Source organism: Ursus arctos, unplaced genomic scaffold, assembly GCF_023065955.2.
Source record: "Ursus arctos isolate Adak ecotype North America unplaced genomic scaffold, UrsArc2.0 scaffold_20, whole genome shotgun sequence".
NCBI classification, from domain to species: Eukaryota; Metazoa; Chordata; class Mammalia; order Carnivora; family Ursidae; genus Ursus; species Ursus arctos.
In genome coordinates, this window is record NW_026622875.1 from 21397498 (window position 1) to 21622637 (window position 225140).

The window sequence follows — 225140 nt, forward strand, 5'->3', positions numbered from 1 at the left end:
AAATAAAATCTTTAAAAAATAAATAAAAATAAAATTTATAGCTGTGGCCTTTATTACAGAAAAATACAAAAAAAACTGGTGGTCCATAAACTGTTACAAAATATCCTCCATTATGTGTGAGTGAGTTTAATAAAATTTAAGTATTTTCTCACACTTAATGTTTCCAGGTAATAAACTTTAAGTTTTATTATTACAAAATAAGAGTATATGAATATTTTTTCAAGTTAAGTAAAATCATTCACTTGACATATTAGTTTATTAATATGAACTTTAAGGTTGTGCATAAAATTGTAATAATGACAATTCAAATGAAGTAAAAAGAATAAACCATTTATTAAAACATCGTGTAATAAAATAAACTTTTTGATCCAATGCTACAGTGGTAAACATTTTCCCTCATTAACATTCCACCTAAAACACAGTTTAATTACAACATAATCTGGCCAGAACTTGAAAATACTTCTGTTCTTTACCGCTCAATGATTGAACTGTGAGGTGAGTGTAGATTTAGGTTGTCTTGATGAGCCAAAGACAGAGGATGATAGCCTAAGAGACAATCGATATTCCATATGTCCAAAGGTTAAATTTTATTTACCCTGTTCACTGGTCCAAACTTAAAATTTTCATTATATCAAATAACGATTTCATGAACCACCCCCTCCCAGCCAAAAATAAATATCAGGAACAAATTAAGGATAAGAGTTGGGTTTTAAACTGCACTTTATTTGTTACTATAATATTGTCTTTTTTTTTTTTTTTTTAACTGATCAACTATAAGCATGCAACAAGTTCTCTTCCGAATGGAACTGCTTCCACAGCCTCTTGGATATCAATAAGTAAATTATAAAGTCATTCAATTTGTAGCTCTCTCCTCCTTTAAAGCACTTCTAAGCAGTGTGTGTGACACATACCACAGAGGTAGGAAAGACCATCTTGAATAAATTATCTTAATTGTAGAGAATTTCTGAAAATAAAACTAACAAAATGCTAAATCATGCCTCTGATGAGTACCAAAAGACCACAGAGCCATCTCCTCCTATTTGAAGAATTAGTTCCCTGGAGTGTTCTGGCCTTTGTAGGGCTCTTGATAGCAAGATCCACCAGGGCTCCAAACAACTGCACTGAGAAAGCCTTCCACCACTCTCACTTGCCGATTCTTTGGACCACCCAATCTTGTTGGCAGAGAGGGCAGCGATTGTTCTGTTTCACCCACAGGGACATGCAGCAGTTGTGAAAGGAATGATTACATTCTCCCCAGACCACTGAAAGGGGAAGAAAAAAAAGATTATTTGATTTATATATTTTAATTTAAATTACTGAACTTAAATCATAGGTTATTTTATATTATAAAAAATAATCACGGTTCATAATCTTGAATCAAGATGGCTAATTGGTCGATATTTTTTCTATCTATAAAGAAATAAAAACTTACCTGTATAAATTACACTTAAGTGAGATGAGGCGCTGTGATTAGGGGACTTTCCATCATTGTTTAGAATCTGTGGGTGATGTGGTGGCCCCCAGTCCCTACACAGCTCCACATGCTGTCTTCCTGAAGTTAGGAGATTAAAGAACTTGAGCCTTCCTTAGATCCCAGATCTTCTCAGTCATACACTGACCTGGAGACCTTCCTTCTATGCTTTATTTTATTGAAAAATATCCTCCTGATTTTTATTTACCAAGATAATGAGTTTTAAATGTTTTCAGTTCATAGTAGTCTATTATAAATAGATGACATGCTTCTAAACATTATCAGCTGTACATCTACTGAGTTATTTTCTGGAAGTGGTGATGAACTATGTTAAGTCATCCATAAACAGTGCAATTCCTCATGTGACAAACACATTAACTTTTCAAAGTGGCTGGCTGGAAAGAGAGGTCTCTTTGTGATCAAAGAAAGGTGGCCTGAACCTCACAATTTCCGTTAATATTTTTTAAACCAAGGGAAGTCACCCATAATCTGAAATACAGTCTCAAATGTGGGCTTTATTTGTCCCTTGCTTGACCTATACGATAACAAACAATGAAAGAAATAGGAAAAAAAAGAAAAAAAACATGAAAAAACCCCACATCTTCTTATGAAAATTAGCTATAGGGAGTAGGAAGCAAGGGGAAATCATTCTAAGTGTTTCAGGACAAAGAAACAGGATTTGATAAATACCGCATAAATCATTAAGAAGCTATATGTAAACCATGCAGACACAAAGTACAAAGTTAATCTCTCATCTTCAGAAAAGCTTTTATATATAGCAATCTAGAGCTGATGACCTCAAGAACTAGGACATAAAAACCTCTGAACTGCTTAAAATGTTTAGCCTTAGACAACTTTTGTAGTCCCAGACGATTAGCAAAATTTAATAGATTTCCATATACAAACGATATTGGAAAAAATCTTGAGACTTAGAATTTTTTCTGTGTTAGTTGAAAAGTTAAATACTGTATCATAAGAGTACTGAAAACTGATGTGCTTTATTAGAATAAAACCCTACCAGATCTGACCTATAATACAGTTAAATTTAAGTGATATTTTGGCAAATTCCTTACTTTGTAATTTTCTTAATAGAAAAGAGTGATTTCTTTTTTGAATATCAAATATTTACTATGCCCATGCCTAGAATGTATAATCAATTCTTAATTACAGGCAATAAAAGGACTTGCAGATTAATTCCATTAAGGCCTTTAGAGAACACATTTTATATTAATAATGGATCACTGCTTTACAGTTTATTTTTGTGTATTGATAAAGTCAATCTTAATTGCAAATTCAAACATCCCCGCTGAGAGAAAACCTTCGTTGAAAAAGCAAGAGAATGAAATTACAACATACCAACACAATCCTCTTGTTTGTTTTCAGCTTGACATCTAAGGCAGGCATCTAAAAGTAAACAAATAGCAATTCTCATTCTGATGCTCAGAATGCAACTTTTAAAACCCAGACACTTCAAAGTCAAATAAAAGCCCAAAGGGTTAGAGATGGAGATAAGAGACTCATATTATTAATTTCTCATCTGAACATAACTGTTTAAAGATGAATAAAGTACAAGGCACTCTACTCATTTACTTATGACCAGGAGCAATTTCACAAGGGTTACTGACCCTCTACTTTTACAAACTCTGATGAAAAGATGTCCCAAAGGTGCATGCAACCACTACAGAAAAATATGCCATACCCCATTATATATTAGAAGTTCATATGGATTGGGCATGCTCACATAGTTCAACTTTAGGGGCAGTTTAGTTTCAAGATACCGTTTTAAGTAAGCCATGCATATATATTGGTATTTGCTTATACACACATACAGAAACTCTAGAAGAATACCCAAGTAACTAATAATAAAGTTTACCAAAGAGCGGATGGAATGGGAAGGAGTTTTCATTGTATATTTTCTTAAAATTCTGAATTACGTGACTGTATGATCTATATAAAAATTAAAATTAATTTTTAAAGAACTCTTAAATACTAGGTTCTCTCTCTTTTTTCTATTTTAAGAAAATGCTCCCTTAGGGCGCGTGGGTGGCCCAGTCAGTCAAGAGTCTGCCTTCGGCTCAAGGTCATGATCCCAGGGTCCTGGGATGGAGCCCCGTATCAGGCTCCCTGCTCAATGGGCAGCCTGCTTCTCCCTCTCCGCTGCTTGTGCTCTCGTGCTCTCTTGCTCTCTCTCTCTCAAATAAATAAAATCTTTGAAAAAAAAGAAAAAAGAAAAAAGAAAAACAAAACGCTCCCTTTACAAATATGTCTGAGTCCAAAGCATTTATCCAACAATGACAAAGTATTTTAATAATTTACTTGGGAGTAAATTCTAGGAAGAGGAACCTAAAGGATATACTAGAAGTTTTCAAAATTCACTGTGTACTACTATTTGCTTGATGAAGGAGGTAATATAGAATATTTTAGGGACCAAAAAAATGGGTTCATTGACTAGCTGGAAGAGGAGTCCAAGATGGGAAAAAGGAAGTTCAAAGCAACAGAACAGAAGAAAAAAAAGGTTTTTAACATAAATTGGAGAAAAAGAATTCTGTAAAAATAGATACACGGTAGAGCTGAAGCCTGCTCCTCTTCTTACACTGGATTATGCTCAGGCGTTTGTTTGCTCCTCTCTGCATGCTCTTACCCTAAAAAAACACACCACCCTAGCCTCTTCCGTGTGGATTAAAAACAACCACTGCCTCCTGAGGCTTTCTTCAATCCCACAATTACTGAGTATCTACTCTGTATAAGGAGTTATGCACTGGGGACACCAAAATGACCGAGTCTGGGTCCCTGGTCTCACCAGGAAATGGGAAGGTAGGCAGGCAAACAACTAAATATCATAAGGATCATGATATAAGGGTGAGGACATGGCTCTGGTTCTGTATAATCACAGAATTATAGTCTGTGATCCCAACTACCTCTTTCACAAATTAGGAAAACAAGACTCCAAAAGGTATGTCAAATGTCCAAGTTAACATAAATAGCCAAGAAGGGTTACTCTGGCTCTTTAGAACTCAACAGAACTAGCAAACCTATTTTCCTCTTCTTCAACATTTGTTCACTATGCCATCTGCCCCTTTCAGAATGAAGGGAAAAGAGCGAAAACCAAAGAAGAGAGTGTTAACCACATCAGAACAGGCTGACAGGCAAATCTTGGATCAAGAAGTCATAATAAATCATTTAGGTGTATGAAATGAATTCAAAATATTAAGGAAATGGAATTAAGTGGGCTCTTTTGCACAATCTAGAAATCTCGGATTACAATTTTGATTGAGCTTTGATTTAGACTCATTATCAAAACCCACCTAAATCTAAAAATTCCTGAAGTTTTAGATAAAAGAAAAAAAATTCTCTTTGTGATATTCCTAAGATCTAAAACAGAACATTTCTAAGGAATACCATAACAGTAACACCTTTTAGAATGATGCTACTAGGGTAAGGCTTGGGAAGTCTGAAAAACAAACTTCCTTCTGCTGTCACCTGACCACTAAATGGATTTTAACACCTCATAAACAAAACACAGAGGTCTAGTCCAGAATACTTTTCTGAACTCAAAGGACAGCTGTTATAAATCTGCAAAATTAATCCACAGTAGCAGAATACTTGCTATAATTAGAAGGTTAATATGAATGTGAACCATATATTTATAGCCCATACTCTGACTTACTCTAAATAACCCAGTAAAGTTTATTTGTTGCAAGATTTCAACCATTACTTTGAATTCTGCATTTCTACTTACAAATCTAAAATTTTTTCTTTGGGGAGAAATACAAAGCAAACTTTCTGGAACACTCTTCTTTTTAAACTAAAGAAAATTTAGAGAATAAAATATTTAGCAAAGCTTGTCTTGCAAAAGAAGAAAAGATTAAGTTGCCTGGATAAGTTAACAATGCCACACAAACTGGAAATTATGATTGTAGTTTAAGTAAGGGGTGGGGCAAGGGGGATTTACTGCAGGCCAATAAACTAGGCACTTTAAGACCTAATTACGCAAAATAAGTGGATCATGTCTGAAATTAAGTTCTTTCAAAGGTAAAAAACAAAAAATATTTGGATCCCATTTTTGTAAATCCTCTTTGAAACAAGTCCTGATGAACAAAAAAGAGTGTAGTTACCAAAGAGAGTGTAAATTGAGAATCAATCTTGATTCTGGTAGGTTTAAATTTCATCCCTTGAGAGAGCAATTCTGTTTATTTTCTCCAATTCTCTCATTTTGCTGAGCAAAACACAAAGTTTTCAAACTATAGAACCTCAGCTTTTTCCACCTACCCCCAAGAAACATTAAGATCCTCTCTCAGTATTTTAAATGCTCTATTTAGAAATACAACTTGCATTTAGATAGCATCTCTTTTTGAAGGTGGTCTGAGATCTTAAAACAGAGAGCATATAAAATGTAACAGGATGAAGCTGCTCTGAAAGGTTTCCGCTTGGTCCAGTATATTTATTCGAAATATCACAGAAGAAGTTAAGATTTTATTTTGTACGAGAGGGTTCTTCACAAAGGCCCGACTCAGAGAAGGGCAGGATCTTCTTCAGGAAATGGCATCCTATGATAGGGAGGGGCCAGAGGAGATGAAAATTTATGTTTCTGAATAAAGGGCTTACATTCTTCAATTCCTGCGAACCTTAAATATTCTTGAACCACACTGTATCCCCTTCAAGACAAGCGAGTGCCATCTGACCCATCCCGAGGCAGGCAGATTCAAAAGCCTGCGGAACAGCAGTAGCTAACCCAGAAATGCAGTGGCTAGAACACTCTTCCCTTCGCCTCTCAGGAGCGAACTGAGGGTGTCGTTTTTTGTGGAAGAGGACTCCAGTGCATCACTTTGGTGGGTGACCACAACCATTAAAGTGCCCTACTTATTCAGGGCCTTTACTCTGACCCCGTTGCGGTTTGCTTTTAGGGATGGAGCTGGCCACACAAACCGAAGTGGTTTCTCCTAGCTGCCATCAAATGACCCAGTTTTATGTCCTTGGCCACACCCATCACTACCTGAAATTACCTTAATTTCTCTGCTCACAGCCCGTTTCTCTCCCTAGAGAAGACCAGCTCCCGGCGCCGGGCGCCTGCTGACCTCCAGGCGGAGGCAGCAGCCCTCAGGCCAGAAGCAGCACTGTTGGCCCCCGGCGCCCCTGCCCCCACTCCTCGCGACCCGAGTCTCTCCGAGCCTTGCTCCCCCGTCCCCCATGCCCAGAGTCGGCCTCACGGAGGCCGTAGCGCGGCCCGGGCCTCGCGTGCAGCGCTTACCCATCACCTGGACCCTGCAGATGGCGCACGTATCGCACTCCACGTCCCAGCTCCACATGGCCACCGCATTCCACTTTTTGAGAGAGAACATTTTGTCGCCTCCCGACTTGGAGCCTGCGCTCCCGGAGTGAGAGGACAGGGCGCAGGGTTCCTCGCCGTCTTCCACGTCGGCCATGGCGGCGACGCGGGGCCGGCAGCGGAGACGTTAAGTCGGCGGAGGCGGGCGGCTATGGCGGCTCCGTGGCGCCGCCCGGCGGGCCACAGCGCCGCCTGCAGGCCACGGAACACCGCAGCGCCTACGGCAGGGGCCGCCCCGATTGGCTGGCGCGGCCCAGTGACGTCATCTTACGCTAGCGCCGGACCGCTTGTCCACCCCTGCACCTCCGCTCGCTGGGGCAACCGAGAGCGCAGAGGGCCTTCAGGGCGATTACGGTGTGAAGCCTGGACGCTTCGCTGCTGAGTGTTCCTCTCCCGCGACCCGGAGCACTCTGCGCAGGCACCAGGTGTCCTGATGTGTGCCTCCAAGAAACTTAACACTCTCACAAATTATCTTGAATATAACTGTTCCCCGCCCATGTAAACCCCATCAGAGCAGGGACCATGTCTTTATACAAGATACCTTGTCCTCGGTATCTAGGAAACGTCTGGCCTCAGGTCTTGTGAGAAACCTGGTTCAGTGGTTCTCAAACTTTTTGGGCTCAGCACCCCGTTATACTTAAAAACCACAGGACCTTAAAGAGTCTTTATGTAAGATTTATGTTTGCTTTTTAAGCAATTTAAATTGAGGGGAAGATTTAAAGTAACAGTAATAAACTGATCACAAGTTATTAGAGCAATGGTGCCACATACAATGTAGCTTCTGGAAAACTCCACTGTACACTCCTAAAGAGTGAAAAGAGGGAAATAGCTCTGAATATTGGCATGCAAATAGTTTTGACCTGTTGGTACCCTGAAAGGATGCCAAGAACTCTGGGGCCCATGCTCTGAGAACCTGATGTAGGTTAACCTCCTCCTTTTATATGTACAAGTAACACCGCTATTACGTGAAGGTGACAATTATGAAACTTGGGTTCTTCTATTGCTAGCCTGGGGTCATGTTCTACTGTTTTCTCAAGCCAAGCAGACAACATCTTCATTTTGAAAGATAAGAAAGTTGAGGCACAGAATGCCTAAGGAGATGACTGATGACCACCACCACCTAGTGGTGGACACCTGTAGTGTCGGGTTTGGGATTCCAAGCCTCCAACGTCTTCTTACTGGGCCTCTCAGTCTCCCCTGGTCCCCTCATGCCAGGCCTTGTGTCTGGACGGAGGCTAACCAAACTCCAGCAGTCGGGCAGAGGACACAAGGATGCATAAATATGTAAAAATAGAAATATGGACACAGGGTCACATTTGGCCAGATGCTATGCGTGCTGCTTGTTGAGTGAAATATTAAATGATGTGAGGGACAGAGATATCCCTGAGGACTGATGCCACGAGGAAAAGCATCATAGAAGAAGTCAAGTTTGAACTGGGGGGAGATGGGAGGCCCTCAAGGCCAGGATATGAGTGAAGAGAGCACACCTCTCCAAGCTGTCAGCCAGAGCAGAGCAGTAGTGGTGATGGCAGATGTTAATCTCACCACACTAACTTTATGAGCCAGATAAAAATGCCTATAAACAAACCCAGATGAACATGTTCTGTTCATATTAAACGACCACACATCTGACTAGAGATGGTTCTAAATGCGAGATATCTAACGAAGGAGGAAGGCCGGAATCAGATGAGGATAAAATGCACTAAGTTGTTGGGAACCGGCCAGTTTGAAAGAGAAAAGAAGAGAAAGTCAGATGAGAGGATGAAAGCCGAGAGGATGGCCTCTTTTCTTTCACACTTTAACATCTCTGAAACTGGACAGAACTTCCCCTACCTGCTCCAGCTGGATTGCTCTCTGCACTTAGAGAAATCTTACTCATCTTTGCTCTCTGCCAACATATATTCATGTACTCCCAGGAAATCACAGCACTTACTGTGTTTCTTCCACTCTTTTGGCACTGGGTCACATAGTAAGCAAAAAGTGCTGTTACTGATGTTTATGGAACAATTTCAAGTTTTTAAAATTGACAGCTCATAAATGATAAAAATTTTAAAATAGTAAAATGAGTATACAATGAAAAAAAAACAAGTGCTGTTAATAGACTCTCCAGAAATTCCTACATATGTACAGACACATAATACAACTCATTAAAATTAAAAAAATATTTTACTTTTAAGTAATCTCTACACCCAAAGTGGGGCTTGAACTCACAACCCTGAGACCAAGAGTCACACACTCTACCAACTGAGCTAGTCAGGTGCCCCAGAAAATTTTTAATTGAGATAAATATACAGAATGAAGTTTGCCACCATTTTAAGTATAGAGTTCAGTACTCTTAAGTACATTTATGTTGTTTTTGTTTTGTTTTGTTTTGTTTTAAAGTAGACTCCACACCCAGCATGGAGCCCAATGCAGGGAATGAACTCATGACCCTGAGATCAAGACTTGAGCTGAGATCAAGAGTCAGACGCCTAACCCACCAAGCCACCCAGGTGCTCCAGGACATTTACACTGTTATACAAACACTTTCCAAAACTTTTTCATCTTCCAAAACCAAAACTATACTCCTTAAACAACTTTCTATCTCCCCTTCTTCCACCGGCAACCAGCATTCTTTGTTTCTGAGTCTGATTACCCTATGTACCTCATGTAAGTAGAATCATACAGTATTTGTCTTTTTGTGACTGGCTTATTTCACTTTAGCACAATGTCTTGAAGGTTCATCCATGTTGCAGCATGTGTCAGAATTTCCTTCCTTTTTAAGGCAAAATAATATTGCACTGTATGGATAGACCACATTTTGCTGATCCATGCATCTGTCAATGGATATCCGGGTTGCATGCACCTTTTGACTACTGTGAATAATGCCACTATGAACATGAATATACAATATCTCTTCATAATTCTGCTTTCATTCTTTTGGGTATATACCCAGAAGTGGGATCGCTGGCTCATATCACATCAATTCATTTTTCATATGAGTTTTTTACACATATTATTCTCTAGCCTGCTTTTTTAAAAAATATTTTTTTTAAGTAATCTCCACATCCAACAGGGGGCTCAAACTCACAACCCTGAGGTCAAGAGTTGGATGCTCCACTCACTGAGCCAGCCAGGTGCCCCTCTAGCCTGCTCTTTTTGTTTAACAGTATGAGTGGGACAGCTTTTCACATAAGCACTTCCTTATCCACATTATTCTTGATGGCTGCATGGTATTCCACCACATACATTTCCTGTGATTTATTTCTCTGAAAATCCTTTGAGAGACATTAAACTATTTCTAATGTATAATAAACAATGATACATTAAACATCATTATAAATATTTCCTTACACATGTTTGAGAGCATCTTTGTAAAATATATTTCTAGAATAACTAGGTCAAAAGTTATATATTTTTCATTTTGATGGACAATGTCAAAAGAATTCAAGGGGCGCCTGGGTGGCTCAGATGGTTAAGCATCTGCCTTTGGCTCAGATCATGATCCCAGAGTCCTGGGATCAAGCCCCGCATCAGGCTCCCTGCTCGGCAGGGGGTCTGCTTCTCCCTCTCCCTCTGCCTCCCCGCCACCCCCCCATGCTCTCTCTCTCTCAAATAAATAAAATCTTAAAAAAAAAAAAAAAAAAAGACTTCTAAAGAGGCACACAGATCTTATACTCCCACCCAGTGGATGTCAGTGGCAAATTTGAAAATCGCTTTTTTTTTTAAAGCAGGTACAATTTCTTAGGAGGCCTCATATACCGGATATAGAAGTTCTGAAGATCTGTTATATTATTTCAACTCTCACACTCTGTTATTACTTACTTTTAACATATGAGGATCTTATCTTCCTAGCTAGATGCTAAGATATTTAATGGTGAACATAATTGACTATAAACATCCTCACCTTCACATAGTTTGGTTCCACAGACTTGCCAGAACTTGATTTGTACATAGTTGAATAAGTCTTGCCTTTTTTTATGTGCATTCATTTCTTTCTTTCTCTATTTTTTATTTTGAGTAGGCTCCACACCCAGTGTGGGGCTTGAACTCACAACCCTGAGATCAAGAGTCATATGCTCTACCAACTGAGCCAGCCAGGCGCCCCACCAGACTTGCTTTTTGTGTGGGTTTTTTGTTTTGTTTTGTTTTTTCCTTCGAAATGGAAAGGTCTTAAGTCTGTTTTTCTTCTTTTTTATTTTTCTTGTGTAGCTTTTCCAAGTGAAATAACTGGAATCATTCAATTCTAACATCAACAATAACTGCCACTAATATTTATATTTGAGCACGTACTATGAAACAAGTATTGTTCAAAAATTGACATGTGTCATCTCATTCAGAGCTCACCAAATGAGACAGGTGCTATTCTTATCTGTATCTTATCAGGAAAAACTGAGGCTCAGTGAAGCCTCACTTGGCCAATGTCACACAACTGGAAAGCAGCAGTTTTCCACCGAGAATTCCAGTCCACTTCATTCCCCAGTCCACACTTTTCATCCCTGCATCATATTGTCATGCTATATAACTTTCAACTAATCCAATTTATCATCCGTACGTTGGTCAATCACACCTCTTCTCTTTCCCATGGAGCAGACATCTTCATTGGGGGGGGGGGGCGGTTAAAGTGATTAGAAATTACCTCATTTGGGGAAGATCCCCATTTGGGGGGATGTTGTCTTTCAGGAAGTGATTATTTCCAAATATGCCTATTGTTCCCAACTATAGATACACTTACAAAAGAAAATTCTTTCTTTCTTAGATAAAGATCGTGACTTCCTTCAAGTTATAAATTTCACATGCACGTGAGAAGCACCAGAGAAGAATCCTACCTGTATTTACTAAGGCCAGCTTCTGAAACCCTCATTTTAGAAAATGACAAGCATAATAGGATTAACACTACTTTGAACTTACATAAATTAGTCATCAAATTTTAGAACTTGAAAGGGGCTTGGTTCCAGTGAAAACTATTATTATAGAACAAGCAATATCTTTTTACACATGTCCGGTTGGCCATGGTAATAGATAGCATCCATAAAGATAAATGGCATCCACATTCAGTTTTTAACCTGTGAAATAATGAACAAAAAATCATAAATTATAAAAAGAAAAAAGGAAGTTCAACTTCATACAACAGAGAGTAAACATATGTAAAGCATTACCTACCTAATAGATCCCACATGTTTCATAAATAGTTTAGTTAAATTCACCATTTCAAACCCACAATAAGCTAACAGGAACCAGGATTTGGGGAGGAAGTGGGAAAGCTGAAGACAGGAGGCAAGGTTTGCACTAACATTTGAGGGAATCCTACTACTTGTCCTTTGGTACAATCATCATCCATCAGAATGGACTGATGGTTTAGGATACTGTTACCTAGAACCAAAATGCTCATGATTTTATCAAGTGCAACATCTGCTGAGGGTAGCATCTACCCCAGTGTAGTACCCAGGCTCCACACACCTGATCCCCTGGTGGCTGTAACTCGCAGACACAGACATCCAAGAGCATACCTCTTTCTTCTTTTTATGGGTAATACTAGATTTCTTGCTATTTTTCCAAACAGATCTGAAGATGTCTGAAGAGACTTGAGGAGTGATTATAATTTTTAAGACTGGGAGTTTACCTGAAAGAGGAAGAACATAATAGTAAATAGGCAGGATCTCTCACAACTCCATTTGATGGATTGGGTCTTAGCTTCTGAGAGGGGCATTCTCCCACATTTTTATTAATGGGGCAATCTTCCTCTCACCTAATACCTTTTCCTTATATCTTCTTGATGTGAGTGATCCATAACAATTTACTTCTGTAGTAACTTCTCACTCTAGTCCTTTCTTTTCCATTCCTACTATCATACGTTTACCTGGATAATTGTAGTAGCCTTCCAACTGGTCTTTCTAGCTTCAGACTTCCCCACCCCCAAATTCATCCTGGAATCTACTTCCAGATTAATCATCTGAAAGTGAAAGTCTGATCTTGTCATTCATCACCTCTAATAGTTTATTGGCTCTTCATGTTTGGTGGACCTCTCTTGGTTTTGCTTGTCCAGCTTGCATTTTAGCTTCTTTCTGGAACAGAATCTTGGGTTTACTTTGGGGTTCCCCTCCCCTGTCCTCCAGGGGTAGATGGGCACATAACACAGATCTGGCCAATTAGTGGATTTATTCTCCCTGGCACAGTGAATGGTTAATAGGTGTGACTCGTGATGGTCCAGTGAAATCAGCAGAAAGACTCTTTCTTGAGATTAAATGGGTACAATGTAAACTTATGGTCAGTGCTGCCCAAAATGCTACTTTGTAGGAAGAACCTGCCTGAGAATAAAGTCAACACAAGCAGAACTTCCAGGAGATGAAGGTAGGTAGTATTACTTGAACCCCTAAATCCAGCTGGACCTGTGCCTAGAACCACCCCTGGACTTCTAGTTATATGGGGCAACAATTTTGTGTGTGTGTGCTTAGATCAGTTTGAGTTGGTCTTGTATCACTCGAAACCAAGATTTCTCACTGATTTTCCTATAAAGACCAGCAATATTGTGATTTATAAGAAATATACATTTAGATTATTCAGATTTCTCATATATATTTGGTCTTTGTTCATGGTTCACGGCCCCCAAAACCTTTGGCATTTCCTGAACAATAAGAGAAATGGGTGCATCTCTTGGTTTCTTAGGTGTGTGGGGGGATGGGTAAAGTAGGTGATGGTGATTAAAGAGTACATTTAGCACGATGAGCACTGAGTAAGATACACAATTGTTCAATCACTATATTGTACACTTGATGCTAATATAACACTCCCTGTTAACTATACTGGATCCCTTGTTCTCAGCTCCTGAAAATGCCTTAGAGCCATAAAGGTTGAAATGGGTACCTTGTAATTCATAAGGAGCCCCTTTCCACCACACCTGAGTTTATGTTAATGAGGAGACTTTTGGACAGCACCTGAGGATGGGTCTGGTTGCCAGGGGAACCAAGCATAAATGGAGGGTTAGAACTGTCAGTCTTAACTCCTGATTCTCCTGGGAGGGGAAAGGGGCCAGAGGTTGAATCAATCACCAATGGCCAATGATTTAATCAATCATGCCTATGTAATAAAAATCCAAAGGACAGGATTCAAAGAGCTTCCAGGTTGGGAAACCAGAATGCTTCCATGTGCCACCATGTTGGGCTCCAAACTCCATGAGGACAGAGCTGCTTTGTTCAAGACCTCGCCCTCTGTATCTCTTCACCTGGCTATTGATTTGTATCCTTTAATATCCTTTGTAATAACCCAGCAATCTAGTGAATAAACTGGTTTCCTGAGTCATATTAGCTATTCTAGCCAATTAATCAAACCCAAGGAGTGGGTCATGAGAACCTCAGATTTATAGCCAGTCAGTCAGAAAGCCCACACAACAATCTGGACTTGCTACTGATGTCTGAAGTGGTGGCGGTGGGGAGGGGACAGTCTTGTGGGACTGAGCCCTTAACCTGTGGAATCTGGTGCTAATCTCCAGGCAGGTAGGGTCAGAATTGAGTTGAACTGTAGGCCACCCAGCTAGTATTCGGGAATTGCTTGGTGGTGTGTGGAAAAACCGACTCCCACACATCAAAATTGGGGTCAGAATAATAAGACTTAAATACCTAGCATGCCACTTGGAGAGCCTGTGTCAACCCATCCTTCTGGTATTTCCCATGGCGCCTGCCCTTCTCCCCCTTTTTGTTTCTCATCTAGCCAGATGTCCGGATCCTTTTTGTAGGGCCTCTGTGGCCCTGCAAGCTGTAGTTTCTGGAGGTCAGGATACACCAGGAAGAGGCCAGAAGCAGAAAGGTAGGTAGGAAATATGGTCGAGAGGAAAAATAAGAACCTTAAAAATAGTACTGTATGTACTATAAATAAGTACTTAAAAATAAGTACTTAAAAATAGTACTGCATGACCCTCCAGAGGGTCAACTGAGGTTGAAACATGAAAATGGCTGTCAGGGTGTGGGAACAAATCAGGCCGGGCACAGTAAAGGGTAGTGGAGGGGAAGGTGGATGAATATGGACAAGGGACCTGGAGGTATAAGACAATATAGTTTTTAATTTCAGGACTTATAAAGGGCCAGAAACCGTGTCACTGAGGGCTTGCTTTGGTGGTACATATGTGCCTGGAAGGTAAGCAACATCAGCGTCCTATTTGGATGTTTTCCTTTGGTGAGCAGTGCTTATTGGTACTTGGTGTGGTCATTCTATCCTATGGGACATTCCATCCTGTGGGTCATCACAAAAAAAGGTGTGGTGGTAGGGAGAACATTGCTCTGATACTTCAGGGTGGGGCTGGGCCATAATAAAATCTAAGGCAATCATCTCCCAGGGGTGTGCCTAGATTGAGAGGCACTCATGTTTCCTGGGTCTAATTTCGGCCCAGTGTCTTCCATGGTTCCTTACAGAGCAGCAGGTTTTACAGATGTAGGCCTGCTAGGTGACTTGAGGGGCCACGTGGAATGTCTAATAAAGACCCTGGTGTCTCACTTGGGCCACTCCGGAGGGGTCACTGCGTTCAAAGGCCTTTGACCAGGTCTAGTGTAGACCAGCTGACCTATCAATCATCATCTAAAGGAGCTTGAGGCAAATACTTCAAGTTTCCTGACTAATAACTTTTCTGAGCTTATTTTCTAACAGAGCTCAGATTTTTCTTAGGGCAGCAATGTGCTCAGCTAAAAATTAGGGATGGGCATGTGACATGCTTCTGACCAACTGGAAATGAGCATAAGTATGCTGGGGACTTCTGCCATTTCCTCATACAGGTACCAGTACTTCCTCCTCGTCCCTTCCTCCTTCTTCTGGTCTGGAATGGAGATGGGAGGCTCTCAGTGAAGCAGCCACCTTACAGCTATGAGGATAAAACCACCTGCTGAGGCTGACAGTGGAGAAAGAGAAAGGAATGATGTTGGGGCGTGTCTGTACCCACTCTGTCTTCCTCTTCCTGATTAAGCCACTATAGCTGGTCCTATTCCATGCAGCCAAATATCATCTCTAACTGATGCAGAATTTAATAGCAAATAGGAAGAAATCATCGTCAGGGAGAAAAACAAACCTCAGGGTTGAAAAAAAGAAGACAGGCTCAAACGTAGAGGAAGACAGGAGTTTCAATAAGAAAACAAGGCCCATGGGGCACCTGGGTGGCACAGCGGTTAAGCGTCTGCCTTCGGCTCAGGGCGTGATCCCGGCGTTATGGGATCGAGCCCCACATCAGGCTCCTCCGCTATGAGCCTGCTTCTTCCTCTCCCACTCCCCCTGCTTGTGTTCCCTCTCTCGCTGGCTGTCTCTATCTCTGTCGAATAAATAAATAAAATCTTAAAAAAAAAAAAAAAAAAAAAGAAAACAAGGCCCAACGTCTTGACCAGTGTGAAGGTCAGGAGGGAGATGCATGGCTCAGGCTGTGAGGAGTGTTGGGGGCTGGAAACCACTTCAAATGGGGCCAGCAGTGTGGTATGGGGGCCAGCTTGAGGTCTCAGAGGATTCACGAGACAGCCACACCCACAAAAGACTGTCACATTCCCTGAACACCACACTTTTGGTCATCCTTTTTATCTCTTTATAAAACTCTAGCCATTCATCAAGGTTCTATATAGTGTGTGAGGCCTCCAACTCCTTAGTGGAAGCTGAGGTGATTAAAGATAGTATTAGATACTGGGCTGCCTGGGTGGCTCAGTCAGTTCAGCGTCTGACTTCAGCTCAGGTCATGATCTTGGGGCACTGGGATCGATCCCCAAGTCAGGTTCTGCACTCAGTGGGGAGTCTGCTTGTCCCTCTGCCCCTCCCCCAACTCGTGCTTGCGCGAGTGCCCTCTCTCTCTCAAATAAATAAAATCTGAAAAAGAGAGGTAGTGTTAGATATTGACATGGAATTATATAACAAAGAATCACATGGTAGAAAGCGGTCCACTTTTCAATTCTCTAAAAATATAAACAAAGTAATGCGTACATATAGCTAAAAAATTAAATAGAGCTAAAAAGTTCATAATGAAAAACAACAGAACCTTGCCTTTCCCCTCGACACCCCCAGTCTTCTTCTCCAGAGACAACCACTTTTAACTCACTCAGGTGTTTTTCATGAGATTTACTGCCTTATTTCAAATCCTCTGATTTTATTTTAAGTAATCTTTACACCCAACTTGAATGTACAACCCCAACATCAGGAGTCACACACACTGCTGACTGACCCAGCCAGGTACCCCACTTATATAATTTTCTTCTGTTTGAGTTAATAATTGTCTCAATTTTTCCTTTGCATTGTTTTCTGTGTACCTATTCTAAGTATTTCCCCCAATTTCTTTTATTTGTCATATACCCATATTTCTTGCAAAATACTTAAGTATTTCCAACGCTCTATTCAGTTTTTACTGCGGTATTCCTCCTTCCCAAAGTCTTCTATTTTTCGGCTCCAATTTGGACTAGTTCTGGCCCTCAACCATCATCTGGGATTTCCTTTTCTACTTTCCTATATTGATTCTCCTGATTTCTGGATTCCGCATTCTTCATCTTTGTGGTTCCCTCTCATTTTGCTCAAGTGTGTTCTCTGGGAGCTTCCTAGGAAACAGAGGAGGCCCAGTTTGAGTTCTTGTGTGCTAGAAACATCTTTACTTTATCGTCATACTTGGTTAGGAGTTGGGAATGTATAGAGTTCTCACAGAGTTGTCATGTCAGTGCCCCATAGTTTCTAGCTTCCAGTTAGAAGTCTGATGTCATTCTGATTCTCAGTCCTTCCAATGGAATACACAGTATTTATCTCCCTTTTGTTCCTAGTGTTCTAAATGCCATGGTGATATAACTTTTATCATTCACTGTTGCTGGGCACTCAATGGACTCTTTCGATATGCAGATTTATGTCTGTTGGTTCAGGGAAAGTTCTTGATTTATTTGATAATTATTTGATAATGCCCTCTCCCCACTTTTCTTTCTTCTCTCTTTCTGAACTATGAGTTAAATAAATGCTGGTGTCCACAGACTGATCCTCTATATATATTCTCATCAATTTTTTGTTCTACTTTTTAAAGACTTGCTTGACTTCATCTTTTAACATTTGTTTTGAAATTTTTATTTTGGCTATCATTTTTATTTGCGAAGAACTTTTTCTTATTTTCCCAATTATTCTTTTTTCATAACATCCTGTTCTTGTTTCACAGAAGCATTATCTTCTGTTTTACGGGGGGAAGTTCTCAGATTTCCGTTCACAGTGAAGCATGAGGCATCCAAACACTGATGGGAAGCTCTTCTGTATGAGCAGGGCTTGCTTACCTGCTGGGCTTTTTTGAATGATGAGGGCATGGCCATGAGTCAGCACCTGTTGTTCCTTTCTCTGGGGCTATTCCGTCTATCAAAGAATACCCCACAGGCACCTGGATCGCTCAGTCAGTTAAGCAACTCTTTTTTTTTTTTTTAAGATTTTATTTATTTATTTGACAGAGATAGAGACAGCCAGCGAGAGAGGGAACACAAGCAGGGGGAGTGGGAGAGGAAGAAGCAGGCTCATAGCAGAAGAGCCTGATGTGGGGCTCGATCCCATAACGCCGGGATCACGCCCCGAGCCGAAGGCAGATGCTTAACCGCTGTGCCACCCAGGTGCCCCAAGCATCCGACTCTTGATTTTGGCTCAGGTCATGGTCTCAGGGTCATGAGATCAAGCCCTGTGTCAGGCTCTGTGCTGTGTGTGGAGCCTGCTTAAGATTCTCTCTCCCTCTCTCTCTGCCCACCCCCGCTGCCCCTGCTCTTGCATGCACGTGCTCCCTCTCTCTCTCTCTCAAAAAAAAAAAAAAAAAAAAAAGAATACCCCAGTCTTCTACACGGCTATCAGGCTCCAGAAACAGGGCAGACAAAGTGGCTCTGGTCACGGTAGAGGCGGAGTCCCAAGTGTTCAGTGTGTAGAATTTTCCCTAATCCTCTTCTTTTCAGCTTCTTACATCACCCTTATTCTCTGCCATGCTGGGTGTCCTGGGTCTGCCGAAAGTTTCTGTTTAATTTTTCCAGAGACAACTCCCCAACTGGTCTTCCTTCTTTTGTCCTCACCTCTCCTCGAATCTATTTTCAACTTAGAGCTGAAATAATCCTGTTAAGATGTGGGTCAGATTGGGTCACTCCTCTCAAAAATCTCAAATGCCTCTCCACCTCAGTAAAGTTAAAAACTAAAGTCCTCATAGTTGCCTGGAAGTCCCTCTTCCCTCCATGCTTACTTCTTGGAATTTTTTGGTCCTGTTCCTCTCCCATTCTTTCTCACTCCACTCCAGCCATGCTGGCTTCCATACTGCTTTTAGAACACACCAGCCAGCCTCCTGCCATAGGCCTTTGCACTTGCTGTTCTGCTTACCTGGACCACTCTTTTCCCAGATATCTACATGGCTTGCTGCCACACATCTTCTGGTCTTTGATCAAATGTTTCTTCTTAATACAGCCTTCTCCGGCTAGCCTAAATAAACTCCCCATCCCCTGACATACATGCGTTATCTCCTTTTCTTGCTTTATTTTTCCCTTAAGTATGATCCCCATCTGATATACAATAAAATATATTTTATTTCTCTTTATAGTTGGTTTACTGTCTGTCATTCACTAGGAAGTAAGACCCATGAAAGTAGGGATTCACTGCTCAACTCGAACAAGGCCTGGCATTTGTGGGGTGTCCCAATCAGATGTGCAGGCCACCAAATATGGGGTGCTCCGCAGGCTGGCAGCATGGGTGGTGAAAGAATTCACCCAAGGCAGAACAAAAGAGATAAAAGTTTACTGAATACACTGCAAGGGAGTGGTGGACAGGACAGCAAAGGAGAGACTGTCTGCTAAGAGGCAGTGGTAGGCACCACAGTTATAGGGCAGAGTGAGGAAGCAGGGAATGTATGGAATTTTCCCTTTTTTGGTAATCTTAGGAATTGTGCCTGGTTGTAATTGGTCAGTTAGGGCCTATGGCTATTTCAGGGTGGGTCACTTAATGAGCCTGTTTGCATTTGGCTCAGTGGTCTGTGGGCCCTTTTGCCTTATTCTGTAGCATTTAATAAATTTATGTTGAAATAAACAGATAAATAAGAATGGATAAATGAAATGATCCTGAAGTCTTCTGTTTTTTTGTTTGTTTGTTTGTTTTAATTAGTAAAAAAGCAACCCTGGGGCGCCTGGGTGGCTCAGTTGGTTAAGCATCTGCCTTCAGCTCAGGTCGTGATCCCAGGTCCTGGGATTGAGCTCTGCGCCCAGGCTTCCTGCTCAGTGGGGAGTCTGCTTCTCTCCCTCCCTCTCCCTGTGTGTGTGCTCTCTCTTTCTAGCTCTCACTCTGTCTCAAATAAATAAATAAAATCTTAAAAAAAAAAAACAACCAACCTTATAAGATGTAGATAGCAGTTTCTCCCTCTGCTAACCTTTTTGTTTTTTGGTAACAAATGACGTTGCTGATGTTTCTGAGAAACCTTTCACTGTGTGTTTGTTCCATCATTAAAGGTAGTTCGTTAAGAATTCCTTGGTAGACAAGTAAATGACTTTAGGCTGTTAGAGTAGAATTAGGATCAGAATTTAGCTTGTTGGGGCGCCTGGGTGGCACAGCGGTTAAGCGTCTGCCTTCGGCTCAGGGCATGATCTTGGCGTTATGGGATCGAGCCCCACATCAGGCTCCTCTGCTATGAGCCTGCTTCTTCCTCTCCCACTCCCCCTGCTTGTGTTCCCTCTCTCGCTGGCTGTCTCTATCTCTGTCAAATAAATAAATAAAATCTTTAAAAAAAAATTAGCTTGTTAACTTGCAAATGATAAGAAGGCACAAGTAATCAAAAGAAGAACATTAGTTCTATAATCAGTGATATTATTTGCTTTTAATGTTTAAAAGGATGCCATTAAGGCTAAATGGCAAGAGATTTCCCTATAGAATCCAACCAGCTAACCCTGCTGAGGAGTCTTTCTTGGCGTTCAAACTAACAACCTGAAGTGCTCCATCAGAAACATGCCATAATTATTTTGGTTCAAAATGTGGATGCATTCAAGCTACTCATGATATATACTACTATATTTGAGGAAAAACGCTTTCTTGAACTAGAAATTGTTTTTTAATGCTTTTTAAATGAGAAGCTGTATTTTCAGGTGGTTATTTCATCATTATCTTCCCCATTTATGCAAACTGAACCATTTACTAAGCAAGCACAATATTCTGCAGCTCCAAGTAAGTACTCAATGAGAATAATTTTCTGTCAAATCAGCTGAGACTGTCCATCATTAGCACTCACTACAGTAATGATCCGAAGACTGCCTGCAGCCTTTAATGTCTTCTGCCACAGCCTATAGTGAGAAAGTGACCTCGGTGCTAAGGAAAACCAGATGAAGTCATAACCTGCTTTCAGCTTATTAAGCTTAAAGTTCAATTTAAATTCATTTTAAAAGAATAATTCCATTGCATTTGAATTCAACTCAAATGGACTAGGAAGTAGATGTTCTGTTTCTCCAAAATGAAGAGATAATTCAAAAATCTTGGGATCATTTGGTTGGCTGTGAAGAAATGACAATGCAGTGGTTTCAGAATAAATATGGCAACACAGTAGACAGTAATGCTGTAACTCTTCTCTCTAGAACTGCCAGTGTGAGGGGAAAAAGGCAATGTAAAACTATGCCATGTCTCTAAGGTCATTTTATCGAAAAAATGATAAAGGCCAACGCTTGCACTACTTAATTTTCTTCACGTAACCTGCCAGATACTGCACCTAGACTTCTTTCCCCACTTTTTAAAATTTAAATTCAATTAATTAACATGTAATGTATTATTAGTTTCAGGGGTACAGGTCTGTGACTCATCAGTCTTACAGAAGTCTTTCCCCATATTTATTTATTTACTATTTTTAAAGATTTTATTTATTTATTTGACAGAGAGAGAGCACAAGCAAGGGGAGAGGCAGGAAGAGGGAGAAGCAGCCTCCCCGCGCTGAGCATGGAGCCTGTTGTGGGGCTCGATCCCAGGGTCCCAGGATCGTGACCTGAGCCAAAGGCAGACGCTTAACCAACTGAGCCACCGAGGCGCTCTTTCCCCCTTTTTAAACACTGAATTTGGATGTTTACATGTGCTTACAATGTCTTTCATTGAGCTTTATTTTAAATGCCACTCTCTCATCTTCTCTTTGTTAGCAGTAAGAATGGCTATCGTTAATTCTGGTCATGCATATTAATGAAAGGAGGAGGGCAGGGTTGGCCAATGTTAAATAAATAACTCATTCCTTATGTGATTCTCTCATTTTCAAAGGATTATATGGTCTTAAAGGGCCCTTCGTGCTCTCCCCAACGTCAATCACAATTTAAGCAATCTCTGAGGGTCCAGCAAGCATGTCAGAATCTTATAAGGGATGTTGCTTGAGTTTTCCAATTGCTGTCTGGAGAAATATCTGCAGGTTGCGTTGTGGGGGAGAATAGAGACTAGGAGAGGGTCCTCAGAGAATATTCCTACAGTAGCCCTCCTCTAATCTGCACTTTCTCTTTCCACAGCTCCAGTTACTCATGGTCAGAAAGCAGATGGTCTTCCTTCTGAGGAATCATCAGCAGGTCAATAGTAGCCTAATGCTACTGCGTCATTCCCCTCACTTCGTCTCCTCCCGCAGGTTTTGTCATCGTACATCATCACAAGAAGAAGAGCGAGTACGGTACAGTAAGATATCTGAGAGAGAGAGACCACATTCACATAATTTTTGTTACAGTGTACTGTCCTAAGTATTCCAGTTCACTACGAGTTATTATTGTTAATCTCCTACTGTGCCTATTTATAAATTAAACTCTCGTAGGTATGTTTGCATAGGAAAAAAAACCCTAGTATATATAGGGTTTGGTCCTATCTGCAGCTTCAGGCATCCACTGGGGGTCTTGGAACATGTCCCCCATGCATAAGAGAAAACTACTGTGCTTAGGTCAAAGACGACATATGACATCATAAAAGTTCTTGAACTCTGTGCAAATCACTGAGCAAATGGACACAAGGGTAGGTGGCTTAAGACAGTGCTCCTGGTTGTCACTTAGGTCAGGCCAGTTATTTAATGAGAAAAGTAAAGCAAGCTGTGAGCAGTACAGCATTTAGGGGTAAGTAGATGTGGACAAGTGGAGGGGACACAAACCACAAACACTCTACCTGTCTTTCTGGCTCTCAGTGCTTCAAGTATGTCAGCAGCAGCCATTTCTCCCAGGACATTGTTTCCGAGGTCAATTTCCCTTAAGTGAGCGGAGTATGTGATCAGGCTGGCCAAAGAAAATGACAAATCAAAATGGCATTGTACCAAGCATGGTTACTCAAAGAAACTCAATCCACTTATTTTGGAGTCTGATCTCTCTTCTTAGGTCCTCAACACTCTCTTTGACCCCCTTCCAAAGATGATGCACTGACCCAATTTGAAATTGAATCCAGTATTTTCCAATTTAATCCCTAGTTTGGATGCCTCTCCTAAGTAAGACTTTTAGTTGCCTTAAATCTTCCATTCATCTATTTATTCAGAAGATATGGTGTAGTATTGTGCAGGGATTCCCAGCCTTTTAGATTTCACACACCAGTAAGATGTCAAAAAGCTTGGGGGGACTGGCTTGACAACTCTTAGTATGTCAAATAACAATTCTCATCTAGCAACACTATAAAAGAACAAATACTTTTACACAAAATTAGAAAGGGCATAGTCTCAAAATAAAGGATAGCTTTTAAAATTAAGTAAGCTTAGCTTTATGAAAAATGAACACTCCAACTATCTTCTTTTTCTAATCTCTTTGAGGATTATTGAAAATTTCTTCATGTCCTAGCACTGGCCTACCAACTGGTCTTTGAGAATCTCTGGCATCATGACTGGACATGGAATCTGGGTGAAGGCCTGGGCTCCTGGTCAGCTTCTACCTCCTGTCAACTGTGTAATCATGGGCAGGCCATGTGCCCTCTTGGGTCTCATCTTCCTCATCTGTAACATTGGCCCCCAAATTGGCTTTTCTATTTCATACGGTTGTGGTGAAAACAGAATGAAGCAGTTCCTATGAAAGTATCTTGCAAAATGCAGTACCAATAATGTTATTATATTGAGTGCATGCTGACTAAATGCATATGATATGTCTAACATTGCAGAGATGAAAGGAATTTAACACATGGCCTCTGCTCTGAAAGAAATTATCATATGACTTTCAATAAAACAATTTTGAGTCCTTACTATGCACTGGAGATGTGAAATCTCAGTTAAGACCAGTAGTAAATACAAGGTCATTCTCCCTGTACGCACTTTCTGTTGATTCAGCACCTAGCATTCAAGGGTGGGGCTCAATGGTTCTGCCAGACTCTCCCTCTCAAAGGTCTTGCTCCCAAGGAAATAGCCTATCTAATCAGGACTTGTCTGGCTTTGGCTTCCTGAACTGCCTGTCTGTGTCCCATTCCTTCAGATAAGATGGGTGAGAGCAGGGATGCTTGAGGAAGCAGGGGTTCTAGAAGGAGAAGGGAGAGTGTTGAAGACAAACTTCCCAACTCGACAATTCTACATCTAAGTCTGATTTCAGAGGCGATGGATTCAATCACTACACTACACAGCCTCACATGAGCTAAGGTTTTGTGGAGCATTCACTATGCATCAGATGTGATCAGGGCCACCCACATGCTTAAGCACTCGTGCCTAGCACAAATGGGCCCTCCAAAGGTGTGAGTGCGGCTGAAATCTGCCAAGCTTTGTTTGTCAAGTTCTGGGACCTGAAGCTTTACCTAGAAAGGGTAACCTCCTCTGGCTCACTGGCCAGAGGTGATGAGTCTTTTAATTTATCTGTCCGGAGGGGTTCTTTTTCTAATTTGTATAGAGGTGCTAGCTGGAGTCCTATGCACTACATATAGCACATACATACATGATCTAATTTAACCCTATAACAATCTCTTGAGTTAGACACTATTATTATCCCCATTTTTACAAATGAGGAAACTGAGTTATAGAGAAGTTACTATAAAAATACATATAGGTTAAAAGTAAAAGGACAAAAACAGATATACCATGCTAATATTAATCCAAAGAAAGCTGAAGTAGCTATATTAATATTCATCAAAGTATATTTCAGAGAAGGGAACATTACCAGAGATAAGAGAAAAATATTACTGGGGATTTCATAATGATAATAAGGGTCAATTCATCAAGTGACTTAATCTTAAATGTTTTGCACCTAACAATGGATCTTAAAAATATATGAAGCAAGGGGCACCTGGTGGCTCAGTTGGTTGAACGTCCGACCCTTGATTTTGGCTCAGTCATGATCTAGGGGTCCTGGGATCGAGCCCCACACTGGGCTCCACACTCAGCAGGGAGTCTGCTTGAGATTCTCTCTCTCCCTCTGCCCCTCTCCCCTGCTTGCATGCTCCCCTCACCCCCTTGCTCTTTTTCTGTCTAAAAAATAAATAAAATAAATCTTTTTAAAAAACCATAAAGCAAAACTGATTAAACTGCAAGGAGATACAAAGTCACAATTATCCCTCTTTCAATAATTGACAGAACAAGGAAACAGAAAATTTGTAAAGATATAGAAAACCATAATAATGCTGCCAACCAACTGGACCTAACTGACATTTCTTAACGTTCCATCCCAAAATAGCAGAATATACATTCTTCTCAAGTGCACATGGAACATTTACCAAGACGGATCATAATCTGGACCATAAAACAAGTATGTTCTCTAATCACAGCATAATTTCATTAGAAATCAACCAGAGAAAAATGGTTGAAAAATTTACAAATACGTGGAAACTAAACAGCACTCTTCTAAATAACCCATAGGTCAAAGGAATCAAAAGGGAAATTAGAAAATAGTTTGAATTGAATGACAATAAAAGTATGATGTCAAAATTTGCAGAATGTGATTAAAAAGTGCTTAGTGTTAATATAACCATTTACATTAGGAAAACAAAAAGTTTAAAATCAATAACTTAAGCTTTTACCCTAATAAACTAGAAAGAGAAGAGCATATTAAACCCAAGGTAAACATAATAAAGGAAATAATAAAAATGAGAGTATAAATCAATGAAATTGAAAAAATTAAAACAGAGATAACCAAAAGCAAGTTCTTTGAGAAGATCAATAAAATTGATAGAATTCTAATCACATTCATTGGGGAAAAAAAGAGAGAAAACAAATTATCAATATTAAGCACAAAAGAGGAGACATCACTACAGATCCTCCAGATAAGAAAAGGATGAGAAGGAAATATTATGAATAACTTTAAGACAATAAATTTGAAAACTCAGCCAAAATGAACAAATTGCTTGAAAGAAATAAACTACCAAATCTTAACACCCCCCCCTCCCAAAATAACCAGAATAGCCTTCTGTCTATTAAAGAAATTGAATTTGTAGTTAAAAAATCTTCCCCTAAAGAAAACTCCAGGTCCACATGTCTTCACTGGTGAATTCTACCAAATACTTAAAGATAAAATAATGCTAATTCTACCCAAGTTCTTTCATAAAATAGAAAACGAGGGAACTCTTCCTAACTCATTCTGTAAGGCCAAAATCACCTTGATCCCAATACCAGAGGAAAACATTATAAGAAAAGAAAAGTAGGGACCAATATCCCTGATAAACACAGATGTGAAAACCCTTAACAAAATGTTAGCAAAATACTAAAAGGATAATATATCAGCAATGTATTAAATCTAGCAATATATTAAAAGAGTAATAAAATGAAATTTATTACTATTATAAAAATAGCAGCCAAGCTATCCAAGTTGGAAATTCCCAATTTCCCTAAAGAAATATATTAGAAAAAGAATCTTTTTCTTCTAAAATAATAAATAGCCATCAATCAAACTCTCCAGTCTCAAATCTTAGCTCTGTTCTGTTGCCCTTGATTACCCTAAGGTGGTATAAGTACTGATGTCTAAGATGGTATAACCTGGAGCCCTTACTGAGCAAGCTTTCCTACAGTGCTGCAAATGCTCACTTGTGGTTTGGCCCACTGGGTATGGGATTCAGGAGAGCTGGACAAAGAGATGTCCAAGGTTGTAGCATAAATATGGCAAGGAAATATTCTGTTTTCCAGAAGCTTTTGAGAAAAGCTCTGTCTTTCTGCCTAAGTAGGTTGAGACAACTTTGTAATCAAAAACAAAACAGTGCTCACTTTTGAGTAGATGCCTTTCTTCCTTAGGTTACATAGTCACATAGCTGACTTCAGGGAAGAAAAATCTGGAGGTCATAACTCCTGCCTTTCCTTGGTTGCCAACTTCATTAAATGGGGTTTCTAGTGAGGTCTTTGGGGCCTCTTTCTGGGCTCATATACACCTGTCTGTCATGTCATTTTTATGAGTTCGGGCCTTTCCTTAAGATCACATACCAAGACCACGGTGGGTCACTGCTTCCCTCTCAGAACTGGAAAACCTCACTTGGCACTGTTAATAAATTGCAATCAAATCATTGTCCCTACGACTTAACCCAAGCACCTAGTTTTAGAGGTGAACGATTAAAACCTCTTTTCTACTCACCATGTTAAAATTTGAGTGAATTCCAATAAGCCATTTTCTCCTTCTTTCCCTTTTCCGTCTATGCCATTATCTGCCAAATACAATTTCACTAACCATGGGCCTGCTTCAGTCAAATCTTTGATTTTTTTCTTGATTCCTATAAGAAAATAATAGTATTTTATTATTTTTAGGCAATAGCTCCCCCATTTGCTACCAGCTAAGTTGATTTTATTTTTTAAGATTGTACTTATTTGACTTGTGTGAGTAGATGCATTTTGCAATATAGTGAAGGAAATACATACAATTTAAGAAGTCCTTTAAAAAAGCTCTTAGTACATCCTTTATTCTTTACAATAGCAAGCCCCAAATTGCTCTGTGTGAAAGGGAATCTCACTTAAGATTTAGATTGTTGGCTAAAGAGGAAAATCAATGTCTTTAGAAATTTCCTGGTAGAAATAAATGAGTTGTCCACTGATCCTGAGGAAGTCACAGTCCTTATCCAGGGATTCAGCTCTTTAAAAGAGCCTGCGAAGTTGTCAGATTTTTTGAGCTCTAGAAGGGCAAATTTGAAGGAGGAAGAACCATCTCGCATTTGCAGACTTCCCAACTGAGGTCAGTGGTCCTGGAGTCTGATTCACCCCTATTGGTCTATTCAGCTTTCATGAAGTTCAGTGACAGTGCTATGGCATGGCATACGTACACATTTAATTTATACCAGTTCAAGTTTAGGAGTTTGACAAAGAAAAAGACAGGAAGCGGATGGAGAAGGAGAAACCCCTGTGGACATAATGCCAGTTCATCCACTCAGTAAGTGTGAGGTGAGAGATCTGAATCTGGTCCCAAAGCCAGATGGCTTCCCCAAATCCTCCAAGTATTCGAAGTTGTATGCTTTGTGTGCAATATAATCCCTTAAACACTAGCTGACTACTTCATCTGGGGCTTAACTGACAAACAATGATCTATTCCAAAGCTGGCAAGAAACTGCACGGGACTTAGCCATCATAGACCTATACGTTTATTGTGTGGGCAGTTTAAGGGATTGTGAAGAATCACTGGGCTATACACTAATTTCGCCTAATAGGCTGACTTTCGAACCTAATCCCAAAGGGTAGACAGGACTCTTTTGTACTTGAATTCATTCAGCATTCAACAAATATTTTCGAGCTCTACTATATGCCAGGCACTGTCCTAGGTGCTGGGAACCTAACAGGGAACAAAAGAAACAAAACTTCCTGCCCTTCTTGAAGCTGACATGAAGAGAATGCTAACTGGTGTATGGGAAGAGCGAGAAAGAGAGAAGAGTCAATGATAACCAAGTATAAGTTTTCAAGTCATGAAAGAGAACTGACTTTTTAGGGAAAGGTGATAAATCTGGACTTTGGGCCATTCTAGTTTGCCAGTTTTCTTTTTTTTTTTTAAGTATGCTTTAAAAAGAGATTCGATTGGTTTCTTTGGTTACAAATCTAACCTGCTGGACTGCTGAATAAAATAGACAGGATTTATTTTCCTTCAAAACATAGTTGGAGGGAGGAAAACTAGTCCATCATTTAGTTTCATTGGGAATAAACCTAACTTGTCCAAATGTATTTGTTCTTACATCCAGGACATGGGAATGATGACAAATGACAGCTGTTATGAATAATTTGACAGTGCTAAGAGATTAGAACAGTATCTGGCATATTGTGGGTGTTTAATAACTATTGAATAAATGAATGAATCCGTGAATAATCGATGCAGGATGCAATCATATTGTGGAAACTTTCATCTCACTGTTCGTTGTTTTTCCATGTACAGTGTACCTAATACTGCCTTGAGACCATTCACGAACACGAATGGAATATGTCTTTTCTATTTATAAAATCTCGTTACAAGTATAAATCCCTTTGAAAAGGTTTTACTGCTCAGAATGATTAATGACGTGGACACTGATTGCACGTGGCACTCATTTCCTTTTGCCCCCTTTTTGCCAGAAAGCAGAGGTGATGACATAGGAGGCCAGTGGGGCTAAGGCCAAAGGCCACACTCCTGTGCAGCTGCCGAGCTCTGCAAGGAAAGAAACGGTTTTTGCCAGTCTACCCCTGCCACCCACCGAGTTAGCCAGCATAGCACAAATGTGTGCACTGGAGAGGAAGGGAGCGTCTGGTCTGTGATTGGCCTGGTACAACTTGCATCCCCATGGGGAGAAACAATCCAAATCTCCCTCCAACTGGTGGTAAGTAAGGTTGAAATGTCATCTTTGCCCATGAAAAATAACCAGTTTGGAAAGGGCAAGTCCAAACCATTCTGTAGAATTTAGTGAGCCACAGTGCCCTGTTAGATGGTAGGAAGGCTGATGCTGCTTAGTACAGGGATTTGCTGCTTTGGGCCTTCATCCAAAATTCAAACAGAACCAAATTCTTTCCTCTGAATGGAAAACAAATTCCTCAGAGTAAGGGTGAATACATGCTCAGCCCTGGTAACACTTGATCCACCCCAGCTGTATTCACCCCAACCTTTTACTTAATCTTAACATATCTTTAAAACAAAAACAAGCTCAATGACAATGACTACTTTTTTTTTTTTTAAGAGAGAGGGAGACACAGGGAGGGGCAGAGAGAATCTTAAGCAGGCTCCACACCCAGCGCAGAGCCAGACTTGGGGCCCAGTGTGGGGCTCTACCTCACAACCCTGAGATCAGGACCTGAGCCGAAATCAAGAGTCCAATGTTTAACTGACTGAGCTGCCCAGGCGTCCCGGTAGTCCCTGACTACTTTAATTGACTCCCCTGTCTCAGAGAACTTAGTTGTGCCTAAGGGGCAGGCTGGTGTAGAGAAAGCAGAATCTCTGGGTGTAAAATCTCTAAAAAATGCGGTGTGACTCCCCAGAAAGTCACTTAACTTCTCTGAACCCAAATTTCCTCATTGGTATAATAGAGGTCATAATACTTATTTCCCAGATGCATGTGAAGATCGACTGGGAAGCATGGTGAAATAAGGGTTGTGGAGGAACTTAGTACACAATAAATATTATTGCCTATCTTCTCAGCTTCATTTTTGGATATTGTAGGTCACTGAGACACTCGAATGAGAGCGCCCTGGGGAAGAACCTCCTTGTGTAAGCTCCCCTTCTGCCACTGCCTCCCGAGAATCAGATACATATTTCTGACAACTGCACACCTCCCCTAGAAGCCCCTCTATAGATCCATATGGACTCACGAAACCTTGTGTTTCTTCCCATTTTCTCTTTGGTTAGTTGCCAAGACCCCCCAGTTGTCCCTAACTTTAGAACCCTCTTACTACCCTCATTGAACCGGCTATCTGGACCTGTCAAATTTCCCTCCTAAATATATCTGGACTTTCTTTCTTTCTTTTTTTTTAAAGATTTTATTTATTTATTTGATGGAGAGAGAGAGACAGCCAGCAAGAGAGGGAACACAAGCAGGGGGAGTGGGAGAGGAAGAAGCAGGCTTCCAGCGGAAGAGCCCGATGTGGGGCTCGATCCCAGCACGCCGGGATCACGCCCTGAGCCGAAGGCAGACGCTTAATGACTGAGCCACCCAGGCGCCCCTGGACTATCTTCCTATCACCGCACTCTGCGTTCTGCCTTTTGTCTTGTCTGAGCTACTGTAATAGCCTCCAAACTGTTCTCCCAACATCCAGATGTCCTTCTTTCTAAGACATATTCTGCAATGCTGTCCAAGGTTCTTCTCAAAAATCCCATTCTCATCATGTCACTGTCTTGCTTCAGAGGAATCGTGGCTCCCACTTTGCGCACAGGAGAAAGCCTAACTCAACAGCATTCATGGCTTTGGGTCATGTGGGTCCACTGGCCTTTTCAGTTACACCTCTGCCACTCTCCCAATGACCACTCTGCAGTGAACGTCAAACTCCCCATACACGGCACAGTCTGGGCACTTTCACCCACGGAGCCTTTGCTCATGTGATCCCCTTTGCCTAGAATGCCCTCTCCTCCTCAGTTGATGAACCTCTTCTCAGTCCTTCCAGAGAAAGCCCTATTTCCTGTGTGGGCCAGCACTCACAGGTCAAGGGTAAATTTTCATGGAACCAGAAGTTACCCCGGAAAGATTCCTCATCTTCTCCCTCACTTTCTGGCCTCTCCTGGGACCCCCAGGACAGGTGTGCGTCACACATTCTGTTGGACATCAGATTATTCTGCTTAAGGACTACTCAAATGTTCAACTGTGAATGCCAGATCCTAGTAGGACCTTCTTCTTAGTTAGGTTGATTTTTTAAATACACTTGTTCAGGGGCGCCTGAGTAGCTCAGTCGGTTAAGCGTCTGCTTCAGCTCAGGTCATGATCCCAGGGTCCTCGAGCTCTCTGCTCAGTGGGGAGTCTGCTTCTCCCTCTCCTTCTGCCCTTCCCCCTGCTCATGCTTGTGCACTCTGTCTCTCTCTTTGCTCTCTCTCAAATAAATTTTAAAAAATAAAAACACTTGTTCAAAATAGCTTCTTTCCATCAACAAGAACATGTGTGATTTCCTGTGTAATTACCAGACATTTATAAACCAGAACAGAAACTCTGTTAGCTTGATTGCAGGACTTAAGGAAGCAAAGTGTAATTAGTGTTGGATGATTCACACTTTGGACTTTGGAACCTGTCCACAAAGGTTTCCACTGTTTGGCTATCACTCCAGGATAAAATCCCCAAGTAAAATAATCTCAGGATTATAATCGGTAACTTCCTGATTTGGAACTAATAAAGCTGTTTTGAAGATTACATCTTGTCTTTTGAACTTGACCCTTGCATTCCTTAATGCCATCGTATTCCTATGGACAATGGCTATGTTATAAACAATTCATGCCTTATCTGGGGAAGTGAATTTGGCACTTGGTGGCAGGGTACTGTAGCAAAGGTCTGATCCACCCCAACCTTGTGGACTGACCATTTTATGGTTGGATTTGGTTCCCAATATGTGTCTAAGTCACATATGGTCCTCCCGGTCCTAAATCCTTGAGAATTAAGACAATCCTAGGAACTGTGGTGTGGAGTTTGGGCTAGGAACAGAGTAGGCCCAGGTGACAGGATATGCCTGTCCTTGCTCAGTCTTTCAGGAACTTTTGGGGCCTTGAGGTGACATGGCAGGACTGGCTGAATGGGGCTCAGGGAAGCTGCAGATGACTATTCCTGATGACCTTTCAGTGACCTCCAGTGGTAAGCCATCTTCTGGCTCTTTATGGGCCTGACAGGCTTGTGACTGGGCATAGGCCAGGCCAGACATCACTCTCTTGAGTGTTAATCACCCTCCAGGACCAGGTTCCCCGATTCCCACAGACTCCTGGTATAGAGCCATGGGGCTCAGACATGGGCTAGACTGGATCTGGAAGAGACAGAGAAGCCGGAGGCGGAAACAGGCCTGGGCCGCCTCTGTTCTGTGGTCTCCCTGGCAGAGAAGAGGCATCTAGGAGCCTCACTCTGCCCTCTGATTTTCCTCACTGAGCAAAATTAAACAAGACTAGGCATTCTGATTTCCTTTTAATTCTAAAGCAGTGTTTCTCAAAGTGTGGATTCTGGGCTAATGGCATCAACACACTTGGGCACTTGATAGGAATGCAAGCTTTCCAGGCTTACCTCCACCCTACAGATCCAGCAGTCTGTGGGGCAGGGCCCAGCAATCCGCATTTTAATAAGCCTTCTCAGTGTTTCTGCTGCTGCTTGCGTCTGAGAACCACGGATCTAATGAATCTTCATGTTCGGTGCTGCTTTGAGGCAGGACTGGCTCGGACAAACAGATGTCTAAGTTCTGCAGGCATAGAAATGGGATACTTTTCCTCTTCTATCTACTTACAACTGGCTGCTAAATGTAAAATTGTCAGGTTCTTGTAATTACACATTTGAGGAGGAATAATAAAGGGTGTCAGGCTTCTGAATGGGGGTTTTGACTCATACAGTATTATGAGTTGAACTTTCCAAGCATCAGGCCAAAGCCTCCTGTCCACAAAGGGACAAGCATAAAAATAGTTTGGCTGTTTCCAATTGGGACCAAATGGAAACCATCTGGACTCCACCCTCAGGAGGTTGATATAAATCAGCTCAATCTGACCCTTTATTTTGAAACAAGTACAACTCTTCTACCAAAGACCAAATTCACCCCCAACCAAACACCTTATGACTGTGAAAGTAATTATCCAGTGTGGGAAGCTGTTTTTTAATTTGCTTTGTGAATTCTGGAAACGAAAATGGTCTGCTCTGACAATAAGCTATGAAATAAATATGTATTAGATACAGGCTTTTCCTATTGATTTGAGGCACAGGATCCCTGGGGAGACAAAAGACTTTAATGGCTCCCATTGTCTACTGGATTAAGTCCCAACTCTTGGCCTGACTCGCAAAGTCTTCCTTAATGTGACCCACTCTTTCTGCCAGGCCCACCCTCCCACGTCCTCTGGTTCCAGCTACATTTTGTAGGCTTGTGGGCTTGCATTGTGAAGCCCTCTCTTCCCTCTTCAATCCTTCCACCTGTAAATCCTGTCTTTCCACACTGTCAGCTTCTAGCTCATTCACAGAGGCTTCTCCCCAGTTCCATCCCTGGGGAAGAATGCCTTTCTCAGAACCCAGCGTCCATGTTTGGCCCTTGGCAGATGCTGCCTTGTGTGGCTATTTGATTTCCTAGGTGTGCATCCTGTTTATAAACAACACTCTGCACCCCTTGTTATGAGCTGAATTGTGTTCCCTCCCAAAATTCCTGTGTTGAAATCCTAACTCCCAGTTCCTCCGAATGTGACCTTATTTGGAAATAAGGTCATGGCACATGTGATCAGTTAAGATGAGGTCATACTGGACTAGACTGGGCCCCTAATCCAGTATAACTGATGTCCTTATAAAAAGCGAAAAATTGGACATAGACGCACACGGGGAGAACGCCTGGGGAACATGAGGGCAAAGGTCAGGGTGATGCATCTATATGCCAGGAAACACCAGACTGCCAGCAAACCACCAAAAGCTAGGAGAGAGGCAAGGAACAGACTGTCCCTCAGAACCTCCAGAAGGAACCAGCCCTGCCAACATCTTGATCTTGACTTCCAGGGTGGATCCAGGACTGTGACACAACATATTTCTGTTGCTGAAGGTCAAAAGAGGCAAGTCTGATATTTTTGTGCCAGGTTTTAACAGCTGAAAGGTATTATTGTGACCTGGACCTCAACATGGCTATTATTTAAAAGCTGAAGGATGAACAGTTGTATTCTCTTTTTGACTTTTCTCTCAAACTACCTACCTTCTATGGGGGTTTAACATCTCCAGGGCCTACATGGGGGTGGGGGTTTGGGGGTTTGGGGGGTGGCACACAGGTGGAGTTATTCGCTATACTCATGCTCTGCTATCCTTGCCAACTGAAGTTATGCATGATTTTGGCCTTTTGGTCTTCCTGCAATGTCAAGTTAATCGCACAGCATGGTACACACATTCAGTCTTTGTCCTACTGACCACTTTCTATTAGGTCTAGATGCAGAGTTAGAACTAGCGACCCAGGAGTCCTGTGCCCTCAGATGTCATCTGGCCCATTGTAAGGACTGTCCTCTGGACAGCCACCTGCCTTGGAGACACGGACCATCCTCATCCCCACAGGAACCCCAACTAACTCCTCTGAAAGGGTTTTTGGTTGAAAATATCCCCAAACAGTAACTGTCTAAAACAAATGATAACCTAGCATGGTTCTTCTTCTTCTTTTCTCTTTTAATAGATTTTTCCATAATCTACTAGCACTATCCAGTGGAAGGACTGCATTTATACCAGATGGCAGAGACAGGTCTGATAAATCGTCTTGCTTTACATTTTCAGTTGGCTTTTTAGATCATAGGAATTTGTATTTATCTAATTCAGAGAGATTTTACAGAGGAGATCCGAGGATAATTCAAGGACAGGAAAGAGACCACACCACACAAAAGCAGATTAAAATTGAGGAAGAAAAAGGCAAAGGGTAAAGAGCTACACCACGAGGGCCTGTGACCTTCCGCACATGAATTGTACAGATAAATAAAAATGGACTACCACAAAACACCACAAATTTAGGATAGCCTCCACAAAGAGATCTCCAAAGACTGTGCTCATGACACATCTAATGATCATCTTGTGCTGTGTCTTTAAAACCTCAACACGTTAGAGCTGGAGTGGGATTCAGGAAGCTGTGAGTGCAAATTCCTTGATTTGCAGAATAGGGTGCTGAGGCACGGGCAAGCGGGCAAGCGCTGGGTGGAGAAGCCAGCTTCCCTACACTGGGCTGTGAACGTTTAAGACTTGGATTGCTTCTCGGGGCACCCGGCTGGCTCAGTCAGAGGAGCGAGCAACCCTTAATCTTAGGGTCGTGAGTTTGAGCCTCACGTTGGGTGCAGAGATTACTTAAATATTTTTTAAAAAATAGACTTGGATAGCTTCTCATTTCATTTAACCCTGCTCAGAGGTTTTGGAGTTGGTGATTTCTTAAAATTGCCTCTAAAGGACTCTGTTTCTGATTCTAAGCAGTGAGGGTAGGAGAGAAGTCTCCAAGCGGAATTTATCAGGTCCTGTTGGCTGTTTACTGCAGAGATCTTCCCAAACCAGCCTACACCCCATAACCGATTTCGGCTTGCTGAATGTGCCAAAGACGAATTCCTCTGGTGGAGGTGGCTTCTTTCTCTCCACAGGAGTTCTTCTGTTTGGGGTAATTACTGTAGTAGCGGGAACGCAGAGCCCATCAAAGGGGGAAGTGATTTACAGACGAAGGAAGACAGGGATAGTTGAAGCAACAACCCAGTACCTTTTTTCCTCCGCTCCTTCCCTGCAGGGGTTTTCCCTGGAAGAGCTCCAGGTGACTTTGTAGTCTGGTTCAAAGTTGAACTTCCCCTCTGTTTGACTGTGTGGAAAAGAAAAAGGGGGAAAAAAGCCTGTTCAAAGTTGTATGAATGGGTCTTTTCACATTTTGCTATTGATTATTTCCTTCATTTTCTGTACACTTTGGGCAGAGCTATTTCTCTTAAGACGATTATCCGACCCATTGTCAAATCCCATTTGCTTCAGTTCAGTCCTGTCTTTTTCATGTTGCTCTCCTCAAAGGCTTAAGGAGAACATGCTACCAAGTAGGCCCTAAGTATCGTCCTAAAAGGCCTCATGTAAATGCTGTACGTTCCACAGCTGCCCTCTGTAAAAGTGGCTCCAAATCTCTGAGATTTGTAAGAATGTAGCAGAGAGGAACACATTTTTGGCATATTTAAAAATACATATTAGTATGTTATCACTTTAGAGTCATTCTAGACCCTTCCTTTCCTTTCTCTTGCACCCCACATCCCAAGCATCAGGAAATGGGACAGATGTGGAACTTGACCTCCTCTGCCACTGCCCTAGTCTCACTTGGGTAGACCCCTCTCACCTCCCACCACCTCTCACTGGATGACAACAGCCTCCCAACAGACCTCCCTGCCTGCCGCCCCCACCTCAGTCCATTTGCTACACAGATTGAGGGGGCCTTCTCAAACCTAAGCCCTAAATAAGTCCTAACTCCTCTGCTCCCTCCTTGCTACAAAGCCCTGATCCCTTGTCCCTGTTACCACTCAGGTACCCTGCTGCTCCTTGTGGAGAGGCCCTGGGGCCTTGGTGTAGGCTGCTCCCTCTGCCTGGCCAGCTCTGCATTGTTACAGTTCTGAGTGCTGAGAAATCTTGTTCGTACAGATGCGGATAGAATAGGGTTGCCAAGTTTAGCTCCCCTTGTCCCCCAAACATACAGGACACCGAGTTGAATTTAAATGTCAGATAAACAAAGAATAATTACATTAGTTAAGTATACCCCAACATTGCATGAAACATAATAAATTACATGTTTTTCATCTAAACTTCAAATTTAACTGGGTAATTCTAGAGGGAGTTTTATCACAGCAGTATGATTCAATTTTTTGAACTCCTGTGTGATAGGCGTTCAACATAGTGGTTGATCAATAGAAAAAAAAGATTTGTAATGATCTGTCCATTGATAACTTGATTAAAATCCTCTTTCAATTTTCTTAAAACCAAAAATCGGGAGCCACATGATATCTAAACACTGGCATGTTATTAGAGTCCATCACTTTCTTTCACGCTACCACTAATATTTTGAATTGTCTCTGTTTTTATACCGTAGGGAAGAAAGTGTCTGCTCTGATCCTGGATGTGAAAGAAGGCGTGCCTTTCTTTTGCCAAGTAGAATGATTGTGACCCAGGATGTTAACCACAAGTACTGGGACATTCTCAAAGTTCAGAATCAGGACATTTCTTTAAAACAATCCACACCCCCTGTAACACACCTACCCTCGGTTTTCATGTACTCTGTGTTTAGTGCGTTTGGGCTCTTACGAAATCCTGTAGACTAGGTGGCTTACGAACAGTGAAACATTTATTCCTCCCAGCTCTAGGGAAGTCCAAGATCCAGGCACCAGTAGATTTGGTGTCTGGTGAGAGCATCTTCCTGATTCACAGACGCCGGCTGTCTTCTCGTTATAACCTCACACGGCAGAAAGGGTGAAGGAGCTCTCTGGGCTCTCTTTTAAGAGAGCACTAATCCTGTTCAGGAGGGTTCTGCCCTGGGGTGCCTGGGTGGCTCACTAGTTAAGCGTCTGCCTTCGGCTCAGGTCATGATCTCAGGGTCCTGGGATCGAGCCCCGCATCAGGCTTCCTGCTCAGTGGGAAGCCTGCTTCTCCCTCTCCCGCCCCCCAGCTGGTGTTCCTTCTCTTGCTGTCTTTCTCTGTCCAATAAATAAATAAAATCTTTTAAAAAAAAGGAGGGCTCTGCCCGCATGACTTAATTACCTCCAAAGGCCCCATCTCCTAAAGCATCACCTTGGGGATTAGGACTTCAACATTTGAATTTTGAGGGGTGGGGGGACATAACATTCAGTCTGTATGTAGCACCCTTGTTTCAAGACAGGAGTTGTAAAGGACAGGGAGCAGGCTCGTTCCAGGGGTCTGGAAGAATGAGCACAGCTTGGTGTGGGTGCCGCAGCAGGTTCCTCCGCTCAAGAATCACATTTCGGGGGTGGCAGGGCTTGGGTTTAACACCCACCTGTGACCAGGAGAGGGCTGGTAATATTCTATAACTTTTTTCTTTTTTTTTAGATTTTATGTATTTATTTGAGAGAGAGAGAGCGAGAGAGCATGAGAGGGGGGAGGGTCAGAGGGACCCTCCTACTCCCTGCTGAGTAGGGAGCCGGATGTGGGACTCAGTCCCAGACTCTAGGATCACGACCTGAGCCAAGGCAGTTGCTTAACCAACTGAGCCACCCAGGCGCCGCCCCCCCCCTTTTTTCCCTCCTGTGCCTCTCTTCTCATTTGTGAGTATCGTGCTGACTAAGTGAAATCAAGATGGGAAAATGAAATTTGCCTGAGCAGAGGTCTATCAATCCAGCTTTGAAACAGAAGGTACTTTTACTCTGTACAGGTATGTATGTCACTGTTTTGGTGTACATGTTTGTATTCCTCGAATATTCATATGTTGAGTCCCCCGTATGGCCATATTTAGGGACGGGGCTTCTAAGGAAGTAATTAAGGTTAAATGAGGTCATAAGGGTAGGACCTTGATCAGACAGGATTAGTGTTCTTATCAGGGAGCCGCCAGACAGTTCGGCTCTCCCTCTGCTTACACACACCCAGGAAAGGCCACGTGAAGACACAGCACGAGGGCGCCCTCCGCAGGCCAGGAAGAGAGCTCTCACCCCAGACAGAACTCACTAGCACTTTTGATTTGGGACTTCTAGCTTTCTGAACTGTGCAAAAAGAAAGCTGTGTAAGCCACCCAGCCTGCGTTACTTTGTTACGGCAGCCAGCGCAGACTAATACAGGTACCCAAAAGAATGCACAACAGCTAAAATCAGGGTTCAAGTGAATAAATAATGAGAGGAACTTCAAAGAGTTTCTGTGTGCTGACCACTGACTGCAGGGCCCAGCCCAGCTGGAGCAGCTTTACCCTGTCCCGGGCTGAAGAATGACAGGGCAGGCGCTCACTGAGGTCAGCTCTGATCCTCGCTTGTTGGCTCTCTGGGAAATCAAATCCAGAATCCTTAAAAATCAAGCCTTCATGCTCCTTTGGCCAGAGACCACTTAGAACAATCAGAATAGGAGACTTCCACATTTGCTCCCCAAGTCCTTGCCACTTCTTTGCCTTTCCAATCCTACACCTCACACCTGTTCCTGCCTACCACGTACCAATCCCTTGAGACACTGCTTTTATATTTCCAATTCTTTTCCTTTTTAAAAAAGATTTATTTATTTGAGAGAGAGAGAGAACGCGCACGCTAGGCACACACACGAGTGGGGGTAGGGGCAAAGGGACAAGCAGACTCCCTGCTGAGGGCAGAGCTGGAGGCCCAGGGCTTGATTCCAGAAACCTGAGATCACGACCTGAGCCAAAGTCAGATGCTTAAGGAACTAAGCCACCCAGGTGCTCCTCCAATTATTTTTCTTTTCTTTTCTTTTTTTTAATTAACATAAAATATAGTATTTGTTTCAGGGGTACACGTCTGTGATTCATCAGTCTTACAGAATTCACAGCACTCACCATAGCACATACCCTCCCCAATGTCCATCACCCAGCCAACCCATCCCTCCCAGTCCCCTCCACTCCAGCAACCCTCAATTTGTTTCCTGAGACTGAGTTTCTTATGGTTTGTCTCCCTCTCTGGTTTCATCTTGTTTCATTTTTTCGTCTTTTCCCCTATGATTCTCTGCCTTGTTTCTCAAGTTCCACATATCAGTGAGATCATAGGATAATTGTCTTCCTCTGATTGACTTATTTCATTTAGCATAATACCCTCTAATTCCATCCATGTTGTTACAAATGGCAAGATTTCATTTTTGATGACTGCATAATATTCCATTACACACACACACACACACACACACACACACACACACATACACGCACACACACCCCACATCTTTATCCATTCATCTGTCGATGGACATCTAGGCTCTTTCCATAGTTGGGCTATTGTGGACACTGCTGCTATAAACACTGGAGTACACGTGCCTCTTCGGATCACTACATTTTTACCTGCAGGGTAAATACCCAGTAGTGCATCCAATTATTTTTCTTAAAAATCACAGATTCACCTGGTTATTTCAGTCCTGAAATTACAATATAGGACTTCATACATAGGACTGTGGCTTTTTACAGGATCGGCGGTAGAAATAGCAGAGGGGAGTCATAGTTGGATAGCACACATTGTTTTCCAGCTTCCTCTTGTATATCTATCGGGTTGACTGAAGTATCAAATTCAAGAAATAACTGACAGAATTCTGATACCAGGAAAGTTCCTAAATGGAGAATAACTATTGTATTTACGAATCTCTCATAGTTACAAGTTCCTTGCACTTACTTCCACAAGGTAGCCTTGACTTCAGCTCTTTTTTGTTTAATAGCGCAAGTCGGTGAATCCTTTCTTTATTGAGATAAAATTAACATATAATGTTAAATAGTTAATTAGTTTCAGATGTACAACATAATGACCTGGTATTTGTATATATCATGAAATGTTCACCACGGTAAGTTAGTTAACTTCCATCACAACACATGGTCACAAATTTTGTTTCTTGTGATGAGAACTTCTAAGATCTATTCTCTTAGCAACTAGTTCTTTTTAAGATTTTGTTTTTTAAGTAATCTCTCCACTCAACGTGGGGCTCGAACTTACAACCCCCGGGATCAAGAGTTGCATGCTCCACCAACTGAGCCAGCCAGGCGCCCTTCCACAGCCTCCAAATATACAATACAGTATATTTAGCTGTGGTCCCCACACTGCACATTAGCCTTGAGCTCTTCATCTTCATTTTTTCCAGCAAGTAGAGCGACTGTGTTCACCAATATGCCTCAAGTTTACTCTCCTGGGAAAAGGTTGTTGTTACAATAATAATGACGATGATAATGATGATAATTAATGTCCCTCAAGTACTTACTACATGCCAGGCACCGTGCTAACTGCATTCTGTTACACCACTTCCTCCTCACTAAACACTGTGAGGCAGTTATGTTTATTTTGTAGCCGAAGAAGCTAAAGTTAGATCAGTTTGGTAATTTGCCCAAACTAATACATAGCTGGGGCAGGATTTGAACCCAGACCTGATTCTACGTCTGCGCTATTAGCCACTTGCTATAGTTTCTGTTAACAATGATTAAAAGTAGATAGCTTTAAAATGTGTCATAAACATATGCATTAGGGATCTGTTAAAACAAATGATAAGCCTTTTATAAGGAGTAAGCAGCTGTGGTTCTCGTCTGTCCTGTAACTGTCCTCCTCACTGGTTTACTTCTTTACTGCCACTCCGCTCGCCAGCAACTCATGGGCTTCTGGTTTGGCTGCCCATCAGAACGCTCCACCCCTCCCCCAGTGGGGTGTGTGATCAGTCCTGGCCCATTACGGGTTAGCACATCCTGGGCTGTAGGGACTGGTCCAAGAGGTATGTATGTGACCCAAGGATGGCCAGTGAGAGCCTTCCTGTGGGACTGACCCACAGCACTGGGAGACAGAGGCTCGCGCTTTCTGGTTGATTATAAATCATGATGATATAGCCCTGGGACTGCGAGCAGAAGTGTCGGCTGCTGTTTCCTGCCTGGAGGAAGGCTGACCGCACTGGGAGAGAAGGCCAACCCTCGAAGGGAAGTAGAGTCAAGAGCAGCAAACTCAGGGTCTCCTGATGACATCGTATGAGTCCCTGAATTTAGCTATTTCTGAAGACAGCTGTGGACATTTCAGTTACGTAAGCCAATAAACCCCTATTTACCTTGAATTCTGTTTGGGTTGCTTTCACTTGTAACTGAAGAGTTCTGATTAACTGTTCCCCACTGCTGCTGTGACAAATGACCATACACTTAGCAGCTTAAAACAATACAAGTCCATGACCTTACAGAACTGGAGGTCCAAAGTCCAAAATGGGTCTTACAGTCAAGGCACTGGTGGACTGTAAATCTCTTAGTGGCTCTGGGGAAGAATTCCTTGCCCTGCCCTTTCCAGCTCCTAGAGGCTACCTACATTCCATGGCTGCTGGCCCCTTCCTCACATGACTCCCACCTTTCCTTCCACAGTCACACCTCCTTCTCTCTGGCTCTGACCCTCCTGCTACCCTCTTGCAAAGATCCTGTGATGACATTGGACCCACCCAGAGAATCCAGGCTAAACCCCCATCTCAAGGCCCTTAATTTTATCGTATCCGCACAGTCCCTTTGGCTACGTGAGGTAACATAATCACCGGTTCTGAGGACTAGGACAAAGACATTGCTGGGGGTCCGTTATTCTGCTCTCACTCATACTCAGGAAGAATTTCCACTGACCACTGGGAAGGTCACTTTTCACCGCAAAGCGGCTTCCTTCTGATAGGTAGTCCCCAGGAGTGTAGGGCCCAGTTCCCCAGCACTTACCCTGCAGCTGCTGAGGGGGACTCCCGAGGTCTGGTGGGGATGTGGCCGGCTGGTCTCTGCCCTGCTTCTCTGCATACTCTGCTGCGGGTCTGAGGAGAGCCAGAGCCCCGGAGCACTGTAAGCAATTGCCATCAAGGTGCAGCTCACTGGGGAGGGGCAAAATACACCATTCACTGGATGTTACTTTCACTTCCGCAAATTTGGCTTTGAGGTCTTCACCTCATAAAATAATAGACCTAGTCATAAAATAATAAATAAATAATCATAATAGAGAATAGACCACATCATAAAAAATAGACCTAGTGACCGTGTCATCGGGCCAAAAACATGCATATAGCATGATACCCTTGATTCTCAAATGTAACTAAAGGATTTTTCCATTATAATTAAGAAAAAGAACACAAAATAATTAATGTAGTGAAAAGTCAGGGGAAGTCACGGGTTAGCAGACTTTGTAAATAAGCTGGTTATTTAACTCAAGACAGAACAGATCCAGAGGCAGAGGGGAGCAGGGCATGTGTCTCACCAGATGGAGCTCTGGCATATGATGGCGCCCAGCCGTGGTCCGCTCTGCGGCCCCAGACCACAGTAGCGCAGACTGAGGACTTGAAGCCTTTGGTTGTTCTCCAGGCCTGAGAAAATATTCTCAATTTCTTCATTTCCAAATCTAGAAAGAAATGACAGGAACAAATCAGTGACTTCTAAAACCTATGTCACCTGTTGGATTATTCATTTTAAGGGACTCCCCGGGGCAGATTAGATTTTACCGATCCTTACTTTGGGCTTCCACAGCCGGGGCCGGCTAAGGAGTGAGCTGGGTGACTGAGGGGGGTAGACTGCAGGTGGGGGGAGGGGGACCCAGAATCTGCCTCCTGGGCAAAGGGAGCAGAGCACGGTTTGAACTACCCATTCAAGGGAGCAGATAGAGAGCAAGCTCTGGATCCTGAAGACGGGCCAGACTGCCCAGCTGGCAGGGATGGAGGGAAGACCCCAGCAGTAGGAGGCTGTGTGAGGAGGGAGCCTTTAAAGTATGCCCAGGGCATACTTGGCCCTCCTTCCTGGCCCTGTGCTGCTCCTCACCTTGTATCACCCAGCCCTTCGACTTTGCAAAGAGAAGTCATGGGCATCATGCCAGCACAGCCTCTGGGTATAAGCATTAGGTCAGGAAGCTGAGCATCAGTGAGGTAAAGGGACGTCTTCAGGGAATCTGAAATGTCCGTGTCTGAACTTTCAAATGACATGCATCGTATTAACAGAAATAACTTCTTAAGTTTACTAGTTCACCCAACAAGTAATTCCTGAAGGCAGCTACTGTGGTGGGGGTGGGGATGCAGCTGTGTATGAGAAAGAAGGGCATCCGGCTGGTGGACTTCACAGCCTCACAGAGAAAGCCAGAGGGAAGTCCCCAGAGGCCGGTAACCTGCAATTTTACCAGTGTTGAGGTCTCAGTGGTGATTCCCAACCACCCAACCCTGACAACTCTAGGTGTCTTGGCAATAGCAGGATTTCAACTGACAATGAAAATAAGCTATTTCCTGGGGCACCTGGGTGGCTCAGTCGGTTAAGCATCCAATTCTTGATTTTGGCTCAACTCAAAATGGAGCCCCGTGTTGGGCTCCTGGCTCGGCGCAGGGTCTGCTGGAGATTCTCTCTCCCTCTCTGCCCCCTCCCCCTCTAAAGAGATAAATAAAATCTTTTAAAAATAAAGTAAGCTGTTTCCTAACAATGGGGATTTCTTTTTCTCTTCTGACTTCCTTCCAGTGCAGGTCTCTGGGTCCAGCGCAGGAACTGAAGTCCAGAAGCGTCTCAGCAGCGGGGCTGGTTCTGCCCAGTGCAGTGTGGGAAGCTGGGAGATTCCGAGGCTGATCCTCAATCACTGTGGGGTGTCCTGAGGATATTGGCCTTCTGCTGTCCTGTGTTAGGAGACCCTGACTGAGGCTCCTCCAAGCATCTCAGAAACATGGAGAACCTCCAGAAATAGCCCCTCTCCCCAGCATGTGCTTACAGATGCGTCCACTGTCACCACCAGTGCCCTAATAAGACCCTAGTTCCTTAATGGGGTCTTTGTGTCCCTGTGGTACCACTTCTCAGGCATGAATCAGCTCTTTCACCTCACAGCCCACTGGCCTTCTGAGTACAAGGCAGCACCGGGCTCCAGGGGAAAGTTGCAGAATCAAAGACCTGAGAAGTGGAAGAGATCATCTCGAAGATCAGAGAGGTTGCATGACCTATCCCACATCACACAAGCAGGTTGCAATGATTTAAGGATCTACACTATAGATCCCCCAGCAATCTAGTATCACAGATCCGAAGTGTGCTCAGATTCAGATGGCTGGATTCACATCTAGGCTCCATCCCTAGAGCTGAATGGCCTTGAACAAGCCAGTTAATGTCCTTGAGTCTTTCTTCATCTACATAGAGTCAAGGGATGGAAATAGTACATTACCTGTCATTATATATCCTACATCCATATGTACTGGTACATCTCTCTCTATTGTTGGGAGAATAAATGAGATAAACCATGCACTGTGCTTGGCACACAGTTAGCACTCAATAACAATTAGCTGATATTATCATTATTATTATTACCCCCTGACCTTCCGCTGACAGCCTGATGCTGCAGCCCTCTGAAAGACTTGGCTCTTTCCCTAGCACCACACCTTTCCTCCCACCTCCGCTCCTGGTGAATAATGCCCCGTTCCGTAGGGGATCATGGTTCCCCTTACCCAAAAAACCACTAAAATTTATAGGGACTTTTTTTTTTTTTTTTTTTTTTACATTCAGGCCTCTACCTTGCCTCATACGTAACCTAGAGCACGTCACCTCTCCTCTACTATACTGAGGACCTCCTTGCTCAGTGGCACTGCCGTATATGTGTATCTTCCTTAGCAAAGAGCAGTGTCTTGCACAAACAGGCCATTGACGAATATCTGTTGACAGAATAAATGAATAAAAAGGCAGGCAGGCAGGCAGGCAGGAAGGAAGGAAGGATAAATGAATGAATAAAACTTCTTTTTGAGAATGCTGACATTTATTCAGGAACATTAGCTCTAAGGAGGCTTTGCAGTGTTCCTTTTCGGCGATGATTTGAGGAGGCACAAGGAACCAGGCCACTGCCCTCCCTGCCTTTGCTTCCCTCAGCAGACAGCAGCCAGGAGCCCTGAGGGAACCCCCATTCAAGACTCACCTGCAGTAATCGAGGACGAGAGAACGCAGACAGCTGCATGGCAGAGCCCTCCCAAGTCTCCCGAGGGACCACAGATCCATCCTGCAGTCGATGAGCTCCAGGCTGGTAAATGGGCAGGCGGCACACCCCCTCAACTCCAGAAGCGAAGCCTGAGAACGTGAGATGAAACCGTGCTCACAGAAGGGAGACAGATAAGCTCTGTTTTCATGTAACCCAAAAGCCCATTATGTTCATTACCTCAACAGTTTTGCCTTTAAGACAACTTTCTAATTTCCCCAAGGAGAAAGTGGCATGAAAATAAAATAATTGCCCTTTAAAAGGAAGAACTAAATGGGAAACACCAAGCTTTATGATGAGACAAGATATACCTTAGCATATCTTTACAGATGTTATTAGGGGCTGAACTGTAGCCCCCTCCCCAATTCACATGTTGAAGTCCTAACCCCTAGTACCTCAGAATGTGACTGTATTTGGAAACAGGGTCTTCAAAGGAGTATTTAAATTAAAATGAGGTCTTCAGGGTGGGACCTAACCCAGCAGGACTTGGCTTTCTTATAAGAAGGAAATCTGACACAGACACAGACAGAGGGAAAACAACTTGAAAACACAGGGAAAAGGTGGCCGTTTACAAGCCAAGGAGAGAGGCCTCAGGAGACGCCAACCCTGCTGACACCTTGAGCTCAGACTTCTAAGCCTTCAGAACTGTGAGGAAATAAATTTCTGTTGTTTAAGCCGTGCAGCCTGTGGTACTTGGTTATGGCAGCCCCAGCCGACTAATACAGATGTTGATATTCTGACCCACAAATTTATCCTCCTAGGGTTGTGTTCTTTTCATTAGAGGTATCACCATGCCAACCTTCATATAACTAGGCACAAATATTACCTCCTAAGTAATTTATATTCATTGTCACAGGTATTGGGATTTAGAGGTCTGCTCAGAACTAGACCAGACAGGGGTGCCTGGGTGGTTCAGTCCGTTAAGTGTCAGACTCTTGATTTCGGCTCAGGTCATGGTCCCAGGGTTATGGTCTCAGGGTCCTGGGATTGAGCCCCATGTTGGGCTCTGTGCTTAGCAGGGAGTCTGCTTCTCTCCTTCTCCCTCTGTCCCTCCCCTTGCTCAAAAACTCTAAAATAAAATCTTAAAAAAAAAAAGAACTAGACCATGCAAATTCAGCAGGGAGGTGTTTCTCATGGTGAAGCCACAGGACTGGGGGAAACACATGAACATTTGGAACCATGTCAAGCTCTCTCAGTCTCCTGAGTGGAAGGGTCTATGGCAAGGTCATTTCTTGTGGTAACAAAGGATCCCAGTGACAATTAAAATCCCTACCTAACTGACAGAAGGAGGTATTTAAAGCTACAAATCACAAAGGCCACCTTTTAGCAATTAGAATCACCACAACCTAAGGATTTCTTCAGTTCAGAATTTAAACCTAAAAGAGGCTTTGGTGGGGTTTGGAGGACTTCAGTTTCCTGAGGCAATGACATGTTGGTCAGAGATAGGGTTCCCAATTATAGCTTGGCTGAGAATATAAGAGCCCTTGCAGCCTTAACTACAGAGCTGATGTCTGAGGTCTCTTTAATGAGAAAACACCTAGTTGAAGTGCTGGATTGGATTTCGCAGGCTGTGTTTCTGATAGAGGAGGCAATGTGGCACGTCACTGCCTACGGTAACGCCGGTCTGTGCAAAACAGGCTCTCGACCAGCGGTTGCAGTGTCACTCTGCAGTGTCACTCTCCGGGGCACTAGCACTGCTGTGGGCAAGAGCACAGCCATCGACCACACAATTCCTCAACAGCCTCCAGGTAACCCAGAGGGCTACATTTTAAAGAACCGTTAAGGGTCACTTTTAACATGCAAGGACACCATTCTATGTCCTACTTCAATGGACTGGGTACCCTGACTGACACAACTAAGAATTCTGGTTATGTATCAAAGATACCTTTTTAACATTTATTTTGAATTGTGGTCAAATACATATATAAAATTTACCATCTTAACCATTTTTAGTTCAGTGGCATTAAGCACATTTACACTGTTGTACAACCCTCAACACCATCCATCTCCAGAACTTTTTTCATCTTGTAAAACTCAAACTCTGTACCCAATAAAAAATAACGCCCATTCTCCCCTACCCCACAACATCTGGCCACCGCCATTTTATTTTCTTTCTCTGTGAGTCTTACTACTCTAGGCACTTCTTATAATACAATGATATATTTGTCCTTTTGTGACTGACTTATCTTACTTAGCATAAGTTCCTCAAGGTTCATACGTGTAGCATGTGTCAGAACTTCCTTCCTGTTAAAGGCTGAATAATATTCTATTGTGTGTATATCCCACATTTTGTTTTCGACTCATCTGTTCATGGACATTTGGATTATTTCCACCTTTGGCTATTGTGAATAATGCTACCACGAAGATGAGTGTACAAATATCTCTTTGAGATCTGGCTTTCAATTCTTTTGGGTAGATATCCAGAAGTGGAAGCGCTGAATCATATGGTAATTCTATTTTTAAATTTTTTTTAAAGATTTATTTATTTATTTGTTTATTTATTAGACAGAGAGAGACAGGCAGTGAGAGAGGGAACACAGGCAGGGGGAGTGGGAGAGGAAGAAGCAGGCTCCCAGCGGAGGAGCCTGATGTGGGGCCCGATCCCGGAACGCCGGGATCACACCCTGAGCCGAAGGCAGACGCTTAAAAACTGCACCACCCAGGCGCCCCTATTTTTAATTTTTTAAGGAACTTCCATCCTGGTTTCCATAGTGGCTATACCAATTTAGTGCACAGGTTTTCCAATTTCTCCACATCCTGTCAACACATTATTTTCTGCTTTTTTTTTGATAGTAGCCATACTAGTTGACATGAGGTAGTATCTCTGTAGTTTTGATTTGCATTTCCCTAAAGATGAGTGACGTTTAATAGCTTTTGTGTGCTTATTATTCATTAGTATACCTTCTTTGGAGAATGTTCACTTAAGTCCTTTGCCCAGTTTTAAATTAGGTTGTTTGTTTTTTTTTGTTGTTGTTGTTGAATTGTAGAAGTTCTTTATATATCCTGGATGTTAACCCCTGATCAAACAGATGATTTGCAATTATGGTCCCTATTTTGTGGGTTGCCTTTTCACTTGATTATGTCCTTTGATGCACGGAAGTTTTAAATTTTGATGTCATCCAAATCATCTAGTTTTTCCTTTGTTGCCTGTGCACTTAGTGTCATATGTAAGAAATCATTGCCAAATCCAACATCATGAAACTTTTCCTTTATGCTTTCTTCTAAGAGTTTTAAAAATATCTTTTAAAAATGTGCGATTGGCAGGACAGTGAGGAATACCCACAGATCAATGCATGCAGGAGAGTGGGAACCTAGAGCAGTATGCAGGGCACTAAAGCCAGCTTTCCCTTTGAGAGCACTGGTATAGCAGGGAGTCGAGCTCTGCTTTTCATGGATCATGCAGTCCAGGGGACAGCAAAGCCCAAGATCACTGGAAGTGAGGAGTCCAAGAGAAAATACTGCATACAGTGTAGCTCAAAACATAGAGTGAGCTACAACACCATGCCCTTAGAGTACGGATGAACTAGAAATAAACCTAACTCTCCCTTCCCCACGGAAAACTGACTATCTCAAACTAAGACTGAAGACACAGAAAAAAAATATATGTCCCCTGTGAACTCACAAGCTAGTCTTAACATAGGTAATTGCACCCTGAATTGATACCAGTTGGATGGTTCAAAGAGCCCTCAGACCAAGAATTTAATTTAATTTAACATAGCCCGAGATGGTAGCACTGAGAAGCAAATGCAAATCCTCCCCGGGGAACGCTGTCTTCAAATCAGAGCTCAAGGAATTGCCTCAACTATTTTCCTAGGAAATATGAGTTTACGGCACAAAAGAAATCATAAAAACACACAAAGAAATGGTTCGTGAGTAAGAGCCCATAGAAGTCAGTAATATCAGACTCCAAAATAATTTAGATTATTGAAACTATTAGACACAGATTATAAAATAAGTTTAACACATTCAATGAAATAAAACAAGAGATTTTTAAACAGGTAAGAGACTAGAAAAATGGGCACTAATGCCCTCTCCCAATTACTACCTCCTTCCTCTTCCCTAAAAGTAATATTATGATAAGGAAACATTATAGTTTTACCTGTTTTTTACTTTATAAAATGCGACATACAGTATGTATTCTTTTGTGTCTCTCTTTGCCTGTACATTATGTTTTTATGAGTCATATTTTGTTTTTGTATAGCTATAGTTGATGCATTTTCATCGTTATATAGTTTTTTTTAAAGATTTTATTTATTTATTTGAGAGAGAGAGAGCGCACAAGCAGGGGGAGAGAGCGGGACAAGCAGACTTTGCACTGAGCCTGGAGCCCGATGTGTGGCACCATTCCATGACCCTGAGATCATGACCTGAGCTGAAATCAAGAGTCAGACGCTTAACCGACTGAGCCACCCAGGTGCCCTTATGTAGTTTTCTACTATATGAATATACCATAATTTCTTTGTTGTTTTTTGCACTTTTACATAACTTTGAAATGTCTCATTAAAAAATACATTGTTTTTTTAAAAAAGAAAAGCTTGGAGCATATGCATCAAGACAAATGAACTATAGCTGGAACACATGATATTATGCTTATATTCAATTTTAATTGGAGGAATGCTTCTCAAATGCGTGACTCACCAGTCTGGCAATCTCTGGGTTGCTCAGCTGAAGGCTCCAGATACAGATCTCTTTCCCCAGCATATAACACTCATCTTGAATTGTCATGAGCAAAGGTTCCAAGGAAATTGGTGGGATGCTTGGCGGGGAGTCTTCAGGTCTTACAAGCATAAACTGGAGTGTCGGGGAAAAAAGTACAGGTGAGAATCATAAAGAGAGGTGCGTGCATTTGAATGCGTAGAGAAAGAATACTGTCATCAGACATCAGAACATTTGTAAAGGTAATTAACTTTGGTTCCCGTGTGCATTGGGGTGGTAATTCAATACAAACTTAGGGAGTTCTTGTCATATGCAAAGGCAACCTTACAGGGCACAGATTTTCCCATCAGGTTACTACTCATTATTGGGTCAGGAAATCAGTTGAGTAGATTGTAACCAGCTTTTTTTCTTTCTTTCTTTAAGGAAACAGAAAAGAAGAGAAATTATCCAAGTGTATCCTACACTGTAAAAAATAATTGTCTCATGAGACTTTTACTTTAGTGATGCCCAAAATCAGAATGGAGACCCAACCAAAGCAACCCACGCAACATAAACTGCCCGTACGGTCTTATGAGTCACACTGGTACTTATACATTGGATCATGATGTTATTTGTATTTCTGGTAGCGACTGTAATTTAAAATGTTTAGAAAACATTGCTGAAGGGACTATAAATTTGAAAAAGGTTTATGATTAACTCTTATCATTAAGTAGTAGAGGCTCATTATAAGAAGTATAATAGAAAAAAATTAAGTAGTAATTATTTTACCACAAAAAGCTCTCACACTGGGAAGATGTATGGGGGGAGTCCAGAGAAGCAACTAACTACCAGAGAAGGAATTAGAAAGAGCTAGGAGGGCAGAGGGGACAGGAGGCTAGGAGAGGTAGTCTCCTGTCCAAAGAGAGGAGAGGACAGGGAGGTGGCAGCTGCCCTGGGAAGTGGAAGTTTGGGCAAAAGAGATGGTTAGGGAGGACTTTCAGAGGTTCTTTTGATGTGGGGTACAATGTAATCATCCTCCCATCCCCCAAAAACATTCAGGAAAAATATGGGTAGGATGGATTTGGGTCAAAGTCACCTTAGAATAATTATTTTTAAGCAGCCATCTCTAATTGCTTTATTCTGTCTAGCACTCAGCATTTTAGGAAATCAGTAGGTGTTTGACGATTACAACACAGACTGTCTTTCTGGGCTGGCCATAGAAAAGCTGGAGAGCAGGCCCGTCTGTCCTTGGGTGCGAGGCCCCACCTTCTGGACTAGCAGGTGCCCCTGCCCAAGAGTAGACCATTTAGTTTCAGCACTGGCCTCTCTTCTTTCCCTCTCACAACCGATCCCTAGATTTTCTCAGAAAAGATATGACATCTGAGTTTTTTTTTTCTGAAATTCTGTACTTTGGGAGTCAGAATTATGTGTTTGCTGACTTCATTCCAAGTGAGAGGGGAAGCATGGGTGAATGCGGGGGTCTGGCCTGATGACATGGACACAGGAGCTGTTAAGGGAAGCAAATGTTAGCTTGGAGGTGTCCCGTGGGGTGGCGGGAGTGCTGGACATGATATCCTGCAATGATGCCCAAAGTGGTGCTTTTGAGGGGGGCTTTCCAGAGGCAGCGTGGGAGGGGCGGGTTGAGAAAAGGCAGGCCTGCTTGAAGGACTGGGATGGGCAGACTGGGAGGGAGGAGCAGGAAGGGAGCCGGGCTGAGCAGAGCCCTGGGTGCCAGGGGCGGGCTTTGGGCAGGCAGGAACGCAGAGAGGGCCATGACCGAGGACCATTAGTTCACTTCAGAGAAGAATAAGGAAAGGAAGCCACACACTCACTTTCCTGAGAATCCGTTCACTGCTGATGCTGGTTTTCAAGTCCTGTTTGAGGGCTGGACACACAAATGTCTGCGTCTGGGCACAGTGCTGCTCGTATGTTTTCAGGAACTTTTGAAGAATTGGAACGATGGGCACGGGTATTCCTTTAGTTTTTTGTTTTCCTTCCTTTTCTCTTGGCATTGTTTTACTGTTTGAGACTCCACCTGGATTCTGAAAATAGTACCTTGCCCTGAAACCCAATACACAGCTGTCTTTTTAAGGAGCAGATCACAGCCCTCCCACTAAAAATTGTAAAATATTGCTGGACACCCTTCTCCGAAAATCTTAAAGTGCCTCATGTATCTTAAAATGGGGGTAGGGGAATCAAGATGGAGGCAGTTGAGCAGAACTGTTCAATTTCCAGTCTCTACATCCATGGATCCATGTTCTTTTAGGTTCTTGAAAACGGGGCAGTACCCTTGGAACTCAGTTATAAAGGAATACAATTAACGTTAATGGTGGGCACTAAATATTACCAAAGACATACTGATTTTGAAATGGCATAGTTCTCTTTATAGACATAATTCTTGCCAGGCAGCATATCCACAGCGGTTGAAAACATGACCTTTGAAGGGAAACAGACCTGAATTTTAGTCTTGTCTCCACCACTTGACTCACTGGGGTGGCCTTAGGTATTCTACGAAGTCTTTCAAGCTTCTATTTCTCCATCTGTCAAATGGATTATGGTTGTCACGAGGATTAGGGAGGTAGTTTATGAAGCACCTCACACAATGCCTGGCCCATAGTGAAAGTGCTCAACAAACTTTATTAGTACTATTGAGGTTACTATTATTTTTTTTAAGATTTTATTTATTTATTCGACAGAGATAGAGACAGCCAGCGAGAGAGGGAACACAAGCAGGGGGAGTGGGAGAGGAAGAAGCAGGCTCCTAGTGGAGGAGCCTGATGTGGGGCTCAATCCCAGAACCCCGGGATCACGCCCTGAGCCGAAGGCAGACGCTTAACCGCTGCGCCACCCAGGCGCCCCTATTGAGGTTACTATTATTTTGGTGACCACAGGAAGCCACCCCATCAGCACTGATTTGTCCCTTCAATTATCCAGCCTTGAAAGGTCCCTGCATGCGGCAGTCACCAGCTAGACCCCAGCACCTGACTCTCACGGCCCGGCCCGCCTGCTTGTACTCACTAACCTTTGTCTTACATTTTGCCTTAAGCTCTTCTTTCTGGCTTACCTCTTACCTCAGGCAAAGGAAACCTGAAACCAGGGGATGGCTACAGCCCTGACAACACCTCCCAGACCACCCAGACTGTTGGAACTAAACACCTGACTCACTTCGGCTCAGATGGAGGGGGGAGTAACTTCTGGAATGACTGGCAATGACCTCTACCTCATTATAATACTAAAATCCCCTCCCAAGGAAGAGCCTTAGCCCCACTTACATAACATACAATGTATGTATAGGCATGTTTCCTTAAGGTACATGTGTGACCTTATGACCGCTACATACAACGACAAGGCCTCCCTATCGAAATATTCATCCTAACCCTAAACAAAAGGAACCCATTCACCGCTTCTCTCCACCACCCCCTTCGCAGTCCGGCTTTGAAAGCTATTTCCTGTGATCTCCTTATTTGCTGCAAATAAAGTTTACTTTGTGCAGACAATTCCACCTGCTGTATCTGTGCCTCACCACGGAGTGAACTCACGTTGGTTTGGTTACAATAACTTAAGGTCATGGTTGGGGCTCTGAAGAGGGTTCATAGAGACAAAGGTTTATGGGATTATTAAGAGGCCTGTTTCAAGAGGAAGCAGGTTGGATCCTGTGTCAGTTATTAGTAGACGGACTGTGGGTAATCAACTTCATTTCCCCGAATCCTGTTCTCTTCATCTGTAAAAATGGTGGCAATATAACCTCTTAGGTATTTCTGAGGATTTAATGCAAATTAAATGTAAAGTTTTTCCCTCAGCAACACAGAGACGGTGATGGATGAGGAGGAGGAGCTGTTATGAGGAGTAACAGATTAGTTCACGATGAATGCCTGGAACAGAGTCTGGCACACAGTGAATGCTCAGGTGGGGACGCTGAGGCCTAGTGAGGGGAGTGATTTGCCTAAGTGCAAACACTGGTAACCGGTGCAGCTGGGATTCAATTTCAGGCAGCCTGGCTCTACAGCCCAAATTCTTAACCACTCTAACGTACCACCTAGAACGTACTGCTACAGACTGTATGTTTTCACACACCCCCCCCAAATTCTTTTGTTGAAACCCAGCCCCCAGTGTTATGGTATTTGTTGACCAGACCTTTGGGAGGTGATCAGGGTTAAACGAGGTCATGAAAGCAGGTCTCCGACCATGGGATTACTGCCCTTATAAGAAGAGACACAGAGTGGAGCGCCTGGGTGGCTCTGTCTGTTGGGCAACCGACTCTTGATTTAAGCTCAAGTCATGACCTTGGGTCATGATCTCAGGGTCATGAGCTCGAGCCCCAAGTCGGGCTCCAGGCTCAGCTTGGAGTCTGCTTGACATTCTCTCCCTCTGCTCCCCCCACAACCACCCCGCTCGCACACTCTTTCTAAATAAATAAATAGATAAATAAAAATCTTAGAAGAAGAAGAAGGGGAAGAAGAAGGAGGGGAAGAAGAAGAGGAGGAAGAGACACCAGAGAGCTTATTTTGTCACCCTTGAGCTGGCTGCCACATCCAAGCCAAGAGAAAAGGCTCCAAACCTAGCTTCCTGGCACCTTGCTCTTGGATTTCCCAGTCTCCAGAAGTGTAAGAAGGTTTCTGTTGTTAAGGTCACCAGTCTTTGGTATTTTGTCAAGGCAGCCCAAGCTAAGACTGGTACTATATAATATTACTGTTCACAATATGAAGTGTTTCTCACCAGCCTTTTCTGGGTATTTACTGGAGCGCAAACTACACCCATAACATTCTATAAACACACTCGATTAAGACCCTCTTAAATCTTGAGCTTTTCACTTAACATTTTATCACGAGCATTTCTTTGTCATTTCCGCGTACAGTAACGTGTGGCCCAGGGAGCAGCTACCTAGGCGCTCAAGGCCAGCACACCTGACTCATTGAGGAGTATTCAGTGGAGGCCTAAGGAGTGGGTGCCCCCTCCTCTGCAAACTGTGACTCTCCGAGAGCTGGGGACGGTGAGGGGAGGGGTGCGGGGAGAGAGCAGGGGTGGGAGGGTCCTGCCTCTCGAGCCGTAAGGGAAGCAGAGTTCCCCGGGGCCTGCGGCTCGCCCAGCTCCCCCTCGGAGTCCCAGGCGACGGGAGCGGGTGGGCGAGGAGGGGCTGCCTTCCGCTCCCTCCCCCAGGGCCGCCGCCGCACGCAACAATTCGGTACCTCCCGGAGAGAACGCCAGCCACCCATCCCGCAACCTCGTTGCCGGCCCGCGCCCCGCACTCACTCGGGCGCCGGTCCCCGCGTCCCTCGCCGGCCGGCCTCCCGCTTGCGCCCGGCACCGTGGAGACGCGCGGGCGGTCAGCGCGGCGCGGGGCGGGGCTGGAGAGGGCGGCCCGCGAGGGGGCGGACGCCGCGGCGGGAGGAGGAGGCGGGGGAAGGGGCGGCGGCCGGAAAGCCCCTCTAGGGTTCGGGAGGGTGGGCTCTGTCTCGGGTAGGGAGAGCTCCTGGTGTCCTCGCCCCGGGGTCGAGGCCGTCAGAGCCAGGGGCGCTGCGAGGCACGAGGTCTAGGAGGGGAGAGAAGTGGGGGACCAGTGTGCCTGGCCATCAGTGGGGCAGGGGGATGGGGTAGAGGTGGCCCTAAGGTAGGTGCCCCCCCCCCCCCCCCCGGCGGCACACGCGGACGCCAGCCGGGGCTCCTGCAGATAGCGCTCCTGCTCCGGCGTTCCCCCCCCCACCTTCCAGGCCCGGGACGCAGGGGGCGCCGGGCTGGGCCTGCGACGGAGTTTTAGCGGGGAGTATAGAGGAGGGACATGCAAAAGCGGTTGCAGCTTTGGAAGTGGATGGGGAGGAAAAAGGATTTTTAAGAAATTTGGCCGTGGGCAGTGGCTTTGGGGCTTGTAAATTTAAGGATTTGGGGGCAGAATAAAGGCCCCCAGAGAAATCCATGTTCTAGTCCTGGAACCGGTAAATGCGTGACCTTACATGGCAAAAGCGACTTTGTAGATGTTATTAAAGTTATAGACCTTGAGGGGCGCCTGGGTGGCGCAGTCCTTAAGTGTCTGCCTTCGGCTCAGGGCGTGATCCCTGCGTTGTGGGATCAAGCCCCACGTCAGGCTCCTCCACTAGGAGTCAGCTTCTTCCTCTCCCACTCCCCCTGCTTCTGTTCCCCCTCTTGCCGGCCGTCTCTGTCAAATAAATAAATAAAATCTTTTTAAAAAGTTACAGACCTTGAAGTGGGGCTGTTACCTTTGATTGTAGGGGGACGGGGGACGGGGGTGAGGACGGTGATCTAATTGCCTGAGTCTGCGAACATAAAGCCCAGAAAACTTTTTCCCCTGTGGTCAGAGCCATGCAGTGAGGAGTGTCCCGGCCACCCCACCCCCTTGTTGGCTTTAAAGATGGGGCGGGGGGGGGGGGGCGCCTGGGTGGCTCACTTGTTAAGCGTCTGCCTTTGGCTCAGGGCGTGATCCCAGGGTCTTGGGATTGAGCCCCACATCAGGCTCCTCTGCTGGGAGCCTGCTTCTTCCTCTCCCACTCCCCCTGCTTGTGTTCCCTCTCTCGCTGGCTGTCTCTCTCTGTGTCAAATAAATAAATAAAATCTTAAAAAAAAAAAAAAAAGATGGAGGAAGGGGACACTAGCCAAAGAATTCCCACTAGAAGCAGAATAGGCGTGGAAATGAATTCTCCCTAAATCTCCACAAAGGAACCCAGCTCTGCTGACACCTTGATTTTAGTTCAGTGAGAACAGTGTGGGACTTCTGATCTCCAGCACAAAGAATAAATTATCCATCTCTTAGGATATGATAATCTCCGGCACCTGGATGGCTCTGCACATTAAGCCTCCGACTCCTGATTTCACCTCAAGTCATGATCTCAGGGTGTGGGATCGAGTCCCTGCATCCCCTCCCCCCTCGGTGTGTAGTCTGCTTGAGATTCTCTCCCCCTTTCTCTCTGCCCCTCCCCCTGGCTGTCACACATGCTCTCTCGCTCTCTCCTTCAAAATAAATAAATAAAATCTTTTTTAAAAAGGATATAAAATAGGCTCTCCATGACTGTTTGATGGAAGAGTGAATTTAAAAAGAAATTGGGTTAAACTAACTCACAGTAAACTGCAAATGGAGAAGAGTCTGTTCTCCAGGGCTACTTGTATTTCTGAGTGTGTCTTTTAAACTCAAAGGGCTCTAATGAAGAAATTTGTGGCACAAAGTGAAGCGAGGAGGTAGGGAAGAGCAAGGAGGGATCCTGCGTTTGGTCAGACATGGCTTTCCAGCGAGTGCACCCCCATGAGTCGGTGCTCCTGGATTAATTCTCCTTTGTGCGGCCTCCTCCTCTGCTGGGCCCTAGTCCAGTCTTCCTAGCATGCAACCAGAGAGGGGCAGTGAAGGAGGAGAAGTACAGAGGAGGGTGAGGGAGTGCACTTACAGGTCACTGACTGCGACTCAAAGCACATGCTTAGGGAGCTGAGAATGCTGAGGAAGCCCACTGCCCAGAGGACAGGGCCAGAGTAAGGGTCAGAAACTAGATGGACCACCACAGATGAGATGAGAAATCCTTCTTAGGCACAGTGGGAAGGCTCAAGGAAATGGCACATGAAGTTTAGCTGCAAGTGACAGAAACCCATTAATATTGGTTAAAACAATAGAGAAGTTCATTTCCCTTTCATGTAAATGAAGTTCATAGGTAAGCAGTCCAGGGCTGCTACAGAAGCTTCAAGATCATAAGGAATCCAAGCTCCTCCTACTTTATTACGCTGCCATCCTCTGTGTGAATTCCACCTCATGGCCCAAAATGGCTTCTGAGCTCCAGCCATTTCATCCACATTTCAGACAGAGAAGCGGACACAGAAGTGCACATTCTCTCCATATAAGGATATTTCCCAGAAACTGCATGTGACCCTTTTGCTTAGATGCCACTGGCCAGACTTACGGACACGATCTTATCTAGCTACAAAAAATGATGGGAAATAGAGTCTTTATTCCAGGCAGACATGTGCCCAGCTAAAAATGGGAGCTTCTATTACTTACAGAAAAAGGGAAAGATGGATATTGGGAGGTAACAATCTGGACCAGCGCCCAGGGTCACAGGGGTGACTGGAGCAGCGGGTGGGATACGTACCAGTTTGCAAGTACTATATGGGTTCCTCACACATTGAGCATTTGTAAATCAGGGGCAGCCTGGACCTCATCTCACTGTTGTTATAATTTTAGGTGTGACTCACATGGGCTGAGGAGGTTACACATGTGTTTTGGGCTCCTGCAAAGCTGGCCACGCTGCTGGCAGCCTTCCTACTACCCGTTCTCTGCTTCTGCCTTGCTGATGTAACTCAATTTCAGCATGAGTGCCAGCAAATAAGGCAAGGAAAACAACCTTCCCCAGTCTTTCTTGTATATGGGGTGACCATGTGACATAGCACTGGCAGGTGACATAAGCAGAAGCTGACAGATGAGCCTCCTCAGAAAGCTCTTCATTTGTAAACATTTTATTTATTTGAGAGAGAGAGTGAACGAGCGAGAGTGAGAGAGAGCAGGAGCAAGAGAGAGCGGGGGGAGGGGGGAAGTGGAGAGAGAGGGAGACAAGCAGACTCCCTGCCGAGCGGGGAGCCTGACTTGGAAACTGACTTGGAGCTCGATCTGGGACCCAGAGATCAACCTGAGCCGAAACCAAAAGTCGGACCCTCAACCGACCGAGCCGCCCCCGGACTGATGCATCTTTAGAAAACGTGCAGACGTTCAATTCCAAAGTTTAAAAAGGAGGCGGTGAGCACGTTTTACGTTTTTTATTGGGATTGTTTTATTTAGAATTCTTATTGTTGACCCCTCTCCGAAGCACACGGCAACTGTTGCGAAGAGAACAGGGATTCTGGAGGTAACAAAGACCCAATCTCTTTGGGGTTTTGAGAAGAACGCTGGGTTTTGAAAATGTGACAACCAGCCCTGCTGGCAGCCAGATGGTGGTTCCCAACTGCAGGTCAGCCATGTTCAGACAAGCCTCCCACCCTCAAGACAGACATGGTCATTCCCCAAACACAAAAGTGATTAAATGACCCCCTCTTCTGATGAAAATCTGAATGACTGCTCCTCGTTCACCAATTGCACAAACTCTAGTGCTCCGGTTTTCCGGGTAAGATTAGATGTCCATTACCAAATGCTCTGTTCTTCTTGACAGTATGCAATCTAGGACTGCCTCCCCCTTTCCTCTTGCCCCAAGGCGTCACCCCGCACACGGCCGATCCTGTTAGAAGCCTCTCACAGCTCCTTTCTGAGTCTCTGGGGGCTTCTTCTCCTGCTCTCAAGCCCATAAACCCAACATATTTTTTTTTCTTTTACTGCAGGTGAGCTCCTAGCAATCTGTGGTGAGCAGCCTTTAGCAGAACACCCCAAAGCTGGAGCTTTAAACCCCTCCCATCTCCAGTGGTTCTGAGAGAGGTTCAGGTGCAAGAAACTGCCTGCAGACCGCAGCGCCACCGCGAGTTGAACTGTTGCTAGTTCATCCACCTTGGCCTCCAACAACTCCTCCACCCGCGTGTCTGTTTCCTCCAGCACTGACGCGTTTCTGTTTCCTCCAGCACTGACCGGCAGGATAGGGGAGGGACTGTGGACCCCCAGACGGCAGCCACCATCCTCCCCAGCCCACATCCCCATCCACAGCTCCCGGGGAGCTCCCCTCTTCTGCTTGCTCTTTCTGTAGCCATCATTCAGTACTGACCGCGTCCCTATGGAGAACAGGCAAAATCTCCAGTGAGGGGCGCCTGGGTGGCTCAGTCGTTAAGCGTCTGCCTTCGGCTCAGGTCATGATCCCAGCGTTCTGGGATCGAGCCCCGCATCGGCCTTCCTGCTCCGCGGGAAGCCTGCTTCTCCCTCTCCCACTCACCCTGCTTGTATTCTCTCTCTCATTGTCCCGCTCTGTCAAGTAAATAAATAAATAAATAAATAAATAAATAAATAAAATCTTATAAAAAACAGTGACCCTTGTATCAGGCAGGGAAGGAGGGAGTTTCTTCTAAGGGACGCTCAGAGGGTAGAGGAGTTTTTCCTGTTGTGCATGTCTGAAATTTATTAGCACTAGATGTAGGAGATTCTGTGAGAACTGACCTTGCAGCCGTTTGCAGGTGTTTCCGAAACGTGTTCCAATCAGAAAAAAACATCCCAAATGACGACTGTGAGATGTGTTTCCCAACCAGAGACTGAGGAGGAGCAGGTTGAAGACAAGTTTCAGATAGGTTTTCAATGACATGAATGGAGTAATGATATAAAACTGAGTCTTCCGGGGCACTGAGTGGCGCAGTTAGTTAAGCAACTGACTCTTGGTTTCCGCTCAGGTCGTGATCTCAGCATCTTGAGATCAAGCCCCGCGTGGGGCTGCACATCAGGCGTGGTGTCTGCTTGACAGTCTCTCTCCCTCTCCGTCTTTCCCTCCCACTAGTGCTTTCTCTCTCTAAAGATAAATAAACAAATCTTTAAAAAAACAAAAAACACCGAGTCTTCCATGTGGTCTGTCTCAGTGCTTCTCAACCCAGCTACACACCAGAATCAGCGAGGAGAGTTAAAAGAACGCCTGTGGCCAGGACCCTACCCCAGACCAATTACATCCGAATTTCTGCGCCGGGGCCGAGCGTAAGTGTTTGCTCCTCAGGTGATTGTAGCCGCCAGGGTGGAAAGGCCCTGGTGTGTGGAAGGACACTGAGACCAGGAATCAGGAATCGGGAGTCTGCTCTCCCCTTCCTCAGGCAAGGTGTTTAACCACTTTAATCTCATCGTCCTCCTCTGCAAAATGAGTGAGGTTAAGATTAATGTTTCTGAAACGTTCATGTGCACACAAATTGCCCGGGGATCTCATCAGCGTGAGATCCTGGTGCAGTAGGTCTAGAGTGGAATCTAAGATCCTGCGTTTCTAAGAAGTTTCTGGATAACGCTGGTGTGGCTGACCCGCGGACCACACTCTGAATAGCAGGCTGTAGGTTAGTGGTTCTCAAAGTGTGGTTTCCAGACCAGCCGCATCTGCATCACCTGGGAGATTGTTAGAAATGCAAACTCTTGGAATCTGTCACAGACCTACTGAATCAGAAACTCTGGGGTGGGACCCAGCTGTTTTAACAAGCTCTCTACGTGATCCTGAGGCATGCTCACTTTTGAGGTTCACTGCCCTGTGAGTTCCAAAATTTCTTCTGCCTCTGGGAGTCCCGGAATTCTGATTGCTGCAGAAATTGCTGGCAACCCTGCAATACCCCAGACTGGAAATCTATCAACACTAGAGGTGACCCTGGGGGACCACTGCCACATGCTCCCTTCCAGTGTTCCATCTCTTTGATTTTTCCACCACTTAAAAGTGTATAGAAAAAATAAATAAATGAAAGTGTATGGAATAGCTGCTATCACAAAACCAGAAATAAGTGTTATGAGGATGTGGAGAAATTGGAACACTTGTGTAGCCGTTTTTTGTGGGAATGTAAAATGGTGCAGCCACTGTGGAAAGCAGGATGGTGGTTACTCAAAAAATTAAAAATAGAATTCCCGTATGGTCCAGCAATCCCACTTTTGGGTATATATTAAAAACAATTGAAAATAGGACCTTGAAAAGGCTATTTGTACATTTATATTCACAGCGTCATTATTCACAATAGCCAAAGGGTGAAAATAACACAAGTGTCCATCGAGAGATGAATGGATAGACAAAACGTGGTATAGACATAAAACAGAATATTACTCAGCCTTAAAAAGGAAGGAGATTTTGGGACACCTGGGTGGCTCAGTTGGTTAAGTGTCTGCCTTTGGCTCAGGTCATGATCCCAGGGTCCTGGGATCAAGTCCTGCATAGGGCTCTCTGCTCAGTGGGGAACCCGCTTCTCCCTCTGCCTGACGCTCCCCCTGCTTGGGCTCTCCCACTCTCTATCTGTCAAATGAATAAATAAAATCTTTTTAATAAATAAATACATAAAATGAGAGATGAAGCATGTGGTACTTGCTAGGCTTAATAAGTAGTAGGCATCATTGTTATAGGAGAATAATTTTAAAAGTACTGTTACCAAGGGGCTGTAATAATTCTAAAGACTTTCAAACACGGCTGGTTAATAGTAGCACATGTTTACCGTAGCAAGTGTGAGAAGTACTTACAAATTATAAAATAAAATTCACTTCTGATCACACCAGCCAGAGATGGTCATATATACTATCTCAGCGTGCAGGGCTCCAGACCTATTCAAAACCTGGACCCGCCTGGCACTCCTTCGGGACTCAGCCTCCCTTAGATCCCATTGTCCTGCTCTGTAAAGTGGGTTCGGTAACACCTTCTCACAAGGTTGTGTGAGCATTAAATCAGGTAATGTTCATAAAACGCTCAGCCTGGCGGGATAAGCCAGATGCTCAGATCGTTGATCATTACGATATCACGGTCACTAGGAAGGAGACCATTCTTCATTCTCTGTCACTTTACACTTACAGACGCACACATCATTTGCCCCGGAATACCTTTCATCTCTCTGTTGGTGTCAACAGCTCACCACAAAAATCTGCATGTTTCTAACTGAGCCAGGAAGAGTAGGGACTCCAGCAGAAACGTGACCAATTTCTCCAAGAAATAGAATTGCCAGCCCGTACTTTTTAAAACTTCATTGATGTATTATTGCCATATAATAAACTGTACATCTTTAAGTGTAAAATTTGATTAATTTTAACTTAGGAAAAATCACTCATGAAACCATCTCCACAGTCAAGAGCGAGCGTATCTGGCACTCACATTCCCTTGGGATCTTGTAACCCCCCCCATCCTGCCTCCCCCCACATCACCACTGATCTGCCCTCTGTCACTACAGGGGAGTATAAAAAGTATACTTGCTATACTTTTTTTTTTTAAGACTTTTTTATTTGAGAGAGAGAGAGAGCACAAGCAGGGGGAGCGGCAGAGGGAGAGGGAGAAGCAGGCTCCCCACTGAGCAGGGAGCCTGATGCGGGGCTCGATCCCAGGACCCTGGGATCATGACCTGAGCCGAAGGCAGATGCTTAACCATCTGAGCCGCCCAGGCGGCCCTGCATTTCCTATACTTTTATACAAATGAATCACACAGCTCGTGTTCTTTTTGCCCTGCTCATTTCACGCAGAACAGTGCCTTTGAGCGCCACTCCTACTGTTTTGTGTGCTAGCCATGAATTCATCTCTTTATTTGGCTGAGCAGTGAGCATTCCATTGTTTGGCTAAACTATGGTTTGTTTATCCATTCACCTGTTAAAGGGACACTTGGGTTGTTTCCATATTTTGGCTATTACAGGTAAAGCTGCTATGAGCCTTCCTTGCAAGTCTGTGTGCGGATATATGTTTTTGTTTCTTCCAATCCAATTTTAAAAATAAGTATTCTCTCCAAATGCTGGTTGCGTCCAGCTTTTTTCTCAAGAACGTAGAGGATGCCCCTTGCTCTTGGGTCAGACGCTTGTGGGGTAGGTTTTCGGTAGGGCTGGTTTTCCTCGTGCTGTATTCTCACAGGAGACGAGGCAGCCTTTTTCTTCTTACATTAAGTGCAGGAGCCATGGAGATCAGTAGGATTTTTAGGCAGGAGGTTTACGGCAGCCACTGTAGGGATCTACACTAAGGACCCCTCGCAAGGGCCTGGCTCAATGAGATCGAAAGCCTGAGACTGCAGCTGCACCTGGCTTCTTAGCTTCCCCCATGAGGCAGAGAAACAGGGGAAACTGAGGCACTGAAGAGGCAATTTAATTTGGGATCGTTGGGCCAGGCGCTCTCTACTAGGACTGCCTTTACCTTCCCACTGGCCTGACCTTACATTTATTGAGAAGCCAGATGCCTGAAGTGATGTCACTTGAAAACAAGGAATGACACACTGAGGTCTTCTTAATTGAAAGGGACGGGCTACATTATTTACCCATTAACTCCTCGCTCCTGCTCAGGGGCAGTGCTTTTTAGCCTCAGGGTTCTATAATCCTGAACGAAATATTTCCAACATCACCATGCTCATCCAAAAATAAATAAATCTCAGCACCCCCACAGCTGTGTCCTTATTTGCTGAAGGAAAGAGAAGATAAACACAGTTATTGTGACTCACAATATTTGTGTAAAAGACACCACAGTGGATCCTTCCTAAGTACTCCCAATGATAATATTTGGGGAACTTTAATTTTTTATCTTAGATGGCCCTGCGCCACTTTGTGCGGCTCTGGGCTTTTCCCCCAGTGTCAACACCTAGGGTAGGTTCGAAGGGCTTCGGGGGATGACCTGGGGCTTCCAGGAATTGCCTTTGCTCCCAGACATGGAGGCGAGTTTCCCCTCTTCAGCAGTGTCAGGCAGAACACCCCCCTGTGGCACCGGACCTTTGCAGACCCACTCACCCGGGGCTGAAGCAGGGGCTCTCCAGCGTGAGAGCTGTCAGAATCCCCCAGAGGGCACGCCGACCGGACACCAGAGGACCTCAGAGCTGTGACTCGGTCAGGGCGGGGCCTAAGCATTTGTGTTTCTGTCAAGTCCCCCGGTCCTGCTGGTGTTCCTGGGACCTCACTTTGAGAACCACTAGTCTAATGCTTCTCTTTCTCCCCAAACTCCCTAAAATGTTAATTCACAGCTGGGGAACTGACTTGCAGCAGCCTGACAGGAGACCCCCCCCAGGGGGTTCAGGCTTAAATAGGGGGGATAAGCTGGGAGGGATAAGAAAGTCCACTTTGCTGGTTCCCAGGCCTGGAGAAAGGGGAATTTTCTCAAGGGGTCAAGAGTCTGCCTGGTAGCTGACAACCTTCTGGAAGGTACCCAGATTTGGTCACTCCATGGAGATGATTCTGTTTGGAGAGATTTATCCTGGATTCTCCATGGCTGTCTGAAGTTCAGGGTGTCTGAGCTCAGACCCCGGGACTGAGTCAGAGAGATGAGGGAGCCTGAGGCCTGAGTCTGGGAGCCTAGTCCATCTTGGTTGCCTGAGAGGGTGTCCACAGGCCTGGAGGAAAGCGGTCATTGGGAACCAGTGTCATGTTGGGGGAACCTCGTGAGCCTGAGACTTGGGCCTGGAATGGGGGGCAAGCAGTCTGCCAGGCAGCCACCCTGAGCAGCAGAGCAGAGAGTGTGGGGAAATAAAGGGGGAGGTGGCTTCCCAGTTTGAGGGCAGTGGTGACTTGGGCTGCATTCCAGCACAATGCCCTGTGTCTGGGCCTAGCAAATGAGGCATAGTGCAGCTCCCAGGTCACTCGCAGGGCCGACCTAAGGGCTCTAGGCCCTGGTGCTGCCACGTTGGCTCACCTGTTTCTCTGGGTTCTAGCCCTGGTCCCTGGCCACTGACATCTAATAGGCCTTCCTGACTGTGGCTATCCTCCACACTCCCCTCCCCACCCCCACACTTGGGCCCTTCCGGGCTTCAGAGGAGCACGCTCCTGGATTGTCTGGTGTCAGACCACCCCAGGGGCCTATCCTTGCCACTTCCTGATTTTGCATCCAGCTTCCCAGTTCTTGGTCCTTGATGCCCACTCGGGGCCCCTCCCATCTGGAGGCCGGTCAGTGAGCCTGGCTCACCCTTTGACTCTGTGCCTTGCTTCAGGGTGGGAGCTGGGGCTTACTATAGAGAGAGAGCACCTACATGGGAGCAGGGGGCGGGCAGGAGGGAGAAAGAGAGAGAGGGAGAGAGTATCTGGAGCAGATTCTGGGAGATGCGTGGCTCGAGCCCAGGACCGTGAGATCATGACCTGAGCTGAAACCAGGAGTTGGATGCTCAACTGACTGAGCCTCCCAGGTGCCCCCGCTTTCAAGTTCTTTTAAGCCTTGCACTGGCTTCCTCCTGCTGGTCAGACAAGTGGGACAATCACTTTGCCTCTCTGGGCAGCACATTCTCCCTTGGTGTCGGGTTTGTTATGAGGATTATGTAAGATATGCATATCAATAAGATAAAATGCATATCAGTGCCCTCCCATCCTTGTTCCCACTTCCAGAACGGTGGTCCACTTTGAGCCTCCTGTCTAGCACCAGAATGTGGCTCTCGGGTTGGCAATCTGGAGCTTGGGCTATACGCTGCGGCGGGGGGGGGGGGTAGTACGCACTGAGGCAGAGCCAGGTGAGGCGAGAAGGGTGGCCTGGACTCTCCCCCCGGGTCATGAAAGTTCAGATGACATGGGGATGTGAAAAAGTGTAGAAGATGCCCTGAAAAGATAATGGTTAGAATGTGAGACAATTCAAACCGCGAGGGACCTTGGCCTGGAAGGAAGGAAGGGGGCCATTCTCCTTCTCGGAGGTGGGGCTAATGCTGGCGAACCCCATGCAGGTCGTCTTTTCTGTTAAAGGAATTTAAAGGGGTCCTGGAGCCCCACCCTCAGCCAAGCTGGTGCCTCACGATGCACCCATTCCTTACCCATTACGTTCCGAATGGGAGAGGGCAGAAAGCGAGAGAAGGTGGCCGCTTGACAGACGTAGATTTAGGGACCAAGAGAACAGTAACCACCCCTGCAGGTGCTGATCTTTACTATTGCCCACACACTTTTGACCGCACACAACCCCATGAGGGAAGCAGGGGCCTTTGTCTCCAATTTACAGAGGAAGTAGTGTCCACCGGTGTCCACAGGGGACTCCACTTAAGGGGACGTGATGGCAGGGAATGGAGTCGGGACACCTGGCTGCAGCTTCCCGGCTCTGAGATAGTCCGTGCAGCCTGGATTCCCCACGTCCCTTCATCTGAGGAGGAAGACCTGGATTGCACTGATGGATGCAAAGTCCATGCTGAGCCTCGGCCAGGAGGAAGGGAGCTGGTGGGAGGAAGGAGGGACTGGTGGGCAGGGGAAGGCTCGGAAGGGAGGTGGGGCCTGCCCTGGCCTGCCTGGTATCTTGAGCCATCCTCAGACTAAGGACTTTCCTGAGACTTTGAAGATAAGCCCCTCAAAAGTGCGCGGTGAAGATGCTGCTGGTTATAGCTCACAGGACACCTCCCTGGCGGGCGCCTTCCATCCTCCATCCTTCCGAACCCTCCAGCCACGTGCTGGCTGAGGAGAGCGCTTTTCCCGATGGGACTGTCCTCTGCTTATGGAAAAAGTAGGGTTGCCAGGTAAAGCGCAGGAATCTGCCTGGAGCATGCTTACACTATAAACTTACTTGTTGTTCCCTTGAAATCTGAAATTACTTGGGTGTCCCATCTTTTCTCCTATTTTTTGTACACATCTCTTTATTGGAAAACTCTGGTAGGCGCTGGGGCTCCTTAGGTCCTGCTCCCCGGGCCTGCAGCTGGATGTGCTGCAGGCTCTGTGTCCTGAGTCAGCGGCAGAGGATGAAGACGCAGGAGCCCATGCCCAGGGTAGACAGCGACACCACCCTGAGCTGAGGTCCCGTCATCAGCGGCAGTGAGCTGGGGAGGCTTCCTGGTGTCAGAGGCCTGACTCAACTCAGGACAAGGCAACCTGTCTTCTGTCACCTGGTTGGAAGCCTCCTCAGGGGCACTCCAGAGGTTGCCAGGGCTCTTCTGTGGGACATCCAGGAGGCCAGGCAAGTCACCTCATAACAGTCGCACAAAGAGCTCAAGGAAGTATCTCCCAGAAGTTCCCACCTGTTGGCGGTTTGCACCCCCGTGGAAGGGACAGACCTCCGGGTAGCATCAATCAGATGGTACCTTTGGATCCCAGACAAGCAGCTGGGGGTGAACATAGGCGCCATTAGGAGTATCAGTAAATCTGAAGGCCTGGAAGGAGAGCTTTGATCTCTTGGGGACATCTCGGGGCAGGAAGTGGGAAGGGTGTCCTTGACATGCCCCAGGCACCGACAATGCTTGAGGACATTGTACTGTAGATCCTGGTGGGGGCTGGTCACACACTTGTCTACCCACAGCTGTAAGGGCCGACAGGAGCTGCCAACCATGGCGTGTTCCATATGGTGCTCAGAGCCTGGGAAAATAGTGCTGATGTTGGTGGGGTCTGGAGTCCCCAGCACAACCCCATCCTGGGCTGTAGGAAGGTATGGACTGGGCCAAAGTCTCAAGCTGACGTTCAGTCGTCCACCCCCAGCTAGGGAGCCAGTCACCAAGGAGTCTGGGGACAAGGTGGAGGCTTCTGGGCACCTGGCCATAGAGACTGCAGAAGGCAGCAATGGCAGGCTGCTTGGGGTGTCTAGGTGGGGGTGTGTAGACCAACGTCAATAAAGAATTCCACTGTCTTGCCTGAGATCCTGCAGCTGCAGACACCACAGCCCCCCCCCCCCACCAGCACAAGAGGAGTCATGACACCAGTGCCTCGATCCTGTCTGACCAGTTACATTTTATTTTCTAAATCTGGCAGCTCCTCCCCACCCTGCCGGCCAACAAGGCATCCACACTGGAAGCCATGCTGTGGTGGGAATTTCTACAGCTTTTCCTACCCCAATTCAGGATTGTTTTGGAAGCAAGTGAAACTGCCTGAAAGAGGCAGAGTCTAGGGTCAGAGGGTTGATGGGAGGAAAGAGGAAGAGCCTGAGAGGCAGGCAGGGCCTGCATGAGAGTTTTTGATTCAGCACCTTAAGAAATTTCTTCTTGGCAAGGGGCCACTGTCTCAGCCAGTACGCCTTCCCCTCCACGTGGTTCTGCCCACCAGGGCCTGGCTCAGGGGTCTGACCTGTCTTCTTCGGGGAGCCCGTTGGCTATCTGTTCCCCAGGCCCAGCAGCTCCCACTGCTCTTCCCCAGGTATGTGGAGCTCTCTCCCGTTGCTGAAGCCCCGCTGGCAAGCCTCAGCCCTCCTGCCGGAGGCCCGCACAGCTCCGGATATCCCAGTTTAAGGCCAGTCCAACCAGCACAGAGCCCGACAGTCACCTTTGCTCTGCTGACGGTTTCTCTGTGGCTCTTCCAGGTATCTGCACAGGGAGGCCCCTCCCCAAGTCCATTCTGTCTCCTTACAATGACAACTGAAGGGTTCCAGGCAAGAGAAGACTAAAGGACAAACTTTTGCCCTTTCTCGCCACCCCATGGGGCTGGTTGAACTGGAATTGCTGGAAATCGCAAGAAAATTTGGTCTGGGTTTGAGAAAACACCCCTTGAACTGTAATTGGAAATTTGAATCCAGCCCCACATTTGCAAGGATGGCTGAAAACACAGAAGTTAACTGAATTTTGGCACTTCTAGTTACTGCTATTTAGGACACGAAGGGTAAGTGGCTTACTTCCATGTTGCATTTTCGTGGCCTGTTTGTAAAGGTTTTCATATATTTCTTAATATGTAGATAAAATACTTTCAAACAGTGGTTAATTTATACATTTCCATCTCTCTCTCTTTTTTAAAGATTTTATTTATTTGAGAGAGAGCACAAGGTGGGGGGAGGGCAGAGGGAGAAAAGCAGGCTCCTCACTGAGGAGCGCGATGTGAGGTTCAATCCCAAGACGCTGAGAGCATGACCTGAGCCAAAGGCAGACACTTAACCAACGGAGCCACCCAGGGACCCAGGGACCCCTGTGTCCCTCTCTTTTTTTTTTTTTTTAAAGATTTTATTTATTTATTTGACAGAGATAGAGACAGCCAGCGAGAGAGGGAACACAAGCAGGGGGAGTGGGAGAGGAAGAAGCAGGCTCATAGTGGAGGAGCCTGATGTGGGGCTCGATCCCATAACGCCGGGATCATGCCCTGAGCCGAAGGCAAACGCTTAACCGCTGTGCCACCCAGGCGCCCCCCCGTGTCCCTCTCTTAAACTGAGCAAGTCTTTTTATTTCCATAAGCATTTAAGTAAAATAAAATATTAATGTCAAATTAAAATGTTAAAATGAAAATTTCCACAGGGCCTTTAATTGCGATAGTGAATGATTTACTTCATTTTCTTGCTACGAATCATTTTGAAATTTAGCACTTTTAGTTTTAGCTTTTATTTTTTTTTTAAGTAGGCTCCACACTGGGTGTGGAGCCCAATGTGGAATTTGAACTCACCACCCTGAGATCAGGGCCTGAGCTGAGATTAAGAGTCATATGCTTAACCAACTGAGCCACCCATGCACCCCTAGCTATTGCCTTTTAAACCACCAGCAAAATGTGCCAATTGAATTCCAACATGATCATTACATTATTAATGGCTACAGGTTTTAACTTCCTCCACATTCCTTATAAATAATGTTGGGGCAGGGGAGGGACTTACTGTAAGACAGAAATCCAGCCAGAGGGGAGAACGCTGGATCTGTGCCTCATCTTCTCTGGTCACTGGAAGGGCTGATTATCAGCCTAAATGCACCTTGGCTCCTTATTTGAATCCAAATGAAAATGGCCGTCACGAGTCAGTGCCAGCTTTGCTCTTTGAAGGCTGCTTTTTGTCTACAAATTGTTAAAAGATAAACTGCAGCATACGAAAAATTTTAACAGTTTATTTGAGCAAAAATCGATTCCAGGGGCGCCTGGGTGGCACAGCGGTTAAGCGTCTGCCTTCCGCTCAGGGCGTGATCCCGGCACTATGGGATCGAGCCCCACATCAGGCTCCTCCGCTATGAGCCTGCTTCTTCCTCTCCCACTCCCCCTGCTTGTGTTCCCTCTCTCGCTGGCTGTCTCTCTCTGTCGAATAAATAAATAAAATCTTAAAAAAAAAAAATCGATTCCAATCAGGCAGCGCCAAGCTGGAAGTGGCTAGGAGCTCTCTGCAAGCCGGAGTCTGCGGCGAGAGAGAAGATGCCCAAGTGAAGAAAGGAAATTATTTACTGGCTACAGCTTAAAGCCTAGCGGCTGTCATGGCTGTCCTTAGGTTTTGATTTGTAACCTTGAGGCATTTATAGGCTTAGATTTTGGTTTGCTTACATAGGCAGCCATGGTATTAGAGCCACCTCAGTCTAACGGCCTCTTTGTTTAATTGATTCAACGTTTGAGTAGAATTGGGTGCTGGGCTCTTTTCCTACACCAGGCTGTTTCATTTGTAAATCAGTGACTTCATTAACGACTGGGACTCTATTATTCCTCCAGGGACGACAGGAAGAGGATTATAATACAGTCTTACAGGGTCTGTTAATGCTGCTAGATTGGTCCATAGTCCTGGAGCCCTGGGGGAGAGCAAGGCACATTTTGTCAGGAAAGATCCACTGAAGGAATCCAATTATCTACACAAACTGTTGGGAGGGGCTAATGGGAGGGACCCTTGGGGATGTCTGGGTATGGAACTTGTAGGATTCTCAGGTCCCTCTGGTCCGATCCCTAGCTTGACCACCAACAACCTGAAGGCATCATCTCAGAGCTTCTGGGTTTAGCAGAGTGCTTAGTGCATAGCAAGGGCCCAACACCTTGTTCTTGAAGAGAAAAACTTAAAAAATTTTACATGTATAGGGGAACCAAACCTGAAGAGGTTATCTGACCGAGATCATAAAGGTAGTTTCGGGCTGAATCACAATTTCCAATTAAGGCCATTGCTGCTCCATCATTAGCCACCGTATGTCATTCATGGAATGTGCATTCAATCTCCTCATCTAAGGGTGAGGGGCTGTGGAGTACAGTAAGTCCCTCTTCACCCTCAGAATAATTTACAATCTACTGAGAAAGATATAACTGTATAAAACTAGATTCAATATATGCTGGTACTTACTGATTTAAGTGAATCTTTTCTAGGAATCATTTCCATGGACACAGATAAAAGCACAAACCTCCTCTTACAGTCTTTCGTAACTCAGTAAATAACCAGTTGCTTAGGCTACTGGATCTTCCTAGACTTTCTTTCTCCCTTCCTCTGTCAACAAATCCTGCTGGTTCAATCTTCAGTTCTACCCAGAATCAAATGACAGAATTACAAGCCAAAGAATGAAACTTTTGGCTACAGAAGATCAAACCTCAGGTATGTATGCCTATGAAGAATCAAGACCAAAAGTCTCTGAACATTGGTCAGTTGAGTTTGAAGCATGTCATGTCTACCCAAGAAAGGTTATTCTCTGAAGGCCACTGACTTGGGAGTAGTAGTGTCAGCAATCAGAATCGAGCAGGGCTAGCTATGCCTCTTATTCTGGTGTACATGTAAAGGGACTTTATTTGGCCTCAGGGGTCTCCTCTTTTGGAATCATGCAATTTTGAAAGGGAAAAGTATGGCACCCCTCTCATTAAAGAACTAGCTTGTTTACATCATAGAATGTAACTCAAAGTCTTTAATGTTTCTGACAAGTTCTTTTCTAAGACCTGAGCTAGTGCGAGTAGGATTCTGGTATTTCGATAAAAATAGGATCCCTAGATATTCAGAACCTGATTTCTTCCTCTTTATTAACCTTAAACTCTTCTGGAGTTACAAGGACTAAGTTTTACGGAGGTTTATTTAGAAATACTAAGAGGGCTGCTATGGCACTAATGGGGACGTATTCTGGCTTCTCTCGTTGGGGGCATGAGTTACACACTAACCTGGTCTTTGGTGCCGTTACTTTATATTCTCTAGACAATTCAGCAAAATGGCACAACATGGTCAAATTCTAACATCCGGAAGGATTGCACTGACGGCCAAGCTACAGGGCAGGGTCAGTGGAGGACCCAAGTAACCAGAAGCCCTAATATCAACTGTTTTGAGAAAAGTAGAACATGGGATTCTTCAAAAAGTCTAACATAGGCTGAGAAGGTCAGCTCTGAACAACTCACCCAGAGAGGAAGGGAACACCCTCCTGCACACTGGCCATGCACGGCTATCGGGAATGCAGGGCTCCTACCTGCTGCCTCCATACTGGAGGTCCTCAAAACAGGTCTGTTGAGTGAAATGAGTGATAAGGACCACAGTCCAACAAAAATCAGCCTAGTTAAGTGCAAGAGAAGAATCCTGAGCCCTTTTAAAACAGACTGCTTTGCTCTTGTTACTGAGGACTTCTCGTGTTTGCTATTCCCTAATAGGCGAGGTACAATAATTTTAAAAGAGAATTCTTAAATTAGTAAGAAAGTAAGGTCTCGCAGAGAACAGACAAGCTTCTTGTAATTTATTTGAGTTATTTCCAAGCAACAGTTACAAAAGTTTTTAATTTTTATAATACTCTTGATAAGAAAATAAAATTTAAATAAAAATACATTCTCAACAATACAACATGGTTACACAAATTCACTACATTAAGTTTTGATAACTTACATATTCAAACTGACAGTGTAAAAACCAATATTTACTAGCAACATATTAATTTCTTAGTTAATAAAAATGGAAGCAGATAATATTGGTCAAGACAGGTTATTTAACTCTAGAATGAGTCCTGTATTTTTCGCATACTGTAAGGACACCTAAAAGGCTTTTTGTAGCACTGTCATTACAGGATGTACCGTTACAACAAATTAAAGGTGCTTTTACTTAAAAAAAAAAAAAAAAAAAAAAAAAAGGAAAAAAATCTGTTTTCTAAAACCTGGCATGAATGAGCCTTTCTGATAAATGAATGAAATTAGGCTTCAGAAAAAAATAAAAGCCACATCATTCATCACTTTTTTTTTAATAATAAGGAAAATCTAGATTTGACATTTAACCATTACCCGTGACATTATAAACATATTTCTTTGGCAAATAAAATCATTCAATTTGATAAATTATACTCCTGGGGGTAAAAAACTTTGCTATTGCTATCCTCTTATTAAGTGAATATTAAAAAACCAAACTAAAAAAACCCACAACAAACAATAACAAGAACAGATCACCACAACTGCAACTGCTGGAAATGGCTAAACTAAAAACCAGAACTGGCATTTATGGCAAGAGTTTCTCCAAATCATCCTTTTCTCTCCTTCTAGGCGTTTTCAGGTTTTTAGGGTGAAGTGAGCTGCCATGTTTTTTTTCAAGTGTGGAAAAGGCAGAGAAAGCAGATCTGGTAGCAAAAATCAAAGTACCCATAGGTAACAGCAGAGGAATGAGGCCCTTGGAAGCAAGTACCTAGGTTCACTTTGGGTCCTACCAACATGGTCTCTTATTTCAGTAGACTTTCAAAGAAAATTAATTTAATTTCACATTACTTCTTTTTGGCTGTGCCAAGCTGGTTAATTCCAGTCAAAAAGGTTGTTTAAAAGTGTCATGTGAAGAAAATAAGTAATATGACTGAACTTTTCTGTTCAAATTCTGAGTTATGTATTGACACAGCTTTGGTCCCTTTGACAATGCCATGATTTTTAGAAGCAATCATGATTGGGAATTTGGTATTAGAAATACTTAAAAAATATTTCTTTTGCCTTGAAAAAGAACAGAGGTCTTAAAACAGCCACTAAAGAATAACAAGTGGTACTTGGCAATGCTCACATGTCCTTTTCAGAGACTCTTAAAAGGAAATTTCAATCGGAAAGAAATTCAGCAATGAAAAATTTATTAAATGGTTAAATTCTTTCGTATTTGTAAATCAGTGTAATTTACGGAATACACAAGCTCATAAAATTTAAAGGAGTCTTTCAAACTTGTCTTTAAAGTGGGATAGGAATAAACCTACCATAGAGACTAGGACTGATTCTTAAAACCAATTGATTTTCACAAGTCATTCAGAGAAATACATTGCTCAGTTATAATCAGTTATGGGACAACTTTGATTGTGTGCCAATGATCTTTAAAAAAATTCCCTATTAACAAATATAATTTAAAAACAATTACTCACCAATAAAATAATTGGCAAAGTGTATCCTGATATACAGCTTATGCTCAGAAAACAAAAAAAGCACTACTAGCTAGACTTACATTAATAAGTCACAGTTTTAAACAGAAATATGTAAATACTACAAGGTTCAAAGTACCACATTTAGAAAATGTTATAATTTTAAAAGACAAAATAAGAGTACCATGGTTTTTAATACTGATGAAGCAATGTGCATCTCTCTTAACTTCAAGGAGGCAACTTGCTTCGACTGCTATTTACAATTATGGTTTTTAGGATAAAAGTAAATTATTAGGGAAAAAGAGGATTCAAACAGTTGCTTGCCCAAACTCCATTTGGCAAGCAGGCAATAAGAAAAACAGCAATGAAATACAAACATTTTCAGGAAAGCACTATCTCTAGACTTAAACACTGATCATTCAACTGATCATAAAGATGAGATACCACAGAGTATCTACAGTATAATCCGGGGCAGCCCGGATTATTAAAGTGCGCCAAGTGACTGTTCTCGAGTTAGCTCTCACCCTCACACTAGGAGGAGGGCGTCCTTATGGTGGCCCTTATAGTAACATGGAATAACAGGGGAAGTCAAGTGATTTTCCTAACACCTTCTTTCACTGACTACTGTCTCTTCTTTTTCAGAAGAGATGTTCTTGTAAGTCGTGTTAACTCGAACTTTCAAATCAAGAAAACGAGTACCTGATATTTAAAATAATGAAAAAAAATTTAGTGGTCTCATTGTATTCCGTCTGCCATCACTCATCCCAAATGTAAACAAGATGCAAACAACAGTACATGTTCCCTGATTCCTCCTGTCTTGAGTTCTGTTTACATCTTTAAATAGGCAAAAGGATCTACCAACTTTCAAGGATGCTCTGGCAGTTTTTGAAAGTCCCTACCATAATCTGTACTGACTAACAGACAAAAGGAAAATCTCTCTCTTTTTTTCCTTTTTGAAGAGGGAGGGTATAGATGAACTAAATGGAAAGCTCTGAATTGTCATGGATTGGATTTTCTAGTAAAACACAACATTGGCAGTATAGAGCAGGCACTAATGGTAGTGAAAAGTCCACAGAACATGGAGTGTTACAAGAAGAGATGGTTTCTTGCTATGGAGGAGTTCTCCTTTTGTTACAAAGCTTCTTTACGAAGATTCTTTCTATTAAAAAGAAGTTGCAGACACATGGCTTTTGGCATAGAAGATACGAAGGGAATCTTGAATTTCAAATTCTCTAGTAATGCATCAATAGCAGGATTCCCAGTTACTTTCAATTATTAAATATTAAATACAATGTGAATATAGGTGACACCGAAGCCAATGTTCATTCTTAAATACCAGGAACAAAATAAACAATGATTTGAAAAATTCCAACAAAAATAATATTTTCCAGTTCTTCTGAATCCGTTGGTCATACTCTAAGATGCTTTTCCTACAATTGGATTTTCCCTAGAAAATAAAACCGTTTGTCAAAAGTCAGAATATATAACATTTTAAAAAGTGACAAATTATCTCACAGTATCCATTAAGTATTTGTAATTTTCCCTTGATAATCTCTCAAGTCTTTATTTTTTTTTGAAGATTTTATTTATTTATTTGTCAGCATGCACAAGCAGGGGGAGTGGCAGGCAGAGGGAGAAGCAGGCTCCCTGCTGAGCAAGGAGTCTGATGTGGGACTCAATCCCAGGACCCTGGGATCATGACCTGAGCCGAAGGCAGACGCTTAACCAACTGAGCCACCCAGGCATTTCTCTTATGTCAAGTCTTATTTCATTAATTCAACAACTACTTACTGATCAGCTAATTAAATGTTAGGCACTACTTTAGAAGCTGTGAATACAGCAGTGAACAAAACAGACAAAACCTTGCTCTCATGGAACTTACTTTCTGGTATAGGGCAGTAAAACGAACAAGTAAACTATTTAGTACAAGAGAGACAGTTTTTTTTTTTTTCTAAAGATAGATTTTTAAATTTATTTATTTATTTGAGGGAGAGAAAGAGAGAGGGAGCATGAGCACCTGTGTGTGCAGGGGGAGGGGCAGATGGGGAGGGGCAGAAGGAGAGGAGCAGACTCTGAGTGCTGAGACGGAGGTGGGGCTTGATCCTACAACCCCGAGATCATAATTCCAGTGGAAATGAAGAGCTGGACACTCAACCTACCGAGCCACCTGGCACCCTGAGACTGATATTTTTTTATAGAGAAAAATAGAGGTGGGAAAAGGTAGAGAAAGAGAGAGAGAGAGAGTGTGTGTGTGTGTGTGTGTGTGTCAGGGGTGGCGGATAGGTACTATTTAAGAAGAGTGGTCAAACATTGGCTAGGACCTCAAATGGAAATTTCTGGGGACTCCAAGAAAACTATATTAACACTGTTGGAAGAGAACCAATTACACTAATGGAGAGAAGACAGGATTCAGATGGTTACAATAACCTTTCTAATGTACTGAACCTTCTATCCAGGGAGAACATATATCTGTCAAACTGATTTTTATTGTTCATAAACCATAATGTAATTAATAATCACATTTCTAAAAGAGAGAGAGCGGGGAAGGGCAGAGGGTGAGGGGGAGAGAGAATCCTGATCAGGCTTCACGCCCAGAGCAGAGCCTTGGTGGGGGGCAGGGGGCTCAATCTCATGACCCTGAGATCACGACCTGAGCTGAAACCAAGAGTTGGATGCTCAACTGACTGAGCCACCCAGGTGCCCCATAATCACATTATTTTTAAAGAATACTTAAAATGGTGGGGCCAGGATCCAAAGCCCCTTCATTAATCAGCTGTATGACCTTGGGCAAAACACTTAACATCTCTGAGCCTCAGTTTCTCTAGCTGTAAAGTGGGAATATAACTATGTTGGGCTGATGTGAAGATGAATGAAACATTGTACACTGTGGTCTAAGAACCACCTCCCTCCCTATTCACCTCTGTGCGAACAGAACTCTGATCCTGGTGCTGACCCTGTGCAGCCCCATGTTCCAGGGAAAGCTGGGGTAACTTTAGATTAAGGTTCTTTTCTCTTAGTGAGAAGGAAATAACATCTTTCTGTCTCTGGATACTATTATATAAAAATAGTGAACTGTTACAGCTCCTTCATGACCATGAAAGGACAAAGTGAGGAAGACAGAAATCATCTTGTTGAGGATGGGTAAGTGGCTGGATGGTCCTTGATAACAGTACTGAGCTGCTGGACTAAACAACTATGAAATTTAGGACTTAATTTATGAGATTAAAAAATTTCCTCTGGTGGGGTGCCTCGGTCGCTCAGTTGGTTAAGGGTCTGCCTTTGGCTTAGGTCATGATCTCAGGGTTCTGGGATTGAGCCCCGGGACAGGCTCTGCGCTCAGTGAGCAGTTTGCTTCTCCCTCTCCCTCTGCCCTTCCCCCGCAAGAGAGCTTGTGCTCTTTCTTCCTCTCTCTCAAATAATAAATAAAATCTTAAAAGTAAATAAAAATGAATAAAATATTCCTAGGGTTAAGTCACCTCAGTGGGGATTCTAAAAACACTCTACATCATATGATGTAAAACACTAGGTACAGTGTCTAGTGGTGGACGAAGCTCCTAATAAAGTACTGGAAGCTGCTGCTGTCTCCACTGTAACAGCCACCCACATCTGAGACGGGTGCAAAGAATCAACTGTATAGTACTTCTAACACTTTCATAGCTGATTTTTTTTTTCAGTACTTAGCATGTATAAGGCACCGTGGAAGATATTGAGACCGAAGAGGAACGGTAAAAACAAAACAAAAACTTTGATTTAATAAAATAATTAAATTTTTTTTTAAAGATTTTATTTATTTATTCGACAGAGATAGAGACAGCCAGCGAGAGAGGGAACACAAGCAGGGGGAATGGGAGAGGAAGAAGCAGGCTCATAGTGGAGGAGCCTGATGTGGGGCTCGATCCCAGAACGCCGGGATCACGCCCTGAGCCAAAGGCAGACGCTTAACCGCTGTGCCACCCAGGCGCCCCATAAAATAATTAATTTTAACACTAGAAGTGGTGATCAAGCACAGCACCAACATAATGGAACAATAGCAGAACTGCAAAGACAAAGATCACTGTGTGAGTGGCCAGGGGAACTTTCGCACAAGAGAAAGGTTCTGAGCTGGGTCTTTAAAGATGAAGGTAAGCAGGAAGCCTGCATGTCAGGTGTGAGTACAGAGTAGCTGGAATCTCAAACAAATGTTTGAAAATATGTGTAAAGTATCTTAAAAATACTTACTTGCTCCCATATTTTGCACTACTTGATCTTTTCTTCCTATACTTCTCATGAGGTTCATCTAGCTTCTCTATGATGCTTTTTATCTGCTGAATTGTCTTAAAGGTTGTTACAGAATCCTCGATTACAAAGTTAGAATAATCATCAGGCTCTTTCTGCGGTCCTTGGTAGACTGCTATAGTTCCACAAGCCTCTAAAAGGAGCAGTAAAATCTCTGATCAGAAAACCAAATTCCATAAATGTAATCTTTAGTATAAATAAGAACTTTTCGAGTGTCTCAAGCTGGGAAGACTTCCCCCTGGAAATGCACAGATAACCCACATACTTTCATTTTATTAATTACAAACAACACATTCATGCAAAAACAGCATCTTCATGAGTATCTATGAAAAACGTCTCTTTGGGAGCTTATCAATGTCCACGTAAGTAACGTTTTGGTAAAGCTACGAGTATTTTCAACTTTAAGATAATGCCAAAGCAATTATTTCAGCAATTGGTAATGAAGGATCGTGGTTATATGAAAATATTTTAATTGTATATTTACCTTCCATTTTCTGCAGCTTAAGTAAACTGAGGGTAAAAAGGGAATAAATTCTTTCGGTTTCTCTGTCTTCATCAATATCTATTTGGATGTCTGCAGGGACACCTCTATGGTAAAAATGAAATTAGAGATATTGAAAAATTTCATTTTGTTAACATGACAAAGACTTCTGTTGACGAGATTAAAAAAACAGAACCTCAGAACTTTGCAGAAGGAAACTCAGAAATCTAGTCTCATTTGACAGTTTAATAAAATGGGGCCAAGAAAGGTTTGGTCATTACAGAACTCGAATCCAAAATCCAATCTAAAGAGAAATCATTTTCGTAACACCCAAGCTTCATCACAAAAGCAATACATTACTTCCTAAGTCCACAGGGCTACAATAGCTGTTCCACACAATTAGAAAGAGAACGCGAAGTCCTTCCTTGCTCAGGCTTGTGCCTCTACTTCCACATTGCCCCCCACCCCCACTTTTCTTGACTCGTGCCAACCACTATTTATTTGAGAACATCTGCATCATCCCAAGAAGAACCCTTGTATCCATTAGCACTCCCCAAACCTCCCTCCCTCTAGGCCATCACAACCACTCATCTACTTTCTGTCTACACATTAACCTATTCTGGATACTTTATATAAAATCATTATATAGTGTATGGCCTGTTTCTGGCCTCTTTCCTTTAGCATGTTTTCAAGGTCCATCCATGTTGCAGCATGTATCAAAACTCTATTACATTTTATGGCTGAATAATATTCCATTCTATTGATACACCACAGTTGCAACACTGCTTTTTTTAATCAGAAAGAAACTTACGCAGTACATGGCTGGCAGCCTAGAGCGTTTTCACTGGTCTCCAGACAGCAGAGCCAGTTCCCGTTGAGATACGCGGAGGGATGGTAGAAGCTGAGCCTGTTCTGATTGCATCGGCTCACCCTGCAGAGTACGTCTATCCATTCATTAGCTTCTACACAATTATTTGCCTGGACGTAGAGTGGTTTCTCCATATGTATTACTTGGAACATCTTCATAGGCAATTAAGATAAAAAGTTAGTAACAGAGTCTAAAAACCAACACAGTACAAATAGAAAAAGGTATGTAAGAGAAATACAGTTTCCTTGGCTATGTAACTGCTGCTCAGGTATTTTACAAACTGTTACTTTTCAAGTAAATTAGTTCCAAGGACAATGTGAGTCACATGGTACTAACTAGTACAACAGAATATTATTTTTAGAAGTCACACATGTCCAAAGAATGGACTATCATATAAATAGGAATAAAGGGAGGGAACTGCAGATAGAGGAAAAAGTATGAGTAAGGGCAAAGCAGTGGGAGAATACAGAGAAACAGGCTGTTTCTATAACTGGCTGGGACTATATTATTTAAGACTTACTTGAATGTCAAGTTGAAAGGTCAGATTAGAGGAGTACTGAGGAAAGTACCTTTAACTTAACAGGCTAGGCAGACTATATAAGGCATCAACAACAATGGACAATTTTATCTATTTTAAAAAATTTTTAAACATTTTATTTAAAAAAATTTTATGTGAGTATAGTGGACACACAATGTTACATTAGTTTCAGGAACAATAATGGGCAATTTTAAGACAGTTCTAGCCAGCAATTATAAAATACTGATGATTAATGGCAAACACAAAAACAACCTTGAAAATTTTCAATCAAGTAATATGTGCAATTTAAAAAGCCTTAAATGATTATTCATGTAACTTACGTTTTTCTTGTTGAAAGAGCTCTCTTCCAGTTTTTCCACAGCAAGAATGTTTTTCACTGGAATTGTGTAAATTGCATCTTTGCCTAAATAATGTAAGTAGAACAAAATTAAAATGATTTCCATCAGAATTATAAAGTAGGAGGTTAATTCTGTGAGGTTTAAGCTCACTCTCTTCTTCATAGTAGGAATATATGTAACCTAAAGATTTCCAAATGATATACATGTAAGTATTCTTTGTTTTACAGAACAAATGAATTTTGCTTGTTTTCTATAAAGTGATTTTCTCTTTACCTTTTTCAATATAAAATTTAAAACATTTTTGAGGACAAATGTGGGAAAAAATTTGATCTCGATGTAGAAAATTGAAATGTTATATTTTATAACAATTATATGGGAACTGAAAAAATAATACACTTAGCAGTAGAGGCCTGGTCAATACTTGCCCAGACATGTAATTTTCTTTCAGGGAATTCTCATGTAAGGAGTGAATCAGACTGCTAAGTGGGTTTTTCTGTTTTAACAGTCTAATATTTAAGGGATTGACCCTGAAAACAATGATTTTAAATTGGAAAACTGTTTATTACTATTACATATTGGCTGGTCAGATGACTAGAGCTACCAAATTTACTCTAAGAGATACAGGGAACAAGAGTAAAAATTTTATTTGGTAGTGTGCATCCTTTACACGTAATTTAAGAATTTAGAAATTTGAGTTTGCCTTTATTTTAAAGGAGCTCCATTATAATACGGCATGAGGATATGATACATTTCAATTTACAGTTTACCTGAGAATAGACTATATCTCATATAGTCATGGAAACTATAAGCAAATATAATTATGGCTTTTCTGGTCATTTTGTAATGTTCTTAGAAAAATCAAAGCTTTGCTTTTATTCTCCCAGAGTTTAAAACAGAGTTTAAGGATATGCATACTGAAGTGCTCGAAGTTAAGAACTTTATGTTCATACTGGTCCATGGGTTAATGTACACATTTTTGTAAAACACAATTATTTGCTTAATAAATGTTTTGGGTCTTGAACAGAGACGTTAACCTAAAATATTTAAGCCCGGGTGCTGGTATAATATCTAAAATTTGTGTAATTCAAGCAGATGTGATGTACATTTAGAAAAGATAAAGTTACTTAATTCAACTATCATTTAATGTCTAGTATATACCAGACACTCTTCTAACCACCTGGGGTACAGTGGTAAACAGAATATATAAGACCCCTAATGAAGTCTGCATTTAGGTCTAGAAAGAATGACAGAAGACAATTATTAGGTAGAGATAAATGCTATAATGAAAATAACCTAAGGTGATATAATAGAAAGTAGCTGGGAAGTTACTTTAAATTGGGTGGTTAGGGAAAACTTTTCTCAGGAAACATTTAAATTCAACAAATACAAATCCTAAGTGCATGAGAAAATAAGAAAAGACTATCAGCAGTCTCCTGGAAGCAGACAAGATCAAATTTACGGCAGCAGGGGGAGGGGAGAATAAACTGAAGGAAGCCACAGCCCGAACTACATGTAGGAAAAGACATCTGCAAAAGTAGTAGTTAGAAGAGAGCTTCAAGCCAGAGTCACTGGATACAGACAGCTGGGGACTGGGGACACAAGGACACACACACACACTCAGACATACAGCAGGATGATTACTAGGTAAGCTGCATCTGGGAGAGCTCCACGTCCCTCAGCTTTTACTAAGCAGCAGTCAACAGAGGTTTATGTCCCAGGCTAAGCAGTAATGACGCCTACTGGGGTTGCAGAGCAGTTGCTGTCACAGATAGTCGCTGATCCTCAGGAGGAAGGAGAGCACCCCCACAAGAAGACAAGCAGCAGCCTTGCCCCTCAGCGCTTGTCCTGTACCTCCCTCACAATCACTGGCAGTAAGCTACTGAACACTCAAGCAGGTGAACAGAGTGTAAAAACACAAAGATGAGTAAATCACCAAAAAGATCACCAAACAATGAGAGAAATCACCCTGAAAGAGAGACACAGATACAACAAATAGGACAACATCTGAGGAAATGAGGGATACAGTAACGTACCTCTGGGCACTGATCTACATGGAGCAGCACCACAGAGACTCCAGAGAATTTAGTAATTTTGCAGGAAGTTTCTATCTTTAGATTTGTTTAACAGACGAAGCAATCACATATTCTAGAACTGCTATATTGTTCATTTCTGGGCAAATTATAACATAGCATATGTAGAGAAAGTATATTGCTCCCAAGCACACATACTATCATGATGTCATTAGAGTTAACTTCACAGTAACTGAAATGAATTGCAAGGTGATTAGTAAAACAGAAGATTTTACTGAGGACTCCCCAAAAATACAGTACAAAAGGACAAAGAAACAAAAGGACAAAGAAACAGAAAGTTAAAAAAGTTAAGAGCCATGATGGATGGATGTAGAAGTTTCAATCCCTAATAAGAATTCCAGAAACAGAACAGAAAGAGTGTTCAGGAGAAAACTACCAATGGAAATGTCCCAGAGAGAAAAAACAGAAATCTCCAGACTGAAAGGATCCAACAAGTGCTGAGCAGCACGGAAGGAAAAGTCCATAACGTCACACTGGGAAGTAAAATATTAGAACCTGAAGGCTACAGAAATTCCTGAATTACTAGGGAGAAGAATCAAGACACAATCAGACTGATATCAAAATTCTCACCAGAAACAGTGGAAACTAGCAAACCATGCAGTAGTATCTTCAAAGTTCTCAGGGAAAATGATTTTAAATCCCATGTAACTATCATTCAAGAGTAAGGGTAAAATAGACTTTTTAAAAAATATGCATGGACTCAGAAAATTTATCGGCCATGAAGACTACTGAAATAATTCTTTGAGGAAGCACTCTAGCAAAATAAATAATAAATGCAGGAAAAGGCAAATATATAAGAAATAGTGCTGGGTAAAGAAATCAGCAAAGCTGACAAACATGGATAGAAAATCATGAAAATGTAATGTAAAAAGGCAAAAGAAAAAGAGGACCTACTCTTAACAGTTCCACGTGACTTCATTCGGGAAATGCTTGGGGAAATAACCAGCTGCAAGCCTCATGTTATTCTTTCCCTAACTGAAGGGGGACTTTAACTGTTGCAAGTTTAAATTTGTCTGTTAACAATTTTAGAAACAGGATGCCCAAATTCTCTCACTGGAGGGGGGGAGGGGAGAAAGCATGCAATCAAGGGCTTCGTTATTCCAATAAAAGGCAGGAAAAGAAAAATAAACCTAATAAACAGAAAAACCTAGTAAACAGAAAACACAAAACAAAGCAGTAATCATAGTCATCACAATAAATGTGAGTGCATTAAATTTCCCTTTAAGATCAATGAAACCCAGTTTCAGTTAAAATCTCTATTACCTCTTCAAAAAGTTAAACCTAGAGTTACCATATGACTCGTCAATTCCATCCCTAGGCATACATACCCAAAAAACATTATGTCCACATAAAAACTTGTACAGGAATGTTTACAGAAGAACCACTCACAGTAGGAAAAAACTGGAAACAATCTGTCCAACTTTTGAATGGATAAACAAGATTTGCCTCATATCCATACGATGGGATATTGTTTAGCCATAAAAGGAATGAAGTACTGACTCATGCTACATCGTGGATGAGGTTGGAAGACATTACGCTAAGAGAAAGAAGACACTCTTAAAATGTTATATATTTTATGAGTCCATTTATAGGAAATGCCCAGCACAGACAACCCATAGACACAGAGAGTAAATAGATGGTTGTTAGGAGCTCGGGGAATGGAGGTATGGACAGTGACTGCTAATAGGCATAAAAATTTCTTTCTGAGGTGAAAAAATGTCCTGGAACTAGTGATCTTACAACTTTGTGAATATAACAAAAAAAGCTTTCTGGGATTTCAAGTAGGATTGTGTTAAAAATCAAGATAAATTTGAGAAGTTTGAGAAGTGACTTCTTAAAAAATACTGAATTTTCAAATCCACAAACATGATGTATGCCTTTTATATCTTCTTTATTTTATTTTAGCAATGTCCTGTAGTTTTCAGTGCAGAGGTCTTATACTTATCTGGTTAAATTCATTCCTAATTATTTTTTTGGTGGGGGGGGGGACTGCTACTGTAAATAGTATTTTAAAAATTTCATTTTCTAACCATTTCCTTCCAGTTTATAGAAATACAGTTGATTTGTACATATGAATCATGTATCCCACGGCTTCACTAAATTCATTTATTGGTTCAAGTACTTGAAGATTCCTCAGGATATTCTACGTATACCTTTTCTTTCCCTTTTTTTTGGGGGGGGGCATTATTACATTACAACCTCCAGGACAATCTTGAATAGAAATGATGGAAGTAGATAATCCTTGCTTTGCTCCTGATCTTGGATATGATGTTCTCTTTATTGGATTTATTGATATAGCTGGGTTTAAGCTATCATTTCGCTATTTCTTGTTTCATTTTGTTTCCTATTTATTGCATCTGATTTTTGCTCCTCTGTTCTTTCTCGCCTGCCATATTTATTTATTTACTTTTTTGGGTAAGGGAGAGGGGATGGGCTACATTTTTTTCTAAAAATGTTTTTGTTCTAGTGATTATAGTATACAGTCCTAACTCATTATGGTTTACTTAAAATTAGAAAATTAAAATTACTGTGTTGCTTCACATAAAATATGAGCTTTGCAAATAATTTATTCCATCCCTTTCCTTGGTGCTATTGTCCTATATTTTACATCTAGATTTGTTACAAACTGTGTAATTCAGTGTTACAAATTTTGTTTATTAAACAGTTGTTTTTTAAGGAAAATGAGAGAAAAGACATTCTTACATTTACCTACACATTTACCATTTCCAGTGTTCTTCATTCCTTCCTGTAGATACAAGTTTCCATCTGGTGTTATTTCACTTCAGCCTAAAGAATTTCCTTTAGCATTCCTACAGTGCAAACCTGTTTGCGATGGAGTCTCCCAACTTTCATTTTCCTAAAGGATATTTTCATTTTTAAAGGAAATTTTCACGAGAATTCTAGGCTGAGAGTTTTTTTTTCTTCAACACTTTAAAGAGGTCGTCATTCCATTGCCTTTTGGCTTTGGTTGGTTCTTATGAGAAGTTAGCTGTCAAGTGTATTGTTGTCCTCCTGTATGCAATTTGTCTTCTGTTCTTCTGCTTTCGAGATTTTCTGTATCTCTCTGGTTTAATTACTATATGTCTAAGTGTGATTTTCTTTGTATTTATCACACCTGGAGGTCACTGAACTTAGATCTGTAAAATAATGTTTTTCACCACATTTGAGGCCATTATTTCTTCAAATATTTTTTTCTGCTCTACTCTTTCTCTACGCTCCTTCTGACACCAACCATGCACATGGTTAGACTGTCTGATATTCTTCCAAAAGCCACTGAAGTTCTATTGTCTTTTTTCTCTCCCAGTCTTTTTTTCTCTGTGCTCCTAGACTGGATAATTTCTACTAATTTACCTTCAAGATCCCTGAACTTTTAATATTTAAATTGAAGTATTACACTTCCAGATTTCCATCTGATTCCTTTTAATAGTGTCTAATGTTTCTTTTGCTGAAATCCTTCATTTCTTTACTCGTGACTATCTTTTACATTGAGTCCTTGAAGTACTTGTAATACCTTTAGAGTTCATGTCTGTCATTCCAACATTTAAACCACATAGGGGTCTACTTCTATTGACTACATGTCCTATTTTACTGTTTCTTCTCAAACTTGTTAATGCTTCATTGTATACTGGACATAATGAATGACACACTGTAGAGACTGGATTCAGTTACTTTCCCTTGAACAGCTACAATAGTTGATCACTCTGAGACTTAGCTTTATAGTTTATTCTAAATCTTAGGACAGTCTCTACTGCTGAGCCACTGCCTTTTTGCTATTTCAATGAAAACCCCATGGTGTTCATTAAGCCCTTCTAAAATTCCAAAATGTTTCTTCTGGGGAGAAAAGAAATTGAAATTTCTGTTCATCTTTTTAAATTTTTCCTGTTACTGCTTTTCAGTGGCTTCTTTGCATAAGCAGTTGAAGAGTCAGCCAAGGATTTCCGGGGAGTTCATATACAGATTGGAAGGCTCATCCTCTTTCTCCTTAATTTCCAGCTCCTCTGGCAGCCTTGAACTGTATCTTCTAACACCTCAAGCCAATAAAACTGTGGCTTCCTACTTGAATTTCAGCCATTTCACACTGCACAAGCTAGGAGTGCCTTCAGAGAGAAAAGCCATATAATAATATATTCCAGCATGTATCCAATTTTTGAGGGTCAAATCCTTCAGACTTGTCTTATATATTCTTCCAAGTTATCTATGAAAGAATTAGTCTAACAGTGGCAGACTTCATTTTATTGTGTGTTGCTTTATTGCACTTCACAGATACTGTTTTTATAAATTGTCTGTGGCAACCCTGCATCAAACAAGTTTACTGGTACCATTTTTCCAACAGCATTTGCTCTTTTCGTGTCTGTGTCACATTTTGGTTATTCTCACAATATTTCACACTTTCCCATTATTATTATATTTGTTATGGTGATCAGTGATCTTTGATATTACTATTGTAATTCTTCTGGGGTTCCATGAATTATGCCCATATAAGACAGCAAACCTAACTGATAAATGTTGTGTGTGTTCTGAATGTTCCACCAGCGAGCCATTCTCCCATGACTCTCCCTCTTTTTGGGCCTCCCTTTCTCTGAGACACAATACTGGTATTAGGCCAATTAGTGGCCTCTAAGTGTTCAAGTGAAAGGGAGAGTTGTACATCTCACTTTAAAACAAAGGCTAGAAATTATTAAGCTTAATGAGGAAGGAATGTCGAAAGCCAAGATAGGTCGAAAGCCAAGACAGGCCGAAAGCTAGGCCTCTTGTGCCAAAGTTAGCCAAGTTGTGAATGCAACAGAAAGGCTTTTGAAAGAAATTAAAAGTGTTACTCTAGGGAACATATGAATGGTAAGAAACTGAAACAGCCTTATTGCTGATACGGAGACAGTTCTAGTGGTCAGGACAGATGATCACACCAGCTACAACATTTCCTTAAGCCAAAGCCTAATCCAAAGCAAGGCCCTAACTCTTTTCAATTCTATCAAGGCTAACAGCAGTGAGGAAGCTACATAAGAAAAGTCTGAAGCTAGCAGAAAAAGAAGGAAAGAAGCCGTCTCCATAACACAAAAGTACAGAGTGAAGCAGCAAGTGCTGATGCAATAGCTAGCGCAAGTTACCTCGAAGATCTAGCTAAGGTAACTGATAAAGGTGGCTATACTAAACAACAGATATTCCATGGAGACAAAAGTCTTACACTGGAAGAAGGTGCCATCTAGGACTTTCACAGCTAGAGAGAAGTCAAAGCCTGGCTTCAAGTCTTCAAAGCCTCAAAGGACAGGCTCTCTTGTTAGGAACAAATGTAGGTGACTTTAAGTTGAAGTCAATGCTCATTTACCATTCTAAAAATCCTAGAGCCCTTCAAAATTATGCTAAATCTACTCTGCCTGTGCTCCAGAATTGGAACAAAGCCTGATGACAGCACATCTGTTTACAACATAGTGTAGTATATATTTTAAGCCCACTGTTCAGACTTACTGCTTAGGAAAAGACATTCCTTTCAAAATATTAAGGCTTCTGACAATGCACCTGGTCACCCAAGTGCTCTGATGAGGATATACAACGAGATTAATGTTGTTTTCATGCCTGCTAACACAACATCCATTCTGTAGCCCATGGATCAAGGAGTAATTCTGACTTTGAAGTCTTAATATTTAACATTTCATAAGGCTACAGCTGCCACAGATGGTGGTTCCTCTGATAGATCTGGGCAACATAAACTGAAAACCTTCTGGAAAGAATTAACCATTCTAGATGCCATTAAGAACATTTGTGATTTGTAAGAAAAACCCAAAGTACCAACATTAACAGGAGTTTAGAAGAAGGTTGATTCCAGCCCTCATTGATAACTTTGAGGGGTTTAAGGAACTACAGATGTGTTGGAAGGAACATGAGAACTAGAGTTAGAAGTGGAGTCTGAAGATGTGACTGACCTGCTGTAATTTCAAGAAAAAACTTCAATGGATGAGGAATCTTATTACGGATGAGCAAAGAAAGCAGTTTCTTGAAATGGAATCTATTCTTGTGACAGTGCTGTGAAGACTGGTGAAATGACAACACAGGACTTAGAGTATTATCTAAACTTAATTGATAAAGTTCTATTGTGGGTAAAATGCTATCAAACAGCACCACATGCTACAGAAAAATCATTCACGAAAAAAGTCAACTGATGTGGCAGATTTCATAGTTGTCTTATTTTATGAAATTGCCACAGTTACCCAACCTTCAGCAACCACTGAGTAGCCAGCAACCAAACACCCAGGCAAGACCCTTCACCAGCAAAAAGATTACAACTTACTGAAAACTCAGAAGATGCTTAGCATTTTTTTAGCAATGAAGTATTTCTAAATTAAGGTATGTACATTGTCTTTTTTAGACATAACTGCGTGCTTAACAGACCACAGTAGAGCACAAAGATAACTTTTATATACACTGGGAAGCCAAAAAATTCATTCGACTCACTTTATTGTGAATTAGCTTTATTGCTGTGGTCTGGAACCACACCCACCCTATCTCTGAGGTATGGCTGTACAAGTTCCTTCACTATTGAGAACTCAATGGGTCTGTTTTTAAAAAGGCAACTTCATCAGTGTAGTTGTGTAAGCTCAAATCCTGGGAGTTACACTTGTCTTGCCTTTCTCTCACTATTGATCCTTTAGCAAAACACCTGAGTGTTATCTTTAAAAAAAGATCCAGAATGTGAGGGGTGCCTGGTGGTTCAGTCAGTTAAGTGTCTGCCTTCGGATCAGGTCATGATCCCAGGGTCCTGGGACTGAGTCCCGCATCAGGTTCCCTGCTCGGCAGGAAGCCTGCTTCTCCCTCTACCTGCTGCTCCCCCTGCTTAGTGCTCTCTCTCTCTTGGTCAAATAAATAAATAAAATCTTAAAAAAAAGAAAAGAAAAGAAAAGATCCAGAATGTGATCCATTTTTATTGCCTCCATTGCTACCAACCAACTGGTCCAAGCCATTATCTGGGCTCCCCTAAATTACTGAAATGCCTCTTAAATGGTCTCCTCATCCCCTTTATTCTATTCTCCACACGGCATGAGTCATTGATCCTATTAAAACATAAGTCAAATGATGTAATTTCTCTTTCTAAAGCTCTCCAATGCCTTTTCATCTTTCACTCAGAGTAAAAGTTTTAGAATGCCCACAAAGCCCTAAAAATATTTAGCTTCTCCATGACCTTTTTGACCTAAGTTCCTAGACTACCCCTTTACTCTTTTTTCCTCCTTAGCCACAAGAGCCGTCCCTTATCTCTTAAATACTCTAGGCATGCTTCTGTTTCAGGGCCTTTGTACTGGCTGCTATTAACTACGCATCACTATTACCCCAAATATCCACATGACCCACTCCCTCATCATCTTTAAGTCTTTGCTCAAATGACACTTTCTTAGTGAAGCCCTTCCTGACTAGACTTTTTAATACTGCAACTCTCCTCATAAGCATATCATTCTCTATTCCCTTTCTCTGCTTTATTTTTGTCTATCTCATTCCCAATATACTATATAATTTTTTTATCATCTATCACTTAAAATTCCACGAGAGCAAAAATTTTGGTATGTTTTGTTCACTACTATTTCCCCTAGAGCCTAGGACAGCATCTGGCACATACTAGGCACTCAATAAAATACCTATTGAATGAATGTATGACTGCAACAATGGTGTTCTTTAGCTACCAAAGAAAAAAATACTGCAGAATAATGCAGTGTGTAAAAATATGAGCAGTTGAAAACCAAGTCAGCCTAAATGTACTGAGATTTATGCTTAAAACATCATCAAAGTTTCTTTTATATTGTTCACAGGCTACATGAACCGGAACATTTGATATCACATGGAAGTGGTATATGCTGTATGCATCTGTGTGTATCAGGTCTCCCAAGAGTGGACAATACCTAATCAAGTTTGGAGAACACAGTATGGATTTCAGAGACGAATCTGTTAATAATCTATTATTAGTACTCTTGGTGGAAATTTCAGAAACCTAGAGCAGTGGTTCTTAAAGTAATTCAGATGATAATATATCTGGAAGACATGGTGCTCTCTGAAGAACACCATTTATTAAAAACATTTACTACATGGTTTAATGAAGGTAGTAAAAACATGGTCCCTGATACTGAGGATCTTACAGACGAGAGGAAGAGACAGACAAAAGTAAGGACTACACGGTGTGACAGGAGTTATTCCTAAGGTGATAAAGAAACAGAATAAGGGCATAGCTCAACTCAACTGAAGTGGCTAGAGGCTTAAAAGTGACTTCTGTAAAAAGGCTTAAAAAGACAACAAATCACACGGCTGAAGAAGGAAAGAAAGGAATTTCTAGGTAGAGCATATGCAAAAGCATGAAGGTAAAAGAGAACACGTTAGAGAACACGTTAAAGGAACTGCAAGAGCTAGTCTGGTGAAGTGACATATGGAGAATGCAAAAGATAAGGCTGCATGAGAAAGAAAGAGGCTGGAAGGTCAATAACTCATTTGACTTCAGCATACAACTAGAAGAACTTTTACTTATAGAAAATGACTACACTGCAATACAACAATATAAAACCATAATCACAAGCCCACGTTCATAAAAAAAAGTCAGTATGATCATGACTGATTGCTGAGTGCCCTATAATACTCATTTGCCACACAATAATCTAGTTGTATTGAAGATAAGTTGCATACTATTACTTGTTAGCGATTACCTAAGCAGGCATCAAAACCTTAACAACTTACTTAGGAAAAACTCTTAAAACTGAGAACACTCTATTTAATTCCTTTTCCAGTAAAATGGGAAAAGACCATACTATTTGATTCTAAGTGCTAAAAATACTTGATTCAAAATACTAGTGCCCAGTAAGAGGCAGAGTGAAAGACCCAATAATTTAGAGCCATTTATAGAAAATCTGGGAGGCACGCTTTCAGACACCAAAGTCACATAGCAAGTGTAGCAAGAGATTTAACTAGGGGTCTTAGCTATCCAGAAACAGCAAGGAAATAGGAAGTAAGTGAAACATTTGCTTGAACAATCAGAGAATCCAAAGCCCATGCATTTTCTCCGTAGAGGAAAGTCCTTCAGTCTTCCATCAAAGCCTTTGATCTTAAGCACAATTTTAACAAACACAGTACCTGTATCCTCATTCACAGTGTATTTGTAGTAAAAAAATGGAGCTGGGTGATGAAGGTGGGAGTGAGATGTTACATTATGGTTCACTGACAGCACAAGAAATTTAACGTAACAGCCTGAATATAAAGGGGATAGAGAAAAACTGTATAAAGCAAACAGAGGAACATAAAAGCACAGCAGTCCAAGGCATTTAGCTGGGGAGTAAACAGCTGCACACACCCATAAGCAGCCCTGAAAACACCACTCAATCAAAGCACTACATAATCATTAATATTATCAATGACAGCCCCAAGTCATCTAGAAAATGTTAACTTACGTTCAATGAATTCTTTTTTAGAAGGCAGGGAAGCATGTAATACATTTTGGAAAAATCCATCAAAAGAGTTAAAACAAAAAGCATGGATGCTTAAAACTGTAGGCTTTGGTAAATAATCTTGAAACTTCATATAACAGAGCTTATTCCTCCAATGTCATTCCAGTAGGTTAAATTTCTTAAGACCTGGTAACAATGTAATTTCTAATGTGTCTATTTTATACCTAGAGTAGCCTAATCACTCTATAGAATTTTATCCCCATAAGATCCTTGCTAGAACAGAGGTTCTTAAGAACCCCAGATGAACTTTGGATCTACAAACTCATTGAAATTATATGCAAAATTCTGTCTAGTTTGTATGTGCATTTTTCTGGAGGAAAAAGGCCAAAACTATCACCTGATTCTTAAAGTTCTAAGCCAAAAAAGACTTTAGAATTAATTTAGATTAGAAAATATTTTAAATGAGGAAAACACAGCTGATTTATTCATGGAGAATGACTAACTTAAATTTTATTTTAATGTACTGTTAACGTAAACATAATTAGCACATTAGGACAGCTACTTTTTAAAAGCTGCTATATATATGAAAGCATTTATATAGTATTCGACATAAGCTGTAACTTCTAAAACATTCAAAATATATTTAGCTTAAAAAATGCTGTCTGGAAGGCTAACTATGTAGCCTATTGCTCTTTCATCATTTGACTACTGACAGGCCATAACAAATCATCTGGGTGCCTAAAAATAAAACGACTTTGGTTTCTTATATCTTACTAATACATTTGGCTATATGTAGTCATTTTGGTAGAGCCATACTAAGGAATTATGAAACAATTTTTCGTATCACTCTACTCTTCAAAAATCTCCACTGACGCATTCTACTTAGTGGAATCTACATTCTCTTGAAAGCACCCAATGGCTGGTGTTCGCTATCATTTCAGAATTTATAGCAGAAGCTCTCTTAACAGATCTTTACCCAACAGAGCTAATGGATTAACTGAGGCTCTCTCCCTGTACACTGTAAAACATAACAAATGACGCTCATGGGATGCTGAGTGCTTGTGGCTGCTAGGCTACGACTTGTTAAGGCCTGGATCCCTCTGTTTGCATTGGTTAGGCAGTTTTGTTTACCAACTCTGTTGGGTTTGTTCCCAAACCTATTTATGCAATTTTTCCATGTTATAATAATTTACTTAAATATATGTAAAGTGACATAATAAGCGCCCCCTACTAAGAGGTTTACCGTTTATTTGAAAATCGGGTGAATGCTTTAAGAAGCTTCAAAAAAGGAGATCCACACTCATATAAATAAAGTTGCTTTATATGGGGGTGAGACACTTATAAAAAATTAGGGGTGACTATCATGAAATCTAATAGAATTCTGTACTTGGATCGCTTTTCAAGTATTTAAGTTCTAAATTCACTTTGGAGAAATCAACCAGAAAACTGATGCATTATGGGTATATTTGCACAAGAAAGACAAAGGGGAAATCCAATCTATAGATCCATATTCAAAGAAAAGATCCTGATTATCAAAAGATTTGGTAAACAAATGTATAAATATTTAAAATACGTATGTACCTTTTTGTCTGTTTTTAAATGATTCTTGCTTTAAGTGAACATCTTTGTATTCTGATCACCGTGAATAAAAGGGGTTCACTAAATGTGATCCATGATTTAGTTATCAAGTTCTTGCTAGGATACTGGAAGGAGCTAATGGCCTTCTGTGGATCATGGTTTACCCCAAAAGAATAAGCTTAAAAAGTGGACATTTTAAGCACTGTGTCAGTCCACTGAGGGATAAACTGTGCCTCTCTGAATCCCTCAAATCACACTGTAGGAAGATGGCCTTCCTTATCCAAACAGCCCACTGTGCTTTCTCAGGAAGCAAATCATTAAAATTTCCATCTTGAAGGTAGCTTGGCCAACAGTCTAGAATGAATCTGATAACAGTATAGGAATCATAATCCATGGAAAGACTGTGGAAATTTTTAGCTGATGCTATCTAGCAAACCACTGAAATACTCTCATTTATTAGATATTGATTCTTACCAATTTGGCTCTGAGAGTTAAAAGAAACTTGCAAGTTCTAGATAACTGGAATTTACCAGGGATTTTTTAGAAAACAGAGCACGTGTGAGGAAAAAAAAAATGGTATTTACATGGTGTCACTTGTCAAATAGTTACTGCATCCTTAATGTGTGTACAATCACTGTGAGAAACTATACACTACAGTAATATTAGTGAAAAGGTTTGCCAGAGTTACATTAAGCAGCAAAAAAAAGATATCTTCACTGAGAACCAGGAAAAGGCCCCAAAATAAAGCATAAACACAACTACCTGGCTGTTTGTGGTAAGTGAGCTCTCTGCTTGTTAAGCAGAACCACCGTTTCTTGAAATTCTTTTTCCCAATCCGAGTTCTTCCCTGAGCTCTTTTATACATCTCACTGCCAAAACAACAGATAGGAAAATTTAGTTATAAATATTAAAATAGTTCATCCAAAACAGAAACTGTTCTTTAATTTTAAATGACATGAAAGGCTGTTTAAGATCATATTAAGTATATGAAAATGTTTTTGTCATCTACAACTTCTGCATTTATTTTGGCCAAGCTAAGGGAATAAAGTCTTTAAATTAATTTAATATTTATAATTGTGCCATTCAGAACTAAAAGGGCCAAACTTTAAGTAAAGTTCTCTTTTAACTTCCAATGATAACACTACTTCAAGACTGAAGAGTGTTGTTACTTTTTCAAAGTACTCTAATACCCGTAATCTCATTATATTTACAAAACTACTCCAGGACTGCAGGCACAAGGAATCGTACCCATGTGGCATGAAATTTCTATGACAGTGTGACTTACCTGATGGATGTAATTTAAGCAGTTCTAACACGAAAAAAACCTAGATTTCCTCACTTCCAGACCTATGCTTTTTGTACTTACATAACACGTACACTGACACATAACTTTAATCTCTAAATTCATTAAATTACCCTTCTTTCAGGTGCACAGGCTCACTCGTACCACTGGATTCTTTAGTTTCAGTAGATGAAATTTCATCCAAGAACTAAATAGGGAAATGGGCAAAAATTACACTTTGTGATAACATACATCAAAAATTCAGTTTATCTTAAACATCACTGATAATATTGTAAAGTTCTTCTTTAAGCAATACACATAATTGTAACTTATAAAGTTAACACATATTTAATTATAGAGGATGTCCTAAATTACACATTGGATAGGTGTTCTAAAAAGTTTATTCTCAAGTTACTTAAAACCCAGAATATGTTTCCCTACAAAAACAGCTCAATCTACAATCCTTAAACAACCACTGTGAAATCTATAGAGCTCTGAATAAAGAGTTGTTTTTGTTTTTTGATTTACAGTAAACTCATTTGGGAGCACAACTTAATCTGAACCACCAAAGGCTATTTATAGTCTCTATTTATCTTACGTAGTGTGAATATTCATATACCTTGCTCTACAATGTGCATGATTATGCAGTACTACCTCAGGCCCCACAGGGGTATAATACATAGTACAGACCTATTCTCTTTTAAAACTCTGAAAAACTGAATTCTGAAATATTTCTGGTCCCAAAGATTTTAGATATAGGATTGTGAACCTATATTATATGTCAGGATCACCAAATTATGGCTCAGTGGGCCAAATTCAACCTGTAGCCTGTTTTTGCAAGGCCTATGAGTTAAGAACAGTTTTATATTTTTAAAGGGCTGCAAAAACAAAAACAAAGAAGAATATGGGACAGAGCCCTTATGTGGCCAGCAAAGCCTAAAATATTTACTCACTGGCCCATTACAGAAAAGATTTTGCTGACTTCTATTATATATAACTGACTGTAGCCCTGACAGATAGTATCCACAACTATGACTGAAATATAATTGAGTTCTCTGGAATAACGTGGAAATCTAGTCACCATTTATAGACTTCGTAGGGAGAATGGGAATATGGTGGCTCAAGAAAATGTGGAGTACCCATCTCTAGCAATGGCAAGCTACTCCTGGGAAGAGCAGTTAGCTTCATGAATATGCTACCTTGACTGGTCAAGAGCTTCCTGGCATGTGGCTGTCTCTTCATGGGAAAAAGAAATTAGTATTTCAAAGAACAATTCTTGTTTTTAGAGAGGAATTCTATTTCGTCCCATAAATGAACTACCTCTTTGTTTAGTCCTTGCTTTTTCCTTTATACTTTTCTATGGTGTCCCACTTAGGACTAAAAAAAAAAAAAAAAAGTATATTCCAATAGCGATGACACTGAGGCACAAGTGCCTAATCTAAAGTAGAATTCGTGGGGAGTCATATTCTCTCAAGACTGGCTTAAGATTGCCCACTAGAGGGGCACCTGGGTGGCACAGCGGTTAGGCGTCTGCCTTCGGCTCAGGGCGTGATCCCGGCATTATGGGATCGAGCCCCACATCAGGCTGTTCCGCTATGAGCCTGCTTCTTCCTCTCCCACTCCCCCTGCTTGTGTTCCCTCTCTCGCTGGCTGTCTCTCTCTCTGTCAAATAAATAAATAAAATCTTAAAAAAAAAAAAAAAAAAAAAGATTGCCCACTAGAGGGGCACCTGGGTGGCTCAGTCGTTAAGCGTCTGCCTTCGGCTCAGGGCGTGATCCCGGCGTTCTGGGATCCAGCCCCGCATCAGGCTCCTCCACTGGGAGCCTGCTTCTTCCTCTCCCACTCCCCCTGCTTGTGTTCCCTCTCTCGCTGGCTGTCTCTCTCTCTGTCAAATAAATAAATAAAATCTTTAAAAAAAAAAAAAAGATTGCCCACTAGAAGCCATACTTACAATTTTTTCCAATGTTTACTTCTAGCACATAAGAAGGAAATCTTAGTAAGTGAAGGAGCAAAAACAGAGTTTCTTTTGCATTATATGTGGTGATACAGAACAAGTAATATAAGGGAACTAAATGGGGCACCTGGGTGGCTCAGTCGGTTAAATGTCCAACTTTTTTTTTTTTAAGATTTTATTTATTTGACAGAGAGAGACAGAGCGAGAGATGGAACACAAGCAAGGTGAGTGGGAGAGGGAGAAGCAGGCCCCCTGTCGAGCAGGGAGCCCGATGCGGGGCTCGATCCCAGGACCCTGGGATCATGACCTGAGCTGAAGGCAGATGCTTAACGACCAAGCCACCCAGGCGCCCCTAAGCGTCCGACTCTTGATTTTGGCTCAGGTCATGATCTCAGGGTTGTGAGGCAGAGCTTCTGCTTAAGATTCTCTCTCTCCCTGCCCCTCTGTTCCTTCCCCAACTCCCTCTTGTGCACTCTGTGAAATAAATAAAAATCTTAAAAAAAAAAAGTATACAAGGGAACTAAACAAGTGTCCTATCATATCTCCAGTTGTTATAAATGGACCATCCACTAATGGAGGGTAAGAAATGTACTGCAATATTTCATTTCTTAGTATTTGCCTGAAGGCACTGATTTATTTACTTGAAAAATATTTATTATTTATTCATAATTATTACATTTGTTATTTGCTGTATTTATAAGGAACTATGGGATAAATACAATTACATAAAGTGAAAGAAAACATAATAATTAAGATGAACTATAGGAGGGTGAATATAGGTCCCAATTTGCTCAGGGCCATCCCTGTCTATAGCTGTGGTCCCAACATTATCAACAGTACTCATTTTCACTATTTAAAGTGTCCAGGTTTGGACATCAAATTATATGGTCACTCTGTTAATAGAACTATCCATGTTGCCCTTCCTAAACTCTGTGGGAACAGTACACCAGTACAAAATGAGAAACTGGGCTTCACAGGCTTTTGCAACTTCTAGCAATGCATATGTCCAGACTTAGCTAGTAAATAATAAAGAAAACTCTTAGATTAGGGCAAAATATCCTATCATCCTAGTTTAGGAGTCTAGATCCACATCTGAAACAGGAAATGTACTATGGTGATAGCCCATGATAATGTGAGTAGGTGACACAGGACAGATCAGGAACAGGCTCAACTCCTGGCACCCTTGTTTTCTCCACTGACATTATCAACTCCACACATTCTGATTATATCAGGAAAAAAAAAATCAGCTGCTACCATAGCCTAGGTCATAAAAAATGGCAAAACAACCCTAAAACAAAAGACAGTACATCATAACCTTGCCAACAAAAGTCTGCCTACACTGTCCCACACATGTTTCAACAATGTCCTACAAATAAAAAGGCAGCTTTTCCTTTGCCTATTCTTTTCAAAGTCTTTCTCCTCAAAAGCCTTCAATGGTTGCCTAAAAAGATTTTGGTTGAACCTGCACTATTCTAGATGAAAAAAAATTCCAACTGGCTTTAATTTTTTTTAAATCATCATTTTCATTTTACTGAGTCCCTGTAAGAATCCTAAGCACGAAAAAATAAAGTACAGACATATACTTCAACAAAATATACTCTTGGCAGTCAACTGTGAATCAATCATGCTACAAAAATTGAATAAAATCTTAAAATTTGGCCTTACTAATTTTGATTCATTAAATCAGGATCATGATAAATATAATACAGTACTTTCTTCAAGCCAAATTTAGATGTACTTCAAAGTAACTTTACAAATTTTAGGGTTTTATAATAAAGCTACATTTTATTTAGAATGATTCAGAACTAAGACTCAAGAAATTAAAGATCCTTTCAAAACATTCTCAATTTCTAAGTACAGCAATTTTTGTAGGTTATAGGCCTTGTGTTAGGATATTATAAACTGTAGTCTTTTGTACATTTACAATACATTTTAATTTATAGTAACTTTCTTCAGGTTACTACCATAAGCCTATATTGTTTATAAAATGTTCACTAATTCACGTATTTTTTTTTACTATGACAAGTATCCACCATATATCAGGCACCATACTAAGCCTTTACCCCTCTTAGACCAGAGGTTCTCAATCAGAAACAATTTTGTTCCTTAGGGGACATCTGGCAATGTTTACAGACATTTTTGGTTGTCAAAACTAGAAGCATCCTACTGGCATCTAATTGGCAGAGGCCAAGGATGCTGCTAAACACTCTACAATGCACAAGGCAGGCCCTCACGATCGAGAATTATCTGACCCAACTGTCCACAGCGCTGCTATTAAGAAACCCAAACTCTAGCTATTTGTCATTTGTGTTATTAAGACAGTGGCAATAGCAGTGGTTGTTAACATTTAGGTATTTCCACAACTACAATCCCATAGTTTTGTATGGGAGAAGAAAGGAAGAAGACAGGTTCTTCACAGTTTAAACATTATTTTCTTAAACGGGGGGTTGACTTCTAGGAATAACATGAAATGCTAACATTTCTCCAGTGCTATATGATAAGAAATGTTAATATTTCCAGAGTAAAACAATCATACCTTTTTAACTGCTATAATATATCCTTCTTCTTGAAACATTTTGAAAAATTCACACATGAATGTCTCTTTGAAACTTGACTAGGAAAAAAAACCACACAGAATTTATGTATGTTAAATAGAGAACTAAGAATATAATGAACTGCATTTCTAAGCTGAGGATTAAGGCCTTAAAGGACTCAATCATGTATTTCAAGAGAGTTATAGGGTTTGGAGTGGGATTTCTTTCAACAGCTGTTAGATGATTACGGCACAAACAGATTCATAGAAGGTTCTTGCATCTGTTCACTAGACTCTCTCCTCTTAGACCTATTATTTTACTTTATTTTTTTTTTTTACAAATTTAAATGTTTATTAATTCACTTAAAAATAACAATTCCATTACATGTTAATGTAAATTACATTTTGAAATGAAAAGTAACTGTGTTTTCCGAAACAAAAAAATTTAGAAGACTGACAACATTTTTTGAAGAAGTCTTTAATTAGATGTATTAGTTTAAATAAAACTTCGTTAACAGGTGACTAAGACACAACGGCTATCTAAAAGATGGCTACTGCATCTGTATATGCATATTTTTGGTTTTGCTTTGTTTTTAATTTGGAAGGGAGTGAGAGAGAAGGGATCATAAGGTATAACAACATTTAGAAGTGTGAATACAAAGCAAAAGATATAAAGACTTACCTTGCTTTTGGACAGACTCCCCCAGCTTCCCAAAGTTTGAATGGTTTTTGAGATGAGGGTTAATGTTCTAATTGTCTGTGGATCCTAAAGAATGTAAAAAAGACACAAAACTCCTGTTAAGTTTTTAAGAAATAGAATTTGTGTAAGACGTAGAATACAGTGAACAGGCTACACTGCTTTAATACAAAAATATTCATTCAAACCACCTGTGTTGTTAAACCCTAGTTTACAATGGGCACAACTCACCTAAGGAATTAAGAGACTAAAGAAGCCAGATGTCATTTATAATTCCTCCTAAAGTAATTGTATTCAACAATGTGTTACTTCTGAAAGTCATACTTCAATTAATACCATATATGTTGTTTTGTACAGTATGACAGCTTGGACTACCTAACAAACTGTATTCACTTCTGAAATGTCAATCACATCTATTTTTCCTACCTTGTAACCAAAAATGGCAATTTCCAAATTTTCTTTTTTTTTTTTTTTTTTTTTTTTTTTTAAAGATTTTATTTATTTATTCGACAGAGATAGAGACAGCCAGCGAGAGAGGGAACACAAGCAGGGGGAGTGGGAGAGGAAGAAGCAGGCTCTTAGTGGAGGAGCCTGATGTGGGGCTCGATCCCATAACGCCGGGATCACGCCCTGAGCTGAAGGCAGATGCTTAACCGCTGTGCCACCCAGGCGCCCCCCAAATTTTCTGTACTCAACCCACCTCTAAGCCTATTTAATAACTGATAGAGCTTGTATAATCAATTGTTTTCATCATGGAAGCAAAGACCTAACTAAGCTTAAGAAATGAGAAGTTACCCGGTTCATGTAGGATCTTAGCAGAAGGTAACTATTTGGGTCTATTATCCAAGGTATTTTTCAGGCCTGTCTACCAGAAAAAACTCAATATAAATAAGATGGATTAAACAGTTCCCCCGATAAGTCCTTGCTCCCTCCCCCCCCTTTTTTTAATTGAGGTATAATTTACATACAGTGAAATGAACAGATTTTAAATGTACATAACCCAATGAGTTTCCACCCATCCATATATCTATATAACCAATTCTCCTATCACATGTAGAATTTCTTTATTTTGGAGATTCAAATAAACAATATCTTCCACCAAAATACAGACTTAAGAAAATTTAGATACAGAAATTGCTTTAGTTTTTGGTTACATTCCTTAATATTTTAGTATTCCCACATTGAAAATGACAGTGAATGTGAAGAAGACACGATCAGGTTGTAAGGCAATCTGGAAAAAAAGGAATATCTGGATATAGTCATTATGATATATTTATGAAATAGTTACACACCTTAATTAGGTTATTCAGAAATATTTTCGCTAGAACATTCAGGATTCCACCATATGTATAGAAGGTCCCTACAACTCTCTGCCTTTGAAGAACCTAAGATTCTTAACAATGGTTAATAAACTGGATTTGAACTGAATCTCACCAAGACGTCCCTGTTCAAATTTGGTTTTAAAAATCACTGTTTTAGGTTATGATTTCCCTGAACTAAAAAAAAAAGAACAAAGCATATATTACACAATTTCTGCACATCACATATTTGTTTATATCCACATGGCCCTCACTACTGTGTGACAATCATATCATTTAGCTACGACTGATTCCCTGGTGTACTCTATATACAAGCTGTTCTAAATTTTTCCCCTGCTACCACCTGCCATCATAATTTTTTATGGATGTCCAGTACCTCAGACATCTGGTACCCAGCACAGAGCCTGGCACAGGCACCTAGTAGATGCCTTATAACGTTTATTAAATTCAACTGCAATGTTGAATCTCTTACCTCAAAACAACATATCTTATCCTTTTTTCCTTACATAGGGTGAACCATTTGAAATTACTATTATCTGACTCCTTTTGATTTACAAAACACAAAACAACTTCACACGGTTCACCTTATCTCAAAGGAGGAATTACTCTTTTCCTAAGGTTTAGACCCATCACTTTTCTTCTCAAGATAATCTGAATCCTCCAGGATACTGATCTGATTATTAGGAAGCCCTCTTCTCTCTTCAATTTTTCCCTTTCTGTTGGTTTCTTCTCCTCGTTTAGTATATGTGCTGCCGAAGCGAGCACTCTTCTCCTCGTTTAAACCACATGTAGATTTTCCCATTTTGGAGAAGACTCATCATTTGACCAGCTCCCTCTCTGAGCTACTATCTTTCACTTACCAAACATTCACTGAGTATCTACCTGTCCTAGAAAGTGTGTATGTACTTGGGATACAGAAACTTAAAAAAGATCCCACTTTTACTCTTAGGTACTGACAGTCCACATTCAGAGACTGTAAATAGATGGTTATAAAACAGTATGACAAATGTCAAGACAGAGACAGCCACAGGATGCTACAGGTATACATAAGACAGGAACTTAACCCAGACTAGAGGGTTAGAGAAGTCTGCCTTGGCTGAGTCTTGAAAGGATCTTCTGCAATCTGATTTTCTGCTACTCTACTAAAACTGGTTTCTCAAAATGCAAAGAACTTCTAAATGTAAATCCAACAACCGTTAAATGGTTCTCCTCCCAAACCACTCTAACTTTCAATACTCATTTTGACAATCCCATCACTCCCAGTTCCTGGGATTACTCCTTGCTCTCAATTTCCATAGTATGCCTTAACTTGGTAAAAATCAGGTACTAGTTTTAGGTGATGTATCTTACATATTTGTCCTATTTTCTCAATTAGAATGAAAAGTTCTTAAAAAGAGGGGATAAGTTTACACTTAAAAGCAAACAATAAAGTTATATGACACAGTATGGACCAGTCCTCCTAGCATACCGATTGGAAAAGTGACCTAAAATACAAAGTTTGTGGCTAGAAGGACTTTATTGCAACATCTGTTATAGAAATATGCAAATCCAAGTCTGAATACAATGCAGGGTCACAAGCTCAGAGGTAGGAGTTCTGTTTATATCCAGAATGCTGCTACTAAGCTTTCTCAGACCCAGAATTCTGCACAGCTTCACTAACATAGCCATAAGAAAGGACAGTCCTGTGATCAAAAGGACACTGGCCCACTCTCTGCTGCAGCTATTCACAGACTGTTTGTCCTTTGGCAAGAAAGGGTGTGTTGCTTCAACAGTAGCATGGTTCTATTCAGTTCTCAAAGTAAAATGAGTGGGCAATGTCACGCAGCTGTGAAGAGGAGTGGCCTTCAAAGCCCAGTTTAACTCCAAAACCCATGTGTCTTCTTTACCCTCTGTAAGTCTCGAAAGGGCAGAGCGTGTCTTCCTCATCACTGTATCTCTAGCACTGAGCACAGTGATAGAAACATTACAGGTGTTCGAACACCTTACTGCCTAAGAGGCAGGAAAGAACAGGGGTGAGCTCAAAGATTGGGAAGACTGAAGGAGACAGCATTCCAGTTTAACCAGTTCAAACTGAGTGAGATCAACTAATATTTGATCAGTTGTGTGACCGTGGAGAAATTGCTGAATTGTGATATTCTTATCTGCAAATGGGGATGATAATAGAAATTGACCTCACAGAGACGACCAAGTAAGTTAAAACACATAAAGTACTTAGAACAAGGCCTACTAGAAAGCCCTAAAAATATGTTGGCTATTATTATTATTATTATGTGTTAACCAATTAGCAACAAAAGCCATTAGATAAGATTATAAACTATGTGGAACATAAAAGGTTAAAGAATCAGCAAAAACACTCCATATGAGAAGGAAACAAAAGAGCAAAAATAAGGAGTTTTAAAATGTTAAGAAACATGTATATCTATGCAGTATAGATTCAGATATAATAATTTAATAGGACTTCAGAACATCTTAAAAGTTTTAAATCTCATATATTTATAGTATCAGGTGAATAAAAAGTAAAAAATGTGGAGATACCAACCAATTATGTTCCAAAGTTTCTGAACCTTTCAGAAATGAGCCTCTTCAAATTTCTGTGAGATTTAAAAATACCTTCGAGATTAAACTAAACCTGTAACTCATGAAGAAACAAAAACAAAAACAACCCTAGTATTAGGGAAATTTACAAACACACACAATAGTGGACGGTATATATAATGGATCCTCTTTGTACCTATCATCAAGCTTCAACAACTATCAACATTTTATTACTCTTGTGCAGTATCTTTTAACAGCAACAAAAACTGGAATTCTCAGCCTTCTCTGAAAGACTGAAATGGCCAAGGAAAACGCCCAGTAATAAGTACCAGTTATAAGAAAACAGCCAAGTGAAACTGGCTTGTTATTTTATCCTTTTAAAATTTTAATAAAAATTAATAAAAATGGAATAAAGCTTTGAGAAGAACAACACTTACTGGATGATGAGGTCGCAAATGAAAAGTATGAGGTGATACTACGGCTACAGCAAAGAAACGAAGAAATACAAAGCTGCTCACTGCAGAATACTGAACATGAGGGTCATCTGCAGGAAAAAAATGGTGAAATGTCATGCACAAAAACACTGAATTAAAAAACAAAGATGACAAAATAAAAAAATATTGAAAAAACATGTAAACTAAATAGGATATCAATATAATTTGTCTATGGGAACTGAGTTGATGAAATGACAGTAATGATTATGACTAAATTAGAGGAAAAAATCCTATGACTAAAAAAATCTGAAAGGAATAATAAAAAAATTTAAAAAACGAAAGGCAAAGCTACCAGGTTTTCAGAAATATTTTAATTTGGAAAAAAAGACCTCTTTCCTCATCTGCAAGGAGACTCCTGAAATTGCAACAAAAATAAAAGTAGTATCTAGCACTACCTAGTGGTAATACTGAATCCTTTAAGACTGAATCCTTCAAGATAGGTTATTTTCAGTTTTAGAATACTGTTTCAATTTTCCCCTCAAAAGTCTTCATAATATCAAAGACAATGCAATAAAAACAACTGGAAGGAATCTTTCCTTTAAAAAAGTGATCAATATTCCATATAAAAATGAAGATGAACTGAAGACAACTTGTGGTTTTCGTCATTCACCTGCTTTTGTTCAAACTGGAGTCAATACTTAAGAGAACAGTCAGATGACAGAGAAGCAGATAGTGAGGGGAAAAAACAGTCTGGATTTGGTTTGAGTTTTAACTCTTATAAGTCACTCAACAGGTAGTCATGGGCAAGTCATTTAATTTGTAGTTCTCCAATAATACTTGCTGCCCACTCGCTGTCTCTTCCCTACTCTCCACTCATCTTCCCAGGGTATCAGAAAAACAAATGAGAAAATATGAAAATATTTTATGACAACAAAACTATCACTACTGTAGTCTACTGAGGATACAGAAATTAATATTTAAGCCAACAAAAAAAGCAGAAACATTTATATTTATAAAAAGCCATAAAATGTATTTTAGATCATTTCTATAAACAGAATTAAACATATTTTTTAAGGCCAAGATCACTGGGTAGTACAGAGTATAATGACTGGCAATATGCTTTGGAACAGGCCAAACCCAGGCTGGAGACCCTCCTTGTCTGCTGGCCATGTCTTGGACCTTGAGCAAGTTATGTAACATTTCTAAACCTCAGTTCCATTATTTACCTAAGGGGAGCAGTACCTATACCTCATGTGGTGGTGTGAGCATAAGAGGAGGAGCAGGAGGTAATGCAGGCTAGCACCGCGTTTGTTCACTCACTAAATACTCCATGTGCTTGTCATGATTTAACTCACTATTTAAAAATATAATTTCAGTGAGCAGTTCATCTCGCCATATGTTAACATCTCTGCTCCCTTTCTTGTGCTGTAAAGCCTAGATTTAGTATACTTATTTAAAGTTGGTTGTTTATGTCTTTAGTAGAATTAGCAAAGGCATCTAGGTCTGAATTTATACATGTTAGTGAGACAACTAAGCCCTACAACTTTGGCATTGGGTAAATTTAGTGGAGGGGCAGATAAATGTACACACCACGCACACACGCACACACACACGCACACACTTGAAAGAACAAGATAAAATAGCAAAATTTCTTTGGATGGTTACAGAAATACACTTACAGTCTCACACAGCGGGGTAAGACTAATAATTTATTTAAGGAGCCACCTTACCTCCTTCCCCTTCCTCCATTACAATAGGCAGATCTGGTAAGACAGCTATAGCAAGTTTATTTACTTATCAGAGATGCATATAATTAGAATATTTGCAAATATTGACAGAGATAGCAACTCTTATTTTTATGATGTGTTTCTAAACAAAGCCTTGACATAGCTATTCTTACAAAATTAAAGCATGTACTGACTGATACATGTGCCTCAAAATTCTGTCTATTGCAACACAGATGCTTCTAATGTCTCAAACCATTTCTGTAAAAATGTCCCACCACCAAAACCTTAGCATTCTCAAACTGTCAAATCTAGGCAGCTGTATTAAACTAAAAATTCTCATTCTTTAAATGCACGAAGTGAAAAAGGTACAAATAACAAAGGTTGTTTTTGTTTATTACATTTAACAATCTCCTAAGTACCTAATATAAACTTTTACTTATGTTACAGTTCTAAATGTTTGCCTTTCTTAAAAATAACGGTGATTTTTGATTTGCTCTTCGTAATAAGTTGTCATTATATTGAAATAAACAATATATGTTTTTAGACTGTAAGGAAATTAAACCAGATGTTTCATAAAAAACTACAATTATTTTGCAAAGAAGACTGTAAACCTTAAACATTTCACGTAAGCCAAAATCCACAGTAATCCTATTAAAAAAAAATCAAATACAGAAAAAGAAATGGCATGTTTTAGTAAAACAAGGCACTTACTAGGAAATCTTTGAGTAGCCATTTGCCTTAGAGAATAAAAGGTATCACACATTACAGTGGGGCAGCTCATACTTGATTTTACAATTGTACTGAATAACTTGTCTACATAGTAGCGCAGATTCTCCTGTAGGATTCAACAAAGTAAACATCAGGATTTTAACTTTTACACATTTTCCATAGCCTTTATGGAAAACAATGCAGTGAAAATGAAATTAGGCAGTTACAATCTAGTATACTAAAGCTCTGCTTCCCTTCTCCCAACTCGCTCAAAGGACAATTTATATCCTGACCTCATTTAGCAAATTCAATTGAGACTGGCTAAATATAACTGGTGAATGTATGGAATAAACTTCCCAAGAAGCAACAGAGAATAAAACGATCCAAAGGGCAATCAGGGAAATAACTCAGACATGCAGGCACACGGACATTGTGACAATTTTATTTAGTGCAATGAAAACCTGCGACTCTAACATAATCATTGTTTTCCCAGAGACAACTAAAATGTTGGTTGACCAAGTCATTGTGCCACCTAGCCTGGTCAGTCTGACCCCAAAGGAATGGCTAGAATGGAGGCTGCAACTAGATACAGCCTTATTCCACTATTGTTACTAGAACCAAAGAGAGATAAGAACAAAAATAAAGTGAAACCCCATGAGGAAATAAACATTCTTAAAACTAGATACAGGAAATGCTGCTAATAGTATAGGCATTAAGTAAAGAATAAAAAGCACTACATCCTTCCATATAGCATTATGGAAGATTATGTTTGGGAGAAGGCCCATTTTAAGGCAGTTGTAAAGATAACAAGGACTTACCTTATTATTTTCTACATTATCTCCCTCTTTCAATTTAATAGGATCGATTTCACAGGATTTTGAGGATTCACATATCTGGAAGATAGATTAATTTTCCATTTAATGCTGTTTTCTAAATAATTTGGCAAAATGAAAAATAACTACCGTTTCTCTGATAATACAATTTTAAAAATTAAAACTGTAACAAAGTTTTAACCCCCATCCAGAGATAACATATACAATGCTGCAAAAGAACTGTCAAAATTCATTTCTCATATATTTGAAACTCTAGCTAAAACTGAAATCCAGTAACAACAACCACCAAAAAAAAAAAAAAAAAAAGAAAGAAAGAAAGAAAGAAAGAAAGAAAGGAAAAAAAGAAAGAAAGGAAAAAAGAAAGAAATACAGTAACAAAAAAAATAATTATGCAGATTATACTCAATGTGCCCTTCAAGTAAAAATCCACTGATGGAAAGGTACTTCTGAAGGATTCAGCCTTATTCTTTCAGTAATACATGTGTCATCCCTGTCACTAGGTCACTTGATGAAAGAGAGGCTATATCATAAGGCCACACAGACTTCCATTACCAGAGGTATAGCCCATACCTCATCTAGAATAGGTTTTAATGTGACTTTCAGGTAGTGCCCTCCCACTATTTTCATCATCTCATCCAGACATCGGGTAGCCAAGGAATTTCCTCTAAAAATTGTGTTTGCATCTCTGAAATACAAACAGAAATAAGGTGAAACCAAGAGCAGTAAACAAATGCTGTGAAATCAATAACATGAGATATATGACATTGGCTATATATACAATTTTAGTAATTTTTATCATCCATTTAAAAAGCTTGCTGTCAAGACATGAACAGACATTCCCCAAAGAAGGCATACAAATGACCAACAGACACATGAAAAAATGCTCAACATCACTTGGCATCAGGGAAATACAAATCAAAACCACAATGAGATACCACCTCACACCAGTCAGAATGGCTCAAATTAACAAGTCAGGAAACGACAGATGTTGGTGAGGATACAGAGAAAGGGGAACCCTCCTACATTGTTGGTGGGAATGTAAGCTGGTGCAGCCACTCTGGAAAACAGTATAGAGGTTCTTCAAAAAGTTAAAAATAGAGCTACCTTATGACCCAGCAATTGCACTACTGGGTATTTACCCCAAAGATACAGATGTAGTGAAAAGAAGGGACACATGCATCCCAATGTTTATAGCAGCAATGTCCACAGTAGCCAAAATATGGGAAGAGCCCAGATGTCCACCGACAGACCAATGGATAAAGAAGATGTAGTGTACGTGTATACACACACACACACACACACACACACACACACACAGGAATACTACTCAGGCACCAAAAAGAATGAAACCTTGCCATTTGCAATGACATGGATGGAACTAAATGGTATTATGCTAAGCAAAATAACAGACAATTATTATGATCCCACTCATATGTAGAATTTAAGAAACACAACAGAGGATCATAGGGGAAGAGAGGAAAAAATAAAACAAGGCAAAATCAGAGAGAGAGACAAATCTTATAAGAGACTCTCAATCACAGGAAACAAACTGAGGGTTGCCAGAGGGGAGGAGTGAGGGGAATGGGGTAACTGGGTGATGGACATTAAGGAGGACACATGATGTAATAAGACTGGGTACTATATAAGACTGATGATTGCTGACCTCTACCTCTGAAACTAATAATAAATTATATGTTAATTAACTGAACTTAAATTTTAAAAAAAGCCTGCTGCTATTAGGCTTTTCAAACTTACCGAAACTACTTACCAAAAATAATAAGAATATAAGTTTTTTTAAAAAAGCAAACCATAACAATGAACTATAAAAGTGGAGTGTGTGTGTGTGTGTGTGTGTGTGTGTGTATATGAGACGGTGCTATGATAGGACTGGGAAGCCACCTGACTGCTTTCCATAATGTCACACATATGTATATAGGGGTGATACATAATGGGTAAGAAAAAAAAAAAACACCCAAGTTCTGACCTGGTATTTTATTTGTGACACATGAATCATTACAAGAAGCAGCAAAGATTAGTAACAAGAAATTTCAACACTGAATAAAAAAATCCTTCATTAACTGTTAATGTTGCTATTGGTGGATACTGTTTGCTAACTTAAAGAACGGCCCTTTATTTCTTGCTAAGCACTTCTTTTCAGATTCCTATCCAGTGAGGCTGGTCAATAAAAAAGAAGTAAAATTACAAAACAATCTGGCAAACTAAAGTCCAATTTCAACACACATAATTAACACTTGAATGTAACTCTTACTGTGTATCCTTCAAGTCTAATTCAGCCACTGCAGTGGCAAAAGGAACAAGTTTATCATGGTGCAGCAGCAGTCGTACAAGGGGCAAAACAGCATCATTTTTATCTCGACAAATTTCACCCAAAATGTAAGCAGCTGAGGCAGATATCGGCTAGAATACAGAAAGGCAGAAAACAAGCACAAAAATCAAGCAAACATGATCACATGTTCAATCACTAGCCTGTATAAGTAGTTCAAGCATATTTATTCACTACTACTGTTGTACAGAATAATATTTAATTTTTTAAAACTTTTCTCAGAGATGAAATTTCAAGCACGTACTGGAATCACAGTACTATGGTTCAGATAAATTAAATATCTATATATTGACTACTTTAATAAAAGTTGATACTCTGAAATCTTTTCCATATCACTTACAGAATTAATTTTAGCCATTTCCTATTAAATCGTACCCTTAAGATTTTTAAAGTACCTGAACATCTGGAGATTTTAGCAGCAAAGTTTTCAAAGGACCATAGTACTCCGAAGGAAGCACATAGTCTTCTGTATAACATATATTTAATCGAAGAGACCCCAGATCATCGGTTTTAGATGACTTGTTTCCATTGTCTCTTGGTTGTAGCAAGTACCTAAAGTAAAAATACAATCAACTTCATGAGATGAGGTAAATAAACAGCTAAGCTATAAAAGAAAACCAAACCAAAAAAGTCAACTTAGTATTTAAGGTTAGGACACTTTGTAAGGAGCCAACTATCAATCTTCAGAGGCTTAACATCTGCTGTATATCAAACTAGAAAGCTATAAATAGATTTTTATCTGGGAAACAAAATGTACAGGTCATACAAAAATTAAGAGCTCAAAGGGGTTGAATGAGAGTTTAATTAGCTTGCAGATTTAGGCAAAGGTAATAAAAAATGAAAGATTTAAAATCCAGTGTATAATCAAAAATAACATCTCACTAACTAAATTTAAGAAAGATACATTTAGCTGAAATAGATAAGACATATCACAAGACGGCATAAGTGATCTTGTTTTAAAGTAAATCTTATATATATAAAAATCTGAACTTATTTTTTAAAAAGTTAGTGATTGAAGGTTTATAAACAGATTTTTATACTATTAAAGGAGAAACAGTGTAACTACACTGAAAATATTTTTATTTGCAGAAATCAGATTTACATGAATTTTTTTTAGGTAAGTAGAAGGCAAAAAATATATATGTACAAATAAAGACAGCTTTAAAATTTTCCAAGAAAAATGTTTAGAAATCAAGAGGAGTTTGTAGGACCAAAATCAGAAATCTAATAGTTATTTTTAAAGACTTTTTATCTTAGAAATTTAACAACACATACAAAAGTAAAAAGAACAGTGTATCTATTGAACCCCCAGGCACCTATCACCTAGCTTTAGTAATCATCAATTCAAGGCTATTGTTTCAGCCATACCTCTCCTCACTCCTCCCAGCCCATTCCTGCATTATTTTAAAGCAATTTCCAGGCGTCTTATAATTTCATCTATAAATATTTCAATATATAACTACATACAATTTTTAAAAATCATTATCCAGTCCGTGTTCAAACTCTCCCAAACTTTATCATGAATACTTTTCTACAGTTTGTTCATATCCAAGGTCTACATATTGTAACTGGTTGATACTTAAGTTTCTTTTAACCTATAGATTCCCTCTACCCCGTAAGAAATCAGGTAGTTAGAATAGAATTTTCCACATTTGGGATTATGATAAATCTATCTCTATCTCCATAACGTCACGTAACATATTTTTTGTCCTCTCTGTACTTCCTGTATATTGGCAGTTAGATCTAGAGGCTTGGTTAGATTCAGATTTGATATGCTGGCAAGAACATTTCGCTGGTAGTGTTGTGTAGTTCCACAAAGAGGCACTAATGTCTGTTTCTCTTTTTGTGATATTAGCAGACACTGATGAGCACCGCCTACAGTCATTAACAGTTACAGAGGATAAAACGATAGTTTTATTTTTTTAAAGATTTTATTTATTTATTTTTGTCAGAGACAGAGAGCACAAGCAGGGGGAGCAGCAGGCAGAAGGAGAAGCAGGCTCTTTGCTGAGCAAGGAGCCCAACGTGGGAGTTGATTCCAGGACCCTGGGATCATGACCTGAGCCGAAGGCAGACAGTCAACTGACTGAGTCACCCAGGTGTCCCAAAATGATAGTTTTAGAATTCTATCATTCCTCCTTTACTTACTACCTGGAATACTTTTTACAAAGTAGTGTCATTAGTTTTGATATTTACTTTTGGTATTTATCACCTATGGCCTCCCCATTACACTAACTTGTTTAAAAACAGAAGTTAGGGAGGGTTTAATAGAGTATTTATTAGTTTCGAGAAAGATACAATTAAAGAAGAAATTATATAGAAATTATATCACTATCTACGAAAGAGGAATCTCTATCTTTAAACACCAGCCTTCAGAATTTCTATTCTCTGATTTGAGAAATAATGTTTTAAAGATTTACCTGAGGAAAAAATTGCATGATAAGCCTATTAGCAAAGGTGACCCAGAAGTACCTCTAAGGAAAAGTCTAGCTGGCTGATCACCAAACATCCTGAAAAGGACATTACTTTAGTCAAGTTCCACAACCTAGTACATGTTTTGCAGGCTTGCAAATTCAGATACCTAGTTTTATCTAAAAGTAAACCTGAACTGCAATGACTGAGCATAGAGACCGGTATATTTAAAGTAGAAAGCCAATTTCTAAGTTTATGAAAAGAAATACAACAGTCAAGCGGTAAAAATACCTGCACTTTTTTTGTGACCAATACATTTTATTATGCAAGCAAATGTTCATTCACAAAAATAGGGTGAAGAGTGGTTATATTAATAATGAATACCCTCAACTCACCACCTCCCCCATGCACTTACCACTCGGCTTCAACAATTACCACTGTTTCCCAGGGTGCTTCATCTATATTTGTCACTGCAACTAATACACTTTTTTTTTTTTTACCTGTTAATACAACCTTTTAATCTATTTGATTAGTACATTTTTTACCTACTGGTAAGCTATTTGGAAAGCTATATTATAGAGGGACTATGGTGAGTACGGAGATACAACACAGAGATCGAGGCAGTCTTAAGAATTCTCAGCTAAGACAAGGAAATAGTAATGCTTCTAGAGCAGAATCTCCTTCCCCCTCGATTGTATTAAATGGGTAGTACCTACCCATGTTTGCCTCTTTGGGATCCTTTCATATTGTTCTAATAGTCCCCTTCCGTTTTAACTAGTGTTTTCCATATATGGTGGAATAGAAATTCTTGTATTATAGTTAGAAATTGGTTCTGCCTCCCTAAGATTGCACTTACCCATCTTAAATCTTAACCAATGTCCCCGTATTCTAGTCAGATTTACAGACTCTGTTTTGGCTTGTTCTATAGGAATTTTACTCAGAAGGCAACTTTACTTCCCTTATCTCCAAATTACTGGAGGAAGGAGTATGCCTTGCCTCTCTTACTCTCATAAAACTACAATACAGCAGCAAAACAGATCTATAATCCTCACATGGCATGTTCTGTGCAGAGGGGTTAGGGCAATGTTATGCCAGTCACTAATTATTATATATGCACTCCTTTAGAATGCCCAGGGACCCCAGAAGGGCTCACTCCTGGGATCATGACCCTGCCTCATTTTTTAAGCTTGTTTCCTTGGGTTTCTTTGGAAAGGTAAGAAATCCTTCTTGGACAGTATCTCATCTGTGTCTACTTGAAAAAACATAAAATTTCAAAATACCCTCAAATCACCACCTCCCCCCCATGACCCTTTAATTTTTTTAAGCAGTATTTTATAAAGCAAGGGGCCACTCAAATCTTTGATTTCAGCTTAAAACAGAGAACATTTCTGAGGGTTTTTAAAAAACATTTTTTATTTATTTGGGAATGAGAGCACGTGTGCACGAGTGGGGGGAAGGGCAAAGGGATGGGAGAGAGAGAAAGTATCTTAAGCAGACTCTACACTGAGCACAGAATCTGACATGGGGCTCAACCTCATGACCCTGAGATCATGACCTCAGCCAATATCAAAAGTTGTACCCTGAAATGACTGAGCTACCCAGGCACCCCAAATATTTCTGAGTTTTAGACATACTCAAAAATATTTATGGGGCAGCTGGGTGGCTCATTTGGTTAAGTGTCTGCCTTCAGCTCAGGCTATGATCCCAGGGTCCTGGAATCGAGCCCTTCATTGGGCTCCCTGCTCAGGGGGGAGTCTACTTCTCTCTCTGTCCCTTTCCCTGACTTGTGCTCTCGCTGTCTCTCAAATAAGTAAACAAAATCTTTAAAAAATATATTTATGCCAATGTACAATTTATTATAATAACTGGTTAAGAGCATAAACTTTGGAGTCAGAATATTTGGTCCAAATCTCAGCTGTGTGACCTTGAGCAAACTGCTCAATCTCTCTGAGCTTGTTTCCTTACCTTATTATTACTCTAAATAAGGGGTAATAATAGTATCTAATTGATTTAATTCTTACAACAACTCTAAGGAGGTTATATAAGTAATAAGCACTTACAAAGGCGCCTGGTACACAGTAAACACTGTGCAGTTGTTATTTATGTAAGATTTATATATAACTGTTACCACTTAAGTATATAAATAAGCTATAGATAAATGTACTTATTAACATAACTACATAAATGTGATATGTTATTTTATAACATTGTTTAAAAAGGCTCTATTTAAACCTTGAAGGATCCCTTGTGGACTAAGTAATCTTTATGAATCAGAGGTAAAGAGAAAACCCTCAAGATTTGTTAAATGAGGATACATGGCCATGCGTAAGGTTCGAAGGATACCAAAAAAAAAAAAAAAAAAAATCAAATATATTTTCTTCACTTTTTGAGTAAAGCATTTCAGTTTGAAGAGTAAGAAAAAGGAAATTAAGAGGAATTATTAACTGAAAGTGGAATTCAGTTGCTCTACATGTATTTTTTTATTCACAATTGGAGAGGCGTAAAAGTAATCCTGATGCTCTCAAGATTCAGCCATTTTGACAGCACCTTAATAGAAAAAAAATCAAGCATTTGAAAATTTTTAACCATAAGGTCTGTATAATTGAAATTAAGGCAGGCAAGTAAAAACTACAATTATTTGTTCATAAAGCTGAAAACCAGCATAATGAAGTAATGTTCAGAAGCTGGGAAGTAACTGTTCAGAGGTAGCTCTACTAACACTTGAATGCTGTTTCTGGTTCCATAAAGATAAGCATTATCAATGGATTTTTACTTAAGATAGGAGATTATAGATAGGTGGAAAAATTAGCAAACTAGACAACCAACTCATTTCAAGTAAAACATTAATCTAGTTTTAAATATGTATAAAGTGCTTACATTGAAAAACCCCAACCACTTGTTTCATTTACTATTTGAATCTTACATTCACCATGAAAATTATAACATGAAAACATGTTTGTATCTATTGTCTTTTTTTTTTTTTAAAGACTTTATTTGTCAGAGAGAGAGAGAACAAGCAGGGAGAGCGGCAGGCAGAGGGAGAAGCAGGCCCTACTGTTTCATAAATGAAACAAGCTGCAAGTGAGGAAGGAGAGAGATCACTGAGCAAGGAGCCCAAAGAAGGACTCGATCACAAGACCCTGGGATCATGACCTGAGGCAAAGACAGATGCTTAACTGATTGAGCTACCCAGGCGCCCCTCTATTATCTTTTCTTAATATCCATTTTTACTTGTTGGATCATTTGGGGGGAAACTGTACCAATCCGTACAATCACACAAAGGTTTTGCACACATTAAGACACTGACATTATGGGGACTGGTGAAATGAGATTGAACTAGACTGCTTCTGAGGTTCTCTTTCTAACATTCCAAACAACGGAATACTGGTATGACAACACAGGATGCAGAAATTCTGTATGTACTGCTCTGGAGGAATGGTGATGACAACAGCAGTCACTGTAATGGTGAGAGCATGAGTTATACCCATGGTCACAGCACTTGCAGCTAGTTTCATTTATGAGGATGAATGCATTTATCCTCTAACAACTCTGGGAGGCAGGTACTATTTGTACTGTCCCCATTTTACAGCCAGAGAAAGGCAAAGCCAAGCAGGTGGAGTAACTTGTCCAAGGTCACACAGGTAGTTATGGCAGAGGTTAAGATTTGTTGTTTTTTTTTTTTTTTAAGATTTTATTTATTTATTCGACAGAGATAGAGACAGCCAGCGAGAGAGGGAACACAAGCAGGGGGAGTGGGAGAGGAAGAAGCAGGCTCATAGCAGAGGAGCCTGATGTGGGGCTCGATCCCATAACGCCGGGTTCACACCCTGAGCCGAAGGCAGACGCCCAACCGCTGTGCCACCCAGGCGCCCCAAGGTTAAGATTTGAACCAAGGCAATTTGGTTACAGAGTCCACACTCTTTATTTATTTATTTAAAGATTTATTTATTTATTTATTGGACACAGAGAGACACAGTGAGAGAGGGAACACCAGCAGGGGGAGTGGGAGAGAGAGAAGCAGGCTTCCCACGGAGCAGGGAGCCTGATGCAGGGCTCGATCCCAGGACCCTGGGATCATGACCTGAGACGAAGGCAGATGCTTAATGACTGAGCCACCCAGACACCCCCAGAGTCCACACTGTTAACCACTGCCAAGGTTCTACAGATATTTACTAAAGTTCTACTACACTGGTAAGTGAGAAAAGCAAGGTACAGGTCAGGGTACAGTATGTGCCCATTTGTAAAGAAGAGAAAAGAAGGCTATATACATATTTGACTACATTCCATAAAATATTTCCAGAAACTCAAAACAGTGACTGCCTCAGAAGAGGGGAAATGATTAGCTGAGCGGCTGGGGCAAGACACAGATTTTTACCTTTTGAACTGTGAACCATGTGAGTATATTACCAATTCAAAAAATCATATAAAATTCTATCATTATAAGGTTAAAGTTAAAATGAGTTACTATCAACACTAACAAGCTACTCTTAACATCTGACAGAAGTTTCAGAATAAAGAATGTAAGTCATTGCTAAGGAAGTGAAAAGCCAAGAAAAGAATGGGGGAAGGACTGGATTATGTTGTAATTTGAGGATAAAATTAAATTGGAACCATTAAAATCTGTTTTTGGGAAGACTATAACAGACAAATACTAACTGGAAATTATGTGAAAAAGGAAAGCAAACTGAAACTCTTCAAACGGCAGGATTACATTACTGATAATTATTCTCTTTCTTACTGCCAAGATTAGAAAGAATATGCCTGAAATTCTGAAGGTAAAGAAAGCCTTTCATGAGTTTTCATGCAGTTACCATCAATCCCACAAGGGGATGCTAAAGCTCTACAAATGACAAAGGAGCCTAAGACTTTAATTTCTGACTTAAAAAGAAAATGGCATTCAGATTTCTATATTTCCTTGTATCTATGGAAGTATAAATGAATTAGGAGATGTTTCTATTCCATGCTGTACAAATTTTTAAAAAAGATTTATTTATTTATTTGAGAGAGAGAGATAGAGACAGTGAGAGACAGGGAGAGAGAGAACAAGCAGGGAGAGGGGGAGATGGAGAAGCGGACTCCATGCTGAGCAGGTAGCCAGAATCTGGGGCTTGATCCCAGGACCCTGGGATCATGACCTGAGCTGAAGGCAGATGCTTAACCGACTGAGCCACCCTGCATGCTGTATAAATTTTAGAATTTACACTTTTGGCTTTAAAATATTTTAAAATAATACTGGCAAAAAAGAAATCTATAGGAATAAACTTAATTTCTGTTTGTTAGTGTTCTTACATCCTGCAAAGGTGGACAAAGTTTTGCCAGATTTGGAGAGCCTGTCTGGAAACAGTCTTACTTAAAATACAAGCCAGGTGGTGCATTTCAGGTTCACTTTGAAGGGTCATGGGAGCCATAACAACTCACTTTTTATTTTGTACCTGTGGCGTGCCATACAATTTTAAAGACTTAACAAACTGAGTGCAGAGATTTTCTTTTTCTTTTCTTTTTTTAATATTTTATTTCTTTGAGAGAGAGAGAGAGAACACGAGCAGCGGGGAGAGGTTGAGAGAGGGGGAGAAGCAGACTCCCCACTGAGCAGGGAGCTCGATGCGGGGCTTGATCCCAGGACCCTGGGATCATGACCTGAGCCAAAGGCAGACATTTAACCAACTGAGTCACCCTGGCACCCCAGGAGATTTTCATTTTAAAATATATGCTACTTTACAGAAAGTGGAAGAAGACATGAAGCGGGGGTGTGACGCCTCAAATGTTTGCCATTTTTCAAAGTAAGTTTAATCTCCCCCCAAAGGTGGGTACATTATTGAAATTATACAAAATGCCACCAGAAAAACCAATAAATCTTAGATCTGTATTAGTAAGAGGTAAAAATATAATAAAAATTTTGAGAGTCTAAGAATCCATCTACAACAGAGTTCAAAATGAAGAATGGCTGACGGTCCACTGGAGAGGCAGGCTCTTTTAAAGACAAATGAGGTTGATGCCCACAGTAAGAAACATCTAAACACCCAGTTCCAATTGCTCCTCCAGGCACCGAAACTGAGTTCTAAATAGTGGCCCTTAGAGGCAAATGACAAAGGCCTGTTTTTTTATGCTCAGCAGAAACCCAAGTCTAGCATGAGGGCTGCTGGGCAACCTACTGGAAGGGGAAGGATAAGCATGCTTGTAAGTGATCGAGACAGAAAAAAATGATAGTTTCACATCAATTCTGCTAAGGAAAATAACATCAGTTTAATGTATGAACATTACATTTTATCTACCATCAGTTTAATGTCACTGTTAAAGACATGAAAAGGTAAGATGATACTGTAATCATGACTGAGCCACCAGAGCACCTCAAGAAAGTCATTTACTGAAACAGCTCAACATCCGGACCCTAGACACACACACATTCACTCATTCACTCATTCACTCATTCATTCATTCATGAGTGGGGGTGGGAGGAGAATCTCAAGCAGACTCCTAGCTGAGCACAGATCTCAATGTGGGGCTTGATGTCACAACCGTGCAATCATGACCAGACTGAAATCATGAGCCGGACACTCAACCAACTGAGCCACCCAGGCATCCTGACCCCAGACATTTAGAAAATAACATCAGGGCCATTCATAGTGCAATTCAGTGGGGTGTGATAAAGGAAAATCACTGGTTAGATCCCATGAACAGTTGATTCCTTCCCATAAACCCTCTGTTTTCAAACATCCACAGTTCCCATCACCATTAATAAGGCTTCTGTACTGCAGATGCTGATCTGTGACCAAGCATCTTCTCACTCGGGCAACTCTTATGTAATGTTTTAAATGATTTTCATTTTCTCCTTAGAGTTAAGATTTCGTTTTTGAACTGAACAATATTCCTAGATGATTCAGTTCTTCTATCTTAGTATTAGAGGTTAAGTCACAAAACCATCAATGTATTTCTATTTCTGCAAAAATAAATTAATAACCAAATCGATTATAATGACTTCTGGCTTATTCCACCTCAAATTTACAAGACCAGTGCTCTAACCCCTGAGCTATGGAGCCTTCTCCTCCACCTCAAATTTAAAAATACGCTTATAGTAAGCATTTATTTGCATGTACAGTATATTAAAGGGGATGACCTACTGTAGAGTTCACTAAAATGGTTTTTCTTACCAGGCTTGATGAGAGGAATCGTTCCTTAACACATTCACAGGAACCTTTATCTCGCCCAGGAAAATATCTTGGACCAGGTTTCCATTGTTCCACAAGTCGATCCTGAAAATTTAAAACTGGCTTTATATTTTGCAAACAATGTTTAAGAGAATGCACGCCACCAGGTAGCTTCAAATCACTTTGATTGTATTATATCATTAATTTTACATGCTTAAAAGTAAGAGATGTTAGCATTGTCATATACCTCACTAACTAAACTAAGAAAACAAAATATTGCAGTAGCTTTTATTTATAAGCACAGAATGTAACTACTTTAAATAGTCTTAAAAAAAGCACTTAAGTTTCTTAATTTCAAAGTCTAGGCTTTATATTAACCCGAAGCAGTAAGAACTAGAGTTACTTTGTTGAATTTGAGAAAAGAAACCAACACAAGTCTATACAGTTTCTTTCTCAATTAGAGCCAGTTAATATGTAAAGATAGGTGATTTAGAAAAATACATTACCTGATCATTCCAAACATGTGACTAATACACCCTTTAGATGAACACACTGTTAACACCACACCTGTACATGCACTTACAGAACCTTCCCCTCCCAAACAGCATAGAGATATAAGACCTAAATAGAACAAACTTCAAACACATGCACCTGTTGAATTATCTTACAAGACTTCTTACCTCACTGAAATTTCTGTTAGACAGCAGATATGTTAAGAAGAATAAAAGAATTATTTCTAAATTGGCTAATATATAATTAATTTTCTATATATTCTTTGCATCCATTATGCTATGATTCAGAAATTTAAAGAGCAATTAAATTTGTGAAAATTAAAAATATAATAAAATAGGTGAAAATTAAATCATCTTTTGTTTTAAATAAATACACCTTGACTACTTCTGCAAAGAAAACAGATTTTGAAAAGGTAATATGAATTTAAATTAGATGCATATTCCTCTAAGTTTCATCAACCAACTTGCTAAAGAGAAGTCTATTAAGCTTGGTTCACCTATTTTTTTTTTTTTTTTAGGATTTTTTCTATTTTGGACTTAGGATTTTCTTTTGGCACCAAAAAAAGCAATTCTGTAAAACTCCAAGACAAATACCTAATTTCTAGCTTTTCAATGTCCTCCTCTTCTACCTGGAACTGGGACTTTCTTGTGTAACTACTGGATCTGGTTACCTGTGAACAAAATATTTTAGTTTACAAAAAATTTTTAAATATTTTTTTCCTACATGAACTTAAAAAACTATCATCCCTAAAATGTTCAGTTGTGTTTATTATAAACAGAGGAAAAAACCTAGGCAATAGTTTCCCCCAAAGCTAAAGATAAAAACGGCTATGGAAGTAGTAGGGAGGTAAGAATAAGGCAGTATAAAAATATCAAAAGCTATCTTGCCTCCATGCCCTCCCTTATCAGCTCCATCTACAGCAACATTAGGTTCACTGACTCACATGTAATCGGTTAGTGGCTCAGAGCAAAAGTGTTCTATTTTGGTGAAGATGCACATGCTAAGAACTGTTTGAAGACTTTCCCACATTTCTCAAGATTATCAATTCTAACCTTACACTTCTTTCTCATATTTTTACCAAAAATGTCAAGGCCACTGGCAGGAATTCCTCAGCTACTGTCCACCTGAACATGTCCATTCTCACACAGGTCTTTCTACTTCATGAGTTTTCTCATTTCTTCTGAACAAGAGATGAGATGATCCTCCTCTTTTCCAAGGCTAGTCCACCCATGCATGACATACAGTAAGCACGCAGTATGCATTCCATCTATTTTAATTACAGCTTTCTTTACCAGCTTTTTCACTTCACTCAAGTCTAAGAAAAATTCTACACTTAAATTATGGTCTTCCTATCTCCTTCCTTTCACAGACAAATATCTCAAAACTGTAATCCATCCTTACAGCCGCCACTTCCTCACACCCACTCACTACAGTAACTCCGTATAATCTGGTTTCCTCACAGATCACCCCTCCAAACGCCTCTCTTAGTCACCAAGTCTGATGGAGAGTCCTTAGTTCTCGTCTTCCTTGACCCCTCTATCAGAACAAGTGAGTACAACTATACCTCCTTTTCCAGAAACACTCTTTTGAGTTTACCCAGGCACTAACCAGGCAACCTCCAGCTCTCTGCTTCTTCCTGTGGGATCTCTTCTTCCTCAGAATCTATAAATATGGGTTTTCTCCATGGTTTTAACTTTTATTTTGCCCTAAGAGCTGTAAAGCGCTGTACCATTCACAAAGTGCTGTCACATCCATTATCTTCTTTGTTCATCAGAATGCTGCTCTGAAGCAGGCAGCGCTAGATTCATTATCCTCATCTTGAAAATGAGGACGTTAAAGGACAGAAATTAAGAAATGTGCTCAAAGCTGAATGCCTAGTAAGTGGCAGAACTGAGCTTCCTCACTTTTCTCCTATATTGTATACCTCTATTCCCTTGGCTTTTTTGACTCTCTGCGAGCAAATCTTGAGTCCTTATCTACAGCCATCACCCATCTTAAGTTTCAGTCATGAACTGCCTATTGGAGGCTTTTCATGTCAGACCTCAAGTTCATTATGTCCCAAACTGAACCACTTCTCTGCTTTCCTTAACTTTTCCCTTATTCCAGATTTGAAACCATGAGGACATCTGACTCCTCCCTTTGTCTTTTCTTCTATAATCAATTTGTTATCCTGCCCTTTACAGCTTCTTTCTCATCTGTCACTTCCTCTCTTTTTCCATGTCACTCTCTTGGATCAGAACCTGCCCCCCCTTCCTTTTTTTTTTTACGCCTAAACTGTAAGAGTCTCGATCTCTGTTCTCTCTCAGCCACTGGCCCACAGATCATGGTTAATTCTTCCCAAAACACTGCATTACTCTTACCACTTCCAGGCTCAAAAATATTCAACAGCTATTCTGTAAGCACGTCAGCCAGGTATTCAAGGCCTTTCATAGTTGGTCGTAGTGTAGCTTTTAAGCTTTGTTCCAATTATTCTCTTATAGAACCCTTCCAGTTAAATCACTATTTGCTACTCTTTGGACATAACTTTCTGCTTTTCTGTCTCTTTGTCTCTGCTCAAAATGTTCTTTCTCTCTAGTACTCCTTTTCCCTAACTTAACTCAGCTGGAGAAGAACTCATCTGACCCCCCCAGTATCTACTGCATTTTCCTGCTGTGTGTATGCATGCGTATGTGTGCTTTGTGTCTCTTGCTTTAGCTGGAGGACAGAGATTGAATCTTATCTTTATAATCGGCTCAACAAAGGGCTTTTTGAATGAATGTTTTAAGGTTTCATAGGTACACTTGGATATAGCAAGCGGGTCAGACCTTGCCTTTCAAAGGGCCATCTGCTTGCTGCAAGTTGCCCCATGTTTTCTGCAGGCTAGATGCAATAGCCATTGATAAACATATAATAGCCAAAGTCCTTAGACAGGAAATGGAAAAGTCTCACATTGGTACCTTTTCTTTCTCCCTTGCCTCCACCCCCACAAGCCTTCCTACGTCAACTTTGGCATTTTCTTCAACCTATGTTTCTTTATTGAAGTACAGTAATCATCTCTAGATGTGCTCTCGCTTGTCTCCACTTTGAATTATCAAGAAAAACACACACGAAAGAGGAAAAAGCACAGAATGTAACTTTTCCCCAAATTTTTCCTACATGTTAATCTCACTTGCAACATGTTCTGAGGTTAGAACACAATCTTTTAGAAATCAAAGATCAACTTTTTTCCTGTAGTTTTCAAATAATATGAAAAAGGATTTCTTTAACAAATGCTCCACAGTAAAGAACTCCAAAGCACTGTATTTTGGGGCAACTTCAAGGCAGCTGAAGATCTCTATGAAAATAAGCATGTGTTGGTAGAGGCAATTAGCTAAAAAGAACTTAATAATAAGGCCTTAATCATGTAGCACTTTATAGTCTCAAAGCATTCTCACATTTGGGCCTCCTAAAAACTCTGTCAGGTAGGGCAGCTAGTGTTTTCTCTTACAAAATTATCCTTTCACAAGATAAACTTAAACATAGTGATTTATACCACATCAACTGGGACAAGAACTCCAACCAAGTGATGTCATACTTACTTTACCAGTTATTTTCAAACAAGAGTTTGGTGGCCACTGTGTGTCAGGTGACAGGCTGGATAAGGTGGGAGGGTGTGTAGAGGAGGGTGTGATGTTAGGGATGACTAGCAAGTAGGTATGGCCCTAGTCCTCCCTACCCCCAAATCAGTTATAGCTCTGCCTTTATTTGTTTTATATACTGGGCCTCTACCACATTACATCATGGTTCTACTGCTCTTGGAGTAGAAATGCTTAGTTGCATTAGTTGATTAAATGATTACTACGGCTATAGTTCAAAAAAAGAAGTAAACCAGCATTCAATATTAAATATTCAATGTCAACATTTATATAAAATAAAAAGTTACCTCAAAATAAAAGATTTCATTAAACTGCGGATTGCTTGTTTTCTTCTTTACTTTTGTCTTCTTTTGGTCATTCCTGTTCCAATGTGGTAGAGTTTTACCTTGTAGAACTTAACAGTACACAATTATAAAACATGCTATTTCCAACCAGGGAGCCTGACCTCCCTTTAGCTGTTACGATGACTCAGGGAAAACTATAGTTTTAAATATTACCTGGGAAAAAATTTGAGGTGTCTCTAAAAAGACTCAAATCAAAGAAAATACAAGTTTGCATATGCGATATATGACAAGATTGTATTTTCTCTCTATGGCTACACTAGATTGACTATCAAGCTTATTTTATATATACAAGCTTATTTTATATCAGAATGGTAAAAGGAAAACAGTGAGATTCAGGGTACCTTTATCTATGCTGAAAAATACATGAGGAACATGAAAAGCATTCTTAACTAAATTTACTTCTTGGGCTTCAGCTATAATATGGCTTTTTAAAAAACTTTTTATTTTGAAATAATTAGAGAAGGTTGCAAAGAAATGTACAGGGAAGGCCCATGCCGTCTTTCCCTAGCCTCTCCCAATTTTAACATCTTATGTGATGATAGTACACTATCAATATTAATAATGACTCTTAAAAACAAATTCATGTGCCAAACAGTTTCCATTTGTATGTTACTAAATGATTACAGTAAAGAATTTGTCTTCAGCTACAGATCATAAACAAAAACAAAAAATAGCTCCACTAGGTTAAACATTTTTATCATACAGAACTAATCCCTCTGACAGCATGAATGTTAAAGGACTAAGTATCTGCTTTCAAATTTAAAACCATCTATAGTAATAACAGTGTAATGTTGTTTAAACACACAGTAAGTACTAGGCATGGTGTTAGATACTTTATCATACAGAACTAATCCCTCTGACAGCATGAATGTTAAAGGACTAAGTATCTGCTTTCAAATTTAAAACCATCTATAGTAATAACAGTGTAATGTTGTTTAAACACACAGTAAGTACTAGGCATGGTGTTAGACACTATATATACCATATATATAGATAGATAATTTATATACGTATATAAATACATTTTTTAAAGTTATTGATGATTTTCTAAAAAATAAAAATACCTATATTGTATACCTGAAACTAATAAAACACTGTATGCTGACTATCCTGGATTTAAGAAAAAAATAATATAAATAAATAAATAAATAAATAAATAAATAAATAAATAAATGGAATACCTAGACAGCCTGAAGTTGGGGAGAAGGGGTGTGTGTGTGTGTGTGTATGTATGTGTTTGGTATGGAGGGAATAGTTTGCTCTTTGTTTCCTGATTTTAAACCTTCAAGCTGTAGGCAAATTTCAGACTAGTCAGGCTCTGAAAGAAATCATAATGAAGTTATAAAATACAAAATATACAAATTGCTGTAGGTTTTTCCATAAATCATCATAAATAATTTAAATCAATGATATGGTGCACTTTACCATGTTCTGGTACTTCAGCAGTCTGTCTACAGCTTGGAATTCTCTCTGTAGAGCACAGATGCCATGAGTAGAAAAGGCATTTTTAGTTCTGAGCTGCTTTCCAGATAAAAATATGGAAACTGCCTTGTGATTCTGGACTAGCATTTCTTAAAACAGGATTTTACCTACATAAAATCTAAGACATTTGAAGGCAGGAAGGCCAATGATGAATGAAGAAGGTCAAGTTTATGTTTTAAAGTACATTTTAACTACTATAAAACTAATGCTGCTCCCCACAGTCTAAGAGTCCAGCAGATCTGAAATGGCAACCACCTTCTTTCTATAAAAACAGGACTTAGTTGTTTGCAGTGTATAACAGAACTCACTAAAGATCTTTCTTTCAAAGCATTCATTACTTTGTGTCATAAATAGCTATTTAGCATTTATTTAAGGATAATTTACGAATCTTAATTTTGTAATTCTTAAGTCACACTTTAAAACTGGAAAATCTAATAATAATTTGCTCTCCTACTCTGAATTCTGAACTCCAGGTTACAAATAGAAGCCAACCACTGATCATTTCAATGTAATGAAGCATCTACTGTCAAAGAAGGAAATTATTTGTTAAGCCCATATACATATTTCGTCTTTAGATCCAGAGATGTTTACATTTCTGGATTAAAATCAGTGTACTTATGGAAAATAAAGGCATGTTTCAAATTGTTTAGAGGTAAAAAAAATTTTTTTTATAATAATTCAATAAACATTACCTACCAATGACATGGATGGAGCTAAAAAGTATTATGCTAAGTGAAATAAGTCAGTCAGAGAAAGACAAATACCACATGATTTCAAACAAACAAATGAGCATAGGGGAAAAAAAAGAGACAAATCAAGAAACACTGACTCTCAACTACAGAGAACAAACTGATGGTTACCAGCAGGGAGCTGGGTGGAGGGATGGGGGAAATAGGTGATGGGGATTAAGGAGGGCACTTGTGATGAGCACTGGGTGTTGCATGGAAGGGCTGAATCACTGTATTGTACACCTGAAACTAATATTACAGTGTATGTTAACTAACTGGAATTTAAATAAAAACTTAAAAAAAATAAACATTACCTAGAAGGGCCCACTAGAGAAACTGTTGCATAAGGATCACAGCTTTGTCCATTTATGAGAGGCAACCCATGGCATGCCATGATGCTAAGGAAGAATAAAAGAAAATCAACATATATTCAAGTTAAACAACATAAAGCATTGTTTTTAAATACAAATTAATATATTCAAGAGTTAAAACTGTTTTCCACAAGTCTGCAGATGTATGCCTATATATCACCTGCCCCAAATACATCTATTTATACTGTGCATTTATTTACTTACGCTGTACCTCTGAAATAGGACTTAAACTACGCCGCCACAATCAGTGCTGGGACTACCAAATAATACGTAACACACATCCCCTCACTAAATATCCAGCAAGGTACATTCTGTGGTTTGATAATATATTAAAACTGCTGTGGCTTCTAAAGAGGAAAAGAATGTGGTGTGAACCTTACAGGAGAAACTACAAACCAAGCTAGATCTATGGCATCACATCCTCTGCTAAAGCATGAATGAGAAACAAGGAAACGACTGTGGTTTCCACTTAAAATCTGATTCATAAATAGAGGGCAAGCCTCCCACAATTCTGTAGCCTTTTATTCTGATTCTCAGTAACAGCTCCTGTATTATTCTGTAGAAAATGTTTCAGAACTTAAAAACCAGCGTCTTCTAATCCACTCTACTGGTATTTAGAGAGGACAAAGAATCTAACTTAAGGGTCTGCTCCTCACATTTTCTCACTAAACACTGACTTCATGAATTTAGCTTAATGTCTAAGGGTCTGCATTTCCTAATGTCTAAGAGAAACTCATGAGAGTTGCTGAAAAGTATTCTTTGTTGAAAGATGTGGGCTATTGAGCAACATCCTTATTTCTCTCTACAACCCACAGACCGTATATGTGGGTGAAGCGCATATGCTGCGCTGCCGAGTAGAGAAAGAAATGATATGACTCATTTCTATTAAATTGGGTATCAAAAATCAAATTTTAAAAATTTCTGAAACTAACCAAAGAAAGCACAGGCCAAGATAATAATTCTGGTTATTAATGTTAGGCTTAGGTACAGTCAAATTTTCCAACTATATACTGTTTGAAACTTAAAATCCTCAGGCTAAATCTCAAAATGATACCTGGTTTTTATATAGCATTTGTAGTTTACCATGTATTTTCACAAAATGTTTCTAATTCCCACAACTGCCTGTGAGAAAAAACACCTTAAAGAAGAAAATAAGGCCCAAAAAGATTATGTGAGACAGTAACAAAATAAGGCTAACATGGTAATACAACTTGTACAAAGTGGGCCAAGACCCAACTTCTACTTTCTTAGTTTCTAAAGTCCAGTGTCTTTCTACATTCCCTATTACACCTGAATTTATTGTATTACTCTCCTTGTAATACCAAATTTATCTCAGGTAAACACTAATTATGAGAAATCTTAATTATAGAAAGTCACTATAATTTTATGAGGTATTAAAAAAAAAAACTGAGAAAAATGCAGTTCATTATACAAAGACTTCTCTAAGAATACTCCACAAAGCAAAAACAATGATGCCCATAAGCCAGAAGAATCTATCAAAATCATCCCAAGTGTTAATTTTTAAATTAAGATAGTTTTAAAATTGTTTTCTGACGAGCTTAATACTACTACACACAAATTATTTTATTTACTGCATGTCATGAAATATTTTTCTAATTACCTAGAATACAACTATTCTTCTAATCAGCAAGTTAAGCAAATTCATATCATAAACCAAGGATGAGCAGAAAACTTATGCTGAAAATGAGCTTACTATACTAAATCATCTTACATTGTTTAAATATGACATTTGATATTAATACATTTTCTAGAAACTGCAAAGAAAATAAATTTAGTCCAAACATGTTTAAAATACAGAATGACCTGAATTTCTTCCTTGAGGTTTTGTTTTGTTTTTAACCAGAAGACAGTGTTAATGTCTATGTACAGCCAAGATGGAGTAACAGGGAACAGAATTACTGCCCTGCCTGAAATAACTGAAAAAAAAAAAAAAATTGGCAGTGCAGGATAGTGATTTCTGAGGGGAGAAGAAATGAAGTGAGCCCCCAGTTGTCCCAGCTTACTGCTAGAGGTGTCTCTGAGAAGAAGAGGGAGAGTTGTCAGTTGGGAGCTAGAGTTCCCAAGGCAGAATACCAGACAAAAGAAAAGCTACACAGACAGAAACTTCCAAGAGCTACAAGAATCCCCCGAGTCATTAGCTCAGTGTTGATAAACATACACAGGTGAGGAAACTGAGGCTAGGGAAAGAATCATTTGAAAAGAGCAGAGGGCCTGGGGGCTCCTGGGGTCCTGGGATCAAGCCCTGCATTGGGCTCCCTGCTTAGCGGGGAGTCTGCTTCTCTTCCCCCTCTGCCCCTCTCCCCACACTCATGCTCTCTTTTGCTTGTTCTCTCTCTCAAATAAATAAATAAATAAATAAATAAATAACATCTTAAAAAAAAAAAAAAGAGCAGAGGGAACAATTCCTGAAGCCCACAAATGGCTACCATAAGGTCCTACCAGCCATATTATGAAACCTGGTAATTCACAGATGCCGCCTCATGATTGAAAAAATGTAAGTCCCTAGACCAAAGGCTGCTCTTATTCTATCCATCAAAGTTTAAAAGCAAACTACAAAAGAATGAAACTGTTTCCAAGTTACTTAACTGGGTCCTCAAGTATACTGATAAAAATATAAAAATATCCAGAAACTTCATAATGTCTAGAATCAAAAAGAAAATAATCAGGAACACAAAGAATCAAAAAAATATGAGCTATAATGGTATCTCAAGAAACAATAAAAATCTCAAATAAACAACCTAGTCTTACACATAAAGGAGCTAGAAAAAGAAGCACAGCAAAACTCAAAACCAGTAGGAGGAAGGAAATAATAAAGATCAGAGGAGAAATAAATGAAATAGAAACTTAAAAAACAATAAAATGTATCCATGAAACCAGGAACTGGTTCTTTGAAAAGATCAACAAAATTGATAAACCTTTAGACAGAATCCCCAGACAAAGAGAGAGGGAGACAGAGACAGGACTAAAAAACAAAATCAGAAATGAAAAAGGAGAAATAACAACTGACATCACAGAAATACAAAAGATTATACGAGAATGTCATGAGAAATTATATGCTAACAAACTGGACAACCTAGAAGAGATAGATAAATTCCTAGAAACACATAACATTCCAAAACTGAATCAGGAAGAAATGGAAAATTTGAACAGACCAATTACCAGCAATGAAATTGAAGCAGTAATCAAAAAATTCCCAACAAACAAAGTCCAGGACCAGAGGGTGTCACGGGTGAATTCTATCAAACATTTAAAGAAGAGTTAATACCTATTCTTCTCAAACTATTTCAAAAAATAGAAGAGACAGGAAAGCTTCCAAATTCCTATGAGGCCAGCATTTACCTGATACCCAAACCAGATAAAGACACTACAAAAAAAAGGGAACTACAAGTCAAAATCTGATGAAAGTGGATGCAAAAATCCTCAGCAAAATATTAGCAAACCAAATCCAACAATACATTAAAAAAATCACTCATCATTATCAAGTGGGATTTATTCCTGGAATGCAAAGGAGGTTTAATATTCATAAATCTACACTAGCATATCAAGAAGAGAAAGGATGAAAACCACATGGTCATTTCAACAGATGCAGAAAAAGCATTTGACAAAGTACAACATACGTGCATGATAAAAAGTAAGTTTAGAGGGAACATACCTCAACATAATAAAGGCCTTATATGAAAAACCCACAGCTAACATCATCCTTAACGTGGGAAAAACTGAGAGGTTTCCCTCTAAGATCAGAGACAAGACTAGAATATCCACTCTCATCACTTTTATTCAACATAATACTGGAAGTCCTAGCCACAGCAATCAGAAAACAAAAAGAAATCAAAGGCATTCAAATTTGGTAAGGAAGAAGTAAAACTTTCATTATTTGCAGATGACATGATACTGTATATAGAAAACCCTAAAAACTCCACCAAAAAACTAGAACTTCTAAATGAATTCAGTAAGGTTGCAGGATACAAAATCAATATAGAGAAATTCATTGCGTTTCTATACACTAACAATGAAACAGCAGAAAGAGAAATTAAGAAAAAAATCCCATTTACAACGTGCCAAAAATAATAGAATACCTAGGAATAAACATAGTCAAAGAGGTAGAAGATCTGTACTCTGAAAATTATAATACACTGATAAAAGAATTTGAAGATGACAGAAACAAATGGAAAGATAATCCATGCTTATGGATTGGGAGAATATTGCTAAAATGTCCGTACTACCCAAAGCAATCTACACGCTTAATGCAATCCCTTTCAAAACAACAATAGCTTTGTTCACAGAACTAGAATAAATAATCCTAAAATTTGTACGGAACCACAAAAGACCCCAAATAGCCAAATCGATTTTGAAAACAAAGAACAAAACTGAAGGTAGCGCAATCCCAGGTTTCAAGATATATTACGTATCTGTAGTAATCAAAACAGGAGAGTACTGGCACAAAAAAAAGACATATAAATCAATGGAACAGAATAGAGAGCCCAGAAATAAACCCATGATTATATGATCAATTAATCTCTGACAAAGGAAGCAAGGATATGAAATGGGAAAAAGACAGTCTCTTCAACAAATGGTGTTGGGAAAACTGGACAGCTACATGCAAAAGAATGAAACTGGACCACTTTCTCTTACACCATATACAAAAAAACCTCAAAATGGATTAAGGACATAAATGTGACATCTGAAGTCATAAAAATTCTAGAGAAGAGCACAGGCAGTAATTTCTCTGCACTGGCTACAGCAACATTTTTCTATATAAGTCTCCTCAGGTAAAGGAAACAAAAGCAAAAATAAAATATTAGGACTATATCAAAATAAAAAGCACAACAAAGGAAGCAACCAACAAAACTAAAAGACAAGCTACTGAATAGGAGAATATATTTGCAAATGATATATCCAATAAAGGGTTCGTATCCAAAATACAAAAAGAATTTATATAACTCAACACCCAAAACACAAGTAATCCAATTTAAAAATGGGCAGAAGACGTGCACAGACATTTCTCCAAATAAAACATGCAGATGGCCAACAGACTCATGAAAAGATGCTCAATATTACTCATCATCAGGGAAATACAAATCAAAACCACACTGAGGTATCACCTCACATTAGTCAGAATGGCTAGTATAAAAAACACAAGAAACAAGAAGCACTGGCAAGGATGTGGAGAAAAAGGAACCCTCCCGTGCTGCTGGTGAGAATGCAAACTGTTGCAGCCACTATGAAAAACAGGATGGAGCTTCCTCAAAAATATAAAAATAGAATTAACATTTGATCCAGTAATTCTTCTACTGGGTATTTACCCAAAGAATACGAAAACACTAATTTGAAAAGATATATGCACATTCCTTATGTTTACTGCAGCATTATTTACAATAGCCAAATTATGGAAGCAACCCAGGTGTCTATCAATAGATGAATGGATAAAAAGGAAGTGTGTATATACACACACACACACACACACACACACACACACACACACAGAGTAGAATATTACTAAGCCATAAAAAAAGTATGAAATCTTGCCATTTGCAACAACATGGATGGATCAATCTAGAGGATATTATGCTAAGTGAAACAAATCAGTCAGAGAAAGGCAAATACCACATGATTTCACTCATAAGAGGAATTTAAAAAACAAAACAAAGAATCAAAAAAACAGACTCTTAACTATAGAGAACAAACTGATGGTTACCAGAGGGGAGGCGGGTGGGGGGATGTGTGAAATAGGTAAAGGGGATTAAGAGTACACTTATCATAATGAGCAATGAAAAATGTACAGAATTGATGAATCACTATATTGTACACCCAAAACCAATATTAACACTGTGTTAATTATACTAGAATTTAAAAATAATAAATTTTAAAAACTATATTCATATGTTCATGTATTCATATGTTCATATATTGTATATCCCTATAGAGATACAAGAAACATTAAAAGTTGGAACTCTATAGAGATGAAAAACACAACGTCTGACATGAAAAAACACAGAGTGGATTAACGAAAGATTGGATATGGCAGAAGAAAAGATAAACAAACAGGAAGACAGAGCAATAAACACATTAATTGATATGTAAATGGTCTAAACACAATTAAAAAGCAGAGGTTCTGGTTAAAAGAATGGGAAAATACATACTAACACTAATCAAAAGGAAGCTGATTCTATGGATAACAACCCAAATTCTCATCAGTAAGGGTCTGGCTGAATAACTGATAGTAAATCTATATGGTGGAATTACATGTAGTTGTGAAAAAGAGTAAGGTAAATTTCTATTCTCTAATTAACTGTGATATGGAGGATAGAGGGTTGGGAATGAGTGTGACACTTCTCCAAACATACCTCATGTAAGTTCTAACTTTGGAAACATAAGAAACTTGTATATTTCAAAAGTAAAATTAAACTTAATCCTAAAAATAAAAAACAACTCTGATTATGTTAATATTGTCAGGGATTAAGATTTCCAATATAAGAGGAAAGAGATACAGTGTAAAATCAAAGTTAGGTTAAAAATTTTATAATACTAAATTTAAATTAGAAAAGAAGGAAGGAAGGAAAGAAACAGAGAGAAAGAAAGAAAAACAGCCAAAAGAAAGAAAGAAAGAAAGAAAGAAAGAAAGAAAGAGAAAGAAAGAAAGAAAGAAAGAAAGAAAGAAAGAAAGAAAGAGCAAGTGAGCCAGCCTGTCAGCCAGAGAGGCTATATTAATATCAAGCAAAGTAGATTTCACAACAAAGAATACTCCCAGGGATAAAGAGAGTCATTTTATAATAGTGAAGAATTCAATTTATTAAGAAGTTATAACAATCCTAAATGTTAAACTCTTAACATTAGAGCTACAAAATAAATGAAGCAAAAACTGATAGAACTACAAAGAGAAATAGACAAATTCACAAATAGAGATAGCAACACCCCCTCTCAAAAACTGATAAAGCAATTAAGAATGAAAGTTAAATAAGACTGTCAACCAACCTGACACAATTAACATTTACTAAAAATACTCTATCTAGGGGCGCCTGGGTGGCTCTGTCGGTTAAGTGTCTGCCTTTGGCTCCGGTCATCATCCCAGGGTCCTGGGATTGAGCCTAATATCAGGCTCCCTACTTAGTGGGGAGTCTGCTTCTCCCTCTCCCTCTCCTTCTGCCCCTGCTCATGTGTTCTCTCTCCCGCTCACTCTCTCTCAAATAAATAAATAAAATCTTAAAAAAAACAAAACAAAAACCTCTTTCCACCCAAAGCAGAAAACACATACTTTCCAAATGCACTTGGAACATGTACCAAGATTATGTGACACTTTGTGGCCAAAAAAGCAAGTCTTGGCAAATTGAGAAGTATTCAGACCATACAAAATATGTTGACAACAGAATTAAATTAGAAATCAACAGGAAGAAGATATCAGGAAAATCCTCAAATACTTGGAAACAAAGTAACTCATGGATATATATCCATATATATATAAATAATCCATGGGTTGAAGAATAATACAAAACTATAAAATATTTTGAATTGCATTAAAATGAAAACCCAGCATATCAAAATTTGAAGGATACAGTTAAAGCAGTACTCAGAAGAAGAAAATGGATAGCACTAAAAACCTCCATTAGGAAAGAAGAAAGGTTTTCAGTCACTGTCTTCAGCCTCCATCACAAGAAACTTAAAAGGAAAACAAATTAAACCTAAAGTAAACAAAAACAGAATGGGAATCAAAATAAAAAACAAAACATACAAAAATCAATGAAATCAAAAGCCACTCTTTAAGGTCATTAAAATTGATAAACTCTAGATAGACTGATTAGGAAAAACAGAGTACAGACGCATATTACCAACATTAGGAATGAGTGACATGACATCACTACAAAGTCCACAGACATTAAAAGAATAAAAAGGAGTAACTTGAACAACTTTACACCAAACAACTGGACAAATCAGAATAGATGGTCAAATTTCTTAAAAGATACAAATTACCAAAGATTACTTTTAAAAAATCTAAATAGCTATGTATCTCTTTAAAAAACCCTAAATTTCTGGTTATAAAACTTTCCCACCAAAAAAAACAAAACAAAAACACTTTAGGCCCAGAAGGCTTTGCTGGTGAATTCTTAAACTATTCATGTAAAAAATAAATTATATTAATTATGTACAAAAAAACCCCAGAAAATTGGGGGGAAAAGAAAAAGTGAGAGAGAATACTTCCCAATTCACTCAATGAAGCCATTATTCCCAATTCCAAAACCAAAGACATTATAAGAAAACTACAGACCAACATCCTTCATAAACATAGATACAAAAAACCTTAACGAAATTTTAGCAAATCAAAGCCAACAACATACAACAATGACAATACAACATGACCAAGTGGAGGTTGGTTTAACTTTAAAAATCAACAAAATTCCCCATATTAACAGATGAAAACAGAAAAAGGATAAGATCATTTGAATACCCATCCCTGATAAACATTCTCAGCAAATCAGGAACAGAGGGGAACTTTCTCAACCTGATAAACAACAGCTAACATCATACTTAATGGCAAAAAAACTGAATGCTTTCCCCCTAAAATAAGGAATAAGACAAAGACGTTTGCTCTCACTTCTTCTATTCAACATCGTACTGGAGGTTCTAGCCTGTGTAATCAGGCAAGAAACAGAAATAAGAGGTATCCAGACTGAAGAAGTACAACTGTCTACTCACAGATGACATGATCACCTATACAAAATCCTATGGAGTCTATAAACAAGCTAGAACAAATCAGTGAATGTAACAAGGCTGCAGAATACAAACTATTTTTTTTTTTAATTTCTATATACTAGTGACAAACAACCATATATTCAACTTGTTTTTCTCTCTTCACCCTCCCCCCGCACCAGGTTCTTTCCCTCAGTCTTTTTCTCTAATATAATAATCACTGCCGGGACTTCATGTCACCCAGAACCTATTTAATTTTTCTGTTTGTCTTTCCAAATGTTTTGACCTCCCTTTCACTCCTCATCCTACTGAAATCTACTTTTTCTACATTCATCATTCTATGGAAACTCTCCTCATTTAAGTCCCCTGAGTGTCAAATGCTATCCATATTTTTCAGGGCTTTTCTTACTAGATTTCTTGGCTGCATGCAATATTTCTGATCACTCCCTCCTTCCTTAAAGCCTTCTTTCTTGGTTTCCTTGGCCTTCACTCGAATAATTTTCCTCATATTACCTGTCTCCCTCATGTTTTCCTCTCATGCTATTCTACTTCTACTGCTGAATCTGTTCTCAGTCGGCTGCTCTCTTTGCACTATATAACCTCCCTCTAGGGCTGTTTTTATCACATCTATTCTTATGGCTACAACTACCATCAACTTTACATTCTATATGAGATCTCACCACAGAGTTTAAGATTTTTATATTCAAATGCCCGATGGAAATCCCTACCTAAATGTCCAAGAACGGCTAAAACTCAACTCTTCACCATCTCTTATTAAAGGAGCTCCTCCTCTAGAATTTTCTCTTTGTTGTAAACACCACCACCCACCCAGTAACACAATCTAGAAATCTAGGAGCCACACTTAGATTCATTCTCTCTTCTTCCTCACTATCTGTATCTAATCAGTAAGTTTTAGTGATGCTACTCTTTATTTCTTCATTTGTCCTCTTCTCTCATTTCTGTAACAACTGTTCGGGTGCAGAATCCATCATCTCTCACTTGGATCACCTAATAACTTTCAAATTCACCTCCCAGTTTCTACACTTACTGCTGTCACAAATCTGATCTTTCACAAATTCTGTCCATATTACTCTATTGTCTACAATTTTTCAAGAGTTCCATGAGCTCTTATAAGTTTCATAAGTTCATATGGGACGTACGAGCCTCCAAGATCTGGCTCCAGCCTATCTCACCAGTATCTAACCAATCTTTGAGCTTCATATGCTCAGCAACATCAAACCGCTTTTAATTATTCTCCCTCCCTCCTCACCATGTTTCTTCTTCCATACTTTTGCCTATATTGTTCTTTCCTTCTGGAAAAAAAAAAACTCACTTTTTCTAGGCAAACTACTTTCTATTCATCCTTTAAGAAGACAAATGTTACCTTTTTTCATTTAGTTGTTTCAAAGAGTTAGTTAGCGCCTATTAGTGCCAGGCTCTGGAGGTGATGAAGTGAGTAAGACAAACATGTTCCTGCTCTCATGGAGCTTAGAGTCTATTTGAAATAACAGGTAACAAGCAATAAAGAAAAAAATAATTAGAAATAGTGGCAAGTGCTATTAAGAAAAAAAGAATAGGGTGCCCTATTTTAAAATAAGTGATGCTTAAGCTGAAACTTAAGGATGAGAAAGAACAATCTAGAAGAATGGGCATGCCAGGCAAAAAAGCACAGCAGATGTGGATCTCTGAACAGGAAGAGTATGTCATATTTGAGGAATTGAGAGAAGGCCAGTGAACATATGAACAACAGGAAGCGTACCAGAAGATGAAATCTGACAGGCAGGCAGCATCAGAACATGGGAGAATCTTATGGGCCAAGTTAAAGGGCTTGGGTCTTATCCTAAATGCAATAGGAATCACTAAGTGTTTCATCAGGGGAATGACATGACCTAATTTATGTTTTAAAAGACTGCTCTGAGTTGGTATGGAGAGAATGGACTGCAGAGTAGAAGGCCAGCTAAGACTATCAAAATAGTAAAGGTAACAAATGGTTGCTGGTTTGAAGATGTCAATAGATATTAAAAATTAGAAAAGTCAAGAAATATCTCATATAATCAATAAGAAAGGGACCCAGTGTGTGGGTGCAGAAAGGAGAAAAGATTTTAAACGACTCTCAGATTTCTGGCTTAGGTAATTAGGTCCATGGTGGTTCCAACTGTTAAGGCTATGGGGAGGAACTGTACAGATATGACAGTCAATGCTTCAGTTTCAAATGTGTTAAATTTGCAAAGTTGTGAGACATCAAAGCAAAAATGCCAAAAAGGCAGGTGGATGTGTGAGTGCAGAGCTCAGAAAAAAGACCTGAGTTAAATGCACAAGATAGAGACAATTTTTTTAACTTTTATTTTCAATTTTTTTAACTTATTTTGAAATAAATTTGTGACTTCCAAAAACTTGCAAAATAGGGGCGCCTGGGTGGCACAACAGTTAAGTGTCTGCCTTCGGCTCAGGGCGTGAACCTGGCGTTATGAGATCGAGCCCCACATCAGGCTCCTCCGCTATGAGCCTGCTTCTTCCTCTCCCACTCCCCCTGCTTGTGTTCCCTCTCTCACTGGCTGTCTCTATCTCTGTTGAATAAATAAAATCTTAAAAAAAAAAACAAAAAAAAAAAACAAAAAAAAAAAAACTTGCAAAATAATATATACAGTTCCTATATACCCATCACATAGTATTAACATTTTATTTAACCAGAGGAAAACTACAGAAACAGGAAAATAACATTGATACAATGTTAGTTAATGATAATATTAATTAATCTTATGGACTTGACTCAAATTTTGCCCATGTCCTTTTTCTGGTCTAGGATGCAATATAGGATCTCACATTGCATTTAGTTGTCATATCTTCTTAGTCTCTTTTATCCTACAACACTTCCTTAGTTTTTCTTCTTCAACCCATGATCTTGCCAGTACTATCCAGTTCTTTTGTAGAATATTCCCTAATTTGAATTTGAAGTTTCCTCTTGATTAGACTGAAATTATGCATATTGGTTTCCTTCTCAATACTAGATGTCTCATTACCAGTGATATTAACTTGCGTCACACAGGTTAAGTTGGTATCTACCACACATCTCATGGAGAGAGTTTTTGAGAGTATGCAAATATGCTGTTTGTCTTCATACTTATGCCCACTTATTTAGCATTCATAGATGATTTATCCCTGCACTAATTATTACTGTAGTATGCCAATGTTTATTTCCTATTTCCATCATTTGTCCTACATTCATTAATTAGAATTCTACTAAGGAAAAAGTAATACTTTCTCCCCAACGTGTTTATGTATCAGCATTGGATCGTGGATATTTTATTAGATAGCATTGCCTCATGGACTTATTCTTTAATTTTCATTATTTATTTTGATGCTCAAATTGTCCCAGTTTGGTTACTTGGAGCTCTTTCAAGTTGGCTTCAATGTCCTTTCTACATGCCATTATTATTATGATTATGATTATTATTAGTACTTTCTTACTTTCTGATTCCACAGATGCTCTGAGCTCATCTTGTATTTTTTTTCCATGTTCAAGTCCTGAGTCAGCCAATGCTTAAAAAAAAAAATTCAGGTTCTTTTTATTGGAGAAGCTCTAATACTGTAGCCATTTGCCACATGCAGCTTTTTAATTTAAATTAATTAAAATTGGACAAAATTAAAAATTCAATTCTTTAGCTGTACTGGCCATAGTTTAAGTTTTCAATAGCCACATATGACTAGTGGCTACCATACTGGACAGTTAAGTTATAAAACATTTTCATCATCACAAAAAGATCTACTGTACAGTACTAACTGGAGAATGATATTTAAAAACCAAGGTATGGATGCTATGTTCACTGCTACTGGGCTGACATTGCTTCTAGGCCTTCTGTGTGAACAGAGCTAGTGTACACGCACACATTCAAACAACCCTGTATCTATTAGACGATTTTACTTTGAGAAGTCTGCCTTCAAAGGAGAACAGAGAAATGCGCACAGCAGCTGGGAGAGTGGGGTGGATATGAGGTCTGAGGAGGCTTGCCTTTTAGGATAGGAGATCCTAGAACATGACTTACACGTTGATGAGAAAAATCTAAGAGAGAAGGTGAAGCTGATGAAACAGAAGGAGGAATAATTGAAGGAGCAAAGTCCGTGAGTGGGGGAAATAGATGGAATCCAGAGCTCAGACAGAAGAATTCACCCCCAATAAAAGAAGGGGCACCTCCTCTACTATAACATAAGGACAAAAAGATGGATGTCGATACAGGTTTGCAGATTTAGAATCAGGAAAATGTGACCAATTTATAGTCTGTAGCAATGGAGGCTCTCACAGGTGTTACTAGAGAAGCACAGTAAAACTCCACGGAAGTTTTAAGTACCCATGCAAGGTCTGTGATCAAGAATTTAAAGTAAAATCAGTCTGTGATTTTGTCCAGCAATAATCAGGTACAGTCTGAAAGCAGAGGAAAAAAATGAGTTCCTTCATAGTAGGATTGTTCCAGATAAATGAGATGGATGACGAAAAAAGCAAGGAAGTTAGGGAACTTGCAAGAAAAAATGATTACAGTGATAGATCAGGGAAAACGACCCAGAGGGAAGTGAAAAATAAAAGCAGGTAAGAATGTGGTAAAGATCGATGGACAGAAGTCTTAGTGAAACTTAAGAAATGCTGCGGTGGGGAGCTTCCAGGTCTGGAGGATAGTAGTAAATGCTAGGGTATGAACCTTTCCACACATTATCCCCCAGCTGTGAGTTCAGCAAGTGGCACAAAGAAAACAACACATAAAACTGAGCCTGCAGCATTACTACAGAAGAGAGAATACCATGGAATTAAAATACTTCTAAAAGTTGAGAAATCAATGATAAATTCCACAAAATTGCTACTGGAGCTCTGCTACTGCAGGCCAATGAGTATGGACCATGGAGGTTTAAGTGAAAAAGAGAAAGAAGGAAAGAATACAAACCACCATATGCCCATATAAAGATCTACTTGTGAACATTTGTAGCAGCTTTCTTTATAATAGCCTCAAACTGGAAACAATTCAAACATCCGTCAACTGGTGAATAAACAAACGGAATACTACTTGTGAAAGAAAAAAAACTGGTTTCCAGTTCCAAGTCAAGATGGAGTAGTTGCATGCCTCCCTAGACCTCCCACCAAGTATAACTAAAAATCTTGGGCATTAAATATATAACGAACATAAGAAAACTCTGAAAAGTGAAGAGAAGCAAACCAATTAGAGATCTTGGAACCCAAGGGAAGACATGGGAGTGAATTCCCTGGGCTTTTCTCTAGCAATCAGACTGATTGCTACATGCACACCTGTGGGCATGGACAAAAAATGCCCTAAGAAAAAGCCAGCTCTCTCTAGCCAAAGGACAAGGAACTGGGCAGCTTAGCAAGACAGAAAACATTTTTAGATGATAAAAAAACCACTTACTCTAATCAAACAACATGAAAAACACTGTGGCTCCACCCAAACCTCCATCAACAAAGACCAAAGGCTGAGGAGAGAGCCTCGACTTCCACCTTTGGCAAGCTGTAAGAAGCCCCTTCCCCCAGTGGTGTTAGTAGAGACCACCAGAGGAACCTCGATTTTCATCCCCCCGGTAACAATGAGGCACTCCTTCCCCTTCATGCCAGGGTGATGTCAGAGGAGGCTGAGCAGGAAGGCAATACCTTCACCACCTATAGTAACTACTAAATCCTCTCAACCATCATGTCAGTAGAGGCCACAATGGAGCAGTAACGAGGCACTCCTCCCCACCCCAGCCAGAGTGGCCACATGAGAGGACTACGAGGCGCCTACACTACCACTCCCATTCAGCAATAATAAGGAACTCTTTTCACTCTTCCCCCCAGAGGTATCAGCAGAGGTTGAGTCAGGAACCTGGATTTCTATGTGTACCTGACAGTAATGAACAGGCACTCTTCTCTATTCACCAGCAGAGTGTCAAAGAGTCTGGCTAAAACAGAATACTTATATAAGATCCAGAGTCTCATAACATAATACCCAAAACGTCCAGAGTAAAACTGAAAACCATTCATCATACCAAAACACCAATCTTCAACTTTAAATGAAAAACAAACAAACAAACAAAACAAAACAAAAAAACACCACCAAAACAAAACAAAAAACCCAAAACCAAAAAAAAAAAAGAAAGAAAGAAAGAAAAAAAAGAAAAGGAATCAGCAGATGACAACACTGAGATAACATGGATGTTGGAATTATCTGGCAAAGATGTAAAAGCAGCCAACATAAAAATGATTCAATGAGCATTTACAAACACAACTGAAATAAATGAAAGGAAAAGTTTCAGCAAAAAAATAGAAAGTCATCAAAGATATAAAAGATATGAAGAAGAACCAAATGGAAATTTTGACACTTAAAACCAAAATAAGAAACTTGATACATGGGCTCAACAGCAGAATGGAGGGGACAGAGGAAATAATCAGTGAGCTTAAAAGATAGAACAACAGAAATTACCCAACATGAACAGAGAAAACAGACTGGGGGGGGGGGGGGGAGAGCAGAGCCTCAGGGAACTACAGGACTATAATAGAACATCTAACATTAATGTCATTTAAATCTCAAGAGGAGAGGAGAAAGATGGCAGGGCTGATAAAAGTATTAGAAGAAATAACGGCTGAAAATTTCCCAAATTTGGCAAAAGACATAAACATACAGATTCAAGAAGCTGATTGAACACCAAACAGGATAAACCCAAAGAAATCTATGCCAAAATACTTCATAGTCAAACTGAAACACATAGAAGACCAAAGACAAAACCTCTTGAAAGCAGCCAGGGAGAAAAAGCACATTACCTGCCCAGGAAAACGATTACAATGAACTAAAAAACCATAAAGACCAGAAGGAAGTGACATATTTTTCATGTGCTGAAAAAAAAAGAGCTGTCAATGAAGAATTCTATATCCAGTTAAAATATCCTTCAGGAATAAAGAAAAGAAATCAAGACATTCTCAGATAAAGGAAAACTAAAAGAATGTGTCACTTATAAACCTACCCTAAAAGAACGGTAAAAGGAAATTCTCTAAACATAAAACAGTGATAAAAGAAGGAATCTTAAAAAATCAATAGAGAAAAAAAGCAAAGAGCAAAAATATGGGTAAATACAATGAACTTAGTCTTCCCTTCTTTTCTAATTTTTCTAAATCGTGTTAGATGGCTGAAGCAAAAATTGTTAACACTGATGTGGTTCTCAACGTACCCAGTGAAAATATTTAAGACAACTATATTACAAATGGTGGAGGGTAAAGGGACTTAAAAGAAGGTAAGGTTTCTACACTTTATTCTAACCAGTAAAATGGCAATATCAATAGACTACGGTAAGTTATACATGTACAATGTAATACCTAAAACACCACCAAAAACCGTACCTAGAAAAACTATACAAAGAGATATACTATAGATAGAAAAACAGTACAGATAAATCAAAATGGAATTCTAAAACTATGTTCAAGGAACCCAGAGGAAAAAGAAAACAGGTAAAAAGTAAAATAGAGAACAGAAAACAACCCAAAAAATGGCAGATTTAAGCTTAATACATCAGTAATTACATTAAAAGTAAATGCTATAAATTCACTAAATAAAAGACAGACTGGCAAAGTGGATTTTAAAAAGTGACACCTAACTATATTCTGTCTATAAGAAATTACACACAACTGGATGGATCTGATTGAAAAAAGCCTATCTCAAAAGGTCACATATGATAAGACTCTATTTACATAATGTTCTTGAAATGACAAAATTATAGCTCTGGAAGCAGCTCAGAGGTTGCCAAAGGTTACAGATAGTAGTGGGGGAAGGAGTGGGTGTGACTATAATAGTATGGTAGCATAAGGGAGATCTTTATGGTGATAGAACAGTTCTGTATCTTGATTGCGGTGGTTACCACAAATCTACATATATGATAAAAGATATATAATATGCTAGACAGTGCACAATGTCAATTTCCTGGTTTTTATATTGTATTATAGTTATATAAGATGTAACCACTGAAGGATACTGAGTGAAAGGTACATAGGACCTCTCCATACTTCTCAATTTCTTATAAATCTATGATTACCTCAAAAGAAAAAAGTTAAAAAAAAAAAAAAACCAAAACTGTCAGAATTCAAATCCAGACTACTACTTCTTGAAGGAATTTGGGCTTATTTAACCAATCTGTGCATTGTTTTGTCATACAACAGTATCTATACCAAGTTATGACAAGAAGTAAATTAACACCTAAAAAAAGATGACTACTGATATGTGCAGCAATGTGGATGAATCTCAGAAGCATTATGCTAAATGAAAGAAGCCACTCACAAAAGCCTCCATATTACATGAATCGTTCACATGACATTTTGGAAAAGGCAAAAATACAGGGACCAAAATCAGCTCATGGTTTCTTGGTGCTGAGTGTAGGGAGAGAGGACTAAAACATATCACTGAGTAAGGCCTCTTTGTAGAGTTTTGACTTCTGAAGTCATGCTAATATTCTCATATTAAAAAAATAAAAGTAAACAACAAGGATGGGGGGGAACCATTTAAGTGTCTGCAAACAAACCAAAACAAACCAACTATTTCAAATGTTGTAACATAACCAAAGTGAGCAAGGGAGGGAATGGTGGAAGGCACTAATCCAAACACTTAAACTATATGTTCTGTCTGGAGGAAAAATACTACAAACAAATCTTGAGCTGTTTCTAGTAGGTATATCCAAGTTGAGAAACATTAAAAAAAAGTAACTGGCCTGTATTCTTCAAAAATCTCAATAACACGAAGGATAAAGAAAAGCTAAAAATTATTACTGGTTAAGGAGATTAAAGAGACGTATAAACTAAATGTAATACATGATCTTGGACTGGATCCTTTCTTGCAAAGAAAAAAATATCTTAAAGGATATTACTGGACTGGGCTTGGAAATCTGTATTTCCAGAGCAGTTAGAAGATTAGAGTCTGAGCCACAAAAAATGACTCGAGGGCAAAAGAGGAATTTTAAAGTAGGTAAGAATCGATACTGCTACATCCCAAGGTAGCCATTTAGTTTTAGTCCCAGGGTTCCTAATGCTCAGCTCTGTGGTATCAGAGTCTCTAGAAGCCCTCTACCAGGAAGCCTTTCCAACTCCATCCTGCCAGGGAGTTAGATATGCTTAGCCGGGATCATGTAACAGCCTACTGCGTATCTCTACCATCTAACCCACATTTACTACATAAGGTTGAATGAATTAATGACCTATCATAACCTGAGTACAGTAGGTATGAGAGGACAAATTGGAAATCAATTTAATAAAGGAATGACACAGCAGAGTTTCATTTCTCAAAAAAAGTTTCTGAAGTATATAAAATAAGGTGTTGTCTTAAGATTCAAAGAATACATGATGGAGACTTCCATAAAAGAAATATGCTTACTGTACAACAAGCTGCTGGCACACAGTTCCATTCTCTGTTATCAGTTCATTCAGTTTTAATTCAAGGTGAACTTTACCCTATAATGAGAAAAAAAAAAAATGGTCTACTTTACTGATGAAATATTAACGGTAAGTACTTTTTCAGATGGTACCAATAATATTTAATTGTTCACTAACTAAATTTTAGTGATCCCTACCACATGGCTTTGCCCACATTAAGTACTTATTAAATGACTAATAACCAACAATGTAGATCTAGAAGTCAAATGCTTGTATCAGACTTGGTGCTCCAAACTAAGAATTTAATTCCCAGTTCAAAAAGTATTTATGAATCTCAATTACCATGGATAAAAAAAAAAAGACAGCATTTATGTTTTAGGAAACTTTGAAATGAAAGCAGATTATAAAATATAGATTTGTTTTCCAGAAAAGATAAATCATCAATAAGAACAGAGGCAGTATCATTAAAGGTCAAGAGAAATCATACAATTCTAAAACAATAAAACTAAATTAAAGCTAGTAAGATGCAATTTGTCAACATTTTTCTGAAAATTAAAGATTTATGGAATATCTACTATATTTTAGTAGGCACTGTAGGACTAGGTAGGAATCAACAGATGTATAAGACACAATCACTGCTTATAAGAAGCTCACAGTCTAGCGGGGAGACAATAAAGATAGATAACAATATACGACCAAGAGCACTGATGAAAAAATGGGACACTGAACATAAGTAAGTACTTTCTTCAATAACTATCAATAAAAGGATTTTAAAAAAATTCAGTAGTATAGGGGCGCCTGGGTGGCTCAGTTGTTAAGCATCTGCCTTCGGCTCAGGGCGTGATCCTGGCGTTCTGGGATCGAGCCCCACATGAGACTCCTACACTGGGAGGCTGCTTCTTCCTCTCCCACTCCCCCTGCTTGTGTTCCCTCTCTCACTGGGTGTCTCTCTGTCAAATAAATAAATAAAATCTTAAAAAAAAAAATTCAGCAGTATAAATTTAAAGCAAACTATAAACGTCTCATGAAACAAAGGTTTAGGAATAATATAATCTAGAGCTTGATAGTTACACCCTGCGAGTGGTGATGAGCAATTCTAAACTGGTTATGAGCAATTCTAAAGTGGTTAAGATCAGTCCTGGATTACCTCCACCCAGTTGACAAGACAAATTCCCACAGTGGAGATTTCAGGGGTGTGATGTCTAGGGGCTGAGACATAAGTAATTTCATCAGAAGTAGGAAAGTTCATTATCAAGTCACTGTTCCTCTTTGGAATAACCCCTATCAGACATTCTTTCACAGGAATCTAACCTGAATCAGCCTCACTATTTTGGGGGAGGGGAGTTTGCTCTATGAGAGTGAATTTGATGTCCACTAACTACAAAGCTCGGGGTTAGATGGATACTAAGTTATTGACTGATGGATCTCAATGCAAAAGTCTGCATGAGAAAGCTAAACTCTAAAGAAACAAAGGCAACAGTAGTAGCAAAATTGGCTATTAGGTGGAACTGGAACTAAATTAAGCAAATTTTCCACTAAAAATCCAGGCACAAGTATTTATAAAATAGGTCTTTCATTAATCCTGTTTTAATACTCACTACCCCTACTATTTCAGAGTGACCCGGAAGAGGTCCATGATATGTAGTAATTTTTAATATTACACAACTGTATTTTTTAATCACCTTTGCTGTCAGGCCAGCATATGCGTGTCACTTGCCTAGTGAGTGGGCCTAGCCAACTGCATCAACATTTACATCTCAAAGCAGTTTTACTATTTTAACATGTATGCATTTTATGGTAGAAATTGTATGCTAACAGGGCACTCCCAACTGTCTCTTAGGAAATGTCTAGGATCTACTCTATCTCTAAAACAACAGAAACTGTTAAAATAGAGTAGAAGTATAATAATTGCATTCACAACTAAAAATCACAGCACTGTGGGGCGCCTGGGTGGCACAGCGGTTAAGCGTCTGCCTTCGGCTCAGGGCGTGATCCCAGCGTTATGGGATCGAGCCCCACATCAGGCTCCTCTGCTATGAGCCTGCTTCTTCCTCTCCCACTCCCCCTGCTTGTGTTCCCTCTCTCGCTGGCTGTCTCTATCTCTGTTGAATAAATAAATAAAATCTTTAAAAAAATAAAAAATAAAAAATAAACAGGTAGGGCAGAGGCCATATTAAAAACAACAACCATAAAACAATCAATAACTTATGGCATGATCCAGAAATTCAAGATAAGCTTGTTGGTAAAGACTTATTAACTAAGTAATTACATCAGAAGACATGACTGACAGCACATCTAGATTTACTGCTTGTACAAGTTGTGTGAGACAGACAGCCTTAATTAATCAGAGTACCAACTTCTCCATGTTAGAGATATGGTTTAATCAGTCTTATGTGAAGGCATGCTCTTTATCACAGCAGCTAAGAACTAAAGAAAGGAAAAATATTTCAAGTTTGTTGTGAGTCGTAGCTAACAACGTGGCTGCAAATCACTGAAGCCAAAAGAGAATGTATACATAGAGGCACCAACACAAAACAAATTAACTTCATTTGTGTGGCAAAGAATAGTAGAAAGAGCACCAAGTGAAGTAGGATGAAAACCACAACGAGAAACTAAGGCACGGAATGCTTCAAAAAGGAGTAGTCAGGATTTGAAAAGCTCCTGAAAGACCATGTAAGAGGAGGACTGAAAAATGTCCACCAGACTTATTAACACAATGTCATGGGTAACATTAGTGAGAGCCCTTTGTGTTCTCCCTCTGGCCCATTGTGGGGTATGAAGGCAGACCAGAGTGGGTTCAGAAGAGAATGTTTCAAGCCACAGGGAGTAACTATAAATCAAAAGTAAAAAAAGAACAGAAAAAAAAAAGTGCAGAAAAACTCACTCACGAAATATTAATAATATACTGAATGTTTGAAAAAAAACTGAAAATAACATTATTAACAGCAATAACAAAGCATCTGGGAAACAATACAAGAGGTTTGCTGTTCTTTACAATTTTCAACTGTTTTGGTATAAAATCCATCTTACTACTATTGGGATCTTTTCAATTCAAGGCTAAATTACGTTTCTGCATGTTACTTGCCTACAACTTCAGAACTAAAGGGAATCCTATACACTGAAGTTCTCATTTCAAAGACGAAGAGCCTCAGTCAACAACAGGTTAGCAACTGTTTGGGGTACAAATGGCAATTAGTAGTAGGGCTAGGAAATTAAACATCTTCCCCTCTGAAGCAGAAATGCCAATCATTTCCTCTACCTAAACCCCTTTCTTAGGGGTCATGTCTACCCAAAGCCCCAAAAAGGACTGCTCTACAGTGACTTTATGACCCCCTCCCACAACCATACCAATTAGAATGCCGTAGACTTCTGATTCTTGTTGGGCCAAATTCTCTAAATTGTGGCAGAGAACTAAATCAGATCTCAAAAAGTGAGCACCTACATGGTCATGTAAACTCAAAGGCTGATGTGGGCATTTTTTTAGCTGTCAACAAGAGATTAGAGAGAAGCAGAAGCGAGAAACATGTAATCTCATCAGATGTACAAAAAGAATACAAGGGAATCTCATCATTAGTATTTTTTTTCCTTTCATTTTGCAAAGTAAATAGTATTAAAATGAGAGGGCAAGACAGAGAGAAAATATTAACTATTCATTTTACAAAATGAGAGGGAAAGGAAAAAACAGTATTTAAACACTGAGCATTATTTCTCAATGAGCACAAGGAGCATATGAGTAGGAACAAATGAATCTGCATCTCAGCTCCCAAGTGCCCCTGTAGTATCTATGACTGCACTGAATGGAAGTCCACAGTCTAAAAATACAATATATATTTTTTATTTGCCATGGTCCCAAATACAAGTCAACTATTTTACGTAGTGATCAACCAGAAACAAACAAACCCCCAATATTTTCGTATACTTTATGAGAAATTAAAATCTTTGCAAAAACAATTTTGACTCTGTGAACTGTATCTAGTTTATTATTGTAAGAACCCAACCTCCACTTCAGAGGCAGTAAATGCCTGACAACTTCCAGCTCTCACTGGCCATACTGAAGTTCCTGTAATTAGACTCCAAGAAGTTCCCCAGGAACTTTCAAATGCCCCTCCCTCTTTCTTTGAGCTAATTTGAGTAGGCTTCTGTTCCTTATGCTCACATGTTCCCTCCTAATAATCTGTTGAAGGCTTTTCATGACCAAAAGTACAAAGAGTGAAAAGCAGTAAAGCACCGTGATTAGGAATTTTAGAATCAGACTAAATCTCTATTGGAACCATGGTTCCATCACCTTTAGTTCTGATTTTGGAGCTGTCATTTAACCTCTTTGAATCCATTTTCTATATTTGTAAAATGGGGGTAATGCTACCTACACCTCATAATGCTTTTCTGAAGATTAAATGAGAAAATAAATATTAAGTACATAATACTGTGCTTGGTATGTACCGTTTAATCACTAACAGTAATTATTAGGTGGAATTCCTACTGAACTCAATCCTTTTCATAGCTTTCTCCTATGGCTCCATCAATTGCTCTTATTTCCATGATATTTTTGTAAAATTTTATAAACTTTATGCAAGAACAAATTTATTAACAAAGTAGGATTTTTATGAATCATAGGCTTCTTCTTCTACCTTTTCTAGGCTGACAAAGTTAATTTAGTATTCCCAGATCAGGTTTGGGGCCAAACAATACTTCCAATAGTACCATATTAATCTGAGAGGTGTTCTGTATGCCTCCCACCCACTAAAGTACTGTTCCTTCTAAAATGTATTTTATTTTATCTTTTTTTAAAGATTTTATTTATTTATGTGACAGAGAGACAGCCAGAGAGAGAGGGAACACAGCAGGGAAGTGGGAGAGGAAGAAGCAGGCTCCCAGCGGAGGAGCCCGATGTGGGACTCGATCCCGGAAAGCCGGGATCACGCCCTCAGCCGAAGGCAGACGCTTAACGACTGCGCTACCCAGGCGCCCCTCTAAAATGTATTTTAAAGAATTAGATCTTACTAATTAAGCATCATTTAAGCAGAAGACCTATAAAGGTTAATAACTCATGGTCATGAAAATCACTCATAACAAATAAAAAACGCTGACATTATCTCTAACAATTAAATGTTATTTCCAGAATTTTTATGATTCAGAGATGAGTTTTACATACACCACTAAATAAAAGCTTGTTCTCCAGTACTAATCTCCAATACCATCTCCAAGAATTACACAGAGTATTTTAGAGAGATTTCTACTTGTTTAGAATTGGGGGCCTTAAATACTTTAGTAAATTTATATCTATATTTATATTTTTATTGGAACTTCAAAAAACTACATCTTAAAATGATCCTCAAATTTCATTTTACACCAAATTCTCAAAGCCTTTTCTTATCTTGCTTTTTGTTAAAACAATTAAAAAGGAAAACTGATACTTTAAAACTTTCCTATCTGCCTTTTGGTAAAGTTACATTATGAAAACGGAAAGGTCCACCTGAGTGACCGCTGGTAGACAGGTATTTTACATTTGTGTAGCAAGTGACAGCTTTCACAACAGTGTTAAAGACATTTCACTTAATTCTCGCAATCGTATGAGTCAACACGGCAACTTTTATCCCCATTTTGTAGAAATAAAATTCAAGGTCAGTGAAGTAACCACATATGAAAATTAGGACCTAAATTTTCTGACTTCTTGTGTAAAATCTTTTCCATTTCGTCACACTGCCTCTCACCTGGGTAGTACATGATAGTGGCTAAGTGGGATCTGAATGAGGGTTAATGCCAAATGGAAAGAAAAGAGCATTAAAATGAGGTCGAGTGAATAAGACAGGAAAAGTTTCAATTATATTTTGTACTTACAAAGGGGTTTTATATACAAGTACTTAAGTTTTTGAGAATTTAATCAAAGAGAATGCTTGAGAGGTTATGAGGAAACAGAGACACAGACACTTTATTTGCAAATATCTGTGGGTGTATATGCAGCACTTTTTTCTTGTCTTAAACGTCTGTTTGAGTCACAGTGGTAAATTATAACTTCTTTGAGAGAGGAAGAATTCTGCTTGCAGTATGTCCTCGGGTTTCACAATTGTTTCACAATCCTTACCATATTTTATAAATAAACAGAGTTATAAAAAAAGGATTCCCTTTAGATAGAAATAACAATTTCTAAGAGCAACTCAGACTTTTCAAAAACAAAGAGAAAGTTAAGCTACTTGGCTAAACATACATCTTTACTCACATATTGATCTGTAAGACCCCTTATTTTGGCAAGAGGAAACAAGAGCTTTAAAAGAGTTATGATACCCTTTCAAATAAAAAGAAATGTGAACAACAGGAAGGGTGGGTGTGGGAATGAAAGGCTCTGCAAGGTGGGCTCAGGCATGGTTTGAATGAATAACATTTTCCCAAGACTAGTTTATTAAGAGAGTAAACAGAGCATCCTGGTCAGAAGAGATGAAATCACAGACTTCTAGGATTCTCCTCAAAGTCAGAATTAATAAAACATACCTTTTCTCTTAAAAAATTTTCCCCATCTTAAAAAAAAATTAATTATTTGCCGCCGTGATGCAAACAAAAGAACTAAAGCAGTAAATATCCCCCTAATATAACCTCCCCAAACTCAGACACACACCCCAGCACGCATTATTCTTGAAATCATGTGGCAAGGCATTTCTTTCCACCCACATATTAACTAAAGGGCTATAATATTTGGTCCCAGAATTTAAAGTAATGTATGATAAGCGCTGTCTATAGAAACTAGTATAGTTTGTTTTCCACTTGCTTTCTGTACGCTGACAGTCTTTTACACCACCTAAAGCCTTAACATTTACCTGAACCTCCGAATTGGAATCGACAGGCTGTAGTGAAAACCAGGTTTCTTTGCCACTGTGGTTACACAAGTCTTCTTTTTTGATGGCTACTTTCCCTAAGAAATAAAACAATATAAGGGAAACATAGTTTGTATCATCATTAGCACTATAATGTGTAATACTTTACGGAAAATATTTTAAAATAATTTGTTCCTATTGATACTAAAAAATCAATTTTTATAAAGTATTTTTCTTTTTTTTTTCTCATTAAACTTTTGTTTTAATGGGTCTCAAAATTCTGAGACAAATTTTTGGTCAAGGTGTTTTCTATATTCTAAAGAAGAAAAAGTGCCTCATTTCCCCCTGCCCCTTGGCAGACCATTTTCTGGGTCATTTTGAATTAGGGGATTAGACAAAAACTCAGTTGTATTTACATGCAACTGCATTTTTTAGTACTTACTCAGATTCACGTTTTTACCCAGAGTACATTCCATGTAAAAAGCAATCAGTGATAGTGCAAACTAATCTTCCCAGTCAGTTAACACTATGAATAAACCATATGTTCTATCTAGGCAGACATCTCTTCATTTAATAAGAGTTCGTAAGTTCCAGTTAAAAGAAAAACAGTTTCATACACATCACTAACAACAGTGAAAACTGACTTGAAAATTATGGGAGATTAAAAGAATAATTTTAAAATCTGCTTTTATCGAAACATTATAAATACCACTTATGCTGCTTCAATGCATACACACACACACACACACACACACACACACACACACACACACACATCAGGGTAGTTCCCTAAAGAGTTTCTACCTCTCAGAGAAAGATACAGTACAATGAACAAAGTTGTATGAGAGGAAGAAACAAAACATGTTCTTATTATAATGAAGTATTTGCCATGTTGGTACAAAGCATTTCCTTCCTCAATTCAAGTTTTAAGAAGCAGACACAGTTTTGCATATGACCGACAATTTATTCCAAGACTACACAAAGGCTTCAACAAAGTTACATATTAATGTCAAAGTTTGCTTTATCAAATAAGAATTTTTACTTGAAGTGCCCTAATTATACTTCATGCCCTTTCTCTTCTGATCTATCTTGGTCTTTTAGTTCCACATTTGAAAACTTTTAGGAAACAGTGAAAAATTTTCTGTGAAGATATACCAATTTTTTGTGTATCAAGTGGAAAGGAAAGACAGGACAAGAAAACAAACCCAGAAAAACCTTTAAAATTTTATTTGGAATTACATAGTGGTGACAGTTGCACAAATCTGTGAATATATACAATGTGTGTACTGTATTGTTAAAACAGTGAGTTTTACAGTATATGGATTATTCCTCAATAAAAAACTATTGTTAAAAAAATTTAACCATACTGAAATTTTGATAAGCTTATCTTCCTTTTCATGACCTAGAACTCAAACTACAAATGTTATCTATATAGGTATATTTCAAGGAAAATATTAAGGCAACTGTATTAATATACAACCCAAAAGAGAAATACTGAAAATTCATCAGCTATAGCCAGTAACACATAAAGCTTAAAACATGTAAAATTTTAAAATTAATAAACTGGCCCTCACAATAAGCACAAATCCTTTCAACTTTCTTAAAAATATACTGGATGAAATCTAATGTAAAGGCCAAAATCTTCTTGTGGAATATATGGAATTTATAATTCATTCAAATTTTGTTAAGAAATGGTACCAGGAAAATAATATATTTCAGCATTTGGTTAAATTTAAGATACAAAATGATGGGAAAAAAGAAATTCTTCCAGTACCAAATATATAGACAAAAAGCCAAGTACAGGATTTAGGTATTAACTGTAACACCCAAATATTCTTTATATTGTTGAAGTAGTTTAGGTTAAGAGTCAAATCATACAAATTTCTTGATATGTTTTACCTGTAGATTTTATCAAATCCCTGGCAAATCAATACAATACCAGGAATGGCTCAGGATACAGAATTATGACAAAGTACTAAATACTGCATGTCACAAAGGATCGTGATTATCGTAATTCTTTCAAGTGGTTCCATTTACCATTGATTCCACTCCAGATATAAACATTAAGGCAATGTATAACAGTTTGCACACATGTACATACAGAAATAGATCTATATATCCTATAGCTAAAGTTCTTACATTTCAAAAACAACTCATTTCCCCCTTAAAGAATCTTGGTATCTACACATGGTTTGTGTTTTCTCCCCAGAAAAATGCACAGATACTATCTGGCATATAATTTTAAAAGAGTTTACTCACCATCCAGAAACTCACTGGAAGATTCCTGGTTAAGACGCCTATTCTACAATTCCCAGGCTTTTTAGATTTATACATAATTCATGAATATGTATGCAAATATACGTGTGTGTATGTATGTTGATACTTACAAGTATCACAAAGCAAGCCCCCAACTTAAAAATAGGGTTTTTTAAAAAGTTTATTTGGAAGTTTTCTGGATTGATTCATTTACTCATTCAACAAATAGTCACAATGGCACTGTGCTTTAAATGTTGATGTGATTTCCAGGCTCCCCTAACCAAACTACATTTCACCAGTAATACTTCTAAAAACTAGAGTAGGAATCTACCTATTCCATTTGTGACCCACAACTCAGATCACTGGATATATATCTTCTCTGTCATAGGTGCCTTTCCCAAAAGAGAACCCTCTCTTAGTTCATAGGTACAAATTCCCAGAAGCCAAGTAACTTCTTCCTATTTCATATCTCATGCATCCATCGTACTCACTATCATGAAAGAGTTGAATGGTTCTTGTCTTCTCAGAGGGAAACCCTTCTCTGATTAGCTACATAAATTCTGTGCCTCTAATGGTCCCAAATATTGTCTTAGTTTAGTTTACTATGTTGAACAGTTAACTCATTACTTTAGTGGCCATGAAATCAACCTCCTCAAAAAAACCAAAAAACCCCCAAAACAACAGCAACAAAACCTCCCAAGAACAAACTACCCAACAATTTAAAGGTACCATTTCATTTCCCCACTGTCCTGACAAACTCACAGACAGAGCTTAGACCAAACATACATACATACACGTACACACACCAGATGCTGTATTAGTTCCTTAAAATAAGACAAGGAGAGGAACCACCATAAGAAATGAAGGAACTGTGGGCACAGAAACCATTTCTGTCGGTCTGTAAGTAAAAAAAAAAGTATTCTCAGCTTTCCAGCACCACTTCAAAGCAGCATTTTCTTGCCATCTGGAAAAACTGTGTTATATTTGGGCCCTGTTTTTAGACACAATATATTCTTGGAAATTTCATCCTGATACAGATCACCAATTGGCAAATCTTGACAGTCCTATTCCTATGTGGATACTAGTAGAAATGGCTGAAAGAGAAGATAAAAGCAGTGACAACTGTGACTGCCTATACAGGATGAAAAAGGACCAGAAGACTGAACAAATTCTGTTAACAACAGCAGTTCAGTCAACAACAAAACTCTGAGCCTTAGTACATAGAGTTTGGGTAGATACCTTTTGTTCTCTGTGGTAGCAGTCCAGTATATCAATGGTCTCCAATAAATCATACTTCCTTGGTCTATGCTATTGTGTGGTCCCCTCTACCACAGACTCTGGGTTTGACCATGAGTCACTTGCTTTTGCCAAATGGAACATCAGCAAATGTGATGCAAGTAGAATTTTAATAAAACCTGTGCAGTAGGGCTTAGCCACTTAAAACCCCAATACCATGTGGAAAGGAAGACCCAGATAAGAGCCAGCACCAGCCATCAGAGGAATGAAGCCATTCAATCCAGTCAATCTCCCAGATAACTACACATCAGTGACTCCAGGTGAGACCAGCAGAACCACCACGCAGCTGAGCTCAGCCCAAACTGACAACCCTCAGGATCATGGCCAAATATATGGTTGATGTATTAAGCCACCAAGTACTGGAATGGTTTGTTAAGTAGCAATAGGTAACTGATAAGACCCTACGCAAACGGATATGGAAGTGTAGTCTTAGGCAACTGTTAAACAGTAGGTTTGACTTCAGAGCTAAATGTCAGCAGAAATTACAAATCGAAGAGTTGGGAAAGACCTTAGCAATCTTAAACCCAGCCTTATTTTATAGATAAACCAGGTCTAAGAAGGTAAAGTGATGTGTTTAAGGTCACACAGCTGGTAAATGACAGAGTCATGAATGGAATTCAGGTCTCTAATATCCCAGTGAAATTCTCTTATACTTTATGAACCGAGGGAAAAGAAAAAAAGTAGCCAAAGTCTACTAAGATAACCACAGTTTAGTTGTTTGAGAGAGCATGTCTCTCTCAAACTAAAAAAACTAGAAAATACCATAAGAAGATAAAATATATGTTTTAACTTTCATATGATGATTCTCACTGGAAATGGAAATACGTTTTCACATAAAGTTTTTCTCTTCTCTTGTTCTTTCCTTTTAGGAGAAGACACTATACTTTAGGACAATATATAGTAAAAGCCTTTTAAAACCTTAATTTTGCAACTTCTATCTTTTTATTGCATAGTTCCTAGGTCTCAAGTTTTTCACTGATCCATAATCGAGTTTTTGCACTAACTACCTAGCATATGAAGATGCCTAATACAAAATATTATGCCTCATACTGATAACAGTTATTACTTCTAGGAAGGGGAGGGAGTCAGTAGTCAAAATTAATTAGGATTATCTGTAATACCGCAATTTAAACTTTTCTTATGAAAAGAAAAAAAAATCATATATTACTTATATAATTAAAAATAAAAAACAAGCTCTTAAAACTATATTTGACCAGTACACTTTCTCAGAGCTTCATAAGTTTGAAAGATTGTTCTCTCAACTCTAGTTCAAATTTCATTTCCAGAAAATGCTATGGCACTGTTTTATCTACAACTTGGCAACTAAGAGTTACAAAATAATTGCCTGAACCTGATTTTCGATAGCTCAAATTTTTTTAAAAAAGCAACAACCCAACTCTATGAGTTAATGACAAAAAATGTTTACAAAAACAAAAATTCATAAATGAAAACCATCTTCAACTTTAAATTAAAGGGTATATATACAAATTGAGTTTGAGTTTCCTATGTGTAAAAGGAAAAAAAAAAACTGCTACTAAATGTAGAAATTTTCTCTTAATAAAAATAAACTTGTTTGCAAACAAAAGTTTTTCACACCAAATTATGGTTTTCTGATACCACTCCACAAAAACCTGATTTTTACTTAGGGGCCCCTGGGTGGCTGTCAGTTAAGCATCTGCCTTCAGCTCAAGTCAGCAGAGAATCTGCTTCTCCCTCTGCCTCTGCCCCCCCCCAAACCTCCCTGCTTGTGCTCTCTCTCTCAAAAAAATAAATACAATCTTAAAAAAAAAAAAGAATTGAGTCTTAAAATTTTTCTGCTTAAAGTACAACCGACTTATACTTTAAAAACAAAAAGAAAAGCATAGGGGAACTTTTGGAAATCATAACAGTAAACCTCAATGGAAGGCCTTTTCAACAAACACTGTATGATGATTATAACAATATGTGTAAACAATGAAAATACAAAATATTTTCTTAAGAAGACATGATAATCAGAAAGACACACTCTCAAGGGTCGCTCATAATCACCAAGAGCTTTTATCCAATCCTTATCCTGCTCTACCTCGCTCTAGTTGTTGACATTAAAAGATCTCCTGGCCTTCTGAGATATGAATCTCTCCTCTCTTCCTACCTTCCTGATAAAACTTTATCAATCTTCACTGAAGCCTCATTTTCCTGGCATTTTCCTTATCTGCTCCCAGGGCAATTTCATTCATTCCAGCAGAGGCTTCAAGTACCACTTAATGCTAATGACTCTCAAATTCACCTCTCTGGCTCTTCTCTCTAAGCCTCAGATCTGTATTTCCGAAAGTCAACCAACATACCCACTAAGATGTTCCCCAGGTAATACAAGTTTAACTTGTTTGAAATCAAAGTCAACCTCTCCTCTTCCCATCCCCCACTCAAAACTTTTTGGTCCTGCTGTGTTCTTTATCTCAGTTAATGACAGCCATTGAAACAAGACTATTTTTAACTCTTTCCTTTCTCACACCCCTTTATCCACTTACAGTCCCTAAATCCTACCTGCAGCTCCTCCAGAGAAGTAGTTCCCTCATTTGCATTCCCGCTATTTCCCTTTGTAGCTCATTTGATAGTAGCCTCCCTGGCTCTAATCTCTCTAAACCATAGATTACATATGTAAAGTGTGTGTATATATACTTTAAAAGAATATATACAGTTATATGTAATTACGTATATATACATTTTACATATGTAATCTATAGACACTGAGTTTGGACTTTGGAAGTTACCACTGTATGCCATAGAAAGTTGTTAAACCACAAAAGTATTCATGTATATATAGTTACATATAATTTTTAAAAGGTTTCTCATTCTTAAAAGGCTCAGCTCTACTGTCTTAGGATAAAGTCCAAAATCCATAGCACAGCCTTTAGGGTCCATCACAAATTGGCCCCAATTTATTATTCCCTGCTTCGCTCTACCACCCTCTTCCTAAGTAATTTATATATTCCAGCAGATACACCACAAATATGATTTATTTTTTCTCCTCTAATTCTGCTAATCCCTACTACCTGGAAATTTCTTCCTTTTGCTAAGTAGTCTGTTAATCCTCCATCAAACAAGATTACCTGTTCTCTGTGCTCCCAAGTACTCTGTTCAGACCTCTAGCACAGATCCAATTGTAACAAATTAGAATTAGAGTATAAGTGTGCCTTTTTGATAGCCTGGGAATAACATGAGTCTTATTCATCTTAGTATTCCCGTCCTTTATATGCCACACAGAAGTGTTTGTAAATGGCTGTTTAATTCAATTGAGGATGGGGCCTCAGAGGTGATTCATAATTGAGGGTTTTCTAGAAAGAGAAGAGTCTGCATATAAATAAAGAAGTCAGAAGAAAGACAACCAGGAAAATACAAAGTCATTAAATTGTATTTTCCTTGGCTGTCAACAAGTTGAATAAGCAATCAAAAGAGTGAAGTATGACAGAGAGGCAGGCAAGGATTCAACACTGCCAAAAATGCCTTTTGTGACAAGGAAAAAATATTAATGTATACAGCTGACAAAAGTTAACACATTTAACATATAAGTATGCATAAGAATAACGAAATCCATCCAAATGAAAAACGGGTATAACAATGAAAAACTAGTTCACAGAAGAAAAATGTAAAAGAACAATAAACATATGAAAAATTCCTCAAATTCACTGATAATCAGAAAAATACAAGTTATAAAAATATTATTTTTCACCTATCAGATTGGGAAACAATTTTTTCAATGCTAATATCCAAGAATAACCAGGGTATGGTGAAATGATTATGTTCATGCTATGCTTGGGGGAATTTAAATTAGTAAAGTATTTCTGGGGGCCAAGGCGAAAAATAGAGAAGAAATTTAAAAAATATTCATACCCTTTAACTCAGTATTTTCACTCCTAGAAATTTATTCTAAGAAAAAGAGACATGCAAAAGTGTATGCAAGAAGGATGTTCATAGCAACACCAAAAATCTGAAAACACAATTGTTCACCAACAAAGAAGTAGCTAAAATAATACATTTCTTTACAAAGGATATTATTTAGCAAATATTTTTGAAAAATACTTCATGACAGGGGAAAAGGATCATTAGATGAAAAAAGGGAAAAAACTGAATAGTGCAATGTAATAATACAAATGCATAGAATAAAGAATGGGAAGAAATACACAAATTATTAACTGTAGTTATTCCTGTGAGGTCATGACCAGTCAGTAAGAACGTAATAGTTTTATAAAAAAAATACATACTGTTTTTAAAGGTTATTTGATTTCCTCTAAAATGATTCTGACAAACTTCAAAAAAGGTTTGTCAGAAAAATGTAGAAACAAGATTACAAAGATTTAAAAAGAAAGCAGTAAGCAGAAGAAAGATACAAACCATTTGTTAAGGAGGTCAGGAGCAAAAGTGGAAACAAATTAGGTGGTAGTTAAGAGGACAAAGTCAAATAAAGCTTAATCATTTAAGCTGTGGAAGACCAGAGGATATTTCAAGTCAGAAAAGAGAGACAGATGATGAAATTCAAAAGTGAGATACTAAAAAGTGAGAGGATAATATATGTAAATTATAGACCTCTACCTGTTATTAAAATATAGACACTGGAGCAAAGACCATGAATGTGACACATATGTGTCCATTTAGCTTTGTTCTACTACATGCCCACAGATCACACCCCAGGTTTAGACAATTACTTAAGAAACAGAGTTAATGGTTACCAACACAGCCAGAGAGAAAAACACATGTCTAGATTAAAGCAAATTATTACTTCTATTAGAAAAATTTGAAAAACAAATGTTCTTTGGGGGATCAAATACTGTGATCTCTGTATAAAAACATTCTTTGAACCATTCAGCAAATACTTACCAAACATTTACTAAATGTAAGGCACTCTGTGAGTGATAATCTCTACCTTCATAAATATCATATTCAACTAGAGAGTCTAGATATTAAACAACAAACTGATTAACAAGTGTAATGAATACTATGGAAAATGCCCCATCAGGCACTTTGGAAACATATGACACCATGATTGGGGGGAGATCAGTCAAGACACTTCCAAAGTGTTAACAAAGCTGAGCATACAAATTAAAAATAAGATTCACAAATGAACTTGAAGACTAGAGAAAAGGATTAGAAATGTTGATCATGTATTATTCTGTTGTTTTCAAAACTTTATACTTAGTCAAAGAATGAATATAAACACCAATGCTGTGATTAAAGATAATTACGAATAGTACATACCTATACGAAGATCTCTTTGTAAAACATTCTTATCATAAACATAGAAAGACAAATACTGGAAAGTTCTTGGAATCTCAAAGTAAAATTCTTCACTGAAAAATGGGCTAGAGAGAAAAGAGGAAAGCTCATTAAATTTAAATCTGATTATCCTCATATAGTATTTTCAATAAAATAAATTACAGACTAAAACACCATAAGGAAAAGTTTCAAAAGCTCCAAAATCATTCTCCATGCTAAGTTTCAACTAAATCCTGTACAAACTAAGCTGAGCTCTGAGAGGACCTCAATTGCCAGGTTAAGATCTGAACAGCTTTTCAGGAGTCCTAAGGACAGAAGACCCAGTTATTGCCTGGGGTCATGCTCACCTAAAGTGGACACAAATGAGAGTTCAGGACAGTGTCATTCACATCATCATCATCATCTCAGAAATATGTACAGGTATATCAATCACAATAATACATAACACAAATGGGTAATGTTATGTAAAACATTATTTAAAAATATTTTTAAGAAATTAAAACAGGTTTTTTTTTTAGAACGGGTTTTTTAAAAGACTAACTTTATTAAGGTATAAATTACATGTAATAAAATCTAATTTAAAGACTGGGGCACCTGGGTGGCTCAGTCAGTTGAGCATGTGACTCTTGGTTTTTGCTCAGGTCATGATCTCTGAGTCATGAGATCAGCTCTGCATCGGGCTCACGAGCTGGGTGTGGAACCTGCTCAAGATTCTCTCTCTCCCTCTCCCCCTTTGCCTCTCCCCTTGCTCGAGCATGCGTGTACTCTCTCTCTAAAATAAATAAATCCTTAAAAAAATGAAGTACAGAGGTTAATGATTTGATAAATTTATAAACCTGTGTTGCTTCCATCCCAATCAAAATATAGTAACATTTCTATCTCCCCATAAAGTTCCCTTATACTCCTCTGTAGCTACCCCAACCATGCCTGCCACAGGCAACCAGCGATCTGATTTCTACTATATTGATCTGTCAAAGAATTTCACATAAATGGAATTAAGTAGTATGTACTCTTGTGCCTAGCTTCTTCACTCAGCTTAACAACTATGAGATTTTTCCATTTTGTTGTGTATATAAGTAGTTCATTTGTTTTAATTGCTGCATAATATTCCATTCATGAATATTCCACAATCTATTCTCCTAGTTGTCATGTGAGTTGTTTCCAGTTTGGGCTATGAAAAATAAAGCTGCTATAAACATTTTTATACAAAGCTTTTTCTGGACATATGTTTTCAATTCTTTTGGATAGTTAACTAAAAGAGTAGAATTGCTAAGTTAAAAGATAGATGAATTTTTAATTTATAAGAAACTGTCAAACTGTTTTCCAACATTTGTGCACCAAACAAATGTGTACCATTTACACTTTTATCAGCAATGCAGGAGAGCTCCAGTTATTCCATATCATTGTCAACTTTTGCTACTGAAAGTCTTTAAAACTAGCTATTCTACTGAATGTGATATGATAAATTTTTACACCTATGTAATCTCTACCCCAATCAAGATCCAGAACATGTCTCTCTCCCCAGACCGTTCCCTTGTGCAATCACCTTCTCCATATTGTCACAGGAACCAGTGATCTGATTTCGATCATGATACATTATGTTCAAGAATCTTTAGTAACAGAAATGATTTTAAACTGCATTTCCTTGATGACTGATGAAGATGAATATTTTTTCATGTGCTTGCTGGCCATTTGTACATATATTCTTTTGGGAAATACCTGTTTGGTTTTTTTCAATTTTTTTAAATGGCCTATCTTTCTTTTTTTAAAAAAAAAAGATTTTATTTATTTATTTGACAGAGAAAGACAGCCAGCGAGAAAGGGAACACAAGCAGGGGGAGTGGGAGAGGAAGAAGCAGGCTCCCAGCGGAAGAGCCTGACGAGGGGCTCGATCCCAGAACGCTGGGATCCCGCCCTGAGCCGAAGGCAGACGCTTATCGACTGCGCCACCCAGGCGCCCCTGGGCTATCTTTCTTCTTATTGGTTTTGTTTTTGTTTTTAAATAAATTCTAGATGCAAGTCCTTTGTCAGAATATTTTCTCCCAGCTGTGGCTTGCCATTTCATTTTCTTGACAGTGTCTGTTGAAGAGTAAAAGGCTCTAATTTTGATGAAATCCAGTTTATCAATTTTCCTCTTTTATGACTAGTGATTTCTGCATCCTAAGTAAGAAATCTTTGCCTATCCCCAAGCTGCTAAGATTTTTTCCTATGAAACAACTCATTTTTAGATGTTTAAGAATGTTATTTTGATATTTAGATTCTATGAAGACAGGAATCTCTAAAATGCTAGTAAATATCTTTTGTCAAGAGCACCTCTTTCCTGAGAATGTTTAAAGAACTAAACGATACTTCGAAAATGTCACCAAAAAATGCAATCTCTTCAGGATGTCATGACTTAAAAAGAAGCTGAAATGCAAAGAAAAATACTCTTAGAAAACTTATTTCTAATCTTGTCCAGAAAACAGCTGACTCAGCTTTTTAGTTGTTTATAATGCCTGGTCAACTTTTGTCAATGTATTTTTTCTTCAAATGTAATCAAAATAAACTTTTAAAAGTTGGTCTATCAATGGGGCACCAGGGTGGCTCAGTGGGTTAAGCGTCCCACGACTCTTAGTTTTGGCTCAGGTTATGATCTAAGGTCAGGGGATGGAGCCTAGCATGGGGCTCCAGGCTCCACGATCAGCCCCTGCTCTTTCCCCACATGCACTCTCTCTAATAAATAAATAAATAAATAAATAAATAAATAAATAAATAAATAAATAAAATCTTAAAAAAAAAAAGTTGGATCTATCAAAATAACTAGAATCCTCTAATTAATCTCAACATAAAAACTGACACAAAAACAACTATTAGGCAAAGACATGACATGTTTAAGTATTTCCTTCTTTGCATCATTTTATAAACAATTATAAAATGGAGAATTTCCTTTATGTATCACATGTACACAAATATTACCTGTATTTATTTATTTTTTTTAAGACTTATTTCTTTGAGGGTGAGGGAAGAGGGAGAGGGAGATATGGTCTTAAGCAGACTCCATGCTAAGCACAACACCAGCCACTGGGCTTGATGTCACAACCCTGAGACCACAACCTAAGCCAAAACCAAGAGCCTGACACCTAACCGACTGCAACTCAGGCGTCCCTCAAATATTATTTTTATTTATTTATTAAAACATTTTATTTATTTATTAAAGAGAGAGGAGAGAGCACACAAGCAGAGGGAGAGGGAGAAGCAGGCCTCCTACTGGTAAGGAGCCTGATGCGGGCTCGATCCCAGAACCTTGGGATCATGACGTCCTGGGATCATGACCTAAGCCAAAGGCAGACGCTTAACCAACTGAGTCACCCAGGCACCTCTCAAATATTATTTTTAAAACACATTCTAAAACCAACTAAGAACACCAGAGAATTATTCACTAAGTCATCTGTATCACTATATCACCACAATGTCAACAAACCTAATCCCCACATCTGGGCGCCCACATCTTTATTTAATTAATTAACTAACCAATCCATCTGAAGAAAACTTTTCAATAGGCTGGTAAGGAGCAATGACGAGACTTACATAATTTTAAAAACAACATTCTATTGCTATCGCTGATATATGATCATGCATATGACTCCTAAGGAAATTTCTGGCACGGGGAAGAAAAGCACTGGGCACAATCAGTATTGCTGTTTCTCAGTTTGTTTATATACCACTTGCTTTTTAAAAGGATCTGAGGTAAAAATTTAGGAGCTACAGATTCCATATGTTACTCTTCCTTACCCGTTACGAAAACTCTATATCCAAACTACCTATAAAAACTGTAATATCCAGAACCCATAAAGATCTAAATGGTATTTACTGATTCTTGACTTGATAGCTTATCACAATAAGGGAAGAAAACACTGACATGAAAGCAAGGTTAGCAAGGGTTTATATTACAGACTCTTTCACCTTATTCCGCAAGGAAAAGTGCTAGGGCGCGCCAAGAATCCAAGACCACCTAGTCTAACTGTTGAAATAACCTAAAGTAACCACTGCTAGTCTTAAAATATCTTCCAAGTTGCTATGTATCTAGAAAAATAATTTAAGATGGATAAAAATAATTGGTTTCATCATGTTTTCCCAAGTCTAGAAAGGCAAGGGTTTAAAAAAGAAAAAGGAAGCTAATTTTAGTTACTAATTTACAAAGCTACACATTAGAAACTACCACAAGTATTCAATGTATGGACAATTACTAGCATTGTATATCACTGATTTTTGTGCAATATGGAATCAGTGTACATTAAGTAACAAATTGAGATTAAGACAGTTTCAGGTTCCAATCTCCGTTTTGCTCCTAACTTCCTATATTATATGCACAAATTATTCGCTCTTTTGGTGACTCAGTTTCACCATGTATAACATATAAATAAGAACAGAATTCTAAAAAACAGGGACACGTGATTTATGACTAAAGATGTGAAGTGTATTACTTCAAATTATGGGGGGCTACTAAAGTATTTTCAGCCTTATACAATGCCTTTCCTATGAAGAACACCACAGACATTCAAGATTACAAACACTGACAATAAAGACACAAAGGGAAAAGCTCCAGAGGCAAAAAAAAAAAAAAAAAAAAAAAAAAAAAAGGAGGGGGGAAGTGTAATGAAAAAAGATTATGAAAAAAAGAGCTTCGAAAAATAAATTCTCAAAATGCAATTTACAGGAGTCAAGACACTCAGTACTTCACCCACCATACATTCATTCCAACAACTCCCTACACCCTTGTTTTGACTCTTATCTCTGACTAAGACCGCATCCTGCCAGCACAGCTCAGGGCCAGAATTATGTCCACAAACACTATTGCAGGGCAGAGGTGGCACACTCCAATGCTATGAATTACAATTTACTAGGATACTCTGAAAGTGTTATTACACTTTGAAAAGATGAGAAATTTACCCAAGAATTCATTCCCTTATAATGCCTTACTTAGTTCATTGACTTGTATAATTTTAAGAAGTAATTCATTCTCAAGAGAAATAAAACAATGACATACTCTGAGAAAAGTTCAAATGAATAGGCAAAATTTAGCCTAGAGAATAAACTGAGGTATAGGATAGTTGTTTTCAAAAACTTGAGGGGCGCCTGGGTGGCACAGCGGTTAAGCATCTGCCTTCGGCTCAGGGCGTGATCCCGGTGTTGTGGGATCGAGCCCCACATCAGGCTCTTCCGCTGTGAGCCTGCTTCTTCCTCTCCCACTCCCCCTGCTTGTGTTCCCTCTCTCGCTGGCTGTCTCTGTCTCTGTCAAATAAATAAATAAAATCTTTAAAAAAAAAAAAAAAAAAACTTGAAAGACGTCATGTCAAATATGGATTGAGGTGTTCTCCAGAAATCCAAGGGATAGAATTAGCACAATTAAAAGGAAAATATATTTTGAGGCAATGAAAAGCCACATGAAAGCAAGCACTGCATCTATCTTGCTGTCGCGGATGAATGAATAAATAGCACCCGGCAAGCTCTTGGCATATAGTAGGTTCTCCTTTTGATAGACATCAATTGACTAAATGTAAGAACTTTCTAAGAGTCGAATAGTTCTAAGACCAAACAGGCTGCTTAGGGGCAATAAACTCTTTGGTCACTGGAATGAACATTATTAAGCAAATGTCAGATGACCATTGTCAACAATTGTCAGAAGGAACCAAGTGTAAGACAGGTGATTAGTCCAGCTCAGTGAACATTAAGGATCCTTCAAACACTGAGATTCTGTAATTCTAAAAACAAATCCAGAATGTAAAAGAAAAGTTTCAGATAAAGAAAGTCTTTTTGATTATTACAGTCTGGAAAATGTATAAAATTTATCAATCAATACATATCATATGAAAGACAGTTCACCAATTTTTTACAAACCTTAAAGACTTTTCAACAACTTGGGTACGATAAACTTCTTCCTGGTCCAAATTTATGGTGCAGAAACAATCTCTCATTTTGTTGGGTCCAAGATATGGCAATAAATTTTTCGCTTCACCTGTTGGTACAAAAATTGAAATTGGTGTTAAATACCATCAGCTGCTTCATGCTAAACCTTATACAGGATGAATTCAATCCAAAAGAACATGCAAGATATAGCACACACACACACACAAACCCAAAAAACAAAAAACCCTAGTGATTACAGAAAGAAGGTGATCAACTTGGTCCAGTGAGACTGAAGAGAAGAGCTGTGTGTAGAGGGGAGTGTGAGGTCATATTACATCAGTTTCCCTGCTTCTTTTTTTTTTTTTAATTCACTTTTTTTTTAAAGATTTTATTTATTTATTCGACAGAGATAGAGACAGCCAGCGACAGAGGGAACACAAGCAGGGGGAGTGGGAGAGGAAGAAGCAGGCTCATAGCGGAGGAGCCTGATGTGGGGCTCGATCCCATAACGCCGGGATCACGCCCTGAGCCGAAGGCAGACGCTTAACCACTGTGCCACCCAGGCGCCCCCAGTTTCCCTGCTTCTAGAAAGGGCAATCCCCCCACTTGTGCTCTCCAGCCCAATCACCAGCTACCTCAAGGACTTGACTCCACAATTAATCCCTTTCCTGCATCATCATTAACTTTCCTCACTAGTGGATCATTCCCATCAGCACATAAACAAGCTTTTAGTATTTCCCAATTTTATTTATTTCCCAAAAAACACAGAAAGAAAAAAACTCTCCCTTGACTCCACCTCCTCTATTGTGGTATCATTCCATTTCTAGACTCCCTTTCATAGCAAATCTTCTCACAAGCAATCATTTCTAGTCACATTGTCTCTAATTTCTCACCTTTCATCAGTTCTTCAACCCTTTCCCCAGTCAGCTTCTAACTATATGATGACAATGGCAACTGTTCTAGTGAGGGATGACAGTGCTTTCCATACTGCCAAATCCAATAGCCATTTCTCTGTCCTCATCATACTTGATCTGGTGGCACTATTTAGTAGAAGTGAATACTAACATGCCTCCTTTAAAATGCCCTTTTCTTGGCTCCCACAATACACTATTTCTGGCTTTCCTCCTATATCCCTGGCCCTCTGCCTATTTCTTTCCCTCCTCACCTCTAAATGTTGCAATGCTTCAGGGCTCAGTTCTGGACCATCTTCTCTTCTTTCCCTGTGCAAACTCCTTCAGTATGGTGTTGATGCGTCTTAGGTCTGCATTTTCAGACCTGATTCTCCTCCTCAACGCTAGACGTGAATATCCAACTGCCTCCTTGGATATCCAGTAGGCATCTCAAATTTAACAAGTCCTAGACAAACCATCTGATTTCCTCCCCTAAAACATGCAGTCTACCACCATTTTCCTCTTTTTCTCATCCTCCCAAAACCTCCCCCACATCCAGTCCAGCACTAAATCCAACAAACCTCCAAAATATATCCCAAACCCAACTACTTCTTGCCCTCACTGGTATCCTCCTAAAACCCACTCTCCACCAAACAGTGTGATCATATTCTTCAGGGCAGTCACTCCCCTGCTCCAAAACCATTCCATTTCACTGAGAACACAATCCCATTTCTAAATTCCCATTTTCATGGTCTACATTGCCCCACTGTCCTCTCTTCTCTGGCCTCTTCCCACTCTTCTCAGTGTTCACCCTTTTTCCATTCATCAACTATGCCGAGTTCATTCAAGCTTAGGGCCTCTGCCTAGAATGCTCTAATCCTACAACTTCACACGGCTGGCTCTACTTATCATTCAGGTCTCAGCTTAAATGTCACTTCCTCAGAGAAAGCTTCTCTGACTATTCTGTCTGAAGTAGATAATCCTGCTACCATAGTCTATTTCTCTGTTTTCTTGAGAGCATTTATAACCATCTGAAACGAGTAATTTTTACATATTTATCTCCTGCATCTCTCATTCTTGAGGCCCGAGAACTGGTTAATCACCAAAACCTAAATCATGACTGTCATACAGTGGACACTTGAGAAATATTTCTTAAATGAATATTAAAGAAGCTAGTAAGTCTAGGGGCGCCTGAGTGGCACAGCGTTTGAGCGTCTGCCTTCGGCTCAGGGCGTGATCCCGGCAATCCGGGATCGAGCCCCACATCGGGCTCCTCCGCTATGAGCCTGCTTCTTCCTCTCCCACTCCCCCTGCTTGTGTTCCCTCTCTCGCTGGCTGTCTCTATCTCTGTCGAATAAATAAATAAAATCTTTAAAAAAAAAAAAAAAGAAGCTAGTAAGTCTAGTTTTGAAGTTCCTCCATGGGCCAAAAGCACACAGAAATGTGTATTCAATTAGGAAAGGAAGGCAGTTGGCATAAGGGAAATAGCACTGCCCTAAGAATCATGAAACTAACATTCCTGTTTTACCAATAGTACTAAATGGCTAAATGGCTTCAGAGAAATTACCAAAACATAGCTTTCCTGAGGACAATTTGGGCTAGATAAAGTCGAGTCTCTGTCGGCTTATCAACTTTAAAACTAAAGGCCAATTAAACCAATGTATTTTAACAAAGCCTATCAGAAACTTAAGCAGCACCTATGAAAAACTCAATAAACCATTTTTTTATTTCAATGAGAAAGTCAGTGGTAGAGCATGAGACTCATTAAGTTTGCCATTGAGAGATTTAAAAAAATCAAGTTATCACTTAAACAGAATAAACATACTATGTTCAACTCAAGTCAGAATCAGGAATCTTTCAAATGATTCAAAAATTGACTAATATGGGTTGGCTGTTACAAATAAACCAGTTTCCAAACAGGAAAAACTAATATATATTTGAATTTGTGTCCCTCCATTTTCCTCTTCCTAAAGACTAGATGTCCTTCTCTTATTCAAATCTCATCCATCTTCTGAGCTCTCCCTACCCAATTCCCTCACTCTCATTCCACAACACTGTCTACCAATTCTGTTTTCATTACTCTCAACCTTCTTCTCCTTTACGTCTTTTCTTCTTCTTTGATGTTTCCTCTCTTTATATAATCCACAGTGTTTTGTTTTGTTTTTTTAACCCCAAATCCAACTAGGTCACCATAAAGGGCCTAGAATGTAAACAAATTAGGAATTAAATCATAATAAACATGCTCTATGTCTAATGAGGGAATCTGGGACACTAAATCACTGCCCTTGAACAGGTTCCCATTTCCATCACATAAGTGCAATGTAAGAAAACCACATTGTATAAATGTATACCTATTCTACCACCCACCATTTTGTGGGGGGAGTAACAGGGATTATTTTGTGTGCAGAATCCAATGAACTTGCCGTTATCATATATTTACTTAGAGTAAATAAAAATGTTAAGATCTATGTAATATACGTAGCACACTCAACATTATTTCCTATAAAAGCAGTTACCATAATCTGTACTCACTGAATATCTGTCACTAAAGCTATGTTTAAATAAACTACACTGAAGGTGAATTCATCCAATCAATGTCCAGTTCACTAATCATACAAATATGCTGATTAAGTCAGCTACCAACACGTTAAACTACAGTAATTAACTGGCACTTTATAAAAAAACATAAATCAAAATAATTAACTGCCATTCTATACAAAAATAATTGAAAGTGAAATAATGAATGGTTAGAGAACTAATAAAAAATGTTGCACCCATTATATCTCTAAGCAGAAAGAGATTATCTTAATAGTACACACTTCACATCAAGCTACACAGACAAAAGTGAGGAACTTTGAAAGGCTGTACTTGTCTCCTGTGTGGTATTTGCATAGGGGCCTCACCTATGTTCTAATTATAGGAAGGAAGGAAGGAAGGAAGGAAGGAAGGAAGGAAGGAAGGAAGGGAGGGAGGAAGGAAAGAAGGAAGGAAAGAAATATAACTACTGCTCCTTGACAACTTATTCTATAACCTCTGCTCCAATCCTTTCAAAACTTCCTACTCACAGCCTGAAACTGCAATTTGGCCTCTGATTCTATTTCTTTACTAGAACCTTCAAGAACACTAGTAATACCTTTTTTTAGTATTTTATTTATTTGGAAGAGAGAGCACACGCACATGCAAGCAGGGGGAGGGGCAAAGGGAGAGAGAATCTCAAGCAGACTCTTTGCTGAGCACGGAGCCTGAGGTGGGGCTGGATCCTACCACCCCAAGGTCATGACCTGAGCCAAAACCAAGAGTTGGAGGCTTAACTGAGCCACCCAGGCATCCCTAGAACGCTAACAACATTAAGTACCACCAAATCAAATGACTGCTGTCAGATCCCACCGTATTCGATCATGCTTCAGTATTTGATAACACCAAACCTTCCTCAGATAGATAACCCATTTCTTTTTAACCCATTTCCGTTAGATAACCCATTCTGACGGTTTTGTTATTCCCTCGTTCAGACTTTTCATCTACCTATTAACACTTAAAGAAACTTTTGGCATCCAGAGACCACTATATTTATCATATAGGTGGAGCACAAATTTTAGATATTTTTAACATCATTATAAATAATAAAAATATACTGAAAAACAAATACTTAAAAGTTTCTCAACATTATTTGATAGCATTATTTGTAATCTTTCTCAATTTATCTATATGGACCGTTTGGTAATGGCTAGCCTTAAGGAGAATCAGGATCTATATCTGTGGTAGATATGGTAAATCAGTGGTCATCATCCATTTCAACATCCTTTGGTATATGACTTTCTGTACTGCAGAGACTAGAAAGCTAAAAACTACATTCCCCAGTCTTTCTTGCTAGGGTTGTGGATATGATTTAAATTCCACCAATCAGATGCATTCACTAGAAATGTGGAGAGAAGAGAAGGGAGGCTGTATTGAGGCTGCTGCTACTATTAAGCACTGTCACAGAGATATACAAGTTTTGTGCAGCAGTGTTTTCTGAAGTCCTTCTATCCAGTCACAGATTTTTTTTTTAAAGATTTTATTTATTTATTTAACAGAGATAGAGACAGCCAGCGAGAGAGGGAACACAAGCAGGGGGAGTGGGAGAGGAAGAAGCAGGCTCCCAGTGGAGGAGCCTGATGTGGGCCTCGATCCTGCAACGCCGGGATCACGCCCTGAGCCGAAGGCAGACGCTTAACTGCTGTGCCACCCAGGCGCCCCTTGTCACAGATTTCATGGATGTCAAGAAGGGCACAAGGCACCCATTCTATCATACAGGTTATAACAGGTGTGGCCTGGCTCTAGAGCCAGGAATGGCGACAACAGCTTACTGATGAAGATGGCTGCTTGCTAATGGTGGCAGGTTCCTGATCACAGCAGAGGTGGCAAGGTTCTCAAACAGTTAAAAGTAAGTTACAGCTTCCCAATTCTGCAGGTACCTTTCTGATTCTAAAAGAGGTAGTAACTCCCTTGGTAGCTCAGCTGCAATGTGGCATTAGAATTTCATCCATGAGAGTTCAAACTATATTTCTTCAGTCAGAATTTCTAACAATTTTATAAACCACTTAAAAAAAATTTTTTTTTAAGATTTTTATTTTTATTTTTTTGAAGAGATAGAGACAGCCAGCGAGAGAGGGAACACAAGCAGGGGGAGTGGGAGAGGAAGAAGCAGGCTCACAGTAGAGGAGCCTGATGTGGGGCTTGATCCCATAACGCCGGGATCACGCCCTGAGCCGAAGGCAGACGCTTAACGACTGCGCCACCCAGGCGCCCCCCCCCAAAAAAAATTTTTTTTAAAGTAGGCTCCACGCTCAGTGTGGAACCCAACACAGGGCTTGAACTCACAAACCTGAGATCAAGAGTCGGACACTTAACCAACTGAGCCATGTAGACACCCCTAAAATCTTTACTAAGTCTCCTTCTGCTTAAACTAGCTAGAGTTGATTCTGTAACCTAATCCTGACTGGTTTGTTTTTTAGCCTTTATTTCTAACAAATTAATAAAATCGCATCTCACATTACTGACCATCAGAGTTTGGTAAATCTTTCAGCTACATGTGGCTATCTGGATCAAACATGGACTCAGAAATTATAAAGCAATACCTCACCGAAAACTACCTTTATTGTTCCATTAGATAATGAGTTGAATAGCACAGCACGCTCAAAAAGCGAATGCTTTGACTTGGGAAATGGAGACAAATGGATCTTAATTCTTTGTATTGTTATATCTGCCTCTGACAACATTTCATCATTTCCTACTGCAGTATTTGGATGTGTTTTTAAAAATATGCTCCATAATACAGTACCACGTTGATGAATTGGGGAGTGCCAAATTCTCAATACTGACACCATGTAGCCCATTTTGGGTACCTCCATCTCACCCTTAAATTTACGTATTGGATCTTGACCCTAAAGTAATAAGATTAAAGTATTCAAAACATTCAATATATTGCTAAAATATGATACTTGAGCAAGAGAACTGAAATAACGAAAATGGGTTTACTTGCAACTGAATGAAAAAAGGAAATATTTTTAGCTTATCCCTCATTTTTAAGAGTTCTGTGCATATCAGGGTATTACAATATGAAAAGACAGATATTTGTCCTACAAGGTAGCTGCGCTGGCCCTATAGCAAATAGTACAGATCTGATTATATTTATAACTGTCACTATTTCCTTCAACAATTAATCAAGATCAGGCGGTATTTTATTGACAAAACAGTCGTTCCTCTATGAAGAAAGGAGGCTGGCTTTCAAGCACAACATCTTTTATACTGGAGCAACACCATTTCTTATTGAAATTATAGCTGATAAACTAATCCTCCACTGGGCATTTCTTCTCCCTTACAGATATACCGCAAATATGCCAAGAACTGAACTTTCACACTACACATTAGTGGTTTCGTCCAACCATAAAATAAATAGCCTCTTGCCCATTCACGCCAAAGTAATTGTTTCTCTGCATCATATGTACCCTGCAACATCACATATATGTTAAATAAAATGCTGAAATTAGCTTTGCTCCCCATCCTTCACACTGTTGCCACTTACCTTTTAACATGTAAACATATGTACGCCCTTTCTCAAACGTCTTCAGTGTCTCCACACTACCTACCTTGCAGGATAAAAATCAAAAGACCCTTCACGGTCTGGTATTGTCTACTACGTTTGGCCTCATCTACTTATTTAATCTTTACCCCCACAAGTTATGCTCCAACAGTACTATACTTTTGGTTCCTTGAACACTGTGTTCTCTCATGCCTCTGTACACCTGCAATGCTATTTTCATTGTATGGAATGCTCTTACCTGTTTTTTTTTTCCAAAAAGTTCTGCTTAAAGGCATCTTTGTTTGTAGATTCTTCCCTCAACTCCTAGGTAGTCATGTCACTCTTTCCTCTATTCCCTACTGCATCTTACATGTACTTCAACTACAATGATCGTATTGTATTGCACTTGTTGCATTTCATTCAACAAATAAAATTAAGTGCCTACAACATGCCAGGCACTTTTTTAAATGCAGGGGATATAACAATGAATAGAAGTAAGTCTCTGCCCACATGGAACTGTTGTACAATCTAGACAGGGGAGACAAACATCATAAACTCTTCAGTAAGTATGTAGTATTTATTGCCTTGGAAGAAAACAAAGTAGGGTAAGAGAGTTAGGGAATGCCAGACCCAAAGGGCAAAGAGAAGGAGGAGAGCAATGTTATTTTATATAGGGAATCAAGGAAGGCCTTTCTATTAAGATATTTGAGCAGATACCTGAAAGACATCAATGAGGAAATGAGCGATGTAGATAGATTATCTGGGGAAAGAGAGGAACAGGCAGAAAGAATAAAACATGCAAAGGCCCTAGAAAGGACAGTTTGGCACACTGAAGGGATAGCTAGGAGGCCAGTATGGCTGTAAAACAATAAGCAAAGTGGGAAGAGGGAGGAAACAGTAAGAGATGAGGTAGGGTTAAGGAAAGAAGCAGGTTAAATAGGAAAGTCTTGGGTTTTTCTGAGCGACATGGAAAGCTACTGAAAGATTTTAAGCAGAAGAAAGGCATGATCTAACTTTTGTTTTAGAAGAATCACTGCAGGGGCGCCTGGGTGGCACAGCGGTTAAGCGTCTGCCTTCGGCTCAGGGCGTGATCCCGGCGATCTGGGATCGAGCCCCACATCAGGCTCTTCTGCTGGGAGCCTGCTTCTTCCTCTCCCACTCCCCCTGCTTGTGTTCCCTCTCTCGCTGGCTGTCTCTATCTCTGTCGAATAAATAAATAAAATCTTTAAAAAAAAAAAAAAAAAAAAAAGAAGAATCACTGCAGAGGGGAAGGGGTGGAAGCAGGAAAGTAGCTAGAAGACTACTGTAATGACCTTGATTACAGATAACTTAGACCAGGGAGCAATCCTGGCATGGAGAGAAGTGGTCAACTGGGCATATTTTTGAAGATGGAGCCAAGAGGATTTTTTATATTCTGGATGTGGGTATGATAGAAAAAGGGGTTATGGAAGACTTCTTAGAGTTTCAGCCTAAACAGAGGGATGAACAGAGATGTCATTTCCCAGAAGGAGGAGCCTCTTGTTGTGAGAGGGAGATCAACAGTTTGTATTAGGCATCTTAAGTCTGAGATGCCAATTATACATCCAAGTGTAGATGTCAACAGGACAAAGAAGTCCTGGCTGTGGGAAAATTTTAGAATCATCAGTAAGTACATAATATTTATAAAACCACAAGACTATACAAGATCAAAAGGAGAGTAAATATGGATTTAAAAAAAAAGAGATTTAAAGACAGCCTTAAAACTCTCTAACCATTTTGAGTTAGTAGAGATGAGAAGGAACTAGCAAAGGAGACAGCTATACATTTCACCACTGAATTACAAACTTCTCAAAGGAAGGCACCAGTTCTTAGCACCATGCTTTGCTTATGATAGATAATGAAATATATCTACTAAGTTAAGTATGAGTGTGCATGTGTGTAGAATTTTAGCATGGACAAAAAGGAAGTTCTAATATCACATCACAAATTATAAAATTGCATATATCTTTTTTCCAGTTGATGTAAGTTGATCTATGTCAACTGTACCAAAGGTTAAAAAAAAGTTTCCTATATAGTTATCAAAAGCACGAAATATAAGAACCCTTACAGTGTTAACACAGAGATATCATACTGAAAACAAACCTATCCTGAAATTCACACATTCAAATATTTACTGAGTAACTACACTAAGATGCTCGAGATAGAAGAGTGAGAAAAGCAGACAAAACTGTGTTCTCATTGAGAGCTAACACAAATGGACAGACAATAAATAAGTAAAGATGATGTGTTACTAATTAAGTGTTAGGCAGGAATGAATCATCACATAAATGGGGGGGGCGAGGGGGGCACGGCCCAGAAGGTTCCACTGAGAAGGTAACTTCTGCACAAATACCTGAAGGAAGAGGGAGACAAGTAAATATTTTAGAGAAAACAGTGCTTTCAGTCATTGGCAAAAAGCAAACAATTTAAACCAAGAAGATAAACACCACTGGGAATCAAAACTGATAACTTAGATTAACAAAAATGAAAAGATGCCAACTCTCTGTGTACAAGATCAATGGTTCTATGCAAAGGTCACTAGATAGTATGCAGTTTCTACCATACAAATTTTACATAGGACTAGAATTCCAAATACCAGGCTAGGAGGTAGAGATTCTGGTGTATCTGCTTCTAGACATGTACGTGAGTTTGTACATATGTGCTTATGTGTATGTGGGTGGTGGTGTGTGCACTTATACTTGTAGGTTTGTATGTGTGTCTGTGTGTGTCCCAGAGGAGGACGATACTCGGAAGTAAGAGAAGATGACAAATATTTATCAAGTAGTCAAGACAGTGCTAAATATTTTCTCAAATATCTTGTTTAATGTGTACAATGACCCTGAGAAGCATTACTGTTTCCTTTTATAAATTAAAACAAACCCCCCCCCCAAAAATTCACAGGTACATTGGCTAGTAAGGTGATTTGACAGAAATCAAATTCTAAAGCCTAGTCTTTTCTTTTCACTTTCAATGTCTTTCTGAATACAGCAGTGCTGAGAGGAATAGACACCTATTCCTTTCTGAAATTATCCTAAGGTACCCTGAAGCCCAAGTATATTTGAAAGGATACAAAGTTAAGAACCGAAACAGATCCCAGGGCGATAAACCCCTAAGAAATTGCAAACCAGGGTCCTGAACAAGATGATCCTAAAAAAAGATTACTTGGGGTGAGAAGAAAGCTGAATCATAGTAGATACCATTTACTGAATAAATTAATATATACATTATATACAGCAGATGTTTCTTAAGGGCCTTCATATACATTACTTCATGATCTTCATAGTAATTTCCCCTGAGTGATTTTTTTCCCCCAAATATAGAAATGGGGGGTAGAGGGATTACACTCCAGGAGTAAGGCACAAGTTCTGAAGGTGAGAACAAAAGGAGCACCTCCAAGGAGGCAGTGAATAGTACAAACTGGCTAAAGCATAAAGGAAGATGAAAGGGGAATAGGAAGAGATAAGACTGTAAAGAAAGGGTGGAATCAACAGAATCTGAAACGCCATGCTAGGCAACGAGGGTCACTAAAAGTTTCTGTGTGGTTGGATCTATGCTTCAGGAAAGTTACTCTGACAGTTACAGGGCCTAAACTAAGGTACTGAAAGCGCAATGGGAGGAAAAAGAAAACTGGAAGAAATTACTACAGAGACAGAATTGACAGAATTTGGCCCGTGTGACTCAGGATATGATGTTCTAACAACGGGAACAGCAAGCTGAACCGAGGACTAGAACTTTAGATGGGGAAAAGAAAAAAATATGCAAACTTTATCATTTATATCCACAACAACAAAAAAACAGTGAAGAAGAATCAATCAAATATGCACTTAAGAATATATACAGCTTCATTGTTGACAAGTTTAGTATAAAATTAAAATGTGTTATGCTATTTAATTATGCACAATAAGATAATCCTATATGTTAGCATTTATAAGGTCTTTCAAATTTTCTTATAAAGTTCAATTTTTATTTCTACGACAAGATAAGAGGTACACATAAATAAACTGTTCATCAACAAAACTCTGAAAATATACTTTACCCAGTATCACTACAGCTTATGTTACAGCCCATACTTAACAGTACCACGTGCCAGCAGTACTAAGTCATCCAATCTTTTCACAACCCCTTTGAAAGATAGAAAGACCATAATTCCAAACATATAGAAGAGGAAACTAAGGCTCAGAAAGGTTAGGTGATTTCTAGAAAAGTTGCAGAAAACTATGCTTTCAACATGCTACACTACCATTTAGCATTCATTTGATTTCTATATATCTAACAAATACTTTGTATAGGATAAAGAAATCTTACATGAGAAGAACTGCCATAATCACACCTGACCTTCCCAAGAGTCTCCTATTCACCCTCTTCAAAGTATTAGGTGTTTGGTAACGAAAAGTGGGCGAGGTGCCTAAAAACTGCTGAGGAGAAAAAGGTTACGAAGCTATTTCCCTCCTTAGCTGTCACCCGGAAAGCACCACTGGGAAGTTATACATTTGTGATATTATTCAGGCACAGGATGAGAAATGGTACCAATAAGCAATGGTGACTGCTGGAGTATCTCCTACTCAGTAGGGTAGGGCTTTTCATGCATAATTTAAGATGATGAGATAACTAGATTGTCAGCAATTTTTCTCACTCCCAGTAAATGATAAATTATCTTTAAAATATATAATCTGAGATTCTATAATCTCATTCAACTGACAAATTGTAAAAAATCAACACACTGCATAATCCCTAACAGAAATCTGGTTCTGCTTAACAACAGGCACTATAATATTAACATGGAACCTGGAAGGTTAAAGAAATCAGGAATAATAGTTTCAGTAACATGAACTCCTATTCCATCGTAAAAATAAAGCACTGTGTAATCATCAACATGCCTAAAAGCAAGGTAATACCACTAAGCAAGCACTTGAGTGGGCAAATGGCTCCAGGAATCCAGCAGAGTTTAGAGGGGTAGCCTAGATGCAGTGAGCAAAGAACTTGTTTTGTGCCTATCAAACATCAACAATATACAAGTAAACTTTTTTTTTTTAAGGTTTATTTTATTTATTTTAGAGACAGAGAGAGAGAGGTGCGGTGAAGGAGCAGAGGGAGAGAATCCCAAGCGGACTCCCTGTTGAGCACGGAGCCCAACGCAGGGCTGGATCCCATGACCCTGAGATCATGACCTGAGCTGAAATCAAGAATTGGACCCTCCACTGATTGAGCCACCCAGGCGCCCCTGCAAGTACAATTCTTGAGAAAGCATAAAGTCAAGGTTAAAACATAAACTCCAGGGCAACTCCTCAAAAATGTCCTAGTAGGTAAGATGCAACTCCTCAGTGGAAAAGTCTACAGAATATAATTAGGAGCCTCTTGCTTTACACAAGTCATATGCATGACAATTATCATACAGTTATCTATATTGCTATCATATTAATCACCTCTCACTGAAGTTTAGTCCAGAACAATAAGTTAGGAAACTACATAAAAAGGCAAGTTTTGCAAGATATTGCCAGAAGTGTCCATGGGTTATACAGATACGTCACCAAGTTGCGGGCAGGATCTTCCTGTAGTTTGTCTTACCCACTTCAGGTTTCACTTTTGAACGTGTGCTGATTCCTAAGCTCCCTATGGCCCCTTTCTCAAGTAGCAAACCAAACTTTGAAGCACATATGGTAGGAATCTCTCCTAGAATAAGCCAATGGTCCCTACAGCTACATGAAGCTTAGCAAGTCTCCTAAACTGACCAACAGAACCCAGTATGGCAAGCAAATGAAAAGCCAGGTGGTGGCAAAACTAAGGGCTACATGGATAGCACACAAATGGGACATGGTAGCTATTTCTGATAATGGCATCCTGGTGGCCCAAATGCAAAATGGGACTCATTATGATCCAGTACTTAAAAAAAAAGTAGCACCCAGATATAAATAAATTGTACCTACAAATGTGCATGTACAAGTATATACATGTTATGTGTTCTAGGAGAACCATTTACATGCACAGACAAAAGCACATGAGCATAGTCAGGCAGAGAGAAGAGTAACATTTTTTGTAAATTCTCTAAACAGTATTAAAGATAAATTTTTATAGCATCCCAACATTCTACTTTTATTGACTATCCATTATATTAGACCATAACCAATTTAGGGATAATTATCAACTTCTGATAAAAGAAATATACACATCAGTTCTTTTGAATATACCATCTGACAGGCAAATAGGAAAACAAACGGACAGTGACCTTGGTAACTTACAGACCTTCTGAAAACCTGGCTCTGACTTTTTAAACTCTGAGCAAAAAAACCTTTTTGTTGGCATACAATCTTTTTCATGAATTTGGATTAAATGAAATAATTTCCAAAGTATACTAACATAGTACGTGGAAAAGAACAAATATATTCAAAATTTTTTTTCACTTCCCCTATCCACTAAGAAAATTTTATATAAAATTGTTCAAATTCAAAACTAAGAGGTTCCTCACCACTCATACAAGTGTTATAATATTTTAAAGGATAAAAATTATTCTTTTTACCTCATTCCTCTGAAACACTGAATTTTTTAAAAAGTCAACTTTTTTAACAAAAACAATTGGTGAAAACAGGCAAAGTATATGGGATTTCACTATATTGCTCCTACAAATTTTTGTCTGAAATTCTATAAAAATAAAAGGTTACCAAAGAACCTGACAGAAAATTTGACTTTACTTCCGGGGCATTCAAAAAGTTACCAAGCCTAACATTTGGCTACCCTTATTTCTGTAGATAGGATAGTCTTCAACCGCAGAGCAAGAGAGCTTGGACTAAAATTGTACCAAATTCATTTACATATAGTCATTTTTCATAACATAGCTAATATATAAATACTCTATAGAAAATTAAACCATTATAAGCAAGGCTAATTCACTTTGTCCACTACTGAGGTAACCAACATTTTATCTCCTTTCAAACCTCTTTCTGTGCGTTTTCCCATGTAACACGTAGAAAAGATAAAACACCTACCATTCTAACGACTTGGTCCTTTCACTCAAATGATACGTCTTGAAGTTCTTTCCTGTCATACTCTGGACACACCTCATTCTTTTTAGCTGCTATGGAATATTTAACATATTATCTAGCCATTTTCCTACAATGCACACTTAAGTTGTCTCTATTGTTTGTTTCTCCAACAAGGCAACATTAAACACCTTTATATATAACTCTTTTGCAAATGTCCAAATGTTTCTGCAGGGTAGATATGTAGTAGAAATGCATAGGGAATATACATTTAGATTTTCAACAGATCTTGCCAAAATGCTCTCCAACACTGCTTTACCCATTTAAGTTCATAGCAACAGTGAGGAAAGTTACCTACTTCCCTAAACCCCCACCAAATACTGAAATTAACAAGCTTTCCTTTTTTCACAAAATCATAGCTTTTAAAAATTTGCATTCCCCTAATTTTTATTAAATCTTACCAGTATTTTCTTATGTTTACTGGCCTTTTTTACCTCTTTCTGTGAAATGTCTATTCATATCTTTTATTCTTCTAATGCCCTTATCCTTTTTAAAATCTGTATGAACTTTTTATATATTCTGGACACTAACAAATACAGAGGCAGTACAGCATATAGGTTAGGAGCAAGAGGTTGGACCCTGGAGCCAGCCTGCCCAGTTTGAATGACAACTCCACCAATCACTAGCTGTTTGATCTTGGTCAAGTTACTTGGTTTAGCTCTCTTGTGCCTCTGTTTCCCCACATGTAAAATGTGGATAATAAATGTTATAGAGTTATGATGAGGATTAAATTATTTAATGTGCCAGGGCGCCTGGGTGGCTCAGTCGGTTAAGCATCTGCCTTTGGTTCAGGACATGATCCCAGCCCCACATCAGGCTCCCTGCTCAGCGGGGAGTCTGCTTCTCCCTCACTCTCTCCCTCTGCCTCTCTCCCAGGCTTGTGCTCTCTCTCTCTCTCAGATAAATAAATAAATAAATAATTTTTAAAAAAAGATTTATTTCATTTATTTGATAGAGAGACAGGCAGCGAGAGAGTGAAAACAAGCAGGGGGAGTGGGAGAGGAAGCAGCAGGCTCCCAGAAGAGGAGCCTGATGTGGGGCTCGATCCCAGAACGGTGGGAGAAAGCCCTGAGCTGAAGGCAGACACTTAACAACTGAGCCACCCAGGCGCCCCAAAATATTTTTAAATAAATAAATAAATAATTTAATATGCTTAAAGGGCTTTAAAACAGTATCTGGCAAAGAATAAGTATTATGCAAGTGTTTTCTCTTTGTTAATAGGATTTACTGTAAATATTCTCTCACAATCTACTATTTGTCTCTTAACTCCTGTTTATAAATACTTATCTTTCCTCAACAAGTTCTTTTTCCATCTCTCTTCTAATATCAGAAATTATATAAGCAGATGAAACCAATAAACTGACTGCCCTCACTGGATCTCACAATCAACTTCTCAAGAATAAACGCAGGCATCAGCCAAAGCATCTAAATTTTTAAACATCCTTCCATTAAAAAAAATAGCTAGCTTCCTTATTGCATAAAGCATTTGCACAAATCAGTAAGACTGATAATCCAATAGAAAAAAAGGACAAACAAAATAAACAAGTTCACTAAAAAAAAAGAAAATAAAAATGGCCCTTAAAAATATGAAGAGATCCTCAAACTCATTCAGAAGAAGTGCAAATTAAAACTACGAATCAAATGTTCCTTTCCATCAGACCAGTAGAGATCAAGACGTTTTAAAATACACACTATGTGAGCAAAGAAACAGGCATTCATTCATTGCCAGTGGGAACAAAAATTGCTATAGTTTCTGTGGAAAGCAATTTGGCACTGTCTTTCCAAAATAAAAATGCACATACCAATTCATCAATTTAACATCGAGGAATTTATCCTACAGACACAGGCACTCATATCAAAAATGACATAACAACAAGGTTATTTATTGCAATACTGTTTGTAATAGCAAAAAGTGGAAACAACCTACATGTCCATCAATAGGGGACTGGTTAAATAAACTGTGGTATATCCAGATGATGCAATATTAAGCAACTGTTTAAAAAAAAAAAAGAGGCAGCTCCCCATACGTATGGATACCACAAATCTTCAAGCTACTACTGCTAAGTGCAAAAAAAAAAAGAGGCAAACAACGTATATATTTTGCTACAATTTGTATGTTGGTCAGAAAGAGAGATCAATACTCCTACACTTATGTTTGTAAATGCTTAAATAATCTCCATAAGCACAGACAAGAAACTGGTAATGCTTGCTAGTGGAGAGGGAATAACAGCTAGGGGCAACAAAAGTAAGAAAACTTACTTTTAAATGTATACTCTTTTGTACCTTTTCAGTTTTGTACCAGGTACTTGGTATTATCTAATCAAACAAATAAATAAATAAATCTTTTTAAAAAAATAATCAAATAAAACTCCCTGTGATCACACCACACTTTCTACTGGTACTCTTTAAATGGTCACACACAGGGGCTCCTGGGTGGATCAGTTGGTTAAGCGGCTGACTCTTGATTTCAGCACAGGTCATGATCTCAGGGTTGTGAGACTGAGCCCCGAGTGGAGCCTGCTTAAGATTCTTTCCCTCTCAGGGCACCTGGGTGGCTCAGTCGTTGAGCATCTGCCTTTGGCTCAGGGCGTGATCCTGGGGTCCTGGGATCGAGCCCCACATCAGACTCCTCTGCTGAGAGCCTGGTTCTTCCTCTCCCACTCCCCCTGCTTGTGTTCCCTCTCTCTCGCTGGCTATCTGTCAAATAAATAAAATCTTAAAAAAAAAAAAAAAAGATTCTTTCCCTCTCTCTCTACCCCCACCCCTCCCCCTCCAGAGCTCACCCACACTCTCTCTCTGTCTCATTCATACATACATACATACATACATAAAAATGGTCATGCACAGCAGGTTGCTAACACTCGGGTAGTTTGTGGCTAGTCTGTTCAACTGGCAAAGGCAGAGGTTCTCCATCTTAGGGGTCCATTATCACTCCCTATGGAACATTTCTTTTTTTTTTTTTTAAGATTTTATTTATTCATTCGACAGAGAGACAGCCAGCGAGAGAGGGAACACAAGCAGGGGGAGTGGGAGAGGAAGAAGCAGGCTCATAGCGGAGGAGCCTGATGTGGGGCTCGATCCCATAACGCGGAGATCACGCCCTGAGCCGAAGGCAGACGCTTAACCGCTGTGCCACCCAGGAGCCCCGCTACGGAACATTTCAAACTCAGAGATGTCCAAGTACCACCCCAGAAATTCTGATTCAGTGGGTCTAGAGTACAGCCTGGGCATCAGAATTTTTTTAAGTTCACAGGTGACATCGATAGGCAGTCAGGACTGAAAACAGCTGAGTTATAGCATGACACAAATAGGTTAACAACCAGGCTCAATCTCCATCTAGGTCACAAGCACAGTTTCATCACTAATCCTAACCACTTCACAAAGTTCTTAAAAAGGGACCCCTCGGTGGCTCAGTCAGCCAAGCGTCTTCCTTGGACTCAGGTCATGATCATGGGGTCCTGGGATCCAGTCCCATATCAGGCTCCTTGCTCAGCAGAGAGCCTGCTCCTCCCCCTGCTTGTTCCTCCCCCGGCTTGCTCCTCCCCCTGCTTGTAGGTGCCCTCACGCGCTCTCTCTCTGACAAATAAACAAAATCTTAAAAAAAAAAAGGAATAGATGAGGGGCGCCTGGGTGGCTCAGTCGGTTAAGCATCTGCCTTCAGCTCAGGTTATGATCTCAGGATCCTGGGATCGAGCCCCACATTGGGCTCCTTACTCAGCAGGGAGCCTGCTTCTCCCTCTCCCTCTGCCTGCTGCTCCCCCTGCTTGTGTTCTCTGTCAAATAAATAAATAAAATCTTAAAAAAAAAAAAAAAAAGGAACAGATGAGAGTGTGTAGATGGCACAGTGAAAATGTATTACTACTACTGGATATATTACTACAGGCAATACAATCCTCATATATTAAATGTGGGACATTTGCAACATTCATACTAATGACGAATTCATTCTACCTAGCATTTCAGAAAGAACTTTGATAGTAATGGAATAGTGCTCAACAGGCACAGGCATTAACTGTGTAACACTTGGAATACCTGAGTGTCAAATTCTTCATTTGTAAAATAAGGGGACACAATATGTTCCCTATCTTCCAGCTCCAAACCTCAGCAATTCTCTCAAGAATACAGGTATCTAAAAGCAACTGCTGTTTAGTACAGATTGAAGGATAAACTAGTAAGAGCTTTTCCAAAAACATCCCATTCACAGCCTAGGCTCAATTCACAGTGCAGGGGGCTAATGTCCTAACAGACACTCGATATTATGTACTGTTGAATAAGTTAATAGCCACAGAAAAAAATTTTTTTAAGATTCAAATTACCTAAAATCTTGGAAAAGTATTTCAAACCGTGCATCTTATACAAAACAGACATAGGAAAAACATTTTAGTATTAAAATAAAAGCATCTGATGTAATGTCTTAAAGCAAATGGCTCAATTTAAAAAGCAACTAAGACTTAGTGCTAGAAGGGATGTTAAAGACCACATCCAAACCTCTCATTTCACAAGTGAAAAAATAGGGAGTCTTTGGGCAAAGTTAAAGGATTTGCCCAAAGTCATTCTGTCATTAATGATATTCCTAGAACGAAGTCCACAATAACAAATTTGTCAATTATTGTTCATCGATGTTTGCATGTACATTGGTATAACATCATAAAGCATATTATTTTAGCTACTGATTTTTGATGACTGAGATAACACACAAAACCAAAGGCAAATCATAAAAAATTTCTTAATAATATAAAGTGTCTTAATTTACATTAAGTGATGACTGTACAACAAAACTGTCAGCAGCTCTTAAAAGAGAACAGAACTTTATTAGTAAATAAAACATGTAATCTGATATTATTGTCAAATAATCTCATAAAGCACATTAAAAAGGAAATAGGATTGGCATCTAAGATTAAAGGATAAAACGATAGTTTTATTTCAGCTACATTAGTTCCACAGTCTCTTAGAAGCTATTCAAAGAGTTCTAAGTTAAAAAAAAAAAAAGAAAGAAAAGAAAAAAACAACAACTCTATGAACTCATTGAGGTTTACCTCCTGTCTTCCTCAGAGCAAATGATTAGCAGACTGCTCTGTGAACTTTTACAAAGAACTCTTTTCTCTCATTTCTATCCATCTGAAAGACGGATTCTTCCTCGCTCCTAAATAACTCATCATCTCATTTCAAATTTTTGACAATAATGAATTCTTAGTATGAACAAACCTTCAAGCAATCTTTCCCTCTATTAATTTATTAAATAACTCATCTAATTTCAAATATCTGATAGTAATAAATTCTTAGCATGAATAAACTTTTTAATCTCTCTCAATTCTATTGCAGGATCAATAAAATGTCTTGATTAATACCTTACTACTAAAAAATTCCAACCTTCCATGACAAATAAAACATTTACTGTATCAAGCACAATTATGAGATTTTTCTTTTCCAGGTCCAGGACCAATTAGTAACAATATTCATGGAATACAGTCAGGTAACGATATTCAAATATCCTAATAATAAGCACTCATGCATTTAGAAAAATGTAATCCTTTTCCTAATGAGGCAACTTTGGAATCCGTTCAAACATAAGCTCAATTGGCACTGTGATTTTGAAAGGGATGAACTTCCTGTCACAGACCCATGAAGTTTTCTTTCAACAATACTATCATCTTCTAGTTTATCCGTAAAATTTACAAAACAGTTTCACATCTAGTATTTCAAATCCTCCTCAGGATAACATAGTGAGAAGTAGGGCATTTTCTAAAGGCCTATTATGTCCCAGGCATTATGCTGACAGTGGGATAGTTTAAAAAAAAAAGGAATAACTTCTACCCTGGAAGAGCTTGCAGTCTAATGGGGAAAATAAACAATTTCTATAAAATGTGCTAGAATAAGGACAAGGAATTACAACTCCCCAGCAGTACAAGGGCCTAACACATTCTCTCCAGTGATGGGGGTGGTGGTGCCCCGCCCCAAAGGTGGCTTTGGTCAGGAGATCACATGCAGCAGGCTTTTGAAGGATGTGTAGGAGTTCCCTGACATACGTATGGGGTGGAGGAAAGGAAAAAGACACTTCCAGGCAGAGGGAACAACAAGTACAAAATGGCTAGTGATGAAGCATTATTCCCATTTTAAAGATGAGGAAGGTAAGCTCAAAAGGTAAGCGAGCTGCCTAAAATCACATGACTAATAACTAACAATGTATGAAACAGAATACAGTCCTTCTGATTTTAATCAGCTTTGTACACCAGGAAATGCCAGTAAGCGTTGATAAGAACATCAGATAAAGATTAATTTTTATCTCCTATTTATTCCTTCCCAAGAGATGGTCCATGTCTGACCGAGCCCCTGGGGGGAAGGAGAGAAATGACTAGAGAAGGGGATTTATTTAATTCTCAAATCAATCTTGTGAGATAGGTATTTTTATTATATCCATTATACAAACAAGAATACAGAGGCACAGGGGCGCCTGGGTGGCTCAGTCAGTTAGGCATCCGACTCCTGGTTTCAGCACATGGGCACTCTCTCTAAAATAAATAAAATCTTAAAAAAAAAAAAAAAAAAGAATACAGAGGCACAAAAAGGTTAACAGTTGGAAATTAAAAGAAGAAAGTCAGGTAACTAACCTGACCAAGCTTCTAAACTCAAGCCCTTAACCAGACCCCACAGATCCTACTTTCCCAAAAAGCCCTATATCATTCAGTCTAGAGATACCAAGGAGACCAAGTGTGTTCTGGGACACATCATGATCCCACAGATCTCACACTGTACTGGACATCTCAATATTCAAACGAATCCTCAGATCTGGCTGGCGTACCAATCTGAGGAGACCAATCCTCAGATTCTGGTCTCCCCTGAGCAGGTAAACCCAGGAACAAGGTGGCATGGGCTCTTTCAGCAACATTCCTACATTCTGATTACAAACTAATTTCATTAGATAAAAGCAAAGGCCCTAACCAAAAAGACACTGTAAAATAACAGCATGAAGCTTGAATGTACAAAGAAGAAAGTTCCAATCCCTCTCTTTAGCTTGTATGTGGGGTGTTGGGGTGGGGGGCAATGCAAAAGTGCTTCAGGTACTAAGCATACCGGCCACTCACTGCATGGCAGTTCACACCAAAGGATGGAGTCTGTAGTAACTTAATTTCCTTTATCAAGAGTTCATTCAACAACTCTAGGACTTCAACAACCATACCTGCCTCTTAAATATTAGGGAAGCTGACCATTTGGAATGGCCATGGTTTCCTAGGGCACTAAAACGACCTCAGGGAATGGAGGATCAGCATAGAAGACAAAATATTGTCAGCAACACTGGATTTGCTAATGTTAGTTGATTGAAACTGACCACAAAGTGGGTTTCCAATCTGTCGATCTGGTTATTTCACCTTGTGAAGGATATAATAAAATTAACAAATACTGGAATGAAACCCCTAAAGAAGACTGTAGACTATTATCTCTAGGACTTTAAAGATAAATAAATCCAATCCATCCTCACTTTTTGCTGGGAGGATTTGGAGTTGAAGGGTCCTATCGCTCTACAAAAAAGGATGTTCCTTTGAGGCTCACTTTGAGCCCTATGGAGCTCTAACTCCCGAGATTAGAGGATCTCAAACAGCAGTCTGAAATCTCCCAGCACATCTCCAGTCTAGTGGGTACTATCAGGCTTTCCTCTGAGGTATCCCAGTATGGTGAAAAGGAAAGCTGACCTGGTTACCCACACCCTCAAGCTGCTTAGTATCTTCATTGTCAGAATCACCACCATCCCATTTCTGTGACTTTAGCACCTGCTAATGACTCCTCCAGCCCTCCAGCCCCCACCCTGTAAAACACACATGTCAGTTTCAGGGAAACAGAAAAAGGCATCTCTTCACAGGGTTCTGAAGGTCAACCAACTCTGGATTATACCAGCTAAAAGAAGGGCAAAGAAATGGACAGGGAGGTGAGGAAAAGCTTCATATATAAGTATCCTAATACATTTTTTTCTAAAAACCAGATAGTGACCAGAGCTATAAGCCAAGCAATTCCAAAAGCAAGAAACTGACTGAAATAACAAATATGATACCCCACTATGGGTAAAGTGGTAGTATCATTCCCAGCAACTGGATGATCAATCTCCAAATCTGGGTAGTGGGATTGTTCTAAGGCACAGAAACAAAGTTGTTTTTGTATTTGTAGGTCTGAGTTTCACTCACAGTGACATCTCCTATTGTGGTATCTTTGCTATGGAGTAGGTAAAGGTGCAGGGCTGCTAAATCCTTCTGGAAACAGCCCAACCCTAACTCTCAATTCCAAGATGTATGTATGTTCCATAGTATAACCTGCAGCTCTATAAATCAGTGAGGCTCCACTGGACAATGCATAGCATCAAGTGACACTAAAACGTAAAAGTGGTAAAATTTGGAAAATTAGATCAAGGGGGCAACTCTGGCCCATTTATAGTTTTCCCAAATGTTAAATTAGATATATGTAAATATTAAATATAAGACTTAATCTGAATTTTGAAAAGATTTTATATCCTAGAAAGTAATTTTAATATTGGGAACTTAGATATAGACAAGATCTATTTCTCTGATGTCATTTTCCAGGTTTTGAGAACTGTACTCAAGATCTTAAGTTGCCTAGGACTACTTCTGGGAACAAAAAGATGAGAAAATTTAACATAACAGCCTCTGAGATTTAATAAAATCTCAGTACTTGAAGAGGGGAGCAACTTGAAAAGAGGAAAGAGAGAATCCAAGCTCAATTAATATCACTATTCAGGAAGAGGAAAATTTCACATCCTGTGCAACAAAGAGCATTGTTAGCCATTTTATTGCAATATATATTCGATTTTCTTCTTACAAAGTAAAAAGTACTCCTCTTACTAAGGGTTATTTACCTGAAAGATGAAGCACATTTCCATTCTGAGAATACTGAATAAAGAAAAATGATTTTTGACAAAAGCAAAAATAAGTTTTATTGATATATCTTACAAATAGCAAAAAAAAAAAAAAAAAAAAGGCGTTTCCTCTGAATAAACTACTGTGAAAAAATTGTAACTCTGACTCCCAGTCACTTTTTAAAAACAAATGTCCAAATGACCGAATTCAAATGGTCTATTGTAACGCTCAGAGCTTCTGAGCAAAAATTTTGTATTAAGTCAGCTAATATGGCTCACTCACAAAAGTAACAAATGCACGAGAAGGAAAGGAATTAAGTGGGTTAAGTGCGGGCTGGATGACTGTGTTTTGAGACCTGCTCACAGGAAGCCACTACATCCTGTCTTAAGTCCCTGTCAGTCACACTGTCTCTCGATCCAAGTCCCCGCCGCAGCGAGGTGGGGCGAGTACAGGTGTCCGGGCCCGAGCCCCTCCCGGCGCGCTCACTTGCGAACACCCCGAGCGGCGGTCACCAGAGTCCCAGGGCGGCCTGTTTCCTCCAGCTCAGGGCGCCTTTTTCAACCTCGCACAGGCTCTTGAGCCCAGGAAGCAGGCAGCCCCCTCCCCTCGGGCCAGCCCCACTTCCCCGCCCTCCTCCTCCTCCTCCTCCGGCCGCGCCTCCCGTAATTACCGCTCCGCTCCCACCTCGGAGCCGCTCCCCGGCGCCCGCACCGCCCGGAGGCCTGCGTCCCAGGGCGGCCGGAAACTCCTCACGCCCCCGGCTCACGCCCCCGGCCTCCGCCCCCGGCTGGGGCGTCCCCACGTCCAGGCCGCGCCCCAAAGCCGAGCCCCTCAGGCCGGCGCTGCTCAGGGCGCCCCCTCCACGCAAATTCCCGGCTCTCCACTCCCTCCGGACAAGGACAGCCCCAGCCCACGCCGCCCCGTCGAGGCGACGCCTCCCCCAACACACCCCCCTTCCAGCCTCACCCGCGCGCCTCGCCCGGCCCCGGCACGGGCCCCGGGCCCCGTCTGCCCAGGTCCCCTCTTCGCCCCGCGATCCCAGCACGGCTCGGTGCCGCCACCCCCCGCGCGCCCGCCGCCCCCTCAGCCCCGCGGCGGCGGCCGCCGCCGCCGGGTGGGTCCCTTCAGCCCGGCCCCTGCTTACAGATCTTGCCCCGCAGGCTCTGCAGCACTCGGACTTCTCGACTGTCCCCGTCCCCGGCCTCGGGCTCAGCCGTCGCAGTCGCCGCCGGCGCCTCGGAAGAAGCCGCCGCAGCAGCAGGCGCCGCCGCCGCCATGGTGCCGCCCGGCCCGTGCCGCAGCCCCGCCGCCTGCGTAGCCGGCGAGGCGGAGCCCAGCGGCGGCCGGGGCTGGGGCGAGCCGCGCGTGGCCCCGCCTCCGGGCCTCAGACTGGCTCGCCCCGCCCCGCTTGTCCCGCCCCCGCCCCACCCGGGTCCCTGCAGTCGCCGCCCGTCCCCCACCCCACCCCCACCCTCACCCTCAGCCGCCCAGGCGCGAACCGAAGTCCTGGCTTTCCTGCTCTTTGCCCCATAAAAGCCCAGGCGCTAGACAAGTGCGCTCCAAGTCGTGGCTCTGAGCAGCCCTGAAACCCCACGAGGGAAAACCCCAGCCCTCTCGAGATCCCCAAATGCTTCTGGGAATTAGGCTCCCCACCACAAGCCGACTTCCACAGCTTCTAACGCTCAAGGGAACTCCCTGTGGAAAGAAAACAGAATGGAATTTGACAGTTGAGAGACCTCAAAACTACCTTATTCAAAAAGAGCCAAGAGGTGTATTAGAGATTCCCCCAATAACATCCTCATGCTCCCCACCCGCAAGCCACACGACCACACACACGGATCTTCACTTTTAAGTAAGAACACTGCTCTGCAAAAGCTGGTTCAAAAAAAGAATCATAGCCCCCAATTACAACATGAGAGCAGCACGGGAGATCCTCCCATGGAAAAATTCTGAAGCTCTTACCACCGCTTGTGTATTTCGGAAACAGAGGGAAGAGAGATCGGGTCCCATCCCCTCCAGCCCCCATCAGTGGGCTTGCTAAAAATTTGATTGACGCTAGGACGTTCGTAAATCTTTGACTAGTTGTTAGCTTTATTTCAAGGGAACTCTTCACAGTGAGTAAACTGCATGAATAATACCCTGGTATGAGATGAGGAGGATGATTTCCTGGTCTTGAGGCTGTTAACTGCACTGCCCTAAGAGGAAAGAAACTGTGACTTAATAGGCAGGGTAGTTGTTTTCCAGGGCAACAATAGGAATCATTCAGTCTGTCAACAAATATTTTTTGAGGGTCAGACTTAATGATAACCTCAGAGAGCCCCAGCCCTCCAGCCACTCAGTCGGGGACAGACACAGAAAAGGACAGAGGCACTAGAGAAAAGCCCTAAGATGAGGAAACTAGAGAGTCAGGGAAGGCCTTCCTGGGAAATGCACTGAGGAGTGAACTGAAGGTCAGTGGGGAGAGGCACAAATGTGCCAAGGAGGAGAAGTCACTTGTGCAAAGGCTGGACAGCCAGGAAGAATGGCCTTAGTCTGTGTCTGTCACTGAGGAGTGATGCTGCCATTTCCATGTGTGCTGCGGGGGACCTCTCAGGGATTTTTACACTTGTGGGAGAAGATGGACCTATGTCCTCTTATTTGGATGTTTTGCTGTCATGGCAAACAAAAAGCCCCAAAATGAACTCGCTATCTTCCTTTGCAAATCTGAGTTCACAGCCATAGTCTGTTATCCGGGCTAGAGACTTTGACTCGTTTTCTAATCCCTTGTCCCTGTACTGTTTTCAGCTGCCACACACTTCTGATTCTGCCAAAATTGCTTCTCTTTCTTCTTTCCTTTTCATTCCCTGTCATTGTACTTGTTAAATTCACCCTTACTTGAGTAGTGTCAACATGTTATGGGTTTTTTGTTTTTTGTTTTGAAAAAGGCATGAGCTTATGAGGCAGACAGACTTGCTTTGGAGCCTAGTTCGACCACTCTTACACGTGTGGCATTGAGCAAATTCCTCAACCCCTCTGAACCTGTTTCTTAACAATAAAATGGGAATGCTATACTTCTTCTTCCTTCTTCAAAGGGTTACTATCAGGATGAAATAATTATTGAGAGTATGTGTGTGAAGCATCTGGTAGAATCCTGGGCACGTAGTAGGATTAACACAGTAAATGTCACCTCATGCTCTTGACTGGAACTCTTATAATAGAACTCTCATCTCTCTCATTCCTCCTACACATGCCACTTAATCTTCCTAAAGCAAAAATTGGAGTTTGTCACTTGGTCTGCTCAAAATATATCAATGGCTTCATTCATCCCTTCAGCCATCAAGCAAACGGCACTACAGGTCACAAAGAGTGCTATAAACAACCAGAAAATAAAGTTCAGATTTCTCAGGCAAGTGCTCAGGGTTGAGACTGGGCCCAGCCTATCTAACTCCTTGTAGCTCCAGCCACACTGAGCCACTTTTCCCACCAGCCCTCTAGGAGTGACCTTCTTCCTGCCTCCCCATCCATGTGTCTCTTTTCCTCACAGACAGAGGTTCTTATTTGTACCTTTTTGTGGCATTGATCATTTTCTGCAGAGCATTATGTATCTGTGTACTTGTTTATCTCTTGCCAGGATTAGTTTCTAACTCCCTCAATAAAATATCTGTTGAATGAGTGGATTGAATCATATTAGTTCACTTACTTTCTCCATTCGGTAGACTTGAAGCTTTCCTGTTTTGAAAATTCGATTTTTCTATCTATTACTCATTATCATACCTGTCCGAATGATTAAAATAGGACCCAGAAACTTTAGTAGGAGCCTATAATTAGAAATTAAAAGCTGGTGTTTAAAGGTTTGTTTCTTTTTTTAAAATATCAATATCCAAGGGATGTCTGGGTGGCTCAGCCAGTTAAGCGTCTGCCTTCTGCTCAGGTCATGATCCCAGGGTCCTGGGATTGAGTCCTGCATTGGACTCCTTGCTCAGTGGGGAGCCTGCTTCTCCCTCTGCCTGCTGCTCCCCCCTGCTTGTGCTTGCTTGCACTCGCTTGCTTGCTCTAACAAATAAATAAAATCTTCAAAAAATAAATAGATAAACAAAATATCAATATCCAAAAACTAAACTATCAATATCCATACCAGATTCTCCTCATTTCCCTTCTTTTTCACTAGCGTAACGCCAAGTCCATAACTCTATTACTAAATTGTTAATAAAGGTATGAAGGCAATTTTACATGAAGTGACACTCCACTTTCCCCCCCCCCCAGTCTTCCTGTTGCAGGTTTCAGAATTATCTTAATGTTTCACTAAGACCCAAAAACTCCATTTTTTTCTCCATCCGGAATCATTCCTAATTATTTTAATTCTGAGTAAATATTTAAGGATGTTAATATTCCTTTACTGATACTGGCCTGCTTTGCAGGGATCTTTAGCAGAATCAGTGTTTCCTTAATGTAAAATGTTCAGGAAATAAAGTTTTATAAAGACTAATAAAATTTACTCACAGTACAATTACAAGAAGTCTGTCCCATCTCCCTCCCTTTATTGCCCTTACCCTGTGTTTTAAATTCATCTAGAGTTCCTCTCATTTCTTCATGATGTTTTGCAACTGGAACAATATTGCATCATACACAAACTTGCACTTCACTTCCTTCCTCAAATTATTAATGAATGTGTTTAAAGGCCATCACTCCTATCTCTACCCCCTCCATTCTGATGAGCAACCATTCACTACTATGTCTTTTCCTATTTCTTCACCAGCTTTTAACCCATTGTCATTTTCACCCATGAGTTGGCTTGCTTCATGGTGGCTGAGGTAGGGAAACTGCATTGCCTCTTAATAAGAATATGTCCCGCAGCTAGAAACTAATTTCAGAACTTGTCGATAGCATTGTTTTGAATCAGCACCCACCAACCTATAACATGGCAATGTGAGGGGTGTCTCCTGATCCTGAGTTATTAATTGCCTTCTTTCTGGTGAGTCGGGGAAGAGAAATATGCTTACTTTTAAATATTTAAATGTGGATCGTTTTCATAGGTCTGTACACTCATGAGGCATAACTGTTTCCGGTGGACGGGTGGGAAGGCAAGTTCTTTTGGTCATTGATGACTTGATTTCCTCATTCCTGTCATTAGAGTACTGCTTGTATATAAAGCTTTCTGCACCCAGCTGCATTGCACAAGCAGCCTCTAAGTCCAATTCGCACTTTTCTTTTGGATAAAGTCGGAGTAGAGGAAGGTGAGGCGAGAAGTTAAATATTCAGGGTATTTTGCAAAATATTCAAAGCGTACCTTTAACATTTTACCTTAAGACCAAACAGGGCTATAACAACGATGTGTCCAAAAACATGGACAAGGGGCGCCTGGGTGGCACAGTGGTTAGGTGTCTGCCTTCGGCTCAGGGCGTGATCCCGGCGTTACGGGATCGAGCCCCACATCAGGCTCCTCTGCTATGAGCCTGCTTCTTCCTCTCCCACTCCCCCTGCTTGTGTTCCCTCTCTCACTGGCTGTCTCTATCTCTGTCAAATAAATAAATAAAATCTTAAAAAAACAAAAAAAAAAAACAAAAAAAAAACACAAAAACATGGACAAGTCTTTACCCTAAAGCCTCCAGCTCTTGCATTAAAAATATTTTCACATTTGCTCAGCTCCTGGAGAAGGACACTAAAGGCCTGAATTTTGGAACATGGGACAGTCTACGCCTTTAGGCCAGTCTGACTTCAGCCTCTCGGCCTCCCTCCTTTTGAACTTGATGGCATATCTATTTCACTTCCCCTGCACTTTTCTTGTCAATTTAGACTCATGAATCACTAGGTCTGCGAAGAACATTGGAAAAGTCGGGCCATCATGTACTTGTTTCATGGGCTACTCTGCATGTCTATATTTGTCTGGGCAGATTTGTCATTTCACTGTAGACCCTGGAGACATGCTCCAGCCAGTTGGTGAGAACCAAGCCAGAGGACCTGAGGTCATGGCGTAGCTGTTTTTCATGCCCTGAAGACATAGTTATCGTCTCCTGAGGCCAAGAACTCTCTCTCTCACCTGGTTGGCACACAGTGGCCAGCGAAGGAGGCTGGTGCTAATACCCATCTGGCTGTACTCATGGCAAGTTGGAGATTGATGTCACCTTTCAGTCCCCTCCCCAGGGCCACGGGAGCACTGTGGGGTGGTGCTTTTGTGTTCTTTTAAACTCCGAGGAAGAAGAAAGGAAGTCAGATGGAAATAGCAAGGAGCTGGCTACAGGGCTGGTCCAAAGCCCTTTCTCGAAGCAAAGCTCAGGGTGGGGAAACATCAATAAAGACAGATGGAAATAGCAAGGAGCTGGCTACAGGGCTGGTCCAAAGCCCTTTCTCGAAGCAAAGCTCAGGGTGGGGAAACATCAATAAAGAGAGAGACGCAACAAGGCATGGCCCAGGGGAACTTCTCTGAGAAGTATTTCCCCGTCTGACAAAACACAAGAGCTAGTAGTGCCGCGTGCCAAGCTCTTCCTGTGCCTTGATGTTGTTACGGGTGTTTTCGTTGCTGTTATGCCTATTTTATCGATAATGTCTCTAAGCTCAGAAAGGTTAAAAGACCTCCGCAGGTCAGCCAGCTAGTAAATAGGATATCGGGGGTTTGAACGGATGCAGTCAGCTAGCACAGTAACAAACTTTTCCAGGAGGCTTTTCTATCTTCTTCACGTGATAGGCCAGAGTGGGCAGATAGTAAATCTAGCCCACAGAACAGGTCTCCCAGACTCTTGCAGATCCTGCAAGGGGGTCTGATCTCGCATATCAGGGTGTGAGGAGGCACCTGCAGTCTGTTCTGTCCCACTAGGGAAGTAAGAAGGGAGAGGCTAACCCTGCATGAGAAAGAAATGGGCCTTAAAGGGGACTGGCTGGGGAAGGCCTTCAACTCGTGGAGTCCAGAGACCCTCTCTGACTTCCTGAAGGGAGGACAGTCTAAGAGCATGAGGCACGGGGATGATAAGTTGATGAGGCTGGAACCCCGAGACTGAAACAGAAGGACATCATAACTGCAGACAGCAGAGGAAGGATGCTCCCTCCAGGAGGGTCCTAGGTCCAGGGGACTCTCATCCCTAGGGCTCATGAAACCTCAGAAGCTGAACGATGGGCTGTTCCTGGGGACAGCAGAGCGATGGCCTGCCTAGTGTATGCCTCTCGGGGATGGGAGGGGCAGAAGAGGCCTACGAAGGCACCAGAGAGGGAGAGCGAAGGTTAGACGCCTGAAGGTAAACGAAGTATATTCGCCAAGAACTCTCTAGAAATGGAGGAGGACTGCTAACCCTATTCAATAAAAAAATACACAGAATCCAAATAACCACCTACATCTAATTTGTCAAGTCCAAAAATGTATTATTTTTAAAAACTTTTTCTTTAAATATAATTTTAGGCTATATATACCCTTTTCCCAAGTCTCCAAATGTTAACATTTAAAAATATTCACTCTTTTGCTTTGCCACCAGCGCCCATAGAGAATATGTGGCCCCACTACCCCTAAATACTTCAGTGTGTATTTCCCCAAAACAAGAGTTCTTTACAAGAACCAGCACAGTTATCAAACTTAGGGAATTAACACTGGTACAATATGTGAGCTTGTCTATATCCTTTCTTCGAATTTCACCAACTGCCCCAGTAATGATCGTTATTGCATTCAGTGGTTGGGTGCCTTTACTTTCCTTTAATCTGGGACCGTTCTTCAGTTTTTCCTTGTCTTTCACAAGCTTGATATTTTTGGGCAGTGCAGACTAGTTATACTGCAGAATGTCCCTCAATCTGTATTCTGCCTTTTGGGCAGGAATAACCGCATAAGCAAAGCTCAGTTCTTCTCAGTACATCTTACCAGGAAGCTCACAGCGACCACCTATCCCATTACTGGCGATGTTAACTTTGATTCCTTGGTTAGCATGGACAAATCTGTCAGATTTGTCCCCTGTAAAGTCACTGTGTTCCCATATCATTAATGAGTATCTTCTGGGGTGATACTTGAGGTTTTTTTAAAAAGATTTTTATTTATTTATTTGAGAGAGAGACCGAGCGAGCAAGAGAGAGAGAGACAGCACAAGCAGGGGGGAGGGCCAGAGGGAGAGGGAGAGGGAGAAGCAGGCTCCCCACTGAGCAGGAAGCCCGATACAGGACTTGATCCCAGGACCCTGGGATCATGACCTGAGCCAAAGGCAGACGCTTAACCTACTGAGCCACCCAGGCGCCCCTATACTTGAGATTTTTGTAAAAGTGAACTTATTTTTCTCCCCATATCTCTTCCTCCTTCCATATTTCACCTGGATGAGTTGTATCTTTGCCTATCCCAGCTGCCCAAGCCAGAAACGGGTGAGTCATTACTCTTTCCTCTTCCTCCTTGTCTTTCATGTTTGATAACTAAATCCTGTAGATGTTGTCCATTTAATGTCTTTCAAATTGATCCTCTTCCCATCTCCACTGTCACTCCTGGCTTCTCTTCCTCTTGCCCTCGAGTTACTGAGACACACCTAAGTAGGCTATCTACTTCCTGTCTATTCCTCGCCCCACCACTCCCCACTTTGCCACCAGAGTTGTCTTTCAAGAATGCAAATCAGCATTTTCTCACCTAAAAACCTTTAATGAAGAAGTTTTCTGGCATCGATGGGGACCACATGAGACATGTGCTACAATTCTGCGGGCAGCCCGAGCTGCCGTAACACAGTACCACAGGCTGGGCGGCTTAAACAACAGACATGTATTTTCTTGCAGTTCTGGAGGCTAGAAGTCCAAGATCAAGGTTCTGGTCGATTCAGTTTCTGGTAACAGCTCTCTTCCTGGCTTTCAGATGGTTCTTCTTGCTATGTCCTCACATGGCCTTTCTTTGATGTGTTCATGTGGAGAGGGAGATGAACTCTCTGGTATTTCTTCTTATAAGGACACTATAATGATCGAGGCCCTGCTCTTATGATCTCATTTAACCTGAATTATTTCCTTTAAGGCCCTGTCTCCAAGTACAGCCACAATGGGGCTTTAGGGCTTCAACGTAAGAGTGGAGGTGGGGGGCACAGACTTTCAGTCCCTAACAAGCTCCCAGATCTCCCTTTCTCATACCCACGGCACACACCGCCACCCAATCATAGCACTCTTTCCTACTGAATTTGAACCACGCTCAGAACAACATGTTGAGATTTCTCAAGGTCAAAATCTCTCTGGAAACTGGGATGCATACACATGACAGAGTCCCCCCCCCCCCCCCCCCCGGGAGCTACAGCCATGAGAGACTTAAATTCAGAGGAGAGAAATAGGAAGAAGACGAAGACATCGCTGGTGAAGGCGGCGAGGCACAGCAGAAAGACGTCAGGCAGTAGAGGTAAAGGCCTGGGCCACCATACCCTGTGTGAACCATGGAGCCCGTGTGCTGACCAGATGTGCAACTTGGGTGTTGTTCTTGGATGAAAAATGTTCCAACGTGACTCTCTGACCCTCCAAGAGATTCTTACTTACTCAGCACCTTTAATGCATTTCTTTCCTGCTTAAACTAGCTAGGATGCCTTCTGTCATTTCAACAACAGATGCAACGGATACATTCCTGCACTTTACGTGCTGATATGCTGAGCCCTTTGTGGTGCCCTAAATGTGCCAGGTGGTTCTCTGCAGATCTGCAGTACTCCACCTCCTCCCTCTGTCTAAGGTTTCCTCCCCACCCTATGCCCTATCAACCAGTTAGGAGGCTTTGGGCTGCAAGTGACAGGAAAATTGTCAGAAAGTGACTTAAACCATTACAGTTCATTTTGTCTATAAAAAAGAAGTCCTTATGGGTGTTAAAAAATCAAACTATATGATCCAGCAATTCTGCATCTAGATATGTACCCCAAAAGAATTGAAAGCAGGGTCTTGAAGAGATTTGTACACCCATGTTCATAGCAGCATTATTCACAATAGTCAAAATGTGGAACCAATCTAAGTGTCTATTACTGATGAATGGATAAGCAAAATGTGGTATATACATATAATGGAATATTATTCAGCCTTAAAAAGAAAGGTAATTATTTTTTCAAGATTTCATTTCTTTTATTTATTTATTTACTTAGTTAGTTAGTTGTGAGACAGAGTGCTTGAGTAGGGGGTGGGGCAAGGGAGGAGGGAGAGAGAATCTCAAGCAGACTCCCTGCTGAGCTTGCAGCCCAATGCAGGGTTCAATCTCATGACCCTGAGATCATGACCTGAGTCAAAATCAAGAGTCGGACGCTTAACTGACTTAGTCACCCAGGCACCCCAGAAAAGAAGGCAATTCTGACACATGGTACGCTATGACTGGACCTTGAGGGTATTATACCGTGTGAAATAAGCCAATCACAAAATGATAAATACCATATGATTCTACTTTTATGAGGTGCCTAGAGAGTCTAAGATTCTCGCAGACTGGACATTATTTTACTTGTCTTCGACTCTTTAGTGCACATAAAACACAGAAGAACATAGAAGGCACTTACTGAATGATGAATGATGAATAAATGAATGAATGAGTGAGCAAATGAATGAGATGGCCTATTCAGAGAAGCTGCTAATAAATGAGCTCAGAATTCTGAATCTAAAACCCACAAGGGAAACCAGAGTAGACCACATAACCATACTGGGCTGAGCCTGGGCTTTGCAGAAAGCTTAGGTGCAGAGAAAAGGCACCACCTCAGAAGTCAGACGAGGAAGGAGAAAGGGAAGGAGGCAGGCCTGGGGTTTGCAATCCTCCCCCTGGGCTGGGGCTGTGTATGTCACAAGCAGTTCATTTTTGGCAGAGGTAGCCGGGAGAGCAGAAGTTCATGGGTCGAGAACTATTGTCTAGTAGTGGGCTAGACTGAAACATCTTCAGTTTTTTGTGGGTTGTTCTAGAAGCAACAAAACTTTGATTTCAAAGTCGCAAGTTGTTTTCCTTTTTGCTATTACGATCTAATCTCCAGGCAGCCATATCAGCCTGTGGCTACACATGAAGTCCTATTAACATCATGAAATCAAAGTTCTTGATCTTGCCTCCACCTTCCACTCGCCCAAATAATTCAACTTTTCCCCAACTATTTATTTCCAAGAGTGCCCAAGGGGTCAGTTAGACTGGTAGAGCAGAGGTTGCTGGGTTTGTTATGTTTCTCCTTTTCTGCTCTAGGTCCCCTTTGCCACTGTGTCTACCCAGGCAGTAGCTTGAGGGACTTTCACCACTTTATGGTGCCTGCTGTGACAGTGTTAAGGCCCAAACCAAGAACATTGTCCTTCAGAGCTTACAAAATGCTTCTGGTATCAGCAAAGCTGGTGAGAATGGCCATCTCCCCAGCTAGGCCCCAAAGTAGCACTGCTTGGACTCAGAATCTTTCGTAAAATCAATTCTTAGCTCTGGTTCTCATCACTTTCCATTGGGCCCCCAACTAGTCTAAGATGCCAGGTTGGAAACAGGAAGAGAGATTTATATTTTTGTTAACTCAACAGATACTCCCCAACTCCTTCTTCTTTGTTGTTTCCACTATGGAGGTCAGTAAAGCTACATATTGCCTTTCTGGCCACCCTGGCAGCTAGGGTTGGTTACATGAGCCAGTGAGACACGAGAGGGTTCATCTTTGTGCTTCCAGAAGACTTTTTTTTTTTTAAAGATTTTATTTATTTATTCGACAGAGATAGAGACAGCCAGCGAGAGAGGGAACACAAGCAGGGGAGTGGGAGAGGAAGAAGCAGGCTCATAGCAGAGGAGCCTGATGTGGGGCTCGATCCCATAACGCCGGGATCACGCCCTGAGCCGAAGGCAGACGCTTAACCGCTGTGCCACCCAGGCGCCCCACCAGAAGACTTTGCCTTTCTTGGTAGAAGGATAGATGAGCCTGTTGCCACACCTTCTCCCTGTGGCTCTCTGCCTTCTTTCTCCATTGAACAAGGATACAGTGCTTGGAAATGCAACAGTTGTCTTGTGACTATGACAAAAAGACCAAGAGAATTCTTATCCCTGAAATCTTTGAGCCTCTGCACCAGCTTTGAACTGCATTCCTCCAGGCTCCTTGTGAAGGAAAAAAAAAAAAGATGCCTATTTGTTTAAGGTACCATTTGTCAGTTAGTGAAGCCAAAAGCATGGTCTTAGCTGTTACAAGTCTGACTTTTGCACATTATGTGCTGATAATATGAAACCATCTCTTATAGTCCAACTTGTTCATTCATAAATCACCTGATGGACACTGCTCATCACTTATTGGCCCTGCATGCCATTTGCTGCTACTGGAGGAAGGAGTCTGGTCTCCACCAAAGTGCCGGGGGTATCTAAAGGCAGTTACTTTAGGTGGCATTTTTGCTAGGACCAGGCCTGGGGGCAATCTCCCTCTGGCACTGTGTCCTATCTCTGAGTTCTTTTTCTTTTCTTTTTTTTTTTTTTTTTAGATTCTATTTATTTATTTTACAGAGAGAGAGAGAGCGAGCAAGTGAGCACAAGCAGGGGGAGTGGTAGGCAGAGGGAGAGGAATAAGCAGACTCCCCGTTGAGCAGGGAGCCCAATGTGGGGCTTGATCCCAGGCCCATGGGATCATGACCTTAGCCAAAGGCAGATGCTTAACCCACTGAGCCACCCAGGTGCCCCTAATTTTATGTATTTTATATTGAGAATAAAAATATGTATTGAGGCTTTTCATGAATCTTCTAGAAACTTCCAAATATTCAACGTTATTTTTCCATAGTGTCTGGAATTCTTCAATAGGAATTCTCTTAACTTAAAGGTTTTTAGGAACCCAAAATCTATGATTTGGCTAATATTATGGTATTTATTTACTGCTGTTTAAGAATTAATACCACAAACTTGAAAAAAAATGTTTAAAATGAAAAAAAAAATTCGTGTTTGGGAAGAGAAGATGTAGGGAAACAACTGCCCTTCCTCCATTTTTCCATGTCAGGTTTTCTCACCTGTGGGACTATTGACATCTTGGCTGGGATAATTCTGCGCTGTTGGGGATTGTCCTGTGCATTGTACGATGTTTAGCATCATGTCTGGCCAACAGCATCCCCCAGTTTTGATCATCAAAAATGTCTCCACACTTTGCGGAGTGGCCTCTGGGAGGCATCATCACCCCCAGTTGAGAACCCCTGCTTTGTATGAATACACCGCCTGTACAATGGCAGCGTCATGTATTTGTAAACCTGTCAGAACTGCCAGCAGTGTGGATCAGACCCTGAGGGGGTTGGGTTCAAAAAAGCAAAGTCCTCATAGGAATTCTACTTTCAATCTCAGGGAATATGAATGAGAGCCAAGGATGCAATCCAGAACAGCTCTTACCAAAATCCCTTTCCTCTTCTCTAATATCCAACCATTCCATTCCTCACCCTTTTCTCTCCCCGATAGTGAGCTCTCCCATCCCCCCATCCTCTCCCTCCATCTCCCTCTCCTACACGATGCGTCCGAACACATCCATGCTCCCTGCTCTCCGTGGCCTCTTGCAAGAGGAGTTGGCTCTTTCATTCTTTCTCCTTACAATCTACCTGTGTGGCGTATACCACTTCGATTCCCCCTTCCATTCCCCTGATTCTGCAGTGAAAGTCCCAAAGATCTGGTCTGGACCCTCCAAGCTCTTCTCCACAGTTGGGTGGGGGTGGATGGGAGGAACTGAGCAGCTAAGCAGCACCAAATTTAGCAACGGGGAGGAGGACGGGGAAAAGCTGGCAACACTCATATGTGTGAAGGGTTGCAGATTTTTTCACCCTCCTCACAAATGTGCAAAGAAGATGCAGCATTTTCATTTCTCTAAAATAGTTCTTGTCTTCCTTATGAGCCTCCAACCACTGAAGGGAGAGAAAAGTCTTCTGACACACAATTTAAATAGACATTTTAGGTGAATGGTCCTTCTCTTGAGGTAAAACACACTTAGTCTGTTTGGTATCTATCCTTCTTTTTGGTCTTTTCAAGATGGTGTCTGGGTTTTTGGTGGAGTTGTGGCTAATAGACCCTGCAGGGACAGAGAAAAGATAGGATCCTTAGGTCCATGCAGAATCTTCTACATCTTTGCTGATTTCTGCTGGGGGTGGGTGGTCTGGACATTCCCTGAGTTGTATTCAACCCATCCCTGGAAGTTCTGTGAGCACCGAGGAGGCTGTAACTACAGTACCTATGGTTCGGTCCCTCCTGCCTCGGAAGGCCTGCTTGTGCTCCCTGATGACTCAGCCTCTGCTCTGGCTGCTGCTGCGGACCCCACATCCTCCATCTGGCTCCTGCCTAGGGTGTCCACCCCCAGCCTTATTGCTGATTCACCTTTTCCTTGGCCTCTGTGTGGAGGCCTATTGGCTCTCGATTCAGCGACTTTCCAGGCCTCTACTCTGGAGCAGATGGGAACTCCTTGGTCCAATTTATTCCACGCTGGTCCTGGAGACAGCCCAGGGAATTCTCTTCTACTTCTCTCCCGGCCGAATCATGCTATGCTGTTGAATTAAACCTTGAGGGAGCCACTCCCACGGCGGCGCCAGCCAACCTGCAAGGCCGGGCCCTCCCAGAGTTCCACAGATGAAGTCGTCAGAAACCCTCAACCTTTCCTCCACCTGCTTCGCAAACCTTGCCTTGGGTGGAATCAAGAGAAGGGAGATTAGGCTCACCTCGAAGGCCTCCACGGCTACCTCTGTCTCCCTTTTTTCCTAGATAGCCCACTAGAACTGATAGGGTGGGCGTTCCTCTTTCTCTTCCTGTTTACTCCAGGACGTCCCTGTGTAAAACTCCATGATCAAGTTAACAAGAGAGAGAAAAGAATCTAGGACATCTTTTTTCTTTCATAAAGTCTAGCTTTTAAGATCATCTGGCCGAAAATTTCAAAAATCTTATTTGGAAGCTGATACTTAACTTTTCCTTCCTTTTTCTCTTTTTCTTTCTGTTCCTCCTGGAACAATCCTAAGCCTCCCTGAGGCAACTGGAAACTCTGGAAGTATGGGGGTGGAGGGAGGTCGGCATAAGGAAATATAAGAGAACATCGTATTTGGGTACTTCAAAACTCTATTATCCCCGTTATAGACATTGATAATTTTTCCTACCAGATGTCATGTTCTAATGTGGTTGTTCCATTGAGGCCTGCAAGGCCGAGACCGCAGCCCTGTGGGTAGACCGCGTCTGTCCAGTGAATGGCCGGAAGAAGATGTAGGTCCGCAGACAGGAAACCAGAATTCTGAGGGCAAATCTTAACAGAGAGGAGAAAGGGCTCTTTGCTATCTTCGGTGTCTCTTGGCCTGAACTCACAGGGCCCTCAGGACTAGGACGGTCTTCCTACTTTCTCTCAAATGGAGTCAGGCCAGGCCTTGCAAAGGGAGACTTCTTTGTAGCGTTGTGTTTCTCTGACTCTACATGTCAAAAGATCCATGTAATAAAATGTTTTTAATGTGAGGACCAACGTAGGGTTATCAACTTTTTATTTTGCCAAGCAAGATGTTAGAAACAAGCTGTTACTTATATCATCAATGTTTACTTTTTTAGAAAAAAAAAGGTCTTTTAACACCTAAAAAGCTGGTGATTTTGTTTTAAGGAAGGCATCATTTATTGATGAGAAAGAAAGCCACTTCAGCTGCCTGGAATGGCATGGCAGAAAGGCGTGGAACAGAGGCAGGAAAGAGAGATAGGCAATGTCTATTCCAGCGGCGGTAGTTCTATTTCTTTGCCTGCTGGATTTGCACCGGGGCCAGTGGGGAGCGGGACTGAAATGAATTTAGAGCATGTCATGGAGATCCTTGAGTAATGGGGTGAGAAACTAGAATGTCAGCTTTCAGAGAGCTAGAGTTTCTGGCTGCTTCATGAGAAGGGAACTGCCACGAAGAAAACCATATTTGGGAAATTGAAGTTATAGGTTATGTGCAGCCTCTGATGAAATTACAGCATTTTGAGGGAGAGGCGCTAGAGGAAGGAAAGGGATTTTGGAGAGAAAGGATGGAACCCATCCCATACTTTGGCTTAAGTGTAACATTTCATGGGAGCTGAATAGTGCCCTTTTTCTCTGTCTGTTGGTTATTATGTCTGTTGGTTACCCTGGCAGGGGTGATTTTAAGAGTGTCACAGATACTCCTAATAACTTAATGGATATGCACAGGGTATATTTTAACATTTTAGACAATTCCTGTCTTATGCTGTACAGAGCTTCGTTCCTCCTGATGTACTCTTTCTGCCTTGAATCACCTTGTCCTAATGTCTATATCAGTATATGGCTTGTACTCTTCCTTTGGACCACTTCCCATAGTAAGTAATTATCTCATTAATGTCAGCATTTCAGTAATGGTTGTTTCCTCCACTAGACCATAAGGTCCAAAAGAAGAGGGTCCATGTATCTCCTTCACTATTGTGTCTCCAGCGCCGAGCCTGGAGCCCGATCTTTGATAGGTACTCAGTAAATATTTACTGACTGAGTAAATAAGTGAATGAATAAGTGAATTTACCTCTAGGAAGAATGAGTAGAATCATCCTCATCAAGTACACTTTCCTACGTGCCTCTTCGTGTGGGCTCCTGGGTTATGCTGTGACAGAGCGAGGTTCTGGAAGGCCGCAATCAAACACAGCCGAACACCGGATCCCGTGATCACTGCTGCAGGAAGTGGTCTTGGCGGCTGGGGCAGCCTTCCTCCCCCAGCTCGCGTTCCTGAGGCAGAGGGCTAGCGCAGTGCCACCTGTTGGGTAAAACAGAACGTCCAGCTTTTTACCCAATGACAGAGCTCTTCACAAGTAAACACGGGAGTCCTGTTTAACTTTTGCTGGTCTAGGATTTTTTCTGGCGTTTAACATTTTTTTTTTTTTTTGCATTTCCAAATTTGGCTTCACTTCATCAGCCAAACTTACTGTTTTCTTACCTTTTCTCTATTAAATAGTAGTTGTGTTTAATGCCATTGTCTACACTTCAGATAAAGGAATCTTCTGTAATAAACTGTAGTCAAATATCTACGACACAAGTGTAGTCAGAGAATGGAACTATTAATAAAGCTACCTTGTGTGCTATGCCTGAGCCACTCGCAGACACAAATATTTGTGATAGAAAGTACATTCTACAGTGATGGTGTGCCGACACTTTCATCGATAGAAGATTATTGAAAAGACACTTCAAGAACATGCAGTCCTTCAGTCATTATTGTAAACATCTGTTATTATGCTGGAAAAGCATGAACATAATGGTTAACAGAATCCTGGCCAAAGCTATTACTAATTATGCTTCATAGGGACACATAGTTTTAAACACTATACGTCAAATGCATATGCACACCTTGGCCGATTTGTCCATTTTAGGAGAAATGCTTATTGACTCAACTAATGTTGAGTACTCGTGGTCTCTTGTCCGTGGATTTATTACGCCAGTGTTAAAATGGAATTGTTGCCTTGTGTAGCTCTGCTTAGTGGACAGATTCCCAAACTCTTTTTTAAAGTTCTGTGTTTCGGTATTTGATATTTTGATACCTTTCCCTTCCTTTTCTGTCTCCTGGTTCCATATCAGAAATGGAACCTCTATATGATTCTTGTATTCGGAGAGATGGGAAGGGGAGCATATTTTCTTCTTGTTGATTCTAGGAAATATTTACATATAACAGATATGAACCATTTGTGTGTACATGTGATATACTGATATTTCCACCTAGTCTGTGTACGTGCGTGTGTAACACTGTAGTATTTTCATCGTATAGAAATTGTCAATATTTATGGATCCATTCTCTTTTCCTTTGTGATAATTGTTGTCATCATTTTCGGGTTGAAAATATCTTTTCTGTTTAAAGATCAGATACAGGTGCACTTAGTTTTTATTTTGTTTGTCTAATTTTATTTTTTCCCTTGTACTCTTTTATTCATTTGAAATTTACTTTAGCCTATTGTTGGAACCAAACTTCACATTCCTCCAGATAGACAACAATCTCAACACCATTTGTTTAATAGACTTTTTACTTTTCATTGGTTTGTGCTCCTAAACTACATAATCTCATATGTAATTACCAATTTTATGACTTTCATTTCTGTTCCCTTTTTTATTTTTAAAATTTTTTTCTTTGAGAGAGAGAGAGAGTATGTGCACAAACAGTGGGGAGGGCCAAAGAGAGAAGGAGAGAGACTCTTAAGCAGGCTCCACATTCAGCACGGAGCCCAGTGCAGGGCTTGATGTCATGACCCTGAGACCATGGCCTGAGTCAAAATCAAGAGCAGGACACTCAACCGACTGAGCCATCCAGGCGCCCCACATTTCTGTTCCCTTAAGCAGCCTGTCAATTACTGTGCCAATACCACACATAGTTGATCACAATAACCATTTAATAACTTTTAATGTCTAAGTCTTCCTCATTACTATTCCCTCTGAAATTTTACCTATTCCTGTTTGTCTTTTCCTCCAGATGAACCGTTAGAATCATCTAGCCATTTCTCAAAATACAACGAATAGAATTTTGATTTACCCTCTTACATCTTATTCAACAAGTATTTATTAGGAATTGACATAGAGGAGCTAATCTATGTTGACCAAATAATAACAGCAGTAACATTTAAAAGTCTCTATTTCCTTATATTGCAAAGCTTTTTAAGTGTTCTAAAGGGTATCTCCTATAATATTGTTCATCAGGAAGTTTCAAAATACTTGAAAACAAGACAATTAAGGCAGGTACGAGAGAAGGGAAAAAATCTCTTCACTGTAAACCATGAAGGGAACAGGTTGGTTGATTATAAATAGGATTCAGAATCTCTAATTCAAATCAGAAAATCGGAAGCTATGAAGAGATTAAGGCAGAAACTGGGGAAGGAACACATGGACTTAGTCGCATAGTCTAAAAGGAGACTCAGAGTATTAACAGGTGCTGAGTTAGCGTCTCAGTGGAGGGCATCCTAGGTCCTGGGTTCATTTTCTCATTTGAGATTGTGGCTCTGCAACTGGGTTGGATAAGCTGCCTTTGCAAGAAGATAGAGAAAAAATTGGGGCATGATAAAGTAAATCATTCCCACCAACAGTTCATACTATTAGACACTAGAGTTAAATAAAAGTGGTTGTATAGGGGCGCCTGGGTGGCTCAGTTGGTTAAGCATCTGCCTTTGGCTCAGGTCCTGATCTTGGGGTCCTGGGATGGAGTCCCGCATTGGGCTCCCTGCTCAGTAGGGAGTCTGCTTCTTCCTCTCTCTCTGTGCTATCCCCCTCTCTCTCTGAAATAAATAAAATCTTAAAGAAAATAAAAGTTGTATAATCATCATTATAATCTGTTTATTTATTCTATTGGAGAAATTAAAAGATTTTTATTAGAAACTTAAGATAATATAATTAAGTTTGTAAACAGAATTTGAATGTAAAATTAATTTACTACATCAATAAGTTTTATTTAATGTATTTATTACTTTTTGGTGGTTTTAGCAAGATTTTTTTCTAGCAAATTATCTTTTATTTTTTAAGTTTTATTTTAATTCCAATTAGTTAACATACAGTTATATTAGTTTCAGGTGAACAATAGAGGGATTCAACACTTCCATACCTCATCTGCTGATCACAAGTGCACTGACTAGGGGCGCCTGGGTGGCACAGCGGTTAAGCGTCTGCTTTCGTCTCAGGGCGTGATCCCGGCATTATGGGATCGAGCCCCACATCAGGCTCCTCCGCTGTGAGCCTGCCTCTTCCTCTCCCACTCCCCCTGCTTGTGTTCCCTCTCTCGCTGGCTGTCTCTGTCTCTGTCGAATAAATAAATAAAATCTTTAAAAAAAAAAAAAAACCCAAGTGCACTGACTAATCCCTATCATCTGTTTCACCCATTCCCCCACCCACCTCTGGTAACTATCAGTTTGTTCTCCATAATTAAGAGTCTGTTTCTTGATTTCTCTTTTTTCCCCCTTCGCTCATTTGTTTTGTTTCTTAAATTCCACATGCGAATGAAGTCATTCGGTATTTGTCTTTCTCTGACTTATTTTGCTTAGCATTATTTTCTCTAGCTCCACCCATGCCATTGCAAATGGCAAGATTTCATTCTTTTTATGGCTGAATAATATTCCATTGTATTTATCTACCACATCATCTTTATCCAGTCATCAACTGATGGACACTTGAAATGCTTCCGTACCTTGGCTATTGTAAATCATGCTGCCATAAACAGGGGTGCTTGTAACCCTTTGAATTCGTGTTTTTGTATTTTTTGGGTGAATACCCAGTAGTGCAATTGCATAAGGTAGTTCTATTTTTATCTTTTTGAGGAACATCCATACTATTGTCCAGAGTGGCTGTACCAGTTTGCATTCCCACCAACAGTTCATGAGGGTTCCTTTTTCTCCATAACCTCACCAACACCCATTGTTCCTTGTGTTGTTGATTTTAGCCATTCTGATAGGCGTGAGGTGATATCTCATTGTGGTTTTGATTTGTATTTCCCTGATGATGAGTGATGATGAACACCTCTTCATGTGTCTGTTGGCCATCTGGATGTCTTCTTTGGAGAAATATCTGTTCATGTCTTCTGTCCATTTTTTAATTGGATTCTTTGTTTGGGAGGTATTGAGTTGTATAAATTCTTTGTGTATTTTGGATACAAACCATTTATCTGATATGTCATTTGCAAATATTTGCAAAATATTTGCAAACCCATTCTGTAGTTTGCCTTTTAGTTTTGATGATTGTTTGGATTTAGCAAGATTTTGGTTGTTGAATTTTTTTTAAAGATATATTTATTTACTTGAGAGAGAGAGAAGGAGTGTGCGGGGGGAGGGGCAGAGGTAGAGAGAGAGGGAGACAATCTTAAGCAGACTGTGAGCTAGGCACGGAGCCTGATGCGGGGCTCAATCACACAATCCTGAGATTGTGAGACCTGAGCCAAAACCAAGAGTCAGATTCTTAACCGACTGAGCCACCCAGGCGCCCCTTGTTTGTTGAATTTTTAACTGTTTTATGGGATAACTGAAATGCCTGAGAGGATTTGACATTAAATTTGTAAATGTTATTTTAAATGTTTAAGGGTATTAGTTAGGTCAATTTATATAAATAGTTACTTGCCAAAGGAATGTAATCTTTTAAATTTTTAGTTAATGGAACATTAGTTCAAGGATGAGAGAAAATAATTATTCTTATTTTTATACTTTTGAGCATATATATTTATGAATAAAACAACTGTGTTTATAGGTGACTTTAAGCTTACATTTTTCTAACTTCAAACTTAAATGAACTGAATATTGATTCAGACACATGTTAATGTGTGTATTTCTTTCTGCGCTCCAAAGTCTACTTTGGACATTAAAAACTCAATTGGTAGTGAGACACTGCCTCATCTAGGTTTTCTGGGGACTACTTTGGTTTCAAAACTGGGAAACTTGGCAAACGGGGGCAGTAAGTCACCATTATTGGCAGACAATCCCCTGACCTTTGCAACACAGCCCTGTGGCAACCTGGTGTGAAATCTGTGTGTAGGGTTATCATTCACATTAACAGAGGCAGCAACTGGGCTCAGAGAAGTTAACATGGCTTGGCCAAGGCCATTATTTGGATTAAAACTTATTCACCTTTCTCATGTCCTTTTTCTACTTAATGTGATTGGTTGATTTATTTCTGAGGTCTTTCCTCCCTCCCCAGTAGAGAACTTGGTTCCTTCTTTCTAGAATAAATGAGTTTTATTTTCACCTGGAGGAGCCACAGTCTAGGATTAACTTCAGCAGTAATCCCTAGAAATTCCTTTGTAGAGACCTTCAGAGAGGTTGCCTTGGCCTTTGCAAGATGGGTAGAAATCAAGGTTACGAAGATGTTCAGGGCATGGATTACTGTGCGTTTAAAAAAATCATTTGGCTGATTATTTAAAATATATTACTCTTATAATTAACTTCTTAATAAGTTTTATTGAGATATAATTCACACACCATACAATTCACTCACTTAAAATGTGTCATTCAATGCTTTTCAGTATCACAGTTCTACAACCACCACCAAAATAAATTTTATAACATTTTCCTTACCCCAAAAGGAAACTCCATACCTGTTAGGAGTCACTCTCCATTTCCCCCCATAACCAATCACTGATCTACTTTCTATCTTTAAAGATTTGCCTACTCTGGACATTTTATATAAATGGAATCATGCAATATGTAATCTTCTGTGCCTGGCTTCTTTCACTTGGCATAATGTTTTCAAGGTTCATCCATATTGTAGCGTGTATCAGTTCTTCATTCGTATGGCTGAATAATATTCTACAGTGTGGTTATAGCACATTTTATTTTTTATTTTATTTTATTTTTTAAAGATTATATTTATTTATTTGACAGAGAGAGAAACACAGCAGGGGAGCAGCAGAGGGAGAGGGAGAAGCAAGCCCTCCAGTGAGCAAGGAGTCCGACATCGGGCTCTATCCTGGGACCCTGGGATCGTGACCTGAGCCGAAGGCAGACACTTAACCGATTGAGCCACTCAGGCACCCCCTATACCACATTTTATTCATCGTTTCATCAGTTGATGGGCATTTGAGTTGTTTATACTTTTTGGCCATTATGAATTATGCAGCTATGGACACTGGCGTACAAGTCTGTGTGTAGACTTATACTTTCATTTCTCTCAAGTATATACCTAGAAGTGGAATTGCTGGGTCCTACAGTAACTCTATGTTTAATATTTTCAGGAACTGCCAGACTTTCTCTGAAAAGGTTGCACCATTTTACATTCCCACCAGCAGTGTGTATTTCTGCACTGCTGAAATTGATTCCAATTTCTCTACATGCTTCCTAACCTTGTTATTATCTATTTTTTTGATGATAGCCATTCTCATGGATGTGGAGTGGTATCTCATCGTGGTTTTGATTTGCATTTCCCTGATGATTAGTGGTGGTGAGCATCTTTTCATGGGCTTGTTAGCCGTTTGTATCTTTTCTTTGGAAAAACGTCCGTGTAGATCATTTGCCCATTTAAAAATTGGGTATGGTCTTTTTATTATTGAATTGTAATTGCACTTTATATATTCTAGATATGTCCTATATCAGACGTATGATTTTTAAATATTTTGCAGATGTATGAGGGTTCTCTTTTCATCTTCTTGGTAATGTCCTTTGAAGCACAAAAGTTTTTAATTTTGATGATGTCCAATGTATCTATTTTTTGTTGTTGCTTTTATTTCTGGTGTCATATTTAAGATATATTTCACTTTTCAAAGTTATCATGATATGAAAATATTATTCATTATGTGATAAAATGAATGTTATTTGCATATATATTTTTATATTATGTATTTTATATTGTAAGAATATTTTATGATTTTATAGTTCATAAGATATGTTATATTTTATATAATATATATATTTTGTATATGTACACAATAATTGAAATATCTTCAGTTTATACGTACATACTTAGTGACTAGAAATCCAGAAAACAAGGCATGACCTTAGACTCAAATGCCATTGGAGAGGCATTTTCTTTTTTTTTTTTTCACTTACCTCGATTACTATTTATTATAAAAGGGTATAGTTAGGGAACAGCCAAATGGAAGAGATACTTAGGGCAAGGTACAGAGAAAAGGGCATGAAGCTTGCATGGCCTTGCTGGGCACGCGCCACTCTCCCTGCACAGCTGTGTTTGCCAACCTGGAGGCTCTCCAAATTCTGTGCTTTTGGGTGTTTGTTTGTTAAAGAGGCATTTTGTATCTGGGCCAATTGCTTTAAAAGTTGGAGGAGGAGGGATGGGATTAAAGGGATGGATGTTATCCATGTGAATGGCAACACGGTTGTAACGAGAACATTCAATTTGGGAAACATTTTGTGAGCTTCTGTGATACGAAAATAATTTTCAGCTGGAAGAGGGTTAAGCCCAGAAAGCACTATGAAGAGGTTTTCTGAAATTAAGGGGGAGAAACTATATTTACTCACAAGTACCATAAAACAGATGTGGTGAATTCTCTAAAACCAGAATCCATAGAAATCTGTTTTTCTTAGGACTGGACACTAGATGTCTCAGTTACATTGAGTCTGCAAGGAGAAAAGAGGAATTTATAATAAAGATTGGCACAGAAATGTGAACTATGTAATCTTGTATATGATGGAGCTTTTTACTGGGGACACTGGAATTTAATTTCAATTAAACTTTCTTTGAAACCAGGCTACAGATAGTTATTACCTTTGAGATTCTTAACTCATTAAAATATCGGTAATGTCCTGTAATTTCCTGAATGAGGAAATTAAAAGAAAGATATTTAGAGATCTGTTAAGAGACTTAGATGAAAGCGGAATGAGAAATCAGGGTAGAACCAGAAATTACCAGCTCCCTACATCGTCCTTTAGAAAGCAGTTATTTCCACTGAGTAATTTACAAGGAGATTTTTGTTAATAGGAAAAAAGAAAGTGGCTAGATGAGACAGATACATTTAACGGAAGTATAATATGGAGAGAAAAGCATTGGATTAGGAGCCCAAAGATATGATTTTTTAATAGTGAAATCACAGGCTATTAGGTTCCAAGATGCCATTCAAATTCCTCCCATGGGTCCTTGTTTTCCTCCAGCCTCTAGGGGGAGTTCAACATTCTTTTCCTGGAGGTAGGACTCAAGAACCAATAGAATGCTCAGGGCCAACATACAACTTAACAATTGTTTTTTGTAATGACAAGTAAAATAAATGCATATCCATCAAACTATAAAAACATTTGTCTACGTGTCCCTGAAATGATCTTGAGTGCCTCTAGTGGTACACATATCATTTCTTGCGGGAAGTGGGCTTGGGGGAAGTATTGCAGGCAAGCATGGAAACAAGGAGAAAGGATGAGGGAGACAGCAGAACACCGAAGGTAGAAAAGAGGCCAAGAGAGCCCATGACAGTGATAATGATCCAGCATACACCAGTGGGTCCCATGCGCTACCCCCAAACCTGGGAAGGAGGGAAAAGAGTGGCACCGTGTGGACTCAGGGTGATCCCTGGGGGTAAATTAATCACAACAGGTACAACTCACTCTCTGGCGCTCTGGCCCGGCCACTTCCCTCCTACTCATGCACACACACACCAGTCCTGATCTCCCTCCCTCCCTCTCTCTCTCTCTCTCTCTCTCTCTCTCTCACACACACACACACACACACACACACACACACACACAGTGCATCCCAGGGTAGCCTTGGTCTTGCCCGCATAAAGGGTGGGAATAAAAGGCTAATTGTCAGTACATGAGCCTCTTAGGTGACATTTTTGGTACTTCCTGGGAAATCACCCCTTGCCCTCAACCTCTGGCCCTCCCAGGGTCACTGCCCACCCCCACGCGCCTCCCTCACAGGGCCATTTATCCAGGCTCGCGTGGGCGTGCTCTTGAGGTGGAGCTTGCAAGGGAAGTTGAAGGGTACTCAGTTCTGGTCCCAGACTGCTGAGTTTCACTAAGAAGGAACAAGTGATGACTGTTCTGCTAGGCCTCACAATGAGCTGCTTTCTCCTGGAGCCGTGACCTTTACCCAGGAAGAGGCCGACACACTTATCAAGTCTCTACATTTGCTGGAGAGAATCTGTGGTAAACAGAGCAAGAAGGCTTTCATTGTCACCAACAGCTTCTAGAAGCCACGAGAGCTTTTTATGCAGAGCCCTGGTTGCCTGGTCAATGGCTATCTTCCAATTTTACTGTGGAAGTGGATTAAAGTTAAAAAATAATTTATTTAGTTGAATTTGGATTGGCCTGGATGATCGCCAATGACTGTCAATGTGGCCAGGCTATAGAAAACATGCTGGTTGCTCCCTCATAATTCGTGTCTTCTCCTTCCATGCTCCAAGAGCCCTGATTTTGCACAGTCAATTGGTGACCATGAGCCAATCCCAGAGGATAACCGTTATTGCAACCATGCCTTTCCTCCTTGCCAGGGATTGGTCCGAATACCTGTGGACTGTGGACTGCTGAAAGGTAGGGAGAAAGTGCCTCCATGCTGCCCTTTCTTCTTGCTTTTGGACTTGTGTGAGGTCCTGCTACTCTGGCCATCTTCTGTAAGCCTGGGTATTATAAGCAGTTGACAGATGTGAATAAAGGCCCAAGTCCTTGTTGATACAACTTAGCTTCGGAACTGCCTACTTTGGGACATCTTGTTAAGTTGGTTTTTCTATGGATTGCTGTCCAAAATATCTTAACTGATACACATGCTTTTCCCCCAGCTGATCTAACATTATCAGGCATAACACAAACCCCTCAGCAAACAATTTATAAACGCTCTGGTTTCCTTACGGCTTAAAGCAAGATGCTGGACTCCAGAGGATTCCCAAGCAGTTTGGTTGTGCAGTTACACTACGGTGAAGCTGGAAATTGATTTGAACAATACGCAGCAGCCTGGATGGCCAGGGAATCCTCTTTACTGTCCAGACAACAGCCTGGTTACCTCAGAACCGGCTTCCTTCTTTGTTTAGTTCTTTTTGTCTCCCTGAAGGATTTGGAATTGAGATCCATCCACTCCTCCATCCATCCAGTAAATATCTATTAAGCCCTCGCCATGTGCTCATTTACAAGTGTGGCGGGGAGGCTTCCCTGATTCCCCTCAGCCACGGGCCGTGTTCATCGGGAGGACAGTGGCAGTGCTGTGGGCCGTGGGCTCTTTGGTCAACAGCATCCTGCTGCCAAGGCTGGGCTCTCCTGGAGGTCGTGTCAGAGGTAGTCCTGTGGAAACAGCCTAACAGAGATTTATCTGGGGCCGACCACGCCGAGCCACGGTAGCCGGTGTGCGGAAACAGACACACCGCAACAGGGATCTAGGCGCTACTGCATGACAACAGCCAGGACGGGGGTCAGTAGCTTGGAAGAAATCTCTGAGAACTGCTGCCTCACTAACAGTCACCTGGCGGATGAGGACACACACCCAAAGAGATCACATCCCTTGTTCTCCATATGCTGACTCCATCAAGCTGTACACTTAAGATTTGGGCGCCGTACTGTGGGTGTGTTTAACTTCAGGAAAACACCAACCAACCAAGCAACCAATCAACCAAAAACGAACAAAAGCAGAAATTACCCTAGATAATTCTTTGTAAAGATCATTAAGTAATCTCTGCACTGAAAGCGGGGCTCAAACTCATGACCCAGAGCAGCACCCTCTTCCGAAGGAGCCAGCACCCCCCCACCCCGATATTTTTTACCATCCCTTAAAGAAAGGAATAAGGGCAGAACTTTGAATAAATGGAAAACCAGCGATACCTTACACATTTAAATTAGTAATTATGGGAACAATCCAATTAATTTCTCATTTCTCTCTGGCTAGAAGCTCTTCTAAATCTCGAGTTGAAGTTTTAACTTCAGTGTCAATGAGATCTTCTGAACGTGTGTTGTTTGCTGTAGGTGACATGCAATAGGAATGCTGGCATCTCTGTGTTGACCTTAGAGCTCAGATTCATGCCTTGAAGTTGTTGGCTCCCACTCTTGGGTCAGGAATGGTCACAAAGATTCCGAATGGTCTGATTATTTGTAAAGGACAATCTTCAGGGGACTTTAAATTTTTTTTTTTAATTTTAACTCAATTAATTAACATATAATGTATTATTGGTTTCAGAGGTCTATGATTCAGCTGTCTTATAAAATACCCAATGCTCATGACATCGCATGCCCTCCTTAATGTCCATCACCCCATCCCTCTATCCCCCTCCCCTCCAGCTACCCTCAGGTTGTTTCCTATGATTAAGAGTCTCTTATGGTTTGTCTCCCTCTCTGGTTTTGTCTTGTTTTATTTTTTCCTCTCTTCCCCTATGATCCTCTGTTTTGTTTCTTAAATTCCACATATCAGTGAGATCATATGATGTCTTTCTCTGATTGACTTATTTAGCTTAGCATAATACCCTCTAGTTCCATCCATGTTGTTGTAAATGGCAAGATCTTTCTTTCTTTCTTTTTCTTCTTTCTTTCTTTCTTTTCCTCTCTCTCTCTCTCTCTGTCTTTCTTATGGCTGCATAATATTTTCAGGGGGCTTTTTGAGCTGGAGCAGCTTGCCTTGGTCAATTGGGTTTATCTCAACCTCAATACAAAAGTCAAACTCAATACAAAGAATCCTAAGGGTATCAGATGTCAGCGGGGGCTCAGAGAGTACTCACCTCATCTCTCCCACCCCAGGAGGCACAGGAGTGCAGTTCCAATGAGCACAAGGGGGAATTTGTCGGCTCTCGGAAAACCCAGGAGTAAAATTAACTTCAGGTATGGCTGGATTCAGGGCTCAAACAATGCCATCAGCACTCAACTTCCCTCCACCTCGAGGTTCTTCCACTGTGTTAGTTACAAACCCAGGGGCTCCAAGGTGGCTCCACAAAGCTCAGGTCTTCCCTGCTGCTGACAAGAAGGCAGTATACGGATTCCTAGGTGGCTCAGTCAGTTGAGTGTCTGCCTTTGGCTTGAGTCCTCAGATCAAGCCCCAGGTCCGGCTCCTTACTTGTCAGGGAGTCCGCTTCTCTCTCCTTCTCCCTCTGCCCCTCCCCACTGCTCATACTCTCTCTCTCTCTCAAATAAATAAATAAAATCTTAAAGAAGAAGACGACGACCACGACGACAACTATGACGACAGTAACTCTGTACCATCTTTTCAGCTCCTCGTCCAGCCCGGCAAGAAACACACCCCTCTTAGAGCCTTCCCAGGAATCTTAAGTCTCATTGGTTCTGAGCGGGTCACATGTACATTGCTGAGCCAATCACTGTGACTGTGGAAATGCAGCTGATTGGCTTAGGCCTAGGTCACATGCTTCCTCCTCAGACCTCTTCCCAGGCAAGTGGGCAGCTTCCTTCCCCTCACATGGGGTTTCCTGCTGCCACTGTGCCTCTGTACCTCCTTCCGGTTTTCCAGGACTATTGCATATCTGTTGCCCAGTGCTGTGAGGTGCCATTACCTGGCTGCCTGGGTGGAGAACAGGCTATACCTCCCAACAGCCTGAGAAATTGGTATTCTCACTTGGCCTCCGAGGCTGACAGCATCTTAGTATATGAGGTGGGCACTGTCATATGGCAATTCCATAGTTTTTAGGTGTCCTACTACTCTCTCCCCCATGCTACAGACGCAGTTTCTTCCCTTCCACCCTTAATGGACAGGTGACCCCTCGTAGCATCTCTTGCCACGACAGAATGCTGGCAAGTTGGTCCGGTGTCTCCAACTATGACCCACAGCGAGCTCTAGGCCCATGGGTGGCTCCTAAATGCCTCTCGTTCTTTGCCGGCAGTCCACAGGCACCTGCTCTTTCACCCTTCGCACTGGCTTGTACTACTCCACGCCACACCACAGCACCCATCCCTACATTATAGGGGGCTTTCCACGTTACCTCAGGCCAGTGGGAGTGAGTGTGTGTGTCTATGAGTGGTGGGGTCACCTCCCAGGAATCCAGGCAAGACACAGATATATCTAGTTTAAGGAATGGGCTACACCTGGTCAGGTACAATCCAAGGTTCTAGCACAACCTCTCACGTTACTGCCCGTTTTATCCCGAGTATTACCTTAATGTTAAACTATAGAGTCTCAGGGTTGGGACGTGAAAGGGAGGGTCCTACTGAGAAAAACTGTTGGTAGTGCGCACACACTTTGTTACGGCAACACTGACAGGCTAAGCAGGGAGCAAGTTAATGGACAGGAGCAAGAAGAGGGGTGGGCACGACCTTATTGGGACGGGCCTTCCTGCCTTGGCGGCTGTGGACCCCAAGCTGGAGCGTCGGTGACCTCTGCTGGCAAGATTTTCCCTCCAGTCCACACAAAGGCTGCAGTCCCGTCCACGGTGCGTGTGCGAGTCTGGTTCAGGGTTCTTGAGAGAGAAGCTGCAAGAATGATGCTTATGGAGGGGAGAGAAGACTGGGTTTTCACGCTACAACTTCTCCTAGGGGGTTGGAGGTTCCAGCAGGCAGCAGTGTAGACACAGATCCTACCCTAGCCTCCGTGCGCTTTCTCTCAAACACTGACAGCGCGTTTACACTGCTCGCTTTCCGGATATAAACAGGTTTTCTTTTTTTTAACACATATTTTTAAAAAATGCATTCAGATTCAAGTTTTGCATAAACAAGTTTATAACGTTTCTTAAGAACATGTTTGCAAATTGGCAGAGTGAGGTGAAAACACTGTCAAAACAAGTTCACTTTTTAATGTGTATGTAGTGTGTGTCGGGGGGTGAGACATCCTTTACAAACACCTACCCACATCACACCCTTTACACTCCCACATGCCGTGTCACCCACCAACACATGTGAAATGCTGCCTCGAAGCCAGGCAGACCTTTTTACAACTGTCCAGGTACGTCTGTCATGGGAGATTGGGGACAGCAAGGCTGGAAGCCATCATGACAGGTCTCAAGGCTCCTGCTGGTGCGGTTACTGAGGAAGCAGCTCTTGTCCCTGCAGGAGAGTGTGGTGGGCACTTGAGGACCTCTCCCGGCCCACCCCGCTTTGTCCGAATGGTGGCTTTGCCCGCAGGCTTTTGCAGCCATCTCTTAACAGAGCTCAGTCCCTTTACCCAGAGCTAATCGAATCCGGACTAAACTGACAAAGGGAACCGATGTCTTCAATGGTGGTGGGGGTGGAGGTGGAGGAAGGCAGGAATCAGCTATCCTTTCCCAGAAATTGGCAATTAGCACACAAGGACGGCAGCTGGTGTCGGAGGGACACTGCCTGTGAGGTCGTGCGGGCTGGCCCGCATCGTGCACTGCGCCCAGGGTGAGGCAGAGGCTGGGAGCACAGAGAACGAATAAAGGCGGCATGAAGGGTCCCTAGAGATGAGGTGAGGTGCTCCCTGGTTCCAGCTGTCATCCACCCATTTTAGGTTCTTCTCTTTTCTCCTTCCCGCATCCCATTTTTGTCTAAACAACAAAAGATCCTGAAGACGGAAGCACTTCTGTTTAGTTGGCATTTAATATGGAGCATAATGATTCTGAAGACTTTTGCTTGGAAGCTCGGAATTTGAATTACATTGATCCAAACTACCAGGAACCTCAGAACGGAGCGGGGCCTCTGTTCGTTGGATTTTCTGGATGAGAATTAAGCAGAAAACTCTTTCCCTGTTTGTCTGCACCTTTGTTATAAAAATTGGCCTAAAATGCATGAATAAAGAAAAGATTGGAAACACATGCCTATGAGTAGGACACTGGTTAGAGACCCATACAATGGAGTGCTCTGCAGGCATTAAAAGAACAAGACAGATAAATCCGTATGTACCCCCACCCTGAAGCCACTCCATGATATACTGTTCAGCTAAGTAAAGTACTGAACGCTATATGTAGTGTGCTCTCATTTGTGTAAAAAAAGAAGGAAATAAAAATATATATGTTCATATTCTATATAAATAGCTAATATATAAAATATACATATATACTCGGATATGCATAGGATGTCTGTGGAGGACTACCCAAGACCGGGAACAGTACCTGCCTCCAGGAAGAAACCTGGGGGCAGAGTGAGAGGGAAACTTTTTTTTCTCTGTGTACCCTTTCATTCTATTTGAAAAACATGTTCTTTTGCCATGTACACGTACTAGCTCTTTAAATACATACATAACGCGTAAACACATAGACGTGCCTTAGCCTGCTTTCCCCTTTTATTAAGTACTGAGCAGTCATTGATATTAACCAAGAGAGTTCCTGGAAATCGGAATAGAAAAGCCCTCATAAACGTCCACACTGCTGGGCTCACCTATTCTGGTGTGTTTGCATTCATCTGTAAAAGTCGATGAAGGATCAAATGAAAGCGGCGAGGAGTGAAGGCTGGGTGTTCCTAGAGCAGCGGGAGGGAGGGGGGAAGCGAAACGGGCAGGGGTGTCGTCCGAGTGGCATCCAGTCAACATCCAAGCTGGAGGGTCTGCCAGTAGACTGGGTTCTCATTCCCCATGTAGATTCTCATCGCTGCGCCGTGGAGTCCTTGGGCTCGCGCCTTTCTGCCTCTCTTAACCGGTGGAAACAATACCTTCTTTCCTGGTTCTTGCTCCGAAGAAAGCATTTGGGATGGTGTCAGTTAATTTTAGCTGAACATCATGTGTTTTGTGCTCATTCTGACTGACTTCTCTTCAGCACGTCCTGGGAGGAGCTGTATAACCTGTATTAGTAGAGATGATGAGTGTCGACCATGATGTTGGACGTTCCGGGTTTGAATTCAGTCTCTGCTGTTTGGAGGAGGTTATTACTAGATGTGTCCCTCTTCTCTTTGAAGATTTATGGGGAGTGGGGACTTTTTTCCATTCAGCATAGACATCTTTGCCATCAACTGGAGAGAACCAGTCTGAGACAGAAGCCAGGGGAGAAGAAAGTGGAGCAGGGAGAGAAGTAAGAGATAGAAGGAGCGAGAGAGGAAAGACACAATATCATTTTTCTTGAGCCCTTACATCCAGCTTGGCTTAAGGCCAACTGTTCTGTCCATGGCAGTCGAGAAGGTCCTGGCTCAGTTTCCTTGTGCTTGTGCTGAGATGTAGAAATACATTAGACTAGCCCAGGTCATGTGTTTCCCACCCACCAGCCACCCCCAACCTGATCCATCTGGTCTGAAGGTGGGGCTGAAGAAAGAGAGGGAGAGGAGATTTCTAAAAGAAATTCAAATGCTTTCACCATCAAAATAGAAAAGGACTCAGCAGGAAAACCCAGAGTTGTCCACCACACTTAGCGGGACACAGTGGGGATGGTGAGGAAGGCTCGGACAGACCATTACTTATTCTCAAGGTGGACTCTGTGAACGCTTCCTAGGGCAAATGCCTTGTGTGGGCAGCTGGGAGCTGCATGGGGCAGCTGAGCTCCCCAGGACGTTCTTCAGAGAAATGAGAGTAGAGGGAGTTTCTGTGAAATAATTAAAGCCTTTTAGTAGGACTCTGGAGACTGGGCTCCATGGTTGTCCCCTCCATTCTCTCAGTCCAGATTTGCACAACCTAGCCAGCTTCCTGTGTGGTCTAGATGTTTCCTCACTTCTCAGGAGGAGGCGGTAGAAAGCTGACAATCCCATTAGTTGTTTCAAACTAGAACTGGCCACTTAGTTCTCCTTCTGTTATAGCTGCTGATGCCCCTTCCCGTTCTGGAGAACCTCTTCCCCAACAGGGCGACCAGTCATCCTGGTTTCCCCAAGGCTGACCTGGTTTAAGCACTGGAAGTCCCACATCTTGGGAAAACCCTCCTTCCCAGACACACCGTGATGGTTCGTCACCCTGGAATGGGGAAATTACTACTCAGAAGATGACTCGTGTTTGGGACTGCTGTGCCGATGCTGGGAGCGCAGCTAAATCAGTAAGATCTGGCCTCTGCTTGGAGGAGCCTGCTGTCGGAGCGCAGATGAGGCATTGAAAAAGGCTATTGCCAGAGAGCTGTGGGGGGGCTGAGGCAAAGGCAAGCCGAAGTCTAAGGGTCTGTCTCACAAAACTTCTCTAGCAAGAAGCTTTAGAAGGGGCTTTGGAACTACACACTGAGACAGGATCATGTCTGTGGATGGGGGTGGAGTGGGCGGAGGGGGGTCAGGGATGGACATTTCAATACTGCCAGGAACTGGTACTCTGACATAGTGTAATGAAAAGGCAGATAATCTGGGGAGTGGTGACAGCACCCAAACTTTTACAGGGTCAAAGGCAAGTATTCAAATGGAGGCCTATGCAGTTGACCCTTGAACAATGTGGGGATTTGGGGTGCTGACTCCTGGACAGATAAAAATCTGTGTATAACTTTTGACTCCCCAGAAACTTAGCCACAAATAGCCTACTGTTGACCAGAAGCCTGACCAACGACAGAAACAGTCGATTAACACATATGTTCTGTATGTATTACACACAGTATTCTTATAATAAAGTAAGTTAGGAAACTGTTAAGAAAACCGTAAGAAAGAGAAAATATGTTCACAGTACTGTACTGTATTTATTTTTAAAAATCTGCATATAGGTGGAACCACTTCTAAAGTGTTGTTCAAGGGTCAACAGTAGTAGATCATATGTCTAAACATTAAACAGAAGGGGGAATGAACCATGAGAAACTGTGGACTCTGGAAAACAAACTGAGGGCTTCAGAGGGGAAGGGGGTGGGGGACTGGGATAGGCTGGTGATGGGTAGTAAGGAGGGCACGTATTGCATGGTGCACTGGGTGTTATACGCAACTAATGAATCATGGAACATTACATAAAAAACTAAGGATATACTGTATGGTGACTGACATAACATAATAACAATTATTTAAAAAAATGAATAAACATTAAAAGTTAGAAATCAGGTGAATAGCTCTTAATTAGATATGCTCTATTCTCCTTCTTTGGTAAACACACCTTCATAACAATCTGGGAGGCCAGGTTTGGATTTAGAATTCCCGGTCTTGGTCTCGGGTGTTCCAGACTGGAGGGAGAGAGCACAAGAAGAGCTGGGCCCGGGTCCTCCCCCCATTCCTTCTTACTCCCCATCCTGCTCCCGCCCCTGCTGGTGGGGGCCTCAGGCACGCACACATGGATCACAAACTCTCCATGTCCCCTGCAAACACCTGCTCCTTGCCCGTCCCTGGGACCGAGGGGAGTGGCCGAGGGAAGAGGCCTGAGCAGACCCTGCAAGCGGGCAGAGAATTCTCAGGTCCTGAGTTTCCAGAGTGGCACAGCCTCTGGGTGGGCACCTCACTGTTGGCCCTGCAGACTCAGCCCTGGGGTGGGATGGGGTGTTCCTCTGGAGGGGGGCCAGGGTGGGGCCTTCTTGCTTAGGTATGAGCGTGCTATGGGATGGTGAGGAGTTCCCAGTGGCTGGAATGTCGCCACAGTCAATATGGTCAATAGCAGCGGAGGCGGGTTCCCATCATGATGACGAAAATAGCGGCCCTGAATTTCTCTTTAGGAAGAGAAACGTCAGAAATGATGGGGTCTGACCTGGGAAATGGCCTGCTGCTCTCTCCACTAACCACATTTACCCGCATAGGGAGCACGTTCCAGTCAATGGGTGGGACCTGGCCTTTTAGCCCAGTAAAACCGAGAAGCTAGAAATTAACAGCGCCTAAGCTACGCTGTATCTCCGGTTGTCAGATTTTGGGAGAGAAACTGGCCACTCGGAGGTGAGTCAGCTTCTCTGTGGCAAAACCCCATTGCTCCTGTGAAGTGAGTAAACTTTTTGAATTAGAGATGTCATTTCCTTTAGATGTCCTTCCTAACGGAAGATGTTCTCCGTTAGCAGGGCCGTGACGCGTCAAAGTAAGTGAGGACCCAGGCTTTCAGGGCTATGATATGATACAACACGGGGCACAGAAGGAGCCTGAAGATCCTTTCTGAGGCCAGTCTACACCTCGGATTCTAACTCCTTGGTCCCAGTCATAGGCTCTCCCCATATTTGACCCTTTGGACCAGCTGGCTAAAAGTTTCAGATTTTGATTACTTATATGAAAAAAAACCCACAACCCTTGCCCCCACATTTCTATTTCTATTCTCTCCTGATTGGGTAAAGGTAAACAAAAGTATAAAGTCTTCCATTTGTCTTAGGCCACACAAGACCTTATTTTCACCCCCAACATAGAAGGAGCCTTGTTTAGATAGTCCTTGAAATTTGACTCAATTTG

At 40.4% G+C, this 225140-nt stretch overlaps 3 protein-coding genes across 5 annotated transcripts; all 3 read right to left on the bottom strand.

The window, feature by feature from the left end:
* Positions 1 to 309: 309 nt before the first annotated feature.
* Positions 310 to 6987, bottom strand: RNF7 (ring finger protein 7). Of its 2 annotated transcripts, none has more exons than XM_026497161.4 (3): positions 6727 to 6987; positions 2828 to 2875; positions 310 to 1262 (listed from the first exon to the last, which is right to left on the bottom strand). In XM_026497161.4, exons 1-3 carry the CDS (start codon positions 6892 to 6894, stop codon positions 1206 to 1208), a joined length of 273 nt encoding a protein of 90 aa, XP_026352946.1. In that variant the 5' UTR covers positions 6895 to 6987; the 3' UTR covers positions 310 to 1205. The 2 variants fall into 2 exon arrangements, with proteins under 2 accessions (XP_026352946.1, XP_026352945.1); XM_026497160.4 differs by having other exon boundaries at positions 6720 to 6986.
* A 1957-nt stretch (positions 6988 to 8944) lies between these two features.
* LOC113254009 (uncharacterized) lies at positions 8945 to 55733 on the bottom strand. Its single transcript, XM_048216262.2, has 11 exons — positions 55664 to 55733; positions 52246 to 52474; positions 50417 to 50569; positions 45722 to 45870; positions 43061 to 43201; positions 42535 to 42680; positions 35917 to 36012; positions 27206 to 27341; positions 22863 to 22969; positions 12287 to 12399; positions 8945 to 11842 (listed from the first exon to the last, which is right to left on the bottom strand). Exons 2-11 carry the CDS (start codon positions 52423 to 52425, stop codon positions 11831 to 11833), a joined length of 1233 nt encoding a protein of 410 aa, XP_048072219.2. The 5' UTR covers positions 52426 to 52474; positions 55664 to 55733; the 3' UTR covers positions 8945 to 11830.
* A 17454-nt stretch (positions 55734 to 73187) lies between these two features.
* On the bottom strand, positions 73188 to 191160 carry RASA2 (RAS p21 protein activator 2). 2 transcript variants are annotated; one of them, XM_026497158.4, is made up of 24 exons: positions 190974 to 191160; positions 166957 to 167074; positions 161062 to 161165; positions 152281 to 152375; positions 145473 to 145549; positions 127330 to 127413; positions 124749 to 124821; positions 121441 to 121517; positions 120338 to 120439; positions 111173 to 111329; positions 110703 to 110851; positions 109004 to 109118; positions 108419 to 108493; positions 107604 to 107727; positions 105169 to 105275; positions 100863 to 100946; positions 100184 to 100261; positions 95828 to 95901; positions 95174 to 95280; positions 81319 to 81401; positions 80404 to 80612; positions 79596 to 79699; positions 79055 to 79244; positions 73188 to 76283 (listed from the first exon to the last, which is right to left on the bottom strand). In XM_026497158.4, exons 1-24 carry the CDS (start codon positions 191104 to 191106, stop codon positions 76253 to 76255), a joined length of 2550 nt encoding a protein of 849 aa, XP_026352943.1. In that variant the 5' UTR covers positions 191107 to 191160; the 3' UTR covers positions 73188 to 76252. The 2 variants fall into 2 exon arrangements, with proteins under 2 accessions (XP_026352943.1, XP_026352942.1); XM_026497157.4 differs by having other exon boundaries at positions 95171 to 95280.
* Positions 191161 to 225140: the final 33980 nt, after the last annotated feature.

Bases quoted from the DNA above. Each gene is read 5' to 3' on its own strand.
- RASA2 (XM_026497157.4), bottom strand. From the start codon at position 191,106: ATGGCGGCGGCGGCGCCTGCTGCTGCGGCGGCTTCTTCCGAGGCGCCG. The intron at 100,947-105,168 runs GTAAGTGTTGTT...TACATTCTTTAG, and splicing joins ATTTGCGACCTCATCATCCA to GATCCACAGACAATTAGAAC. The intron at 79,700-80,403 runs GTAAGTTTCTTT...TTTTTACCATAG, and splicing joins GGCTGCCAGCCATGTACTGC to AGGTGTCCCTGCAGACATCC.
- LOC113254009 (XM_048216262.2), bottom strand. From the start codon at position 52,425: ATGCCAAGAGAAAAGGAAGGAAAACAAAAAACTAAAGGAATACCCGTG. The intron at 42,681-43,060 runs GTGAGACACATG...GCCCCTCCCCAG, and splicing joins ATATGCCAGAGCTCCATCTG to TGAGCTGCACCTTGATGGCA. The intron at 36,013-42,534 runs GTAAGTGCTGGG...TTTTCCACACAG, and splicing joins TCCCCCTCAGCAGCTGCAGG to TCAAACAGAGGGGAAGTTCA.
- RNF7 (XM_026497160.4), bottom strand. From the start codon at position 6,894: ATGGCCGACGTGGAAGACGGCGAGGAACCCTGCGCCCTGTCCTCTCAC. The intron at 2,876-6,719 runs GTAAGCGCTGCA...GTTTACTTTTAG, and splicing joins CTGCAGGGTCCAGGTGATGG to ATGCCTGCCTTAGATGTCAA. The intron at 1,263-2,827 runs GTATGTTGTAAT...TTCCCCTTTCAG, and splicing joins CAAACAAGAGGATTGTGTTG to TGGTCTGGGGAGAATGTAAT.